Below are 276,762 nucleotides of genomic sequence, written 5' to 3'. Positions count from 1 at the left end.
AGGGATCCTGGTGGTAGAGTGGTGCTTGCAGGAGATGTTAATAGTGGCTAACGCTGCTGAAGAAAAGGCAGAAGTGTTCAATAAACATTTCTGTTCCGTATTTGGCAAGAAGGAGGAAGATGCATTCGCATCACATGAGGATGAAGTACTTTCCAGTCCATTAGTAACCAAGGAAGGCACAAGACAAAGTCTACCACAGATAAACAGCCGTAAAAGTGGCCAAGGAGACCTCCGGGCAGCGCTTTTCATTTTGTGTCAATCCAGCAGCCCTGGGGACGGGCCAGGACGTGGCCCTACCAGTGGAGGTGGCACTAGCAGAGGGTCCAGGCATGGGGCGGGGGTGACTGTCAGCCCTGGGATGATGCTGGAATCAGGCGAATTCCTGAAGGGGGGTAGGGGGCTGCCACAGGGGTGTCCCCTCTCTCTGCGGCACTGGTGGATGCCGAGCACTGTTTTTGAGGCGCTTCCTCACCCCTTCCAGCGGTCGCTGAGGGTTTGAGCCCCATGGGAGGGGAAGGGACCCGAGCCTTGCCCCTCTGCCCCGCACGGGGTGTGTCGGCAGCGTCAGCACAGCCTGGCAGCGGGGCTGGCGAGGGGTCCCGGAGTGACCCCACTGCTGCCGGGACCCACGGGAGCAGGGGGGCGCTGAGGTTTCTTCTCTTCCACACCTCCGGCTGGAAGACATCCCCCTTAATCTGGGGAGGGGGGTCCCTGCCCGGCGTCCCCCGCGGGCTGCGGCCGCGGGCAGAGCTGTGCCCCGCAGCGGGCCCGTGGGGCGGGCTGTGGGGGTGGGTGCGCGGCAGGAGCCGCGGGAGGCTGCTGCCATCCCGTGGGCACAGGGGGTAGGACACGTCCCGCGGCCTGAGCCCGGGGCTGGCCCCCCTTTCTGCCCCCCGCCTCCCGTGGCTCTGCCCCTCCGCTCTGCCCCGGGCCCGGGGTCCCGCCGCCGGCGCTGCCCGGCCGGGCTGGGCACGGTGCTCCCGGGGCCGCGGCTCCTTCCCGTGGCTGCCGTCCAGGGAGCCTGTCCCGGAGTGTTTTGGGGATGCTGCTATTTTCAGCAGGTCGCATCACCTCCTGGAATGATCCCGGGGTGCAGGTCACCGGCTCCTTCTGCCCTTCGGCTGCTGGCCCACGGCCTCTCCAGCAAGCCCGGGAGTGGCCGCTCGGGGCAGCCTCAAGGCCAGCAATGCCTGCCATGGGAACGGCTGCCCCACACCAGCCTTGCTACTTCCCGGCCATCAGCTCCTCATCCGCAACCGGCACGTGTCATCGGCTGCCACATTCTCGCTTGCAAGCCTTGCAAGCCACGACGGGCTCCCTAAAGCCCCAGATCCCAGAGCCACGTGATGGGACGAGGCTACCAGGCGGGAGCAGGCATCCAGCCCCGCTGTTGGCAGCGACAGCTGAAAAGTAGGTTTCCTATGTTTAGCTCTGGCCTTTTTGGGTCCTGCTGTTCTCAGGGCTGGGGCGGTGCTGATTTCTGCCTGCAGCTCCGCACACCCGCTTTCCTCAAGGGCACCGGCTGCTCCGCGCCCCAGGCGAGGCAGCTGGCACCCGGGCACGGCACTGCCAGCCCCACGCCACGGCTGGCACCGGCTGAGAAGCCAGAGGGGGTGAGAACTCGTTCAGGGCTGGTGCAGCCTTGGAGAGCAGGGGGCAGCTGAGGCCGGTGCACTGCACACAGAGAGGCTCCATGTCGCTCTCTTGGCTCTAAAAAGAATCGCCTTCTCCTGGCTGAAATGTGGGGTGGTCAGAGCAGGGACCCCAGCCCTGCAGCCCCCCAGGCTGGAGGGGGTGATGGGTGGGTAAGAAGGGCACAGGGGGAAATGCCCGGGGCCGTGGGGGGACCCAGGCTCAGCCAGCTCTGCGCCAGTCGTGGGGTGGGTGGCTCTCTCCTCTCCTCACAGGCAGACCCCAGCCATGTGCCGCCTGTCCGGGAGCTGCAGGGTCTGTCCCGCAGCCCATCTTCCCAATGCACACTCTGGGACAACCCTCCATGGGTGAGTCTGGGAGAGGAGACAACACCCCGTCCTGCTCTCAGGCTGTCTCCAGAGCCACCCCCTCTCCTTGCAGACCCCTGCTGCAGCGGGGTCGGCACCAGGCAGGGCTCCGGGCGCAATCTGCCCGCGCCGTGTTCACCATCCCTTCCTGCTTGGTGCCTTGGAGGGGGCCGGTTGATGCAGCCAGGCCATCTGCTGCTGGGGAGCCGGCGGCTCCCGGCCGCGCTGCCGGGCAGACCCCCCTGCGCCTCCATGGGTGCTAAGAATAGCCCGCGCCGTCAGCAGCCCTGATATTTGCTGGCGCCCGCTGGTGCCACCCCCGCTCCGGGCTGCTGGGCACAGGAGGCATCTGCTGCCTGACGTCAGCCGCCAGCCACGCGCGGGGACGCGGTGGCAGCCTAGGGGGACGCGTGGCTGGGGAGCGGGGGGCCCATCCCCCCATCAGCCTGAGCAGGGGCATGAAGGCTCTGGTGGGACAGGGGGCATTGCTGCCTGCATCCCTGCAGCCAGCGTGGGGACCTGGCGAGCTGCTGGCCCTCCGTGTCCTGCTTTTCCTGGTGTCCCACAAACAAATGCCTTGTCCCAAGCTCTGCAGGACCCCCAGGAGATTTGGGGAGGCCTCCGGGGCAGGATGACCATAGTTCTGCCATCGTGCCTGGGCCCTGCTCCACAGCTGCCGGCAGAGCCGGGGCCACGGGCAGAGGGACGGGGACCCCGCGGGGCTCTGTCTCCTGGCAAAGGGTCTCCTCCGTCCAGGGGGGTGCAACATCCCAGAGCTGCTGTCGTGGGGCAGAGTGGTGTGTGGGGCAGCTTCCACTGGTTGAGTCACCATCCCTAGAGGTACTTAAGAAACATCTAGATGTGGCACTTCAGGGCATGCTCTGAAGGGCAGAGATTGTAGGTTGTTTGGTTGGACTCCATGATCTTGAGGCTCCTTTCCAACCATGAAGATTCTGTGATTCTGTGATTCCCTGAATCCCTGCGTGGCCCCTTCCCCTTTGCAGGGGTCCGTGGGGGCTGACGCAGCTCTCCTCAGAGGAGTAGGACTGGGGGTGCCCCCAGCTGCTGCCACCCTGTTTTGGGGGGTCCCATCAAGCCTGTGTTCTCCTGAAACCCACCTGCCCTGGTGGGGATGGGGTCGGGCAGGGACGGGGCAAGTCGAGCCCCGCTGGCTGCAAACGTGGGCGTGATGCCCCCCCCCCGCCTCTTGCCTCCCTTATGCAGGGGGGGACAGACTGTTCCCCCGATCCTGCCCGCCTCCCCCTGGCTCTGCCCTGCTGACTTGCTGGCTCCTGCTCTCCCAGCTGCAGCGAGTGACAGTGTGTCACCCCAGCGTGGCCGTCCTCGTGCCTGCTCTCCTGAAGGCAGCAATCCGGATGGTGAGAAACCAGGACTTTGCAGGGGAAAAAGCCAATAGATAATCCCCGATCCTTCCCCTTGCCAAGCGTTTCTGGAGCTTTTCCCGCAGGCAGCCTTTCCTAGCCCTGGTCACCTCCTCTGCCCCCACCTGCAAATCCAGACACCCCTCCTCTCCTGGCTGGGAGCACGGACCCCGCGGCACAGCCCGGCCGTTCCGGCTGGGCCAGCAGACAGCAGAGATGCTGCTCCTCCGCTGAGCACCCGCAAGTGCCCAGACCGTGCCCTAAAATGTGTGGGTTTTGGTTTTGCTGGGACACAGCGAACCCACCAAGGGCTAACACAGCCCCGCTGAGGGAGCCCTTCCTCCCCGGGCGAGGATGAGTCACGCAGCCCGCGCCAGCCTCGGGTGTTTTCCTTTGTGTAACACTCCAGCAAATCGTGTGAAATGCCCTGACAGGCCCCGGCCGAGGAGCCTCTTGGCAAGTGGGTTTCCACGCGCTGCCCTTCCCCGGCGCGGGGACTGTCACTGTCCCGGGGAGCAACCCTGGGGGGACGCCGGCTCTGGAGGGGCTCCTCCAGCTGGGCCAGAGGGTGACGGGTTATTTCAAGGCAAGACTTTTCAGCTCGTTTGGAGGGGTTTTAAGTCAAATTGTCTTTCCCGTGGGGGTGGGTGCAAGCCTGGGAACGAAGCCTCGCGGTGAGGGGGTGAGGGCAGCACAGAAACCTCATGCACCGGGGCCAGCACCCACTGGCATCGTCACGCTGCACTCAGGATCCGTGGGGTGCACAGCGGAAGGGTGGCAGGAGCTTCAGGGATGCTCTGAGGAGGGGGCTTGAAACAATTATGTCCCCCCCGGGGGCGTGGGGCTGCTGCTGGCCAGTCCGGCAGAGCACGGAGCAAGCGGAGGGCCGGCAGCAGGGCACAGATCCGTGCTGCTCCTCCAGTCTGGAAATCAGGGTTTGGAGTCGGCCGACTGCTGCCCATGGATGGAGAGCGGGGGCAGCCTCGGGGAGCGCTGGGGCAGGTTCTGCCCAGAGGCTGCGTGGGGACAAACCACGCTGGCGGTTTGGGCGGTCTTCAGTGTTTTATCGGAAGTGTAAAATAGGCTGCGCTTTCCTCTGGCGAGAAAGAATTGCTGGCATTGGGGGTATAAAGTCCGTGGCTGCAATTAGACACATCGTACAGCGGTGAAAAATCCTTCCTGGGGTGGCTGTGGGTGACAAGCCACCCAGCAGGGCCACACTGCAGGCGGGTGTCCCTCTCCTCTGCCCAGAGCTTCTCACTCACTCCTCTGCTGTGATTTCCTTGCCTTGTTCCCATGAGCCTGGAGAGGTTATTCCCTCCCTCCCGTCTGCTGGCATTTCCATGCTTCAGGAATGCCGCTGCATTCCCTGTGACCTGCTCCATGTGACACAAACCCCAGTGACACGTGCAGGAGATGGTGGCCCTTGCGCAGCTGGCAGGCGGGACAGAGGACACGGGGCATCGCTGGGCTTTGGTGGGCATGGGGGGACATGGATGATGCGATCCCATGCCGGGATCGTCCCAGGTGAGGAGGGGACACGGGGCAGCTGAGGCGCTGCGGGGGGTGCAGGAGATGGTGGGAACCGTCCCGTGTCCCCGCAGCCACGTGGCAGCAGCGATTCTGGAGGGGCCCGAACGCCACCAGCCCCGAGCTTCTCCCAGGAATGTGCGCACCCACACACATGCGCACCCTCGTGTGCACTTCCCCTCCTCATCCTCTCCTCTCTGCGGGGCTTCTGTTCTCCAGCCGGTTTTGGCAGTCACGGCAAGTACCAGGAATGTCTTATTTTTGGTGGCATTTGAAAGAATGTACAAATATTCAACGAGACATTTATGTCTTTCCCTCGGGACTTGCTAGCTGTTTCCCCATGGCAATAAACTGCAGTTTTGAGCATTTTGAATTATGAGCAATGCTTTTGGCTGTGAATTCATCTTTCCAGCCCTTTCGGAGGGAAAACCCTTGTCTAGATAGAAAGGCCCAAAGAAGTTTGCACACACTGAGGGGCAGCTTCGTAACAACCTATGGGACAGCCCCGATAATGCTGCTCTTTCTCCTCATATTTGCTGGCGGAGGATGAGCCAGGCTCTCAGGGCCCATCCTGACCTCGTCGTTCAATGCAACATGTTGTTGGAAGGTGGGAGATGGACGAAGACTCTTCATGGTATACGCTTGACTTGAAAGCACCCACTCGTTTACAGGGCAGCAGGTCCCAGCACCTGGACATGGATCGCACAGACCCTACGTGGGTGATGCAGGCATGGAGCATGTCTGGACATCCCCTTCCGCCTCTGTGGCTGACGTGAGCTGGCCATTTGGAGATCCACCCCTTGGGGGCACCAGGAGAGACGAGGCCTTGCAAGATGCATGTGAGGGAAGCGAAGTGCCCTGACCTTGGCTCCCCTGGACATGCCAGGTCGTGGCTTCTCTTCACATGGGCATCTTCTCAGAAAAGCCTCCGGGGCTGGAGGAAGGCCATCGCACCCAATGCTCCTGTGTGGCGCGGGGCGTGTGGGTGCTGCCCCGGGGGATGCCCGCACACCCACCCTGCCAGCTCTCCACCGGCGTGGAGCGGCAGCGGTGGCATCAGCCTGACATGCTATTGCCTAGCAGCTGCCGGCATTGCAGATAAATCCCCTCACTGTGTCACCGCAGACCTGGCGCTGATGTCCTCTGACAGGGCCCTCGGGGGTGTTGCTGGAGATACAGGAGATGCATCCCCCCCCAGGCTCATCTCTGCGGGGTGAATGGCTGCATGGTGGGAGCACGGCGGGCTGTGGACGTGTTACATCTGGAGTGGCCCAAGAACACATTGGGGGTCTCCTGCCCCATCCTGGCCAGGTACGAAGCAGGTCCTTGTTCTCTGAGCCTTGTCTGGAGAGTTTTTTGGGGATACTGCCCCACTCAGGCACATTGCCCAGCACATTTCGCCTGCCCAGCCTTCTACACCTGCCTTTACACCCCTGCTGTGGGCATGCAGCAGGCAGGCAGCCTTGAAGACCTCCTTGCCCTTGGTATCTGTTGCAGTGTCGCGAGGAGCAGTGCCCTGATTTGGCCCTCACCCACGGGGTTCGGGCAGAGGGTGAGGGACCACTGGGAAAGTCCGTCTGACCTTTCTCAGCCGGCCCGGAGGGACACACTGGCTCTGCGGGGAGAGGAGCCACATGCGTGCCCCAGGGTCCCTGTGCAGCAGCACTTGCCAAAGGGGACGACTTGGCATGGGGTATGTGGGGGAAGAGAGAAGAGCTGTTTTGTGAGCCTCGGTCACCCTGCCCCCAGTGTGTCCTCTCCAGACTGCCTGATGAGGATTTCTCCCACCCTGGAGCCCAGACTTCAGCAGTAAAAGGCGATCCAGCTTCTCTGCTCCTTTCAGGTGTTGCAGCCTTATTTCCCATGCTCTCCGACGCGCCAGGCGCAGCTCGGTGCTTGCTGGTTCAGCTCGGGCGTCAGAGAATGGTGCCAGCTCCTGGATATCTGCTTCCTCCACGCTTCTAATGTCCCTTGTCTTCACGTCCCTGATCAGGAGGGAGGTGCTGGTGCCCAGCTGAGCGGGGCCGAGTGACTCCGTCTAAGGAAGGTGCACGGTGCCGGGGCGACCGCGGGGTGCACAGAGGTGGTTTGAGGCGCTCCCTGCCCGCTCTGCAGAGCTGGTGCCAGTGGGGGGGGCACCGGCAGAAAAGCTCCCCAGAGCAATAGCTCCAGTGCCCCCCAGCTTTGCCTCTGGGGGGCTGAGGAGTGGGGCAAGATGCAGGAGGCGACAGCTTCTGAAAGGTGAATTGTAGGAGACTGCGCCCAACGCCAGCCCGAGCAGACACTGTCTCCTGCAGCAAGGCTAATCCTCCCCAGGGAGGCACTTGTTTGCACAGCTGGGAAGCGGTGGGACCCACTCCGCCTTGCTGGGATCGCGCGTTAGAGAAGGGCTCTGCGCGTTAGAGAAGGGCTCTGCGTGCCGGGGCAGGCAGGAGGCTAATCCTCCCGCACAGGGACCGGCCCGGCCCATGGCACGGCCCCAGTGTGCAGCCAGCTGGCAACGGCAGCATCCCCTGGTTCTGGTGGAGAAGGTGACCATGGCTTGGTGCCGCCATCTCTGCAGGGACAGCTGAAACAGCCACAGCCACCGCACGGAGCCCAGGAACCTGCTGAGATCCCATGGACTCGCCCCCTCTTCACTGGTGCCAGCCCACGCAAAATCATCTGGCGGCCTTGGGGTGCCGCGGGAGCCCTGGGCAGCACCGGGGGAACGGTCCCCAGGCCTGCCAGGGAGGGGGATGTACCCCGTGCCCTGTCGCTCATCCCAGCCCCAGGCGTTGTGTTACCATTTGTCAGCACAGGTTTCTGTCTCTCTTTTCCTGCAGCCACAAAACAACAGGAAGGAGGGTGAGTTATGGCCTCTTTGGTTTCCCAGGCGCTGATGCAGAACCCCTGTGGAGAGGGGGCAGGGACGGGGATGCTCCAGGGAGGAGTGGCTCGGAGGCTGGGGACGGTAAATTCCCTATGCACAGATCTGTGACCCAGCAGCAGGTTTCAGCTAAATGTGGGGAAAATCAGCCAGTCCTTCCTTCCTGCAGCCCTCCTTCCCTCTCCCGGCCTGTGGAGAGAGGGCTGGGAGGGTGAAGGATGGATGGGCTCGCTCTTCCACCTTCGGGGTCACATCTCTGAGGCTGACGGGGGTCTCCAGGGCGGACACGGCAGGACCAAGGCTTTCCTGGTGCTGGGCTATCTGGGCTGGGTGCAGAATTCTTGTGTTGGGTTCAATCCAGGTCTCGCACACCCAGCTTGGGGCATCCCAGCACCCATGGAAGACCCATCCCACCATCCAACCTCCTTTGCCCCTCGGGTGGCAGGGACCCCACAGTCATGGCTGCGTGTCCCCAGACATCATTCACAGGCAGATCCCAGCTCCGTGCTATGGGTCTCCAGCTTGCCGCCGTGACACAGTGAGGGACGTTGAAAGCCAGGTCCCGTGGCCACCCCTGGCAGCCAAAGGAGCCTCTCCTCCTGTGCCTGGCCAGTGCTCCTGCAGTGCTGGCACCAGCCAGGGACCGGTGTTTGCTCCAGACGGGCTCGTCCCCAAGGAATCCTCCGCCTCCCTTGTCCTGGGGCTGGCGAGTGCCCCCCGTCCCTCACAGCGGCGCTTCCGAAAACAGGTAATTTGAGATAGTAAAAAAACGATCATCCCTGCAAAGCAATTCACTTCCCTGGAAAGCCCCTGCAGTTATGGCATCGTTTCTTCCCTTGTTAATTTATGGGAGATATTATAACTTATCAAAAAGACAGAAGCAGCACAGCCATGGTTATAATTTCTAATTCCGCCTTTAATTAACACTGGTGATGGGTTGTCCAGCTGTGGCACTGCCAGGAGCTGCCACGCAGTAAATCGCCACCTAAGACACTTGTTTGACTGACCATGGAGATTAGGGCTTTATTAATGTGAATGAAGTTGCATTATGGTCAATTCCGTGCAGAAAGTAATTTAATCATGCTCAATGGTTGTCCAATCAGTGCCAAAATTGATGGACAAAGTCTCATTCTTGCCAAGGTTTCCCATGGTCAGAGGATGAAGATGGAGGCTGTCCAAATTGTGGGCATTCCTGAGACCAGCTAAGCCTGTTCGGGGTGCAGGGGATCAAACAGGGACGCGTGGCTCCAGCTGCCCACTCGACCGTTGCCAGCTGATGAGGGTCCATTGGTCGGTCCTGCCCACAGCCTGGCCAGGGGAAAGCAGAGCCATCGCCTCTGGGTCCTTCCCCGCTGGGCTGGGAGGCGTGGGGCAATGTGGCCGGCAGAGCATGGCCGTGGGGCAGCAGCAAGAACAGACATTAAAAGTTATACAGAGAATGAGTTGTACTAATTAATGACTCCAGGGCAGGGACCTCCACATGCTGCCTTTGGGGAGGAGGTGAAGGGGCTGCTGTGTCCCTGATCCGTGCCGGGGGAGAATCCCACCTTGGAGATGCCCACAGTCGTGGCTGGGAGCAGGAGCTCGCTGCCACCCCCTTGGCTGTGACGTTGTGGAAAAGGAAGGAGGGGGCTGGACCAGGACACACACCGGGCTCCCTGCCGGGGAATGCCATGGGGATGCTGCGCCCCTCAGCCCTGCATCCAGTGGCAGAGCAGCTGTGGAACCTGCTGCGCTCCAGCATCACCCACACAGCCAACCTGCGCTCCATCCCCAACCTGGCACGTGTTTGCGGATCCTTCTGGGAGAAAGGTCCTGCTCCTTTGGCTGACAGCTGCCTCCGCATCCCCCTTGGGGCTCCCTGTTGCAGGCAGTGGGAGCAGCTGGGACCTTTAACAGCAGCCGGGATGCCGCCACAGTTAAGGCTGTCTCTGCCCTGTACTCGCTGCTGATGGGGCAGGATCCTGGGTGATGGCGGTCAGCCTGGGCATTAGCAGCTTACGGGCAAGACCAGGGAGAGATGTTCGGAGCGGGGCACCCCAGAGCGGTTCTGTGGCCAAGGAGGGGGCTGAGCAGGAGCGACCTCCCACTTCCACACCTCACGGCTCTGCAGCTGGGCGGCAGATGCATCTTGCCAAGTGGAAAAGGCTTTCGTTAAACGCAGTTCAGCTCTGCCATCAATTACACGAAGGCTTGAGCGTGAGTGAAGATTTCCCAGCACCAGCAGAGCCGTATGCTCGGGAGCCGCTGCGCGTTGGGCAGCAGCTGGAGCAGGGCCGTCTCTCCCACGTTTCTCGTCGGGATGTGCTGGGCCAGGCAACGCGTGTCCCCGCAGTCTGATCTCTCATCTCAGTCTCCCCTTTTCCAGTTTGAAGCCATCACCCCTCGTCCTATCACTACATGCCCTTGTAAAAAGCCCCTTCCCAGCTTTCCTGGAGCCCCTTTAGGGACTGGAAGGGGCTCGAAGGTCTCCCCGCAGCCTTTTTCTCCAGGCTGAACCCCCCCTCCCCCCCAAGTTCCTGCCTGTGCTTCCCTCCTCTGGGGCAGCCAGGATGGGGGCTGGCAGCCAGGTCTCCATCGCTGTCTGCAGCAGCCACTGGATGGCAGCAAGTCCCCAGCGCTGAGCCGCCGGTGGCCCCCGGAGAGGGGAGCGGGGCTGGCTGGTGCCCAGCAGAGGGTTTGGGGGGGCTTGCGGGGAGCAGACACGGGGACGTTCTCCCTGGAGTCCCCCGGGGGAGAGCGGGGGTCTCCTTGTGGGACGGGGAGGCTGGAGCCAGGCTGCCCTCGTGGAGCGCGGTGGGTCTTAACGCGAGGGGTGGCCAGTTGGGGACGAATAAAGTGGTGGAGATGGGGGGCAGCCCCTCTCGCCGGGTCAGGGGGGACGGGGCAGATCCTGCTGCAGGCCCAGCAGCGCTGGACGCTCCCCGGGACGGAGGGCACGGCGCCAGCCTGCACAGCTGCCAGTGGCAGAGATACCGTAGAGTAAATGATGCTCCCGTTTGGCCCATAAAGCAGCCTCTTGTGCCTGCGATGCTAATTATTGCAGACTTAACGAAAGCACGCTGGCTGCAGTCCCTGCGGTGGCCACTTGTATAAACATAGTGGGGAGAACAGCCCTTAAAATGGAATATATTTCAGGAGATTCTGTAGCAAATGGCTTCTGAACATAAAGATGCACCTTGCACAGAAGTGGGCATTTGCACGGGTGTAAGCATGACACCATGGCCTGGTCCCAGGCACTTCTCACCTCTCTGGCGCTTTGGGGCTTTGCAAGAGAAAGGCAGGTCTCTGCCCGCCGGCTGCAGAAGGCCGGGAGAGCACAGAGCTCCTCCGGAACCCTTCCCGGTGGATGCAGGGTGCCGCTGCTTCAGGTGCGGAGGAGGCAAAACCCCCAGGGCTTTGGCCTGCGAGGATGAAGTTTGCAGACATCTTTGCACCCAGTGAAATGTCCCAAAGATATTTCCGGGGATTAGTGCCGTGGAAAGGCACACGAGGAGAGGGGCAAGGGGAGAACAGACTCCCAAGCGCACGCAGGCAGAGAGATTTAAAAGCTGCAGCACGGCTAACTTACCCAGACCCAGCGGGGAAAGAGGGGTTGGGAGACCACGCAGGGGTATCAGAGCTGAGGACCGTGAGGACTTGGAGGATCTAGGGCAGCATGGCGTGGTTGGTCCTGCTGGGAGCCAGGGCCACTTGTTTCCATGTTTCTGAGGTCCCAAAGCCAGGGAGATGGTGGGGGAGGAAATCCCGGAGGAAGGAGCTGTTTGAGCCACGGGAGCCTGGTGCCGGTACAGCTCCGCAAGGAGCCTCTCGTTCCAGCTGGGATTTCCGATCCTGCCTGGGCTCGGGTAAAGGCTTTGGCAGGATTCCTCTGGGGATGCCTCTAAGCCTCAGACACAAATTAATGGGCTGTCGCAGACTGAATGCAAGTCGGAGGGGCTTAGAGCAAGTTGGGGACAATGTCACCGCTAACAGCCCACGTGCGATCCAGACACAGGAGTGGCCGAGGGGAGGCGGGCGGTGGGAGAACCGGCGTGGTCCAACCTGGCTGGGCTGCGCAGGAGTCACAAATGCCCCCGAAATGCTGATGAGTCATTGGGGCACGTCGGTAGCCGTGTGGGGACTAAAATCCCCGGTGCAAAGTAAGCCGGGCAGCGACAGGCTGGGCCGTGAAGGGGCCACTGTGCAACCGGCCAGGAATTGCTCATCAGAGCTGGGGCAGAGCAACGAAATGAGCAGCTTAAATGGTTTACGAATGAGATAAAATAAAGGTTTATTATAAGTTTAATATAATTAAGGTAAATTAGCCATTACATAATGGTGAGACACGCACGTTTAACAACGCCCTTTGGGCCTGTCTTACGTGTGTGGCCCGTGTGAGTAAGAGCTGCCGGCTCTCACCTGCAGCTGGCGGGCGCAGGGGGTGCGGGGGGGCCCCGGCACCGCGACCTGCTGGGCTGGGGGTGCTGCGCAGGGTCTCTTGTCTCGCTCCCTCGTCTGCCGGCTCCTGGGGGAAGAACAGCCTGCAGCGCAAAGCCAGAGAGCGAGGCAGAGGGTGCTTTCTTGTCAAAGCCTCATTATTCAAATTCCAGCTCCCCTCCCCTCTCCAGAAAACAGTTTGTCAAGGAACAGCAAGACTCCAGCAGCAGCGCTCCCCTGGGAGAAATGTTAAAAGTGATATCTTCAGCATGGAGTTTATGTATGTAATACGGGGAAGCCTTGCGATGGGTTGTGCGTTGACTGGAGTCCCCAGGCAGGCTTCAAAGGCGCCTCTCCCCCCCAGCCCAAATCTCTTCACCCAACGTGGGGTTTCATCTGAGGAGACAAACCCCAGGTGGCCGAGAGTCCCTTGGAAGTCGGGGCATCCCTTGGAGGGGTGGTTTCTGTGTTAGCAGCACAGCACCAAAGCCAGTGACCGACCCTTTCCGTGTGGGATTCAGCATAATGGGCTCCCTGGTGTCCGTGCTGCCGTTTGTCAGCCCGGATGGAGCAAGGCGAGGGTGCTCGGCCGCAGCGCTGCCAGCTCCGGGCTGGGCAGGGGGAGGGTCCTGCCTTACCCCAAGAGCTGCTTTCCCGCTGGAGGCAGTGGGTGCTCAGCAGACCAGGGAAGGACAGACCTGTCCCTGTTTGCTCCCCAGGGTAAAAATAGCCCTGGCTGCCGGCTGCAGCCTGGTTTGCTCTTGACATCTTGCAGGGCTTCAATTTAAACAATGAGGGACCTCAAATCAGAGTATGACACCAAAGCGAAGGACAAACCCCAGCTGTGCGGCCACCCGGCAACGCGTCTGCCTGCCGGGGGCTGCCCTTGGGAGGCTGCTCTGCAGCCCGGGCTCCAAGGGCAGCACGGAACAGGACTCTCTCGTGGCTGCACCGTCCTCTCCATGGGATGACGGAGTCTCCAGTCCCAGGTTGACACCAGGGCTGTGGTTATACTGGGGTTCCGTCTGGACCTAGCACTGCTATTGCCAAGAGGAGCGAGCTGAACAAGGCGTCCCCAGCCCCCAGGGACTGCCAGGCGACAGCAGAGATGGTGACCCAGAGAGGGAGTCTGCTCTCGTGCTTCAGAGCTGCTGGATTTTAAGACCTGCCCATTCTCCAGAAGTGGGAAATTGTTTGGCACCCCAGTCCTTACCTTAGCACATCTGTGAGTGTTTGGTGGGGGTTACCCGGGTAGAAGTGTGCCTGGCTGGGAAATGAAGATGGTTTTTCTGCAGCCTGTTCCTGCTGCTGTGTGCTCCCGGTGCCCTGTCCTGGATTCACTGAGGATCCAGAGGCAGGAGTGGTGGAGAAGGGCAGAAGTCAACTCTATAATGGGAAAAGGGTGTTGCTTGGATACACTGCTAAGCAACCTCAGAGCTCTTCAGGGATGGAAATAACCTTCTTTTCCTTCTCCAGCTCTTCCTCTTCATTAGCATCAAGTTTGAGCAGTGCGCTGGGACCAAGAACATCAACCTGCTGCAGTCTGGGACGTTACTGAGGCCACGTGGAGCCGTGCCTGGGCTAAGCTGGAGGGCAGAGCACAAGGAGGGGGACATGGCGTGACAGCACGTGTCTCGCTGGGGAGAGAGCTGCCCTTGGCCAACGTTTGTTCAGTGTGGAGTTTTTCGCCCATTAATTTGCCCATTATGCCAGTGGATGACCAAAGCACACCCAGCATCAGTGTCCCACCCAGGGGGACCTCAGGTGACGCCCAGTGGACCTAACACTGGATCTCATGTCGAGCTGCACCCAGCCTGATCCCTCTCAGCCTTGGTGATGTTCGTGCATGCTTCGGGCATCCTCCGCCCCTGCTGGGGACTCCTCCCTGGCTCCTCCTGGTGCCACGTCCCTCCGTGCCGAGGGAGAGTTGCCAGGGCCAGGCACAATCATGGGGACAGACCCCAAACCCCCTCTGCCTCAGAGAGGTCCCTCCCTATTAGCAGAGTCGCCCACCTCAGGTCTCCCTCCTGCATAGCTGTGGGCCCCCGCTGTGCCCCTGCTCTGGGTGCAGATGTCCCTGCACGGACGGGCGTAGGAAGAGGGGAGACAGTGACACGGGGGACACACACCAGCTCATCCACTCTTGTCATGCCCAGCAGCCGCCGCGCTGCCTGTCTGGCGGCTCGGCACAGCCGGGGACGTGGTGCCAGCTTCCAGCCCCGTGCCTACACCCCGTCCTCCCCGGCTCAGCTCCAGCCATTGCTTACAGGATAACTTTCAGGCTTTTAATTAAATCTCCATGAAACACCCATTTGAGATGCTTAATTTAAAGTGAGAGCTAATTAATTTTATGGGCCTTTGCCGCGTCTGTTTTATTTCTGAATTGATGCCTGGGATGTGACGGTGGGGAGCGCAGTGGGCAAGGCAGCCACCGACTCTTGGAAACTGTCTAGACAGTCACGGCTCGTAAATGCGGCTGGTAGCCGTGTGCGAGGCTGGTAGCCGTGTGCGAGGCTGGCAGCTCGCTTAACTTGCTCGCCAGGCTGGCTCGCACTGCTCCGGCGAGACGGCCGGGGGGGCAGGGAAGGATGCTGGCTGGGGCTCTGCCCTGGCTGGGCTCTGCCCTGGCGCTGCAGCGGCTGAACCCGAGCACCACGTGCCGGGAACGGGGGCTGCTCCACAGCGGTGCCCCTGTTTGCCACGGACCAGCTCAGCATGGCATTGCCTCACCATGAGTTTGCCCCCCCTTGCAAGGACGTTTTTCTCGCACTTCCGAGCAGAATTAGGGCCAAAGCTTTGCTTCCCAGTGCTGGCCTCCACGAGACGCCCAGCTCCCCTGCAGACACCCCCACGGCCATGCAGGTTTGGTGGAGCTTTTTCACCAGCATCTGCTCAGCCTGGGGGTGCTCGGACCAGTCTGCCCTGCCCTTCTTCTCCCCGGGGATGGATGAGGATTGCTAATGCTGGTCCCAGCTGGAAGAGCACCAGCGTGGGATCCAGCATCCACCCGCTCCCACGGCCTGCTGAGCCCCATGGCCGGGGGCCAGCAGTAGCCCATGGCACAGCTGCTTGCCGCTTGCTGCAGGGATGCTGGGGGCCAGAGCACGGGGCGAGGAGAGCAGAGCTCCTGCCTGGAGCAGCCCTGGCTGAGAGTGTCAGCTGGACTGGGGAAGGGGGAGATTTCCCCGCTGGAGCTGGCACTGTCCCTGGGGCACGGGGTGTCTGTCTCTCCCGTGCACCGGATCCGCCGGGAGAGGGTCACGGGTGGCTCTGGTGAAGGTCTGCAGGTGCTCGGGTGCAGCTGAGCCTCTCGGCACGGCCACGCTGTCCCTGCACGGCATCCACCCGAGGAGACCGAGACGGGCTTGTTTTCAAGGGCCTGGCAGACCTGCCGTCTCCTGCTTTACTGCTGACTGTAAAGGGCCTGGTATTAAACTGTGATTGAAAACATGAATCATCTCTCTAATTAAACAGAGTTGCTCTGTGCCAGGAAATCTGTCTCTTTGTCAGGATCTTTGTTTTTAAAGCGGCATAAATCTCAGGCAAGGCTAAAGATTGGCTTCTGGACCCTTTATCACAGAGCGGCAGTGATTTATTCTGTGCACCCTGGCACCAGAGAGGGAATAAAATTAATAATAAATATTTATTTATAAGCCACAGTAAGCCTGAAAGTGTCTAAGCACCCACAAGAGCAGCATTATCATTCTGTAAACTGAGCTTGCTTTCGTTCTGATAAAATCTTGCCGGGACCACCCTTATCCGGCAGGCGGTGGGGGACCAGGGCACTTTGGGGGCTGGCTGGCAGCAAATCGCCCCTTTCGGCGGGGGTCCTGCGCTCCCCCACTGTGCCGGCTGGGTGGGCAGGACAAGGAGCAAACACAGAGGCCATAGAGGACCGGTTTGTCCTTCAGGCTTTGTGCAGCAAAACATCACGAGATGCAAAGCACCGCTCGGCCGCGCACTGGTTCCTGCTGGGGGCAGGTCAATGCTTGTGTCCCGCCTGAAGCACTGGGCACAACCTGAACCAAGGTGGGTTCGGGGGTCTCAGGGTGACATGGGCTTCAGGAGTGGGATGCAGGCACCCGAGTCCCCGTCCTGAGTGGGTCCGGGTTTGCTGTGGCCATGAGCCGTCTCTTCTCTTCCCTCTATCCCTGTGTAACAAGGGAGGGCTGGGACTCTGCTCTCCTCATCAGGGGGTTGTGGTGGAAACACACTGTTTGCAAAGAGCCTGGGCACTTGTGCGTGACGGTAAATCCATGCAAATGCCGCTCGCAAGTGTCTTTCCAGAGTATTGAGAGAGATGGAGGGCCACGTCAGGATGCTAGTGTCACCATGGCTGTGGCACCGCTGCTGTTCCTTGTCACATCAGCAACGAGACTTTTCCACCCGGGCCAAGCTGCCCAGGGCGTGCTCCTCCTGCCTGGCCGGGGGCTGCCGAGCTCCTGCCCCAGCAGCCAGGCGGTGCCTTGCTCAGGCTCGGGCTGCCCTGCCCAGCTCCAGGAGCATCCTCATCCCTGGCATTTGTGCCGTTTACTCGTAATGCCTCGCTGGTATTTACAGAGGGATCCCAGGGAGTCACCGCACATCCACCAACCCCTGGGTCAACATTGACAGAGCCTGCAAGGAAGGAGTGAGACAGCACTGGCAAATAGTGCAATGTGTGCGCCCAGGGGGATACTCTGAGCTGCCATTTGCAGCGTCTGAGCAACGCAAGGAAGAAATGTGGAGCAGATCAGAGCAGTAGATCCTGCAGTTGGAGCCAGATGTTAATGCTCCTACAATAAGGAGGAAGAAAAGCCAGCCCTGAACCTCCTGCCCCTCAGCCTCCCCCCAGAGCAGGTTTATCTGTGTTCGTGTCTCCAAGAGAGCTCAGCAGAGCAGCCACAGCAATGCACTCAGCAGTCACAAAATGGATGCAGTATCACCAGCAGAAAAGACCACTAAGGATGGTCTGTGCTCCCCGGGGACGCCAGGTGAAGCTGTTACAGCCCGGGCTGATAAGGTCATGTCCCCCAGCTCAGCTTTTCCACCTGCAGACGTGCCCCAGGGCCCCCACCTGGGTTTTCTGAGGGTACCAAAGCGGGGACTTCACTGCCTTACAACCCGGCCGCATCAGCCCGTTGCTGGACAAAGGACGTCTGTGGAGGCCACCAGGATGCTGGTGGTCCATCTCCATGCGCTGCTGTGACTGTGCCTGTCGCTGCTTGAAGGCTGTGGAGCGACCAAACTGCTCTCAGCTCCCTACAAGGCTCAGGGCTCAGTGAAGAAGCTCCAGCGAGGGCTGGTTAAGATGCTGTGTCCCCAGCTACCAACTTCTCCTGCAGCAAACCAGGCTGTGACCTCTTCCCCACAGCCCAGTATGCCCCACAGCCCCAGTGAGCCGGGCTGGACATTACCTTTTGCTGCTCCCAGCCACAGGCACTGGGAGGGAAGGACGGTGGGGGGTTGTCGTCTCCAGAATGCCATAAAATAGGCTGCCCAAACTTTCCACTATGGCCTGCCTGGTACCCCCGAGCCACTTCAGTGCTGCCAGCGTTCGCAGGGAGAGCGAGGAGCCACCACCGAGCCCTTCCCTGGGGCCTGGGGTACATCTCCGTCCCTATCCCAGGAGGAGACAGGGAGCAACCCGCTCTTGCTGCTGCCCGGGGGATGACTGGGGGCTTTTGAGGCTAATACTGGGGTATTAGTCACCAGCCAGAACCGGGAGCAGGGAGGGATTCGCACCCACAGCCACACTGTGCTGCGACCCGCCGTGGCGGGTGCCCGGGGAGGAGCGTGTCCAGCAGGGAGCACGGCTCCTGGGGGCTCTGCAAACCAGCCCGGCCATTCCCAGCATGCCGGGCTTGTGACGAGTGTCCTTTACCCGGTGGCAGCAAACACTGGCGGGATAATTAGAGCTAAAACATGAACTGCAGCAGGAGACCGGTGCGCGTGGGAGCTGTGATGTGTTTCCCACAATACCAGGAAAGTCTCACGCACAAACGCTGCTATAAAACCTACCGGCTCCCTGGGTGATTTGAAGCGAGTGACAGGAAGGGAACAACTTTACTGCCTTAAAGAAAATCACCAACCCTCCACGCTTCTGAGGCAGACTGCATGGGCGTCTGCAGTGGGGGAGCGCGGACAGAACGCCCGCGCAGGAGAAGGCAGGAGAGGCAGGGGCAGGCAGGAGAAGGCAGGAGAAGGTAGGGGCAGGCAGGAGCCGTCCCCACTGGTGCCGGGATGGGGGATCGTGCCTGGGCTCCCTGCAAAGTTCTTCAGACACCTCGCTCCCTTCCAGCCAAACTTCCCGCTGCCTCCCATCCGCAGCCAATGCCGCCGAGCTGACAAATTGCAACCCTGAGGGGTATTTTCTTCTACTTTAAACAAGGGGTTTTCAAAGAAGATGGCTTTCAAAACCCACTTGAAAAGTGAAGAATAACAGACTGGGATATCACTGACAGTACAAAAGGGCTGGGGGAGGGAGAGAATGTTGCTGGGAAGGTTTTTTAGGTGAGCAAATGCTCTGGATTGCTCTGCCTGCGTTTGCAAGGCAGCTCCTGCTTATCTGGGGGGATGCTCTGGGCCAGCTGTAACAGCCCTGCACGTCTCGATTTCTGCCCACAGTCCCCAGACAAACCGGGGGAGCTACTAGAGAGACTTTTAGCAAACATTTTAGATGGTTTTAACAAATGTTTGCTGTCTGGGGTACCCAGCGTAGTCAGTACATCAGACCGTGTCCTGGCCAGAGCAAACAGATTCAAGCAACGTGACCCACGTTTTTTGTCGGCTGCTGCTATAAATCAGCCAGAGAGAGCTTTAAGGGTTATATTCACACAGGAGTCACTTGTGTCTCTCTGACCTGGGCAGTGATGGAAAGGGAGGTCTGGAGCTGGGTGTGTGACACCCCAGTTGCCAAAGCTGGCTGCGAGGTGGCCAGGGACGAGCGCGGTGCTGGCCCGGGGGATGCAGGCACAGGACCAGCTGGGTCCCAGGGAGCTGGCAGTGCAGTCCCGCCATGCCTTTTGGGGGTCTCCGCAGCCCTGCGCCCGCTTTGCCCCCCACTTCCCCGCCACCCCGTCCCATCTCTGCTCCGATTCTGTCAGTGCCGGTGCCGTTTGAAGCCGGCTTTTCCAGGGCGGGCTGTCAGACGGGACGTGGTTTGACGCCGAAGCTCCTGACACACTATTAGTAGCAGAGATGAGAGGGGTTTGCGGGAGCTGCCGAGGATGCTGCGAGGAGCAGCTTTCCAGGTGCGGTGGGGGCGGCAGCGCTCGGGAGCAGGGGGGGCTCCGTGCGAGCCTCCCAGCCCACCCATCCCCCGTGAGCACCCCGGGGCAGGAGCCGAGCGTGGGGTGTAGGGGGGCAGGGCTGGGGGGCGTGGGGGGGCCCCGGGATCCAGCAACCCCCCGTCCCCTCAGAGCGGCGCTGCCGGGTGGGTGCCGTGCCCCCCCCGGCGGGGCGGTGGCAGACGGGGGGCAGCTCTGCCATAAGATCAGCCCCCACTCAGAGGCAAAGCCTCTGCACCCTGCAGCGCTGAGAATTTTTGCTGCCCTATTTACGTGCTGCCGTCGTGCGCCACGGCCTCCCCCCGACCTGGAAGGGTCGCTCACCATCCTCGCCGTGCTCCCTCCCGCGAAACAGCGGGGATTTGGGCAAAGTGGGTGGGTGGGAGCGGTGGGTGTCTGTGCCGGCATCGCTCCTGGGCCAGCCAGAGCAGCTGGTGGCTCCTCTCGCGGGGGGGGAGAAAAGAAATACTGCAAGTTTCAAATTAATTGCAAGTTCAATGACTGTGTACATGAATATTTAATTAGATACATCTTTAATGAATATGCATGATATGCAAATGCAAGATAGAGCAAGCAGTGAGACGCAAACGAGGAAGGCAGAGAGCGGGCGGCGGAGCTGGAACCGGCCGCTCCTCGGGGACGCGCTCGTCCCCACGGCCTGGCGCACGGGGACCATGGGGAAGAGGAGCCGTGGGACGGCAGGAGGTGACCTGGGGCTGGCAGCATGGGGTCGTGTGTGCGCATGGGGTGAGACCCGCGGGGACACGTCTCTGCCATGTGTGAGATGGGATTGCTCCTGGTGTCAAGGAGGACCAAGGAAACATTTAGGATTTTCCTCTTGTCCCAGAATACATTTCCCAGTACCCCCTCGAGGACGTGATCTGACCTGCAGCTTGAGGAACTTTGTCAAACCAACCAAAAAGCCCCAAGGCACCAACCGAATTTGAGCAACTCACGCTGACCAAGGGGCTCCTCACCGCTTTGGTCAAACACCCCCTGCCAGCTCCAGCCCCCGAGACCAGGCAGCTCCTGCTCTTCAGGGCTGCCCAGGCATCCCACGGGAGTTTGGAGGTCGGCCGTGGCAGGGGGTGAAGGAGGAGGGTGCAGGGGGAGCAGGCGGAGGGCACAGGAGCTCTCGGTCCAAACAGCCCCCGGGCTGACCTTAACGCGTCGCACCTGGGCTTCTGCCTCTCTCCAGTGAGGGCACCAGGAGGGCCCTTGCAGGACCGTATCTGCCAGGCTCCAGGGCCGGGGGCGTCCATCCCATCTCACCCAAGACACCCCGCATGGGTCTGCCATTCGATCACAGAACCTGCTGGTGCTGTGCTGAAAACAGAAATAGCAAAGCAGAGCTAAAGCACGAGCGGCGACGGTGCAAATACCCACGCTGCGGGGTGGATGCAGAAATCCTCGTGCGGCCACCGAGCGTCTGCAGCACCGCGGGGTTGGTTCGAAAGCTGCAGAGCTGTGGAAGGTGCCGGAGGGGGGGCTCTGGGGGTCCCCCCTCCCCTGCCCCAAGCGGGGCGGCGTCAGGGACCGTGCGGGGCCAGGGCCGCCTCATCTCTAATTACTGCTGGGATTGTTATCGTGATTAGCGTTAGTGGGGCCTGGCTGCCAGAGGCAGTTACTGGGGTGTTATATATCTGTCAGCACAGCTCTTTTTATGACTTATAATTACAGCATGAAATAGCTTTTTTTTTCTTTTTAATTTATTTTATTTTGGCATTAGGAATAGCTATAATGATGTGGGGATAAGACTGCTACTCTACTTAATTTTCTGATAAGAGCACTGTCAGCAGCAGTCGGTGGCTCTCGGTGCACGAGGGCCATGGGGGTCCAAGGCAGCCGTCTGTCAGCTGCGCCCCCGCCGCCCACCGAGACCCCCTGCAAGGGGCTTGGGGGGGGCAGCACCCCGGTGGGGCAGCCCCACACGGGCCAGGCTCCACCTCTGCACCATGGTGACACTGCTTTTCCTAAGCTTCGTCGAGAGCAGCTCAAGATGAACAGAATATCACAGAATGGTTTGGGTTGGAAGGCACCTTAAAGATCATCTACTTCCAACCCGTCTGCCACGGGCGCGGACACCTCCCACTAGACCAGGTTGCTCAATATCCTGCCTCAAGTTTTCTGGAAGGGTTATTTTGGTGCAAAGCAGTGTTTCACATCAAAATATATGAAGTATGTACTCTGGATTCCTCCCAAGGAAGAAACAAATGTCTCACCTCGGACTCTGCCCTGGCAGAAGATCAGCAGCCTGGGCTCTGCTGTAAATGTGGTGGTGAAGAGCCAGTCCCACCCCCAGGTCCTCTGCAGATGGGGACTCATGCCGGGAGCAGCCCTCCTGCTGCAGGAGGTGATGAGGTTCTCCATCTGCCTTGTCCATCTCCCCAGCGTCTTGCAAGCCTTGACCTGGCTGTCCATCAGCCTTCCCTCCAACCGATGGAGCCCTGGCCTCCCCCTCTGGATCTTCCCCACCTCCCTCTGGAGCTGCGTGCCCAGACCTGTGCTCAGCACTCCAGGGACACAGGCCAAGTGACATCCTCCGTCTTGCTCCCAGCACCCTCTCAGGTGGTATCAGGGCCTGAGACAGGTCTTTCTCTGGCTGCTTCTGAACACTGAGTTCAGAGAGGTGAGAGATGGCTCCAAGGTCCTTCCTGACCTGTAACCACCAGCTCGGAGTTCAGCGTCGTACAGACCCGACTTAGATTGGTTGTGTCTGGGTACATTTAGGGATGCCGTAGAGGGCATCTGGCCTAATACGACCCACACAGTTACTTCAGCTTGATTCACCTCTGAAGGATCTGCTATAGAAACCCACGAGTGTCCCCAGCACCTTTGGCAGCAAAGACCAACACAAAGAGGTCACTGGCCTCCTCTGCTCTGCCCTCAGCATCCCCAAGCACCTATTACCCCGTAGCCATCTCTTGCTTTTGGTGGGTTTCCTCGCTTTGATGCTGTGTCTGTCTTTTTTTTTTTTTTTTTTGACAACTTGTCTCATTTTTACATAGTTTCCTTTCCTAAAATTGAGTGTATGTACCCTGGATTTCTGTGGCCTGCACTGTCCCTCTGCAGCACTAAACCCAATGGTACTGTGGTCCCCGTCACAGAGCACTTCACCCACTGACACAGCTGGAGCCAGGTCCCGTGCAGCACTCCACACTGAGTCCAGAACAGCAGCTTTTCTTGGGGATTTTAGACAATTTGGTTCAGGGATCATCATTTGTGTCCAAGAGTGTTATCTCTGCATCTGTCTCTACCTGTCTATCCTGACAAGGCAGCACTCAGATCTATACAGGGTAGCTGAAGTCTCCTGCTGTCATCTTCCACTTGAAATTTGCAGTTTCTCTAATCCTAGTTAACTTTTCCACATCAGCCCTATCATTACTGCAGTCTGGGATTTTCCCCCGCAGGCAGCCTGATTTGCCTTGCTTATTTATTGTGATGGCATGTCTCGCTCCGGGCTTTCCGGAGGCACATCGAGCTTCGGCTGCATCCACCCCTAAATCACATCAGTCTGGACCAAGTGCTCTTCTTGCTGCCTTCCCATGGCCCCCAGTTTAAATGCCCCCCCTCCCCAGAACTTCTCTGGTGTCCGCTGAGCTTTGCTGTCTCTCCCACCAGAAGACTCCCCAGGATCTAAGTTGCTGAGTCCCTTCCCTCTGCTCTGCCTTCTCTCAGCAGGGGCCGTTTCAAGGAATGCCACCAGCTTTGCCACCCGCTTCTCATTGTTGGAAACTTCCCAGGACCCCTCAAAGTCTGCAGCTCTGCCCTGAGCCCAGCACGAGAGGAAAGACAGAGGAGAAGAGCTGACCCTTTTGGCCCTGCCCGAATCGTTCCTCGCCTGCTCCACACCCCGTCCGCCCAACCACGGTCCAGTCAGGGCACCCCCCGCCACAGCGCCCCAGGGCCTGGGCCACCCCGTGGTGAAGCTCGCTCCGTCCATAGAAATGTCCCACGTTTAGCCCCCTCTTCTCATTGCCTGTTCCATCCAGAACCGTCACCGCGCTGCCCCAGCTGTGTGACATTTGCTCGTCCAGCACTGGTGTGCCAAAGCAGAGGGTGGGCACACGGAGGACTTGCACCAAAGCGTCCAAGCTCCTGGGAATCACGCGTCCCACTCTCAGCTTCTTGCAAGGGAGGACTGGCAGGAAAAATGAAAGCCAGCAGCAAGCCCGAGGAGTTGGCCCTTCCCAGAATCACTGTCTTGAACCGTCTCTGCGGTGGGGGCAGCTTTTGCACTTCTGCACCCCGTCGCATCCTCCCTCTCACGCAGCCCGGGACTCGCAGCCTCTGCCCTCCGCGGAAGGGACGGAGCAGGGTGCAGGACTGCTCCCAGGCAGGGCTGAGGTACTTGTGCATTGCATATGAATAATCTCTATCCGGGTTGTCATTTTAACCTGGGACCTTTCCAGCAAAGGCTGCAGCTTATTTTGCCACAGCAGGGCCAAAGCCAAGGTGGGACGGGAGCAGGAGGGCAGCGTCCTCTTGTGCAAAGCAGGAGGCGAGCGTGGCCCCAGCGACGCCCTGTGGGAGATGCCGGGAGAACTTCTGCCATGGAGACATACCGAGAAGGTCCAGGCTGTTTCTCTCACGGAAAGGGCAGAGAGACGGGGAGGTGGCAGTGATGACAAAGGAGAGTTTCCAGACAGGGAGAGCCAGAGACCGGGGCTGTGCGCAGGGAAATGGGAAGTCAGGGAAAGAAAAGCCAAGGAGGGGAGTGCTGGGGAGGGGGCACGCTCCCGCCGACGGGGGTGTGTGGCAGAAGGGGGACAGCACACGGGGGCTCTGCAGGACTGCACATGGCGGTGCCAGGAGATGGGTCCCCCCCCCGCCTGTACCTGCCAGGAGGTGGAAGCCCAGAGCCAGCAATTTTATCTCCTCCTTCCCCTTTTGCTGCCTGTAGGACGCCGGCCGTGGTCCCTGCAGCAGCCGGGTGATGTTTTATTGAGGCCTCTCAACAGCGACGGGCTGAGCCGGCAAACCCTGCGGCCGCGGCTCCCGCCGTCGTGGGCGCATCGAGCTGGGGCTGCTGCTGGAGAGCCCTGCTAAAAAATGCAAGCTCCGGAGTGAAGCGGGGCAGAAAGGCGAGCTGGCTCGATGCAATTACTGCTGACAGCTCCTCCGAGCGAGAGCATGAGAGAGTCGACAAAGCCTTTGAAGTCCTGGACAATCTGTGATGGAAAAATCCCAGGCTCTGAAGCATCCAGGTATGTTTAGCTTTAGGTATTATAGTGCTGGGCTCACGGGCTCAGAAACTCACATCCACTCTGAACAGCCAGTCAAAGGTCTCCTTTCTCCAAAGGGAAGGAAGAGTTACCTCCCGTTAATCTGTCCGGAGGTAGTCAAACGAGATTCAGAAAAGGTCTTGGTTCCCCTGGCAGGGCTTGGGGCAGGGAGCTGCTCTCTCGTTCCTCCCCGAAAGTGGTTCAGAGACGCAGCATTTAATAACCAGTGAGGATTAAAGTACCTTTGGGGCAACACTCCCATCATAAGTTAAAAGCAGCTGATTCAGGACGGTTAAAGCCCAGATTTTCCTCCTGATGCTGCTCACTGGGCAAGGTGGGCATGGAGGACGGCGTTTGCAGTACCAGCAATGTTGGCATTGACCAGGTGGCTGTGCCTCAGCGAGCAAAATGTGCCGATGAGGGGACAGCTGGGAACACGGCAGCTGACGCCTTGTTCCCGGCCCCATCTTCTGCCCCAGACTGGCCCATACGTCCAGGCCATGAACCCAGTTAAACACTCCGGATCCCTACTGGAGCCATCTCTGCGCCTTTCAGTTTCCCTCTCCCTGAAAAGACTTTGTCCTTTTTACTGCTTATCCAGCCAAAGCCTGGAGATCTTGTGGAAGAGCCCTGTTTATGTGAAATCTCTGGTTTAAAGGGACTCCCATGGGTTCTTCCCTTCTGTTGGGCATCGGAGAGAATCTGGGCAGTGGGTCCAGTTTGGAGCTCTTGTTACTCTCCCCAGTCCTTGCCCTTGTGGAGGTTTCGCCCTGCCTGACAGACACAGCCCAGTGTGCCCACAGCTGGTGGTCCCCCCCGATGGAAAGGGCATGGCCCTGGGTCCCTCTGGTATTTGCTCTCTGCAGAGCTCAGTCACAGGAGAATCACTGAGAGCTATAAAATTGAGCCAGCTGCCGTATGTTTAAAGCCTGAAGTGGGCAGCCGGCTGTTCCTGGAGAACTGAGCACCCTCCTGCAGCGAGAGATAGCATTGACCATCACCTAATCCCTCCTTGGACGGGGATTTATCACCTGCGAGCGCTGAGCATGTCTCTGCCGGGTGATGAAGCCCACGTGAGGAGCAGAGAGGAGCCCACTGGGAAGCGGGAGCCCGTATCTCCGAGCTGTTACGGAGCTGGTTTGTGCTCACAGCCAGCCCCGAGCATGCCGGGGCAGCCTCGCCGTCCCAGCCCCATACCGGCTTTTTGCTCCTGTCTTCGTCCTGTGGCCAAGCACGTGGTGAGGACACGGGGACCAGATGTGCTGATCTGTTCCCGGGACCGAAGGGAATCTTCTGTATCCTGGCACAAGCCTGTGTTTCACACCCACCGCTGGAGTAAAAGGGAGGGAGGTGTTAAGGGCTGGTGCTTTGCCCCAGCACCTTCCAGAGCAAAGCCGTGCTGGGAGCCCAGAGGCTGAGCGTGGCCCGTTGGCTGCGTGGGTTTGAGAAGCCTCAAAGGCGGTGTGGGGCAGGGAGCCAGCCTGCCCCACTGCTGCAGGCATGGCACAGCGCTGCCCCGGCACGCACCCACCAGAGACACCCAGCGCCCGGCAGCGACTTACCCCAACCCAGGCAGCTCCCGTCCCTCGTGCTCCTTCTCCCCAGCATTACCGGGGTGGCTGGGGCCGCAGGAGGCAATCCCTGCCCACGGACCATGCCTGCACCCCCAGAGTGTTGCTGTCACCTCTGCAGGCATTGCAGGCTGCCCCTCTGATAGCACACAGCAGGCCAGTGTTAGCATCCCCAGCGCGTTAGCATCCTGCGTGCTGCCAGAGCATCAGTGCAACGGGAGGGGCCTTGTGGAAGCCAGAACCACACAGAGACAAGCCCGAGCCCTTTCCAGCACACTCTCCCAAGCCACGTGGCCATGGGTGACACACGGCACCTGTGACGTGGGGATGCTCCAGCACACACAGGCACCTGCACCCCTGGTACCCGCGGCTCCCCAGCAGAAATGGTCACGCACACAGATGCGAGCACTTGGTCAGAGGTTCCCCCTGCGTTCGCATGTCAAGACCCACCCGCAGTCCCATGGGCTTAGACACAGCAACACACGGGGCCAGAAAATGCAGACCCTGGGGAGGCAGAGCCTCTCTGAGGGCCAAAAGGGTGAAAGCCAAAACTGCCCTGCCACCTGCTCTGCTGCCAGCGGGGCTGCAGCAGGGGCTGACCAAGCATCCCTCAGGGCAGATGACCAAGCCCTTTGCTCATTAAGAGCTGATTGCACAAGAAGCCCAGCCTGGCTCCAGTTTATAAATTTGCAAAGCACCAATTATATACTACAGCTGAGCTGCAAGAAATGACCTTGTCAATATACAGCCAAAACAGATGAAAACTATCGGCAAGAGCTGAACAGTATTAACAAAGACAGGCCCTTTTATAGGGACCGGAGTGTGTGAATTATTAATTTTAAGTCTGTCCTACTTTCTTTGCATAAGATGGGGAGTTTTACTCAGCCAGTGATGGGAACCAGCGCAGGGCACGAAGGAGGAGGAGGCTGGAGGGGGGAGCACCCGCCTCTCTGGGTCCAACAGCGTTACACAAGGGCAGTACAAGGAAGGCCGCCTCATACATTTATTTATGAGCCATCAGCTACCAGTTATTTGGCCTCTCGAAAGTGTTTATTGCATCTGAAGCCATTCTCAGGGGGGCGGGGAGGGGGCTTGTCTGCCGGCACCCCAATGGCTGTGTGGCTTTCCCCTCTCCAGTCCCTGTTTGAAAGGGATTAATTTAAAACATCAAAAGCACTTGCTTTAAGTCCGCGTTTGATGTTCCCGTAGGCTGGCTTCAGTGGAGCTTACAAAGAGGAAGCCCATGAGCAGCTTTAGCCCGTCGCAGCCCGCGTCCTCCTGCCGTGCGAAGCGCCTTCTCTCCACGGATGGGCTCCAGCCGCGGCTGCTCCGGGCTGGCACAGCCACACGCGGCTGCCGTGACCCTCTCGGCTCCTCGGCTGCTGGCCCTGCTACGGCGACTGGCGGGCCCGGCGTGCCTACCGCTTCTGCGGGCTCCCTGCAGACCCCGCCGCGGCTGCGAGATCCCTCACCCCCGTCCCCTGCAGGGGCTCTGCCGACGCTCTCTAATGGATCGTTGTCAAACGGGCTTTTGGGATAGGTTCGATTCCTCTGCTGCTTGTGCCAAAGCGCGGTAGGCAGTGCCACTGTCGAATGCATTTCTTGGATTCTTTTAAATATGTTGTTCCCCTGCGCTACACGGATCTTAACAGTAATCCTCCTTTCTGAAAAATGTGTTTAATATTTCTGGACCCGCCGTTCCCCGAGTATTTGGCCTCTGGGATCCCTTTTCCTCCTGATGCCATGTCACGCACATCATTTCTAGAGAACAAGAGGCTTTGGGAAGGAAATAAATGACATCCTTACGGTTCCTCAAATAACAGGAGTTGCTCCATAAATGGTGGGATTATATCTACTCCTTCGAGGTTTAAAACCAAACTCGAGCTGCTGTCACCAACTCACAGGCATAAAGCCAGGAGGAAGGGCAGGCTTTTGCAGCTTCTCCCATTTTTGCAGGATCTGGGTTAATAAATAAATCAGCGTAGCTTTTCTTCTAGCCCAGATCCCTCCTGCGCTCTGTGTGCTGCTGGCTCACAACAGCGAGAGGCAGGAGGCAAACGGCGCTGCACCCGTGGGCAACCAGATCTGCTGCTGCAGAGAGCGGCAGAGCCCCCGGGGCACAGCAGTGGCCAGGGACGTGCTCGAGATGGTGTGACATTGATTAATGGCACGGTGGCGCTGGGACATGCAGTACGGCACGTCTGGGGCAGTACTTCCCTACATGTCCCTGCCTCGGGGACCAGGGTGCCCATGGGGTGCTCCGGCATCTTACAAATGCGGGTCCCAGTGCTGTGCTTCCAGCCCAGCGCCACCGGTATGCCACCAACCCCGGCAGGCCATGCTCTGCCCACGCAGCTGGGGGCCTGAAGGCTTCTTTGCAAGTCACCAGGGTAAATGTAAATTTAAATGTAGAGTTAGCGATACCAGAGCCCTGACGGAGCGGAGACCATTTGCCATGGGGTGACAAGCTGGGTTCACAAATGTCCTCCTGCTCACTTTACCTCTTGCGAGGGTTTGACTTAGTGTTCACAACTGATTCAAAAGTTACCGCTCTGTAAATTTATAGGCCAAATAGATGAGATCTTTCCTGGCTGATGGAGCTCGCCTGTGAGTTGGAGACCATTGCACGGTGGGGACGTTGCAAGGGGACGCTGCAGGTCTCCACCCTTGACTTGGTGCTACCCAAACACTCCATCAGTGAGATGGAGGAGAAAAAGAGGTATTTTCTGCAAAGGTTTCAGGCTGCCAGAGTTGTAAATATGGATAGAAACAAATCAGGTTTCCAGCATGGTGGAGAGGCGGAGGGCGGCATGGCTGCAGGCTCCACGCTCTGCCGGGGAGTCCCACGGCTCCTGCCCTCGCTGCGGACCAGGACGTCCCTCCTGGGCAGGGGACGGGGGCTGGAAGAGGCTTAAAAGCCGCTGTCAGAGGGTGAGCCACGTCTGAAGGGCTCGGGTCAGTCTGCGAAAGCACCAATGCGTGCGGGAAGATGGATGAGACAGGGCACGGCTGCAGCTTGCCGCTGTGCTGGCTGCATCATCGCTTCCATTTTGCATCCATCGGCATTTTTGTCATCGCTCGCACCCGTGCTATAAGACTCGTCTCCTTAATTATCCTCCCTCACCGCGACACCCTGGGCAGAGGCCCCGCGGGGTCCCCTCGGCCGGAGGAGCACGTGCCCACGCTCGAGGGCTGCCAGGCGCCCCAGCAACCAGGAGCTGCAGGTGGGACAGAGCCGCTGCCGCCCCCAGAAAGGCTGCGCGGGAGGGAGGAGCGGGCAGCACACACCGCCCCGGCACCGGGAGAAAGGTCCTGCCGCCTCTGTGAAGGGGCCGGCGCATGAAAAGAGCATCCCTCGCCCCCAGCGATGCCACGTTCTCCCACAAAGGTCTTTAAGACCTTTCACTTGGAGCTGCAGAGCCGGGCAGCTCCCCCCGCTGTCGGGGTGGAGCCGGGGGTGTCCTTGGCAGGACGGAGCCGTGCTGACGCCAGTCGAGCTGCCCAGGGCAAAGGCAGACGGGCAGCAGAAGCGCCCGCAGCACCTTGGAGGCTAAGACGTGGGGCGGCAGCCACGTGTGGGGCAGGCAGCGGGGGGTGCTGGCAGCACAGACGGTCTCGTCTCCCGCTGCTCTCCCACAGCAAGTCCCTGCCATCTGAGCCACGGGCGCTGGGAGAATGGGACGGTTTGGGCAAACTGCTGGGGTGGGAAGGAGGGGCATGCTACACTCCACCGCCCGTGCTGCCAGGCTCCGCTGCCCGCGAGCTTCTGGCACGGTCTGTCCCGCTTCAGCGAGCAGCGAGCAACTTCAGCTGCCGGGGCCAGGCACGAGCAGAGGGGCAGGATGAAGGGGCAGCCTCACACTGTCATCTTGAGGGTTAAATCAGGCCACCGCTCTTCAGCAAACCCCTGCTCTTGCTGAGCACGACCCTGATGGATAAAGTGTTGTCCTAACACCCTGCACAGCCCATCGTTTGCTCACGGGGAGAGGAGCAGGCATCTCTTGGGAGGGGCCGTTAAGCATCTGTCGATACCCAAATTGTCTCTCCCCGCAGAAGTACACGAGCACAACTGTTTGCAGCTCTCACGCCAGCGCGATCGACTGCCTGGATGCCGAGGGGATGTGATGGAAAGAGGGTTACAAACGCCCAGGACAAAGGCAGCCACGAACTGCCCGGATAATTGAGTGTCTTCTGCTGCCTCTTGCTCAGGACGGAGCCAGACGCAGCCCGTCGCTGGCGCCCGTGCTCGAGGCCGGCCCCGGCCCTGGGGCAGCTCCAAACGCCCCCGGAGCTCCGGGAGAGGATGGGGAGAGTCAGCAGCACGTCCCGGGCACGGTCCTCATCCCCTCCTGAGCCAGCACCGAATGAAATGAGCCAGCTGAAAAATAACCCCTCTTTCTTTTCTTTTTTTTTTGCAGGGGGAGTTATTTCTCAGTCGGATTTGCTCCCCGCTCTGGTTCGCAATGCTCGCCCCTGCGGCAGGGACAAACGATGGAGGACAGGGGAAGAACAAACTCCTCAAACTGTCCCTGATGCCATGGGAGCTCAGTGCCAAGCCGTGCCGGGTGGGCCAGGGGCACGGGCTGGTGGCCAGCATGACCACCCCCAGCATTGCCCGGCCAGGCCGGCGTCCCACATGCCATCAGACGGCGTGGGGACATGCCGAGGCCGGGGAGGGACGGGAGTGCTCCGGCTGCCAGCAAAGGCAGCGCCATCCCCCGGCTGAGGGGCACAGCCCGGCGAGCGTCGGCTCCCCAGGCATTGCTGACCCGTTCGTTTAACAGCCAGCAGGGAACGGGGGGGAATGTAAGTGTCTGTGACTTGTTAATGGCAGCATCTCTCCCCTGACTGCCCTTGGCTCGTGCCAGTCGCCGGTCACTGGCTTGCCACCTCAGAGTGACCCTGATGGTGTATTTTCTTCATTTAAATTCTGTTATATTTTATGGGCTGAAATGATCCATGTGAGGTTTAATTTTCCATCAGCTTTTGCAGCTCCAAAGACTCGGTCGAGGCTGGTGGGGGGCTGGGGAGAGCAGTTTTGGGGGTTCCCCGGAACCAACTCTGCCCCGAATTGGTCCAGCAGGTTAAGCCCAGGGCTGCACAACCATCGACCTCAAAAAGCCAAATGACAAAAGGCCATTTTGTTAGTTCATAAAGCGTTCTGTTCAACTGGACATAAAGCGGTTGGGTCTGTCACCCAGACCGCGGGGTGTGCCCCTCCCCACCCCGAGGAGGTTCCCGACCCTCGGGGGGACAGAGCCGGGACGCGGTGCTGGGACAGTCCTGCCCCGAGAGGGCGGCCAGACTGGTCACCCTGGAACCCCCCTGCCCGCCTGCGAAGCTGTCTGAGTTCTGGCAGGTTTCCAATGTTTTTATTTTTGGGGGGGAATTCAAGGAGGGGGTTAGGTGTGAAAGATGGGTCTGCCTTGGACAAGGGAAGTGTTACTGGAACGGTGATGTAAAAGGAGTCAGCAGAAACATAATCATAAACAAGACACTAGAATCAAACGCAAATCTTTAGGGGTTTTGTGTTTTGGGGGTTTTTTTCAGCCCTGAGGATTGGCACCACGTTGCAAAGCAGCTGCTGTGCCCACGGGGAACGGCGCCAGCTCCGCCGTAGCTGGGCGGAGGGGAAGCACCGCCAAGAAAGCAGCGGCGCCAGGGGAGAAAAGCTTCGGTTTTAAGACTCTGCTCCCACTTCGCTGATACCCAGCGTTCCTGCTAAGTCAGGGATGTGCAAAGAAACACAATTTTGTGATGGGGGCAGGATTCCCAGTGGGATCTCCGTGTGTGGGAGAGACGTTCCCCGAGGTTCCCTCCCAGCGAGGGGCGGCTCCGGGTCCGGCTGATCCCGGGTGTCTGGGGCTGGAGGAGCGCTGGGGTCTGCGGGCTGACGCAGCAGCGTTTATCTGATGGCCGCCCTGCATCTCGCCATCTTGGAACGCCAGGCACCAGTTTACAGGGAAACAAAGACACTACGGGTAAACAACACAGAGACGAAGCCAGGATTCCTGATTTTAAGCTTTGATGTGTGTTTATTTCCAAAGAATCTTGATTCAAATACAAAACCTGGGCAGAGGAGCAAATCTGTTTAATTGCAGTGGGTCTGCTCTTTTCTGGTGTCGCTGGCACTGGGAGAGATTTTATCTTTTCATGCAGGCTTTCTTTTAGTCCCATAACTCTCAGCATTTCTTAAGCCCAGTAAATTTGCAGGCTTCGGGGCAGCGTGGTTGGAGGTGGAGGAGGCACAGCACACAAAACGCCCCTCAGCCGTCCTGTGCCCCACGTCCTTCTACAGAGAATGCAGCACCATTTATTTTTTTCTTTTCAAACCAACTCTGCGAGCCAGACAGGTGCTTTCCATTGCAAACTGGGCAAAACTGGGCCATTTTGAGAAACTGCGTTGACTTAGCAGACAGGTAACTTCAGATAAGGAATGTTTCCCTGCCCACCCCTCCCCGCTGCTCGTTAGAAGCGCGAGGGTCAGGTTCTGCCTCTCCGTGCTTGTCCCTTCCACCGCTTGTCACCATCACAGCACCGGGCTGCGGGGCGCGACTGTGTCCCCCCGTGCTGGGCAATGCCCACCCGCCGATGTGGGACCCGCTCTCCCCCGAGGAGACTTGCACCGTGTTTCCCGTGGGTTCTGCGAACTCCCCACGGCAGAGGCTGAGCCTGTGCGGAGGGTCCGAGCCCTTCTTTCAGAAACAAGCTGGGAACAAACGGCTGTGCCAGCCGCGGGACAGTGTCCTCGCTGAAGCGCTCCCCAGCTGCTCTGCGTGGGGGCTGTGCCGGCTCCGTCCCTGCTTTCTGCTAACAGCGACCGGGATTTCCTCCCTCCCCTCTGCTGCTCTGTTTCCCTGTATCCCACTAGTCCCTGCCAGGTTCCGGGTGTTTGTCAGCTTCCAGAGGTAATGACTCGGTTTTTGCTTTCTACGATCTTCCATGGGACGGCGTGTGTTTGCTCAGGTGCTGCACATTCGGTGCCGCACATCTGCTCTGCGTCAGCGCCCAGCTGCTCCCACCGACCTTCCTCGTGGGTCACATCCATCCTTCGGTGCTGTGCTTTCAGCAGCCTGTCCTTGGGGCTGCAGAAGCCGTGAGCTATGGAAAACACCATCCAGGGCATTAGATCTCCTTTCTCTTCAGGAGGGGTCTGCCTCTGACAAACCAGAAGCTATTTTTGCTCTCAGAAGCTCTTGGAAGACACTGCTGAGAGCGCTACCGCTCTTGAGGTGCCAGCTGGAGATGTGACACTGCTGCCCGTAGCAGATAACAGCATTTTTGCTTTCTTCTCCTCTTCGCTTTTCCCTTTCATCTAGGCCACTGCAATTCCGCAGTTTGCCTGCTGGGATCAAAGGCGGCCCAGGTGGTGAACGCATCTGCCTCCAGTTCCTCCGCGCGGGAACCAGCTCCGCACAACCGCCACGGACTGCGTATCCTCGCTGCTTCAGCTTCAGAGCCATCGCCTCCGCTCCTCCTTTCTGGCAGCCTGCAGGAAAAGGCGCCATAAAGGCTGAGCAATCCCAAATCCCAGCCACAGCCAGACGGCAGCAGCCCGCCTTGCACACCCAGGAGTGCAGGACCGCGCAGCCAGCCAGCCGAGCTCCTCGGAGCTCCTCTGCGCCCGCAAACGCTGACCCGCCAGCGCCCTGCTCCCACCATCTCGCACCATCTCACACCGTCTCGCGTCTCACCACCAGCACGAGCGCTTGCACCAAACTCACATAAACCAACGGCACAGCGGGAAGCGAACCCGGGAGTTTGGTGCCGGGTACGCTCAGAAACTGAGCTGCTGTCGCGGTCACAGGGTGTCTCTGGCCACGGGAGCGCGGTGCTCCGTGGGGACGCGGGCAGAGACCACCTCTTGCCCGGGGCTGGCCAGTTCCCGGCCCTCCCTGTTCTCTGGGTTGGAAACGCAGCTGTACCGATCCCTGATGGGGTTAGCCGCCTTTGTTTTTGTGCCAATATTGTTTTTAAACAAGTAACCGCTTTCTCCTCTGCCTCCTCCCCTGCTGTGTTTATGGACAGCAGCTTCAGCAAGCTCCGGCTTGGTCCCACCTCTCCTTACGAGACCCGCGGTGCCCTGCACAATACGCATTCCCGCACGCACCCCGTTTCTCCTGCACCGGCCCCCCCGACCCTCTGCTCCCTCCTTCATCTCCTGACACTGACAGCGCTTCCAAAATTCGGACCGTCCTCTCTCTCCTTAGCACAGCACCGCATCCCGGGGAAGGGCTGGGAAGAGACACGGGATGAGAAGGTCTCCACGACTGACTGTCCCAGGCCAGTGCTCTCCCGTCCAGCCTGAGACCTTCAGCCAGCTCCAGGTGTCCTTGTCCTTTGCTGTCCCAGCTCCAACGGGTCATTCCCCGAGCGGTGCCAAACTCCTGTACTCAGCTCCGTGTGGATTAAACCTGCAACTTTTTCTGTTCACAAAATCAGCTTCTCCATGATGGTTTTGGCCTCTCCTGTAGAAACACAAAGTTTTTCACACTCAGGGACTCAGGCTAAAACCCTCTTTCCACCCACAATGATGCTCCTCTTCGGTAACTCCTGCGGGGATGCAGAAATCTTCAGGGACCTGTTTGGATCAGACCATGCAGATGGTCTTGGCATCCTCCCTAACGGAGCTGGTCAGCCCTTTCGAGACCATCGGGGATCTCTGTGGTGTTGTGCTGATGGAGAGGTGGCTGGAGCAGGCGCAGGACCCCCTGAGCAGACCCCCCCATGTCAGCCCCCCGTGGCAGACAAACCCCGGAGTCCACCGGAGCATCCCGCTCGGTTACGTCTCACTTGGCTGTGCCATTTCTAACAGTGGGGATTTGACGGTTTGGTTACCTCGGTCCCAGAAGACCTCACTTTTCCCCCAGTGTTTGGAGCTCCCGGTAAGCAGCGTTGCAAACGTTCATTTTCCAGATCAGCATGCCCCGAGCAGAGACCCCGTCGCTCCCCTCTGTTTCCCCCTGGGATGACAGCAGCCAGCAAAGCAACGGGCCGCGGGGGGAAGGCGGGCTGTCCCGCGGGGAGCTGACTCTGCAGAGAGGTGCCAGGAGCCGGTGCCAGGCTCCCCCGGTGCCTCCAGCGGAGATGACCCCCCCGCAGAGGCTCCCTCGCGGGCGGTGGGAGATGTTCCTCCTTCCCCCGCAGCCTTGCTCGCAGAGAGCATCCCCGCCGGCTGGACACCCAGAACAACGTGCCGGCCCGGCTCCATGTTTAGTCGTGGCAACGGGAGCTCCCCTGGGGCACACGGGGCTGAGGTCTTTCAGCTCTGGTCGGCTTTACCTCCCCCTTCCTCCTCCTCGCAAATATTCTTATATTTTTTCCCTCCCCTGGGGCTGCCCCCAGTCTTTCCACACTCTTACCAGGGCTTCCAAGGGCTCGACACATTTGCAACCCACTAATGAGGACTTTTCCCCCAGTGCAATTAAAAATTAGATCTTTTTCCCATTAGCAGCAGAGAGAGGCGATGCCGCCTTGCTCTGGCCTGACTTTTCAGGGCAGCTGGAGGCAGCTGAAGGCCTCACCCCCTGCACCGACAGCGGGGAGCGGGGGTGTCGGGACCCCCCCCCCTTGTCTTCATGCACCCACCGCTGCCCTGAGCCCTCCCCTCTCCGTCCCGCCGTCTCCACCTCACTCAGTCTCAGCTGAGTGTTATATTTACACCTCCTGGCCGCGCTTCTTACAATTCCCCTCCCCAGATGTACAAATCCAGCCCATTCAGCAACGGGCACGAATTCGTATATTACATCAATTAAAAATCCGCTTCATTTTATTTTTTAGCTTGTAGAGAAAAAACAACAACAGCGCCAGAAAGGTATTTAATTATACCTCATGATTGCAAATTTTATATCCCTAAATTGGAGTGTACTGTATTTAATTCAATTAGATGTTATAAAACTCCCTTTATCCCCTTCAGATGTTAATAAACTCAAGAACTTACAACTCACTTTATTTGTAGCTCTTGCAACACCAAACTGCTGTTATTTATACATTTCTAAGCTGTTTCTAAACATAACAGATTTTTATTACTTTCTGGCCATATGCCCAGAATGGGTAAAGTTTGGGGGGAAAAAAAATTAAACCCGGGAGCTTCTCTTTCTGGTTTTCTCTCCACTGCCCCTTTCCCCGAGTGGCTACATAAGCTGTGAAAAGAACCCCGGGGGGGTCAATCGCCGGAGGGGTCGGGTGAGACACCACCGGCGGCTCCTCGGGGCGGCCCGCGCAGCGTGGCGCAGGCTCAGCGCCCTGCAGACGTTCAGCGCCAGACGCTCCCCTCGCCCCAGACCTCGCACGGTTCACGCCTGTGGAGGCTCTTCCCAAAAGCGGGTTTTCTCAGACCTGTTTGGGAGCTGGGCGGGGGGCGGGTGCCTGGGTCGTGGCGAGGAACAGAGCGAGTGATGCCCGTGGAGGCTCATAGGACCACAGAAGGGTTTGGGTTGGAAGGAACCTTAAAGACCATCCCGTGCCCCCCCGCCCTGGGCAGGGACACCTCCCACCAGCCCAGGTTGCTCCAAGCCCCGTCCAACCTGGCCTTGCCCCTGGTTTCTGTCTCGTGTGATAGAGGTGTTGGCAGAGGAAGCACCAAAACTGCCGTGGCGAGAGACAAGGGGCCAGAGGAGCTTTTTTGCTGCTGGTGGTAGATGGCACAGATGCATGAAAACTGGACTGAAATTGGCATAAACTCGAAGGTTTTCCCATTTTTTTAAAAAGAGAGGAGCTTTGGGGTGAGTGGCCATCAGGACCACGCGTCTCTGCAAGCAGACGAGCTCAGGGTGGGTATTTACAGCCGAGCCTGGGTGTCACAGACCCGGCAGTGGGGCACAGCTCCATGGCGTGGGACCCTGGCACTGCGGCAAGGGGAGAGGTTTTAGCCAGCACCGGCTGACGCTCCCGGGGAAGCACACGCACCGCCAGCACCCAGCACCGGCTGACTGGGGAGGCGCCATCCATCTTCCAGAAAGCACCACCTCAGGGTGCAGGACTTTTCCTCCCTCAGCCTCCAGCTCCTTGGCCTGGATTTAAGATGCCAGGGAGGAGAGCTGGAAAGCAGCCTGTTATCCACGGGCCATTTAGCACTGAGCCTCCAGGAGGCTCAGCCGCCGCTGGAGTTAGCGCTGAAGGTGTCACTGGCTCCAGCACATGTCACAGGGACGTGGGGATGGCACTGAACAGCTGTCTGCTGGAAACGACTCTTCTTGTTAGCAGCTCCGCAGTGGAGAGCCAGGAGCATCATCGCCTGCAGCCCCGCACTCCAGCCCCCGCTGCCATGCGTCCCTTCCACAGGGTCCTGTCTGCCCTGGGTCCCCTCTCTGCTGACAAGGGGTGAAGGGGAAGATGGTCCTCACAGCTCTGCTCCTTGATCTGGGCACAGATGAGTTGGGGAAGGTGGGGGAAACGTGTGGCTCCGCAACCAGTTTCTGTTCAATTACTCCTGGACAAACACAAGAGCAGGTCTGGGGGTTGTGCCGGGTGTCCCGGCTGCCGGCACGGTTCATGGGAGCACTGGGACACAGTACGGGCAGCCGTGGCATCCAGCAGAGGCTCCAAGACCCTGTTCCAGGGACCAAGTGTAGAATAGAATCAGAATTGCCCAGGTTGGAAGGGACCTTTCAGATCATCGAGTCCAACCACCAACCCAACACTGCCAAACCCAGCACTGCTCCATGGCCCCCAGCACCACGTCTGCCCGGCTTTTAAATCCCTCCAGGGATGGCGACTCCACCACTGCCCTGGCCAGCCTGGTCCAATGCTTGACAACCCTTTCAGTGTAAAAATTGTTCCTAATGTCCATCCTAAACCTCCCCTGGCGCAACTTGAGGCTGTTTTGTCTTGTCCCTCTGAGCCCCGACGCTGTGAAGGCCGCAGGGAGAGCGGTGGCTGTGGCGCGGGCAGAGCTGACTCACGCTGAGGAGCGCTGGCGTGATGTGCAGCAATGTCATCCTGGTGTCCATGAAGGCGTCTTAGTGTTCTTAATCTCGGCTGTTTTCTGGTTATTAACGCGCACGTCTGAACTGCAGAGGGGCTTGCGCTCAGCTGCCTTAATTAACAAGAGAGGAATTTTCTCAGCTAGTTAAATCCTGGCTGTAATGAGCAGCTTCATGCTGGTGTTAACGGTGTCTCGCTCGCCCCGTGAAGTGACGACAGCTCCCTGAGAGGCAGGGCTGGCGCGTCCCAAAGGATCCTACAGGTTTCCCCCGGCTTTCCCTGTGCTTTCCGCTCTCCTTCCCCTCGGTCCCCACTGCCACCACTCTGGGTCCCTCCTCTCCCTGGGCTTTGGGTGCTGGGGGGGCTGCCCGCACCCTCTGCCCTGCCCGCCCTTGGGACTGCACGCCGGGGGGGGCGGTGGGGAGGGGAGAGAAGTCACGGGCAAGGCAGCACGAACAGGGCACTCGGGGGCACCGAAAAACAGAAATTAACTGCCATGACTGAAGTTAAAAAAAATAAAGGAAAAAAAGTTTCCCATTTTCTCCATGAAAATCTCAGTTCCAGCCGAACAATGGGTCTCGTTTGTCCTGAGCACTATTTCACCTTAGAATGACAGAATCATAGAATGGCCTGGGTTGGAAGGGACCTTTATGTTCATCAAGTCCAACCATCAACCCAACGCTGCCAAACCCACCACTAGCCCATGTCCCCCAGCACCACGTCTGCCCGGCTTCTAAATCCCTCCAGGGATGGCGACTCCACCACTGCCCTGGGCAGCTTCTTCCAATGCTTCACAGCCATTTTGGTGAAGAAATTTTTCCTAATATCCAATCTAAACCACCCCTGCACAACTTGAGGCCTTTTCCTCTTGTCCAAAAGCACCTTCAGGTCCTTGAAGCCGAGGGGGCGGGGGCTGTGCTCACAACAGCCAGTTCAGCCTTTCCTCGCAAACCACTCTGACGTACCCGCGGGTTTTTGCTCCGCTGTGAACCTTACCTGGCTCCACACCTCCTGGGCCAGGCCACCCTCCCTCCCACCCTTGTCCCCTCTGACGCCGCATCCCTCGCGTCCCCAGCTGGCGCCCGAGCCCGGGCTCAGCCCTCTCTCCCCGGTGTTCCGAGAGGAGCCCTGCAAACCCACCGCCTTCAGCTCGCCGGGGCTCTCACAAATGCCTGGAAACCACGTGTTTGGGAAGTGTCAAAACAAGCCGTTTGCCAATTAAAAAGCTTTTGCTGCCAGGCTGAAGCGTTTTGTCAGCCTCACCACAGCTGATGCTGCTCAGCAACTTGGGCGGCTCATTACAGACCTTCCAAAACAGTAACTTGCTCCAAACAGAGATTCCCCTCGGCTCTCCACGCTGTGCCAAAGTGCTGGCCCGCTGGGAGACCCTGTCAGTGCCCGTAAATCCCACTGAGCCTCTTGTTGACGTGTGACCCTCCCGCAGCCCCAGGGGACACGGTGACACTCGTGCCGGTCGCTGGTGACCAGCGAGCATCTCCTGTAAGGGTCTGCATGGGTGAACAGGCGACGGTGACTTGCGGAAGCTGGCATCAGGCTCAGGAAGACGCGGGTGGATGTCCTGAAGCACATGGGGACCGTCGTGGGCAGGAGATTCCCGCTGTGGGCAGGATGGGGGGCAGAGGGGTGTGAGGTGTCCTGGGGTGCAAGACTGTGCACGCTGACAGCCTCGGGGTGCAAGGAGGGACCCCTGCGTGCTCCTCCCCTTGGACAGGGGGACCTGCTCTACATTCCTGCTCTACACATCACGGAGCCACAGCAAGAGGTCCTGGTGATGTGCCTCCCTCTAATCTTTTCCTCGGGTGACCCTGGGTGGCATGAAATCTTGTACAAAAAGGATCAGTTGAGTCACTTGCTGTCCCCAGCGCTGCAGGTCCTTGCCACGTGGCCCCAGGTGACCATGCCTCCATGCTAACGCTGCTCTGGCCCTACCTTCTCCAGCCCCCAGGGCCCTTGGTCTGGCTGGGTTGGAGATGTGAGGATTCCACAGTTCAGCCATACTTTCCGTAGCCCAGGTTCAAGTGTGGGACCTATTTCTCCCTCTCCCCACCTGGAAATCTCAGGTGGGATTTTGCTCCTCTGTCGCAGCCCTTAGCACACACAGAGATGGTGCATTTTAGTGCTTGAGAGCTCCCAGCTTGGTCTGCGTTGACCAAAGTCCATCTGCCCACGCCGGGGCTCGGGGCAGCGCGGGGCGAGAGGGACCCTCACACGAGCCAGCGCAGCCAGGCAAAGCCTCCAGACAGGCAGCAGTGGCCCGGCCCTACCCACGCGTTAGCTGAAGCGTGATTGCAATTTAGCAAACAAGATTGCCAAAGCGAGTGTTTTGTTCACACTGTCTGGAGACGTTGGCTCGGTGGCCACATCCCACAAGGATTTTTTTCCCAGAGCTGGGATGAGATCCCAGATGACCTTAGGGTGATCTCTGGAGTGACTCAGAGGAGGCTTGGCCATGTCCAGACAACCATGCCCAGTTAAGCTGTTGCTTTCACAGGATACAGTCCCTGAGGTCTAGTCGGGATTCTTGCTTTTACTTACGGGAAATCAGGGGAATCTGGGCTGGGAACCAACTGGTAGAGCCTTTGGAAGGCTCCCTGCCGTTTTCCCTCTGACTCATGACACTGAGCTACGTCCAGGCCTCTGGTGAACACTCAGAGGCAGGAGCTGGGGGTGCAGGAGGGTGCCGACTTGCAGGGCTGGTCCCTTCTGTCGCTCCCGAGGAACGGGGAGCCCTTTGTCCCCCGGAGGTATGCGGAAGGCAGGGACTTCAGGAGAGCAGGTGCCTAGCAGAGGGGTTTGGTACCTGCTTCTGCCTCTCCCCAAACCCACAACCCGCGCCTGTCGTGCGCGGGTGAGCAGCATCAGCATCATCCTCGGTCGGTGCTTTAGGGTCCCACTGAAGCACGTACCCTGGCACTGCCACGGCCATGAGCCGGGGTTGGGGCTGGGCATGTGACGAGGCTCTGCTGCGCGTCAAAGCGGCGTCCCCACAGGCAGGGACAGCCTGCAAAGTCCCGCTCCCCACGTCCGCGTCTCACAGTCAGCATCCATCAGAGCGGAGCAAGTGGCTGGAACAGAAAGTGTTTTGTAACCGACTGACAGAGGAGGAGACGATGAGCTGGACACACATTATTACTTCAGACACATTTTTGACGATGCTTTGACTCCAAACTGCTTCAACTGTAGGATGAAAAATATCAAGCTATTAGTTCAGAGCTGCTTGGAGACTTTGGGGCTGGAGGGAGATGTGAACATTACAGAATTATTTTGTATGCATGTTCTTTTTTTTTTTCCTCTTTTCCCAATTCCCCTGAGGCTTTTCTACTTATAAAGCTGTGCACTTGTGTGGCAGCTCCATTGACCGGCTCTGTCATGTCAATAACCCATGTCATGCTGCATCCCGAGAGCTCGTTGACACGGGAGAGCACAGCAGCTCATCTCAGTCCCAGGCCCGCCTGGCATCCACTTTCAGGGATGTCTTCTAAATAAAAACTGACTTGAGTACAGGGGATGGGAGCAGCAGGGACTGCTCAAGAGTGGAAAGAAGGTCCATCGCCAGAGCAAGGTGGAGATCCAGGGTAGGAATAGCAGCGTTTGCTGTAGACTGAAATACAGAAGTCGGCAAACAGGAACCAAGAGGAACAGCAGGGCTGATCTGAGCCGGGACTCGGACAGACACATCTGGTGCTGGCGCAGGCTGGGAGAAGTAAAAATAGGACTGTGGAAGTGAGGGGCACCGTGCGGCAGAGACAGCTCAGCACAGCTGCTGGAAAGCAGAAGTTGTTCTTCCCTGACCTGCTGGAGCCCCGTCTGCATTGTCCGAAGGACAGCCCAGGTAACACCTGCCTGGGCTCTGCCAGGCCTTCAACAGGTTCCCTTAGCCGCAAGCGCTCGTGGGGCCCAAATCATCCCAAAGTGACCGAGGAAAGTCCAGAGAAGCACCAAACCTAAGACTCACCTTTCCATCGCTACAGAGACCTTCAAACGTCCATCCCTGACGCTCTCAGTGGTGCCTGCAGCAGAGCCCGATGTCCTGCTGGCCACGCTGAGACCAGGGTGGAAAATGGGCACCTCCACCTTCTCCCTTGTGTCCCTGTTCTCGGCGCTGGGCACAGATCCTCTCCTGTCTGAAGTCCACATCTGTTACCCATGCACATTCCTGATGGGAGGTTCCAAAGTGCCGCTCCACTATCCAAGGATGAAAGGGCCTACCCTAATTGATTGCACTCTCCCCAGCAATTAGCTGCTGAACCCACTAATGCTTTAACGAATTCTCCTCATTAAAGAGCAAACCCCTCAGTGCTGGGGGCCAGCGGAGCGAGAAGGCAACTGGAGCAGCCCCAGCCCCTGCCCATCCGCAGGCCTGGCCACGGACACAGACTCTCCAGCTGCTGCTTGGGAGGGCTTTGTCACCCGAGTCCTCTCCCCACCGGATCTGCCATGGATTTGCCCCACGGATGGGGTCTGCAGCCCCCCCCAAAACAGCTTGGAGACAGAGGCTGGTTTTGTCTGTACTGAAGCAGCACATCGGTGGCCACCACGTGCCACTGGTCCCAGCTCACGGTCTCCTCCTCACCCAGGCATACTCCCAGCTGAGACAATCCAGGGTGCTTTCCTGTTTGTGACACCCTGGGCTAGCAAACCAGTGATGTCAGCTGCCAAAATTAATGTCACCTTGGAAATGCACAGCCTTAGTCCTCTTCTTGCAGCTCCCCACCTGCTGTCACCCATCCTCAGGAGAACCCAGTGCGACCAGTGAGCCACAGCTACCTACTTCTGTCTACCTCAGGGCAGGTTTAAATTGGACATAAGGGAAAATTTCTTCATGGAAAGGGTTGTCAAGCATTGGAAGAGGCTGCCCAGGGAAGTGGTGGCATCGCCATCCCTGGAGGTATTTAAAAGACGGGTAGACCTGGTGTTGAGGGACGTGGTTTAGTGGTGGTTTGGCAGTGTTTAATTAATGGTTGGGCTTGATGATTTTAAAGGTCTTTTCCAACCTAAAGGATTCTACAATTCTATCCTGTGATTCTATCCCTCCTATGGTATTTCCCTTTGCGTGCCCGGCTACCCGTGATTCCCCTGCACGTTTCAGCTCGGTTGGCCAAAGCATCACTTTCAGGGCTTACGCAACTCCGAAGCCGGAGGAATCCCGTGGAGGTGTCAGACCAGCCTGCACATCATTTCCCAACCCGACACGTGAGCCCTGAACTGTCTCCCCATGCTGTAATGGATCTGCTCGTCGCAGCACCGTTGTCACTTCAGCTGAGACATTCCTAGAGGGCGGAATATGTCAGACGTTTCAGAGAAGCACCGACATCCAAAGGGTGTCAGAGGATGGGTCCACGTGAGATCCAGCTGCACGGCAAAGCAGTCGTGTTTGTGAGAACGAGCTCCAGGCAGAGGCCGGGGATCCGCGGGAGCAGAAAGGATGCTTTCGGTCTGGGTGGCAATGAACAGCTGAGACAGGCGTATGAGTGTGCCGTGGAGAGTTAACCTCGCAAGCAGGAGGCATCTGTGGCATCTTCTCGCCAGCCTTTGAAAGAGGGAAGTTTCTCTGAGCTGGTTTTGATTCTGGTTCAGTAAGAGGATTAGCTTTGAGCAAGCTCGTCTGGGCCGGTGATTCATTTGATGAATTCAGGCAGCAATTCTGTTTGCAGATTGTCAGCGAAGAGGCTTTGATTTTGAGAAATTTCTTCATTATTCTCAATTATTCAGAGAGCGCCTTGCTACATCAGCACTTTTGCTGATGGGCACTTGCTGTGATGGTGGCCCTTGTGCTACCGGCATTGCGGGGTCCCAGGCCATCGCGTGACACAGTCTCTGCGCCGCGATTCTGCCTCAGACTTCAGCAGCAGCTAGAGGCAAACCAGCGGGATTTCACGTGGCTGCAGAGCTTTCCTTGGGGGTTTTCTCACACGAAGAAGGTGCGACCAAGTGGGCAACGTGTGTGACAAATGGCTGAGGAGCTGAGCGGCTGCGATTGCCCCACATGACAAGCTATGATGGCTTTCTGAAGCGGGAAAACCAGCTTTTACAAATATTTTCACACCTTCTGCAGGAGATAAGCTAGCAAGCTGGGAAAGCAGGGTAGATCTACCTGGGAGGGTTTTTTCCCCCCATCCCCGCTGCTTCGTCCAATAAAAGCTGCTAGCTACAGACGTGGCGTGCGTGGATTGAGGGATTTCTAAGAAAACAGAAGAAAATATGCAATGTAATCATCGCCATTCCCAAGCTGCATATCAGTACCGTGACTTTGAATCACAACTGTCTCTGCCATTCTAGATATCTCCAGGGGCAGCCCCGGGGGCTGGCACCGTAGCACCCTCCTCTGCCTGCCTCCATCTCTGCGGTGCGTGAGGTCCCGGCATCATTTTTACCTTGCTTTGCAGAGGTTTCGACAAGAAATACCCTGCAGAAATACCCAGTTCTGACAGTGCTGGGAGAGCGGCTCATGGGCACTAACCTCAACATGGCCGGGCCAAGGCCTCTACCCCACACAGGGCTCGAGCCTGCCCCACACGTCTCCCCTGGTGCGCAAACCCTTCTTTTGAAGACCAATTGTTATTTATATTTTTTTTTGACACAGAGGCAAGAACATTTGGAAATGCTTTTCCATGAAAGTAAAACCCAACATTTTTTCTTTTAATTTCTCTGTGCAAAATGAAAGCCGGCTCACCGCTCTATCTTTATCTCCCCCATAACAACCCGCGATGAGGGAGGTTATGGCGCTCCGGACCTCCCGTCACTGCAGCCAGGGAGCTGTGCTGGCAGAGGGTCCCCCGCGGCCCGTGCTGGGCCTCCCCCACCTCGAGCAAAGGAGCAGGGCTGTGCCCGAACAGCCAGCGGTGGGGCGGGAAGGCGGTGGGTCTCCTCCTTGCTACGAGCAAGAAGTTCAAGTCTGCCGAAGAGGCCGGGGGTGGACTGGGACGTGTTGGTTCCTCAATAGCATCGTGCCGTTGGGGCAGAGTGGCCCGGCCGCGGCAGAGCCCCACACACCGGGCATTCCCGGACGCCTTTGGCCTCTCTGCTGATTGCCTTTTGCCTTTGGCCCAAGGTTGGAGCTTCGGTGTGCTGGGCAAAATTCCCATTGCGGGAACGAAGAGGAGCCCCTGTTTGGGAAGGAGATGCTCCACAGACAGCTTTGGCCCAATGAATCATCCTGGAGGGAGATGACAGGACCCGAAGCATGGCTGGGTGGCAGGGAAGGGCAGTGCTTGAAGCTCCCTGAAATACGCTACAAAAGAAGGCATGAGCTTGACCTAGATACATGAAACAACACGGTCCCTGGCAAAGCTCTGCAGCAAGAGCCAGAATTTCACATTCATTAAAAACCCAACTCACTCGCTGTCTACAGATACAAACAGCCTGGAATTAGGCATGCACGGGGATGAAAGGGCTTCAGCAGGAGCTGAATCCAGATTCCGACGTGCCACAGCTGCGTGCTGGGGCTGCCTGACCCCCGGCGGAGCCACGCGGGGGGCACGCAGCCATGCCAGGGGCCTCCTGCCTTCACCCCTCCTCCAGGTCTCTGCGCGGCACAGACGGGTCCATGGCTTGCTCTCCAAAATCCAGAGGCATTGCCTTCAGGAATCCCTCTTCCCCAACGCGCAGCAGCCCTTGCAGACCGTGGTGGTCAAACAGGGTTGTGTCTCACCAGGCTGCACCGGCGGCGGTGTCACAGCACTGGCAAGGGTGTGAGAAACCCCACGGTCAGCCAGGAGTAGCGGTAACACGGGGACCCTCTTCTGGCATGGCTGGTCGTGCCCTCGCTGCTGGGATGGATGCATTTGTGCCCTGCCACATGGCGAGGGGACACCTTACTCCACAGTCGGTTGCCCGCTGGTCCCTGCAGGGTGGTCCACACAGTGTGGGAGGATGGAAGGCACTGGTGGTTGCTGGAGGACCCCTTGCCCGGGGTTACCAGTTAGCATCACTGCGTGCACGCTGTTCCCAGCACAGTGTGAGGCTGTGCCTGCGGCAGTCACCGCTCCGCGGCCCATCTTAGGTTTTCCCTCCAGTGCGTCACGACAGCGTGAGCTGAAACAAGTCTGCTCGGGTATTTTCCTCGTGCCCTGGAGCAGGTAATGTGGACCAAGGAGCACGGAGGTCTCTGATGCTCACGCCACGCGCGGAACATGCCAGGACTGGCAGAGCCCGCCTGGCAGACGCTCGTTAGCAGTACCAGCGCCTGCTTTGGTACTCCGGGTTCTCATTAAAGCTTGGGCACTGCCTCACATCCCCACCCAGGAGTGTGGGAAACCTAATTGCTCTCTGGGCACTAACGAGCGAGCACGCGGGTGCTAAACATGGGCAACCTGAGCCAGGGAAGGGGAGTGGGAGCCCGGGCCAATGTTAGCTTGGGAAGTGCAAGGAATCTGTGAAAGACTCCCCGTTCCCACCCACAGCTCAAGGGCATGTTGCAACAGCGCTGGCCCAGGTTTCCTTCCACGACCGTCAATGACGGCTCGGTAGCCTGATCCCGACCACAGAGAGTCACGTCTCAGGGCAAGGAGGGGTGCCTGGCCCCTCTCTCCCGACAGGCCCTGCAGCTCAGGGGGCTCTGCTCTGCCGCAGGGGGTCTGTGGAGCCTTCTCCCGCAACACCCACCCTCTCTGCCATTGCAAGATGCTCTGCAGGAAGCTTCCTGACAGCGCTGCAGCCCAGATTTCCAGCGCTGAGGTTTGCTGCCCGCTGTTCCCCAGGTGGTCTCAACGCCGGTGCGCAGACAGCGGGCTCTGGGGGCTGGGGGCTGCCTGTCCCCTGCCCCACTCAGCATCCGGGCGGGAAGGTGGCAGCACCCAGCCTGGCAGTCCCTGCCCTAGAGCCAGGAAGAGCCAGGGGCAGGGGCAGCAAAAGCCCGCGAATATTTACAAGGAGGGAAAAACCCCAGCCTGGCTGGCAGGAGGGGCTGCTCCAGGCCAGAGCTGGGTGAACCGTATGGCCTGAATCCCCCTTGTCTCCGATAACGGGATCCCTCCCGAAACCACCTGCACAGGGGGGTAATTTAAACAAAGCTGCTTGCCAGGGCCACTGCCAGCACTGTTACGTCCCAGACTTCATCCCTAAACCCGCCTGTCGGTAGCGAGGCCCCGGGTAGCTCAGCGGCAGCAGGTCCTCTGCTCTCCTGGAGCGATGCCTGCCGAGCCCGGCAGAGCTGGGGCAAGGGGAGGCCCCCCAGAGCCCACCCGACTGCCCCGGCTGTCGCTGGGTTTGCTGCCGCAGCGTGTCACCCAGGCAGTGTCAGCAGCCCCGGGTAGCCAGCAATGCCGTGACCACTGTGCTCTCTTCCCCGTGGTCATCAGCATCTCTGGTGGTAGCCTGGGTGACCCACCAGCCCAAGGGGGACCCGCTGTCGCCCGGCAGCCAGGGCATCCCAGGAAGGGGATCTGCTAACAGGGGAGAACAGGACGCAGATGCAGCAAACAGCTCATGTGCCTCAGGGACCACCACCCAACTGTCCCCTATGCTCTCTTCACCTCTGTGAGGTCCGATTGCTGGTGTGGGAGGGAAAGGGCTCAAGAAACACTGTCCCAGGTTGCCCAGAGAAGCTGTGGCTGCCCCATCCCTGGAGGGGTTCAAGGCCAGGTCGGACGGGGCTTGGAGCAACCTGGGCTGGTGGGAGGTGTCCCTGCCCAGGGCAGGGGGTGGCACCGGGTGGGCTTTAAGGTCCCTTCCAGCCCAAACCATTCAATGAGTCTATGATAAGAAATCAAGTTTTATTTGGGTCTGGTGTCCCTCAGAGCTGTGCACCGTTGGAAAGCACTGGAATGACACAGTCCCAGAAAATGACCCCAACGCTGGTCCCTGCGGGACTGCTGGGGCCATCGCACTGGTGGAGCCGCGCACGTGTGCAGCCAGAGTCTTTCCTGAGCGATGCCCGGCCAAACCCGCAACCAACGCAGCGGCGGCCGGCTGAGCTGGGGTGCCTGACCCTCGAGGGCACCGTGACTGTAATCTGAAGTGAAAAGGTTGAGGGCTGGGTGTGTTTGGCTTTTCCTGTTCTGGTGGCTCGGTTTTTCACCCTGTCCTCTCCTGGCCTTACAGGGACCTCATTAAGAACATATTTCAGGACAGCGGCTGTGGGAGCGGCAGGGTCGCTCTCCCACCGCAGAGCAGAGGGCAGAGCGCTGGCCCCGCGCGTGCGGAAGGAAGCACATCCCCATCCTGCGCTGCCCTGGCAGAGCTGCTCAGGGGAAAAGCTTCGCCTGAGGTAGAAATGTTGTTTCTCCTCTCCTGTAGAGGGGACAAGCCCCTGAACCCTGCGCCTGGGAACTGCTTCCCAAAGGTGTCAGAGGAACCCAGTTTCCATCACTCCGTGTGCCATCTCTTCTGTGCTCCCTCTGCCCCCCCGGTCCTGCAGCAAGAGCTCAGCATCCACGGTCACCCTGGGCAGGAACAGACCCGTGTGCAGGGCTAATTCAGAGCCCGCAGAAGGCAGCGAGGGTCTTTCCTCTGGCACCAAGGGGCTCAGGGCTGCACCGGTCCGGCCCCCCTCCCTTGACCTGATCCCGTCCCTGCTCCTCCTGTGCCCTTTCCCTCCGGCTGGCAGCCCCGTGAGCTCCCAGGACACGTGAGCTCTTGGTCCCACACACCAAGGACAGTCTGTTTAGCACCAGACACCGCACGGCTGCCAGGTCCGGAGTCCTTTTACCACCTCCATCGGTGTCCTCGGCATGTGCCTAAGCACGGTGTGTGGGGGGGGATAAAAGGTGGGATGTGCCCCAGAGACTGTGTGCCGGGACCTGTCTTGAGCTCTTCCTCCTCCATCAGGTTTGCGGCGTGGCCTGTGGTCCCAGGCAGGGGAGAAGGAGCGGCAGCTGCCGGGTGTCTGCTGCGACACGAATCAGAGCAGGGACGGCAGGTAACCTGCCAGAGAGACAAAGGGGTTTTGTAGCCCCGTTAGCCAATTTCAAGCAGAAGTGTTGAAAGCCTCTTCTAACCACAGCTTTCAACGATTATGATCTCCGTATATTTAGATTCCCAGCACCTGGAGCTGACAAGCTCTGTCTCGGATCTGTCACTCATGTCGTGCTAATGCAGTCCGGGACGGCAGCACTGCTCCCGGGGGGCTCCCGCAGTGCCTGCACCAGCGGAGCGCGGGGGAGCAGGGGCTCGCAGGACACTGGGGGCGGCGCTGAGCGGTGACAGTTTTCCTCCTCCCCAAAAACCTTCCGGAAAAGGATTTTCTCTCCCAAAGCAGGGTGAAAAGTCTTGCAACCTCACCATCACTGATGGCTGGGAGAACTCAGCCTGAACCACTTACATTTTACCTGACAAATTCCACATTCATTGGGAGCCGTTTATAACTTTTTATCACTTTTTCCCCCAAAATGGGTTGAAACCAACCGTTTTCTGCAGACAGTTTTGATCTTTTTTCAAACTGTCACTTCTTCAGCGACAGGGAGAAGCGTCGAGCCCCAGAGGCGGGGGGCGCAGGGGCTGTGCGGGAGGCAGGAGGAGCTGGTCTCGCAGCAGCGGCACCGCCCTGGGCCGTGGCGGGGGGATGGAGAGGGCTGGGGCAGGACGGGAGCAGAGAAGGGGCAGAGGAGAGCGTGGCCCCTTGCTCTCCCGGCCGGACGCTGTGTGGGTAGCTCCTGTCCCAGGCTGTCTGGTTGTAGAGTGCAGGAAAGTGATGGGGAGCCCTAAGCAGAGGCACTTAAAAGGGATATGAAGTAGAACAGGTCAATGCTAAACACCCATCTGGTGGGGCAGGCTCGCTGGCTTGTTATGCCTCTGCACTATTCTTCAGCACGCTCGGCCTCCTCTGCCTCCCCTTCCCTTTATTCCCCCGGATCCACGCTGGCCCGGTGGCTGCAGCACATCGGGAGCCCCCAGCCCCTCTCCACTGCGCACACCCGCACGGAGCAAGCGCCTGGCCCTGGCCGGGGGCTCGGGACCCGGCTCTGCAAACCCAGGGGGACGTACCCCAAATGCCAGCAGGGCCAGGGCGGTGGGACCGTCACCTCTCCTGCCTCTCACAGCAGGGCCCTTTCAGCGCGCTGAGCACAGCATCCCGAGTGAGCACGTACCCCTCACCCGACTGCAGGGAGCAAACACATGGCTTAACCAAACACGCCAGCTGAGAACTAGTGAAAATTTATGTCCAATTCAGCCAATCCCACCGCCAACGTGCTTTTTGCAAACGGCAGTGCTGGTCGCGCCGCATCCTGAAAGCCCTGTTGGCTCCCACACCTGGGATGACCGTAAGCACTAAGAAATGTGCCGTGCTGCGCACACAGCCCCGCCAGAGCCTCCCGACGGCGCGCGGCGGCCAGCCGCCAGCAGCGTGGCAGGTTCACCTGGCAGACCTGGGCAGCGACGTGGTAGAGCACGGTTCCACGGAGCACTCAGCACCTCGCGGACGGGCTCAGGCTTCCGCAGGGTCTGAGCTGGGAATGCAGCAGCCCCACGGGAGGGGGCTGCAGCTGCAGCCAGCCGCGCACAAACCTTTCATGCCTCATGGAAAGATATCCAGGGGGAAAAAGTTGTCCCACTGGCAATGTTCTTGGGCCCGCGTGTGTAAAAGAGAAGTAGACAAGGGCTGGAGTTAATGCTTGTAAGGTGTCATTTGGGAATCGAAGCCAAGAGAGTAGGAGCTGACGTGGGTGCTAAAGGAGAAATATCTCCAGCCATTAACAGGGGCTGGAGAAATGCTGCTGCCTCACACTTTCGTCTCCATGGATGAGGAGTTTTACAAGGAACGTAAACGTTATTATCGTTGATTTACAGCAGGGGAATTGAAGTGTTGGGAAGAGACACGATTTGCTAAAAGTCACCAAGGAGCATCCAGACCTCCTGCCACCAGACAGACGAGGCGTTTGCTGCGTGTGCCCCGCCGTGGTTCACCCTCTCCCCGCGGCACCCGTCGTGTTCGCACGGCTGCCCCTCGCACTTCGAGCAGGATCAGCGTGTCCAGCCCCGATGTGCTTTAACCAATGGCGAGGGCCAGTCTTGTGGCTAAAGCGGGCACATGGGGGATGTGGCATGCCTGAATCCTGCTCCCACTTCTGCTCCAGGCTCCTCGAGCTCCCCTTCTCTGCTGTGGCGTGGGACAGCGGGAATGCCACCACTTCCCAGCATGGGAAGAGCAGCGGGACAGAAAGCAGTGAGATGGCACCAGATGGAGTCACTCAGCTCCCTTTGCATAGGATTTTGCCTGTGATGAAAAATACAGGGAATATATTCTGTGTTCTTGCATCTGCGGCCAGAGGGACCGGAACACTCAGGGTGGGACCCTCTTGTACCGGTTTCTTCATGTCTCATCTACCCCTGAGCCCCTGCATCTGCTGGAGTGTTAAGGGTAAAGAGCACATTGGGTTTGTCTGATGCCAACCGACCTGTCTGCTCCAAGGACACGCTCTTCCCTGGGAAGGAAAGCCTGGAAAGCACTCACTACTGAGGGAGCTGGGGGGAAGCAGTGCGGTTATCCCCGATAACCCTCCGAGGGCACACTTTTCTTTAAGAAGACAGATTCACTATTTGAATCTTTTGCAGAGAAGGGCCCCTTCTTCAGCAGAAAGGTCATGGACTGGGGGATATAACCCCGCTAACACCTTCCACGTTACATGCCACGTCGGCATTTCTGAGAGCTTTAACTGAGCCCTGGGAGGGAGGGAAGATCCAGCACAGCTTTACAAAGTGATGCCCGGTGCCAAGAAGGCCAAGAAGTATTATTATTTAATCTCTCCCATACTGCAAACCTAAAAGAGTTTGCATGAGGGCAAGAAATAAAAATAAATATTCATTTAGTTACAGAAAGGCCAGTTAACCTGAGGCACACGCACAACGTGAAGGGACGGCAGTTGGTGGAGGAAAAGCACGGAAGCAGCGACTGCGTTAGCAGGGGGTGAAATCAGTTCCCAGGCCCCAGGGGTTTTGGGGACTGGCAGTCAGGAGCAATTTCAGGCAGCCATGGACCACCAGTCCAGCAGACCCCAGGCCCAAAAGTGGCCCGAGAGGATAAGCGTGCTCCCCGTCGCCCCGGCGGAGCAGCGGTGGCTCTGGGGGCTGTCAGCTCTCCGCACGTTGCGGGGATTTAGTGAGGTTTTACTCTCAGTATTGCATCTTTTTTTTCTTAAATCCCAGTCCGGGCAGAGAGCGTGAAAAGCGCTTGGCGTTTCTCCGCACGCAGGCACCTGATCGCCCAGGATTAGTGCTGGCTGGGTTGCTCTGGGGACGCGGGCTGCGTGCCAGAGCTGCAGACAAAAAGCTCCTCAAATTAACTTTTCAAACCGAAAATCCTGCAATTTGCAGAGCCCGAACGGTGATGGTACTTCCTTTATGGCTGCGTACCCGTTCGGAGGGGGCGGACTCCCCCGAGTCCACGGTACAAAGCGTTTCTGAGAGTGTTTCACTCCGGGCATTCGTGTCTAATGAATCCACCCGCATGCACACCCCCAGGACACCAACTTTCCCTGATCCGGATCTGTTTTTTCTTCTTCTCTGCAACGACTCTTCCCCTAATTAAGAAACCATAAATACGATTCTAAAAAAATTAGGTTAGGCTCTATGTGTAATGCAGGGAGGAATTTGTACAGACAGATAAGCTTTAAAGCCGAGGAGCGGGAAGCGGATCTTTGCAGGAATTTCAGCCCAGGAAGGCTTCAGTTCTTTCCAAAAGAGCAGCGAGAAAAATAGAGAGACAGGGAAAGAATAAACGACACGTGTCTTTTAAAGCCGCTAATGGAAGATTCCCCGAGGCGACCAATCAAGCTGGCAATCCTCCTGCTTCACTTCTTGACAGGTTCCTCTCCTCGTCGGAGTTGTCAGCCCAGGCATCTCTGTTTCGGCGCTGGGGGGCTGACAGCCGCCAGCAGGAGGGGACAGCGGGACACGGCCAGGACTCCACCGAGACCCGGCGTGGCCCCAGCTGGGAGACCCGGCATTCCTCCTCGCTCTTCCACACTCTCTTCTCCCCAGCTGTTCGCTGAGACGGGTAAACGTTTTCTCTTTTTACTGGTGTTAGCTCTGACTGATGTGATGGTTCGTGGTTAGCGATGGATTCAACCAGAGTGAGATTTGCCGATCGTAGTGCTCTGCAGAAGGCAGCCGCCGCAGGCCGAAGGCAGCCGTGACCCTGTTGTCAGCGTGCGATGTTTAAGCTGGCGGGGTCTTTGCCCTCCTGGCAGGCATGAGTTAGCGTGAAGGCATCAGCCATGTCCCTGCTCGTGCCTTTCCCTTCCAATGGTTTTCAGGCACAGGCGGTATGAGGGATGCAGGGTGAGCGCTGGCAGCTCTTCAATTTGTGAGTGGGCTCATTTTATGCCCCTTTCTCATTCCCTTGCAGGACTACGATGGCCTAAAAATGTGTTTTGATCAAAAGGCAACCGCAAACCTTTCTGCAAAACTTGCAGAACATCGGTCTGGAGCCTTTTGCGTCTTGGGGCATGGGTACGGGGACAGACCCGACGGTCTCACGTTGCACCCGTGAGTCCCGGCAGAGCAGCGGCCGGCGCTGAGCACAGGCGTGCGGGTCCGGCGGCGCTCACACGGGCAAGTTCATTAGCACTCGTGGTCTGTCCCTTAATAGCCTGCGTGAGCGCGTTGCCCTCTAGTGTCTGGTCCCACGGCAGGAGGTTCCCGTCGCTCCCAGCACTCTCTGCCTCGGGACGCCTTGTTTGAGCACTGGAAATAAGGAGTGAAAACTTGTGGTTGCTCATTTTGGGAACTGCCACCCAGGCCCAGGCAGCTGGGGGAGGTGCAAGTGTGTGGGTCCTGTCCTCCGCAGGCTGTTGGTTTGTGTCTAAATCCAGAAATCTGGATGAAAAACTGAGAGCAAGATGCCCCAACCCCGTGAAACGTGGCCAGGAGAGTGTTTTGCCCTCCAAGGCAGCAGCCACTTGGAAATGGGGACGCTCAGTAAAATATGGAAGATGTATCAAAAAAAATAAAAGAAAAAGAAAGGCTGAATGCAGTGTCTTTGCCACACTGAGTCTCCCCGTGCCCATGTGAAGCCATGGACCGCGCGGTGGGGGGCTGGTGGTCCTTCCCTGCAGAAAGGCACAGACCCTCTTTGCCTCGCTGGGCACAGAGGTGGCCCCCGGGTGGAGCTGCCCCAAGGGTAGGGCGAGGGCGAGGGCCAAGGCTGAAGCTAATGTCAAGGCCAAGGCTAAGGCTCTCCTGAGGGAGGGGGTGTCCCTGTGAGCCCCTCCACACCGCGCGGAGCCGTGCCTGGGACGCCCACTGCTGCCGGCGCTGCATGCTGGGCTGCGAGCCCCTGCCGCCGGCGCTGCCCGAGGGAGCGGGGCTGGGCTGCAGCGGGGAGACGCCTGCAGCCTGCCGGCAGCCCGGGGGCTGCGCAGAATTGGCATGGAAAGAGCAGATAACTATTAATGACTGGCGCTCATATTTCACCCTAGAGGAGCCCAAAGCATCTTATGGGTGGGGTGTTCAAGCGCCTTTGGTGTCGGTCTAGCTTCTAGCTTTGCTCACTCTTAAGTTGGTAATAAAACTCCCGCAGGTGGCACTGGGACAGAGCGGGGCCGGCGGTGCTGCCCTGGACACACGGGCTCCTCTCCTGCCGGGGAGGTGCAGGGGGCTTTTGTATCTGCTGGGAGGCAGGAGGACCTGGCCCGGCAGCCAGCATCCTCGTGCCCTGGCAGGAGAGAACCAGGACAAGTGTCTCCCAGGCGGCTGCCTGCTCAGACACCACGGGGGAAGGATACCACCTTCCCACATATTTCGGGGCACAGGGAACTACAGTGAGCTCTTAGCATCAGCTCTTCTTCACTATGTTTTTGAAAAGTACCCAACAAAATAGACACCTTCCACCCTGTGCAGTCAGTGCGCTGGTGACACACGGGTACGATGGGATCGCAGGAGCGAGGAGTGGCAGCATTCCCGGTTATCCAACAGGCAGAGGAGCTGCCTTCGGGGACCTCACCCAGGCGCTGTGGGAAGCGGTCTTCCCTTCTGGTCTCCATTTTTGGGTGGCTAAGCTAATGGCTCTGAGCACACGGGTTCCTGGTGCCTGCAGCTGGTCTTGCGGCATCGCTCCCAGCTCCTGCGTGTGCGGGGTCTCCTCGGGATTTCACAGCTGCCCTCTGGAATTTTAAGGTGTTGAGGATTTTGGCCAAAGCGTTTTAACTGCTCGAGGCCAGTCATCCAAAACGGGCCGCAGCTCCTTGCTGGGCACCTGCACAAGCGAGAGGAGGCTGTGGCAGCCCAGAGCCCACAACCGACGTGGTCGTGTGCGCTGCCTCCGGGAAAAGTGCCTGGTGAGCACCCCCTGCCCGGGGGGGAGGAGGGGGCTGTAGAGCGGGGTGATGAGCCCTGGTGGAGACACAGACACCGAAGTCAGCTTCTGCACTGGGACACGTGGCTTGTTCTTAATTTCCTTCTCTCTTTCACAGAGGTGAACGTGCCCTTCAGGAGGCCACATCCAACGCCCCACTCGGCTGGAGGCAAACAGAGCCACGGCTGTTTATAGTGTGGCGCTGCTCGGGGGCTCTCTGAACCCCACATCTCCCCCACACACCACCAGAGCAAGGTGTTGAGAAGCAGGGTGATGCCCAGGGCTCACTGCAGCGGGACCAGACTGTGCCGGGGATCGGAGGTGCCTGGGGTGGCTGTGGTCAGCCACGGGGATGGTCTCCAGGGAGCGAAACTCCATGTGGGCTGCAGGGTGAGGCCAGTTTCTGGGTCTGGGAGGTGCTGGAGCTCAGTTGAACTCGCCCCACACAGAATCAGGCTATCCACCCCACCGGCTCCCCCCTCCCCCCCTTGCTCCCCCTCAAACAACCTTTGGTCTGGGGTACGTGGGACATCCAACTCCCCCCCCGGGTGCAGAAAAGAAAGATAAGCCGGTGCTTCAAAGCCAGCCCACAATCCCCTTTGATTCTGCCGATGCAGGGTATGAGAAAGTCCCTGCTCTGTCTGGCGCCGGGACAGAGCGGGCAGTGGAGCCCCGCCAGCACAGCCGAGTCCATGCAGGAGGACTCCCAGGAGGCCACCAGCCGATGGCATTGCCCACCCCCACGATCGGGAGGCGGGTCCCCGTATGGCTCTGACGCCCCATGTCCTGCCTTGGGCTGCCTGGGCTTTCCACCTCCATCGGTACCGTCCGCGAGCCATCGCAGGGGGGCACGAAGGACAGCAAGGCTCCTGCCGGGAGCGCTGCCAGGGAAGGGGACGCCGAGCTTTAATTGCCGTATGCCTGCGATGTCCTAAAAGCCCTGTTAGTTCTCAGGGCCTCAGTTTTCCCTGTGAGGGCTGGAGCTCCTGCTGCCGCTATGCCTCTGCGCAGCAAAAGATGCTCCTCGTGGCAAACGCGGTGTCAACACAAAGCCACAAAGGGCAACTGTTCCTCTTGCGACCGTTGCCAAAAGGATCTGGTCCCCGTGTCCTGGGCAGTACCAGCACTGTGCCGTCCTTCTCCCCATACAAACAGGGAGCATCGCCTGCTTGCCCCGATGGCACAACCATTCCAGCGTCTCTCCGGCCTCGGAGCTGGAGCTGCCACCCCTGCGGGGGGTCACAGCCAGGGACAAGAATGCAGCTGAAGGGGGGGTTGCCACAGGGTCAGCTGCGACTTCGCAGGAGAAAAGCTTTTGCTTAGTGCTTTCGCACTGCCATTTACATGCCGGGTCTGGCCACTAAACAGCAAAATGCCCTGGAAAAGGCACCAGCTGGAGACAGGAGAATCGTCCCATCGATGCACAGGGACTCCATCGCGTCACACACCTGGAAAACACAGAACAAAGCCCCGGCACCTGCACTGCTATAGCTGGTGCAGGGCAAAACACGAGCAAAATTACAAAGGCTGATGCAGATTTATGTCCAAATTCACCTTCTCTGCCTCTGCTTTCCCAACAACACACTGCTGACAGCACAGCGGGCTTTAAGAATGCATTGCAGACTTTCCCGGGAAAACACACTTTAAAATCCTAATTGTGAGCCTTGTACTCATCTGACCTACTCAACACCACATGATCCGTGTAGCAAATCATCTGGATAGTGAGTAATTATAGCCTACTGCTAATAAATGAGCAACAAACTCATAATTATCTGCAGAAGTTATTTGATGAATGATTTTGAAAAACCACCATAAATCTAGCTAAATTTGGAAGGGCTCAAAAGCTGTCTGCAGCCAGGGGAGTGAGTCAGTGGGAAAGACGAGCCCTGGCCCTTTCAGCGCTCCGTGGCAGCAGTGCGAAGTTATTGCCGACTTCCACACTGGGGGGGTTTGCACCCCATTAGGCCGCCAGAAGGTTTTGGTTCCCGGCTCCCGCAGAGCAGCGCCCGCTGCTGTGTGCCGGTGCGGACGCTGGCAGCAGATCTGGTACTCCCAGAGGAAACGCTGCTTTCCATTGTAGGGAGAGAAGAAAAGAAAAATAAAATCCAGGCTCTGCTTCTGCTCCTCTTTAGATTCCCAGATTGACTGGGCATCGTTCAGGCTTTGGACATGCCAAGTCTTTGGGTCCGGCTTGTCGAGGGGGGTGGTGTTTGGAGCCCCACATTACAGTGGCGTACAGCGGTGCCGCTCGTGTCGGTGATTGCCTGAGACCTGCAAACACCCGTGCCGACCCTTCTGGTGCGGCCGTCTCCGTGACTTGCACCTTTAGTGCGTGCAGGGCAGAGCGCCCCTGCTCCAAACGCCGGGAAGGCAAGAGCCTGCACGGGTGACCGGAGGTGACCCCCGTGCTCTGCCCCCACCACGGTCCCATCCGCACCGTGGCACAGGAGGCTGGGGATGGATGCCAGGGATGAAGCACACGTGCTCCTCGGCTCAGCTTCAGCCGCCTCCGCCTGGGTGGCGCTCTGCCCTTCTCTCTCCTACCCGAGGCCTGTGCTTAGGCTCAGCCCCAGCACACTCTCGGTCCCTCAGGACCTCTCTGGGTTGTGCTGCTGCTCCCGTCAGGACAGGCACGACCTGGGAGCACGTGGCAACGCTCTGCAAAGGCGACAGACAGCCCCGCTGCAGCCCACCCGGCAGCACCCTGAGCACCCAGGCAGGTCCCAGCCTCCTGCCTCCCTGCGGAACGCCCGGGAAGGTGCTGAGCTCTGCCCGCGGCCAAGCCCGCCGAGCCCCGACCCCCTTCTGCTTGCGGGATCCTGCCTGGGGAAGCAGCCTCCGCGCTGTCAGCAGGCTCTCCTTCTTCCTGGGCTAGTGGAAATATTTTTTTTCAAGGCTGTAAACCTGTGCAGGTGGATGTAAAGTAGAACCAGCCCACCCAAGCTACTGCATCACCTGCATGGCTGGACCCGTGGTAGCTGCCTGCTGTGGGAAGCTGTTATGCGCTGCAGTTAGGGAGCATGCTTCCCAATAAGAAAGTAAATTGAAAATAAAGATTTTTTTTTCTCCTTCCCTCTGTTAAGCCACGTGCTCCCCAAATGGTAAATCTTGGCTGGCTAATGGGTATTTAGAAGTGCTCTTTCATTCACAAAGAGAAAAAAATATCAGAACCAGAAGGGTTCTCTAAAGGTCCTTGTAGACCATGATTTGTGATTGTTTACTCTCGGCAGCGAAGCAGAATCCATTAAAATGGATGTGCCTGTTAAGGAGTACATTTCCCTTCCCCCTGCGAGGCGCAATGACAAGAATAAGCTGCACAAGAGCGAGACCAACCTCTCAAACGGCAGGTCTCGTGCGCAGCAAAGCACCTCCCTGAGCCCTGGGACTGGCGTGAGAGAACGCCGACGGAAACATCCCTGTTCCACCAAATCCGCACCACCATCCTCCTTCCCCCGGCAGCCTGCGGCCAGCAAGGCTCGCGTCCCGGCTGTTGGTTCAGTCTAGCCGGAGCCTCTCAGGAAAACAGGGAGATAAACCACCGCAATAGTAACACTTCAGAGCTCTTAGATGTCAAGTTTTTACCTTTTATCTCCATCCAAGTTAAAAATATTTTTGTTTTGCCATGTGAGCTGAAGGGACCAGCAGCCCTCGGCGGGGGGTGAGGGCGGCCGCTGTGGCCTGGGTGCTCCATCGCACAGAGCAGCGCTGCTGGGTCCCGGTTTAACTGGGAAAGGAGAGACATCTGTCTGCCTTTCAAATCTCTGGTGATGGAGGTTCCACCGCATCCCTCAGTAAATTGCTTGAATAGCTAATCGCCCTCATAATGAGCACTGTGTGTTGTATTTCTCATCTGGATTTCTGGGTGAAACTTCCAGCTCCGCTCTCCTGTTAGACCTGTATTAGATGAAAGAATCTCCCCGTCAGTGTCGGCTCCCCACGCAGGCTTTCATGGGCTGGACTGAAGCTGCCCATAACCTCTGCTCCGGAGAGCGACTGAGGTTTTGGAGTCTCGTGATCGCTTCTCAGCCTCTCTGTGCAGTTTCAGCTCTTGTCCCGGCTGCTCCTGTGCTTTGCCAGCTCCCGCTGGAGGCCGGACAGCAGCAGCAGCAGCAGCAGGACCCACCACCAGCTCCGCAGCAAGGTCCTGGCGCTGCCGCCCGGTCCCTCCCCGTGCCGGGGGTGCCAGCAGCCCTTTCACCTGGCGTGACGCAAGGGCTCAGGTTCAGCACGTCAGCCCCGAGCTCAGCGGTGGTGTTAGTGCGTCCTCGGGCTTCTGCAAAGTGCGCGCTGAAGCGTATTCCTGAAGTGTCTGTGGAACGAGCATTTCTTATGCCCTATGATCCAGAGAAGGATGCACGGAGTCTTACAGTGTGGTAACAATCCAGAAGGGATTTCAGCTGCATTGGCATCCTCCGTGTTCTCTGCTCCTCCCGGTACCCTCCTCCTCCTCCTCCGTAGCCCCCACCTCTGCTCCTAACACCCAACCGCAAAAGCCGGCGGAGACACTGCGGGAAAGGGAGTTCACCGCGTCTGGCCTAAACTCAGTAATGAAGCGTGAATTATCAAAGCTGTCTGGCTACAAGAGAAATGCTGTGGGAGCAGGTGTGGAACAAAAGCAAGGGAAGGGAGACAGAAATGGAAGGGAAACAAGATCCATCTGCAGCGTGAGGAGAGACTGAGCAGAGCCAGGCGGGGTTCTCTGTTCTCCATGGGACCTGGAGACGGGGGGTTTCCCCACCACCAGGCTGATGCTCAGCATTGCTCCAGAGGATGCTTCCCCCTAGGAGACAGACCCCAGGGAGCCTGAAGGGGAGCCTGGCCTCGGCCGGAGCTGGTTTTAATCCCTCCCAGCACCAGCACCATGCTGACTGTGCACCTGGGAACGTTAGTGACTGGGCTTGAAGTGGTGCTTAAAAAGAAAGGCAGACGAAATCCATTTTATAAGCAGTGTGGTTGTTGTTAATTATTTCACTTCTCTTATCAACTTACTCATTATCTTATATCACCTGATTCACCTTTAAATATGGCCTCTCTAGAGTACCCTGGCAGAGCCTTGTCCCCATCATCTGAAAAGTCCCTGATATCGCAAGATGTCTGGAAAAGCAGCCACTGGTGAGTTCCCCAGCTCCTCCAAACCTCCTGCATTCAATTAACTCAAATTTGCCATTTAAAAAAGAGCTTTTAAAAGCCCTCATGGCACACAGGGCCGAGCAGTGGATGAGTGCGCACTGTCACACTGGCGTTGGTGCTTGCTCCAGCCTCCACTGAAGGAGAGGAGTCCATGTACGTGTATGCCCGTGCAGAGCTTCACATGCCCCCTCCTCCAGACTTTAATTCCCCGTTGAGATTGAGCAGTACTTCAATTTAAGCAGTCAGCACATAGCTGCTCCCTTCGCCGCGCACCGCGCCGCGCAGGGGGAGGAGCGCAGGCGGCGCTCCCAGTTGGACCTGCTGGGTCGGGCGCTGGTGAGACCGGGCGTTCCTTCCCAAGGCGGGAGAGCCCTGGCGCTGGCGGGGAGCGGCGGGAGCCCAGCGAGGTGTCGCTCACTCCTGGATGGGGACGTGGGGGCCGGACATGGCAGCAATGGTCACTGGGAGGGTCCCCGCTCTGTTGGCTCGGATCAGGTTTTCTCTTCCCCGTCTGACACGTCCCCGGGTGCCAGGGGAGCACACAGAGGTGCAGAGCGAGGGGTTCGTTGCAGGGCGGTGGCACCACTCCACCGCTACCACATCATTTTGGTACCGCAAGAGTTCGTGGACAAGTGCTCCAGCACCATTTAGTGAGGCTGCACGGATTAACTCCCTGGTTAACGCGTTCCCTCTGGAGCAACACCGGCGGCTCCTGTGCTCTTGCCTTGCTCTTCCTTCACTTCTTTCCAGCCTCATTGTCTTCCCTGCTAGAACTGTGCAGGCACGGTCACCCCACAGCCGCTGTCGGAGGGACCGTCACCTCCCCACACACTCGCCCGCTCTCGGGTGAGCGCGGCCCCAGCTGCATCTGTCATTTCCCTTGTCACCTCACTGCAGTCCCCGCTATTGTGCTTCTATTTCTTTCAGCATCACTGCCTCTCCCATTTGCCTCTCGCTGAATAGCAGCGTATCACATCATTATTTTTGAGATGAGCTTTTCTCGCTCTGATTTGCATTTTGTTATTTTCTGCTGTGCGTCTGCCCAAATCTCAACTGACTGGCTTGCCGCGGTGGGATCAGAGTGCCAGTGCCGCTCTCCCTGGGCTCTTTAAAACCCGTTGGCCTGTTTCCCTGCTGGAGAGGGACCAACCTCCTGTTTCATGTCCACGTCCGGCTTTCCTCTGGGTTTCAGCCACGTGGGACACACGCTGTGTCTCTTCCCGAGACTCGCTGCCTCCCGGGGCGTCCCGCGTTCCTGGCACCTTCCCCCTCCCCGGACACACACCGCGGCACAGGCTCTGCTCTCCCCCACACACACCCCTGTGCGCCCTCTTGGGAAGAGCCCGTGGGAAGCCAGCCCATGGCAATGCCCCGCGGCGATTCCTGAGCCCACGCTGCCTTTTGCAACAGCCTCTCATTTCAACGCCTAATTTAGTAAATGACCTCAACTTGCCTTTTGCTCCCTCCTCTACCTCCCTAACAAAGCGGGTGCTGGGTAGGAACACGGCTTATTTTCTGCTGGCGGGAGGAGGCTCAGGACAGCCCTGTGAGCGCCACACGCAGACACGGGCAGCTCCTCAGCTGAAACAGGGATTTTCTCCTGCCCTGGCAAACCTCGGCCCCAGCCCTCCAATTCCCTGCCTCGCGCTTGCTTGCTCCTGCCCAAAGGTGTTACTTTGAACTCCAAGAGAGGAGCTGCTGCGATTTGTTTCTCCTTAAATTCCCTCAAGCTTAGCATGTATTTCCTCTGCGCGCCTTCCAGCTGGGGAGGTGTGAACGAGGAGGAGAAGGCGCTTGCGGAGAGCTGCAGGCGCACCCAGGTGGACCCTCCAGGAGCACTTACGCCAGTGTTGCAAACTGGGGGGGCGGGGAACAGAAGTTGGGGGAGCGCTTCTTTGCTTTTTGGAAGGATCGGAGGTCTTTGGGGTCCCTAGGGTGCAGATGATGAGGAAATTTTAAGTTCTGAGTGCTCTGGAATGAGTCTGTTTCTTTTATTCTGGTTATAAGCCTGAGCTAGGTCTTACCGAGCGCGCCTCTGCTTTGTTGAATTCCTAAGTTATCCTAACGCCAGGGTGAGGAAGCTAGCAGCGGGATGTGCGTTACCTGTCCATATGTGAGGGTGGAAGAGAGTGAGAGGTGTGAGTTAATTTTTGAAGGGCTGCTCCTGGTGCGTGTGCCCAGTGACGTGGGACGTGTGGGAACACTTCCCGCGGTACGGGAGGGTCAGGGCAGGTCTGGTGGTGCCGGCGCTGGCTGGAGGGAGGAGGGGAGGCTGGGTTGGCTGCTGAGAGCCAGTTTCTCTTTTGCAAGGCATAGAGGTTACCCTGAAGCGTCCTAGAAGACAGCACAGCGTGCTACAGGAGCCCGTGACGGAGCCCGTGCTCGGCCCGGAGCTGGGAGCACAGGTGCAGCGTGACCTTGTTCTCCCTTTGTGCCCACGCTGGGACCTGCCCGTGTCTGACGGGACCTTCTCGTGTGCGGCTTTGGGTGTGCGTCAGGGGAAAGAGAAACCTGGGTAAAAATCCTTAGAAACCTCAGTGCCTTGGGAGACAAGGTTCCCCTCGCGCGCTGTAAGGCAGCTCCACCAGCCTGAAACCACGACCATGGGGAAACCTTTCTGTAGTACCGACCTGCTCCCTGCGCCATCCATGCCCTCCACCGAGTCTGCTGTCGTGTTCTGCACTGTTTGACCTCGGGAATAACCCTTGTACTTCCCCCTTGTTTTATTTCCTACTGAATTGATCGGTTTGGGGATCTAAATAACCTCCTTGGGTGCCAGGCTGGCTGGGTTGGGGCACCTTTCCTGTCCGGGTGCTGGCACAGATTCGGCTCAGGCTACCAGTGCTGGCGTAGCGTGTGGGGTGGAGCAGCGAGGTTCACTGCGGGTGGACGACTCGCCCTCCTCGTGCACTGGAAGAGGTTTACGAAGGACTGGTGTGGAGGGGACCAGGGTTAATCAGCTGGACCGGCTGTGACTTGGGTGGCTCTAGCCCTGTCCCAGCACACTGGAGAACCTCGCTGAAGGCTGAGTGGGGACCCTTTTGGGCATCTTGATCCATTTTGATCATTTTGAGCCATTCACTTGGGCAGCCACAGAGGGGCTCGTGGCTTGAGAACCGCTCATCTCCCATGCGATTAGTTACTAGCCCTTGATTGCCACTGCAGCTGGTAGTCACTGTTGCGTCTCTTAGATGGCAGGTGCTTTAGGACGCTGATGGAGCGAATGAACAACTTGTGCCCCCAGCTATGAGCCCTTATGGGGGTTTGTGTGACAGCGAGAGGGCTGTTCCCACCCCAGCTCCTCCTGCTGCCTCCCTGGAGCTGGTGTCCGACTGGGGGCTGCTGTACCACTGCCTTTAAAAGCACATTCTCAGGGCTCAGCTCGTACATACCGGGAAGCAAAGTTTCCACCTTCCACAAATTCCCCTCATGCATATGTATGGCGAGGTACTCTTTAACTCCGTGATTCTTGGCAGTTTTTTCCCCGGGTCCCTGTACCCTTTGGTCAGGGTTTTCATGCAACAATTCTATGTTTGCTCCCCACAATAAGGCTCTCACCAGGTTTTTCTTGAGCTCCAGTGAAATGCTGTGCTGAATGCAAAACTACGGATGTCTTCGTGTGTGCTTCCCCTGGAGCTGATAACTCGTCCATGTGCTCCGCAAGCATAACGAATGTTCCTCCAGCGTGGCTATCTGAAAGCTGGGACCTGTGGCCCAAAGCGATTAGGGAACCACAGAGGCAGCACGTGACCCCTCTGCATGCCCGACCTGAGGTACTGGGGGTCCTTCTTCTCCCCCTGAAGTGCTTGGCAGGACAGGGCTTACACGTGTAGATCTGCTGATGGGTCACGCTGTGCTCACCAGGCTCCATCCCGACTCGGGGAACGTCAGGGCTGGAGCGGGGCCACTTCCAGCTCTGCAGAGGCTGCAGAGACAAACCCCCGGTCCTCCAGGCTCCGGCCATGCCCTGTCACACTGGTGCTCTCCGCCTGCGGCCACTGGGCATTTTTTCATTTCACGAAAACGCAGGAGGGGTCCCTGCAGAGCCCCACTGACTAAACCCGCCATCCCCCTCCCTCGGCACCATCCATCCTCTGCCAGGAGCGCGGAGGGAGCCCTGCGGAGTCAGGAGAGGGCGAGGAGAGGTGGCTGCGATGCGCAGGCAGGAGGGGCTGAGCAGGGACTGCCCTCTTGGGCGCGTAACTGCAGAGTCTGGGGGCTCCCGTGTGTTTTCCCTCTGCCATTTTCTAGGCTTAAAAACCAGCCTGAACACGGAAAAGCAAATTGTCCCATGAAGCCGTTCTGTGCCCCACATGGATAACCAGCACATCCATCCTGCGGACACGCAGCACCAGTGCCCCCGGCTGTGGCAGCAGAGACACTTCCAGCCCTGGATGTGGCTGGGGTGGATGTCACCCGTTGCCCACCCCCTGCAGAGCCGGGGGGCATGGGGTTGGGTGGTCAGGGAGGGAGCTGTTGGGCACCGGTCTGGGAAGGGAGGGAAGGGAAAAGAGCAGACACCGGTGCTGCCTTCTCTGTCCCCGCCGCCCTGCAAGGCTGCCCGAGTGGGAACTCTGTGAAGCTGAACCTGCTTGGCTGAGGAATGGCTTCGTCTTGGAGCTGCCGTGGGGGGAGCCGTTACTGTACAACAGGACTCTCGGGGTTAGTGAAGGCTTGACAAAACAAGAAATACGGACCAGAGAACTTGTGCTTTAGTTTGGTGGCGAGGGTCCTGGCTGCCGGGGTGACTCGCTGGGGATATGGGGGAGTCTGTCCCTGCAGCTTGAAAATCCAGCTGTAGTCTTTTCCCCAGGGATGTGTTGCTTCAGGTCCCTCCGCAAGCGCAGGGAAGGCAGGGTTTTGGCTCGTCGTGCCCCTGGCGAGGCAGGGGAGACCCGGCTGGGGCACATTGTGCAACGCACCCGCCCAGCCCAGTCTGGGAACGGGGAGGACTGGGGCTTGTCATGGCAAGGGGAGGGTTTGGAGACACCCGCCACCCCCTGCCCAGGAGCTCCAAAACAGGGAGCAGCTCTTGCAGATGTTGTTGCGGGGAGTTTCCTGCTTCCCTCCAGCTCCCAGTTTCGTGTCTCGCCTCCCCAGTGTGAGCTCCCAGGTAATGGGTGTCTTATCTCAGCGCCTCCTCCCACCCCCCCGCTGCCCCCGGCAGCTCAGAGGCAAAGCTGGGGACTGCTCCTGCTCCCCGCCTGTGGGAACGGGCTGGGCTCTCCCCTCCGTGCCTCACCTTCCTCCCAGAGGCCTCCTCTTCCTCGGGAGGAGAGAGAGAGAAGGGCTCCTCATCGGCGAGGGTTGCATTTGCTAATGCTTGTGTTTGCCTTGAGCAAAACCGCTTTACCTGCAACTAAGCAGGACTCTGGCATGAGGGGAATGCAAACAAGCAGCTGAAATATGGAGATGCTCAGAAGAGGGCTTGGAACCTGGCTAGATCATCCTCGCCCATCAAACCCTGGCTCCCTACCCAGCGGAGAATTTCCCTCCTGGGAGAAGGGGGAGGCAGACGGATGGGACTGCTCACAAAAAAGGTGGTGCAAAATCCTGTCCTTTGACCCTCCTCAAAGAGCTGGGCTGGACTGAGATTCGGGATGGTTTGTGTGCAGAGCAGGGATGTGCCATGCCCTTGAGAGAACAGTTTTTCCTCTTTGGAAATCGGCCCTGGAGCCCTGCGGGGGCGCTCAGCCGGGGCTCACGCAGGGGATGCTGGACAGTGAAGCCTTAACGAAGTGCAGGACACCGCGAGGGGATGAGGAGGTGTTGGGCAAGTGGATAAGTGGGCTTTGCCAGAAGAGCTTGTCTGGGGCAGGTGAGGCCTCTGGTTTCCTCACCGTGGGAGAGAGCTGGGGTTCGGCTCAGGCTCTGAAATTCCAGGCCTCAACATGAGGTGGTGCAAAGCATCCACTTCCCATCGCCGCTCCCTGTGCAGCAGCAGGAGGAAGAACCGAATGCCTCTGGGGAAGAACTGGAGATAAAGGAGGTGCTAATGAGAGCTAGAAGAATGAAGTCATCAAAATATAAAAAGAAAACGAGAAGAGATTCTTCTAGGGGAATTCATCCATCCCTGCTCCTCTCTACAGCTGCCTGCCTGCCCTTCAGAAGAAGCAGGAAGAGGGATTCATTCAGAACTGAAAAGGATTTTTTTCTCCCCTATGCTTTCCACTGTAAGAACAAATTGTGGAGGAGAAATCCAGCTTTATAACCGTGTGTTACTTATTCAACAGGCATCCCAGGCACGTGGTACAACCCGAGCGTCTCCATTCCCCGCCCGTGAGATGCGGACGCGGTCACCCGCCTTGGGCAGGGGCAGCAGGACTCCTGCGGAAACCAACAGCCCCGATTCCGAATGCACAGGTCCTCCTGGAAGGGCTGTGGAGCACTTGCCACTCCAAAACGACTCCGTGGGCAGAGGGAGATGATCTCCCCACCCTAATGAATGTGACTCATCTGGAGTGGTTAGCAGATTAGCATAAAGAGCTCTACCCTCCCGCTGCCCTGCTTGCTCAATTAAAGTGCCATTTGAACCTGATCCCTTCTGTGTTTTGAACACATGCACACACACAACGCCACTGCAGTTGTAAATATTTGCCCAAGGTCACCTCTGACACCTCCCGCCTTTACTGTGGAGGCCCAGCTGAGCTCAGCGCTCAGCACGCTGTGAGCGGGGCTGTCGTCTGCTGGCGGTCTCTCCAGAAAACTGTTTGGGGGACTTAAAAGAAATACGCTTCCATCGCTGAGCTGGTGTCTGGCGGGTCCCAGCCTGCTTGGGCGCCAGCATCGTGTCTGTCCCACAGCCGGAGCCACAGCCGTGTGCGCCCATCGCTGCTCCGGCCGGCGGGCGGGAGCACCAGCAGCAGCCAGTGCCCGGGGGGCAGAGGAAGGGGCTGGGGCTGAGCCCCCCAGTGTCACCCCGGCAGCTACGCCAGCCCCCCGTGCCCCGACCCTCTCAGTGAGGCTGTCACCAGAGCTGGGATCTGGCACGACATCGTCACGTTAGGTAGCCGGCTACTGCTGCTGGCCGACATGCTGCGGGGGGAACCCTGCGTGTCTCTGCATGGGGGTGCGAGCCGAGGTGCCACCCTCCTGCCGCCACTGTGCCGAGCCCTGTGCAGCCAGGCCGTCACCCGCCGAGCCCTTGGCGATGGGGCTTTGCTGCGATCTCCAGCCATCTGCTGTCATTGGTGGCCTGGTTTCTCCCGCGGCCTGATGCGCCGTGTCTCGGGGCAGCACATCTGTGCCCTGCCCTCGCTGCGTCACCCTGGCCACCGGCGCGGGCTGTGCCCAGCAGCCCGGACCCGGCAGCACCGAGTGCGGGGAAGCAGCTGTAACGTCCTGCCCGAGGAGGATCGGGCCCTGCCAGGCTCTGGTCTGCCGTTTGTTCTCTCCTCGCTCCGTCTGCACAGATGCGAATGGTGAGGACCGGTCCCAGGACAGCCATGGATTACGTGACTTGGCCCCGACCGCGCAGGCTGCGTTTTTGCTGCCAGAAAAGCAGAGATAGGATTTAACGCAGAATAAGTGGCGCATATTAACTATCCCGCTGTCAGGTCCTCCTTGGGAAAAGGGTTTGTAATTCCTTGGCGCGGTGAGAACAAGGCTGGCCGGGGCCACGGGGTTGACCTCCAGCTGCCTGGTTCTGCTGGAAAGTCACAGTGTGACAGCTACCATGTGCTCCGTGTCTGACTGTAAAGCACAGCACGGGTGTGTGTGTGGGTGTGCGTGTGTGCAGCGACGACGGTATCGCAGCGTGTTGAGGGCAGAAAACGAAAGGGCTGCGGGTCCCTGCGCACCGAAACCCTCCTCCAGCGCGGCAGAAACCTCTCCCATCGCACCTGAGGGAGCACCGGGAGCCTGGGTAGATTTTCCCTCATGCTTATTTTAAAGAGACGGCTCATTTAACACTCCGGGCAGTCTTCAAATATAAATAACCTGTACAGCACGTATCCACGTTGCCGAGGAATAAATTACCCTCCTGGATTCCCCCTCCCTTGCTTCCCTTTGATGTTATTGCCGTGGATACATATATATGTATATGTGCACTTCATAATAACAACGTAACCTCACCCAGCAGCCTTTCTGCTGTGCGAGAACCCCAGGACACCCCCCGCCATGCCGAACCAAGGGGTAAAACCCCCCCATCTAACCCATTTTTCAGCCCCGTCACCAACGGCAGAACCAGCACGGGGAATGGCGTGGGGGCAAGGAGCCGGCCCCCGGCGCAGACAGGAGGACGTGCATCTCGCCCTCGTAACAACCTGTACATTGGCCTCCGCCACCTAAGAACACACCGTGCTGGTGGCCCCCTGCGGCCCCTCCCGAGGGGGGTGGTGGCGCCCCGCAGAGGAGGGGACACCCCGCGGTCCCCCCCAGTGGGAGGCGGGGGCACCCCGCGGGCCCTTCGGTGGAAGGGGGGGTGACACCCTGCGTCCCCCCTGGTTTGGGGGGTGACAGCCCGCGGCCCCCGCGGTGGGAGGGGGGTGTCACCCCTTGGCCTCACCTGCAGGGGGATGGCGGCGGGGGGGGCGGGACCCAGCGCGGCACCGCCCCCCCCGCCCCGCGCGCGCCGCCGCCCGCCGCCGCCGCCGTCTCCCCCGCGCCGCCGCCGCCGCCTCCAAGATGCCCGGGCAGCGGCGGGGAGGCTGCCGCAGCCCGCTGGTACGTACCGGCCCCGGGGGCGGGGGGGTCCCGGCCGGCGCCCGGGCAGCGGGGGCGGGGGGTACGGAGCCCGCTGGCGGGGCCCCGGCGCGGCCCTTCCCGGGGGGCTGCAGCAAGTGGCGGGGGGGCGGCGGGGGGGCGCCGGACCTTGCCGGGAGCCGGTGCCCGGTCGCGGCTCCCCACGGTCCCCCCCTCCCCGCTCAGGTCTCCCGGCTGCGAAGTGCGTTTGCGAACCCGCCCCGGCTCGGCGGGGAGAGCCGGGGGGGGAGCAGCCCCGGCCCCCTCTGCCGCGGTGGTTGAGGGGGGGGGGGTCGGCGGGGCACCCCGCGTCCTTCCCGGCCCGTTCTCCTCGCCGGGGCCCCTCCCGCCGGGAAGCCGCTGTTTGTCGCCCGGCGGAGAGGGGACGGAGTCGCCTTCCCGCGCCATGTCCGCTCCCCGCCGGCCGGTTCGGTCGCCGGCATCCCCCCCCCAGCCCCCCGGCACCGCTCCGCTTCCCCCGGGCCGAGCGGGTCGCGTCCGTTCCGCCGCTGAGCCCGGTTTTTTATTGTAAATCCCCGCGGTTCTGGTGCGGGCCTCCGCCGCCAGGAGCCCGTCGCGGAGCCGCTGCCTGCGGCTGCTCCCGGTTCCCGTCCCGGCGGCGGGGCCGGCGTCGGTCCCGGTGAAGTTTCGTTAAATGGGAGTTAAAAGGTAACGGGTTCTCCCGAGCCGGGCGACCTCGGGCGTCGCGGGCTCCCTGCGGGGCCCGGGGGGGAAAAGGGGCATGTGAAGGTCCCCGCGCACCCCAGCCCTCCGCGGCGCCGCGGGGGGGATCGCTCCGGCGGGCTGTTGCCCGTTCTCAGGGATGTTACTGCTGGTCTTGAAGCGGAGCATGTTTTGCTCGTGCTGAGAATCTGTCGAGCTGTTAGAAAATGCGCCGGAGTGACACGCGAGAGCTGAATTTCCTCGTCCGCACGCCTTGTTTGTGTGTCTTGCCTCCAAAAACATATCAACCACATATTTTATTGCGCTAATGTGCACGGCTAAAGACGGTTGTAACGAAGCTGGGGCGGCAAAGGGCTGTTCTGCAGAGCGGGCTGTGGAGTTTCTGGAGAGGGCAAATGGCTCTTGTTGCTCCATAATTTCCTCAAGTCTTGACACGCCAGGGTGTTAATGGCTCCGGCTCTGCCTGCCCTGCCTGGCTTTCGCCCAGGCCTCCTCGCTCTCGAGCGAGCCCTGAAACCGCGACGGAGCCTTTGTTGTTGGAAGGCGGCTTCAAGGAGACCGGCTTTGCTTGAGGAGCTGCTGCAGCCAGACCGAAGCTGGCAGCCAGACCACTGGGACGTTGCTGGCTTCCGGGTGGCATCAGCTGAGCCGCCAGGTCACCGCCCGGCAGCGTCCGGCACAGCCGGGAATTGTCACCAACCCGTCGCCCTGCGTGCGCGGGGTTGCGTCGGGGCTTGAGCTGCTCCTTCACCCCTGTAATAAGCTGAGCGGTGCCGGCCCTCCCTTGCCTCCCCCGGCTCCGTCAGGGCAGTTTGTGCCGGGGGAGGGCCGTGGCAGAGCTGCCTGTTGCAGGCAGAGCTCTCTGGCTTTGGCGGCTGCCACAGGCTCTGCGCTGGGGTTGTCGCTGCTGCCATTCCCCTGCTGGGAGCACACCCAAAACCCCTAACGAGGGAGAAATAGAACGAGCCAGGAAACGAGAGGCTGGGTATGGCAGTCCCCCTCCCAGGGCAGTGGTATTGGAACGCTCTCGCACCCGAGGGGGTATTCCTTGAGGATGCTACTGAGAAAAGACAGCGAGTGGGGTAGGGATGGGAGGAGGAAGAGCGCACGTCAGGGAGAGGAGCAGTCGCAGGGATCCAGGCAGGTGGTGTTATTGCTCCAGAGCCTGGGTGTGCCGGCTGCCTCGCCAGCGATTAGAGGCAGGTCTGTGCCCTGCGGAGCCGTTTGCGGCGTGGGGTGAAAGTGGTGCGTGCGTACAGCCAGGGTCCCGGGAGCTGCACGGCCTGTTTGGTAAACGTTGCTTTAGAAAAAGAAATGAAGCTGCAGTGGGTGATAAATCCCCTCCCTTGACGAGTGCTCGCGGGCGGGCTGCGCTCCAGTGGCCTCGTTGGCACAGGCACAGCTGGGGGTGATGTGCTAAGCATTTGTGTCTTGTTGCATATACATACATATACATATATATACACACATGTTTGTAAGCAGGGTGGGATCATCCTTGAGACCACGTGAGATTGATAAATGACTTATCCTTAACACCAGGATTGTCTTGTCCCTGGATCATCTCCTCTAGGGGATGGGGAGACACGTTTCCGTCCGGAATCCCCTGGACTCTGGCTCTGGGGGGGTTTCTCTGCGGTCTGTGGTTGGTGCCGCTGGTCTCTCTGCAGTGCAGGGGGTTGGGCCTGTCATCTCTCAGGTCAGCTTCTGGGAGTCACCACGTCTCGGAGGCCGGTCGCTGGAGAGACCGTGGCTCTCGGCTGTCCCGTCGGAGCCGGCGGAACCAGGGCTTTCTCTGCAGGCTGCGCAGCCGGTTCTTTAAATGGAGCTAATGAGCAGCGTGATTATTTTGTACCTCTGGAGGGAGTTACTGCTTCTGACAACGCGCTCACCTGAGATCTCGCTTAGGCTGGTGCTCCCCTCTTTGGGGCGAGCTGGCAGAGTGTTTCGGGAGGGTTTGCGGCTACAGAGGGTGCCCAGGGGAGCAGGAGGGGGACAAACAGCCTCGGGGAGGCTTGGGGTGAGGGTCTGGTCCCATTGCCAGGGCTCGGACCTGTGCTGCTTCCTGGGCTTGTTTTTAATGTTCTTCCCCTGGAAAATGAGCGCGTGTTGCAGCTTAATGAGTGCCTGGCTTTACGGTCATCTTTTGCAAATGAGCAACTCCGTCAGCCTCCCCGATTAACGAGAGGACGCGGCGGGGAAGTGATGACTGGGCTCCCTCAGCTGCCTCTCCCAGTGTGGTGGCTGGCTGGTGCGGAGCCCCGGGTCCCCAGAATGCCAGGGCAGGGAGGTCACCGTGGGGGAGAAAGGCCCGTCTGTGTGCCGCTGAAAGCTGCCTTGTGCCGTGCGAGGGCGGCTCTGGCAGCCCGGGCGGCGCTGGGGAGGGAGCGTCTCGCCCCTCGATCCTGTGCCGTCTTCCTGTTTTCTTACCCGCGGCTGCTGGAAAACCTCGCCGTCGCTCTTACTGCCAGCGGCCCCTCATCGGCTGGGAGCGGAGAGGGGGACGGTGCTGAGCCCTGCGCCCGCGGCGTGTCACCCTTGGGGGTGACATGGGGCAGAGCTGGGCTCCCAGTGTCAGCGAGATGTGCAGTGCTCGGTGGCTTCAGCATCTGCCCTCCCGCCCTCTTCCTTGTCCCGGCCCCGAGCAGGCTGGGGAGTGGGGCCGGCGGCAGAATAGCTCCTTTTGTGCCTCTGGACACGCTGGCCTTTCCCAGGAAATCGCTTATTGTGTTCGCTGGCAGCGCCAGGCTCCATCACTGCCTCCGCTCGCCGCCTCCGCTCTGTCCCCGCGCCTGGGCAGCCCCTGGCCCCGGGTCCAAGCGGGTCCTGTGCCCGGGGAGCCGTGGCTGGGATGGGGACGTCCTCGCCCCTGCTCAGCTGAGGCTCCCAGCTCTGGACTCGGGCAGCCCCCCCGGCGCTGCCGCCAGCACAGCGGGGAGAGGAGTGGGGTGCTGCCCCTTGGGACCACCCCGGTGTGGGGACGGGGCTTGGTGACGAAAAGCTCGGAGTGCCCAGCTGCCCCTCGGCTTGAGGCTCTGTGCCAGGTCACAGCCGCCCCCCAGGGTCTTGGGGTGGGGGTCAGCCGTGCCTGCCCGTGAGTGTGGACCTCTTGCTGTCTTCCCTCCCTGCCCTCTCGCAGCTCGGTGCTGCCGGTCTGTGCAGCTCCCTTGTCCCCACGTCACCGCCGGGGCTCAGCTTCCTCCCCGAACAAACAAACCTGACGTGCCCACAGGCGCAGGAAGGGCAGGGGACATCCCTCTGCCGCCCCTTCCCCTGCTCCCCTCTGGGTCCTCCTTGCTGACAGTCTCAAGCTGTCATCCCTCTTGTGTCCCCCCTGCCCCCAACCAACCCCCAGCGATGTCCCCTTGTTCTGCGCAGGGGTGTTCCTACGGGACGTGGGCTGTCCCGGTGTCCTCCTGTGTCACACCAGTGGCTGCTGCGAGAGCCCAAGACCAGGGAGGGGACGCAGCAGCACCGCAGGTGCCGTGGCTTGGCCCCATCGCCTGTGAGCTCCTGGGCTGCCTTGGCCGCTCCAGGCACGTTCTGGGCTGGGCTGAGCCCGGGGGAGTCTCTTAAATGGAAGTGGAAACGGCTTGTGGGGTCCGGAGGGTGTTTCCCGAAGAGAAGCGTGTTTATCGTGCCGGGCTGTGCTGGCTGGGCTGTGTCCATGCGGAGCAGCGAGCTCGTAGCCTGCTGCGGCAGCCCGTGACGCGCGGCCGCCCGCTCCCCCCGGCAGCTGGGCTTGTTTCCTTTCGGGCATTTCCCGCGGGATTTCCGCGCTTTGGAAGGAAGAGGGCGCGGATGGGATCTGGTTCAGATGCGATCTTCGGCCAGAGCGCCCTGTGGATCAACGGGGACACTTGCTCTCACCCGCATGGGTTAAAAATGATGCCAGATTTTTTGCTCTCAAAATTTAAGAGTAGAGAGACTAAATAGAAAAGCGTTTTGTTGTTTGGAGATTTTGGGGGCTTGGCTTTTGGTTGGGCTTTTTTGTGTTGTTATTTTTTCCCCCAGCTGTTGCAGAGTTGGATGCTGCAAGCGCTTGAGTCTCAAAACTGTATTTTATATATCTCTGTATCTGGACTCTCTACGTGAGAGGGAAAAGGAAAACCCAGTAGCCTGTGAAAGGGAAAAGAAAAACCCAGTAGCCGTGAAAAGCCAACATGGAAATAATGGGAAGCCTGCTATGTCGGTGAGAAGCTGAGGGCAGATCCAAGGGATGCTTTCTGCAGCCGTGCAAGGAAAGGTTTAGCTGGTCTGTGTGTGCCAGCCCCGCACTTGGGGCTCCTCAGGAGTCCCGAGGCTTCGCCGGCTCTCCGTGACGTGGCCTGGGATCCCAAAAGGAAAGGGGCTCCGTGCCTCCGCAGAATGTCATTCCTGTTGTTTATAACTGGAATTCATGTCTGAGGGGGAAATGAATTGCTAGGTCTGTTTGTTTACTCCTCGTTTTGCAGACGCAGGAGCTAGACCACAGTGGGGTAATGGCCTAGAAATTAAATTTCATTTTAATACGCAAAACCAATTTTGAGTTGGTTGACCGAAGGGGAAAAAATTAGCTTCAGACAGCAGGCGGAGGCCTTCGTGAGGCAGGACGGAAGCACAGAGTAATGAATGCGAGCTGGCTGAGGATCTGTACGGGAGTAACGAGGAGATGCATATACACCCCCCCCCGAAATGCAGCCGTGCAGCATCCTTCGGCAGCAACTCAGAGATGACGTGGAATAAATTAGCTTTTGTGTTTTCAAAGAGGCGCGGAGTGAGTTAAATGTGTTCCATGGGCAGTCACCAGAAGAACCTCACTAAATCTGGTTGTGTAACTGGGCTGAATAAAATTAGGCAGGTTAAGGCCATCTGATGATGCTCAAGTACCCGAAGCAGGGCTGGGCTGGGGCGGCAGCGCTGGTGTTTGATGCGCAGGGAGGGAGGGAGGAATCTGGGGGGTTTATTTGAGCTGTAGAGTGACCTGGCTTAACGCTTTGTAAGGAGCAGGCTGGGCTTTTTCCGGGTGCTGGCTCGGGTGCCGCCTGCTGTCGGGTGCTGGTGCTGAGCCCCCCCGCGACGCTGTGGTGGTGGCACTGGTGGCTGCTGTGCTTGCGGTGGTGCCGCCCGAGATGCTGTGTGTCCCTCCGGGGCTTTCCTTGGCCCATCCAGGGTGTCCGGGGCTCCGGCGGGTGCGGGACCTGCTCTCCGCTGTTTCGCTCAGCAGCCCCTTTGGGAGAGGGGGAGCGGGGCAAGCGAGGGTGGCAGGGGGCTGCAGTCCCCGTGCAGGGGGGACGGACAGGCACAGGAGCTTCGTGTCCTTCCCGTAAGTGCTCCAAAGCCCCAGAGCCGGACCTGCTGCCTGTGCAAGGGATCAGATGTGGATCCAGGCTTCAGAAGTCCTGTGCAAGGGGATTTATCCTGGTCGGAGCTGCCCTGGAGCCTGTACCCGCTGGGTGGTGGCTGCCCTGGTGCTGTGGCTTCAGGTGACGTGTCTGCACCTCCTACTTCTTGCATTCAGATGAAATCTCATGCAAGAGAACAATTTTTTTTATTTTTTTTGTACTGTGAGATTGGTCAAATGCTGGCAGAGGCTGCCCAGAGGGGCTGGGGAGCGTCTGTCCATGGAGGTATTCAATGGGCCACCGTCCTGGGAGGTCCTCTCCGTCCCTGGAGGTCCCTGCGGACCTCAGCGTTGCTGTGACCTACCCGGCGTCTCATCCACAAGCCCCAGGGAGCGCGGTGGGCCTGGTGGGAGAGCGCGGTGCCCAGTGGTCCCCGGGGAGGAGGGATGCAGGGTATCCAGCACTCGCCTTGCAACACAGGAGTTTGGGAGAGCCGATGGCCCCACGCTGTCACCTCGCAGGGTTTGGTGGTGACCGCCCTACAGCAGCTTGTTTGCGTGGCTGTTACTAGAGGTGACGCCTGTCCTTGGGGTGATTTGTGGGGACAAGTGGAGCCCAGGCACGAAGGGAAGGGCCTATTGCCAAGCTCTTCAAAGGGAATTTAATATTGGGGACCGCTGTCTGAAGGGGTGGGCATCAAACGGGGAGCGAGGCGCCAGTGGGTGTGCTGCCGGCGAAGGAGGGACAGTCGATTACCCTCCGTTTTAGGGTCAGCCTTGCTGGGAGCCCCCCCGCGAGCCCGGTGTGGGGCTGTTCAGCAGTGATGGTGTCAGAAGAGCAATCATTGAAAAACAGAGGAGAGAGGGGTGAGACGATGCCCCAGGTCCAGAGGTCATCCAAAGTACCGGTTTTATAGCTGAGGAGGGAAGAGGTGGAAGGAAATAATGACCCACTTCAGGGCTGGGATGTTGCTGAGAGAAGGTCCCTGGGGGTGTGGGTAGCCCTATGGGGGACGTGCTGGGTGGATGTCAGAGGTTCCTGCTTTGCTGCCTGGGCCAGAGGAGAGGAAAACTCTTTCAGGCAATTATGGATGAGCTGAGCAAGGGAAGCATCCTGCATTTAGGAATTATTTTAATCTTTTAGCCCAGCGTGCCTAAAAGGCAGGGGTGGTGTCTCGAGGAGTTGTCCTGCGTGGTCAGTCTGGCTCTGCTGCCTACTCAGCTCCCCCGGAATAGCTGGGGAATTCAGATGAGAAGCCAGGCATGGATTTTCAATAGTGTGCGTGATGAATTACTGCAAAAAGAGAGGTGGTGATGCTCCAGAATTGTGCTCCATTAGCATCCAAAGGTGTCCGGACAATGGAGAAGTGCCAAGGCAAACCTGAGCTGGGGGCAAAATGCAGAGGCCTCTGTTATGTGTGCAATCAGGCCGTTCTAGGGGCCTTTTGGCCTTGAAGATGCTGGTCTCAAGGTCACCCAAGGGTTTCTGCCGCCTGGGAGAAGCCTTCTGCTGGCTGCAAGGACGTGGTGCCTCCTCAGGCTCCCAGGAGGGTCCCAGCTCGGCCCCGATGTGCCCGGGTGTCCCTGGGGCACAGGATCTGCCAGCACAGGGGACGTTCCTGGGGGCTGTCCCTGTCCCCAGCCGTGGAGCTGCAGCTTCTGCAGAGCCCAGCACCGCCGCCCTGCCCAGGGTCACCCCGGGGTTCTGCCCGGAGCCCGGCAGAAGAGCTGGGCTGCCTTTTCCCGGTTCCTCTTGTCCGTGTTGGGTGGTGGGATGCACCAGGTACAGAAGAAATCCAGAAATTCTGAATTATTACAGAAATATATTGGCTCAGGCCATGTAAAGGCATTTTGTTTATGTTAAAGCATCCGACGTGTTCCTAAAGCTGGCGCTGAGGAGCTGCTGGATGCTGCGCGTCCCTGCCCGCCCGCCGGCTGTCCCCTGAGCCCTGCCCGCGGCGCTCCTGCTGCCAACGGCTTCTCCCGCGGTGGCTTCGGTTCAGCGCTCGTGTCATCTTCTCGTCGCTGCAAGTGGCTCCCCCAGAGCTGAACGGGGCTTGGAGCACAGAGCAAGCATCCCGGCCGGCTCCGAAACTCCGCGTGCAAGACCCTGAGCTGTGGCAGAGTGCCGGAGAATGAGACAAACTCAATTGCGTTTGCTTAGCAAATTCCCCCTGATTTCTTCTGGCTTGCGCTTTGCATCACGGTATATTTGTGGCATGCTGGGACCTGGCCTCGGCTCTCCATGCCGATGCCTCTGTCTGCCTGCCTTGCGCTTTTCCCTCCCAGAAACGTGCTCTGATTTTTATTATTTTCTTTTTTTGCTTGGAGGTTTTCCCTGGCTCCATCTCTTGCTCGCTGGTGCTGGAAGCGTTTGTGTGCTGGTAGGAAGGAGGAACGGGCTGGGCTTTGTCCCGCAGCAGGGTGGTGGGTGCCGAGCTGCACCACTCGGGGCCTTTTCCATGACGAGCAATCCTGGCCATAATCCTCTTCGTGCTCAGCGCGTTCCTTCCCCTCCATGGATGGTGGGTGTGAGATGTCCCCTGGCATCTCCACTGGCCCCACGACCATGACTGAGGTTCTCCTGAGCCCCTGCTTTTCCGTGCTTCACCTCTCAGCCTTGTTTTCCTCTTGGGAAATCTCCCGATTCCTCATGGATGAGGGCTGGCCTCTCCCAGGGACAGGCTTTCTGCTGGCGCTGCTGCCACCCCAGCGCGGCGCAGGGATGCTGCGGCTTCTGCTTTTGGTACCCCAGGTACCTGCCCCGACTCAGTGTTTGGGCTACGAAACTGAATTTCTGGGGTGAATATTGCACTGGTCTTTGCCTTGGTTATGCTTTGAAAGGAGGGAGCCCAGCTTCTGGTTGTCACCGGAGGGTGCTTTTTTGGGTGCTGGGGGCTGTCGCCTTCCTGGCCCCCTGTCTCCATGTGTGGCATGTTTGTATTTTTCTGGCATGAAATATTTCAGCCTTTTTTCATCCTTTTTATTGGATTCCTGAAGTCCTGTAGCAGCGCTTCATCTCGTGATTATCCATCAAGCATCGCTATGGCCCTGCTTGTCGGGAGGTGGCTCGGCTGCTCTGCGGGGGTCGTTAGTGGCAGGGTGACCTGTGTCACTCGCCACAGGGCTGGTGTCCCTCGAAGCGGAGGGTGGTGATGCCCCCTGCCGTGCTGGGGCTGCCACGGGTGAGGGAGGAGGATCCAGCTCCCGCCCTGGCCCCGGTGTCCTCGCTGTGTGTGTGGGGACAGCGGACGGGAGGGGGGCCTTGGGCTCCTCCCCAGCACCTGGAAAGCTGCTCAACGCTCCAGCCCTTGGCTGAGAAAGGCCATGGTCTGGACATGCTAGGACAAATTAATTTATATTTTTTTTTAATTTTTTTTTTTTTAACACTCTTTCACTTCTGCCAATACTTTTAAGCCTCTGGCCACCAGTGTGGTCCCTATGTGACCTGCAAAGTGCCGTGCTCCCTTTAGCATCCTTGGAATTTGTGTGCATTTGTTATTCTTCACCAGCCGTGAGCTTTGCCATCCCTCTGCGGAGACACAGCGGGCTTCGCGCGGAGAATCGAGGCAGTCGGATGCTCTCAGAGGTGAAGACGCCTCTGCCTGTAAAACCCCATCTCCAGCGAGGCTCTCGCAGGGTCTGTGATTTATTACAAATGCAAAATACGGAGGGTTTCCTTTTTCTTTCATATCGTTAAAAGAACACTTCAGTGTTATGTAGCAGGTATGGTCTGTGCTGTGCCTCTTGTCACCAAAAGCCATCCCCTGCCTCCCTCCGGCAGCCCGCAGGCAGGGAGCAGGGATGGCAGGAGGAAATTACCTTTGGAGTTACCTGCTTTGTCTCATGAGCTGCACCGAAGGAGCACTGGGAGGGATGGCGGGGAGAGCCGTGCCCCCTGCACGCTGCCAAAACGGTGCCGGTTGTCCCGTGGAGCAGGGAGGAGCTCTGGGCGATGCTGCGTGGCCATGCCATGCCGGCTGGGGAGCGTGGGCTGCTGTGCCAGGCACGGGGGGCGATGGGGGCAACCAGTGTGGTCGGAATCCTCTGGGAAATAGGGTGAGAATGTGTAATAATTCCGTCTGCTCTGGGACGCAGACTGCGCTGGGATTCGGAGCTGGGGGTCCGAGGGTTACGCCCTGGTCTTTCACCGAGATCTGGTTTGTTGGGGACTTGGTGACCTGCTTGTTTCTGAGCTGGCTGTGCGCGCTCAGGACCTGCTCTGCTCGCTGGGTGTTTAGTCCCCATCCTGGCACGAGCCGTGGGACGCGGCGGACGGTGTCCTGCAGCAGCGTGGCCTCACTGGTGTCCTGCTGATAGGTGGTGTTGGTCAGAGGACTCCTCGGTGGCAGAGGAGTGAGCCCGGGGTGCTCCCGAGGACGCTGCGATGTGTTGCTGGCGGAGCATCCTGTGACGTGCCACACAGAGCGCGAGGGACCACCACGGGAGGGTCAGGGGTTTGGGAGATGCAGGAGGTGGGAACCTGCCCATGGCTCCCTGCCCCGCGGTGGGGTTTGTGCCGTGCCCGCTGCCGGAGACCCGGTAGCAGCGCGGTTCGGGCAGGGGTGGCCAGTGGGCTCCCTGAATACCACGCTGTGAGCTCGGAGCGTGGCAGTGGAGCAGTGCAGACACAACTGCAGAATAATCTCGGTGCCAGGGGGAATACAGCTGGGGGAAAGCTGAGCCTGGTGAATTGGTGCTTTTTTTTTTTTTTTTTTTTTTTTTTTTTTTTTTTTTTTTTTTTTTTTTTTGAGATGAAGGGTAAAAGTGCGTATGTGCAGAAGTGATTGAGGGCTGGAGAGCCCTCTCCAAAGGGATGCTAATGGATGTGAGTCACCTCAGAGTGCAGGAGCATTTCGTCTTGAAAGACTTCAAATGACCTGTTTAATGCGCTGGCAAAACGTCCAGGGAGCGCTGAGGTCCCTCTGTCACTGCATCGCTGGGAGGAGAACAGGGAAATCTGGCTCACGTTCAGAGCACTCCCAAGGGGCCCATGTAGGAAAACAGTTTAAAAAAGTGCCATGATTTGAAAACAAGCCTTGGTGTGTCGCGCTCTGGAATGAAAAGGTGGTAACTGTTGGAGCAGCGGATCTCCGACGTCCTCTGGCCGGGCTGCGGAGGGAGGCGTGGGGTCTGAGCACCCTCCTCACGGGAGCCCTGCGGCGATGGGGCAGCTTTTCCCTGGCTTTGCCGGCGGCTGCTCCGGTCTGGGGTCGCTGGCTGTGCCGCGCTGGAAGCGATGCAGGGCACGGGCACAAACTCCATGCCCAAACCTTCTGCTCTGGGACCCTGGGCGTGTGGGTGCCCACAGCCCCAGCGTGAGCCCGGCTGGTGCCCGGAGCTGCTGACGCTGGGAAACACGCGTCTCCGAAACACCGTCAGCTTTTGGGAGGGGAAGGCCGGAACGGCGAATCCCCGGCCTGGTCCCTCTGCCCCGGAGGCATGTTCTTCCCTCCCGTTCCACGGTGCGTGTCCCTTGGCCGAGGCCAGGTCACACCAGTCTGGGTGCCTCTTCCTGGCTGTGGCAGGGGGGAGGGTGTGAAAGTCCGAAATATCTGCTACCTGCATTGTTTCTGCATTGGGGATTAACGCTAATTATTCCCCCATTGTCTTCAGTTCCTGCAGGAAGCCTTGTTTATCTTACCCGCCTCACCAGGAATGCAACCCCAAGGAGCCTGTGCAGATATATTTAAACTTGCACAAAGCAGCACAATGGCCTTTGAATTCCCCGACTGCGTGGCATCCGTCGGGAGCGCGGCCGGGGCGCTGGGTGGTTTTGGGGTTTGGAGGCCGGGGCAGCCTGGGGGGGCTCGGTGGCCGTGGGCTGCCTCGCACGGCCTCCCGCGGGGCCGGCCCTCTGCGGGGAGGGTGGAAGAGCCTTCTTCCTGCTGGCAGCGCTCAGCAGTGACGTGGGCTGCAGCTCGCTTTCCGTGGGCTCGCGGGGCTGGCGCAGCGCCGGGCACACGTGCCCGCGGGAGCTGCTGTGGGACACACCGGAGCCCTCAGCGGGCCGAGACGTTGGTGGGAGCCTTGGTCCAGGCAGCAGCTCCTGGCCCTTTGGAGCCGTGCCTGGCTTGTGTGGTCCCGCTCCTTTCCTCCCGTCCCCGCGGGGCTGCCCGGTGCGGGCACGCTCGGGCTCTGCGCCTTCGCTGGGATGGGGCCCTACTGTGCAGGAGGAACCCCTTCCTTGGTTGAAGATCTGTCTTCATTCTGTCCCCCAGTAAATGCCCCTTCGGGAGCAGCCTTGACGTTTGCACAGCTTGAGGGTCCCTGGAGAGCACCGGTGACGGGCTGGCCCCTCGCCGTGCCGTGCCACGTCGTGCTTGTGCAGCAGCACCGGTACCTCCCCAGTTTGGGTCTGTCTCTCCTGGCTCTGTCCCGCAGTGGACGTTGCCGTGAGCCCAACCTCACCTTTGCTGCCTCGCTTTGTTTCCAGCATCTCTCTCTCCCGTGGGTGAGCAGTGCCGGTGTCAGGCGTTGAGACTTGGCGGCCCAGTTGGAAACACCAGAGTGGGGATAACCCTGGTGTGGTACCTGGGATGCAGTCCCTGAAGGATGCTCAGCTCCCAGTATGGTGCTGACGTACGGATACCCCAGTACATACGCTTCTCCTCAGCCACCCTGACGCTCCAAGGCCAGCGGGGGATTTACATGCCACCGCCTGCGCTGCCTCGCTTGTGGCTGAGTGATGGAGCTGAGCTGTAGCGGTCAGTGCAGGTAGAAGGTGGTGGTGGTGGGGGCTCTGCTCGCCCTGCAGCTGATGGCTGGGGGCCGTGCGGTGCCTGACGTGGTGCTGCGTTGCTGGGTCTTTGCCTGCAGCAGCTCTTGGCGGGGCTGGCTGCCCCCCCCGTGCAGCATCCGTCTGGGGGATAACAGCCGTGGCTTGCTCTCCAGCCCAAAAGGCTGTTGTGAAGCACCAGCTGCTGCTGCGCTGCGTTGGCAGCTCTGCCCTCCCCGTGTCCTTGCCGGGCCGGGGGCTCCGGCTGCTGGCAGGACTCTGCGGGGCTGAGCTGCATTGCAGGCGGTGGCCGAGGAAGAGGGGAAGAGGCAGAGCTGCGGGCTGCGCCTGGAGGAAGGCTTGGATCAAAAAGCCGCTGCCATGTGTGGTCTGGCAGGAGCCGGCTGGGCGTAGGTCTTTTTTTTGGGAGCTGCCGGTGCTGACACGAGTGCCGTGTCTCGCTCGCCTGCCTTCCGGCGGCGGCTGGCCGTGCTGGGCAGCGGAGACCAGGGTGGCAGGAGAGCGAACGACTGCAGGAGAGGTGACAGAGCGAGGGAGGTGGCGGGACCCGGGGCCAAGGGGGGTTTGGAGGGCAGGGGAGGGAGGGTTGGCGGGGGGTGGCAGGGCTGCCAGGGCCACGGAAGTGCCGGATGTGCCAGTTTGGTGACGTGCCAAGTCCCCAGCTGCTTTTTCTCAATGGCCGGGCTGGAAGTGGCTCGCTCCCATCTGTGCCGGTCTTGGGAATCTTGGGAAGGTGGGGCTGCTCCCGCTGCAGCCCTCGGAGCTGGGTGTCTGCAGATGTCCCTGGCTCCGGCATGGTGGGCTGGGGGTGCCCGGCGTTGCCGTGACCCTCTGGCCGCGGGCTTTGTCCCCCAGGCTGTGGTGGCAGAGGGGCAGGGGCTGCAGGGTTTGGGCAGCGGCAGGCAGAACCGCCCGGCTGGGGAGGTGGGACGGACGGACAGACAGATGATGGACGTGGCACAGTGCGGGGAGAGGAGGTCTGGGCTGGGCTGCTGCCTGCGGGAGGGTGCGCCTGGCTGCCGCAGCCCCCGCTTTTACTCACTGCGGGGGCACAGAGGGCCCCGGGAGCCGCGGCGTTCCCTGGGGATCAAAAGCAACTGCGCAGAGCTCCGGGGAGCTGCTGAATCGGGGGGACCGGAGAGACGCCCTGTACCTTTTCGTGCCCTGTCAGGCCCCAGGCCACCGAAGGGGATGGCAGGGGAAGGTCTCCACGCCGTGTCTGTGGGAATTGCCCCCTATGGCTCCCGGAGGGCGATGCGCACCATTGCTGCGTGGGGTTTCCTTGAGCCGTGCCGGCTGCTGAGGAACACACACGGCGTGATTCTGGCGTGCGGGGCTGCGGGAGCCGCTGGGGGAGTTGCTTCTTCCATCTCTCCCTGATCTGCCTCGCATGTCGCTAACTCCGAGTGCTGGATCCCCGGCAGCCTTCGGCGGGCACGTGCTGTGCTGGGGTCCTGGGGAGCTGCCACCTCGCCGAGCAGGTGCCTCCTGCGCGATGCTGAGCCGGGCACCCTTTGTCGGGAAGAGGTAAAGTCTTCCCTTTGGCCAGAATGTAACTGGAGGAAAAACAGACGTGCTGTGTTTGGTGCTTGCCTCTCTGACGCTTCGGAGGTGAATGAGGTCTCCCCCGGTGGACACCTCCTGGGCTTTGGCCGGAGCGTCCCTGCCCCGTGCGGGTACCCTGAGACGAGCCCCTGGGAGCTGCCCCTGCTCCCCGCCATGGCAGCTGTGCTGGGCTCCCGCCAAAGGGTCTGTGGGTGAAGCGTTTGTCTCCATCCACAGAGGGCTGCTGTGGATACTGGTGGGTCTGAGGTGCTTTCAGGATCTCCACAAAATCCAAACGATGTGCTGTGAGGCTGGCACCCAGCAGCGGTGGATGAGGAGCACAGCTTGGTGACGGCTTGTGTTCTCCTGCAGTCAAGGCCGACTTAAAACACCACCACAACCTTTGTGCTTCGTCCTGCGCTGCAACCCTGTCAGCCCAGACAAATAGGACATTAGCAGCTGATGGTTTAACTCTTGGCCAAAAAACCCCTCCCCGCATCACACTTCCAGCCCGCAGGAGCGGGGCTCTGCGTTTCACACCAGGCGGATCGGAGGCAGCTGCAGATGGGAAGGTTTCATGGCATTGCCAGAACAAATGGCGTAATCAATTGATTTCTGCACAGCTGTAAAGGTATTATTAGCTGTTTAAACAATGGGAAGTGTTCAGCCCGGCGCTGGCAGGGGGGGAAGGACGGCGGGGTGTGCTGGGGCAGCGTGTTTGGGGGAGCGCTGCCAGGGCCAGGCTGCTGTGCATGGGAAACTACGGAAATCCGGGGGGCGAAAGAGAGCGGAGGCTCCTGGAGCTGATTGATGAACAGGGAGATGTTGTCGGGAAGACAAGAGAGAAAAGGGGGGTGGAAAACGCAGCGCCCCAAAGCGGAGCATCTCAGGGGCCGGGAGCGGTGGCCAGGGGGATGTGCTGGACCCGGGATGCTGCCGGGGGGCGGTGCCTGCCTCTCCCCGGCTGGGGCTCCGGCAGAGGTTACACATGGGGAACGATCCCCTTTTTAGGATGGGGGGGGGCCAGAACCCAACCAGAAGTTGGGGGAGCACGGGGAGCCCAACGGGAGAGCTTCAGGAGAAGGAGGATGCTGTGATGAAACGAAATGGTTTCATGCCGTCAGTCAAGACAACGTCGGCAGTGGTGAACACGAAATTCCCAGGGGAATAAGGTACTGTGCAAACGGAGACATTAAAGAGCAACAAATCAGCAGCGCCTGATGGGCTCCAGCCAGCTCTTGTGAAGGGATTTAACGATGAAGCGGCTGAACTGGCAGCAGAAAGTAATCTCTCATTAACAGCAACTGCTGGATGGGAGCGCAGCCTCTTCTGCTCTGTCCTTAATTTAAAGAGGTACGAGAAGAACTGTGGGAATTACAGAGCAGCCAGCTTTATTTTAGCACCGAGCAAATTGGCTGAGAAAATAATTAAAGCTCATGTGGCAATGCCTGAGATTCAGTGTGATAGATTAAGGACAACAACGCATGGGTTTTATATAGGAAATCCAGTTTAATCCAGGGTGGGGTTTTTTTTCTTCTTTTTTTCAGTATTGCAATAAGGTGATTGGGGAGAGCGGTTGGGAGATGAATTGTCTGGATTTTCAGAAAGCCTTGGACAAATTCGCTAAGTTATTAAGGAAACTGTTGAGGCAGGAGCCGTGGGAGGAAAGGCCAGGTTCTGTTTGGTGTTTGCAGATGTCCCGGGAGGACGGGGCAGGCGGCGAGGCGCGAGCGACGGCCTGGCCAAAGGATGCTCTGCTCCGGCCGGGGCTTGAAGCCTAACGCTTGGCGTTAAATATGCGCAGCAGCTCCACGCGCACCAGCTTATCAAGGTTGCAAGTCAAGCACAGAAAAATTAGGTGACGCTAGGTCTAAATTGGCTGGATGAGGCTGATTGCCTCCCCTCTCTCTCTCTCTCTCCCTGGAGTGTCTTCGTTAGGTAGGAAGCTGCTGCTAATTACACGTTGGGGGCTGTTTTCCCTTGGAGAACCCCCATTTCTCCTGGGCAGACCTGTCGCAAGGGTGAATTTAGGGCTGTTTGTGGGAAGGGGTGATGTTTGTGGAGCACGGTGTGGCCGGGGGAGTGGGGGGAGCCCCTCTCCCCATCACACCGGGAGCGGGTCCTGCCTGGGCTCCGCGGGGACGGGACGTGGCTGCTGGATGGGGCGTTTTATTCTTCCCTGAACAGCAATCCAATTTCCAGCTAATTTTCCCGAGGACAACAAAAAGCACAGAGACAACTGCTGCCCAGATTTTATATCCTGCTGTCGTGGAGCCAATTAAGGAAAGGGTTGCCATATTTTTTTTTTTATTTTTTTTTTTAACGTCCGGGTGGAGCAACATAGCTTTTTTTTAAGCCTCATTCTTGGAAGTGGCTGAGCAATTTGGGCTGAAGCTTTTCTGGTGGGGAAAAAGAAGGAAAAAGAAGGAAAAAAAAAACCCAAAATGGGGGGGGAGGGGGAAAGAAAAGGAGGGGGGGGAAGAAGACAAACAAAGAAGAGTTAGTGTTTGCCTGAGCAGGTCTGGAGAGCGGGGGGGTTGCAATGTGGGCTCTGAAAGGCTGGCAAAGCCCTGCCCAGCTTTGGTGCTGGGGGGACTGGGGGAAATTCGGGTGGGCTTAGCAAACGCTGAAAGCGAGGGCTGGCGGAGGCCGGGAGGGTGTGCTGGAGGGGAAGACGGGACCTGAAGACGTACGCCGTTGGCTTTAAACTCCCCGTAACCGTTTAGGAAGGTGGGTGCTGCTGTGTTGGGCTCGGCAAAGGCTGGTGCTGCCGGGCACAAGGCGCGTTGACCTGTCACCACCACGTGGTAGCGAAGCCACGCACTGGGTGGGACTGGGCTCTCTGGCCTGATAAACCCTGCGCAGTCATACAGTGACTATTCGCCCATGTCTGGAGAGCACGAGAATTGCCTCCGAAGTCAATCAAACCCACAACGCGCGGGGCTCGGGAAGAGCTGGGGCGCTGCTGGGCGGGGGGAGGAGGACCCGCTTCAAGATGTAGCTGTGGCCAGGCCCAAGACACGAACAGGAATTGCAGCCGTTGGTTTTAAATGCAGTTACAATGCGTCGTATTGATTTTTGGTATCCGAACTTCACGGCACAGGGCTTGCGTGGCGTGGATGTGTGAGCAAGAGCTTTCTTGCACCAGGAGCCAAGGGGGAACCACAGCAGAAGGTGCAAGGGGATTTTTGGGCTGCCTAAAGATGGTCAGAGGGATCAAGGGGAATTTCAGGGTGGCCGACCATGGCATTAGGTGATGTACAGCGGGATGTCCCCTCCCAGGTGTAGATGGGGTGATGTGAGCAGCATCTGCTGTTTCTCTCCTCCCTCCTTTCCTCAGTGACAAACCTCTGCATCACTCACGGTGAAGCTTTGAGCTGGAGGTAGCAATGAAGCCTGTTTGGCTTTGATCTTGTAAAAATAATAATTTGTGAGAGATGATAGGGGAACCCTTCGACCAAACAGCCCTTGGTACAATTTGCTAAGGACTACGGGTGTCCCGTGCACCCCTGGGGCTCGCCACGCTCATGCTGCTCCGAGTGAGCACGTGGGTTTCGGAGCCCATCAAAAAGCTGGGCCTGAAGTAAAAGCTCTGGTCGCACTGTGTCCCAGGGGAGCTGGCGGCTGGCTTCGCCACTGGCTCCGCGGCACCCACAGCATCGCTTTGCTCGCCCCGGTGCTTGCTGCCTTCGTCCCTCCTTTCCGGCTCTGCCCTGCTTTCTCTGGCAGTCATTGATTATTATTTTTTTTTGTTATTTTTTTTCCTCTCTTTCCCTTGGGTTTTGAACAGAGCTCAAATTAACGCAGCCCGTTCTGTTCCTCAGCAGTGACCTGCCATTGGGGTCGTTCTATGGCTGAGCGGGGGGCGCGGGGTCTCGCCCCACGTGCCGGTACGTGCGGGTGGTGGCAGCGCAGCGTCTGCCGGGGGGTGGCAGGGGTTTACACCACGCACTGCTGCGGGGTCTGTCCCTTTGGGAGGAGGAGGGATGGGGTGTGGGTGCCATTCCCTGCTGCTGGGCTGGCGCAGGGACTCCAGGTGGCACTCGGCCCGCTCCCACCGCCCGGAGCAGTGACCCTGGCGAGGACGCAGGAGCCGTGGCCATGCACATCTCTCCGTGAGTCGTGCCTCCAGCCGGTCAGCTGGGAGCTCTGGAGCGGCCCGGGGGGATGTGTGGTACCCAGAGGGATGCGTGGCACCCGCGGCAAGGGTGCGGGTCGCAGGGATGCGGGTGGGTGCCCTGCCCACCTCCCTCCTGCTGCACACTCTGCCCTGCAGCAGCGCCGCTGCCCACTGGGCACGTGGCACCCACCTAAAGCCGCTCCTCGCTGCCGTCCTGCTGGGAGCTGGAGGGACACTGCGGGCTGCCCTGTGCTGCGCGATGGGAGAAATCCCACCCAGGCATTTCCAGGGCAAAAATGTTTGTTATGTTACGGCTTTGTTAAACTGCTGCCTCTCGCAGCCCCAGCCCTGCCCAGCCGCCGGGAGTTTCCCCAGGGGCTGGCGGGAGCGTGGCCAGGGCCGGCGTCTGACCCTTGGGCACAAGTGACACGGGGCTGTTTGTAAACTGTGTTAATATGTTGTAACTTCTATATTTAGGGAGCTAATGACTCTAAACAAAGTAGATTATGATCTAATCAGCTATTCCTCGTGCCACGTCAATCCTGGACATCAAAGCGAACATCAAAGTGAGAGGCATGAAAGGCTCCAAAGGCAGCGCCAACTGCTTCGCCCAGGTGCGTCTGAGCGAGCGTCGGCCCCGCTTCTGCTCCAGCCTGGGCTTGGAGGCTCCTCTCGGTTATCTCGGATCTCAAGGTTGTTGTCCCAGCAAGGAAAACAAGATTAACATGAGAACGGTCCTCAGGAACAAAGCAAAAGGCTGTTTAAACTTTCGGCATCTTTTCCCCGGATGGCAGTGGAGCTGGCGGCAGGCGGCAGCTCACGGTAGCGCACGGAGCTCGCGGTTCTGTGCGATGTTCGCCCTGTGGGAGACCGGCCCGGCCACCAGCGGTGCTCGCGCTGTTCTGCAGGGGCTGTTGGGGAGCATTTTCCCGATGTTGGTCAGACTCTGAAAAAAGTCTTGTTCTTGTCGTTTATCCTTTCTCTGCATTTCGTGGCCAGAGAGAGTCCGTGGGTGAGGTGGGAGGTGGGGATGCTCCGCTGCCGGCGTGGGGGTTGTCCGTGCAGCCGGCAGCATCGGGCTCCTACGGCGAGGCAGCCGCTCTACCTGGAGCGTCCCGGCAAAGCGAGGGACCGACCCTGACCCGAAGGGGGTTTGTGAGGTTTTGGAGCAGTGCGGGGGAGCTGCCCATGGCTGCGGTGATGGTGACGGTGACATTACAGCTGTGCAGCGGGAGCTCCCAGTCCCACAGGTGGGGAGCGTGGTGGGGAGCCCAGCGCATCTGCCTCACGCTGCCGGGCAGGTGGCTGGGACCTTTGCTCCCCAACGCTCTCCCATGGCTGAGGCGGGCTCCGGGGCTTGAGAACGGCACCAGGGGGCACAGAGAAGAAGCTGCTGGGAGCCTGTGTGCTCCTCAGCTTTTTTGGACACAGCTGATTTTTCACTGTTTCTCTTGGGGGGGTAAAAAAAGGATGGTGACTTGCAGGTGGTAACACCCAGCCATGCCTCTCCCATCCCCGGGACACCAGTGTCCCAAGGGAATTACCTTCTCAGTGTCCCCCTCCCCGCCATGACCTTGGAAAGGAATCCCCAGGCTGCCCCCTGGGCGCTTCCTTGCTGGGAGCTCCAGCTGCCCACACAGTCCCCGCCAGCGCGAGGCCTCCCGGGGGGCTCAGCTCCTGCCGGTACCTCCCGGGTCCCGGCACCGCGCAGCCGGACCCTGCCCGGGTGGTGAAACTGCGGGATACATTCCCCGCCGGTGTTGGCCCGGAGCGGTGGTGTGCTGCTGCGGAGCAGGGAGCCGCTCTTCAAGCGCTTCTCTCGGTGGGAAGCACAGGCCTGATGAGTGGGTTGCTGGTTTGCCTGTAAGGCAAACCCCGTCCCCCTCCTTGCTAATTAGTCCCCATCACCGCGCGTGGCTGCGGCGAAGCTGGGGTGGGAAGCGGGCGGTTCCTCTTCTTAGCCCTGCCAGGCTGTTATTCCCATCCCTTTGTGCTTCGGAGACCTGCCAGAAGCCGGTGCGAGGTGTGGAGGTGGGATGGCAGCCTGTGCCCGGTGGGGCTTTTGTGAAGATGGGGCTGTCGGTGGCTGCCCTGGTGCCTGCTGCTGCTCCTCTGCCCGGCCGGGGACGTGTCCTGCAGCCCAGGTGGGGAGGCTGCCGGCAACCCCCTGGAGAGGGGGGGCTGCTGGGCGCATGGTGGGACGCGGGCAGAGGCAGCCCAGCCCTCCTGGTGCGACTCGGTGCTCTGCAGAACCGGAGCTTGGGCACGGCACAGCAGTGGCTCTGGTGGCTTCCAGGGAGCCCGTTTCCAGCCTCTTGCAGGGGGGGGGATCTAAAAATACGGGCTCGTTCGTCTCCAGCTGGAGTTGATTTGGGCATCCCTGGTTGCTGCTGGAGTGCAGCGGAGGACAGCCCAGAGATGCAAGTTCGCAGACTGTAATTGTGCTGCTCTTTTCTCCCCACCCCGCTCCTGAAAGGCGACGGCTGGGCGAAACGCAGGGCAGGAGGATGGTACGTTAGAGCTCCTGACACACTTTGCTCAGAGTTTCCAGGACATGATTCACCTTTTCCCCTTCGCCAAAGGGAGACGGGACTGTGTGGCTGCTAGAGGGGTATTGAGAGGTTTGTCTTTGCTGTGCAGCTGGGCAACCAGCATGGCCCCCGCTCCTGTCTTGGGCAGCGCTCGCTAAAAGAAGCACCAAATCATGTGGTTTCTCCTGGTTTTGCCTTCATCCTCGCTGTCCGAGCCCTCTGCCCTGGCTGGGCAGGGAGGTGCTGGCGAGGAGCGTGCTGCTGTCCCTCCTCTGCCCCATGGCGTCTCTGGGCGCTGCTCCCAGCCGGTGACGGGGCTCGGGTGGACGGTTTGGTGAGGCGTTTCAGCCACGCCAATGGGCTGCAGTAACGGCGTCGGGGGGCAGAGTGCCGGGGTGTAGCGGAGGTGGTGTGTGTGCGACTCCCCCAGGCGCCTGCCTCTGGTGGAGGGGGGCTGCCCAGAGCCACCGTCTCACCTCTCCGCTCTCCTCTCTCCCAGGTACCACACCACCTTCCTCGGCTTTTGATGCTGAATCAGGATCGTTTTAACTAAAGATGGAAACACTGGAGTCAGAATTGACCTGCCCAATCTGCCTGGAGTTATTCGAAGACCCTCTCCTGCTGCCGTGCGCCCACAGCCTCTGCTTCAGCTGCGCCCACCGCGTCCTGGTCTCCAGCTGCTCCTCCAGCGAGTCCATCGAGCCCATCACCGCCTTCCAGTGCCCCACGTGCCGCTATGTCATCTCCCTCAACCACCGGGGCCTGGAGGGCCTCAAGAGGAATGTGACCCTGCAAAACATCATCGACCGCTTCCAGAAGGCGTCCCTGAGCAGCCCCAACTCCCCCAGCGAGAGCCGCCGCGAGAGGACCTACCGCAACAGCCCTACCATGTCCGTGGCCGGCGAGCGGATCGCCTGCCAGTTCTGCGAGCAGGATCCCCCGCGGGACGCGGTGAAGACCTGCATCACCTGCGAGGTCTCCTACTGCGACCGCTGCCTGCGGGCCACCCACCCCAACAAGAAGCCCTTCACCAGCCACCGGCTGGTGGAGCCCGTGCCCGACGCGCACTTCCGAGGACTCACGTGTCTGGAGCACGAGAACGAGAAGGTGAACATGTACTGTGTTGCTGACGACCAGCTCATCTGTGCCTTATGTAAACTGGTGGGCCGCCACCGGGACCACCAAGTGGCATCCCTCAGCGATCGCTTTGAAAAGCTGAAGGTAAGCACCCAGAGCGGCTGCGGGGGGCCGGTGTTTGCCCAGGGATGGTTGCCCGAGCAGAAGCTGGTTCCAGATGCCCCAGGGGCACCTCTTATTTAAGCCAAATGGCTCCTGAAAGATCTGTGGGCTGCAGGATGGAGCTTGTGGGCTCCTCCAGCACCAGTACCAGGAGCCTGAGCTGGGTCTCGCTCGCGCAATTGCAGGAAAGTCTCTGCTGTTTTATTTTTCTCCTGCTGGTGTGTGTGTATGTGCCAAGCCCAGGTGTTGGACCTTCTCCCCAAGCCGCCAGTCAGGGAAACGTCACTGGGCACCGAGGTACCCGTGGCTGTTGCCCCAGGAGTGTGGCTTCCCCTGGGGTTTGTCCTGTCCTGTGACAGAGCTGCGGCAGGAAAGAGTGGCTGGGGGGACCTGCGAGCATCATCCCCGAGACTGTTGTGCTCGGCTGTGCCTGTTCAGCCCTGTGGACATCCCTCCCCCCTGCAGTGCTGCCTCCAGCCCTGGGCCACCAACAGCAGAAGGACACGGAGCTGTTGGAGTGGGGCCAGAGGAGGCCCCGGAGCTGCTGGGAGGGCTGGAGCCCCTCTGCTGTGGGGGCAGGCTGAGAGAGCTGGGGGGGTTCAGCCTGGAGAAGAGAAGGCTCCGCGGAGACCTTCTAGCCCCTTCCAGTCCCTCAAGGGGCTCCAGGAAAGCTGGGGAGGGACTCTGGAGCAGGGAGGGGAGCCATGGGACGAAGGGGAAGGGTTTTCCACTGACAGAGGGGAGGTTGAGGTGAGATATTGGGAAGAAATTGTTTGCTGTGAGGGGGGTGAGCCCCTGGCCCAGGTTGCCCAGAGAAGCTGTGGCTGCCCCATCCCTGGAGGGGTTCAAGGCCAGGTTGGACGGGGCTCGGAGCAACCTGGGCTGGTGGGAGGTGTCCCTGCCCAGGGCAGGGGGTGCCACTGGGTGATCTCTGAAGGTCTCTCCCATCCCAAACCCTCTGTGATTCCATGAGGCAGTGATGGAGCTCCCCTCTGCTTCCCGAGTGCCCCAAGCTCCTCTGTCTTTCACCCTCTTGTGGGATCTCAGCGCTTTGGCTCTTTGCAGATGCCAGCCCCTCCAGGGATGGCTTGAGCGGTCCTCTGTGTCTCCCAGAGGCACCGAGCCAAGGGAGAGACCTTCTCCATCTTGTGTAGAAGGTGGCTGGAGGCTTCTGAAGATCCCGCCATGGTCCTGTGCCTGGGGTCTCCCTTCCACCTGTGTCCTGCTGAGCCCAGCGACCCCAGCAGCGGGAGCCCCCGTGGTGGGGAGCCTCTTCTCGTCGACAGCCCGTGTTCTCCCCCAAGCTGAAGCGGCAGAAATGGGCAATCGCTCTCCACCCCCCTGCACTCGGAGCACGTATTGATCCGAACTGAATTACTGTTCTGCTGCTCCTCAGGTAGGAGAGAGCAAACGAAGCAGGGATCCCTCCGGGGTACCTTGAAGCTTAACTTTTATGCAGTGGCTGTGGTTGTACTGAATGTTGTGTGAACCCGTGTGGATGATATTTGACCTATTTAAAGTTAGAAATCCCTCTTTGTCCCCCGTGCATTCCACATGAGTCTGCAAAATGGTTTCAATTCCTTTTTTCAATATTAAAAAAAAATATATCTAGCTGGTCCCATTAGAGGTCACACTGGTGAGGCTGTAACCGTGGCAGCAGTCATGTTCCATTATAGCCCTTCTCATGGGTTTCCAGCTGCTCCTTCCTTGGTCCTTTCTTGCTTAATGTTCGGGGCTTGTTCTGACCCAAAAGTGCTTTTCTTGGCTCTTTGTCTTGTTAATATTTTGAACAAAATCGATTTGTCTGCTCTTCTGTTTTCTGAGGGCAGAAGAAATACTTCTATCACTCTAGCAAGATTCTTTTTTTTTTTTTTTTTTATGTGCAGGCCAGATTATTTCTTTCCTTTTTTTTCTTTTCTTTTTTTTTTTTTTTTTTTTTTTTTTTACCAAGCTGATGCCTGGGAAGAAATCTTCCTACATGTCCGGTTTCCTGGGCTGGTTTCCGACCTGCCCTTCTCCAAAACTCTCCCAAAGCCGGTGTGACTTGCCCAGTGGTGCGAGTCAAACCTCTGCAGCGGCAGGAGGGACGTGCTGTAGGATGTCCTGGACGTGTTTCCGTCTCCCCCCGAGCCTTTTGGGAGGTGCCGCCGGAGGGTGGGGGTGCTGGGGGGTGCCCGGGCTGGTGATGGCTGAGCTCTGCCCGCGGACCCTGGTGTGCCGGTCCCTGCGCATCGCGCCTCACCTAAGCTTCCCCCGGTGTGCGGAGCGGTGCCAGCCCCGTCCTTGGGCCAGGACATTCTTTTTCCATGAGGAAATGTCTCAATTAGCAAATTGGAAACCTTAGAAAGAAATGACCGTGTATGTTTGCACGCAATAAAACCTGGGGATAGAAATCAAAACCCTTTTAATATTTCCCCCCTGCTCCGGCCCGTGTCAGCTGGCCTGGCACGTTCATCTGGAGACAAACCCCCTTGGCAACCTGAATTGCCTCTTCAGCCAGCCAAATTTTGCAGGTTGCCAGAACACCATTTTTTATTTTTTTATTTTATTTTTTTAAATAACAGATTTAAGTGATTTTGGATGAGGAGGGAAGGTCTCCTCTGCTAGAAACGTTCTTTCTGTGCTGTTCATCCTGCCCAGCGACGGTTCAGCGGCAGGAGCTGGAGCTGGACGGGGAGCCGGGGCGAGGGGCCGTGTCTCCCCCCGGTGGGGGCACCCCCCCTGGGGGCACCTCGGCTCAGTGTCTGCAGTCCCTGCCTCTGACTACTTTTTGGGCTTTTTTTGGATGGCATTTTCCCTAATGCCCTACCTCCGCTGCAAGAATTGCACGGGATCGATGCCGAGCTTTACCGGCAGAGTCAATATTTGCATTAGTGTTCGGTGTCGTCTCCCAGCCCCGCTCTGCCGTTCCGACCACCGCGCGCTCTCTGGCAACGCTCCACATCCTCGCGAGGATCCGAAATACTTGAAATCCCTTAAAACCGGGCTGGGCTGGGAGCGCTGGCGGGACGCTGATGGGGGTGGCTGCTCCCTCCCGCAGCCCCCGTGTCCCCCCGCAGGGCTCCGTCCCTCCGCAGTCCCCCCGCCGAGCTGGGCGGCAGCTGGGGGACCCGCTGCACGCCTGGGCCTCGGGCAGCGAGTGCTTGCTCTGAACCTCCGGCTTTGATCCTGCAGCTAGAGCGAGCTGGGAACGCCTCTCAAGTTGGTTTTTTGATGGAAAAATGTGTTTTGAACTGAGTAAGTTCATTTTGTCAAAAGGGCTGTGCTTTCCACAAAAATCTTTGGGGGGGAGTTAATTTTTTCCCCCTCTTTAGAAGAACTGAATGCCTGAAAACTGTCCTGTTGTGCCTGACCCCAGACCATCTCCCGGGGCTCCCCTTCCCCTCCGAGCTTGTTTGACATCAGAAATCTCTGGTGCGAGCCCACAGCGTGGCTTTCCCCCCAAGGCTCTGCCACAGTCTGTCTGTACCGTATTGCAAACCTCAGGGTGCTTTAGGAACCATCTTTAAGCCCTTTAAGGTGTATTACGAGGTGTATTACGGCGTTTTATTTTGTGCATCTTCAGCTCCGCCTGTTTATATTCTAAAGACGCTGGCAAGTGCAAGCAGTTTTCCTGAATCCGGTAAATCCGAGCAGAGAACGTCGCCGGGCTGGGGCTTTGGACCTGCTCGTGGCTGCTCACGCAATGCCTGTTGCTGTGGGATGAAGGAGCGCTCGCTCCGATCACGCTGCTCTTTGTGGGTGCATAATTACGCACCCGGTTCCCTCAAGCCATGGGTCGGCTCCTCCGAAACAGCGTCTCTGGTTCCTGCGCTGCACCTCGGACACCGGCCGCGGTCTGGCAGCTCCAACAGCCGCTGCAGGAACGTCGCAGAGCCCAGGGATGCTGACAGGGCAGCACAAACCGCAGGTATTTTCAGCCCTGCCCATCCAACGCCGCTGGATTTTCTACTGCGAAAGCACCCACCTGGGTCTGAGACGGAGAGAGAGGAGCTCCCACTCCCTGGCCCTCGCCGTGGGATGGCAGCCCAGGTCAGGCAGCGTCTGCATTTCGGAGGGGACAGGCCAGGATGCCAGCTGTGGGAGCGTGTCCCAGAGTTTTCCGAGGCTGGGATGGATGCAGCGGCACCCTGTTTCCCTGGGGAGGCTCCACATCAATGGTTGTCAGCTACAGAGGCCCCGGGGGAAGGGGAAAAAGAGCTCTTTGGGTAAGAAAGTGCTTGGTAATGGAGCGGCTGTTTCCCAGCCCTGTCCTTAAGCCCTCGGAGAACTGTGGATATGGGAGCCGCAATACGGAGCGGTGCCGTGAGGACAGGGTGATGCCAGAGAGACCCGGAGGGAGGGCAGGCGAGAGCTGCGATGCTTTTGAGGGGTTGGATTTCCGCCTGTGTTCTCGGCTTGCTCTGAGGTTTCGGCATTTGCTGGGAGTGAGCCATTTGAGCGAGTCCTGCCGCAGCACGACCCGCGGTGCCGAGACCCGCGCTGAAATATTCATGTGTGATCCCGCGCCGACAGACACTTCCCTTCAGCCAGAAGAAGTGCTTACCTTGTGCTGCTGCCTTTTATTCGTTTACAGCTGCGACGGGTGGAGAAAGACAGGCTCCTTGCCTTCTCCCTCGCCAGGCGTTGACGTTAACGCTTCCCCTGGTGAGAGGCTGCGGGCACGTCTCTGCTTCAAGCCGGGCTGCTCAACCAGAGCCTGGGGAGGGGGCACGTGTCGGGCTCTTTGGGCAGAGTCTTGGCATGTTGCTGGTTGAGGATTCATTTGGCGACATAATCACGTCGGAAATTATCTCCAGCACCCGCTTGGCTTTGAGGTGGCAGCCGTTCAGCTGGGAGAAGAACCGTGTGGTGCCTTCAGAAAGTGGACCTAAGTCAACATTGCACATTTGAAGGCATCTTCGTATCTCTTGTCCTCTCACAGCTCACCTTAAGGCTCGCTGGCTGCCCAAAACCCCTGGCACGAGCTGTTGGATGTCCTGTGTCTTTGGGGTGTGCTCTGCTTGGCGTGGGCTTGCTCAGCCTCGGGCTGCCAGTCCTGCCGTGTGGGCAGCCCTTCTTGTGGTGGTGAGGCATGCGCCGGCACCACGGACCGGCCTCGCTCGCTGACGGCGTTGGCTTTCACTTCCCCAGCCCCGTGGGCATGACCTTGGCTATGAGCAGCCAAAGCTCACGGGGATTTTTGGTGCTTGCTTTCCCTCTCTGCGTGTTGAGGAAGGGTGGAGATGTTGAACGCGATCAGTGGTAAAGAAGTAAAGAAGTCCATCAACTCGGCTTGCTGGCTGAAAATCGACATTAAAGATCAAATTAAAAATGTATGTAGATTAAGAGCAAAGCTAATGGCTTGACCTAGATAAAGCGAGCGCCTAGGACAGCAGCACATTATCTGCCAAGTAAAATCTCAGCCAATTATAAATTCAGATTGCTTGAAACTCGTAATTAGGATCCTCTCTCGGGAGCGGTGCCCTCCCTGCGCCGTGCCGTGCCGGTGGCCGCAGTGTGCCGCGACTCCCGGGAGGGAGGGATGGATGGGGCAGGAAAGGCCGGGACTGAAGGGCTCTGGCTGGTTCCTCCCGTCCACCGCTCGTGGTGGCAGGAGTTTGCAGGGAAAGGATTTTGCCTTAATTATTTGCTGCCATCCTTCGCTTTTCCATCTGCTCTGTTCCCTCTGCAGGGACCGGCTGAGGGCCAGCTCACAGGAGGCTTTTCCTTTGCTGTTGCTGAGGCTCCTGTTGATTGACAGGCTGGAAATACCAAAAAAAAAAAATAAAAAAAATCTGTATTTTGTAACACTTTTCTACCTGCTCTTTGCTAAAGGAAGAGCAATGAGCCAGGTGGAAAGCCTGTTACGCTCCAGAGAGGTGTGCTGCCCCCGGTGGGTTTCTGTGAGTGGGACTCGAGATTAAATGAACAACCCCCCCACGTCCCTGCGCGAGACAAATGGTGTGCAGGGAGTTGGCGCTGATTCCACGGCTCTTAAGAGAGCGGTGGGGTGAAAACGTGAGGGGAAAGAACTTCCTCCACGCTGCAATATAGGACTTCTTCGCCTCGGGATTTGTGAGCGTGTTCTCGCTTGCGCTGAGTCACTGAGATTGCTGCTTAATTTATAATTTACTGTACTGCCATGGGGCTAAACGGGATTTTTATATATATATATGTATTTCCCCCAGACAAAGAAGAGTTAGGCGAGGAGGAGGGTTACAGTGGTGACTGCTGTGACTCCTACACAGCACGGGGGGCTGTTCCCAGCAGGAATGTGGGAAGCTCTGGCTGCAGGGTGGCTCTTGGCTGCGTTACCCCCCCCCAGCACCGGACTCGCTCCTGCTGCTCCTCTCGGAGACCCGCGTCGAGCAGGGGATGCCAACCCGGCCGGGGCTGGCCACGGTGGGAGCTGCCACCCCCCTCTGCGCCGGGGACCCTGGTGGGGGGGCAGGCGGCCCCCACCATGCTGGCAGAGGGGGTCTCATTGTGGTTTTATTGTTGTCTTGGGTCGCGTTTGCAGTGCAGGGGCTGGGTGTGAGAGATCCCTCTGAGCAGGGAACGGAGAGCTGTGCTCCAGGGCAGGGTCCCAGCACAGGGTTCTCCTTCCCGTCGCTTCGCGGTGGCAGCCAAGGGCCTGGCAGAGCAGCGGGTGCTTAGCGGGTGTTGAAGACACGCAGAAGAGCATCCTGTCTTGTCCCTTGTGCAGATAAAGGCTTCGATTCTCTGCCAGGTTCCCATATCAAGCGATTGCCCTGGCCTCCCTGGAGCCGCTCAGCGTGCCCTTCGGGTGCCCCCCACTGCTACGGCTTGGTGACAAAGCTGCAGCCAGTTGGGGACCTTGCTGGGAGATGGGGAAAGGCCCTGGGGGTGCAGCACATCCGCAGGAGCCGAGGGCGCCCGCAGCCCTGCTCTTCCCCGGGGAGGGGAGGGGGCCAGTCCCCAGGCTGGCGTGCTGTGCCCGTGGAGGCGGAGGCTGCTGGGCCGCAGGGGAGCTCCGGGGCTGGAGGTTGTAGCTGTGGAAGTAAGGCTGGCAATAAACAGGCGGAACGTAAAGCTTGGAGCTGTGGCCCTGCCTGTTTTTTGGCGTGCCAGCGGGAAGCACCAGCAACGCAGGGTGGCAGGGACGTCTGTCCCCTGTCGAGCCGCTGCCCTGGCCTCGCAGAGGCCCCAGGAGGAGGCTCACGAGCACATCTGGGGAGCACATCTGGGGCTGGCGTCACCTCCCCACCGCGGCTGCGCTGCTGTTACCCTTTTGCTCGGGTTTCACTGAAAACACCAACTGATGCACGCGGTGGGCGCGAGCACAAGCCCAGCATCGCTTCTGCCCTAGCATTTACCTATGGAGCGTGATTTGGATGGAAATACAGCGTTTTCCTGGCTGCTGTGCCCTGCGATAGGAGAGGGATCAAAACCTGCCCTGGTGCCTCACGTAGCTCCCAATTTAAGGTTCCCATCGGCACGGAGGACCCGAGTGTTGGTAGCTGTTTAACTGCTGGTTGGTTGTAGGTCATGGGGACCAGCAATCAGCACTGAGTGCTGGGATCCTGGATTATTTATTTTTTTTTCCATAAATCTGCTCTTTAGGGAGGGTTTGGATTTATTTTATTTTTTTTTTAAACTAAGTTGTTATGGGTCTTGAGATAGCAGACCTGAGAAACTGCGTTGGTTGGATTAATCTCTCGCTTTTTGCGAAACGGCATTCACATCCAAGCCGATTTCAGTGTTGCTATCTCAAGAGCAGCTGGAGCTGGGAAATGAAAGTGCAAAGCGGTGCAAAAATCGCCGGAGGAGGCTGTGCTCGGGCTGAGGCTGAAGGATTAATCTCCAGCCCTCGGGTGCTGCGAGACGGGGGGCCAGAACTGAAGTCTGTGGAAGAAGCAAGACGTTAAGCAGGTGAAGATATTTTTAAATAACAGGTGTCACCTTCTTTTATTAAATGCCCCCAAATGCCTTGATTTCAGAAAGGGGCTGGTGCTCTGCCTGTTCGTCTGTCACGGCAGCCTCAAGCAGTGGGAAGGAATGATGGTGATTGTTAAGGATATGAATGAATTTTACCCTTGCTGGGCTTGATAAACCCAAATTCACGGCTCTTACCAGCTGCGTGAGCGTAGAGAGGGTGAGTGTGAAAGCTGAGGAGCGCGTGAGGCTGCAGGACGCTGCTGGGGGAGATGCTGGTGGGCTTGGAGGGTTGACTTGTTTGGGCAGACGAAGCCAATAGGGACCACGCCGTAGACCTGCTGCCCGGCGGTGCTCGGTACGGAGCCCTGGGCGACGGGATATGGCAGGAGGTGAGCGGCCGTGCCCAGGCCAGCGGGGTCAGAGGGGCGGAGGGAAGGTCCAGGTGTCCAGGCAGCTTCAGCCCCTTGCTTTGGGAGATGTCTCCCTTGGGAAGGTACTGGCTTTTGACGGGAGAGGGGCTGCCAGGCGCATGCTCCACGTGCTGGCTTTCGGGGTGGTTTTCGAAGGATGTGGCTGATGCGCACGCTGTGTCCCTGCGGTGCTGCAGCCAGCGGGTGCCCCCGTCTGCCGCAGCCTCCCACCTTCTCCCAGCTTGGCGGCTCCTCCAGGCCTGCGGTGAGGCAGCAGCAATGCATCAGATGGGCTTTCAAAAACAACAGGAATAAAATAAAAGTCCCTGAACCTTTTGCCATTAACATCAGCAAGGCGCTCGCGATGAGCCTGTGTAGCCCACGCCTAAGGATGAGGCCAAAGGACGCTCAGACCATGTTATCCCTTGCGGGGGCGCCGCTAATGTCCCCGTGCCACCCCTTGCTCTCCTTACAAATAGTTTTTGCAACAGTGGCTTGCTTTAATATTGATTAGCTGCTGCCTCTGGGCCGCTGGCAAGGTGCTGGTGTGGGCAGTGGTCAGGCGGGGTTTGGGAAGCGTCGCCATGCAGCGCCCAGGGCCATTCCACGGGTCCTGGGGCTGCCGTGCCCCTGGTGCCGCTTCCCCGGCGGACAGTGGCGTGTTTGGCACCGGTGCGGTCTGCGCTTTCTTCCGACGCTGCTGGTTCTCCAGCTCAAGGATGCTCTTTTGAAGATGTAATTTTTTTCATTAGTCTGTAAATAAACAGGGCTGGAAACGCAGCGTTTCCACCCCAAGTGGCCCTGCAGCGCTTTCATTGGTGGCTAACGAGGAACAGAAACACGTCCAAGTTACCGAAGGGGGACAGGGAATTTTTTTGGCAGAAGTTGTTGCACTGGTAGATTAGCAATGAAAAATTTATGAGCGTGTCAAATTGTACGACTGCAGCAGCTCCAGATCGTTAGGTATTAAAATCTTCCTTAACTGTATTGCTTACGATGATTGACTCTTACAGGGTGATTAGTTGGGTGGGAATAATTAGTGCGGAGGTGCTGCTCGTGCCTCCAGCCCATGCTGCCGGCGCTGGGCAGGACGTGCAGGGAAGCGCCGGCGTTGGAGGTGCCTGGTGTCCTGCTCAGAAGGGCTTGCGGAGGAGCCGGGCTGCGTCGCGAGGGAAGGAGCTTTCTCCCTGCAGCGAGACCCTGGGCTGCGTGGCCCTTCGTGAGTGTTTTCTTGCTGGTGTCCTACACCCTGGGGCTTGAGGACTGCCAGGAAAATTAGTGATGAGCAGGAAAACGTCTCTGTCACTTCCTCGGAGGGGGATCTGTCCCTGGGCTGCGGGAAGAGGGAGAGGTGGAAATGAGCAGGGAACTGTTAGACGGCAGCGAGTCCCGCTCAGGAGCTGGGCTTCTTGTGGTGGCCCGGGCTGTGCTGGGACCTCACCGCTGCCTCTGGCCCAGCCGTGGCCACCTTCCGAGAGCGTGGGCAGTGCCGCGGTTACCATAAAATCCGGTTAAAGGGAACCCCTCTAAGACTTGTTTTGAGTTTTATAAGGTAGGCATTCTTTATTGCAGCGCTGGATGCACGGGGATCTCTCCTCCTGTCACGCACCCACCAGAACTCTCTGTGCGATTTTTGTACACGTTTTACGACGTCATGATGACATCAGTACCTCCTACCTGTATCTGACGGGTCAGTAATTCACATATGGTCACACCATGGAGTTACAGCTACCGCGCGTGCTCAGGGGAAGGGTCTTCACCTGGGCCAGGGTCGTCTTGACCCGTGGGGGTGATTTTTACTATTACAATGAAGGTACTTCAGCCTGGGACACTAAGAATTCCCACTTTCCTGCCAAGTTGGCTGAACTTCTCAAAACGCGCAGACTAGTGCCATCCTCGAGAATGACACAACACTCGCCTCCCTTGATTAGGAGTTCTTTTCATTAGCTGATGCTTCATAAATTCAAGGACAGAATCCTCGTTATTCGTGGGAATACACATAGGGCCTTTCAACACTAGTTACTGATAACATTTCAGGGGTATGCTTTGGTAACACCGCTGGAGAAGAGGAGCGGGTTGTCAGGGAGCCTTGTGCCGGGGATGGAGGTGCCGTGGTCCGGGGCGTCCCCTCCGACATGGCTCTGGCAGCCGCGGCTCAGCGTTGGCTTTGGGAGGCGCTGCCCCGCTGGCTGAGCCGGTGGGTTTTACCCCGATGCTGCTTCGCACAACTCCATCAGGTGGTGGTTCCAGACCTGGAACGGTGTGTTCAAACGCCGCGAAAAGTGAGGTCTTGATCGCCTGCAAAGTCCAGCTGTGGCTTTTAGTGGGCTCTGCTGCAGCTGGTCTGGTGTCTCTCAAAGAGGTTTGTGCGTGAGAGGACAGGTGTAGCCGCTGCGTTTTCAGTGCCGTTTCTGGAGAGGGGGAATAATCTCTGAGATCTGATACTTGATACTGCTCTCCAGTGTAAACAGATCTATGCCAGTCCTTGAGCCATGGCCCCATGGTTTTTTAAGCCAATTCATGTTCCCACCAAACCTGATCTTTGTTCTAGCCATCCCTTGTCATGTCATTTAACAGATATTTTTTTTTCCCCTCTGTCAACAGATTTGTTAACAATGCAGGTACTTTTATGTTATAGTTTTCTTTACAGCATCTCTGGATGCCTCAAATTGTGTTCTTTTGCCGTTTCTAAATTTCATTCTGATTTTTCTCTTCATGTACTCCTGCTGTTTCTCTGCAACACAAACTCTTTCAGGAAGAACTTACCCCTTGCTCACAGTCTCCTTCCCAGAAGGGGTGCTTTTGTTTCCTGACACAACTGCAAGCCGTTAGCTTTTCAAGGCTCCTGGTTTGTGATGTTTTTAAGGGTGTGAGCTGAACTTCAGCTCTTTCAGTTCTACATGAATAGGGTTTTTTTTAAAAATAAATAAAAAAAAGAATTAGCGCAACTCCAGATCCCATGGAGAGTCTCCGGCAGTGGCGGATTCCCTGCGTGGGAGGGGAGGGGATGCTCCCCCGGCCGCACGGCGTTGCCCCGTCCCCTGGGGAGCTCGGGGCTCGGGTACCTCTTCTGCTTCTTGCTCCCTTTCCTCGGGTTCCCTGAGGTGGTTTTGCTCCTTGCAGACGCGCCCCTTGCCAAGAGCAGGACGCTATTTCAGACTGTTTGTTCTCGATGCTATTTCAGACTGTTTGTTCTCAGCTATTCTGCACCTTTACTCTGGATTTTCCTCTTGGCTTTGTGGCGTTAGTAACCCCGTCCCTTGGAGGTTGCCCTTGCTGTGTCCCGTGGTCTGCCCCATTCCCAAGGCTTCTCCCGAGCTCTGGGCAGCCTCTTCTGGCAGCCCCGTGTCCCGGAGTCCCCGCTCCCCGCACCACCCGCTCGCCCGGCGTCCCCGTTCCTCGGCATCGGGGCTGTCACGGGGAGGGGGAGAAATTTATTTTGGACTTGTAGGTGTGTTGCCCTTGTGACACTCGTACCCCAGAAGGTTTTCTGCAGCCTGTCCTTGTGTTCCTTCAGCAGGCTCTGCTCACGGCTCTGGCTTTCTCCTCCCCTCGCCGTAGCTCAGGGCTCTGGCCCTGCTCGGAAACGCCGTCCCTTGCAGGTGACCCTCTCCCTTCACGGGCTGGGAAGGGAATGAGTCTCCACGCTCCCCCGTCTGACGGCCACGTTTCTGGAGAACTCGTGGCTGCTGCATTCTCTCTTTTATTAGGATTTTTCCCTCTTTCTGGTCCCGGCGCCGCGCGGTGACTTCAGCCATGTCAGTGCCAAGCCCTGCCTGAAACCTCCCGCCATGGGCAGACCCCGTTGGGAAGGGGAGAGGGCTCTCGGGTGCTCACGCTGGGAAGTGGCACCTTGTCAACATGCTCCTGTGGGGAAGAGGAAGTCCATTTTCTCGTAAAAAAAACAAACAAACCAAAAAAAAAAAAACCAAAAAAAAAAAACCAAAAAAAAAAAACCCCAACAACCCAAAAACAAACAACCAAACAAAAAATACCCAAAGTGCTTAGCCAGCAGTTTTGGAGAGCATAGCCCTGCTTTTCTGCCTTGCGGGGGTGGCTGGATGGCATCACTGCCCCAGGAGCGTCACTGCCTGGGTGGGCTGGAGCTGGGCATCCCCCTCCTGGGGCGCAGAGGGGCCACTAGCCCACCTGGCCAGCGTGGCTATCGCCAGGGAGGAGCGCTGGCCCCCTTCCTCCTGCCCGGCACCGCAGCCCTCTACTCGCCAACAGCACCCCCAGCTCTGCCGAAAGATTCGTGTTCCTGCCCTGAGTAGCTGTTGTTTAATATTCAGGATATATTGCATGATGGGCGTAATGAATATTCAAGAGCGTGGATTAGCATAGCTCGGTTAATTATGCTGCGTGCGCACTGGGGAAGGCACTGGCTGTCGTTAGGGCTGTGCTCAGCGATTCGCGGCGCGTACTCTCGCTTGGAAAGCGTGTCCCAGCAACATTCAGTATCTTTAAGCAATTTGGAGCATCAGTTGCGTGCACTGGGGCGAGCGTCATATGAATTCCTTAGCAGGCTCGAAGTCATGCTCCGAGATGCTGAATATTGCTATTATTATCACATTAGACCCTTAAATAGGCTTACAGGTGTTATTAAGTGATTTTACCATGATGGCTGACATGCTTTTTTAAAATACCTATTTGAATATCCTATCGGTGTAGTTTGATGTATCCTTTTATAGAAATTAACGTACAGTGGCAACGCATCTGCTGATAAAAGTCCTCCTGTATTGGGAGAGCAAATGGATCCTGGGACCTTGAGATGAGGGTTTTGGGGGGGTTACCGGCTCTACCCTTCCAGCTGGTCCCTGGAGGGTCCCAGCTCCTGCTTTGGGCTTTCTCCTTCTCGGTGTGTCAGCTCCAGGGAGACCTTCCATTGCTGGAAGGCGCACGTTATCTGCTGCAGAGCTGGGCACATCCCGCAGACCCGGCAGAATCCAGCTTGTGATGGGTGCTGGGACCATCCGCTTGACCTGAAAGGACTTCTCCAACCTGAATGATGCTATGAATGGCTGGCAGACCAGCCCACCCGGGGGTGATCCTTATCTATAAACAGGTATGTCTGTGCTGAGGAAAGCAGAGGTGTGTCCCCAGAGCCTCCTGGGCTGGCTTCCAGGTGAACAAGTTCTTGCACCCCGCGCTCCTGGCTGGGTGGTCCATAGGAGGCCACGTCCGTAGCAGCTGGAGAGCCAGGCCCTCGCGGGACGTCGGCGCTGTACGCTGCTGGGCGACGCGCAGCGTCAGCGTACAGCTTCTGTGCCACCGATGGGTGACGTACGGCATCCACGTCAGAGACGGAAGCACCGCCGTGGGCTGTGCAGCCGGGCTGGGTGATGGTGCTGGGCTAGCACTGAGACCGAATTCTTGATCGCTAATTAAACTAATGAGACAGTCAGTCCTCCTGACCTGCCTTTCTCTCGTGATGGGGCTCTGGCCGTACGCAGCAGGATTAGGGCTGCCTTCAGGTGCTTGAAGCGTCCGTGTGAGCCAGGTGGCCTGGGGAGCTGATGTGCCAGTTTTGGGGCATAGATCGATGTCCTTGGCTTTGCTGCTTGGAGCAGAAGGAGTCTTAGATGTGGAGCGAGAGGTTTCTGATAGTCAAGGCACGGATTAGGCGTCTCTGCTGCTCCTGCCCGTTGCCTGCCTTTTGTCTGGTTGGTTTGGGAGAGCATTTTGCTTTGATGGGAGCCTGCCCAAACGCTGTTCTCGGGAGGGCTGTCCGGCACCATCGCTGGCATGCTCATCCCGCTGCCTTGTGCAAGCAGGACGCGCTGGCTGGGAGCAGCCTGGGACACTCCAGGCATTTTCACCTGTGGAGGCAAGCGGATCAATGGGCTGCACCCCACCGTCTGGCAGCGCGTTGGTGTCCTTGGCCAGCGGGCCATGGGACAAGGAGGGATGCTCCGGGCTGGCCCCTGGCCGAGCACCCTGTGCTGCGGCTCTGGAGGCACATCTGGTTGCAAGGGGCCAGGGTTTGGGCATTTTAGTTTTCAAGATCAGTGCTATATGCAGCCGAATCCTTGCGAGCCTGCTGAACCCCTTTCTGCTCCTGCGGGCATCTCTGATTTATGGGATAAGCTCAGAAAATAATGTGCAGAAAGGCGTGTGTCGTGCGGGATGTGCCAAAGCAATAAATCCAGATTCCTCCCTTGTTCCTCTAAAGGGCTTTTGGGAACCAAACATCCGGTATCCAAGAGAAAACGTGCATGGGTTGTCTTTCAGCGTGTGCTGTTTGGCTTTATTTTTTTATTTTTATGATGATGATGATTGGAAAATAGAGGTCACGAGGCGAAAAAGCCTGATGGATACGCCCGCTGCAGCTCTGCGTCCTGGCAGTCATCTGACGTTTGTGGTGGAGGGATCCATAAAAATCCAGCCTATAATGGAAAACATAAAAAAAAAAAAAAAAAAGCCCCCTCTTTGGCCTCCCAGGGAAGGAATTGCATCCTGCCCGAGGCTCTCCCAGTACTATGGAGAAGGAGACGGTTCCAAGAGCAGTGGTTCAAGGGTAACGGCGTCTGCAGCATGGCGTCTAACGCAATGGAAGGTCTTTCTAAAGTGCATTTGTAAAGGTTTATCTCAAAATAACTTACCCTGAGTACTTCCATACTGATGAAAATGGTATTCTTCCCGGATAACTGCTGTCGGGAACCATTTTATTAATGCTGGAAGGAGGTTTGTGGGTTTATTGGGTGCAAAAGTTTAAAGCTGGATATTCTCTGATGGTATCTGCAGGCGAAGAACTGGGCAAGGGTCTCGGGGAAGCCGTAAGCCCTGTGGCGGTGTCCGGGGAACGCTAACGTTTTATGAGACTAGTCACTAGGTTAAAGCCAGGAGAGTTTAAGGCCGAATTTCGCTTCAGCCACACCTAGCTTCTGCCAGCAATGCCTTCCTTAGCAGAGACTCCCGATGCCGGGATCCGCGTCGGGAAGCCACGCAGGCTGGAAAACGGGGAGAGGCTGGGAGCGGGTGGTGGAGGGAGGAGCGTGGACACAGGGGGGCCTATTTTAGACGCGCTGTTGGCACCGTGAGCGTACTGACGTGGTGTTGGACGTGCAAGGCGAGGGCAGAGGCAGAAGGTCATTTGTGTGCCTGAGGGCAGAGGTGGGAGGTAGGAGAGGGGTGATGGTTTCGCTGGGCTCCCCCCGGGTGCTGTGGGGCGCTGGCACGGAGCCCCTGGGGGGGGTGTTGTGCTCAGGGACGGTGGAGGAGATGCTGCCGCGGCTGCTGGGAACTGCTGGGCCGTGGCTGAGAGCTGCGCCTGCTCTGGTTCCGGAGAAGAGATTTATCTTTCCCGGCTCGCTCAGCGCTGCTGGCCTGGCCGCTAGACCCATGGGCCTCCTCCCGTGCTTTGCTGATGCTGCTGGCGTCCGTCGCTGAGATCGAGACCTGCTGCACGAGTTGCAAGAAATGATGTCTTTCCTGGGACAGCAGCCTGTCAGCTCTGGAGCCCCCTCGATCATCCCGCCACCATCCATCCCGTTCCACGTGAAGTCTCAGCTGAAGCTCCATCATGGAAAAAACCACAAATGCCGCTTGTCCGATTTGCCGAGCGTGTGGTTGGCGTTGGCAGGGGACTTGCGAAGAGGCGGTGCTGGGTCTGCAGGGTGCGTTGGTGCTGCCCGGGCGAGGGGTCCGTCCCTGCGGTCCCCCTGAAGAGCCGCCGCGCACAGATGTCACCAAGAGCCATTCGAGCAGCTGAGATGGGCTCTCACAAAGCGGCGCCTGGCTCAGCTTTTTCTCGTGCTGCACTCTGATCTGACGAGCATTCACTAAGAAAATCAGTTGGAAGGTCTTTGCTTTTGCGAGAACTGGGCGGCCTGGAGCACGAGGCGGGAGCTGCGAGGAGCTGCTCTCCCCAGGCCGGCCGGGAGAGGCCCCACCACTTCCCGGCACGGCTTCTCGCGCCCTCGGCCGGGTTGCCTGGGCCTTCAATTGCCCCTTAGTGAGCAGAGCGTCCGCTGGGAGCAGGGACGGTGCCGAGGGTCCTGCCCGAGCAGGGACAGGGGGCCTGGGCTCCTGGAGGACCATCTTCTGGGACTGCAGCCTGGAGAAGTTCTCTGCTCCCCTGCAGCCTCCTGTTGCCTTGAAGAGCCTTTTGAGTCATAGGGAGAACTTAATCTTTGCCAAAATTGATTAAATTCCTTTCTTAAGATCGTAGGGGCGGATGCTGTCCCAGTCCCTCGTCCCTAGCCCCACTCTCATGGCCGCGTGGTCCTTCTCCCGCTGGCTGGGCGGGCTGTCCCCTGCCAGCTCTGCCTTGGGCTGCACCCCCCAAACCAGCTCACGGTAATTCAGCCTCCTGCTCCTTGCCTGTGGCAAGTTCTGCAGTGCTCTGCCTCAGTTTCCCATCTTCAAAGCAGTGCTGTGTGAGACTGGCATTTGAAAGACAGAAGATGGCTGAGAGAAGCCGCTACTGAAGGGCAACGCCATCTCCTGAGCTCAGAGCTCATCTGGTGGAGCGAAGAGCTATTGATTGTTCTTCACCTTGTGTTGAATGGAGTTGTCAGTTTTCCCACTAAACGCTGTGTGCCGTTAATGATTTGCTGTCTCGACCTCTGTTTCAAAGCCTTGCTGTTCACCTTCCTCCAGGTGACGCGTGTGAGAGTGGGCACCCAGGAGGCACGCTGGAGGGCAAGATCCTGTCCACCTCTTTGGGTCATTTGTTGTCAGCTCAAAAAAAAAGAGCAATATTAAGCAGGAAGGCAAAGAGGGGCTTCGTTTGCTCGTTGGGCGTGGAGACCTTTGGGGTTGCTTTGTGCCTCCCTGTCGCCGGAGAGCACCAGCTGTACTGGAGGAACTCCACGTGCCCAAAGCACCCCACCCTTGGCGATGCTCCGTCTGTTCTTCCTGGGTTGAGAAAAGTTCGGTTAATTCATCGTTCGTTAAATAGCGGGAGATCCTTGCTGCCTTCTCTTGATGCGTCTTTTCCTCCATCTCCCGTGTCTCAGCCCAGCCTGTGAATGGGGGCTGAATCCTTCCTGTCTGGAAGCAGGGAGCGGAGGCGTGGGAGGGATGGGGCGGGAGGACACCACGCCTCCAGCGGTGGGGACAGTCTCTGCTGGTGGCTCCTGGGCTGCTCCTGCCAGCCCTTAGCGTGGCGTTGGAGAGCAGAAGGGCAGTGCTGGCTGGGCGGGCGCTCGGAGTGCCTCTGCGCCTGCCGTGGGTTTCTGCACGCCTGCAGCCAGGCTTTTCCTCCACTGTCTCCAGAGGAGCTGCTGCTGCTGGGAGGAGAGGGGAGGGCAGCGCCGCGTCCCCTCCCGCGGGGGTGAGGATGCTGCCAGCATCGGCTTGAACTTTGCTCCTGCCGGGATTCGCCCTCCTGCGCGTGGCGCGGACAGTTGCTGCTCCGGCCGCTCTCGGGCAGGATGCACTGCGGCACCGGGGCAGCCATGTCCCACTGACACCCCCGCCAGGAACGGCTGCCGGGGATGCACAGGGGTTGCGTGGCCACCTGGAGAAAACTCATATTAAAGGTCAGAGTTGGGAGGATGGTGACGGAGGGTGGCCCAGCCCTGGGGCAGGGAGACCGAGGGCTCCATCCTCGGCAGAGACGCCCTCGCACCTGTGCCTGGCCAGGGCAGGATTTGCTCAAACCCTCCTACATCATCCCTTGCTTAAAAAACTAGCATTTCCGCTTAATGTAATGCCACTTGATTCTTAAAGCTGTGATTTTTAATTTGACAGTGTTCCTTGTCAGGCCCAGCAGGAAATATGTTTGGGACCAGTTGGGAACCAGAGGGAAAAAAATTACCAGAAGGTTTTTTCACTTCTTTGATCTATCTCTTTTATTTGGGTTTTTTTTTTGTTGTTGGTTTTTTTTTGGTTTTGGTTTTGTTTTTTTTTTAACAGAAAGCACAGCGAGAGAATGCGTCGTCTCTTGCAATCTGTTTGCTGCTCTCTGGGTATTAGAGGATGACACCAGCTGGGCTGGTAAAACAATCTTAAAAAAGAATAATCCCAGACCCACATTAGCAATTAAACACGTCACTCACTGAACTCTGGAGTTTAATCAATTTTCCCCCCTTTTCACTTCCTTTCTTTTTTTTTTTTCGTTTCTCTTTCATTTTGTTTCTGAATTCTGGTCGGAGGCTGTGCTGGCCGGGGGTTGTGCATCAGGCAGATGCCGAGTTATTTTATATTCCACTCGGGCTTAATTAACACAATCCATAAGCGTGTTGGTGCGGTAGGAGGACGGGAGGAGGCCAAAAAGAGCCGTTCCCGCGCTGTTCGGGCAGCAGGCGGGTGAGGCTCTGGCAGCGCTGGTGGGTGTCGTGTCCCGGCTCCGCTGCGGGCGCAGCCGGAGTTGGGGAGCGCCGTGCGGTGCTCGGGGGACGGGCGCTGCTGCGGGTGCCCCTGCGCTGCTCCCTGCCCTGCCCGGGGGGTTCGCTGGGTCCCCGTGGCCCCCGGGGCTGCAGACCCTCCCTCCGGGCGCGAGCATCGCTGGTGCTGTGCCCGTATCTGTCAGCTGCAGCCTCCCTTGAAATGTGTCTGCCGCGGTGACTTCTCCGGCATCTCTCCCTGAACCGTCGGGCAGCCTCTGCCCGAGCCCCACAGCTGCGCTGGGTGCGGCGCTGGCGGAGCCAAAGCCCAAAGCCAGGAGCTCCAGGTGTGGCGTTGTGTGGTTATTTTGGGTTCAGGATCTCCCTCTGGGCTTTTTTGGGGCTTCAGAGAGGAGCGTCCTTAAGCAGAAGGGAAACGGTTATTTCTGCTCATGGAGGTCCTGCGTCAGCTCTCCCTCGGGTCACAGCTTCTGGGGTGACGGCAAACATGGGCTTGTTGACACCGCTCTGATGGAGCACAAGGTGGACGATGTCTTTGGGTCACAACTCTGTGCACGGGGTTTCGATCTGCTGAATTTGTACCACTTACTACGAGGGATTTCAGTTAGAGCATCTCTGTGCATCCCAGGAGGGATGTGCTGGAGGACACGCGTGTTTGGGGATCGGTGGGCTCCTCACATGGGAACCCAAACCTGCCCCCTGAAGGTCAAGGTGGCCCAGTCTTTCCCATAAGCCGTTTAAATTTCCCATTTCGGCATGCTGAAGCCTGCCTGCGCTGCCTTCCTCTCATCTCCCTGCCACTTTACAGCCGTTATTTCCGTGTTTTATCCTTCGCTGCAGGGTTCAAAGGAATCCTGCAGCTTCTTCAGCCTGCTGGTAACGGGCAGCCCCCAGCGAGGTGTTGCACTCAAGCGCATCATTGAAATAAATTGTCTCATAAATTATCAACGAAACCAGGTCCTCTGCTCTAGTGTTGCTCGGTCGTGTCCCAACAAAGGTAGCGATTTTAATACGGCAGCGTGGACAAAGCCCTTTTTATATTGGACCAGAGCCTTCGGAAGGGAAGACGGAAAGATGCTTGTGGGAGCCTCCCCTTTTCCCCCCACCCCCTTTGGAAGGGGCTCGGCAGCATGAAGGTAGGGGTGAGCTTTCTCCAGCCTCACCTGACCCCAGCTCGATGGCATGGGCCAGGTTGGGTTTTTTTCCCCCTGTTTCATCAAAACTGGGGTCTGAGCAGAGCAGGAAGATGTTCTCTCGGAGCGGCTTCACCGCGGGGCGGCTGGGGCTTGGCCAGCAGAGCAGCAGGACAACACAGGGTTTTCACATGAATGTGCAATTATTTTTTGAAACATAGCAAAATATCCCACCCAAAGTGGTGCAGTTATGATCCAGGTCTAGAACCACCTGCAGCTTTCTCTTCTTTTTAATTTTTTACCAAGGGGCTTTGCCAAGAAGCTTGTTAGAGCAGCATGTGCTCCTGCTGGGAGGAGCTGAGCATCTCTCGGGTGGAGGACACATCCCGTGGGGAATTGTTGGTTGGACACAGAATGCTTTATGAATGGGCTTTTATGAATGAATTCGTGTCCTTAGCCTAAGTTCATTTGCATTTGCTACGGACCCTTTAAAAACAGCTTAGGGCTGCTTTCCCTTTCCGAGTTTGCCTCGATAACGAGGTGATGCAGAGTCTTCCCTTCATGTATCATTAAGGGATGAAGGCGTTTGTGTGCTGTGACCCCTCTCAAAATAGTGATTCTGGAACAGATAGACCATGTGGGATATTTGGAGGGAGGGGGATGTTATTCCTGGTACAAAACTTGTCCTTTTTTTTTTCCTTCTGTCTGAAATGGAACAGGGGAGGGATGAATCGAAACCTTCCATGGGCAGCATGTTCCCACGCAGGAGGTCTGCTCGCCGCCCGTCTCACCCAGCCCTGGCAAGGGACGGTGCCTGGCAGCGCCCAGCCCCTGCCAGCAATTCCCGCAGGCTCCCCAGGAGTTTGCTGGGGGAGGACAGCGAAGCAAAGAGGATTAAAAATTCATTTGCACCAGGATCTGGCCATGGTTTGGTGTTTGAATCCATTCGTGCTGTGCCGGAGCCTGCGGGGATGTGCCCTGGGACTGTCGGCTGCTGGCAGAGAGCGGAGTGGGGAAGGCAGAAGGTAACGCCAGGCACTGCCCCGACCCCTGTGTGCTCCCGTTAAATCCTTGTTATGCCAAAACCCCCACCCTGGAACCTGTGCGTTCTTTATTTTTGTTTAGAATGGGTGATCTTTTTGAAGCGTGATGCCTCGGTGCATGGAAAGCTGGTGATGGAGCTGGGACGAGCGGTAGGTGCTGGCTGTGCCCGGGGGGCTGCTCGGCGCCCTGCCGGGGCTGGGGGGGTCTCAGGGCAGCACTGTGGGTGGGGGCCAGGGAGCTGGTGGGAAATTCCCCGGAGACAGGTGCTCTGTGCCCCGGGCATGGCGTGTTGCGGAGGAGTGGTGATGGGCAGGCAGGGAGAGCCCTTCCACAGCTCTGCCGGGGCTGCGTGCGCGGAGCCAAACCCCGGTACACCGGGAGGGAGAGCCCCCGGGTTTGCCTCTGGCTGGGCAGGCGGGTCACAGCCGCTTCCCCGGCAGGGCTCTGACGCTCCCTATCCCGCTGGGAGAGCCTCCTGGCCCTCGGCTCCGGGAGAGACTCCGCTGGCGTTAGCGCGGCTGGAGGGTGGTTCCTCCCCAGCACCCGCGGCTGGGGCTGCGTGGAGGGGCTGTTACTCCGAAAGCACTGTAATTGCTGCCTGCAGAGCTGGGGGATTATTTTCGGGGTGATGCGCCGACGGCAGACGGGGTTGGACACTGCGGGGTCTTTCCCTGATGTAGGCGTTTGCCGGCGGTGCTGCCGGAGAGGTCCCAGCGCCATTCACTGCCGGGCTGAGGCACAGGGAAAGCAGGGAACAGGAAGGAGAATAGAGAGTAATAAAAGTGGCGGCTTTTGAAATCATTGAAACCCCAGTCATGCCCAGCCAGGGAGTTTATCTTTCAAGTTATCCACGGCTGAGCTTTGTTTAACCTTGGATAATTCTTCTTGGGTAAGTGAAAAGATCCCTTACACCTATAATAATATCTGTTGGTGAGAGCTATTTAGTGCTCAATATCTGCTTTTTAAACTGTTGTAAAACACTGCAATCAGAAAATAGAAATAAAATGCTAATTGGGCTGGTTTCAAAGCCCGTGACAAGGCCTCTTCCAGAAGATGTATGCTCACAGACATGCTTGCCAACACATATATTAGCAGTGTCAGAGGGAACAAAAAGTTCCCGTTAGCAAAGATTAGCTTTTAAAGAAAGATGAGGGGACTGGAGGAAAAAAAATAAAGGAAAGAGAAGAAAACTAGATAAAGGTTTTCTGAGTAACCCTCTTTGTGGAGGGCTCTGCCAGGAAGATCAATGTGGTGGTTTTATTTTTGTGCCGTGACACTGCTAAATTTTGAAAGAGTCTTTTGACCCATTGGTGAATGTGCAGGAAAGAAGCTGCTGGAGCGGGAGGGGGCAGGGAGCGGCCAGGGGCCGCCTTTACCCGGCCAGCGGCTCATGGAAATAACGCAGGATCTGCCTGGAAAACGTCCGGGCTGGGGCCAGCCGGGCTCCTGCGCTGCTGCTGCCGCGGAGGGTGCGGGCAGGGCCCAGGCTGCGGCTTTGCTGGATCTCCCCATGTTCCTGCCCCATGCAGAGCCCCCCCAAGGCATCGCAGACCCACAGAGTGGCAGGGGTGGGAAGGGACCTCTGGAGATGATCTCCTCCAGCCCCCTGCCAGAGCAGGGTCACCCAGAGCAGGTGGCACAGGAACGCGTCCAGGGGGTTGGAATGTCTCCAGAGACGGAGACTCCCCCACCTCTCTGGGCAGCCTGTGCCAGGGCTCTGCCGCCCTCACAGCACAGAAGTTCCTCCTCACGTTGGGATGGAACTTCCCGTGTTCCAGTTCGTGCCTGTTGCCCCTTGTCCTGTCCCTGGGCACCACTGAGAAGAGTCTGGCCCCGTCCTCTTGCCCCCCGCCCTGTAGCTACTGCTGAGCATCGATGAGATCCCTCTGAGCCCGCTCTTCTCCAGCGGAACAGCCCCAGGGCTCTCCGCCTTCTCTTATCAGAGATGTTCCAGTCCCCTCATCATCTTCGTAGCTTCTGCTGGACTCTGCCCCTCCTCCCGGAGCTGCGGGATCTGTCGGGCTCGCCTGCCCCTCTCGGTGCCCGCCGTGAGCCGGCCCAAGCCCCGCGGAGCCGGGATGCTCGGCGGCAGCTCCCCACATCGCTCCCAGTGCTGGTGATGCCCAGCTGCTTCCCACCAATGCCAGGTGAAACTCCAGCCTTCCCAGTCCCCAGTGGGACTGGAACGGGGGCAAAGGGTGACACTGGTGCAAGTGCTTATCCCAGTTATGGGGGGTGTGTGGAAAGCCCACCCCTGGGGAGAAGAGGGGATGCGAGAGCCTCAGCTGTCGTGTCAAATAAGGCATCACTGGGGCTGCCTCGTGTGTTATTCTGAGACTGAGACGTCGCAGAGAAGCCCAAAAGCTGACTCAAATCCACTCCAAAGGCTTGCAAAAAGAGCTGTCAGGAAAATAAAGAGTACCCACGAGGTATTTATTTGTTTTCTAAAACTCTTGGGATTTTCCAGCCGGTCTCGTGATGCGCTTGGGCTCTGACTCACTCGCTGAACGCCGGGGCTCGGCAGCCTGGGACTTTCTGCTGCCATCGGGAGCTGCCGGGGCAGGGGCTGCCCGCGGGGGTGCCCCACGCCCCCCGAAACCTCCCAGCTCGCTGCCAGGCCCGGGCCCGGGCAACCCTCGGTGCTCGTCCCTGGCCCCTGCCGTGTTCTCGCAGGGCGAGAAGCTGCCCGGGGCTCGGGGCGCTGCTGGGGCCCGGCTGGCAACCCTTGTGTGGGGGGAGAGGGTGCGGGGGTGGGAGGGGGGCAATGCCGGCGCTGCGCCGTCACACCCCACCCCGGGGGGGCCTGGGGTCCCCTTTGCCAGCTGTGCCAGGGAGCAGATCTGTCTCCTTTCTGCTGCGAAGTATCTCGGAGAAATAATCTTTGGGGTTTGAATTGCAAGGGGAAAGGGTCAGCTCTACCCCCCCTGCGCTGCGGGGACGGCGCTGGCGGCCGGGGGAGGGCACAGCGCCCGGCCCCTTGTGGCTGGGTGTTGGGAGGGTGAGCAAACACTTCTCTGATGGCAGCTCTCTGCGGTTTGCTAGGGCACTCAGAAGGCCCATTTTAAAGAAAATTACTTTGGCAAGGCGAGCCCGGACTGCCGGGGAACCTCCGGGAGCGAGTGCTGGAGGGTCTCGGGGATCCAGGCAGGCACTTTGCAGCGAGGGGTAATGCCGCGAGGGATCAGGGGTACGGTGAGGGGAATAGCGGAGCTGTTGGCTCTGCAAAGCCCTTTCTGGAGGCCTTTTCCAGCCATTAAAATGCACAAGCTGCTCCCTGGGGACTCTCCCCCAGCGCCGGGGGCAGCTGGAAGCCACGGCCGGTGGGAGATGCCGCAGCCCGGACGTGTGGGGGGAGAGCGGGCACTTACCTCCCCACCGGGTTTCTAGTCGGGTGTTTATCGGTTACTGCCAGAACTCCCAAAGGGCATTTGGAGCGATGGGGAATGAGGGAAAGGAGGAGGGCAGGGCTTGCGGCTGGGCACCAGAAACTAATAGCAAAAAAATAATGAACCCTTTTTTTTTTTCTGCTTGTGGAGGCCAGACAGACTTCCCTCTCTCTCCTCTCTCTCTCCCTCCTCTCCCTCTCCCACCCTCATGGTGACAAACACGGAGGAAACCCTCCTGCAGGCTGGTGCTGCCGCCAGCCAGGAGCTGGGCCAGGTTTGGGGTGCGACCTCTTGGATGTCCTCGGGGCTCCCCGGGTGCTGGGGGCGTTGCGCCCTGCGCAGCCAGTGAGGGGTGGCCACCACAGGGCAGCTTGGCAGCTCCGCTGGGCCGTTCGATGGGCACGTTGCCTGCAGTGCCCAGAAAGGGGGTTGCAAGGTATCGTGAAACCAAGCTGTGACACCCGAGACAGCACAGTGCGGAAGAACCTGATAGGTGATGGGGGGTGGCAGGACGTCTGCTGGGTCATGCTCCGCTCCCCACCTCTCTGGGCATCTACATTAGTCTTACGTCTGCAGCCATGCGAATCCTGGGGCTGGAGAGGCTCAGCTTGCTTTTTAAATACATGGTTTTGTGACCTTTAAAGACTCAAAAGGCAGGAAGCAGGTAAGATGAACACCGGGTTTCTGTGAGCCTTGTGGTCCGGGGGACCCCTGGCTGATGGGTGTCAAGTGCAAGGGCTGGCGGTAGGAGGGAGGTGAGTGGAGGAGCGCGTCGCTGCATCCCCTTCTATGGCATCCCCTTCTATGGCATCCCCTTCCATGGAATCCTCTTCCAGGGCGTCCCCTCCCAGTGCATCCCCTCCCAGGGCATCCCCTTCCAGGGCTGTGTGCTGCAGCGGGGGCTGCGAAGGGCTGGCGCTGGCTTTGCTGAAGCACAGCGGACGGCTTTGTGTGGGGGATGAGAGCTGCGGGCGGGTTTACAGCACCCGCTTATTCTTTCAGAGCCGCCTCAGCTGCACGTGAGATTCGGCAGGTTTTTCTGTTCTGAACTCGCCGAGATTTCCTGCTTCCTGAAGCCGGTGCTGCACGTAGCAGCCAGACGCTTTCCATGGGGCTTTTACCCCACAGTTTCGGCTCTATTCACTGGGTTGGTGTGTTGTGTCAGCCCAGCTGCAGGCCCAGGCGCGGGGGTTCGGGCGGTGTGTGTTGCGGATGCTCCGTGGTTCGCTCTGCTCGGCGTTCCGCAGCCTCGGCGGTGTCAGCTGAAGCCTCTGCCCGCGGCACGGCAGCGCCGTTACAGCCGTACGTCGAGCAGGGGCATTCGCCTCCCCGACAAAGGCATTGGCCTTTTCGGCGTGCGTCCCGTCTGCAGCAGCGGGTGCTCTGGGCGCGTGGCTAACGCTGCTTCTGGCCTTCATTAGATGGCGGTTTCCGTGACTCTAAATCACCTTGCAGCAGCTCATCGCTTCTGTACATCTGGGTTTTTTCCAGAACAGCTGACCCTATCCTCCAAACTCAACCTTGGCTGTTTTGTAGGGAAATAACTGAAATTTTGGGGCTTTCCCTCCTAGTGTGAGAGAGGAAAGAGAATTTTTCCATTTCTCATTCTCTGAAACGGACTTTTTTTTTTTTCTTGGGGAGGGAAGAAGGACTGACGGGAGCTTTGCTTCACTGGGTGAAGTTTTAGCCAAGTTTAAGGCAGCCGAAACAGGTTTTGGCATGAGCAGTTACCCTTGTGCCTGGCTTGAAGGCTCCAGCGGTCCCTCCCTCCGCGTTTTCCCAATGTTGTAACTTTTTGAAAAGCCTGTCTTTGGTTGGTTTTGGCTGTTCTCCTCCAAGTGGCCTTTGGAGAGGCTTTCGCGGAGTCGGTTCAGCAGCGTGGAGCGGGGTGGGGAGCTCGCGGGGCGGCCCAGGTGGGGTCTTGCTGCTGGGGACATCAGCGGGGGCCAGCTGGAGGCAGGGCTGGGCACACGCCGTGTCACCCGGGCTGCCCGAACACGTTGGCTTCGGGCACTTTGGGGCATCTGCCGTCACCGTGCCGTGTCCGCAGCCCTTGAGCAGCATGGGCTGGGGCGGGCAGCGGGGAGGGCAGCGGGCAGCAGGCAGGGCTGATTTCTGCAGGAAGGAAAACCTGTTCAGACATTTTCCCTCGTGCCCGGTGCTGTAAGATGTCGAAGCTTGTGCAATCCGTGGGGCTGGTGCCCGAGATCTGCCGGATAAGCGGGGAAGCAGGGGCTGTGCAGCACGGCGGGCGCAGGGGAGCGTGCCGGGACGCGCTGGAGGAGGCTGCCAGCTCGGCCCCACCGCGCTCCGTGAGCTCACCCCGGATTTCTGGAGCCGCCGCGGTGCTTGCTGGCCTGACGGGACTCACGGGTGCCCAAGCTTTGTACCCGCCACGTCCCTCCGCAGCAGCCCGCTGTAGCATCCCACAGGTTGCAGGGGACAGCGGGGTCCCCAGGCAGCGCTGAGGCTCTGGCTGCGGAGGAAACTCCAAAAGCGCTGTCTGTCCCATTGCGTGGAGATGTTTTTGGTGACTTTTTGGTGGGTTTAGGCATTTTGTTTGCTTTTCCAGCAGCAAAATACCAGTGAAGGGAAGAAGCAGGCAGCAGGAACAGGAGCCTGGTGCTCGCATCTGCAGAAGGAGTTAAAGCCTCCTCGCAGCGTAAGCCTGCTGAAATCAGTGCGTTTACCCTGGGGCTGAGTTTGTACCGGTCTATCTCAACATCTCCAACTCTGATTTTAACAGTCTCACCGTGGCTTAAACATAAGCAACGAATCAGCCAAAATAAGCTCCATCCCCGGCAGCTGGTTGGCACGTTGTATCTGCTTCCAAGAGAAACCCGAGGGTTTGCATCCTTCTCGGTGCTCTGGCAGCACTCGCTGTGCCCTGCCAGCGGAGGGGAGCGGGAACCAGCCCCGCGCCCGCCTCTCCCAGGGCCCCGCAGCCGCGGCTGGGCGAGCCCCGAGCCCCCTGCTACGGTTTGAGGAATCCACAGCAATTTATTGTCCTTTAGACAATTATTCCATCGCCCGATGACCCCTCCCCACCCGGGAAGGGGAATCAGAAAAACACAGGGAGACCCAAGGGTTAATATATAAACAGATTTAATAGAATGACTAAATAATTAACATTAATAACACTAAAGAACCAGTATTGATGCCGACAGCAATATAAAATAGACGAGGACTATCCCCAGCCCGCTCCCCAGCGGAAGCCGTGCACTCCCCGCAGGGACAGCCAACGTGGGACCCTGCGAGCGCTGCGGCTGCGGAGGAAGGGAAGGGCTCAGGGCTCCGGCACCGGGGCAGGGAGTGCTCGGGATGAGAGAGAGAGAGAACTCCTCAGCAAACTTTCTAATTTATATTGAATGTGTCATTCATGGGATGAAATAATCCCGTTGGCAGCTTGGGTCAAGTGCCCGGGTCTTGCTCCTCCTCGTCCCTGTGCCTGGTGAGCTCAAAAACACCGAGACCTTGAAACCCACACCCCAGAGCTGGCTGTAAAGTAAATAGTTTCACCAGTTCAGACACTAGAGCCTTCCAAAAGGGCAGTTTTCCCAGGCGTTAGAAGAGAAATGAGTCCTGTGTTGCTCAAAGCAGGACCCCCCGCACCACCAGCGCAGCTGCACGGCTCCGTCTCCCCACGGCGGGGCTTGGTGCGAAACAGGGAGAGAACTCAGGGCAGGTTCCCTGGGGAATGTGGAGTGGGGCATCCTGAACGTGCCCCCGGAGGCTTTCATGTGCCGCTGCCAGAAAAGTGGAAAGGTTTGTGCCAGAAAGTTGGAAATGTTTGTTCTGCACAGGCAAGTCCTGCACGAAGCAGGAATTTGAGAGGAAGTTGTTTAGATGGCAGCCTCCACAGGCTTTACCTTGGTGCCCCTCTGCCCAGCTCGTCCTGCTTTCTCTGTCCAAATTTTTTCTTCCGCAAAGAGAGGTGGGAGGAGGGACCTTCCGTTGCGATGCCGCCCTCCGGCCCGTCCTTCACTGGCGGCGGAGCTGCGCTCCCTGCCAGCCCCTCCGCTTAGCGAAGCGGCCTAACGGCAGGAGACAACCGCAGACGAGAGGTTACGTCTCCCAAAGGGCATGTTGTGCTTAATCGTTCCCATTTGTCACCGTCCTGCCTTTGCTCAGCGCTGGGATGCGGGTTTCTAAAGCGGCCTCGGGGTCTCTTTTTGCTCCTGTGAACAGGCACAGCGCAAATGCCCTGATGCAAAAAAAGCTTTCATGCGATGGCTTACAACGGCCGTCTTCATTTGTCTTCAGGCCACGGGGAGGGAAAGCAGCCGGGGTTATTTCCTGCAGGGCCGCCGTTCAGCAGAGCGAGGTTAATCCAGAGCAGTCGGGGCTGCGGGGGCTGAACGGGGACGGGGGCTTCAACAGCACCCCGGCCCTGCTGGGGTTGTGCACGCCCGTGCTTGATCGGGGGGGGCCTCAGCGCCGGGATGTGCCCTCCTGCCACCGGTGCTGCCTCCATCAGAGCCTGTTGGAGCCCAGGGCCGGGTGCTGTGGGTGCTGCGGGTGCTGCAGATGCCATGGGTGCTGCAGATGCCATGGATGCTGTGGGTGCTGCGGGTGCTGCGGATGCTGCAGGTGCCATGGGTGCTGCAGGTGCTGCGGATGCTGCAGGTGCCATGGGTCCTGCAGGTGCTGCAGGTGCCATGGGTGCTGCGGGTGCTGCAAGAGCTGCAGGTGCCATGAGTGCTGCGGGTGCTGCAGGTGCCATGGGTGCTGTGGGTGCCGCGGATGCTGCGGGTGCTGCGGGTGCTGCAAGTGCTGCAGGTGCCATGAGTGCTGCGGGTGCTGCAGGTGCCGCGGGTGCTGCAGGTGCCATGGGTGCAGTGGGTGCTGCGGGTGCTGCGGATGCTGCAGGTGCCATGGGTGCTGCGGGTGCCATGGGTGCTGCGGCTGCCGCGGGTGCTGCAGGTGCCATGGGTGCTGTGGGTGCCGCGGGTGCTGTGGATGCTGCAGGTGCCACGGGTGCTGCAGGTGCTGCGGGTGCCATGGGTACTGTGGGTGCCGCGGATGCTGCAGGTGCCATGGGTGCTGCGGGTGCTGCAAGTGCTGCAGGTGCCATGAGTGCTGCGGGTGCTGCAGGTGCTGCGGGTGCCATGGGTGCTGTGGGTGCCGTGGATGCTGCAGGTGCCATGGGTGCTGCGGGTGCTGCAAGTGCTGCAGGTGCCATGAGTGCTGCGGGTGCTGCAGGTGCCGCGGATGCTGCAGGTGCCGCGGGTGCTGCAGGTGCCATGGGTGCTGTGGGTGCCGCGGGTGCTGCGGATGCTGCAGGTGCCACGGGTGCTGCAGGTGCCACGGGTGCTGCGGGTGCCATGGGTGCTGCAGGTGCCATGGGTGCTGCGGGTGCTGCAGGTGCCGCGGGTGCAGGGCTGGGGCAGCGCCTGGCCGGGGCTCCCACCCCGCCGAGTGCCACAGGACACGGAGGGGACAGGATGGCTGCTCGCCCGGTGGCCTGTCCACGAGCAGCCCCGGCTCCCGGGGACACGGACGTGTCCCTGCTGTGCTCACCGAGTGCCATCTCTGTGGCCCTTGGCCGGAGCGCGGGGGGTGCCCTGATCCCCAGGGGGAAGGACCCTCGGGAGGGACGATGGGTCAAGCCCCGGGAGAGGGATGGATCGGGAATGTTTTGCTGCCGTCTCTTACGGCCCCGGTGCCCGAGTGCTGACAAACAGTGGCAAGGTTTGGGGATGCCTTTCAAAGCCTGATACTGATGTTTTGTGACAATTAATCTTGCTATTTATATCAGTATAATTAGCTATGTTATTAATATTATCAAGGCGCCACAGTGCTAATTATATGTCTGCTTAACATGTGCTATCAGTACTGTTTAAAATCCAATGTAATTCTGCTTGACATTATCCCTACCATTAGCGTTATTTGTTGTGTGCTGCGGAAGATAATTTGATGCTTCTAATCGCTGCGATACCCATTAGGCAAACTGTCCCCACTTGCCTAAGCTTTTGAGAACGATGCCACCAAGTGGTGCATCTTTCCTAGGGACGTTTCCCTGTGAAATCTTCCCTCTTTTCGGGGTCCCCTGTCTGTCCGGCTCTCCCCCGGAGGGAAGGGAACCCTTGGAAAATCCTGCCCCCCAAAATAAAGTAAGTAGATCTTTGCTCTGGAGGCTGTGGGAGCTTCTCTGGTCTTTTGTCTCCCCTTCTGCCCCTGCTGTGAGCTTGAATACTTCGAATTTGAGGAGAAATATAGCCGCAGTGTGGGGAACGTGACTTTAAGGAAACTTTTCCGTCTTTTATCCTGCAGCACTGTCCACCAGCAGCGCAGGGCTTTCCTTCTCTCCCGCCCCTGGCTTAGGAGCTGGCGGTTGCGTTTGATGGCCAAGCCGAGAGCATCCTCCCAGCGCCGGCTGTTTCCCCAGGGACAGGCAAGGCAGACCTGCGGGCTCCTGCTCGCTCCCGGTGTCCCTTCCACTGAGGGGCTTGTCACCTCCTGCCGGTTTTGAAGATCCTCTCCCATTGCTAACGATAGGGTTTGGCAAAGCTAAATGCGGAACGAGGTGCCTCTAGATCTATTTCAGGACTGAAATAATGGTCTAAATATCAGGGGAGGTTTCTAGCCTTTCCCCCCTGCGGCTCCTCCAGCGCTGCCGTGCCGTGGGAGCGATGCCCAGCTGCAGTGGGCGCAGACGCGTGAGGTCCCTACAGCGCTCGCTGCAGGACCCCGCAAACTTCCTGATCCTTTTCCTCACCCTGTGCACGTTTCCTGTGGCTTTACCTCTTGGGAAGCCACGTGCCAGGGGGGCCTCTGGGGAAACCCTGGCTTTTCTCTCCCCCAGCATCCTCATCAGGATGATGAGGACCCGAGAGCCAGGTCCCACCAGCATCTCCATCCTCCGCCCGGGGCCAGCCCAGCCATGCTGCCTGCCCGGCCAACTCGTGGAGAAGGTGTTAAACTGAGAGAAACCCTTCGATACAAGGGCAGGTAAAGAGATGCTTTTGATTTTTGACTTTCTCACGTCTGCTGCTCGTGCTTCAGCCTGCTCTCCTCCTGCGGCTGCGAGCTCCCGTTACTTCTGCTGCAGAGACGGGGGAAGGAGGAAAAAAAAGGGCTCTTGGGCGTGCGCAGGAGTTGGAGCAACGGGGAATTAAAAACCAGCTGCTGGAGCGTTTGATCATCTTGTTTGATCCACAGAGCTGGGAGCTGAGTTTTTTAGGGCACGCTGGGAGAGGGAAGGCACCAAACCGTAGGCTCTGTATTTCATTATCATTCATTGGCAGCCGTCTCGGTGCCCCCTCTCCAGCATGAGATGCTGGAAGAGGGAGGAAGGGTGTGAGAAAGGGGGGCAGGAGCAGCTCGGGGCTGGAGGAGTGAATATTTGAACAGCTTTGTCGACGCCTCTCCTGGTCTGTGCTGGGACCCGTCACGAGCGGGTGCCGGGAGGCTGCTGCCCTGGGCAGGTTGTCCTGGTGCTTCTGACTGCCACGCTCGGAGATGCTGAGCCCTGGCCCCATGGGTGGGATGTCCCCCAGCGGCGGGATGGGTGTTACAGCCCCAGGGCAGGGTGTTGCAGCCCCAGGGAAGCGTGTTGCAGCCCCAGGGCGGGCAGCTCCTGCCCCACCGTAGCTGTAGGACAGCCCTTCTCTCACTATGGGATGGGGCTTTGCCATTGGTTTCTCACTGAGCAGTTCCCCTCGGCGTGAACCTGCCGCTCTCCCCATCCTTGGTCATCGCACCGAGTGCCCGTGACCCTTCCCGCGCCGTCCTCCCCCCGAACCCTCCTCCCGCCATCCCCCAGCATTCGCGCCCTTCCAGCAGGGACCCACCCGATGTTCCTCCCGTACCAGCCTCTGCCCAGCTCCCGGCCGGAGGAACTGGCAGGAATCGGCGTGGGGCACGGCGCTGGGTGCCGGTGGGCAGAAGTGCGGCGGCGACGCAGACACTAAAAGCCACCGGGGCAAGGAGGGGGAGAGACCAAATAAATGCACAAGGTGGGACTGACAGGCCATCCCGAGGACAAGCCATTTGCAGGTATAATTTATGCATTTCATTGCCGATTAATATTTTAGATTAGAATCATGTTCTGTGGTGTTTTGGGTTAGTAAAGCTAAACTCTGGGTCATGGTCGTAACACGAGTCAAGCTCCCCTTGAATTGATTTCTCCCCCGTCATTTGTCCTCGACCTCTGATGCTGTATCTTTCTGATCTCTGCAGAATTCAATATGTTTTCTGCAATAATTTGAAATGCAGGAGCTTTAGCTTCACTTTCAAGCTAATTTTGTATTTGTAATTCAAAACATAGCTCCCCGGTGTTTAGGCGTGAATTCTATTTCTAATTCATTTTATGCATTTCGTATTCAGTTTTGGAAGAGCTGAATCTAAATATTGATAGGCAGGCCAGGCAGCGAGGAGAAGTGGGTATAGCAGGTACCTTCCTTGCAATTTTTCATTACTTTTTGCTTGAATTTTGCTAATTTGGTTTGGGAGGTGTGATAGAAATTGAATGAAGCAATTAGCAAATCTTTGATAAAACCGTTATCTGTCTGGTGAAAATCACAAAGCGTCTTTTTTATTGTTGAATGGAAACCAGATGTTCCTCGGAAATGTACGAATCTTCCATGAATTTCTCTCTAGTGCTTTCCTAAACTTTCTGTTAAGTGAGTACTCTTTGAATTTCATCTCTTCATTTCTGCAACAGAAGCTTGATTGTTTATTAAGTGCGAATACGAATTTGCGTAAACGATGTGCCAGATCACAAATATCCTTTTAGCAGCCTCGGGTTGGGTGTTTTAAGCTCTTCAGCTGCTGTCGTTCATTTGGAAAGGCCGTCAGACCTCCCAGAGCTCGAGCCACGTGCCGAGCCTCGGCGTTGCAAGTGGCACGGGGTGGTTCCGGGGCTGCCGGGGCTGCAGCAGACCGTCACTTCGGCTGCCAGACCGTGCTTAAACTGCTGGCGAGAGCGGATGCAGTCCGCTCTGATCTCACACACGTACTTATTACAGCTGTCGCTGAGGAGGGAGTCGCCGGCGCTGTGCTGTTTATCACTCAGTCACAACAATGAAATGGGTGTACTGGTAACCTCCCCCCACATAACCGTACTCTCCGGGTTCGAGAGAGCAAATGCAAGCGAGCTTTTGACTAATGAAGCTTTCTTGGTTGTGAATCGCATGGAGAGCTCCAGAGGTGAGGGGCGAAGGGCGTCTTCAGTCAGAGCAGCTCAGGGAATGGCCAGCAGAGCGTCGGAGCCTTTCGGTAGAACCCCGGTGGGTCCTCGGCAGCGACACGCTCCAGGCTGAGCCCGGGGAGGGACAGCGGGAGGGCAGGGGGGGAGGAGGAAGGAGGAGGGTCTCGGGGAGGGAGCAGCCCGAGAGGTGGAGCTGGGTCTCTGATTTGGAGCTTCAGTTCTCCAAGTTTTTTAAAAAGTTCTTAATTTATCACAATATTACTGCTCTAACAACCCATACCACTGCTTTTTTTGTTTGTTTGTTTGTCGAGGGCACGTTTTTCCTATTGCTCGTAATTCCCATTAGGACTTATAGAATAGAATCATATCATAGAATCATTTAGGTTGGAAAAGACCCTTGGGATCATCGAGTCCAACCATCAACTCCACTCTACAAAGTTCTCCCTTACACCATATCCCTGAACACCACATCTAAACGAGTCTTAAACACATCCAGGGATGGTGACTCCACCACCTCCCTGGGCAGCCTATTCCAAAGGCTTTGGAATAGCCTATTTTCCAAAGGCAGCCTATTCCAAGACTTCCTACATCTTCTGTTAAAACTTCCGCATCTTCCACGATGGCTCTGCTTTTCATTACGGTTCTGTTTCCCGGCTGGTCCGTTACAGGTCTGGGCGCTGTAGGAGCAGCCTCCTGGGGGATGCTCAGCCCAGGCCTTTGGTCCTGCCCATGCCTCCGGCCAACCGAAGCCATTGGGGTCCCCCTTCGCTGGCCACGTTTGTCCCTTTGTAGACTTCCTACAGCTCCTCCTAACATCTTCTCCACATGTTGTTCCTCCTCATAGTCCAAATTCATTTTAGTGTTTCATGTTCATGTTTCAAAAATGAAGACGTTTATGGTCTTTATTTTTTTCCTTAGGAAACCTTAATGTCAAAAATGTTTGTTGATGCTCTTTTAGTTAGCTCGTCCTCTTCTGTCTTTAATAATTAATCCCAAACATTATCCGTGGCACTTAGTCTCCTGCTATTCCGACCCTCCCCGTGTGTCTCAGATCAGCATTTGTCTGGCTTTTGTTCCTGGAAACCCCATCTGCGCAGGAGACTCTCGCGTACCTGTAGGAATATTTTTAAGGGCTCTTCATAGCCCTACCACGCTCTGCAGCAAGAGCAGTTAACGTAATTGCACTGTCCTTAGCCAGCCCGTGAAGACTCACGTTCGCTGGCGCTGGTCTCCACCCACCCTCCCTTCCCTTCCTTTTTGGGGCAACTTTTGTGTGGTTCTTTGTCTTTGCCTACCACGTGTACATGTAAATCCTTCAAAGGACACATCTTCTGTTCCACCAGCCGACTATTCCACGAGGATATACATATTTAAGGGAGTGAAGCTGTGTTGTCTATCTTTTATACTTTGAAAGGAGTTTTGTTCGCTTTTGGCTTCAAAGACAGCGGTACCCGGGTGCTGGGAGCTGCAGCCCCCTCCTGCTCCGTGTCCGACAGCCCTTCCTCAGCCAGGGAACTGAGCCGCGGTTTTCTCACAGGCTCATCCCGTTCGTGCATCGGTGTTCGCTTTCTCCTTTTGTCGTTCCTTTGCATTCGGAAGGGGTCCTCCAGCTGCACTCTGGTTCCTAACCCTTCCTCCGTGTCCGAGGCTGCCAGTCCGCGTCACAGGCTGTGGTTTGTTGCAAGCCCTGTGAAGTCCCTGCTGTCCCAGGGCTGCGTGTGTAACCTCTGCCGGGCCGTCACCCGCTGCCGGCTGGGATTCTCCCCGTCCGGCTCATGAGATGCTGCTGGTGTAGCTCCAGGCGTGGGACCAGGGAAGCCCACCCCACCGGGGTCTCGCAGACCCTCGGAGATGTAGCACGCCCTGCAAAGCGGGATTGGGTCACCTCAGGTGTCTTTAAAACACTGAGTGTCGTGGGAGGGAATCTGCATTGCTGCCCGCGCGCAAATCCTCCCTCTCCCATGCGGGATCTGCTGCAGTGTCTCCGGGAGCTGGAAGGGGCTTGTTCCCTTGCAGCCTCCAGGGAGTTTTCGAGAAAAATCATCACGCTGTTGCTTTTCTGGTTAAATGAAGCCAGTTTTCTAGCAAGCTGTCGGGTTTGTCATCTTACCGGCTGCGTGAGCAGGCAGGGAGGGCGCAGGCGCTTGCTGCGGCCATGGGCTTCAGTGCCCGGAGTCAGGGCGAGCTGGAACAGAGAGACCCATGGTAAATCACTTGATTTTGAAGGTTCCCACCCTTTTCCTAGTGAAGTATTTTTCAGGGGTATTTCCCTAACTGTGACTTTTTAAGAAGGAGGAAGAACTTTGAAATGGCCTTAGATTTTCCCAGTTTTGAATAGTTTTGGATGGGTTTGCTCTTCCCAGCCTGGAGTTGCATGTGCTGGAGATGCTGGCATCCGAGCTGATCCGTCGGATGTCCTTTCTCATTGGAGGAGAGAGAGGTGCTGCTGAAGCACAGTTCGCCCTACTCCTTTTCGATGTCTCACGTCAGGAGACTGGTCCTTTATTTATGATTTCTAAAAATTTGGTAAGCCCAAACGCTTTGTGCAGCTGTAGAGGGTATGTTATGACTGCCCAAGTCCGGTTACTTCATTCCCACCCTTCCCCCCTGCTAGCGCGGGTCAAAATTGTAATAAAAATTTCATTTCAGTCTATGGAAAACATTTGGTTTGGCCAAACCTGCGGCTTCGCTCTGGTCTCAGGCACGCTGTCCCTGCACACTGTTGCAGGGAGGGCTTTCGGCATCGTTGCCGCGGCCGCCTGCGCTTTCTGCCACAATGACCCGAAAGGATGATAAATTTAGCCAACCCCAATGAAAACGAAGAGCTGCAGAAAGCGTCAGAACGGCCTCAGAGTCCCCAGTGCTCAGCCAGGTCTGACGACCCCTCCCTGAGCTGTGAACGGGTGCTTGGCCGGGGCTCGGGGCCGCCCTCCTGAAGAGGTGGGCAGGGGACAGGTGGCCGGCGGGGACCAGCCCCGCAGCCGTGGCCGCGCCGAGGCCGGCGATGGCTCTGGGGGGTGCTCGGGTCCGGAGCCACTAGTGCGGCGTGGGAGGGACAGAAACCCGAAAGGACTGCGGGCCGAAGAACGAGGGCTGAAGGAGCAGGTGGACATCTACGGTGTCTTCTTTCTTTTTTTGTCCCCTCCTCAGTTTTCGTGGTTTTGTAAGTGCGGCAAAAGAGAATAGTTGTTAACGGTGTATTTTTCCAAGAGCTGGGGTTTCTCAGTGAAGCAGGGATGCAGGCGATGCACAGCTCCCGTGGGCACAGCAGAGCTGGTTCCAGAGCTGCTCCCGAGGTGAGCCCTGGGGATGTCTGGGGCTGGCGTGGGTGGCCCGTGGCTGGGGAGGACAGCGGGGGCCACCGCCAGCCCCGGCTCCCCCAGCGGGTCTGAGATGGGGACGGTGGGGAGGTTCGTTCCCTTCCACCCCCTGGGACCTGCAGCTGCCCGTGGCACCTCCAGCAGAGCGTCGGAAACCGGCCTGGCCAGACCTCTGGTACTGGTTTGGAAGAAGGCACGAATTACTCCCTAGAGGAAAATTCCTGGAAAAGGCATTCCTCGGAGCAGTGGAAATCTTTTCCTTTCGCTCTGTCTTTTGAAAGGAATAAATAAAAGTAGTGGAAGAGAAACAAATAGGCCCGGGATTCACCGTAGCTTGGGAATTTTTACATCAAACGTAGGAAATTTAATAAGATGTCTGAAAATCACATTCTTTTAAGCTGGAAAGCACGCAGCCTGAACCGGGGAGTGCTGTCTCAGAGTATTTAAATAGGACAGCTCAAACAAGCAGATAATGGTTAGATGGCTTCAGGAGTAAAAACTGGCTTGTCACAGTCAGGATGAATTTAATAAAATATTTAAACAATTTTCAACACCGCTGCAATGATACAGAAAACCGTGGTAATATCCAATAGTGGAAGAATTGCTCTGAAAAGATTAAAGGATGTAAACACTGAAGGACCTAAATAAGCCGTGTGCATTTCTGCCGTAGTTTTGCAGAAGTGTTCGTTGGGCGAGCTCTGTGGTGCCTCGTTAGCTCCTTGTTGTATCTGGGTGGTTTTAGGCTGGAATATGGTCCAACCTGGAATGTAACCTGCGCTCTTGGACCTTGCTGGGCACTGGGGTCCCTTGGGTCACCTTGTCCTCCAGGCTCCTCTCCGTGGTCGGGGTCCCAGGAGCAGAGGCTGCCGCGGGTGCGGGGACCGGACTGGCTGCACCGGGGCCAAAGGTCTGGCTGTTCCTCGGGTTTCTCTGGTCCTCCAGGCTGGGGGGTCCCCGGAGCACACCCCCGACACAGAGCCATGCGTGCTGCTGGGGGCTTGCTGCTGCCCCGATGTTGTGTCCAGCCCGCGCCCCAGCCGCTCCTCCCTTCATAGCTGATGTGGAAGTGAAAAGCTTTTTGGTATCGCCAATAACTGTCTGCTGATTTCTTGGTTTATTTGTAACTAACTTGTGAATGTTTTGGGGGTCTGTCACACTGCCGAGCTCGGGTGGCCGGGGAGGAGCCCGGTCTGAGCTGAGATCACCCCCCAAGGGCAGCATCCTGCCAGGACCCCCTTATTGTCCGGAGAGAGGAGCAAGTGCTCCAGGGCGGCTCCGCTGCCCTCTGCCAGCTGTGAACCTCGGGGACAAGCCGCGTCTTCTGGGCATCGTTTCTGGTGAGCGCAGGGGGAACTGGGCGACCAGCACAGACGCAGATGGACCTTTGGGTAGGTGAACGCTGCTCTGCATCCTCTGCCCGTCCTACCCACCCAGGCAGACGTAGCGGAGGGCTGGCTGCGGAAGCAGGTTGCCATTGTGTCTTCCTCGGCTGTCTAATCTCCTGCAGGCCCTGTGTCCCTCCGGCCGGCAGGCAGCAGTTATCCCACCACGGGGTCAGCCTTGGGCAGCCGGGTAATGGAGAGATGCTGTGGTGCTTCCACATCCATCGGGCAGCCAAGTGCCTCGGTGTGTGCCCGCTGACAGACGGAGGACTTGGAGTCTTGGAGGTGAGCTGGCAGCCATCCATGCCCCTACGTAGCCTGGAAGCAGATGTCATAACAAGATCTGTCCCAAGATCATAGAATCATAAAATAGTTTGGGTTGGAAGGGACCTTTAAAGGCCATCTAGTCCAACCCCCTGCCCTGGGCAGGGACATCTTCAACTCAATCAGGTTGCTCAGAGCCCCGTCCAACCTGGCCTTGAACCCCTCCAGGGATGGGGCAGCCACAGCTTCTCTGGGCAGCCTGGGCCAGGGGCTCACCACCCTCACAGCAAACAATTTCTGCCTGAGATCCAACCTAAATCTCCCCTCTTTCAGTGGAAAACCCTTCCCCCTCGTCCCATGGCTCCCCTCCCTGCTCCAGAGTCCCTCCCCAGCTTTCCTGGAGCCCCTTTAGGGACTGGCAGGGGCTGGAAGGTCTCCGCGGAGCCTTCTCTTCTCCAGGCTGAACCCCCCCAGCTCTCTCAGCCTGTCCCCACAGCAGAGGGGCTCCAGCCCTCCCAGCAGCTCCGGGGGCTCCTCCGGCCCCGCTCCAACAGTTCCCTGTCTTTCCTGTGCTGAGGCCCCAGCGCTGGGTGCCGTACTCGGATGTGTCAGTCAGTGATGAAGGATGCGGAAGAGACACCACCCAAAAAGCTGCTGTGCTGTGCCCTGCACTGACTTGTCGCTGGGAGGAAGGGAACCAGCCTCTGCTGGAGGTTTATTTCGTGGAAGCTGAGCTCTCCTTTGGGCAGCTCCTGGTTTTCTCCTCCAGCTCCCAGGACGTGGCACAGGCAAGCCCAGGAGCTGCGGGAGCGTGCTGTGCTTCGGCCGGCTTTCCCCTCCCTGCGCTGCGGTCGGGTGGAATTACTGCTGGAGCCCTCGCACCCTGTGATCCGCCGTGGCTTGGGATGACTTAGGAGCAGGTCTAGTCACCCTGTAACGAGAGGGGGGGGATCAGCTGGCTGGTTCTCGTCCTTTTTCTTGTTTTACGCAGGAAAACAGAACAAGGTGGCTTGCCAGGGAACAGCTCGTTCCTTGAGCGCTGCGCTTGTGTGGACGAGCTCCAGCAGCAAAGGTTGTCCGTCACCAGTGAGCCGTTCCTCCTCGGCGGCGAGGAGGACGACTCGTGCCAAGGACTTGCATGTGTTAGGGCTCTTACAGGGTCTTTGCCTGAAGGAATATTTTCGGAAGCAAAGCCCCTGTTTATGTGAAGTAGCGCAGTTACAGAAAAAGCAAACAGGGGAAGTGTAAGTCCTCGAGATGCACGCTAAGCAACCAGACAGCACAACTTGCCAAAACGATGCTTCAGACCGAATCTGCAACTAATCAGCAGCTTTGGAGAAACGACAACATTAAACTATTTCATGTGATTATTTTCCCTCCTTGGAACTGTGTGGGACAGCTTTGATTTATAAGAGGATTAGTGCATTCTCCCCACCCCATTCCTCAGGTTGCCTGTCTGTAGAGCAGAAACATTTTGTCATTTTTGGGGGGAAATTGGGCCGAAGAACGAGTTTCTGGGAAGAGGTGAGTGTGACCTTGGGTTGCTCCCACTGACGGGCAGTGAGTTTTATCCATGGCCATTTTTTACCTCTCATTTCTTTAGTTGAGAAACCAGATGTACCTTAAGAAGACAAAAGCTCTGCGTGCGTTCGTGCGTGTTGGTGGAAGTTGAAGTCTCCACTGTGGTTGAGGATGTGCTTTGGTTGTGTCCCCGTGGTACGCGAGGGTGTGTGCGGGGATGGAGAGATGCTCACGAGCGGTCCCAGAGCCGGCAGCAGTAAAATCATGCAGAGGTCCAGCAGTTCGCCACGTTTGGAGGAATGAGCTCTAGGAGAAGTGTGGTGGGCTTCAGAAAGATGTGTAGGTGCCATTACGTAGGTGGATGTTCATGGGAGGTGCTGTCCCCCTTGGCAGACAAGGACTGTCACCGGCAGAGGGAGGAAAGGGGCCCTGACAAAGCCACAGCGCCTTGGAGGAAAGGTCCAGGAGGTGCTTTGGAGCCTGCAAGCCTTTGTAGCAGGGTATCCTGGGTCATGGCAGTGTTAAGGTCGCTTTTCCAGGAAGTTCCAGCCCCAAAAGCTGTGAAAGGTGGCTGCGATCCTGCCAGCGGACGTGTCCCACCCGCTGGGGGGAGGTCGGTGGGGAGAGGGTACGGTGGGTGCCTCGCCACCGGGGAAGGCAGGGAGGAGGACGGCGGAGCCAGGTGAGAGCAGCTCGCTCACGCCTTGGCAGCCCTGGCCCCGTCCCGAGCACGTCTGCTCTGCACCTCGGTACGGTGCCTGGGGGCAGGTCCTGAGCAGGAGACCCGGCGCCAGGGTTGTGCTGGATGCGTTACCCCCTGCGGCCCCGGGTCACCTCGCATGGGGAGTGCGGGTGCTGTAGCCCTGCCAGGCTGCGGGGCTGGGTTAACAACAGGCAAGGAAAATGCTCCTTTAATTCATGACGGGTCTTTCACCGTGAGCACGCACCCCCTGGCAGCACCAGCTGGGGACGGGGCAAGTGCTGGCCGTCGCCGGCAACCCCCCGAAAATCAAAGGTGCCTTTTGTAGCATCAGCCCCCCAGCCGGCAGCGTGTGGCCTTGCCGGGAGGATGAGATGGGCTTGCGGAAGCAGGGGCTGTTATAACCTTGGAGGAGGTGAGGTGCCGGGTGGCTGCGCAGGGCAGCGGCCGCAGGACGGGGCTTTCCCTGCGCGTTGTCGCGCTGTCGGGGCACCGGGGCTGCTCCAGCGGCACCAACGAACCTCCTCACACAAAGCTGACCCCAGGGGAGCGAAAATACGACATGTCCTTTCATTTTAAGGGCCTCTTCACACCGACTGTGGGGTTTTCCACCGTCTCGGTGGTCATGAGCTGCGTCTGTGCAAATGGAGCGGGTCTGCTCTGGCCCCCCCTCGCTAGCGATGCCGGTCCGGTTCCCACCCTCCCGCCCATCCTGCCAAAAAGCAGAACTCATCTGAAGCCGCGGGAGGAGAGGAATTTCCTGAGGAGGATAAACAAGCCATTCTCATTGCCATGTCTTTGCTGCTGCGGGGAAGGCACTCCCTACCTAGGAGCCCCTAAGGAGGGCTCTGTCGTTAGTGGCCATGGGCCAGCGACGGGGCAGCGGGGGCACCTGGCAGAGCATGGGGAGGAGCCCTGGCCACTCCTCTTGCTTTCCTCCAGTCCCTTGGCATGAGGAGAGATGGCTCCTGCCGTCATGTCTTCATTATCAACTCCGTTGCCCTTCGGCGTCGAATCTCTCACCCTAACGAAGCAATCTGCTCTTCATGCTTCGCAGTCTCCGGGTAACTCAGGCTGCTGTGCCCGCGCCGCTGGACCCTTCCTTTCACCTCCAGGCGAGGCACCTGCAGGGGGGCAGAAGCTGGTGGGGCAGGTACGGGGGGGGACCCCGGGGCACGTGGAGCTCGGCAGGGCCTGCCCTGGGCTCCTGCCTGCCGCAGGGCAGGGACAGGGCGGCAGCGGGTGGGGAGCATCCGCAGATATTGCGGCTGCAGCGCTTTGGGGTCGACGGCCTGAGGTGTCTGCAGCCTGGCACCCACCGCAGGGGGACACCGGCTCTCGGCCAGGCCAGGGGAGCCTCGGAGATGCTCGTCTCCCGTAGGCTGAGGGCTCCCTGCAGCCAGGCACTGGGCGCTGAGTGGAAGAGCTTGGTCAGTCGCGACAGATGTTTTTCCCGTATCCTTTCTATTAGGGAAGCACGACAAGTCGGAAACATGTTGCTTTTTGGATAAGCACATCCGTGGGCAGAAAACTCTCCTCCCTGCCCAGGAGCACCGCGTTGCTCTGCTCAGCCCCTTCCTGCGGGCTGCGCACCCTTCCCACCCCTCCAGCTGCTGGTGCCCGGCGCGGGGCTGGTCGCAGGGGCTGCGGTCTCCGGACCGGCCGAGCTGCTGATGCTGCTCTGAGGCTCCGCCAGGCGTGCGGCCGCGTGCCTGCTGCACGTGTTGGGCACGGAGCGCTTCCCTTCCTACCAGCGGGGCGAGGGAATTTGGGCTCTAATGAAGGCTTGTGCCTTGATGTGGAGCCAGGTCCTGGGGGAGCTGCCGAGAAAATCACCTGAGCAGTAAAAACCGCAGCAATTATGTGAAGGGTAAAAAAATCTTACTGTCTCCTTAGGTGATGGGTTTGGAGGAGTCTGGGTGCCTCCCCTTGGAGGAAATGCGTTTCTCATGTAGAGAGCCCCCTGGCAGCCTTGCCTGAGGAAGCCATGGCTTGAGAGGGGCAGGAGCGTCCCAGGGGGTCCCTGCCAGCGCAGGCTCCAGCCCCATGTGCCCGGGAGATCCCCCGTGGCTGGGCAGCACCGGTGTGAGCAGGCGGAGGGTCGCCCCTTTGCTTGCACACTCAATGGGTTGTATTTAGCTGGTGGCCGGCTGGGACGTACCCTGCTCTGGAGACATCAGGACACGCGATTGCCCGATGGGCGCTTTCCCCAGCGCACATCTGAGCTGCCGTTCCCTGTCCCTCCTTCAGCCGTGGACTCGCATCCTCAGTGGCAAGAAGCTGTAGTTGTCACAAGCCAGCGGCCAAGGCAGGGCTTGTCACATACTGCTGGAGACAACCCCCAGGGGCTGGCACAGCTGCCGGCAAGAGCCCAGCGTCGGGCACTGCCTGGCCAGGAGCTTTGGAGACCTGGTGGGGAAACAAGGCAACTCAAACCCTCATGGGCCAGCGTGTCGTTTCCTCGTCCTTTGCAGGGACGGAGGGATTGGGAGCCCCGGGGATGTGCCAGGGGATGCAGGAGCCACGCACGAGCCCTTCGGCAGAGCTGCCCTGGGAGGGAGCAGTAAATAGCATGTTGCTGGTTAAAGAGAGTTCTGCACAGGTTCTCATTAGGCTGGGTTTGGGACCTGCCAGTAACTAAGGGGTAGAGCTGCTGGGACCCTGTGATGGTGTTGCCGGGGGGTGGATGTGGGGGTCCGTGCAAAGCTGGCCAGTGCGGCGAGGGACTGTGTTACCACCCCGGGGTGTTTTGTTATCTCTCATGAGGCGAGAGAGAAGAGAAGTTTGCTCCCCGTAACCAGACAAGTTCAAGCCGAGCTGGTTACCTTGGTCCAACAGAATGTGCTCCAGAAGAGCCAATAAGACGCAAATCCAGGATGTGCTCATTAAGCAGCGGCACAACAAACAGCTGCAAATTTTGCATTCAGTTAGCCCTGCTGACTGGGCATTTCTCTTCTCCTCTCCTGTGAGGGCAGACTGAGAGAGCTGGGCTTGTTCAGCCTGGAGAAAAGAAGGCTCTGAGGAGACCTTCTAGTGGCTACCAGTATCTTAAGGGGGCCTACAAGAGAGCTGGGGAGGGACTTTTTAGGATGTTGGGTAATGGTAGGACTAGAGGGAATGGATCAAATCTAGAGATGGGTCCATTCAGACTGGACATTAGGAAGAAGTTCTTCACCATGAGGGTGGTGAGACACTGGAACAAGTTGCCCAGGGAGGTTGTGGAAGCCCCATCCCTGGAGGGGTTCAAGGCCAGGCTGGACGGGGCTCTGAGCAGCCTGGTCTATGGGAGATGTCCCTGCCCAGGGCAGGGGGGTTGGAACTCCATCATCTTTAAGGTCCCTTCCAACCCTGACAATTCTACGATTCTATGATTCCATGATTCTTTTATTTTCCTCTCCTAAATTTGAATTCCCAAGGAGACACTAGGTACAGGGTGTGCTAACGCCGGCGGTGGTAAGGCCGTGTGGAGGAGCACACGTGGCTGGTCCTGCACCCACGTCCCCGCACAGCCCCGCTGGGCTCCGGGCCCGTTCCCTCCTCCTTTATCTGACTGCGCCTGGGGACGAGGGGGTCTGGGGACGTGGGGGTCTGGAGGTGGCCGACTGGTGGGAGAGCTGCCAGCACTGCTTTGCCTGGTCGGGGTTCCTGCCCTGGACTCTCTTCAGCACAATTAGAAACAGCATCAGAACCTCGCCGTAACAAATCGCTTGATTTTCTAGGTCAGCTCTGCCGGTTAGGGTGACAGCAGGCACCAAAAGCTGGCAGTTTATTTCAGCCTTTACTCAGTGTGTTTTGCTCCAAAGCGACTTAAAATGCATTAGTGTCACAAGGCGGGAGCTGCTCAGCAGCTCAGTCGTGTCTTTCTGTCACTTGTCCTATTGTCTGGGGAAATTCTTGTCGCACAGGCAGGCAGCTGACTTGCTTCCCATATTTTCCCCCGGATTTTTTTTTTTTTTTTGCTGGGGTCTGGGAATTGATTATGAACATCATCTCAGAGGGACGTGTGGGAAACAGCGGGTGGGCCCCGTGCTCAGTCCTGTGGCCACCCATGGGGGAGATGGGAGCAGGAGCATCCTCCGGCAGAGGAGCGGTGCCGGGGCTCTGGACCCGCGGTGCCCGTGGCCGGGAGCCTGGTCTGCGCGGTGCTCGCCAGTGCCTGGGCTTTCCGTTTGGCAGCGCGGAGACGGTTGTCGTAATGGAGCAGGGAGGATGTGGCACAGCCACCCTGTCACCCTCCCTCCCCAAAACGCGCCTCGGGGGGGCAGACAGGGTTGGGACGGATCCTGCTGGGAGCTGGCCGCTGCTCCCGAGGAGACGCCGTGACGGTGATCCCGGGACAAGTCGCGCCAGTGCCCCTCGTCCCCACGGAGCCAGTGGGTACCTGGGGCAGCAGCTCAGGGCAAAGCAGCATTTTGGCCGGGAGCAGGGGCAGCGGGTGGGTTTCCCATGGCTCCAGCAGCGTTGCAGCTACAGGATGCCATCAAGAACTTTGGTTTTTGGTTTTAAAATCTGACCAGCTGCCGCAGGAGCGATCGTGGAGACTCCGGATACCCTGGGAGAGGTACTGGTGGCATCTGGCTTTCCTGCGCGGCTCCAGATTGGGCAGAGAGCAGCCAGCCGCGACCCTTCCCCGTGCCGGGAGACCTGAGGGCACATCCCCAGCCGCGAGGGCTTGGCCCCACATCCGCAGCCCGGCAGAAATCCCGCGGGTGCCCTTCCCTGCATCGCTCGGATGACGCAGGTGAAGTGTGGTGGGACTCATTCCCCTGCCCCGGTGGTCGGGGCCGGCCGTCGGGCGTGCGGGGAGGCATTTCGCAGCTGGTTCGACTTCGTCGCGTGTGTTTACGCGTGCACATGTGGTTTGTGTTTGTGGTACGTGGAGGGAGCAGGGCCGGGACCTGCGTCTTTTATTGAAAACAATTATAAATGAATGAGGGCAGTGAAAAACACCCTAAATAAATCACTGAAAATAAACACTCTCCAGTTTTGGCTGCCGTTGCATGAAGATGACTGTGGAAAGCCGGTCCTGTAGTACGGCAGAGCCACACGACACCCTCCGTGAGGATGGTGTGGGGCTGAGCCCCCGCACCCATCCCAGCAGCACCGCGGCAAGTGAGCATCCGCACAGAGCAGCAGCAGCAGCAGCCCCCCCTGCCACCGGCAGCCTCCGCACTCCCGTGTCTGAGGCTTTCCAGGGCACTCCAGAGGCTCCCACCCCACGCCCAGGGGGTCCCACTGGAGAAGACCCCAGGCCCGCGTGGCTCCAAGCCCGTGGGGATCGGTCCCCCGTCGACTCGACAAGAGCCAGTCCATGCGATGCTCCCGGTGGCTCGGCGGGGACCCTTCCCTGCCGGGGCCTCAAAGGCCGCTCTGCTCCCGTCTCCCAGCTGGTTAAAGCCATGAGGCTGACGGTGTTTCCCAGTGCGGACCAGCTTCCAGGCCGGTGGGTGGGGACCCGCCATGGAGCGCGGTCCCAGCTGTGCCGGGAGCGCAGGATGTGGTCCTGCCAGCTGCGGGCAGGGCCGTGTTAGACAAAGCACAGCAGACCCGGAGGAAGCCTAATATTTATAATTCCTAAAGTTGTCTTGAACCCCCAACCCTGATGCTATCTTCAAACAGGAATAGAGAAATCCATATTTAGCTCAACTGCCTGTTTGACATTTGGAAAAAAAGGAGAATCGAGCAGTTGTTGCTCGTTGTGCACATAACTAAATAAAGCATGAGCATCAGTGCCTGCACGTCCGTGCCGCCTTATTCAGCTCCCTCGGTTGGGTGCCAGTGTATTTATTTAGGATCTGGTGAGCTGCGGGTGAATGGGGTGCAGGCGCTGAGCTGCCGGGGGAGGTTGGTGCTGAGGGGGCACTTTGCAAACGGCGCGGCCGCAGCGGGCACAGGCTGGGAAGGGCTCGGCTGCTTTCCCACGGGGGCCGTGTCCCTGCACTCGCCCTCTCCGGTCCCGCCGTCCCGAGTTTCCATCCCCCGGGACCTGGCCCCTTCGTCTCACCGAGCGCCAGTGACTTTTGCTCAAGGACGTGGTGGTGGTTCCTTTTTATCTCTCTTCTCATGTCTCTTGCCAATTGTAGAGAAATCAAATATTCTGTGTTTCTGGCCAGAAGGGGAATGTTTGGGGAACTTATGAGCAGGTTATAATGCAATTAAAAAACAACCCCTATAATTGCTGTAATTTATGTATACCTACAAAATAACCAGCTGGTGTAATCAAAGCCTCTAGTATATTTTATTTGTTTCAGCAAATCAAACAGAAGGAAATGGTTCCATCTGCATTCTCACAAGCTGCACAAGGGCTTGCAGCAGCCGGAGGCGCCTCGCTGAGGAGCCCCGCGACAGCAGGAGCAGCGAGGGAGGGTGCTGGCTGCTCGAGCCGGCATCAATTCCAGCGAACCACCGCCGGCTGCTCCAGCATCGCTGCCGTATCCCAGCTTAACGCAGGGATGAGGGCCCCGGGGCAGGTTTTGGGTACGTGGATGGGTGGGGGAAGAGCGATGCTGTCCCCTGGAAAACTCGGGATGCTGCAGATGTGCTTTGGACTCCTGGGCTTCAAAGCGAGTATCCCGAGCTCATCTCCCCCCCTTCCCTCCCTGCCCCCCGTCAACAGCCCTCCAACATTAAAGCAGATCGGCTGCAATTTCAAAGCTGCGACTTCAGCGCAGCCGAGTTGGTGATGAGGAAGGTAATTAGCAAGTTAAATGTTCAATGCTTTAGTCAAATTATATTTAATAATATTGAGCTATAAGGAAAGAAGGTGGCAGGAACTGTTAGCAGCTGGCTTTTTCATTATCGATAGAGTGTCGTCGTGCAAAGCGCTTTCCGCTTAATGAAGGCACCCTGGGTTTTATTTCATTTTTCAAGCCTGTTTCTGTGTTCTGCTTCCCCTGCCGTTGGCTAGCAATTTGCAGCATTGCAAACGAGCTCGGAGTATTTTAGGAGTCAGTGGTTTTCCAGGAATGAATGCTTTGCCTGTGCTTCATGACTATCATTCAAGTTCTCTTGGCTAACTAGCCCCCAAATTATGCGTGCGTGCAGCGAAAGGCCGTGTTTATGGGTCTGCTGGAGTCTTGATGAAAGCCTCGGACTGCAGTTCCTAGCCGAGGATGAATAAAACGCCACAGGGATCCTCTCCCAGCCCTGAAGTTTAAAATATTAATAGGATATCATTTTCCCGACAAGCGTTGCAACAGGTAGTGAGCACTTTGTTATAAAACATTTCCTCTTAGTGGAGCCACGTATTTTAATGGAAATGCAGTGTCACTTAAATTATTGATACCCAAAAAAATGCGAGTCCACTGTGTGGCCACAGATATCGAGATCTTTTCAGACGGGCTCTTCTGGCTCCCGTTCCGCTCCCTGCAGCCTGTGGGCGCCGGAGGGGGGAGAGCGGGGATGGAAAATAGCAGCGGGTCGTCCGGAGCGGGCAGGATTCCTGGCTGCCCGCCGGAGCAGAATGGCTCTTTGTACCCCCATAAGAAGGTGGGGGGTGGTGGGAGGTGTTGGCGGCGGTGGGCAGCCCAGCGGGAGCCCGGGAGGGCTTTGTCCCCACGCAGGGCAAGCTGTCCCCAGGGCTCGGTCTGGAGCTGCCGCCGTGCTCTGCCTCCTGTGCCTGCGATGCGGCAGCAGAGACGGTTTGCGAAGGAGAGAAATCCCTCTCTGGTGGTGCAACAGGCTCTTGTTTGGATTCCTTGCCATGTGCAAACCAAAACCGATGACGAAAATAGCCTTGCTGGCGTCTTCCCTGGTGGAAACGTGGGGAGCAGCACATTTCTTCTCTCCCACCTTGTCTGAGGGTTCGGCAGCAGGGAGTGGTTTGAGGACAGTTTTGAGAAACTTTGATACTGCTGATGTTTCTCCGGCTGCCCGTAAAATTTTCCAGGGGACGCAGGAAAAACTCCGGCTTCTCAAACCGTCTCCAAAGGGGCAGCGAAGGGCAGGCACCCACGCTGTCACCGCCGGCTGGTGACCTCCTCAGGGACACTGTGGTGCCAAGCTCGGTGGCTTCCCCATCTTGGGCTGAGCACTCACAGAATCACCGGTGTGGGCAGGAGCTGCCAGGAAAGCCGAGAGCCTTTGCCCAAAGTTACTCAAGTTGTGGCTCCCTCAGGCGGCGTGTTGGGCGGCAGATGGCCTCGCTGGGGGAGCGGGGACAGTCCTCCGCCTTTGCTGATCTTTCTGTTTTTTCTCTTTCTCCTCCCCCATTTCTGGACTTGCAGCAAACCCTGGAGACGAATCTCACCAACCTGGTTAAACGCAACAGTGAACTGGAGAACCAGATGGCCAAGCTGATACAGATCTGCCAGCAAGTGGAGGTTGGTGAGAGCAATGGGGGGACGGGCGGGCGATGGGGAAGGCGCTTGGGAAGCTCCCGGCTCGAGTGACGGGATGTGTGGCATTGCTCCCAAGTCCTCTCCCCGGGGGCTGCCCTGGGAGCAGAGATGAGCGTGGTGGGGAGCAGAGATGAGCGTGGTGGGAAGCAGGGATGAGCGAGATGGGAAGCATCGCTGGCGCCGAGGGGCTGGCGTGAGGCTGAATTGTTTCGCAGAGTTTAGCCCCCAATGACGGTGACGCAGGGACAGTTCCCGGGGGTCTGTAGGGTCCGGGGGAGAAGAGGACATGACTGGGAGGAGACCCAGACTGCTGGGCTGGCTCGGGGAGGCAGGACCCAGCTGCTCTGGGCACAGGGGACAAGGGGGTGCTTGTGGTTCAAGCGTGGGTGACACCGAGCCTGTGACCACTGCTCGGCCTGCAGGGAGCGGGGAGCGGAGTCATAGAATCACAGAAGGATTTGGGTCGGAAGACCCATTAAAGCCCACCCAGTGCCCCCCCTGCCCTGGGCAGGGACACCTCCCACCAGCCCAGGTTGCTCCAAGCCCCGTCCAACCTGGCCTTGAACCCCTCCAGGGATGGGGCAGCCACAGCTTCTCTGGGCAACCTGGGCCAGGGGCTCACCGCCCTCACAGCAGAGTTTCTTCCTCAGATCTCATCTCAGTCTCCTCCCTTTCAGTGGAAACCCCTTCCCCCTCGTCCCATGGCTCCCCTCCCTGCTCCAGAGTCCCTCCCCATCTCCCCCTCCCCTGGCTGCCGCCTGCGCTCCGGTGCGGTTTTGCCGGCAGCTCCCGTTCCCTTTGGTGCCCGGGTGGGATCTGCTGGGGCCGATCCCCCCAAGCCCTGGCTGCAGCCGGGGGCATTAGGGAGCGTTTGCTGGGCACACTGGGCGTGCTGCGGCCTGCGCCCGGCCTTCAAGGGCTGGGGATCTCCAGCTGCGCTCCCAGCAGCAATGAACCCTTTTGGCTGTGGTGCTCCGTGCTTCAAATTCCCTGTGAAACCCTCTTGCACCTCCTCTCTCTTGTCTGGGGGTGCCTAAAGCAAACTAGCTAATATTTGCCAAGCGCTTGGATCTCAAAGTGCCGAGCGCTCCGGGAAAGCCCGTCCGGACGTGGCTAGCTGTGCCAGAGCAGGACCGGCCGTCCTCGCCGCCGGCACGAGGGAGTCGTGGTCACGTCACCGCAGCTTGTGTCAAAACTGCGTCTGCCCAGGCCGGCGCGGGAGCTCTCACAGGGTCCTTCTCAGCTGCAGGGTGCTTGTGCTGTGTTCATTATCTTTTAAGCCTTTCCTCTTGGGAAGGAGAGGGTGAGATCCCACCGTGCTGGGGTGGGTCGAGCAAAAGTCCTCCCCACAGCCCGACAGAGGGGATGGGGGGGAGCCACGGGTGTCTGCCAGGGCTGGCGAGGAACTGGTGTAACATCCCCGCGGCTGCGTGAGCACTTAGTGGGTGGGCTGTGCTCCCACCCGGGGGTGTTTGGGCTGTAGAGATCCCCATCCCAGGAGCTGGAGGTGAGGGGGGCCAGAGGCACGGGCAGCGATGCTGGGAACACCTGGGTGAGCAGTGGGTTTGCGGCAAGTCTTCGTGCTGGAGAAGGATGTGCCTGTGTCTTCCGCAGGGCTTGGGTGAACCAGGGCTGGTCATGAGGACTCTTCCCAAGGGAATAAAGGGGGGGTCAGGTGTGACTGGAGGAGGCCCGTTGGGGGTCAGGTCCTTTGCACGATAGGGCACCCAGAGCAATGCTGATGAGGCTGAGCCTGCTGATGAAGTCAAGGCTCATTTGAGTCTCTCTCTCCTCCTAAGCACTTTGGCATATCCTTACTTCTCCTATTAGCACAAAAGTGTTTTTCTGACCTTTGCTGTACAAGGAGGATTTCTAGGCATTGCCTCCAGCCTCTGTATTCCCATTTTGCCGTGTAATTTGCTGCTACCCAGGGCAGAAGGTCTGGGAGAGCCTCTCTCATCCTGTGCGGTTCCCGAGGTGGAGCCATGCTCTGCTCTTCTTCCAGTGCTCTGAGGAGAGAGGACAGGGTCGTTTTGGCTGTCTCTGGGCTATAATCCCACTTCTGTATCCCAGGGCCGTGGCTGCAGTTTTCACACGCGTGTCTCCCGTGTAGTCTTTGAGCCATCCCACCTCCGACCCCCCGGGCAGGCAGCTGCCGTTCCTCGGGACGGCACAGTGCCCTGCGCTGCTCCCCGCCGCTCCTCGCCCTGCTCCGTAAAGCTGTTTTCCTCATCTCTCTCATTCATTCTCACTCAGGGCCGGCCTCACCCTGCGGCAGGGTAGGCAGTGACTTGTCCCCAGCCCCTCGGTGCAGAGGGGACGTCGTCTCCATCCTCGCAGCTTCCCCTTGCAGGGCAAGGCTGGTCCCGGCCTTTCTCCCGGTCTGCAGAGGCTGGATTCTTCCCCGCTTTCCTTCCTCCTCCCAAACACCCGCATGCTGCCTCCCTGCATCCTTCCTGCTGTCGGAGATGGCGATTGCGATCTCCCCGCCCGAGCCCCTCTGTCTGCAGAACGGCAGCGCTGGGGCTTAAGCCAGCAGCAAGTGGGAAGGGCTTTGTAGAGGGGATTACAGCAAGCGCGGGAGGAAGAGATCACCTTTAATCCTGCTGCAGAAAGGCACTCTGCTGACCTTGCTGCTTTGACCACTTGATCTATAAAACTCTTTGTGTTCCCGGTGCGCAATCAGGCGTCTTTTGTTTGCGTGGCGAGGGCAGTGTTTGTGCGAGCGGTGCCAGCAGCCTGACGCTGCCTCTTGGCCGCGGCTCCGGAGTCAGGAGTTCAGCGGCGACGCACTCCCTGGAAAACATGCAAGAGGAAGAAGGCAGTTAATGCCTTACTGTTGTTTCAGAGTGCACATACCAATTAATAGCAAATTAATTTGCGGCTTTGTTTAACGAAGTGATACATGGTGAGAAACTGTCACAATTAGTTTCTTCTTAATGGGCTATTGATTTTTTTGGTTGCTAAATTGAGCAGTGGTTCCTTGAACCAACACCTTCCCAGAGAATAAAACCAGCCGGCTGCTGTGGGGGTCGCTGCCGTGGGTTCGGGGGCTTTGCCAGTGCCTGAGCAAACACGGCGGCTCTCTGCTTCGCCTCGACTCGCTCCAGCCCTTGCAGGGGGACGCGAGCCCTGCGGCTGCCTCGTGCTGCCCCGTGGCCGAGCAGCCGGCAGGGATGCAGGGATGCAGGGATGCTGCCCGAGCCGTTCCCCATAGCGGGCACACGGGGATGTGTTTGCACAGGGACCTGCAGCTTGTTCATCCCCATCCCCAGCTCGGAGAGCGGCCGGGGCTCAGGCCAGGAACCTCCTAACCCCACTGTTTCCCGCAGGCAGCGTCAGCATTTCGTTCTTTGCTCACTAAATAAGGTCCTTGTTGCTGCTCTGATGGTCTGGAGAGAGGAAAAGAGTGCCAGCCCCCTTTCTGAGAGTGCCAGCAGTGCCGCCAGCAGCTCGGGCCACTGTTGGATGCAGCACAGTGTGCGAGGAGGGGGGAGCAGAGACACCCCCTGAGTTTTCATGCCGAAATAAGGAGCAGAAACCCCCACCTGGGTTTTGCAGCGTTGCTGGCCTTCCTGAGCGGGGCTGCGCCGATGCTCCCCTCTCGCTCATCCTGCTTCTCCGGCTGCCGGCGTGTGCTGGTGGGCAGAGGGACTTCTGGCTCTGGGGTAGGAATGGCTTTTGTCAGAGGTGTCTGTCCTGGGCTGCGTCTTCCCAGAGGGCTAAGCAGGTTTGGAGTGACTATGGCAAAATAGAGAGCAAATGGATGTCCTGCAGGCAGAGAAGGAGCCAGAACGTCCTTGCAGAGCCCTGGTGACAGTCACCGGCACTCACTGCTCTTACAGGTCACGCTTTGACTCCAAGACCCCACTGGGGATGGAGCAGGGATGCATATGGATGTCCTACCAAACCTCCTCCTCCTCCTCTGAGTCCTGCTCCAGCATCTTAACGAACTGATCCGGGATGAATCGAAAGCTATTTGGTATTTCTTTCTGATTCTGGAAGTTTCAGACCTCTAAACTGTCATTTTCTTCATAGTTTAGGAGTTTTCAGCTTTGTCAGTCATTCTGCTTAAAATAACAGTTGAAATGCATTTCTCAGCCTTACTAAATATGCAGTCCTGCCCTTCAGAGACACCTTTTCAGAGAGTACCTCAAAGTGTGAAGTAGAAAATATCTCTGCCCCTCTGCACTTCTCCGTGAGCCCGAATGCAGGGGGCTTTGCTTTGGGGCTATTTGTGGACATTGCATATAGGTGGACACACGCGATCCCAGCGTTCCCTGCCCATCCAGTCCTGTCCAGCGTGAGTCCCGCGTTATGCCCGGCAAACTGTGCCACCAGCGCCCTGAGGTGCGAAGGGAGGCGCTCCGGAGAAGGGGGCCGAGGTGTCCCCAAGCCACCCAGCCTCCGCTGGCCCTGCGAGGGGTGACTCCCAGTGCAGTGGGTACGTGGGAGGCTGCTGCTGAGAGAGGGCGAGGGGAACCAATCCTGCAACCATGACCGAAATGTGGACCAAAGAGAGCAGGTAGCGACCCTACAAAGAAGCTGAGTCTGTAGAACAGCAGGGTGGGCAGCAGAGGTGGCACCCACCCCGATGTCCCCAGCAGGGAGGGCAGTAGGAGATGCTGCCCGTGTGGATGCGCTGGCAGGGTGGGCTGGTGGCCCTCTGCCACGCGGGGCTGGCCATGGTGGAAGGCAGTGCGTGTCCCCTGGGGCACGGCTGCCTCGCTGCGTACTCAGGAGCCTGTTGGTGGTTTTGGGGTGAGAGCGGTGGGGGTGGGATTGGGTGCTCTGCTCCGTCTCAGAGCTGGGTTCCTGCCGCCTGGGAGCGGAGGAGGAGGTTTGTCTGAGCGTGAATCACGCCTCAGGCTGAGAGGATGTTCCTCGTCCCTCCGCGAGCTGCAGCACAAGCTCTTTCCAGGTCTGAGTTTTACCATTTGCTTTTTATTGTAGGGCTGCATTGTCCCTAGCACATTTCCCCCCAAAAGGGGAAGCGTCAAGTATTTTCCCTCCACCCCCTTCTTATGGCTAAAAGCTCCCCCCATGCCCAGCTCTCCTACGCTTGTAGCTGAGTCTTCACCCCCAAATTCACCTCCTCTTTGGGGAGGAAGAATGCTAAGCACCAGTATAGGTTAGGGGTGGACCTGCTGGGAAGTAGTTCTGAGGAGAAGGATCTGGGGGTCCTGGTAGACAGTAAATTATCCATGAGCCAACAATGTGCCCTTGTTGCCAAAAAGGCCAATGGAATCCTGGGCTGCACAGGGAAGAGTGTGGCCAGTAGGTCGAAGGAGGTCATTCTCCCCCTCTACTCTGCACTGGTGAAACCACAACTGGAACACTGCGTCCAGTTTTGGGCTCCCCAGTTCAAGAGGGACAGGGAACTACTGGAGCGAGTCCAGCGTAGGGCAACTAAGATGATGGAGGGACTGGAGAATCTCCCTTATGAGGAAAGGCTGAGAGAGCTGGGACTCTTTAGCCTGGAGAAGAGAAGGCTGAGGGGAGACCTTATGAATGTTGACAAGTATCTAAAGGGTGGGTTGAAGGAGGATGGTGCCAGACTCTTTTCAATGGTTCCCAGTGACAGGACGAGGGGCAACGGGCAAAAGCTGGAACATAGGAAGTTCCGATCAAATACACGGAAAAACGTCTTTACGGTGAGGGTGACAGAGCCCTGCCCAGGGAGGTTGTGGCGTCCCCTTCTCTGGAGACTTTCAAGACTCGCCTGGACGCAGCCCTGAGTGATGCGCTCTGGGCAGTCCTGCTTTAGCGGGGGAGTGGGACTAGATGATCTCTAGATGTCCCTTCCAACTCTGAAGATTCTGTGATTCTGTGAAATGCAGCATTTACCTGGGAACTAGTTCATCCAAATAACTGTGTCTGAGCCAGGGCTTTTGCCAGCAGAGCCGTTTTGGTCTGAAATCCCACCGCCGTGCTCTGCTGGCGCTTTGGGGTGCTGGCGCTTTGGGGTCACCTCTGCTGCCGCCGGCACAGATCGCTGCCGGCTCCAAACCCTGCGGCTGCTTCCCCCCTCTGCTGCCTTGAGCAGACTTGGACGATTATCGACTGTTTTTCCCCAGCAGCGTTATCTTCGCAGGCCATCGGCTGTCTCCCACTTCAGCGTTGCGTAATCTGCCGGCTGGCTTTAAAAAAAGATCTTGTCTCAAATGTGTTTAACTCTGGGCTGCCTTCAGACGTCCCCGCTGTTTCACAGAGCTTTGAGAGTGCCAAATGAAGGAAACTGCTTACGTCCTCCAGTCCACTGTTTGACTGAAGAGACGGGGCACAGTTCCCCGCCTGCAGAGTGTGTCCCCCTTTCCTGTCCGTCCCCCAGGGACGCTGGTCTTGCCTGGAGACAGAGGACGGGAACCTCTGCCCGTGCTTTCACTGCGCTCTTTGCATGCCTTTCCTTCCAGCTTTGAAACAACAAAACCAACTGTGTATTTGAAGCCTGAAAAGTGGGTCCAGCAGGGATTAATTAGCCTAAATTAAGCAGGACACGCGCAGCATTTTTTGGAGAAAGAAGGACCGTTTCCTTCTGCCTCCTGGGGCTGACACCGTGTCACCTCCTCCCGTCCAGATGTGCTCTGGAAGAGGCCTGGTCGTCTCCAAGGCGTTTGCAATAGCCCATGAGACCTGAGGGTGACTTTTGGGATGCTCTGGCCAGTCTGATTGTGTCGTCTTCAGTCCCGCCCTGGGACTGACTCGGGTGCCCGGGTCCACGCGAGGTCTCATCTCCTGGCCCAGGTCCCTCCCCTCGGCGCAGCGGTGCTGGGGGGCAGGGGGGAGGAACTGGTGGTGTGGTGGGCTGTGTGTCTTTGCCACTGAACCGTAAATACCGGGAATGAGGTCGGGGAGGGAGGAATATCAGCAGCAGGCTGGAAAGGGCCGTGATGATGAAAGTGCTGTTTGATGCTCGCTCCCTTACTCCGCCGGGGCCGGTCCAGCCGAAGCTGCGTGTCTCGCCTTGGGACCCGCGGCGGGGAGGGGATGGTGTAGGGAGGAGACTGTGGGTCTGAGCATCACCAGGCTCCCCTCGTCGTGAGCCCAGAGCAAAATCCATTAGGGGATGCTGCCCCAGTTTAGGAATTGAACTGCAAGCGCAGTAAGAAACTTGTCTTGAGCTGGAGAAAGCTTAAAGATTTATTACGGTCTGGGCTCGCAACCTGCCAAACCCTTGCACTATGAAGAAATGTGGCAGCAGCATCTGGTACTTTGTTGTTTTTTCGAGGGGGAAGATGGCTATTTGTAAAAGGCTTTGCTCAAAGAGAGGGTCCCGAGGGGTGCTCGGTGACAGCAGGCGCTGGAAGCTGTGCGGGGGCTGAGAACACGGGTCACGGGGGTGTCCGTGGAGCCTGGGGCTGCCTGCCAGCTGGCATGGCGTGCCCGGCTTCCCTGCTCTGGGGGCTGAGAGCCGCCTCCCAGGAGGTGCTGGAGCCCCTGGAGCCCTGGAGCAGCCTCCAGCACCGGGAGGGGGAGATTTTTCCTCCCCGGGGCCCTGGTGCTGCAGAGCTCGGGGCGGGCTGTGACCAGTACAGAGGCGAGGCGGCTACCACAGCCCAAGTTGCCCATGGTTGTTGCTGCCTTGGCCTGGCTCAGCCCTTCCATGGAGACCCCACACGGCGCTTCCCGACGGCCCTTCGCAGCCGCTGTGGACACTGCCTGCGCTCCCTCCCGCTGCCCGCGCCGCGCACTTCCGCTCGCTCTTGCAGATGCTTTGAAGTCACAGCCACCCTGGCTCTCCCAGGCAGGGCGCCCTCATTCATTTTTAAACCTCTTTTTGCTTTAATTAGCACACGGGCACTGCCCCGGTGTAGGTGCCAGGGGGAGCCGTGAGTTTTGCTGGAAGCTGGGGCTGGGGCTGGGCGACCTCCTGCTGCCCCCCAGCCCAGGGCAGGATGGGGGTCCCCTGGGAGCAGCCGCAGCTGTGGCTGTGCAGAGCACCCCAAAACACACAGCCTGCCCCGGGAAGGGGGGTGGCGAGATCCCTGAGCGTCCCTGCGCGGTGTCGGCACTGGCACCTGCTGTGGTTTGAGGAACCCACAACAATTTATTGTCCGTTAGACAATTATTCTCTCACCCGATGACCCCTCCCCACCTGGGAAGGGGAATCGGGGAAAAAACATAAAGAAACCTGAGGGCTGAAATATAAAGAGATTTAATAGAATCAATAGGGTACCTGTGAAGGAGTGTGTGCCCCACAAGCCACCCCGGACGTGCAGCAGGGAGGAATTCACACCTCTCTATGGCCTTTTTCCTTCCTGCAGCTGCAATGGCAGTGGCCGCAGGCGAGCCAGCTGGTGTTTCTGCCCGGCTCAGCCCCGGCAGCCGGCAGAGCCAGGCCCGGCATGGAGGATGTGTACTGCATCTCCCCCGGTGTGACCAGGAGAGCCGCGGGGCTGGCGGGCGCGGGGGCCAGCGTGTCCCTCCTAACGGGGTGTCCTGCTGTTCCTGCCAGGTGAACACGGCCATGCACGAGGCCAAGCTGATGGAGGAGTGCGACGAGCTCATGGAGATCATCCGCCAGCGCAAGCAGGTCATTGCCGTCAAGATCAAGGAGACGAAGGTAAGGGGGGCTGGCTCCTGCCCCTGGGGTGGCCGCGGCAGGGCCTGCCCTCCCTCTGCGGGCACAGCCCAGCCGCTCGGCAGCCCGCGATGCTGGGATGGCCCAGCCACACGCAGAGGGGCTGCTAGCCACGCACGTTGCCTTGCCCGTGAAGGAATTGCTCTGGGCAGCCACCGGTGCCCACAGCTTCATCTCCGTCACCCCAAACGGCGTGCCAGTCCCGCTGTCCCTCGCTGCTGCTGTCCCCAGGGCTCTTCTGCTGAGGACAAGGCGTGGGCTTGACATGGCCGGAGGAGGGACGGCGTGTTGATCAGCGTGACAAATTGGTGCAGTTGCTTGGATCAGTCCAGACAGCTTCCTCAGGGCTTTCCTAACTCTGCGGTGCTAATATAATAACGTAGAATTAATACTGTAGGGCCGCCCGAGCCCTGCACTGCAGATAAAGGAGAGGCTCTGCGTTCTGCATTGCAGCGGAGCCATAGGTGAGCTGGTTTCTCGCCCTTTTCTTTGGGGGTGTGTTTGGACCCCTCCTCCAGCAGTTCCAGGTGTTCTGGCCTTTCCCGGTGTTTCCGTGGCATGGGGAGAGGCTGGAGGCATCGGCTGTCGCTCTGCGCGGTGCCCACGGGAGTTTGCAGCGTGTGCGCGCGAGCCCTTTGCCGTTCTTTCAGAGCCCGAGCGCGCCTCAGGGCCCAGCTCCGTGCCCGTCACCGTGCCGATAGCTAAGCCGGGCAGCGGCATCGCCCCACATACAGATTATTTTTGCAGGCAAAGGTTTGGGAGCGGGTTGCGCTGCGTGCGTGCGTGCGTGCGTGCATACGCAAGAGAGCCCAGCAGCACGACTTTCGGACACCCTCGGCGAGAGCAAAGCTTCAAAACTCCTGCTTTTATCCCAGCCACTTCAGGGAACATATTTTATGTAACGGTGCCTTCTGCTGGTCCATCTGTCTGTCTGCCTCTCACTTCCCACCCTCTCCCCTAACGTCTTTTGACCATGTTGTCCAGTTTCAGCCGTACTTGGCAGGGAGCTGGGAGGCTCAGAGATGTTATTTGCCTACAAATTGGCAGCTGGGTAGAGGAGAGAGGCCCCGATTAGTGCCCAAAACCGTCAGCAGCAGCAGCGCTCAGCTGCTTGGGAACCGCCAGGGTAGGAGCGGCAGGCTTGTGCCCACGGAGCTGCAAACCCAGCACCACACCAGCGGGAGATGGGAGTGGGGATGGCGGTACTGGCGGTACCGGGCAGGGGACTGGGTTTGGTTCCCAAAGTCACCTGGACACTGGAATAAGCCTCTTTGCCGGTGAAATGGGGCTGGAGACGGAAATGTGTGGGTTTGCAGCACTGCAGTGCCCCCCCGTAGCCCCCGATGCTGACTGGGCAGGTTTCCTCCGCTACTTTCGACACCTCTGAGCAATGATTTCCAGTGGGAATGGGAAGCAGCCATTCCGGGGAGCCCTGGCTGCAAACACTGGAGAGTTTAAAAAGCCCCAAACACAAAAGAAAGGAGGAAGCGCCGGAGACTGCGGCTGGTTTGAAGCGCTCCGACTGCAGGGCGAGAAATACTGCTTTCCTGCTGAATTGCCATTTGGTTTTCCATTTGTTCTGGGCTGCTTTTCCTGACAAATGGCCCGGCGGATGCGTGGAGCAGCCTGATTGCACAGCGTTGGAAAGAGTGACAGCCCTGGGCCTGAGAAGGACAATCCGTGGAGGCAAAAATGCCGAGGCGGCAGTTTGTCTCCAGCCAGAGTGTGGTCCTGGGAGGAACGGGCTGCTCCGTCGCAGGAGCACTTTGGTAGCTGAGATGGAGATGTGATACCCGTGCCCATGGGACTGGGCAGCACCCTGTGGCGACTGTGGCACCGAGGCGATGCCGATATGTGGGAAGGACCCAGGAGGCAGCGAAAATCATGAGGGCGGATGGGAGCGGAGGAGCGGGGAGAGGAGAGGCAGCTGGGCTGCCCTGAAGAGCTCTCTGCAGGGCGCGGATCCGGACGGCGGCTGCCAGCGCCACGTCACCTGCCCAGGACACTGCAGGAGCCGGTGTCACAGCCCGGCCGGCTGGCCCCAGGCCAGGGCATCTGCACCTCCTTCTCCCGTGGCCACGGCGGAGGCTCTGCTGGGGACCAGCGCCGCAGGCTGCGTCCTCGCAGGGACATGGCCGAGGAGAGCCGGGGCCGGGCACGCCAGCAGCCCGGCGTGGTGTCCAACTGGGATGCTGTGGCTGCCCCATCCCTGGAGGGGTTCAAGGCCAGGTTGGACGGGGCTTGGAGCAACCTGGGCTGGTGGGAGGTGTCCCTGCCCAGGGCAGGGGGTGCCACTGGGTGGCCTTTAAGGTCCCTTCCCACCCAAACCATTTGGTGTTTCTGTGCTGCTCCGTGGCGGCACTGGAGCGGCTGCAGTTGGGTGGGTGCCGTGCTGGTCCCACGGGGCTCCGTCAGCGGGCAGCCAGCCATGTCGCAGGGTGCAATGGAAACCCTTAGGTGTTGGGGGCAATGGAAAGTCATCTTGGCTTGAGGGGCTTGGAGCTCACCTGTTGGCTTTTCACCCTTGGTCTTGTCTATTTTGAGCTCCCGCAGAGGTGCGGGGGCTGCGGCAGGGCGCCCACAGCCGTGCGCGGGGAGCAGGGCCCTGCTGTCAGCCGGGGGATTAGCACGCTGCTTGATTGTAAGTGCAGTGACAGTGCTGACACCTCGGAAGAGCAGCTCGAGCAGCCTCCCGTCACCTCCGGGAGCTCCTGCTCTTGCTCCCGATGGATTTTCAAACCGCGGATGGTGGGGGGGACTGACGACGTGCTGCGGGGCAGCGAGAGAGGAGCTGCCACGTGCGGGGCTCCGGGAGCCGCTGTCACCGCAGCTTCACCAGGCTCGCGAAGTGCCCCACTCCCTCGTTAAAAAGAGGAGGCAAGGCAATAATCTGAAGGCTGCAGACGAGCTGTACGACTTCGGAGGTGGGCTGGGAGCGGAGAGGACGCGGCTAAATCTCTAAATGCCCTTGCATTCTCCCAGGGTGAGTCCGGCACGATGCTTGGTTGCAAACGTCTGCAAAATAAGGTAGAGGAGATGGTGTTCCTCTGGTTGGTGCCGCAGGCGCACGCCTGGAGAACCCCTCGTTCCGTTGTAAGGTCCGTTTGTGCGATGCCGTTCAGGAGAGCCCCGTGTGGGATGTGGCTGCAGAGCACAGGGCAGGGAGCCGAGGTGGGATTTATCATTTCGGAATCTGCTGTTTCAGGCATTCCCAGCCCACCTCCATCTGCTGAAATTTGCTTTCCCCTCCCCTGGGTGTCTGTGGAGCCCTCCGCTGCAGATGCATGCAGGAACAGGGCAGTGGGAATTTATATTTCATTAGCAAGTGCCTTGTTGCCCCTCTCAAGATGCTTTTTCAGATACAGAGTTACTTCCAGCTTGGCTGTCAGTGCAATTCCCTGTGTGCTGCTTCACCTCCTTTCTTCTGTGTCTCTGCTGGTGCCGATGGAGGACCCCGGTCTGCTCCTCCTGAAGCAAAATATTGTCTCTGGCACCAGCAAGGCGTCAGGCAGAGCAACGGTACAGCGGGCTTTAAACACAGGGTATTGACCTCAGCCATCTCCAGCGCCAGGCTTTCCTGAGCTCCCCTGGGCTCCCAGCTGGGCAGGAAAAATACCCCAAAAATCTCTCATCTCCTCTGTCACCTCCCTTTTCCCTCTGACCTGCTCTACTCCTGGCTGACAGCCCGGTTCCCCCATGTCCAGCATGAAGCTGCCTGGTCTGTGAGGGGTCCCCGTCGCTTCTGGGTTCCCAGCCCTCTCTGTCCCGCATGGTGCCATCCCTGCTCCGTCCCTGCTCCATCCCTGCTCCCTGGGTGCTGCCGGCATCAGCCCCAGGTACAGGTTTACCTGGGTGATGCGGGGGGTGGCTGCACATGCGTGTGTGTGTGTGTGTGTGTTCATGTAGAGACAGAAGGGAAAGAAGGGGGTCACATCTCGTGATGATTTTGTTGTCAGAGCCGTAGGCCTTTAATTCAGTAGACCTACAAAAACATGACCGTTGCAATCCATGAGCAGCTTCAGGGATGACCAGCTTGTGCCTGCCTTTCCATGAGCTTCGCCCTGGCTGCATGGAGGAGGTGGAAGTTTCAAAGGGGCTTTTCCTAGTGCTCCAGCACAGCGTTCCCCTGAGACACAGAGATTTTGCCTAAGAACTAGCGTTTCTTCTGGTGTCTTTGCCCCCTCACTGCTGCTGAGCACCGGTACTTTGCAGAAGAGAGAAGAGATGCCACCAAACCTGTTCTATTCCTTTATGGCGTGTTCAGTGCTGCCTTGAGCCATCGGTAAATGCGGGGGAAAGGACCCAAGTGTCAGAGGGGCTTTTCCCTGGAGTCACCTCGTGTCCCCTTTGGACGGTGGCTGGGCCAGGTCTGTTTCCACCGGCCACGGCAGAGCCCTGCGCCCTGGCGCCCCGCAGGGGCTGTGGGGGACCCGCGGACCCTGGTGTGGATGAACCAGAGCCCCTTCAAGCCACGTGCCCTATTTTTGGGTGCAAGCTGGTGCCTGAGCTGGCGTTTCAGCTCCCGCTTCTCTGTGCTGTGGGTTACTCTCCTGTCCCGTCTCACTGCAGCCCCTCACCTCTCATTGCCGAACGATTCGTGGCTGCAAATGTGATGTTTTCCAGCAGCTCTGCGGGGGCTGAGCCCGATGAGGTTTCCTTGCCCCGTGCTGGGTTGCTCTGCAGGAGCGCTCCTCCCCCGGGAGATCCCCTGGGAGCCGGCACCGGGGATGGCGTTGGTTTGCACGGGAGGAGCGGGGAGAGGATGCCTCGCTCTCCTGTGCCGATCGCACGTGGGACCCCTTGAGCAGCGCGGGGGCTTTTCCCTGGGGCTTTCCCACCTGCAAGCAAAATTTAACACGGAAAGTGCATTGCTGCTCTCCCTCCCCAGAGCTTACCGGGCATTTATGTGCCATTTCACCGCTCCTTCCTTGCCCTGAGCAGCCCCTGGCTTAGGATGGGGATTCCTCTGTACTTTTTCAGGCTACGTGCTTGTTCCTGAGCACCTTTGCTTCCCTCTGCTCCTCTCGCAGGTGATGAAGCTGCGGAAGCTGGCCCAGCAGGTCGCCAACTGCCGGCAGTGCCTCGAGCGCTCGACGGTGCTCATCAACCAGGCGGAGCACATCCTGAAGGAGAACGACCACGCGCGGTTCCTGCAGACAGCCAGGAACGTGGCCGAGAGGTGGGCTGGCGTGCTCGGCCCGGGACGCCGATGGGATGTCGCTGGAGCGGTGCCCTGGTCGCGGCTCCCTGCCCAGGGACTCCCCGTCCTCCCCCTTGCAGCGAGCTGCCCTCCCATGAACCCCGGGCTCAGGGGTGGCCCCGGTCCAGTCCCTCACCAGACAGGAGTTGCGTGGCAAGTCCTAACGAAGCTGAACATCTACTGTGGGGGCAAACGTCCTTCCCTGCGGGGGGAGTGGTGGAAATGCCAATGCAAAGGGAGCTCTGGGGCAGTCGGGGCTGGGACTCCCTGGGATGGAGCCCCCCCCACCTCCCTGGGGGACTTGTCCCCCGGCCGGGCCACCCTCCTGGGGCAGCAGCAGTGGTTAGTCGTGCAAGCCGGTTTCCCGGCGGCGTGTAATGTCACCGCTGCTTGCACCCTTTTCATCCCCCACTCGCCACTGCTGGGTGTCGGGAGCGACACGCGCCCTGGTGCGTATTGATGCTCTCTTCTGTTCTTTCAGGGTCGCCATGGCAACCGCATCCTCTCAAGTTCTGATACCAGATATCAATTTTAATGACGCCTTTGAAAACTTCGCTTTAGATTTTTCCAGAGAAAAGAAGCTGCTGGAGGGGCTGGACTACCTGACCGGTGAGTGTCGGGTTGTGCTCCCCCTCTGCACCCCGTGTCTTCCCCGCAGCCCCTTCCCCTGCGCCCGAGGAGGGTTTTAAAGCCACCCAGGTTCCTGCTCATTCTCGCCGGTAAAAAGTGCCCTGTTGGCAGTGGCTGAGCAGAGGCCCCGCTGTCACCAGGACAGTGACACGTCCCTCTCCTCCTGCTTGCACTCTGCCTCTCCTGGGGGGCAGGTGGGAAAGTGAGAAAGCAGGTCAAAAATGATGGTCTTCAGGACCCAGGGAGGAGGCTGACGCCCAAAAGGATCCGAGAGAGCAAATTGCAGGGAGGGAATGGTAAATTAACCAATTCTTGTACTTCTTATGCACTGCGTGCTTTAGCATTTCCTTTCTGCTGCCCTTTTTGTGGGTTTCTTGGTGCTAAATTATGAACTCCTGAGGGCAGAGACCTCGCAGGGCCCCTGGGGCTGTCGTGGTGGCCGGAGCTCAGGCTCGGTGCGGCTCTTGGCCGGGGCCATGGCGGGGTCCAGGAGCTGCCCCATGGCGATGGGTGGCTGCTGGAAAACCAGGGGAGGGAGGAAAGCTCCAGAGATGTGGGGACATCGTTACTCACCCAAATCCGATCTTCTTCATCGCGAAGCAGATCAGCTTGCAATGAAAGATTAACAACAAACGTTGTGTCCACAACAGTTATGGGACAAAATAACTTATTCCATAACCCGTGCTGAGAAATTTTGAAGTGGCCTCTTGGCTTGTTTGAGGGTGGGGGTGTCAGACCTGACGGGGCAGCAGTGGAAACCCCTCGTTCTGGCAGGCCTGAAAACGCACTGGCCCCTGAATATTTTGTTGTCACAGTAAAAAATTCAGTTAAGCAGGAAAAGCATTGACAGATAAAATGAGACAGTTGTTTGTGTCCAGAGACTCTGCTCCCCACACAAGCCCGTCCCTGTCCTTAAGGGAGCAAACAAGCCCTAGGTATATTAAGAAAAGAAAGCACAAACTTATGGAAATGTGTTACCTGTGATCTCCCGCAGCGCCGAACCCGCCGTCTGTGCGGGAGGAGCTTTGCACGGCCTCCCACGACACCATCACTGTCCACTGGATCTCGGAGGACGAGTTCAGCGTCAGCTCCTACGAGCTGCAGTACACCATCTTCACCGGCCAAGCCAACTTCATCAGTAAGTCGCTGCGTGCCAGATGGGCTTGGGGGATCGTGCTCCGGTTCGGGAAGAAAAAGGCACTGCTCTCTGGGCTGATAATTCATTTGTATACCCGCCATAACAATATTGAGGCATGTCTCCAGGTAATTTTTCCTGGAAATAACTGCCGTACCCAATTATTTTTCCACTCCACCACAAATTTGCTTGGCAGGAATGGGATTAGAGGAGCGAGGAGGGCTCTGATGGGTCTGTGGTGGTACCAAATCCCTTGGGTACAGCAAGGAACCTGCAGCGCAGGTCGCAGCATCCAGCTCCTCTGGGAGAGCCTGGGCTCTGGGGACTGTGTGGTGCTCAGTGCATTTTCCACGCCGTGATATCTTCTAGTGCAACGGGGCAGCTTGAAAACAGTTTTAGAGGGCTGAACCTGCCTCCAGGGTTGTCACAAGGTCAGGACAGCAACCTCTTCGATGCAAAGCTCCCTCATGGATATTTCATATTTCATAGAATCACAGAAGGGTTTGGGTGGGAAGGGACCTTAAAGGCCACCCAGTGGCACCCCCTGCCCTGGGCAGGGACACCTCCCACCAGCCCAGGTTGCTCCAAGCCCCGGCCAACCTGGCCTTGAACCCCTCCAGGGATGGGGCAGCCACAGCTTCTCTGGGCAGCCTGGGCCAGGGGCTCACCACCCTCATAGCAAACAATTTCTTCCTAATAAGAATAATAATTTGATGAAGACTATGGTAGTTATGGGGTTTTTAATATTACAAATATTTTAATGGTGTATTTAACAGCTGGCTCCAGCGTTTGGGGAAGTGGTGGGACCCAGAGACACCCATGCAATGGGTGGCTGGTTGTTTGCGAGGCGCCCTCGGAGCCGTGGTGTGTGTTCGACCGGAGCAAACAGGAGAAAGCGAGCTTGTGATTATGGTGACTTTGAAGGGATGCACTCTGCCCCCGGTCCTGCGGCTGCCTGCGAGGGAGAACAGCAGCAGTGAAGGCAACGAAGGGAGCAGAAGCGACGAGGGGAGAAAGGGGTGGTGGGAGAGACCTGCTGCAAGCTGGGGGGAGGTGGAGCAGCGCTGGCAAAGCATCATTTGTCCCAGTGACCTCCTGCTGCTCTTCCAAAGATCAGAGCTTGAAACCCAGAGTTGTCCTCCAAGGGTGTCCCGTCCATGTGCGGGGGCTCTGGTGTTCCGCTGCCCCGCGGCAGCTGCGTGAGTCGAGGGGTTTGTGCCTGGGAGATTCCGAAAGCCCCTCGCAGCCTCGGCCGAGGCCAAACGTGGCCGGAGGGTGCAAAACAGCTCGGTGCACGGCAGAGCTGAGGTGCCGCGGGCAGCTCCATGCCTGCAGCTGTGCCAAGAGTCGGGGGGCTGCACCCACCCCGCCTGACAGCGGGGCTGGAGTTTTGCTCTGATATTAGCCAGGCAGAGTTCATCAGACATCCTGAATGTATCATCAGCCGAAGGCTTGAAGATACAATGAGCCAGAAATTGCCTGGGGATTAAAACTAAGGGAATGCGCTAAATGTCTATTGAATTTCATAGAATAGAATCATAGAATTGTCTGGGTTGGAAGGGACCTTTCAGATCATCGAGTCCAACCATCAACCCAACACCGCCAAGTCCCCCACTACCCCATGTCCCTCAGCACCACGTCTGCCCGGCCTTTCAATCCCTTCAGGGATGGCGATTTCCTCCCCACCACCCATGAGTTGATGGGAAGAGACTCAGACCCAGCTCTTTAGCACCGTGGCTTATCATTAGGGAGAGCTGGCAAACTGCAGGTTGAAAAAGCCGTGGCTGGAAACCGTGACCCGCCCTGTGCCCCTGGGGACAGACATGTCACATCTGCAGGAGCCATGTAGTCTTCCTCGTTGTCAGGAAGGTTTATCTTTTTTCGAAAAAGAAAGAGCTGGTTTGGTTGTCCTGGCAGCAAAGGGGGTTGTCCAAGTTTCCACAGAGGTGCAGAGAGAAGAGCCGTTCAGCCACAAAGCCAAGGACTGTTTGCCAGTCTCAGCAGCAGGGATTTATTCCTTCGGGTGCCCGGCGTGTCCTCGAGGCATCAGAAATATGTACCTGTTATGATTTCTGGTAACACTGCCTTTTTCCTAAAATTGGAGGGGGTTTGCGTTCTGGAGGGAAGTTAATTTATGGGCTGGGTTGTAGGAAAGAGTCCAGGGAAACTGCTTGTTTCATACAAGAAAAAAATATGGATGTTTTAGTGGGAGAACAAAACTATAGCTCCCAGTTTGTCCGTCCTGAAGCAGCGCTTTGGAAGAGCACAGCATCCCCACAGCATGGCTCCTGCAAAGAAAGTTTTATTCCTGGTTTCCCTTAGTAGTGCTTGCGGCTGTAGGGAGTGCTGACAAAACGCGCCCAGGGAGTTTCTGGGCCGCTGTGGGTTTATCTCCCTGGTCAGCAGGACACGGGTGCTGGGAGCGCGGTGTCACGGCACGGGAAGGCTGTTAAGTGCACTTTAAAATACGCAGGAAGCTGCCAGGGAAAGTTACCGCTTGCGCCTCTCAAAGCTGATAAAAGCCGCAGCCCCGGCCTTTGCCCTCCTGGAAAATAGGGGGTTTCTTTCCTGGCGCTCCGAGGTTGGCTGCGGGTACTCGGAGCTACAGCAGCTCCATTTCCCTGCTCAGTCCTCTCCTCCCCCAGCCTCAACGTGTCCTCTCCAGCGTTTTGCTCGTCTCCGAGAGCCTGGGCAAGCTCAGCGACCTCTTTGGCACCGTTCTTAGATGGCCATCAGCCTCCGTCTGCCCTGCGCTTGCCAGCTGAGGGGAGTGGGCCGTGCTGGTGTCCCCGAGGTGTTCCGGTGGGCAGGGACGCCTGAAGGGCTTCGCACCGGCCCTGCGTAAGCCGGGCTGGCTTCAACCTTGGGTGGGTTTCTCGGGGCATTGACCGCCTCCAAGGGTGGAGCGTGCCCAGCTCTCGGGGCGCTGCTCCCGTGCTTCCCCACCCTCAGCTGGAAGGAGTTTTTCCTTCTCTAACCAGGATTTCCCCCGCTGCCCTCAGGGAAGGGTCTGGCTCACACCTCTCCCCCAACGCCAGTCTGGGCACGTGGCTTGGACTCCAGTCCACGGCGGGGCTGGGAGCGAGTCCCCTGCCCACCTTCAGGGGCCTTCGGGGACTTTTGGGGGCTGTGTGGGTCCGGTGGGGCGGGGGAAGCCGCAGGGGTGAGGAACAGCAAGGGCAGCTCTGGAAGGACGCCCGGAGAGGCACGTCAGGAGCATCCTCCTTGGCCATCCTCAGTAGCTCTTCACAGAAGGAGTAAAGAAATCATCGGTTAACATCTCAGAGGAGAAAATGAATAATAGATTGTCACTTGAAACAACACGGTCAGGTCTGGGTGCTGGGAGCGTTTGAGTCCTGGCTGAACTCGTGCATGAGGAGACACTGGAAATCGCGGGCTGGGGCTCACGGGGCCCGCGGAGGCTTCCCGGGAAAGGAAATACCTTTGCAAAGAGCACACAGTTGGCCTGTGCAAACCATCTCTTCACGCTCCCTTTAAAGCCAAGAGCTCGGCAGGAGTCGGACATTTTTATGGATGTTGAAAGCTGCAATAAAAAGGATTTTTTTAAGCTTTGGCAAGGATAGAAGCTCTCAGTCTTCAAGGCCAACCCCTTCTTGTTTTGGGAAAGAAACCTGCTTGGGAGGCCAAATCACTCTCAGACCGTCAGCCATCTCTCAGCCACCTTGTCCTTGGGGCTGAAGGATCCAAAGCTGGTCCTTGTCTGCAGGAGACAGCACTTACCGGAGCTGGGCTGGAAGCCGTGTGCTCCCATGAAAGCAGCTCTGCCTCTGGGACGCAGTCGGTATCACATCTGTTTTATTTTCTACTTCAAATAGCATTGCTCTGCTCCCCTAGGCCACTTCCACGTGTATTTTAAACCAAAACCAGGCTGACAATGGCTGCAACCTGCCCTTGTCCTCGGGCTGAGCGAGCCACCGGAGGTAAATAAACACCCCGATGTCAGCCCTGAAAGAGGAGGTTGGAGCGTGTTCGGGCTCCTGCCTCCAGCCCTGCACGTGTGTGCTGGCGATGAGGCTCAGGCCCTGCTGCCGCCACCCCCGCCACGCAGCCCGCTCCTTGCCTGTCCCCTTGCCACCCGCTGGATCCCAGTAGCCTCCGGCTGCTGCTTCTGAGCCTCCTCCATTCCCTTCTTTCGGCTTAGAACAGCAGCCCCGTGTGGCGACAGCTGTCCCGAGCCCTTTTCCGGGAGCCCAGAGCTGCTGTGCCGGGCCCTGGGCTGTCCCCGGCCCCTGGTGCCTGCACTGGAGGTGGCTCCCGAAACCCGCATCATCCTTTCCCTGGTGCTGGCTGCCCCCGGGACCTGTGCCATCTGCGGGCCATTCCCCTCTCAGCCATGCTGTGCCATCTGCGGGCCATTCCCACCCCAGCCATGCCGGTGGCCGTCGTGGCATCTGTGGCGCCCCTTGGTGCTGCCCTCCTGCCCCGGGCGCTGTGTCGTCCCACCGCAGATACAACACCACGGGCCAGGCCCTGCCACTCTGGCAGCCCCAGGGCCTTGTGCCCCCGAGGTCTTTGAGCTCTTAATTCCTTTCCATTTACAGAAAGAGTTTAGGCCCCTGAATGTTCTCCAAGCGTCCGGATCCCTCTCCCTTTGCTGGGGGCTGTAATTTTCTCTGAAGCGCTTTGCAGACCAGTCTGCACAGGGAGCAGGAGCGTCAGCACGCCTTGGACATGGATTATTGCCTTCCCCCGGGGCACTGTGTGCTGGGCAGGGGCAGGATTAGGGCGCAGACGTGTCTGTCCTTCCACCGGTGTTGTGTATTGCAGCGCCCGGAGCAGCAGGGAGGGTGTCCCATAGGAGCAGAGAAACGAGGGAGGGTGACAGCGGCATCGCCGGCAGCTGCCTGTGCCGTCTGCGCCGTCTGCCCTGGCTGGGAGATGCCGCCGGTGGAATTCCCCTTTCTCTGCACCCTTTCCCCATCGCTTCCCACAGCGGCATCTTGAGATGCCAGCACCCCAGCCCTGGCTTGTGCCTTGCCGAGCATTGCCTTCGCGTGAGAGTAAAGAAAGCTCTTTGAGTTGCTGGGGTTCATCGTCTGTGGAAATTCTCCTGCAGGTGCTCTTAACTCACAGGCAGGCGGTAAATCAGCCTGCGGGACGCGTGGTCGGTGAGCTCTGTGTGAGCAGCACGTGCTCTTTGTGTTCTGTCCCTTCCTCTGAATAAATCTGTCCCCCCTCTCCTGTCCCGCAGGTCTCTACAACTCCATGGACAGCTGGATGATCGTCCCCAACATCAAGCAGAACCACTACACCGTCCACGGGCTCCAGAGCGGCACCCGCTACATCTTCCTCGTCAAGGCCATAAACCAGGCGGGCAGCCGGAACAGCGAGCCCGCCCGGCTCAAGACCAACAGTAGGTGCCCGCTGCTCGCCGCGCGCTGATGGAGGGGGGAGAGCAGCTTCGTGGGCGCTCGGGTCTGGGGGGGTACGGCTGAGCCGCTCCCCGCGAGCCCACAGCTGCTGGCAGCGTGATGGAGACCCCCGGGTGGTTTAAATTATTTAACGTGCCCGTCTTACTCGGTGTCTCAGCTCCTTCCCCGCCTCCAGGGATGGTCTCCTGCCGCCACGCACCGTGCCTGGGGCTCCCGTCAGCTCTCTGCTCCCCTCGGTGCCCGTCCCTGCGGGTCCCTGGGATGGCTGGGATTTTAGGAGATGGCGAAGATCCATCTTTCTGGTCGATTTACATCACTGGGCTTTTTGAGACCAGTGCGTGGAGTCCCGGGGCAATTGTGTGCTTGTGCCTGGCTTTGCCCACAGAGGGCTGCGGGCCTGGGGGGACCATAAGGAGCAAAGGTGTCTGCGTGGTGGTGATGGGCTCTGCAGCCACGCGCAGAGCAGAGAGGAGCTCGCGCTTCCCATTGCCCCAGGGATGGCCAAGGGGGGTTAAATGTGTTTCGGGAAATCAAAGTGAGAGTCCATCAAAAACCAGAGGGCAGCAGAGCCGACCTGGTCCTGGCAAGGAGGGAGGTTCTGGGTTTGCAGTGGGAGTGGGGAAGCCTTTTCCCCTCGAAGGGCAGCAAACACGGCGGGGCCGTTGGACACACTGCCGGGGGGACGTCAACGGGGAGACAGAGTGAAATGTTAAGGGAGAAAATCAGTCGTCTCTCAGGGTTCTGCCCGCAGCTGCCAGCTCCATGGCCGTGTCTCTGCGTCTCTCCGAGGCCGTCCCTGCCCGTGCCCACGAGCCCAGCCCTCCCTTCTCCTTCCTCTCCCGACGCCGCAGTCGCTCCTGCCTTGACGAGGCTTTCAAGGTGATTTATCGCCTCCACCTCCCCGTTTTCTTTGTGCGGCTCTAAACCAAATGAGATTACATACGGGCGGTGTAGCAGTGGGGCTGGCGGGGAGCTGCCGAGAAACAAACTCCAATCCAATTCTGCCTTGTTTATTAAAAACACGTCCCTCCTGCGGTTGCTGTTTTTAAGTGCTTCCCCGTGCTCCGGAGACGCGGGAGCCCAGGGCGCTGGCGTGGCACGGGGGGAGCGAGGGCGCTCGCCTGCGGCCGCAGCTCCCACAGGACCGGGATTACTCTCATATTCTCAATGGAGCGTCCGCCATCAGCGCCGCCGGCACGCCGCTGGGGGCTCCTCCCTGGGGATGAACCCGTTGAGTAGTGGAAATTAGAGCCCAAGTGGGTTTTGACCTCCCCCTGTTGCAGGGCTGTGCCTGCAGCAGCTCCCTGCACACCTCAGGTCTCACACTGCACAAACCACGGCGTGTGACGGCAGTTCTGCCTGGGCCGGGACCTCCTTTCCCAGGAGCCAGTGACCGAGGAGCCCATCCCGGTGTCCCTGCTCGGGCGGTGGGAGGGAGAGGGACATGGCGTCCCATGGGCACGCGTTCCTCTTGGCCACTTTCTCAGCACACATCTGCAGCCCATGGAAAGCGCTTAGGGAAATTTCTGAATGTTCGATTTAGCAATATATGTGTATATAATGTATATTTCTATATGTTCTTTCCATGGCCAGCCTCGCTGTCCGAGGGCTCCTTTGGGGTGTTCATGCTCCTGGGTGGGGGGTGCCGGCTGAGGTGCTGCCGCATCGTGCTGCTCCCCCAGCGCGTCCTCGCGGCCCCTCCTCCCGCCTGTTTGTCCCTACGTGGCGACAGGGCTTTCTCCTTCTCCGGTGGGCGATCAGAACATGGCACACGCCTCTCCGCTGCTGTAACCTTGGTGGAAATGTCAGCAGCTCGAGAAGGAGATGGGTCAATTAACATATTTCACAGCCCTCTTTCTTCAAAGAAGTGATGTTTGGAGAGATTCCTTCATCGCCAGCAGGTCAGTGTCAGGACACGTATCAATTTCTGCAGCGTCAGTGCTGTCAGTGCTGGCACTAAATCTGTGCTCCCGAACTGCCCCAGGGGAAGGGCTTGGGAGAATAGTTTTGGTTTAGCAACAGAGAGAAACCTCCCTTTGCTGAGTCTGGGCCTTAGTGGGTCTTATTTATTTGCGAGTGTCCAAAAGTGGATAAAAGTGCCAGAATACAGGGACAGCCCCAGCTCTGGTAGTAAATAAAGTGCAGCGAAGGTGGTTTTTATGGTCCTTGCCTTGACCGTCGCAGACCGGGCTTATTCTCACTCATGGTTCTGTCTCTTCCTGATTTGTGCATCTCTCGTGAGACCTCCTGGGTTGTACGGGGTGTCTCACACCCGCCGCCGGATCTATCGGGGGGTGCTGCAGCACAGCGTTGCCGCCTGAGCGATGGTCTCCGAGGGCCCTGGTAATGTCAGGACCGGGTGTGTGCAGATGCTTTCTAAGGAGCGGGATGGTCCCTCAGCAGGCAGCCCAGCAGGACGTCTGTTGGAAGATTCATAGATTTAGATGGATTTATTGCTTTCCTGCGACTCGACAACTCAGCGGTTCTGCAGCTTTGCTTCCTTGAGGTGATGTCTGATGGGAGGACAGTAGTCACTGCTGGGAAGCGTGCTCTGGGAGGCGTCCCGTGCCCCACAGCCTTCTCCAGCTCGTCTCCTTCTGACCGCGGGGCAGCTGCCGGGGGGCTTGTGGACCAGGCTGATGGTGCAGCTACAGGACCACAGGGCCAGCAGGTTTTGTACCTGGGAACTTCTGCATATGAGGCGCAGGTGGCATCTGAGATGGCTGGTCAGGGTAGGGACGTTGCTGCTGCGGGCAGAGAGGAAGAAGAGAAAAGCAAGAAGGGCTGGCGGTGTGTCACTGCGGCCGGGTTTGCTCTTCTGCTGTGTGTGGTGGACATCTGCAACCAAGGACAGAGAGCATTTCTTGAGAGCAGGAGTGCGTTTCCATCCCTGCCTTTCCCTCAGCAGCGTGCTTCCAGCCAAATGCGGTCACCGTCTGTCTGCCCTGTCCCCTTGTCCTCGCAGGGCGCACAGGGAGCCGCCGCACGGTGCCGCCCGGTGGAGGGGTTTGCTGTTTGCTGCTCCTCGTCCCGTCAGCTGGACTTGGAGGTTGTCTCTTGCGCCCGGGGGATCTCGGTCCAGTTGTTTCTGTAGCTCTCATGTAGACCAACAGGCAGCCCCGTCTTGGCTGTCCCTCTGGGTGGCTTTTGTGACAGGCCGGAGCTGGCACGGCTAGCAGGACCTGCTGAGCTTCACCAGAACTGATTCCTTCCATGATGCAACAAGAAAAGAAAATCTGACAGTGTATCTGCCCCATTAACAGCCCTCGTCTTGCAGACAAATTACTGCCGAGGTAGACAGAAAAGTACCCATTCCTGTCTGCTCCCAGGGTGCGGGAGCCTCGTGTGCTCCTGCCTCTGCGCCGCCCTCCCCCAGGCACCGGCAGCCAGGGGCGGATGGGGGCGTCCAGAGCCGGAGCGTCTGCTCGTCTCGGGGGTGGCAGGAGCCCGCTGAGGTCTGGGGAGCTGGGCAGACACCGGGAGTCCCGCAGACGAGGGGTGCGGGTCCCAGCAGCCAGCACCTCCCCCCTGCCCATCGCCGTTCCCGGCACACGCTCACCTGCCTAATTAACCTTCAGCATTTTCCCAGCGGCACCGTCACTGCCCCCTCCTCCCTCTTTGCTCCCGCATAGCCAAGGCCAGCCAGGATTTCCTCTGCTCCAACACTGCACGCTCGGGACGTCGCAGGGAAGGGAAGCGCAATTAAGCTGATAAACACCCTGGCGGGTGCAGCTTGCCATGTCCAGCCCTGCAGCTGGCCCGGTTCCCACGTCTCGCAAGCCCCGTGCAGGGATGAACCAGCAAAAGGCTGTAGGGAATATTCCAGCAAGCTGCATTTGCGAGATAGAAGTTATCTGAGTGACCGGCCCAGGATGGTTCTGTTAATGAAAACCGATGGGAGGAACCGCCGTAACTCGCCCACTGCCAGGCCGGGCTGGGGGGGCTGGAGAGGTGCAGAAACCCGGCAGCAAAGGGGAAGGTGCGGGAGGCTTTGGGCAGGGAGTGCGTGACGGCTGCTCTGCCCATGCTGTCTCGTGCCGCCGAACCCCCCAGGGACATTGCAGAGCAGCAATGGGGGGAGCCTGGCTGGCACTCCAGCATCTCCGTCCCGCCCAGCAGCACACAGCAATTCTTTCCTCTTGCTTTGCCTTCCCTTGCCCGTGCAAGCCGCAGTGCTCTCCTCTCCCTTCTCCTCTGGTCTGTGCTGCCCGCACGCTGCGGGGGCTGCTGTGTGCTGCCAGCATCCCCCTGCCGTGGGGCAGCCCCCTCGCCCGGCTGGGCTCCCCCGCTGCCCCCCAAGTCAGGGCACCTCTGCTTCTCCAGCCATGCCGTCCTCAGGCCAGGAATCCTCCGGCATCCTCCCGTCACCCGCCTCGTGCAGCGCAGCATCGTCGGGGGTGTGTGGTGCAGGCAGCTGCGAAGGCAGCCGGGATGACGGGCTGGGGATCGGGACCATTGGGAGGCCGTGAAATCCTCGTTGTTTCCCAGCGCCAGGGTGGTATTTTGGGAAGGGGTCAGATGAGAGCGTCCTCTGAAATGCCCTCTGTCCCCAGCGAGATTTTGCAGCCCAGCCTGCGGGCTTTTAACGCCCGTCTTGCCCATCGCAGCACACCGTCCGCAGATGGTACCCGTGCCCCTGGGCCAGGATGTGCCAGCACAAACCAGCGACAAGGGCTGGACTCCAGTTGCTCACACTGACCTTAAAAAGGGGTCGTCTTCGTGAAAAGGGCTGTGACTGTCTCTCTGCTGACGGAGCCGAGTATTTTTATATCTCACTTCCTCAGAGCTTGTCTCCTCGCATTACGACCAGAAAAAGATAGCTACAGAAATATTAAAATAGCTGGAGGAAAGGGGCGGGGGTCACTCCCAATTTGCAGCTTTGCTTTCAGGCCTCTCAACTCAATTATCGAGCAAATTGGGCTCCGAGGAACACCAACACGTGCTACCACCGGGTCTCAGAGAGCGGCGCGGGTGAGCTGCGGCGGGGGGTTAAGCTCTCCGGCCGTGCCGGAGCTGATGCTGCGGCAGTTCCAGGCCCCGGTTGGAAACCACAGCACGGCAGAGCCCGGCGGCGCTTCTCCTCGCCCAGCCCCGGCGTCCGTAGGAGAGCACAGCTCTGTGCAGCGCAGGGGCTGCCGGCAGCTCCTTCCCCCCGGCCAGGTACCAAAGCCTGGTTTTTAACTTGCAAGCGCTTATTTAAGGTGTTTTGCTGCAGCTGCCCCTTCAGTTTGCTTTGTGCTAAGGTGGACAAAACCCTATAGAAATCCTTTCTGGTACCTCTGTGCTGTTTACTGTATCTTGCGGGAAAACTCACAGCAACAAAAACCCACCAGAACTCAATTTGCTTCTTTACAACACCTTGGGGTCTTGGCTGGGCATCACCTGGGCATTGCTGGCAGAGCTTCCCCCGAGCAGCCCCAGCAGAAGGTGCACCCAGCCCCCTGACCCTCCAGGCGGAATAAGTCCGTGTTTGCAAGTATTTTCCTGACCCCGTCCCCACCCGTGTCCCTGCTCGCACAGGGAGCCGGTGAGGGTTAGTTGGGTGGCGAGGCTGCGTGGCACCAAAAATTGGAGCCTTCCAGGGAAATCCTTAGCGCTCAGCTTAGCTGGCAGCTGGTGCCCGAAAGAGAGGGGTTATTGGGGGGGGGGGGCAGATGCTCCCTGCCCTTGCAGATCTTCAGGAGGGCTCTATCAAAGCCAGCAGGACAGCCAGCCTGTGTCAGTTAGGAAGCAGCTTGGCTTTCTGCGTGCTGGTAACGTTACAAAGGAATTGCAGTTGGGTTTCAAGCCAGCATTAAGGATCTGCAAAATCCATCAAACCCGGTTCTGTTAATTGCGGAGGAAGCCCCGGGGCGTGCGCTCGCTGGCTGGCCCCGTGCTCACACCTCCCTCCAGCCTCCCCGAAACACCGGCTGGACCCGACGACTTGCGTTTGCTTCCACCGCCGTGTGCCCGGCCCAGACTGTCTTCTCCAAGCGCTGAGACCTTGTTTGGCAGTGGAGAAGCGCTGGAAAACCTCGGGCGTGCTTCCCACAACATGTAATAGCAGCCTGTGGGCGACGGGGAGCAGTCTGCTCGGCTGCTGATGGGGGTGCGGGGACGTGCTCGGTGCTGCAGCGCTGCTTCTGTGATTCAGAGCTGTTAAACCAGCACTTAAGGGGCTGTTCTCCCTTCCCTGCGCTCATATAACTCTCATCACAGCTAATAGAGTATGGATCCGTTCAGGAATTCAGGCTACATGCCCTGCCTGGGTTTGGTTTGTGTGCATCTCCACGGCGTCTTCAGTGTCATTTCCATCACCTGGAGACATTCCCCTGTTTCTGCCACATTTTGCATCATAAACAGAGGGCGAGAGGGAGCTGCTCTCATGGGGAATGAGGCATCCGAAGGGGGTAATGCACAATGAGGAGACCCCGGGGGTTCCCCAGCCGGGATGACCCAGCCCCTGACGCGCCCTGCTGCCCAGCCCGGCCGCGCTGGGCTCCGCATCCTCCCGGGGGGCAGAGCCCACTCTCCTCTGGCATTTATCTCTGCATTTTTGAGTTTTGCCTCCTTTCCCTCTGTTTGGTCCAGGAAGGTGGGTGATTCCCGGGCTGGGGAATGAGCCCAGTGTGCGGGTGCTGCTCTGGCCCCTGCTCCCCGCTGACGGGGTGGTGGGTGCCCCCCAGGCACTGGCAGCGGTGACTGCTTTCTCCTTCCAGCGGGGCTGGGGAAGCCGCTGCACAGACAGGGCACGGGAGCAGCCCAGGGGCTGATGGCGTACGGATCAGCCCGTGACAGTAGATGTACAAGGCACAGGGATGTGCCTCAGTGTCCTGCTGGGCATCTGTAATCCAGTGTCCCTGGCTGGTGAGGGAGTCTTTGGCTCACGGCGGATGTCCAGAGGGCCTGGGGCAGACGTTTCCTACACAATGATGGTAACAAACATAAATCCTAACCCGCGTGTCCTGTTCTAACAGGTCAGCCTTTTAAGCTCGACCCCAAGATGGCTCACAAGAAGTTGAAGATCTCCAACGACGGGCTGCAGATGGAGAAGGACGAGAGCTCCTTGAAGAAGAGCCACACGCCCGAGAGGTTCAGTGGGACAGGCTGCTATGGCGCGGCGGGCAACGTCTTCATCGACAGCGGCTGCCACTACTGGGAGGTGGTGGTGGGATCCTCGACCTGGTAGGCAGCACCTTTGTCTTCCCTCTCTCTCCTAGAAGCCCTCCAATTTCCCCAAAGATGTTGTGGGACACACCAGGGTCAAGGGCCAGGGTTTTGGCAGAGCTGCTCATGGGCGGGGAGGTGGTCGAGACCTTAAATCTGGGTGTCTGGGGCTTTCAAGAGGTTTAGGAGTTTCTCTTCTCTGCGAGAAGCTTTTGGGTCCGATCCAGTCAGGCTGCAAGGTGAAGCTTCCCCTCACCTGCTGATGCCTGCCAGGGCTCAAACCTCACCCCGGCGGCGGGGCAGAGGTGCCAGGGAGCTTTAAACCTGCTGGTTTTCCCGTGCACGGTGTCCCCCCCCGTGCCCTCTCGTGCGAGGTCCCGCTGAGCTGGGCCAGACGTGGCTGTGAAGCCTGAGCTGGAAGGCTACGCCGAGGGGGACCGTGGCTAAGTGAGGAGATGGGGATGTCTCCAGGGGAGGTTTGCAAAGGCCTGGCGAGCTACTGAAATACCCTTGTGAGGGTCGGCAGCTCGGGGGGAGCCTGTCCCCCGCCTGCTTCACTCTGTGTCACCCTGTATTCATACCCCAACATTCCAGGCTGGCAGGAGAAACCATCCCAAGCGTGGGTCACCCTGCTTGTAGGGACATACATGTCTGCCCTGTGGTGGCAGAGGGACAGCGGGGCAAAGCAGAGGGTGATGCTTCAGTCTCCGCTTGCCCTCCCTCACCCTGTGCTGCTGCCGGCTGGCTCTGCCTCGGGAGCTGCTGCCTTCGTTGCCACGAGCTGTTTCTCTTCAGGGAGGGCGAGTCCATGTCTCCCTCCCACCGGCAGGAACGCAGAGCTTTGTCCCCACCTTGGGCCACCCTGGCATCTGCTGAAGGCCACCAGGCTTGGTGGAGCGCCAGGAGCAGTCACAGCCCAGGACGCAGCGGCTCCTCTGCCGGGATTGCTCTCAGCAGAGGCTTCGTGGCTGTTCCCTGGTCCAGGCTCCACGGGTGGAGGCTGCCAGAGCAGGAGGTGAGAGCCAGGCCTCCCTGTGCTCCGTGGGAGACGGAGGCAGCATTCCATGGGGCTCGAATGGAGGGTTCCTGCTGGAAGTGCCCAGCTGTGTCACCTCTGCCTCTTGCCCTGTGGGGCAGCGGGAGGTTGTGTGGGGAGGGAGTGATGCTTTTCCCCAGCTGAGCCTCTGCAAGTGGCTCACGTAAAGCTGCTGCCGTGCTGCTTCCGCACTCAGGGGGACTTTCAAAGCACGGGGTGCCCGCAGCCGTGGGGCTGGGCTTTGTCCGTGCCAAGGCTGGAGGTCACTGAGCGGAGCTTCTCTTCTCCTGCAGGTACGCCATCGGCGTGGCTTACAAGTCGGCCCCCAAGAACGAGTGGATCGGGAAGAACTCCTCCTCTTGGGTCTTCTCCCGCTGCAACAACAACTTTGTGGTGAGGCACAACAACAAGGAGATGCTGGTAGAGGTCCACCCGCAGATGAAGCGCCTCGGCGTCCTCCTGGATTATGACAACAACGCGCTCTCCTTCTACGACCCGGCCAACTCCCTCCACCTCCACACCTTCGAAGTCTCCTTCATCCTACCGGTGTGTCCCACCTTCACCATCTGGAACAAATCCTTGATGATCCTCTCGGGTCTGCCCGCCCCGGACTTCATAGATTACCCAGAGCAGCAGGAGTGTAACTGCAGGCCCCAGGAGTCCCCGTACGTATCAGGGATGAAAGCCTGTCACTAGGCTGCCCTCGCCCTGCCGTGCCCCGTGGGGGCACCAGCCATGCTGGCAGGCAGGTGTCGGAGTCGGCCACCGGGAGCCTACGGAGCCGAGCCCGAAGCCACCCCGCAGCCGTAACGCTCCAACCAGCAAGCACCTTCCCACACACAGCTCAGTTATTTTTTTTAAGGGGAGAGAGGAGGAACCTCTAACCACGGCTGAGAATAAACTCCTGCTGGCGAGCTCCGCTTGTGTGCGAGTGCGGCTTGTGCAACTCCTTGCTGGTGTGCTCCCATCTCTCCCGAAGCAGGTTGTCCCTGGATGGTTCTGTCTTCCCCTGGGGGCTGGAAAGGCTGGGGCGGGTTTTCAGGTGACCTTCTGAGGCGCTGCTGTGGTCAGGGGACGTGTCGTGCATCCCCATGAGGCGCAGGTGGCAGCAGGAGGGGTTGGCTTTCTGGAGCCCGTTGGTAGCTTGTCTGGAGAGCCAGGTGGGACCCGAGCATCGCTGCCTGGGGAGGGCGTTCGCTTTGGCTGAAGTTCAGCAGCTTCTCTGATGCAGCAGATAATCGCATGGACCCCTTGCACTTGGCGAGCACTGGCGGTGGTTGTGTGGTGGGTGGTGGTTGGGTGGATGGTCTGTGAGAGCGCAGGTGGTGCTGAGAAGGCTGGTGTCACTGCCTGTCCCAGCTGTGTGCCGCTGCTGGCCGTGTTCCCTCTGCTCGGCGGGGGTTGCAGTCCCACCATGGAGGGCAGCCAGCCACAGACCCTGACCCACCGCGTCTCCTGACCCCACCGTGTCTCCTGCTTCAGGAGCTCACCAGGAGTCTGGGAGCCCCCCATCCTTCAGGACCAAGCCAAGGAGCGTCTCGCCCCTGGCCCAGAGGTTGGCAGATGCTCCTGCCCAAGGCAGGGTCCAGCCGGCTGTGCCCCACCACGTGCGGCTCTGTGTAGGCCTCCGTTAGTTCCATGCCTGGTGTCCCTGCAGAAAAAGCATGTCTTCCCATGCTGAGCAGATGATCAAGTCCTGCCCAAAGACTCATCTCTGTGCTTTATGACCCCGAATCTCAATTTGTGACCCCAAATCTTGGCTCTTGGTTTCTTCTCCCCCACGGTGGTGTGAGCGTGGAGCCGTCTTGTTTGCTCTGTGGCAAAGGACTGAATTCACCCCAGGGGCTCCAGCCCCTGATTACTGGGAGCTCTTTGGCTGCCACCAGTGCTCCCAGTAAACACGAGCACCAAGTCCCCTGGCCAAGCTTCAGTTTCCACATTTGCTTAAGAGCCAGGAGGAGCCAGGCCAGGCACATCGGTCCCTGTGTCACAAGGAGCAAAGACCCAGTGCGGGCACCTGCAGACAGGGTCGGTGGCACAGTTCGGGGCAGGTGGGCACGTGGACGTCCACGTCGCACCCGTGGCTGGTGGCACGGCGTGGAGGGGATGCCGGGGGCAGCGAGGGGGTCAGGCAGCACGGTGGCCAGGGCAGGCTGGTGCTTGAGCTTTGGTCCATGGTGTTTGAAACCCCCTGTTTCTCCCCTGGCTGTGGTGCTGTCAGATGCCTCGGTGGCATTGCACAGGGACCATCGGGCTGAGACCTCCTCGCTCTGCAGCCTTTTCCTTCCTTTTTTTGGACCTTGCTGATAGGGAACTACCTCAAAGCCCAGCAGCCTCAGAGGGGCAGGTGATTCAGAGGGGGTGACAGCACGGCGAGGCTTGTCCCACAAGGGCTGTGGGAGAGGCTGGTTGGGCTCGGCTGGAGGCAGTTGGCCCTGTCCAAAAGTGGGTGCTCCCCACCAGAGACCCAGCCTGGAGGACACTCGTCATTGTGCCTGGCAGTGGCAGCTGCCAGCGATAGCTTTGTCCAGGGAGAGCGTGTATAAAAGGACCCTGTTGCTCAGCACAGCATCCCTCCGCTTTGCCTGGGTGGCATTTTCGGTGGCTGGCTGCCTGACGCTGCGGGAAGGGAGGCGGGTGTCACCCGCGGGGAAGGGATCTGCCACCTGCGCTGCCAGGCCGAGAGGGATTTGCCTCGGACCCCGGCTGCTTTCCCGGGAGCGTGGCAGGGGCTTGCGGCACATCCCTCCCGAGGGACAGAGTGGGTTTATTTGCTGCTTCTGGCCCCAGCGAGTGGGAGCGCCGGGTGGGGATGCAGCAGGGTCGCGTCCGCCATTCCCCACAGCTAAGCACACAAACACAGCTCATTTTAAGAGGCTAAGCTGCCCTTTTTTTAGTTGGATGTTTTTTCAAAGCCGCATGGGGCTATCGTGAAAGTGTTTTCCCCGTGTGCCGGTCCCAGCCGGGGCTGCTCGTAATGCGTCGGCCTCAAACGAATGCCCAAGCACTGGAGATGGATTGTAGGGTTCGCAATCCAGGTGCCGAGCTTTCTGCCGGCGCCGCCACCGCTTTGCCTGACTCATTTTCAGAGGACTCGGCACACCCGTTAACTCAGAGCACACGAGCCATTAACGTGACATTTGCACCTGATGAAATTGCACTAATCGCGGTGGGATCCCCCTCCCGCCGCACGCGGCCCGGGCCCGGCCGGGCAGGGGAGGAAGCGGGGAGCCCCCCGCGGGCCGTGCTGGGGGGGGAGCCCCATTTTCGTCTCCTGGCGTCGGCAAAGCCCCCCGAGGTTGGGAGGAGCGGCCCCCCCCCAGCCCACCGCCCCTGCCATTGACGCTTCCTGCAGCCCTCGCCCCCGGCCCGCGAGCGAGCGAGCGATCCCATTGGTTGTACCCGCCTGGCGTATGATGACACAGCGGCAGCTCCAGCCAATCCGCGCCCTGCAGGCCCTGCGGCCCCGGGGGATGAATGGGCGCGTTTCCCACGGGGCCGCACGCGGGGGCGGGGGCTGCTGCCGGCTCCCTTGCATAGACCGGGGCGCGGTGGGTCCCGGCCGCCCGCGGGCCCTCGCACGCTCCTCTTCCACCCGTGACATGTTTGTTCCCGCTCGGTTTGGGGGAGGGTTGTTCTTCCTGTTATGTTTTTTCCCTTTTTTGTTGGTTTTTTTTTTTTTGCAACTTCTTTGTTAATGTGTATATATATATATAAAAATATAATATAATATAATATATATACGTTACTGGATGTGTGTGTGTGTGGCAGAGACTGTGCAGTGTGTGACGTCCTTGGCCATCACAGTTGGCATTTTCCAAACCTCTGATGAAACGCAGACCCTGAACCTCAGGGTTACCGAGTCACGGGTGCAGCAGTAAATGAACAACACAACAGAAAAGGCCTTTACTTGAGGTAACGCAGGGTGGGGACAAGCAGCCAGCCCAGCTGGGTCCTGGCAAAGCCCCTGGGAGCACAGCAGGCCCGTGGGGCAGCTCAGCAGGAGGCAGTGGGAGGGGGTTCCTCTCCCCAGGGGTGACGTTATGTGTCACGGTCGCTCAGGGGGACCTGCCAAACGTGTGGCTGTGCATCTGCAGGAGTGGGGGGTATGTGGTACCATCCAGCGGCAGCAGTTCTCGCCCCGGACGGTGACTCAGGCTTCAGAGCCCCTGGGGGTGGCAGGTCACGCGGGATGCTGCAGCCCTGTGCAAAAAGGTCCACACACGTAAATATTCTGCGCCCTGCTGTCAGCCCTCAGAGGGTGTCATGCGACAGCTGACATCCCCAGGTCGTCAGGACACCGAGTGCTCCGGCATTCCCTTTTATGAGCCTTTGATGGCCACAAGGACTGCTGGAATCTCGGAGTGCCAGCCCAGTACTGCTGGAGCCTGGTTTCTGCTGCTCCTGAGCCCTGGTCCTGCTTGCACACACGCCCGGTGCCCCAGGAGCTGTGGGAGGGCAGGGATGGAGGCCAACCCCATCCTTCATGGTGCTGGACTGAGCTCACGGGGGGGCTGAGCACTGGCCGTAGCATCTCTCTCCTCTGCAGCAGAGCCCCTGCCACAGCGCCGTGTGTCTGCAGCCAGCTCGTCTCCCTCCTCGCGTACCAGTTTCCCTCTCTGCTGGCCGTGCCTCCAGCGCTCCCCGTGTCCCCCTGCCCCAGCACAGCCCCTCAAACTGCCCGCCCAAGCCTCGGAGCTGGGCTCTGGCTGGGAACCCCCCCCATCCCCACCCCCATCTCCACTGCTCGTGAGGCCGTGGCCGCGCGTGGGGCTGTGTTTGGGTAAAACAAGCTGGGGCTGCGGGGTCTGACACTGCAGCTGCCCCAAAGAGGTGCTTCAGGAGGTAGGAGTCCATCAAGGAAAAGCGTGAGGGGGTCCTTTGTTCAGCCCCAGCACTGAGCTCCCAGCAGTGCTGAGCGCCCCCCCGGCTCGAGTCCCTGGGAGAAGGTCCTCGGGGTCCCCCCTGGACCCCACCAAACAGCCCTGGCCCCCGTCCGGGCTGGGACCCCTGTGCTGCCCCATCCTCTCCTGGTTGAGACGAAGCTGGACCTTGTGCAGGGGCTGAGACGGGGCCACCGGCAGGAATCTCCCCCCAGTGCCCGGAGAAGAGGCACCGACAGAGGGTGGGGAGCCCAGGACCTGCCTCGGGGAAGCAAAGACGCGCAAAGACACACAAGCCCACGGAAGACAGACCCCGTCTTTGTTGAGCATAGGTGCCTAAAATATTTATTAAGTGGAAAACATATGGTGCAAAAGAACACTGTAGAATTAAATATTTCTTACTTTATTCCTTTGCTCTAGGCTTTTTCCCATTAAATTTTAACCACCAACACATGGAAACTGTCCTCAAGATTGAGTAGCTGCTTTCAGTATGGGAAAAATCTGTGGCATTTGCGTTACCTCAGACCTCTGCTCTCGCCGCGTGGTGTTGCTGACAAACACAACTTTAATGAGCCACTGGCCGGGGCCTGACGGTAATGCTCCGGCGTCTTCCACGCAGCACCATCAGCTTGGAGACCCCGCTAATTCCCAGCCCCACACCAAGCTCTCGCCGCAGCCCCAGGGGTCCCAGCCTGCGTTTCCAGCCCTGGCCTTCCCTGACCCAGAGCCTGGCAGGGTGAGACAGCCCCACATTGTCTGCAGCGGGCCAGGAGGTTGTCCCATCCCCAAACCCTTCACCACCCTCTTGTCGCTCTGCTCCGGCCAGCCTGCTTTGCTGTGACAGAGGGCGGGGGGGGTCTCGGTAGGGACATGCAGGTGGCTCCTGAGCTCCAGCCACTTGTCAAAACGGGGACACACTCTGAAAATAACACTTGGCCCTCGATGGACACCTTGACACCTGGACTTGAATTCACGTACCTCCATCCAGTGCCTCCTTGGAGACCTGCGTGGGGCTCTGAGGGCCTCGCAGCAGCCCAGGCACAAACACCCCCCAGACGGCAGTGCTGGCTCCGCCAGTCTTGCCTCAGGGTAAAGGAGTTGCAGTTCGGAAGCAGAGAGTTGGACCGCAACCAAACCCTCGCTTTTGGAGCAAATACCCCAAAGCCTGCCCATGTGGTGCTAAGTCAACGAGGCTGCTAATTGCACGTCCCTTCTCTTTGGATGGTGACGCCCGGTCAGGGCAGAAGCTGAGGGCGAGAGTTCCTCTCTGCATGGCAGCACGTGTCTGAAATACCAAGAGAAGAGCTCAGCTGGCATCAAGGACAGACAGCATAGCACGAGGATGGCGCCGCTCCTGCCTGGGGACCACCCGGAGAACCTGCTCTCCAGCCCAGCTAACGGTCACCTCCCTCTGCTCGCCTTGCAGCCCTGGAAGCTCTTGTCTGTGAATTCCTGGGTAATAAGCAAACCCTGCAGCGAGCCGCCATCTCCTAACGTGGCGACCAGAGCAGCTCTGCAGCAATGGCTCAGCCCTCGCAGTCAGCTCGGGCCCTGCACGGGGAGGGCTGGGCCACCACTGGCCGTGGGCTGGAGGGGGAGGTCAGGCTTGCTGAAGGCTGCCCTGGTTTTCTGGCTCCCTTTCAGAGGGGTCCCAAGGGTGCTGGGACTCCCCCCGGGTGGTGTTAGCGGCTCCAGCCCCGTCGGTGTCACCGTCAGTGTGCCCACCCAGCCCGGGGACCCCCCAGCACTGGGGACACAGGGGCTGGGTGCCCCCAGCACGCGGGGATGGGAAGCCTGTGGGAGCCGCTCGTTCGTCTGAGGCAGGTCTGGAGGGCAGAGAGCAAGTGGTCCCGATGGACCCCCAGCCTGGATCACCTGGCCAAAACCCTGCCCTCGCAACAGCAAAGGGAGAGGAGATGCTCTCGGGCTTGAGGGTGAGACCGTGAAGAAGCGAGAGAGGGACCCAATGTGTGTGGAGTGCTCAAACCCGCCTCAGCCCACCCTTTGCAGGCTCTGACGGTCTGGTCGGGTCCCGGGCTCACAGACCCCCGGTCCCCCAGCAAAGGATGAGGATGCTGCGCTGCTGCCGAGATGCTGGGACGTGGGGACACTTGGGGATGCGGCTCCGGGCAGCCTTCCCGAACACAGCCTACGTGGGAAACAAGCCCGGGGCTGCTGCACTCCCATCCCCGGCAGTGGGGCTGCTGACATCAGCAGGGCTGGAAATAAGCCTCGGCTTTGGAAAAAATATCCCTGTCTTCATATTCAACGTTTCCTCAGTCTTTCAAGTTCAAGCAAATGCTTCTCGGTGCTCGCGGAGGTGTCAGCGAGGGAAATCACGTGTTTCGGTGCATCTTCAATCTCCCTTCTCGCACGGGTAATTCAAATGAACGGTGGGCACGGGCCAGCAAAGCCGCATTCAGCAAACCCTTCCAGCAATCCTCCCCCAAAAACGCTGATAAAAGGCAAGTCCCGTACGTCGGTAAAAACTGTGAGTGGATTTTCCCTTAATCTAAAAATTTCCCAAACTTTCTTCCAAGGCTACCAAACCAGAGGAGGCCATTTTCCCACTTGGCCCTAACGCAGCTCCTAACACACATGGAGATCGCCAGCGGTGACACCGGCACGGGCGACCGGCCCCTGCGGCGGGGGAGATGCCGAGCCGTGGAGCCCAGCCCGGGGAGCAGCGAGGACGCGAGAAGAGCAAGGTGTGATTATTCCTGCACAAGGGGACACAGCTCCTGCCCACAAATCAAGGACAAATCACGCACACACTCGCCAGGAATACTGCTCTGCTCTCGGCTGCCTCCTAAATCAGTGCCGGCGACTCTGCTCCCTGAGCGTGAGTCACGCTCGCTTTCGTTTATTCCCTCCCAATTTTCCAGCGCTCTGGCTGTACCGACTGGCGCGGAGAGGAGAGAGAGGGCAGAAAATGCTTTGAAAACACTGGTGGCACAGCGCGGTTGAAATTCGGGCCTGCCCCGGAGACCTGGGTGTCCCCTCCTGTGCGTAAGCCGGCGCTGCCCGGGCTGCGTGCTGGCTGGCTCGCTCCGCGCCGGCAGAGGATGGTCTTCCTCGGGAAGCGGCTGCTCGCTGACCCGCAGCCGCTGCTAAACCTCCGCGCCCTCCGCGCGCCCGCGCGGTGCAGAAAGCAGACTTCGTCTTTTCCACACCGGCGTCTCTGTGGCACTGGGCACCGCCGCAGCGGAGCGGTTCACAAAAACACTCCTTTATTCCCCGAGCCCCGTGAGAGGCAGCAGGGTTATCTCCGCTCCACAAAGGGCTGGCACCCAGGCGCCGCCGCGCAGGGGGCTGCGTTCCTCCGAGCTGTTCACGCTTTCAGAGGATGGTGCTTAAAGCTCACCCCGGTGATTGCTGAGCTCCACTGAGCGTGAGGACCTTTTTCTTTTTTTTTTAAATCGAAAAAGAAAATCCTCCAAAGCAGAAACGTTCCCCGAACGACTGCAGCTCGGCCAGCAGACAGCAGACAGCAGAGCCTCAGCCTGGGGACGCCCGGCACTGCTCTCGGCTCTGCCTGTTTTCCCACCCAGTGAAAACCCCAAAACTGCAAAAAAATACATCTGTCCAGCCCCGCCTGCACGTCAGCGGGCTCCGCTGGCCACCAGGAGGTGGTTCTGCAGGGGCTCGCACCCAGCTCTCGCGACAGCTGAGCAGCACGGACCGTCCACCCATCGCAACCAGTGCACGCCACTACCTCCCAGAGCGGCAGTGGGGACAGGGTAGGACAAGCCACCCGGGCCTTGGCTCGGGGCCACCCGTCAGGGCTCGCTCCTTTCGAGAGCTCTAGAGGCCTCGTCACGCCGACTTTGGCCGGGATCTCCGCAGAAAGCAGCTCCCCGGATGGACGATCCAACCAGCGCGTGCACATACCGTCTTCCGCACGCACCGGGGTGCCTGCAGCCCCCCCAGGGTAGGGGGGACGGGACCGTGTCCCCCTTGGCCCTCCTGATGCCTCCTGGTGCCAGCTGTTTCTAGCGCACACGTTCCTGTCCTGCGTGCTCCGGAGGGTCTGGGGGAGGTGACCTGGGTGGTGTCTAAGCGCCGTCACGGCCACCATGTACGCGAGTGCTGCAGAAACCTCCCGAGGGGCTGGGGGTGCTTGTGGCCAGCCAGTTCCCATTCCTTCTGACCAGCCGGCGGGTTTCCTTCATGGGACAGGGAGCATCGCCAGCCAGAGGGAGCTCAGCGGGTCAGCAGACGTGGCAGCCGCGAGCAAGACACCCCTTCGATGGACGGAGGGAGTCAGGGGCACCAGCCAGCCCTTGCTGTGGGTCCTTGGCGCAGATGAGCACAAGCCACAAGCGACGGCTGATGAACCACGCGCTAATGAGCCACTGAAGCTCATCTGGCATTAAATGAGCACCGAAGTGCAGCCTCACAGAGCGTCAGAAGAGCCTGTGGAACCCACTTTCACCTGTGGCAACCACACGCGGCTCCTGGGCTGTCGTGGGCAACCTCAGTCCCTCCCTGCTCTGGGGGGAGGATTGACGTGTCCCCCCTGGAGCGAGGGTCTCTGAGGGGTCGTGGAGAGCCGTACACGTGGGCCCACCCTCCTCTGCCCCGGGGAGGAGGAGGAAGGTGTGGGGCGCAGCCTGTGCTCAGCGCGGGGCTGACCCCCACGGCTCTGCCCCCACCTGCTGCCAGCGGAGCAGCAGCCATTGCCCGCCGCCCGGCCAACCTTCTCCAGGACGGGTTCTGCGGCAGCGCCCTGCGGTTCGTTCGTGTGCACTGAGCGTGTCCTGCCGGGCTCTGGCAGCGCAGAGACGTTTTTGAGCTGGAAGCCCTGTTTGCATTGCTTTGGGCTGACCCTGCGTGGCGATTTCCACCCCCAAATAACTCCTCTTCTGCACGCATCCTGCAGCAGTGGGGGCCACGAACGCTGAAGCAGCATCAGGAAAAACACAAATCATTTCATACTTGTTTCAAAACCTGCCTCCCGATAATTTCAGGGTCTGAGCAAAGACCTCCTGGTTTGCCTCCTTTGTCAGGCACAGTAACAGCTTTAAAATGTTGAAAAGGGGGAATTCTTCAAGCCGTGAACAATTTGTGACCTCCAGCGCGTGAGGCAACGCAGGGGCCAGGAGACCCAGAGGGAACGTGCAGCGGGGGAAAGCCGGGGTCCTGCTGTGCACGGCGGTGGTCTGGGACACGCGGCCCACGCTGCTGGTCGGGACCACGGCTCCGGGGTCAGGCTGGGACTGGGTGTCGCCGGGAATAGACAGGGCACCTGCGCTCCCGCGGCACGAGCCCCGGCGCCGCGAAGGGGGAGCGTTAATCCGGATGTCTGAAGAGCTGGCAGGGCCGGGAGCTGCTGGAAGCGCGAGCCTTCGGAAGCGAGGGTCTCGGGGGCGCTGTGAATCGCGCCCTCCCCGTCCTTCCACCGGGGGGGAAACTCCACACCACCGCTCCGGAGATGGCTTTATTGTCCATGGAATGACTGCGTTAATCAGGGAAATGAGACGTGCCGGAGAGGCGGGCGGGAGGCGCACGTTGTCCCCTGAGGCTTTTCATCGCTGAGCTTCTTTAGCCCGACCCTGGGCCTGCGTCCCAGCACAAGCCACAAGAGCAGCAGCGGGTCCCGGCGGGGTGAAGAGCTCCGGGGCAGGGGGCGGCAGAGCTGGGGGCTCCCTCTTGCAGAGGTTGTGTTGGGTGGCTCCGGACACAGCCCACGGGGTGCCAGAGAGGGGTACGGGGAAAGGCTGGGGGGGAAACGGGGCAAAGGGGGAGTCAAAGGTAAGGGGTGAGCCCATACTGAGATGGCTGCCCTGGACAGAAACGTGGCGGTGTCTCCGCTGGCTGTGCCCAGAGCCTCTGGAGAGCCATCGGCGCGGTGGGACCCTCCTTTCTCCTGCTGTCCCCTCCAGCCAGGGCACACGGGGGAGCGCAGCCAGCCCAACGGGTGCTCCTCCGGCCCCCCGCGCGCTGGGATGGTCCCGGGCTCTGCCCGCGTCTCCTGGAAGCCAAAGGAAGCTCTGCTCTGCGAAAGGATGCACTTGCTGGTCATCTTTATTTTTACGGAGCAGCTGGTGCTCGCCAGAGAGCAGGAAGGAGCTCTTTCTTCTTGCTTTATTTGCTGCCTTTCTCCATTAACCTCTGGTTTCTAGGAAACAATAGCTCTTGTTGATGGGCACCTGTGAAAGTCAATTTAAAACCATTACTGACACGGCAGATGGCTTCATAGAAAGAAAAAGCCTTCGCCGAGAAGATGAAATGAGCTTTGCCACTGCTTTCCAGGAACGCGCTTTTAAGCACATGAGGCTTCAATGTCACAAGCGCCACAAATCAAACCAGAAATTGCTTCCTCGAGTCAGCCGGGAGGGGAGAAATCAGCCTGCAAAGGGTTGGCTGATGAAGGCAGCGACGGCGGTGCCCGGGCGGGGGTCTCCCGGCCCAGGTGTGCGCGGGACGCGCAGAGGGGGCCACCACAGCAAGAACGGGGGCTGTGGGACGGTGCCCGGGGCAGGGACGGGACTCGGGGGCTCCGGGCTCCCCTCCGGAGACCCCAAGCTCTGAGACGGGGGGATGAAGGAGAAGGACAGTTTCTCAGGTGTAGTGTGGGTTTGGGGGGGTGGCGGCACACTGTGGGGCAGGCTGAAGGGAAGGTTGGTGTTGGCTTTTTATTTTTTTTATTTCCTCTGACGTACATGAAACAGGGAAATAAAAAAAAACCCTCCCTTGCCAAAGCTCAAAATCCCGCTGACTTCACGGGAGCCCTGGGGCTTCACCCCTGCTCTGGGAAGCTGCAAAGCAAAAAGACAGGACAAATCACTATTTTTATACAGCAAGTGACATCAAGAGACTGCCTCATCTGTTCCTGTCGACTGACAGCAATGGCTTGCGCTGAGACGCGGTAATCCGAGCCAGGGATACAAAGCTGCAGTCCCTCCATCCATGAATGAAAAGTCCTTTAACTGGTGAATTCACTCCAGGTTGAAAAAAAAACCCCAACAGTTTAATAAATGGACAGAACAGAAAATTACAGCCCTGAGCCGCTTATAGACCGCATGGGGTAAATGATTTATGGTGTCTGTGCTACATTCTCTGAACTGGCCGCAAATTAGTCCTCCTTAATAGAACTCTAATTGAGATTTTAAATACTCATCTGAAGCATCAGCCCCTAAAATTGACTGTTCTTGATCATTAGACACGCCAAAGCATCTCTTAACGTGTTGCAGAGATATTCTCTTGGTCTGGCTGTGGAATGACGGAAAATACCTGCGATGAGACCAGAACGCCTGTACTGAAGTATTGCTGGACTTAAAGGGTGTGTTGAAATGGGGACTTACAGAGACTGTCACACAAAGTCTATTGGCGTTTGGGCCAAGTGGGGCCGGGGAAGCAGGGGGTGGTGGAGAGTGAGGGTGCCCAGCAGGGAGTGGGGCACGAAGCCCTGCCCCGAGCACCCCGTGGTGGCCGGTCCCCTCTGCCAGCACCGCGCGGGCGAGGGCAGCAGAGATCACAGAACCACAGAATGGTTTGGGTGGGAAGGGACCTTAAAGGCCACCCAGTGGCACCCCCTGCCCTGGGCAGGGACACCTCCCACCAGCCCAGGTTGCTCCAAGCCCCGTCCAACCTGGCCTTGAACCCCTCCAGGGATGGGGCAGCCACAGCTTCTCTGGGCAGCCTGGGCCAGGGGCTCACCGCCCTCCCAGCTGCGGGGCGTGGGGGTGAGGAACCCCCAGCACTTCGTGTCTCCGACTGAAAATGGCAGGGACCTGCCAAGAGGAGGGGACACGGAGGAGCGTTTGGGCGACGGCGTTCCTGTTTCTACAGACCGGCGTATCTCAGCCACCCCCAGTGGCACCAGTGCCTGGGCGTGAGGCTGGCACAGGACTGGTGGTGATGCCTCCGTGCAGACAACACCGCGGGAGCCGGGCACGGCACTCACAAGGCACAGCTGAGCCGCTGACCAGTGCAGCGGCTGATCCAACACACGGGGCCACTACGTGCTTATTTTTCCTCTTGGGGCCCCAGGGGAGCGCAAACAAAATGCCGAGCGTCCCCCAGAAGCCCCAGGCCAGCAGAGATCGGCTGTGCGGGCTCGGCGGTATCCGCATGCAGGACGGGCGGGCGGCAGAAGCTGGATCACGGGAGCGCTGGAGCGATGACCGAGGTGACAGCTCGCTGCGGGAACACGTGCTGACCCACTGGAGACAGGCAGCCAGGAGCCGTCTTCCAGCCGCTGGGTGGTATTCGCAAAGCTGACCCGGCCCCTCTCCCGGGAATACCACGGCTCGGCTCAGCACATCTCCCTGCTCCGGAGCCGGGCCGCGGCCAGGGCTGGAGCAGCAGGAAGATGTTAAATGGAAAGGAGTCCAGTTCTCCATGGCAACGAGCAAGAACTGGGTCAGCCGCAGGATGCGAGGAGGCGAAGCGCTCCCAGGAGTTTTAAAAGCAAACACCCGGGCGGAAAGGCAGATAGAGCCACCGGGACGGGGCGGGCAACAAGGGGAGCCCGAGCCCTGTCCCCCCGCCCCAAGCGCGATCGCGGCTCCCACCAAGTGTCCCCCCAATCGCAGAGGGGTCCCCCAGCCCTGCCCTGGCTCTGGGGACGGCAGAGCCCCGGGCACAGGGACAGGAGCCACGGGAAAGCTGGAGGCACTTCGGTGCCAGCTCCTGTGGGTGCTCCGCGTGGAACAGCACGCCCGGGGCTGCGCCGAGCACAGACATCCCTCCGCTGCCACCGTCTTCTGCCTGGCTGCTCCGCAACCCAGGAACGCGCCCTTCCCTCTGTTTCCCAGCCTCGCTGAGCCAAGAGCCTTCTCTTCGCACGGCCCCTGCTTTCCTGCCTCTCCGGCCTCGAATTTGGCCCTGTTTTATTTACAGAGCTAAGCAGGCTGGCACACACTGCCGGGGAGGCTCCTCGCAGAGGGGTCCGTGTGAGCCCCCGTTAGGGTGGGTGGCGGGGCCGTGCTGCCCCCGCTCCTGCCTCTGCTCAGGCGGGTGCCGCGGTGCCGAGCCCGGACCCCGGCCGTGCAGCCCCTGCCTGCTCGGGACCCTGGCGGAGGAGGTGTCATCGTTGCCCCGCGTCTGACATCCAGGTCCCCTTGCTGTGACATCCTCCACTGATTGCCAGCAGAGAGCTGTCGGGGCAAAGCGACTGGTGGGGCCACCTGGAGGGACACAGCCCTGGGATGCTGGGACTGGGAGGGCACAGCACCCAGCGCCCCGTGTTGCCCGTGGCCACCCCGTGGGCCGGGAGCACCAGCCGCCCTTGTGCAGCCCACGGCAACGTCCTGTGCAGCTTCGGTTCCTTTTTAATGGGCACACAGACAAATTAAACATCAGCTGCAAGGTTTGAGAACGGCGACAAAAACTACCTGCAGATTTCCTACAAGTCCCATCAGAGGTGGGAACTCAGCCGCCGGGTTTACCAGCGAGGTAAGCATCACCACTTTCGGCCAATTCAACGTTTCAGATGAGACTTGGGCGCTGATATTTTACGTACCAAAAATGTGGCAGTCGTTTGTCAGATCTTTGTCCTTCACTTGTCATTGAAAGCCCTCCGTTCTGTTCCCAGCTGTCGCAGTTCGTGACCTTGATGTGAATAACTTCTCTCGAGTAGTGTCTTCATTTGTAAAATGGGCTTCTTAATCCTGCTCTACCTGATAATGAATTAAACACACTCTTAACATTTACCCAGCACCTTGAGCAGGGAGGGGAAGTGCTGTTGACGGCAAAATTACAGTTATTTCAGCTTGGCAGCGCACGGCGACTGCACAAATGCGCAGCAGCATCCTCTGAGAGGACTGGGACACCCCCGTGCCTCCATCCTCAGGCCCGAGCCCCCTCCCCTCCGCCCCGCGCACCCCGGGAACACGCCTGCCCCCGCAGCAACAAACCCCCGGGGAAAGGCTGTCCCTGCAGGTCTGTTCCTCTCCAGGCTTCGCCGTGTTTTGTGTCCCTGATCAGGGGATCAGAGATCCGCCCCGGCTCTGCCCCGCTGTGCTCCGCATGGCTGAGCCCCAGCATCGCTGCTCACAGCCACCGGCGCTTCCCGACTTAGTCACCCCCACAAAGGTCCAGGAAAGCAGGCATGGAAATCATGGAATGCTTTGGGTGGGAAGGGACCTTAAAGGCCACCCAGTGGCACCCCCTGCCCTGGGCAGGGACACCTCCCACCAGCCCAGGTTGCTCCAAGCCCCGTCCAACCTGGCCTTGAACCCCTCCAGGGATGGGGCAGCCACAGCTTCTCTGGGCAACCTGGGCCAGCTGGCCGGGGAGGTGGGCAAGGCCGGGGTGCTGCGGTGCATCCCTGCGCCTGCCCAGGAGAGGAGCAATTTGGGGTTGGTTAATGGGACGGGAGCCTTTTCCCCAAGTATCGCTGGTGACAGGGCACATCGGATGCCTCTTGCGTGATGGTGGGGAACACCTACGTCCTCAAGGGCTCCTTAGCCAGGTGGGACTCTCCCCCTGGGCTGGGGTTCCATGAAGACCTGCAAATCCCCCCGCCACACGCAGTCCCATGGGGGCTGGGCTCTGCTTGCCCACATCCTCTGCACGGCCCCCCCAGCCCGAAGGAGCCCCCGGCCCATTCAGCGCAGGCTGCAGCATCATCTTTAGCCTGGGTTTCACCTTAATCCCCTTAAAATGGGAGCCCCTGCTGGCTACACCGTCCTCCCTTTCTCTTCACGACCACTCGCTGCCAGTTAAAGGGGAGCTGCTGCTTCAAGAAAGGCTTTAAGGAACAAAGGATGCCTGTTTTTTTCCCGATGGCAATGCCGAGATGCCACTGGGGCAGGGGCAGCTCCTCAAGCGGAACAGTGGTGGCCCCGGGGCTGCACCGCTCGGAGCGGACCCGGTTGAAGGACTTTCCCGCTGGAGCTTTGCCCCTTGTGGCCCCTGGCTCGGGGCTGTCACGGCGGGACAGAGCCGCGGTGGCACCGTTTGGGAGGACCATGCGCTGGCTCGGGAGCTTTGTGACTTCCAGATCCCAGCTCAGCTCAGGCGGGGGTCGGTCTGGGAAGGCACAGGCTGTCCTGGGGCTGTGCCGGCTCTCGGCAGGCAGGTTTGCACTGGTAAAGTCACGGAGAGTAAAGGGCGTTCAGGAGCTAAAAACGGGGTCACAGGAAGAAAGCAGCCGGTAGAAGGGAGGGCTTGACCAGCCCTCGCTGGGACCCAAGCACAGCGTGAGGGACTCGGGAGTTCGAGGGTCAGCGCTGCACAAAAGAGACCAGATAACTCTTTGAAAGGAAGAAGAAATAAAGGGAGCCTTCACCGAAATAGAAAGCTTTCAGAGCCAGACCTCCCGCCTGTTTTGCTGCGCCTGCAAACCAGCCTTTCAGCGGGATGCTTCTCGCATCGCGTTTTCACCGGGGTAAATCCGCGCCGGTCCCGGTGGCGGGGGCTGCCCTGTGCTCCAGCCCTGCCCTCGCTGTGCTCGCTGCCGCGCCAGCTGGGACCCCTCCAAAAGCGGCTCCTGGGGCTCTTTGAGCTCAGCCCTCCGAGGAACATTACCGTGACAGGCCTCTGCCCCTCCGGACGGGCGCTTGCCCGGCCCAGCCGCGGCCAGGGACCAGCTTCTTGGACCTCCTTTCCTGAACCCCTTCTTCACCTGGGCTTCTCCATCCGCAGCTCCAGACCAACGACGGCGGGGAGCGTTGCACTCGGACCCCAGAGCTGCCCAGTCAGGCCCTGGACTTGAGCGATCGGAAGCAAAGGTAGTGAAGGAATTTGTAATTAAATTGCCATTAGATGGGTAACAGATTGTCTGGCAGCTGACAGTGAGTGAAAACGCTCTATTCTGTCATGTTTTATCAGCATGAAAACCATTTGCAAGTGCTCTAATTACATTCCTAATTGCCAATGTGATTAGGGACCTGCAGCTGTTCATTAAACGTGTGTCACCCTCAGCCAGCGATCCGTAGGAGAGAATATTTAATTAATTGAACAGTGCACTGGATGAGAAGAGGAGATGGACAGACCTGGAAGCTGAGTGAGGAGCGGAGGAGCCTGGCACCGCAAGGAGCCATTGGTGGCAGTCATCTTCTTCCAGCTCTGGGCACTGTGTCACACAACCTCTTTCAGAAACTTAATAAGCACCGTCATAAAAAGATCAGGTTTCTGTCTGTATTAGTCCCACAGGAGCTCTCCTGCCCTCATGGGCAAGCACGAACTTCTAATTTCCAGCCAAATTTTCATCTTCTGGCAGGTTGTGCTCTTTGTCGGTGGGACAGTGCTCTCCGTCTCGCTCCTGTTTCCAAGGCAGCCTTTGCTCCCTCCTGGCTCTTCCCCCGGTGCATGGACAGTGACCAGAGCTCACCCGGCTCGCACTTGGAGAGGGATGGAGGCGTCGAAGTGCCCCGCTCAGCTCCTTTTCCATAACACTGCATCCCTCTTGGCAAGTCTTCCACCCTCTCTTCTTTCCCCAACAAGCTGACAGCTCAGATGGGGTCCCAGCTCTGCTGAGATGGGCAGAGGGGCTGGTGGCCCTTCAAAGCCACTTGTTTTTCCAGAAGTTTGCCAGGAAGTTGCTTTCCAAGGAGGCAGGGGCAGAGGTAAAAGGAGGAACCACATCTCTCATTCCAGAAGCTGGAAAAAGAAGGTCTTGGAACAGACCACCCAATGGCCTTGGTTCACGACGCACCACAGGGTGCCAGGCTGACCACAAACCCCTGGAAGTCCACCTGGAGCAGTCGGTTCCGCGGGATCGGCTGGGCACTGCCTGCTCTTGCAAACGTGGGAGGTTTCTCCATGGCCTCAGGAGAAAACAGCCCTTTTGAATGCAACGGCAGAGGTGCGAAACCCTCCAAAGTGGTCTGTGGGGAGAGAGTCCTTCCTGCAGACCACCCCCAGGCAAGGAGCAGCAGGCTTCTGGAGAAGATTCGGCTGCCCATCGTTCTGCCGGTGGCTGAAATGTGTGTGACAAAAACACCCAGAGAGGAGCTGGTCGTGCCTGGTGCCCGCTGGCAGCAGGAGCTGCCCTGGGGAGGAGGCGGTGGGGGATGAGCAGGTCCGTGTGCTGTCGCCGGGGTTCGGCTGCTGCGTGAGCGGAGCCCCCAGCCTGTCGCGGAGACGCTTTTCCCTGCATCGCCCGCCTGCCGTTACCTCCCAGACCACAGCAGCAGCGGGGAGCCCGTCCGACCGTTACCCACACCCACAGGCACGGCGGGGGTCTCCACTCACCGCCAGCTCCCACCCCGTGCTGTGGCCGCTCCTCCGGCTCCCTGCACCCGCCCGTGCCAACAGCTGAGCCGCACCGACAGCCCGCTGCCGGGTACCTGCCCCCACCGAGCTTCTGCTGCGCGGCCGTGCCCCGGGGAAGCAGCAGGCAGTACCACGCGTCTGACATGAAGGTTCCACTCCCAATTTACCTTCTGCTTTTGGCCACCTGTGGGTGCCTTCCTGCCTCGGCATCGCAGGTGTGGGGGGTTTAGCAGCTCCGTCCCCACCCCCCGGCTCTGGATCTGTGCTGGTTTCCCAGGGGGTGGGCGGCGAGTGAGGGCTCCTGAGCCCAAGAGCGCCAGGGAACCTCAGGGGAAAAGGCCTTTCTCATTTTATCCAGCCCTTCCTCTACAAGGCATCCCTGCTCCCCCCGGCAGGCGGTGCTTGCAGGCACAGGTGGGACAGCAGGGCTCGGAGGGGGCACAGGCTTTAAGAGCATCTCTGTTTAGCACCCGCTGCTTCCAGCTCCCTCTGCTTGCCTGAGCAGCGAGACAGAGGGAGGGGAAAACATAAAACTGCATACAGATCAGCTCATTTCTTCAAATTTAACATAGTCTGGGGCCTTAAAATATTCTTGGTCACAACAGGGAGAGTCTTAGGAGGCTTCACCTTAATCTCCGATTAATTTCCACTTAAGAAAATGGCACTGTGGATGTTTAATAAGAATTAATTCTGGGTTTTGTACAGTTACTTTCAATTAAGTAGTCCCAGTGTTTCCTTGCTCTTCAAACAGACGCTAAAGCACCTCGAATCCTGCTTCCCACTCATTAACTCCAGCCTGCGCTTGCCCCAGTCCCTGCGTTCCGCAGCCGAGCTGTGCCTGTGCGGTGCGTGGGGAGGGCTCGCGGCTCCTCTCTGGGCTCTGTGGGGCCAGTCGCCCATTTGGGCTGATGCCAGGCTCCGGCTCAGCCCCGAGATAATTTTAGCCAGAAGATCGGCGCCGGCTATGAAGGGCGCAGGGCTGCCTGCAGTCATCCGTGAAGATGATACGGTCTGTCTGTGAAATTGTTCCCATGCTGTTCTCTGCTGGCTTACAGGGACACGGTCCGGGCTGTGGCGACATCTCCTTGTCGGGGAAAGAGGAAAAATGTCCTCTCTGCCCGCACTGCCGTGTGCCCCCGCCGCTGCAGCTCGCTTTAAACACTCCTTCCCCTCGCAGCTTCTGCGTAAGCCGTGCAGACCTTTGTCACGCTCCAAAGGAAGGGTGAAGCATAAAAATAAATTGTGTGTTATTTACACTCCTCTGAATTGTGTGTGAGCAGGAGCGCTGCAATTTTAAAGGCTTTTGAAATCGGTTAAAGATTCAGATTTCTCTGTTGGTGACATTTGCAAGTTGATGTTGCTAAACACTCGAGTACAGCTCATTTGCAGACATTAACAAACACATCAGAGAAGTCTGAAGCGTTAACAGAGCGCTGCTAATCTGCTATTATTTATAATACTTGGTGTCTGGGTATCACCAAGCCAAAGCCGTTAGCCCGCAGCTGGAGAATGCATCTTCCGTAACGAGAGCACCAGCCCCGCCGCCAGCCCCCACTGCCGTGTGCGAGCCGCGGGGAGCAGCAGCCGTCCCTTGTGTCCCCTGGCACCCACGGCAAAGGGTGTAAATCCTCCTGGTGGGCAGGGTGTTTTCATTCTTCCTCGGCAGCAAGGTGCTGTAAGAGCATCCAGGTGGCTTTCAGGGATGCAGGAATTAAAAGCAGCCCGTGCCAGACCTTGCAGAAAGTGAGACCTGATCCCAAACCCGACCGTGGCGTACAGAGAGCAGCTGCCTGCTGCGGGCTTTGGTGAGAGCAGGACGGGAGCCCTGCGAATCCTGACGCACCTGGGTCAGGGACACCCCAACCACAAACCCAGGCTGGGCAGAGAAGGGATGGAGAGCAGCCCTGAGGGAGAGCATCCCCTTGGGGATGTTGGTGGGTGAGAAGCTCAACATTCACCGGCAATGTGCTCTCACAGCCCAGAACCCCCCGTGGCCTGGGCTCATCCCCAGCAGCGTGGGCAGCAGGGCGAGGGGGGGATTCTGCCCCTCTGCTCCGCTCTGGGAGACCCCCCTGCAGCGCTGCCTCCAGCGCTGGGGCACCAACAGCAGAAGGACACGGAGCTGTTGGAGCGGGGCCAGAGGAGGCCCCGGAGCTGCTGGGAGGGCTGGAGCCCCTCTGCTGTGGGGACAGGCTGAGAGAGCTGGGGGGGTTCAGCCTGGAGAAGAGAAGGCTCCGCGGAGACCTTCCAGCCCCTGCCAGTCCCTAAAGGGGCTCCAGGAAAGCTGGGGAGGGACTCTGGAGCAGGGAGGGGAGCCATGGGACGAGGGGGAAGGGTTTTCCACTGGAAGAGGGGAGATTGAGATGAGATCTGAGGAAGAAATTGTTTGCTGTGAGAGGGGTGAGCCCCTGGCCCAGGCTGCCCAGAGAAGCTGTGGCTGCCCCATCCCTGGAGGGGTTCAAGGCCAGGTTGGACGGGGCTTGGAGCAACCTGGGCTGGTGGGAGGTGTCCCTGCCCAGGGCAGGGGGTGCCACTGGGTGGCCTTTAAGGTCCCTTCCCACCCAAACCCTTCTGTGATTCTATGAATCGGGGGATTGGTGCTGCCACTAAACCTGAGCAGGGGCATGAGGAGGCTCTTCTGCCTGGGAAAAGCAGGTTCCCGCTGGCGGCGGCTCCGGCCACACTGTTTCTCCAGGGTGGAAATGTGCTGCTTGTGGGGCAGGTGGGGAGTTCGGAACAGGGACCTGGCAGCGTGGGGAGGGCAGCAGGCAGGCACCCCGAATCCCCAGGGCTGGTGGCACAGTCTCCTGCTGAGATGAGGGAGAATTTTGCATGTGCATTAGGGTCCTTTGCAGGCAGAGCCCACGTGCCGTTGTCCCCAGCACACACCCCGGTGGCACAGAGGGTTCCTTAAACCATTCGAGACCCCCGCGGATGCACGTTGGACACTTCCTTGGCACCCGCGGGCAGATTGCTCCGTTCACCATGGGGAAAAAGGGCTCTTCAGGGCTGATTCCCGGGGTGGCAGAGGCAGGGCATCACCACCCAGCCCACTCCTCTTGCTCGGCAGCGGCACTAATTTACGCCAGCCAAACCCCAGCTTTCATTAACGTGGATCGCCGGCCCCAGCCGCGGGGTGTGCCGAGGCACTGCGTCAGCCGACGGATTCCTCCCCACCGGAGGGATGTGCCAAGCAGCCCCAAAGCCTCTGTGTCCATTCAGCCCCGTCCCCTCCAGGGTCGGGACCCAATTAGAGGTAAGTGCCGTGGGCGTCTGACCAGCAACCGGCCCAAAACGACGGGTTCCCTTCACATTCGAGAGGCTGAAGAGATGTGGAGCCGCAATTACTTCCTCTAATTAATGGCCTAGGTTTTACCCAGTAATTCGAAAATGAGAGACTCCATAACCATCCCTAACGCATGAGAGAGTCATTCCCCCACAAAGAGCTTTAAATGAAGATCTTTGACCTACTAGTTACACGGGAGGCAATGAATTACTTGCTGTGTGTAAGACAGACACACCATTTACTGAACTCGGAGAATTAAGCCTTTCTAGTCTATTGGAGACGAGCCCAAGCAGACGCGATGCAGAGCCGGGCGTCACTGGCGGCGCTCAGCGTGGCACGCAGCCTGGGTAATTTACAGCTCTTTGTTGCTAGAGCGTAATACATTATTAATCAGTCATATTTTAGGAGCTCCAAATTTATATTGGCTTTAATTAGACTGGTCTCTCTTTAATCTCCAAATGTGCACAGGTCTAATGGCAAATGGGAGCGTAACGCTGAGGGGCGTGTTCTGGAACACCATCGTCTTCTCCTTTCTCAGATCCACCTGAAGGTTTGCACGTTGCCATTAAGATTCGTGCCCATGGGGACACTGCCGCGCACCGTCCCTCCTACTCCCCAAGTCATCAGCGAGATCGCTTTGGAACTATTTTGAAAAGTTAAAACCGAGGCTAGTAGAGAAAAGACCTTGAAGGGCCTGTGTTGGAGGCAGCCCCGGCGTGTTTGGTATGCAGCACAGGTGCAGGAGAGAGAATGTTCCTGCGCAAGAAGATGAGTGCTGAAGGGGAACGCGGCATTCGGAATGTGCGATCAGCCTCATCTGCTCTGCGTGGGGGAGGAGGGCTGCTGGCTGGTCCTTCTCCCGTTGGGTCACCTGGGGCTGGCATGGCCAGGACCTGCAGAGCCTTTGGAGAGCAGGAGACCCTGGTGCAGCTGAGCCGAGAGCACGGTCCTGGGTCTGGGCACCCACAGACACGGCTCCTTCCATGGCAGCCACCTTATCACATGGCTTCTTACTGTTGGGCTGCTCTCGTGGCCTCCAGGGACCTTGTCTCCTCTCTTAACCTTCTCAGAGCCATTGGGGACCTTGTCTCCTTTCTTAATCTTCTCAGAGCCATTGGGACCTTGTCCCTTCTCTTGACCTTCTCAGAGCCATTGGGAACCTTGTCTCCTCTCTTAATCTTGTCAGAGCCCTTGGGGACCTCATCTCTTCTCTTGACCTTCTCAGAGCCATTGGGGACCTTGTCTCCTTTCTTAATCTTCTCAGAGCCATCGGGGACCTCATCTCTTCTCTTGACCTTCTCAGAGCCATTGGGGACCTTGTCTCCTTTCTTAATCTTCTCAGAGCCATTGGGGACCTCATCTCTTCTCTTGACCTTCTCAGAGCCATTGGGGACCTTGTCTCCTTTCTTAATCTTCTCAGAGCCATCGGGGACCTCATCTCTTCTCTTGACCTTCTCAGAGCCATTGAGGACCTTGTCTCCTTTCTCAATCTTCTCAGAGCCATTGGGATCTCATCTCTTCTCTTGGCCATCTCAGAGCCCTTGGGGACCTCATCTCTTCTCTTGACCTTCTCAGAGCCACTGGGACCTCGTCTCTCAACCTCCTCAGAGCCCTCGGCTCTGCCTCCAGCACCGCTCAGCCGTGCCCCGGGTGAGCCCAGCAGGAGGGGGCTTTGCTGGGGAGCGGGAGAGAAGAGTTCTCGGAGGCAGAGAGTTCGAAGCATGTTTAACACACCCACAGCTCCCGCTGGCTGAGAATTTAAATGAAATTATGCACAAGGAAACAGAGGACAGTAAAATGGTTTAGCACGGCATTAGGATGGTAAATAGAGCAGGACTGTACAAATGGAGGCAGCCAGGGGAACGTCCATATTACGTTATTATCTCCTTCCCCATTTAAAAACCCAACATGAGGTTTTTAACAGCATGCCGTGCTGGCTTCCTAGGAAGAAATGTGCTTCAAATAGACACGAACCATCACAGTGTTGTTCTTCACGCAAAATCCCGAGCTTCAGACGAGGCTTGCAGAGAGCCAAAGTCCTGAAAATGAAGCAGAAACTGCTGTCTGGCCAAAAATTAATCCCCGGCTCCAGCCCCCGAAGCGCAGCCTTCGTCCTGATGTTCTGCCCCACAGGGCTCGGCCCGACGGCACACAGCGGGGCCAGCGCGGGAAAGCCCAGCCGAGCCCCGGGCACCGAAGCTGCTCAGGGGGTAACACGGGAACAGGGCCCGAGCCTGCCCATGGATGGTTTGCCATCCTGCCTCACACGGGAGGTCAGACCAGGCGATGATAGAAATCTGTTAAGATTAATGACGTGAAGAATTAGCCAGGAAGGAAATAACGCTGCAGCTAAAATTCCTCAGCCCTGTGCTGTAAAACACCCCCCTGACGGTGGCACTTGCCCGAGCCACGCATTCACACTCATGGCGCACAAAGAGTTTCTTTTCTTCCGTAACAGATAAATACGAGCACAGGCACTTTCTGTCCTTGCCAGCTTTAGGGCACTTGGAGATCTTGTGCCAGTCTCCTTCCCCGCTCCCCCAGCCGCCGAAAAGTGGAGAAAGCTCTATCCTGATCCCAGAAACATCTTAAAAAAAAAAAAAAAGTAAAGGCCTTATTACAAAACCAGATGAAAAGCTGAAATAAAATTAATGTACCTAAGGCAAAGAGAAAAAAAATCAAATCAGAACTCTCTCCCTTTTTTCTCTCTCTCTCTCTGTGTGTGTATATATATACACATATTTAGAGAACTTCAAACAGTTTTGCTTCCATTTCAGCTGATCTTTTAACTCATTTTCGAGCACTTTTTAAAATGAAAAGACATTGGAACTCCTCCTCCCGAAAATGCCAAGACCCAGTTTTTGTATCAACCTTTTCAAACGGTTTATCCACTCAGCAGCTTTTCGGCCAGAGGATTCACTGAAGCCGCACACGCGACTTCAGGCGTCTGTATTTTTAAATTAAGAAGAGGGGAAAAGCTTAATCCCAGGCTTCCCGGGTGTGCGGGGAAGAGCCCCGCCGGGGTGATGGCTCCGATGGGGCAGGTCCCCTCCTCTTGCGCCCTTCCCATGGCCCCAGCCCCCAGAGCCAGCCCTGGAGCCCTCAGCGTGCCCGAGCGTGGCTCCGACCCACCTGCCCCGTCGTCCCGGTTTAATCCCTTCGGGCAGAGAGAGATCGCCCCCAGCCCCAGCCGCGCAGACCCCCTGCTCCCTACAGCCCCCTCGGCCCCCAGGAACGTGCTCGCTCCGGATGGCTGAGAAACCTTCCCGGATCCGCTGTTTTCTGCCGAGCCCCGGCTGTGTGACGGCTCGGTGCTGCCCTTTGAATAAGCCGTTTATCAGGGAACCCAAACCGCCCCATTGCGCCTGCCCCGAACGGCTCCCTGCGCCCCGCCAGGACCACCAGCCCCAGCTGCTTTACACCACCTGGCGCACCACCGATGGAAAGAGAGATCCGTCGGGATCTCTGTGGAGCGCCCGAATTCCTGTTTATTCCCTGCTGATCGCCCACTGGAGCTGCTGACAACCCCCTCCGGAGCCCCCCCGGCACCTCCCGCCGGCAGCAACACGTCCGAGGGTGCCCGGCCCCAGCGCGGGTCCCGCTGCCGCTCGCCCCCAGTGAGCCTCCAGCAAACGCGCTGGAATAGAAGGCTATGACTCGGATGCTTGTTTCATCCTTACCCAAAAGGGAATAAAAAAGAAAAATAGTGCTTTTTTATTTCCTCATAGGAGAGGCAGCGCTGGGGCTTGGAGCTGTCTCGGGAACGTCCGTCCCCTGTGCTGCAACCCCCCCCGTACACACGGGGAATAAACACGGCACAGACAGAGAACGGAAATCAGGGAGCTGTTATCGCGTGATTCCATTGCCCTGGCAAGCAGGACTTGGATGCATGTTAACCGCTCTGGCCTCTTCTGCTGACATTGCACTGGGGCGTCATATTTAAACCAAAAAAGTGCAGATCCGGAAGTTCTGTTTCTGCCCAGCAATAATTAGGAGACATTTTTTCCATATGAGCCATCGCTGTAACTTTCCTCATTAAAACATGCGGATATTCACAGAGTTCTGGGAACATTCAGTTAATGTCTTCATCTTTTATGGCAAGGGTTTGTGCTTAAGAAAAATCTTCTTTCTTGTGTTCCCGGACCTGCGGCAGCCCAGGCGCAGACACAGCCCTGGGTTTGCAACCCCCACCAGCCCCCGGGCTCCCCCATTCCCCCCCCAGGCTCAAACCTGCTCTGAAACGGGACAGTGCTCCCACCCTGCCAGCCAGAGCAGAGGCTTGGCTCTGGTCTGGGTGCTCGGACTGGGGTGCGTCTGTCCCAAACTCTGTCTGTCCTGAGCTCCATCCATCCGCCGGGTCCCAGCTGGGAGCTCTGGCCGGGGGAGACAGGGATGGAGCAGGAGGGGATGCACTGGGGGGGCAGCGGTGCCCCACGGCTACCCAAGAAAAGTCTCCACTGCCACCCACACGTGGCCACTGGTCGGTCGGCACTACATAAGGTCCCGCTCCCATCCTCATTTTGGCCGGGAGGCAGAGCCCTTCCTCTCCTCAAGGAATTTAAATGCCCTCTGCGCCCCCGACAGCCTGTGCGAGCCGGGGTGGATTGTCCCCTGCTCACCTTGCTGCCCATCGTGGCCGATCCCCCCCGCCCCGGGCCCACAACCCCCCCGAGGCCCCGTTCCGAAGGCTGCCCATCGCGGGGGTGTTCGGCGGAGCATGGCAGTGACCGCGGCAGAGCGGGAGCGTCCAGCCCCAGAGTGGAGAGATGGCTCCTGCGCTGAGCGACGGCTCCATCACCGACCTATTCGTAGAAATAATGGAATAATAACACGCCACGGGACAAGCAGTTACCGTGACACTGAAGGGTCTGAAGCAGCTAACAATTATCCGATATAAATACTCCAGAGGCCTTAACAGGTGAGGTCTGAGAGGATTCAAGCAGGGGAGAGCCCTTCTGCCGTGTTTCACGGCAGAATCCTGCAGAAAGCAAACGCCGTTCCCCCAGCCAAGGAGGCAGCCTCGGAAAAATGCTGCATGTGGCGGGGGCGGCCCTGTCCCAGAGGGGACGTCTCTGGGTGAAAAGTGGCTCTGAGCAACAAGACAACGAAGATAAATGTCCCCAAACGTTCTGCCCTCAAGAGAGTCTGAAAGGAGCGATTGTTTCCTTCAGAGGGGAGACAGATGGGAAGGGGATGGAGAAGAGCCTGCGAACCCGTGCATCGGCCGGCAAAGAAAGGTTAGGGCTTTATATTCTCTGACACAAGGAAAGAGACGCTTGCTGCGAGAAATCCCCAAGTACCACCAAACCGTCCCCTCCCGCCCAGCGGAGAACCGCGCGGTGGCAGCGCTGGCAGGAGGGACGCTCGCGTGCAGTGCCCACCCCGCGGCCCCTGCAGAGACCTGCTGTTAGACACGAATTTAGACACCGTGCTTGAGGCTGGGCTGGGTCACAGGAGGCCAAAATGAGAGGGTTTTTGTCCTACTTTTGCATTATGCTGGTGGCCACCCCGTGCAGGGTGGCTCTGCCCAGGAACCTCGAGCCCTGCGGGGCGCAGTGGGGGGAGCAGGAGGGTTCTCCTGGGGAAGCAGCGGATCCGCTCCCACTGGGGCTGCCCTTTCCTTGCTGCTTTAGGCAGAAGGTCAAGGAGAAGCGGAGAGCAGAGGGGGACCAGTCTCAGCAGGAGGGTTTTCTAGCTGGGTTGAGCCCAGCTCTGCTCAGCCGTGCTGCCGGCAGCACTCCCAGCTACACCAGTTCAGTCCTGGCCCTGTGATCTTGCCCCACTCGCAGACCCAGGCTGGTCCCTGGCGCGGGTGGGTCCTGATGCATTAAAGGATCTTGGGACCAGGCTTTAAACAGGCACCAGGATCTCACTTCCAAGCTGAGCATCACTTGAGAATTGGGCTGGCTGTGGGCGAGGGGCTGGAGCAGAGATTTCCCCGTGTCCCTTCCCTCCGTGGCTGTCGTGTGCCTGGGGGAGATGGATCAACCCCAAGACTCCTCCCTGGAGCGCGTCCTGCTCCTGGGATGGGTCACTTGGCTGCAGCATTCATTTATCCCAAAGGATAACTCTTCAAAGTTGCTTGGGCAGTTTGTTTAACAGCAGCACCGAGGCGTTGCTCCCTAATGAAACACACAGCTCGTGTCCAGCCCCTCGGGCTAAATGAACCGCATTTGTCCTTATTTAGTTGGGTTGGGGTTTTTTTCCCCCAGCACCAGTTTGTAATTAAATAAATCAGGAGATAACGAAAGAGATTTTTGATGAGTGGGGGAAAAACCCCGACCCTGCCGCCATCCCCGGACAGCCAGGCTGGCACCAGAGCCCGAACGCCTCCCAGCTGCGTGGGGAGACACAGGGAGCAAGGCCCTGTTACGTCCTGTAGGAAGATCCCGCACCGCAGAAGGTCAAGCTCGTGACAAAGGTGTCACGATGGGGCAGCAGTGAGACATGACACCTTCATCGGGATCTGCTCTCCTGCGGGGTCAGCGGGGACTTGGACACCAGGCTGAGGGCATGGAGTCCAGGGAGAGAGGAGCACTTGTGGGGCCACGCTGCCATTGGAACACAGCACTAACGTAAATAAGACACAGTAAATACAGAAAGGAAGGAAAAGTTGCTAATTACCCACAAATAACAAGCTGTAACCATGTAACTCGCTTAATTAGAAAATAAATTAGTCACAACATGGAAGGTATAGAAGCTCTTGCTCTCGTGTCTGTGCCTGGCAGCCCCAGCAGAAAATACATCTCTGTGCTCTGCGACATCCCTCGGGTCCCAGCTGTCCCCTGCTCCCCTCCGCTGAAGCCTTGGCCTTTCCTCTCGCGTCTCCCCATCTCCCACCTCCGGGGACGCCCCGCTGCAGCACTGCTCGTGGCCTCCCCTGGCCCTGCCATCAACTCCCCCCGGTCTGTGACACCCCCAGCCTCCCAGGTACCCCCGTCTCACGCCGGTGTCACCTTCTGGGGGATTCTCTTTGCCTCCTGTGACCGAGAGGCAGCGCGTCCCGTTCTCCTGCAGACCCTGCAAACCCGGACCAGGGCGCCGCTCCACACGCTGGTTTTCGGTGGGGTCTCTGGCGAGAGCTGCCGGTGCCCAGCCCGCCGGCACGCACGGCCGTTCACACCCGCTGCGTGCTGCCATGATTAGGAGAGATTACACACTCTCCTGAGTCTCTGCACCAGCCTCTTTCCATAGGACCTGTGTACAGCATTCCCGTGGGAACGGCCGGCTCCCGGCGTGGATCCAGGCTTGGTTCTGGCAGAGGGCTGGGAGCCATCTCCGCAGCATCCCCCGCCCCGGGGAGCACCAGCTGCCACCAACACATTCAGCAGGAGGGTGTTTCTGCTCTTCCCGTTTGCCAAAACCCACTGGGAAACAGAGTGAGGCTCAACAGAGCGGGAGGGACGTGTCACCTCCCCTGCGCTGCCTCTGCCGGGTTGGGGTTAATGAGATAATTACGCACATGTTGCCAGTCTGTCAGGCACTAACAGCACAGCCACTGCCAACTGGGAAGGCTTTGGTTCCTATCGGCCATATTGCCGGGAGCGTTCCCCCGACGCTCACGCAGACAACCTGCAGGCCAGCGAACAGCGACGCCCTGACACAGGCCAGAATTACTGAGATTTTAATTTTTGTGGGGTTACTTTTTGCAACGCGTCAGCTTAGTCGTGTGGTTCAGTTAGGGCCTCATCTGCCGTTCACGGTGCTGCGCAGACAGGGTCCCCGCTCCGCGGAAACCTCTGCGAGTGCAGAGCTGGCTCTCCGGTCTGCTCCGGGGCGCGCGGGTGCCGCGTTTACCAGCAGGTAAAGCATTACCACCGCCTTCTAGGTCAATCGCAACCTCTTATCACACATTTCCTAGCACAAACACGGTATCATTTTCAAACCATCAGATTTTGAAGAATTACATTTCGACCGATGACACTCCACACCCGTGACATGGAGCAAGGCAGCACCTTATAAAATCACCCCGAATAATACATTATGCCACGATGGAATGTCTCACAGGGTTCGCCTAACAGGGCAGGGCGTGACAATGACGTTGTTAAGCCAGCGCTTGTGTCGGGATTGCCAAGTGGAAAAGCTGCATAGGAAGCCTGAGAGCCGGTGCCGGTGCCCAGCACGCTCTGCAGCGCTGGGGAACTCAAATACTGGAGAACCCAGTGCTGTTCTCGCGCCTCCCGGTCCTCATCCCTCCTCCAGTGAGATCCAGGGATTACTGGTCATTTGGCACAGGTAACTCTCTCCTGCTACATCCTTCGCAGCCAGCGGTGACGAGTGGAATTAGAAATGCTGAAAATACCCACCCTACGAAACGCTTTGCCGCAGAAAGGGCCCCATTCCCAGCAGCAGGCTCAGACCCAGCGAATACACCCAAAGCCATCCCGGCCCTGGGGGACTTCCCTGTTACTGTCCGTTATTAAGAAGTTTAGACGTTCACTTCTCCGGTGCGTGACCGGTGGCAGTGAACACCAGGGCTCGCACCGTGCCCTGACGGAGGGGTCTGTGAAGGATGGGGCCCGCACAGCAAGGCGAGTACCCTCACCACGGGGGACCGTGCCTTCTTCCCATCACCGCCGGCCGCATGGACGCCCACCCGTAGGGCAGGGAACGGAGCCTTCTCCGGCCTGTGGGCCTTCAGCGGGACCAAAGGTCCAGCCCAGGGCGCGAAACCTCCAGCTCCTGCTGGAATCGGGTAAACCCCACAGAGATTAAAGGTCTTTGGCAAAGGCACCAACCCAGCCCCATCACCTTCCCCAACTAGATGTGCGCACAGCCGAATTCCCACAAGCCTCTTAACACAGACCCAGAGGAGAACCCAGCCTGTTTCCCGGGTCCTGTGGTAGCAGCTCATTCCTCTCGCCCGCAAACTTCATGGATCTGACACCAAAACCGGTGGGAGGAGGAACGGTGCAGGCTGAAGGGAGCGGCAGCGCTGGTGCTCAGCAGACGGTCGGTGCTGCGCCACGCAACAGCCTCACGGCGGGAGGGGGGAAGCTTGGCAAGGACTGAACATCAAAATATTTGATGCAAAGACTTTATGTGAGAATCGTGATGTTTTGCATTCAAATATGCAGAATTTCAAAGCGTCCAAGTACAGCCGGAGACAGTCGAGTGCCTTCTCCAAAAGCTCCCCGCCCCCGCGCCGTGACCCTGTCACAGAGGGCCACGGGAGCCATCAGGACCGTGTCGGCATAGCCCGTCCCAAGGCAGGGCACGCCGAGCACTGCAGCGCTGACCCAGCGTCACACGTCACCATCCCCGTAACGCCACCCCAAAGCCCTCCCTAAGGACCGTAACAGTCCTGCCACAAGCCACGGCATCTTAGTGCAGCGCCTTCAACTCAGCTAATTACGTTTTGCCTCCGTAAGTTAACCCTGGGAGGGCTGATCCGCACTAGCTCTCCACTCCCTACCAGCGCAGGTTGGTACACGCCAGGCTGATGCCGCGCCAGCCGAGCCACTCGCAGGGGCTGGCCGTGTCCGGCTGGTCTCTGCTTTGCACGTCCCGACCCACTGGCCACCAGACTGGCCACAGCTGGCTCGCAGGGGGACTTTCTGCTCGCCTCCCAGCACTCACCAAAGACTTCAGGAAATCTGATGAACCCGGTTGGCATGGCTTAAAACATTACCGGGAAGGAACAGATGGTGTGACTGGCTGAGCACGGCTGGATAACAGCATATATCGCTGTCTTTTACATTTATACAGTAATACAAAAAGTCAGTGTACAGAATCCGCTGGCCACACCAAGGCAGGACTGTCCTTGGGGCCTGCAGGCAGCCAGGGTCCAGAACCGCTCGAGAGCCATGCTGAAGAACTTCGTGGCCTATTTCAGGAGGGACACTGACCCTGTCGTCAGGCTGTCACGCTGGTTCCATGGAGTGCTGCACACATCCCGGGGTACCGCCGTCTTCCTTGTTACTACTGCTTAGGTTTCTTCCCTTGCCTCCATCATAGACACGGCCCCTCGCTGGAATTGCTGGTCTCCGGAGACCGTGGTGCGCAGCAGAAAAGCAGCGTTGTGCCAAGGCCGTGAGCGTACGTGCACGGGGGGCTGAGGCACAGACAAGAGCTCCACAGGAGTCCGGGAGCCAGGATTTAACCACAACCCCAGGTCTGAGTACCCAAAGCAGAAGGCTTTGCACCTTCGTGGCCAGTTACCAGATTGTCCACGTGCCTTTGGCTCACGGAAACGCGGCACACGCAGAGCTCCAGCCGCGGGAGCGGTGGTAGGTGCTGGGAAGGTGGGTGGGAGAGGGGGCTGCTCCGGGAGCAGGACTTGTTCTCGGCACAGCGGAGGCTGCGAAAGCCCTTGGATGGGGCAAAGCAGAGCTGGGCTCACCCTGCCCCACCAGCTGCCGGCCCCCTGCAGCCCCCGTGCCACCGGTAGCGGTGTCCCGGAGCGTGCTGGAGTCAAGGCGGGTTTCTCACGGCTCCGGCGCTCGCCATGGTGGTGTGTGTGCCCTGGGGGTTTTGCTGAGGAGCAGCTCAGGGATGAATGACATTTATTCTTTTCTGAACAAGAATAGTGACTTTGATTATGGACTCACTTACCCCACTCGCCTGGGCAGAGGCGCGATCCCCCCCCTCATGTCAGGCCCTCGTTCCCCCGTGGCGGGCAGGACAGTCTGTGCCGGGAAAGCAGACACTACCTGACCCGAAGGCACAACCAGCTGCAGGGCAGAATACTCATGCTTCAACTGCATCCCCTTGCAAAACACGGAGCAAATGTAGGTATTGAACCCGACTTCACACCGCAAAGTCTGAGTTGAACCTGAACAAGTCTGGCACCTCCAGGGTGGAAAACAAAGCGACTGCGGAATGCCGTTGGGCAGCACGTGTTAGACCCGCTCCCAGAACACGTCCACTTGACACCAACCCCAAGTTGTGTGCGGGGAGCCTTAAGTGAGCCAGCCCCCTGAAATAAATTCCGTGGGGCCCTAGAGGCCACCCTGCTTCCAAACAAACACCAGGGACCAAAACGCAGGTGTCTCGCGGCGTGGCAGAAGCCTCAGGATATGCATTTCCAGGGGCTTTATGGGAGAGCCAAGGGCTCTGGGAAAGGCAGTGGATGCCAAGCGGGACACTCCAGGTCACATCAAACATCAGATCCGCACGTTGTGGTGCCCAGCTCTGACCCTGGGTGTCTGCAGAGGGCGATGGGGTCTGGAAAGACCATCCGAGACGCCCGCTTGCAGGCATTGTTGCATGGTCAAGGCAAACTCCAATACCTTGAGAAATGACTGAGAGCCAGCCACCCGCATGGCACCTTCTGCGAGGGTTTGCGTGTCCTCTGCCTGCCCTGTCATGATTTAAGCTGCATCTTTTGCCAGTCTTTCAAAAAAAAAAAAAAATTACCATCGGTGTAGACAAGCAAACCCCAGTGCCCCGCTGCTCAGCACGGCTCCCCCTCACCCACGACAGCTTCCGAAACACCGCGTCCGAGACGTCCGTCAGGCGGTGAGAGGGCGCACAAAGAGCAAAATGAAACAGAGAGACCCTCCCCTGGGGACCAGCTCACCATCTGGATGATTTTATTTTTTTTCCCCCTCTTAATTTTGAGGAAGGGGGATAAGCGTGGTGATGCACAATCATTTGAAATTAAATGCAAGGAAAATTGTACCCGTTGCCATGCAGACACAGACAATAGCAAACCCAACAACAATAAAAGTCAGCAGCTGTCAAGAAGCGCTGCTCATCGCGATGTCGATGCGGGTTCAAGGCAAAACATGGAAAAGAGCAGAAATAAAGGTCTAAAAAGCAAAGGGAGCCAGCAGCACCCTGAGCAAGGCTGACCCGAGTCCTGCCACTGCAAACCCTTGTGACCCAGGGCGTTACCACACACGTTCTCTGAAGCTGTAGAGGTTTTGCCTTCCCGCTGCCCCGTCTCTCCTGTCGAGGCCGTTTCTGACGCGCTTTGGCGGCTGGAATCTGCCCCATCTCCCTGTTCCCGGCTTGCACCATCCATGCAAATGTCTAGCCTGGATCCCGCTTCCTCCCCGGGGATTTTCCAGCTTCCTGAGCAGCCAGAGCTCGGCTGGGGGAGTGAGTTTTTTGAGGATGTGGCTGTGTGGCCAGGGATAGACACTTCGGGGCTCTTTCCACTCGCCCCAGGCCAGCACAAGCCACCGGCGATGGACAAATCCATGCTGGGCACCCGCCTTCCGCCAGCTGCTCAGAGAGACGGGACAGACCAAGTCCCCGGCCCTGCTCCCGTCCTGCCCGAGCCCGGCGCCTCCTCTGGGAAAAACTGTGCAGAAATAACCTCATTTTAAAATGATTTGTGTTGGGTTTAAATGAGTTTTTCCTTTTCCCCCCATGCCTTCCAAGTGTTTAAATCAAGATGACTTAAGACGACCAGCTCATCCCCACCGGTCCGCGAGAGACCGACCGGCTGCAGCTAATGCGGAGGGGACACGGTTATTATTGATTTTCCAATGAAAAGCCTGACAGTACGGCCAGTGCCTGCAACAGCCACTGACAAATAACCTCTCATAAATTTCTTGACATATCTGTTTTCAACGTTTTCTCCCCGTCGGTACAGAAAGGTCTCGTGGACGCCGCAGCGAGCCCCAGCCCCCCCGCTCCCCGCTCCCCCAGCGCACGCAACAGAGCACTGCGAGGTATTTATTTTTCACACTAGCGTTAAACCGAGACAATAAATAAAACCTACTCTGGATTCCTACAAAATGAAAATGGTACTGTTTTCTTATTGAACTAAAAACCTTTTCTTTTTTTTTTTTCTTTTATTTCATTTGGAGGGGTTTTGTTTCATTTTAATCTGAAAAAACCAACCCACACTGCATTTCAGAACATTAATTTGAGAGGAAAAATAGTATTGTTCTCTTTAAAAATCTCCAGATGAAACATTGCAGCTTTCCCCTAAATGGTTACACTTTTCAATTTACCTTGGGTATTTGAATAACTTTACTCAAGCTCCATTTTTCAAGGAATAAGTCATTTTCTAGCAGCATGCCACCCAGCTCTTCTTACAAGCGAGAGAATCCAGTCTTTGCCAGGCCCCGCTCCAACCGTTCCTGCCCTTACAAAATTACAGTCAGAATCAATTGCAATGGCAACCCGTCCACCCTCTGCCTCCGCTTTACTTCCTCTCTGACCGGGTACAATCCTATTCATGCAGTATTTTGCAATAATCTTCTCTCTGAAAACGATTTCCCTCCCGACACCGAGATACCTGATTTCCAGATCCATTTTCCTCCCACCAGCTTTTCTCCTTTCATTTCTTTCTTTCTTTTTTTTTTTTTTTCTTGTTACCATGCAATTTTTACTGCTGGGGGTGAGGGGGAAGAGAGAAATCTCTTTAACCTCCTTGCCTTTTTCCAAATATGATCCGATTTATAGGCATTGCTGACCCCAGCCCGTTCCTCCACGCTCCCCGTGCGGGGCTGCAGCCCCATGGAGAGGGGGCAGCTGCACGAATCCAAAGTGGGTTTATTTGAGACGAGGGGATGGATCCCATCCCACGGTGGGGTCCGACAGCCCCGGGTGGACCAGACCCAGCTCAGCCCTTACGCGGGGACACAGCAGGGTGTTACAGCTGCCCCGTCCCGTCCTGCCGGGACTGACCCACCAACGACAGAGACATTCCAGCAGCTGCTTTAGGAGGGTTCATGCACGTCGCTGCCCGGGCTGCCTCCCCCCGAGCCAGGGCGCTCCCTCCTGTTTCCCCCCACCTGCCTTCTCTCGTCCCCGCAGGCTCCCATGGGTGGGAGCCGCTGCCCACCAGCCCCGCTCTCACCCAGCGGCAAACGGCCATATCGACAGGGCGAGGAGCATCCCCAGGGCCCACGCTAGCCCCCAGCGCGCCGCAGACAGGGCACTGGAGAGCCCAGCGATGCCCCCGGCCTCGGGGCTGCAGCCTCCCGAGGGCTTTCCCAGCTCCAAACACCCCCAGCCGGGCAGCGGGGGCGGCTCCTCTGCCGCGTTCAAGGCACGACATTAGACTGGCGTGAAAATCCAGGCTGGTGGGGCACCCTGGCTCAGCCTCACCTCTCGGGGCAGAGCCCACCCGGTGTCTCCCAGGCTGCACACCGCCAGCGGGGCTCAGGGCGTCCTGCTCCGGCCCCGGGCAGGACGGGGAAAATCCTGAGCCAGCCGCGATTCTCCCAAGCAGAATAACCCCGGAGTCCGCCCCGGGGGGCAGCGGCTGCTCTGCAGGGCTGGCAGGGAGACGCTGGGGCTTCACCCCGCCGCTGCTGGGGGAGATAACACGGCTTACACCAACAGAACTCCCCCGGGGCCAGACAACCAGCGGGACACTCCTCCCCTTCACCAGCGGGACTGAAATTCCTGATACTTCAGGCCTTTTCAGTGCTGTTTTGCCCTGGTCCTCCCTGTAAGTCCCGTTGCTACAGATTTCTTATTCTTCTGCACACACACACCCCCGCCCGGCTCTGGTTTAAGAGGCTCTTTAGGGAGCACGATCGTGCTTCTAGGGGACTGTCCCGGTTCCGGCGGGGGTAGGGTTAATTTTCCGCAGGGACGGGGCATCCCACCCCGTGGAGCCATTCCCGCCCCGAGCCGCCGAGGGCGGGAAGTCGCCGCTTGGAGCGGGCGGGGGCGTCCCGGGTCCGGTCGGTGAGCTTCCATAAGCGCGCTCGTATATTCCTCCATCCGTGTTATTGTCGTCGTTTTCCTGTTCCTTTTGCTGTTCTGGTAGATTGCCTTTGCCTCAACCCGCGAGTTTTGCCTTTTTCCGCCGATTCTTCCCCGCGTCGGGAGGCGCGGGCGGGCGGCGCGGGGCCCCTCGGTGCCGCCGGAGGCCGGAGCGCGGCGGGGACGGAGCGGGACCCGCGGCCAGGGCTCCGCAGCCACAGCGCTGCTCCCGCACCTGCGGCTTCGCGACTCCAGCCCTGAACTCCCAGGCAGCTCCGTGGCTCCCGGGGACACGCTCGCTGCCGGCCCGTGGCTCTGCCAGCCCCCGGCACCGCTCCCCGTGCCCGGGACGGGCTTCTCGCCGGGAGCGCCCGGTCGCTCCAGTGTCATCTCACCCTGCGCTTCCACACAGCCCTCACCACCTCCGGCACTTCTTGCTCTGAAGGAATTCGGGATCCTCTTTGGGCTTTGGTTGTTGTTTTGTGGGTTTGGTTTTTTTTTTTTCCCCCTCTTTCCATCGACGAAGGATGCTCGCATGTCTCCACGCAGTCGCGACCTCTGAAATAACTATTATTTACCTTCCTGGTTTTATATTGTTTTCACAGTTACTAACTGCAGTTTCCAGCCTCTCACCAAGCCTTTGGTGAAAAGGGGCCCCGGGGGGGGGCCGAGGGTCACCGTCTGCTGGGGGAGCCTCAGGTGGGGCTGGAGGCAGCAGCTCCCTTTGTCCATCCAACACCACCATCAGCCAAAGGCACTCCCCAGGGACCGGGGACACCCAGACCAGGGAGTCGTGGCTGACATGGAAAAACAAAGTGGTAGTGTTGTGCAGGTTTGGGAGAGCTTCCCCGGCTATAGCAGGGAGGTTATGCCCACCAGTCGTGGAGGACACCATCCAGTGGTGGATGCCACCTGGGCAAGGCGCTGCGGGAGTCCCTGGGGACACCCCTGTGACCACGACCTTCCCCCCCGTGAGACCCTCAGAGCCGCTGCCGAGGCAGAGCCACTGCATGAAGAAGCCCCCGGGGGCAGCGGGGAAAGCCATGGCAGGAGCCACCAGAGCTGGGGACTGGGGGTGGCCTGACCCCCAGGCAGAGAGGTTGCTGCTCTCTGTGCCACCAGCAGAGGAACATTGTCCCAGGTCCCGCTGTCCCCGGGTCCGCCTGCCCCTGGTTCAGCCTGGCAGCACCCCCGGCCTTTCCCCAGCGGCAGCTGTGCGGAGCCGCCTCCGCCCGTGCTGCACCGCTGCCCCCGCCCCAGGAAGAGCTGGATGTAGAGGCAGACCGAGCAGCCCCCATCCCAGCAGCGCAGCCCAGCACGGGCCAGTACACACCAGTGCAGCACAGGCTTCCCTGCCGCCGGCTGGCCTCAAGCACGAAGAGGGGACCCCAGTAGATGAAGGTCCAGGTGCATCGCAACCCCTTCGGCCACCCACGACCCAAGCGCCGGGGTTTGTCACTGGGAGCTCGTGCCTGGTCCCACACCAAACCCTTTTTTTTTTAGGTCAGTGATGTTAATGACACCGCTCTTGTTTTCGAGTCTTTTTGCCAAGCAGAGGCACTTTCCCTCTTCTCTCTGTTGTTTTTGAGGCAGTAATGAGCAGCAGAACCCCTTGCTGAGGGTTGGGGTTTTTTTCCCCCACTATCATGTATAATGAATGTGGTTTTGATTAAATTTTTACACGTTGCTTAATGCATCAAACAGGAATATGATATTCCACCGGCAACACAACACAAACCCCTCCTCAGCAAAGCATTCATTTCCCAAACCGTTTCTGAAGCAAGTGCCACTTCCACACGAAGAAGAGACGGCTGTGACAGCTTCCTGGGGGATGCTGAGACAACATCTGCTGTAAGGTTTTCAATCAACATGACTTAATTTTTACAACTCCAGTGCAAACATATTTATGGTAAATAACCCATCTCAGATGGAGTGAAACCAGGTAACCTTTTCAATCTGTGCAAACATACATTTGTTTCTGGCAGAAACTTGGAATCTTATTCATTCTTAGCACTGTATAACTAAGTAAAACAAATGATCTGTTTAAACCAGCCTTATTCAAACTCAAGTCTCATTAAAGTACATGTCGGCCTTGGCCAGGGGACTGGGTTTAGGAACGTGGATGTTTTTCCGACAGGCCATGCATGTTCAGTAATGCCCCCGGGATCCTTACCACTGCCTGCTTTTGGGATGAGGAGAGGGATCTGCCTCTGCCAACGCCATGTCCTGCTGGGCTGGGCCTCCTGCGCAAATCCAACGGCGTCCTGGGCACGGCGGAGCTCCAGAGGCCAGAAGAGGTCCCATACTGCTGCTCAGGCTCCAGGCTTGCCTGCTCTTCATCAGCCCTATTGGGCTCCTGCTCAGCCGTTGGGTTCCTCTTTGCCATCACCTCCCCGAGGAAGGGAGGACACCGTGGAAGGGGACAAGCCCCAGCAGGCTCCTGATGTCTGCAGATATCACAATGGTTCAGGTTAGAAGGGACCTTAAAGATCACCCAGTTCCAACCCCCTGCCCTGGGCAGGGACGTCTCCCACTAGACCAGGTAAGTGGCAGAGGGGGAATCGCCCCAGAAGCCAACCAAGCAAGAAACCAGCCTGAGTAGCCACATCACCCCAGGCCAGTGCTTATAACTCCTTCCCAATTCCCACCAAACGAGCTGTGGGAGCTCACGGGCACCGCTGCTCTGATGAGCTCCTCAGTGCCTGGGCATGGCAATGACAAGGGAGTGAGGAAAGGAGCAGGTGAAGAGCATCAGGAAGAAACACAATCCTTTTTTAGAGGCTATCAGCTGTTTCTTGAGGTGCCCAGACCCCTTTCTCAGGGTTTTCTCCTCCTCTGGCCAGCACAGAAGTCCTTTGGCTTCGGGGCAGGGGGGCTTTCATTGAGGGGCAACAGCCTGGGAGTGCAGGAGCCAAACGTGCAGGTTTTCCAGGGTCCCTGGTGGGCTCCTGCTGTTACCAAAGCATACCCCTGAAATGTTATCAGTAACTACTGTTGAAAGGCCCTATGTGTATTCCCACAAATAACGAGGATTCTGTCCTTGAATTTATGAAGCATCAGCTAATGAAAAGAACTCCTAATCAAGGGAGGCGAGTGTTGTATCATCTCGAGGAGGCACGTCCTGGAACACACGAGTATGTGGACCTTGAGGATGGCACTAATCTGCGCGTTTTGAGAAGTTCAGCCAACTTGGCAGGAAAGTGGGAATTCTTAGTGTCCCAGGCTGAAGTACCTTCATTGTAATAGTAAAAATCACCCCCACGGGTCAAGACGACCCTGGCCCAGGTGAAGACCCTTCCCCTGAGCACGCGCGGTAGCTGTAACTCCATGGTGTGACCGTATGTGAATTACTGACCCGTCAGATACAGGTAGGAGGTACTGATGTCATCATGACGTCGTAAAACGTGTACAAAAATCGCACGGAGAGTTCTGGTGGGTGCGTGACAGGAGGAGAGATCCCCCATGCACCCGGCGCTGTAAATAAACTAGGGCACCATAAAAAAACCCAAAAACTTTAATAAATAAAAAGGGGCACCATAAATAAACTAATGTCGGCTTTCTGAACTACCAACGTGGCTTAGAGAGTGAGAGTTTCGTTAGGTCTTTTGGTAACACTGCCAGAGTGTCACGAGGCGGGGAGCCCCCGGCGACGTCCCTCTCCCCGCGCCACACGGACCGACCAGCTCCCGCCCGGATCCGCCTGGGCTTGACCTGGAGGCGTCATCCCATTTCCCCGGCAGGAGTTATCCCTTTCCCAGCTCTCCCAACCTGCAAGATATCTGCGAGCCGTAACAGTGTTTTATGAATTAAAGTCGGGGAACTGAAAGAAACAATGCCACGGAGAGTACAGCAAGCGCTTTCATTGGGAACAGGGGAGGGATTTCCATCAATGAATCACTTGACCGTCTTTTATTTCATTTAGGTTTTTATTACACAACTTTGTAGTAGCAGTTGTGATTAATCTGGATAACTCCCCCTGGCAATAAACACTAGGGCAGTAAATTACACGTCATTAGCTCGCGGGGTCCCAGCGGCGCGGCGTGGGGAAGGCTGTGCTGCCGGCGGGGAGGGGGAGCCGGGCACGGCGCGGTCCGGGGGGCTGCAGCCCGTCCCCCACGGCAGGAGCGTGTGGAGCCGAGGGGAGGGAGGGATTTGGAGCAGGGGGATGTTCAGCAGCGTCATATCTCCCGACAACCACCCTCTGCCCGGTTATCGGTGCAGGCGGATAGCTGGGTTGGAAGCTGTTACGCGGGATTTCCAGGAGCCCTGCGGCACTCCTGCCCCAGCTAAAGACCAGTTTGAAACTGGGGACGAATCAGAGCATGATGGGCCAGGTTATCTTGGTCCATCGTGCAGTGAGAAAGGGGACACGCAGCATCCGAAAGCAAGAAGTGGTGCTCCTGCGCCACTGGGTCTCCGGCTGCCCGAACACGCAGCAGAGCCCCCTCGGACGAGGTGCCCAGCTCTGTAAATGCCTCCAGTTTTGCCCTTTTTGCCCCCCGAAAGTGAGCAAAATTTACCTGCAAGGGCGGTACCTCAGCGGTGTGGGTTTGGGGATGGCTTTGCTTAGGGGCTGGACAGCCTGTGTCCAGCTGCGCTGACCCTGGTGCATTTACCACCGTCTCACACGCAGGAGAGCGGCATTTCGCTGGTGCCGGAGCAGCCGCGAGCAGTGCTTGGGCTCCATTAACTAACCTGGAACCAACCCATCGAACCTGCGTGTGAGGACAGGCCCTGTGGAGAGGGCAGCTTGGGAAAAGAGTGGGAAGGCAAAAGGAGCCCAGAGAGTGACTCTGGTGCCTGCGCCCGAAGGCTCCGTCCCACCCAACCTGCCCTGGCTGGCTGGAGCCGTGCCCTGGCACCCCACCTTTGCCAAGTTTCACCCCATTGTTCCCGCTGGTACCATTTCACACAGTATCAAACTTCTCGCAGTGTCTCACAGCAGCCCCTGAGGTCCTGGGAAGGAGCTCCTGCCACCTTTTGCCCATCACTGCCTGAGCTGTGCCCGGGAAATACTGATCCCAAAGCTCCTGGGCTGGGCCGGGTGGGCTGGGTCTCTCTGGGAGAGACGGGGGGCTGCGCCCGTCCCACCCCGCTGCCCCCGGAGCGAGGGGGACGTGTTCCTCACTGCTCCACCCGCGCGTCCCACGACCCACCATCCGCCTGCCTGTGAAGCTGGGTGCGTTTGTGCTCAGCCTTGGGCTGAACCGTCGACACATGGAGAGCTTTGCATGTGTCTGGTTCGGCAGATGCTGCCTCTCCTCTCTGCCAGTGTTGGATTTCTGCCAAAAAACGAAAGAGGAAGAAAACTGGAGGAAACGGCTGATGCGAAGGCAGCAGGATGGAGAAGCGTCTCTTGCCCACGGCTCTCGCTGCGCAGCTCCGGTTCGTGGAGCTCTTTGTGCTCCCGTGGGCAGCGGTGCCATCGGGCATCCCTGGGGCTGTCCCGTGTCACACGGAGGGACAGGGTGTCCCGGCAGGAGGCGGGCGCAGGACTCACAGAGCCCCGCGGTGCCGGCCTGCGGGCAGCGTGGGGGGAGGTACCAGCACGGGTCAAATCGCCCCCGAGCTTCAGAGGGGCGGGAGAGCCTCTGCACACACACTCACACACACACTCACACACTCACACTCACACACACACTCACACACACACTCACACACACACTCACACACACACACAGAGCCCCAGGCGCTTCCTCCTCCTTCGGGCTGGTCCCTCGGTTTCCCACAGCAGAGTCTCGGGCACCAGGCTTTATGAACTCATGAACTGAGGTGGGAGGCACAGCCCGGGCTGGGTGCCTCCAAGGAGAGGGACCCCGAACAAAGGAACCCCTGGGCAATGTCACCTCTCCACCCGCCGTCCACGCGTCCTTTACTCCAACGGTGACTTTTGGTCTAACACCTCGTTGGATTCTCTTCCTGCGGCTCTTCCCTGGCTGACCTGCAGTTTCAGCCGAGGGCTGGAGCCGCCGCATCTCCTGGCTCACGCCCCTCGTGCGCCCGCGCTCGCCGGCAGGACACGGGGAACCGAAGAGCCCCAGACTTGGGGAAAACCCTACCAAAACGTCAGCGTGATATCAAAACACTTTCCCGTACCGAAAGACTAAACCCAGCACTGCACCAGCTGCTAGGAACATTACTGAGAAAAATAACTATCGCAGCCTAAAGGCGTCAGCAAATCCAGCTACTCCTGCTAAGCAAAGCCAGGCAAACAGCCCAAGTCACACCGTATTATAATCCTAAGTAATTTATTCTAATTAAAACTTACTTATTTACACTAAACAACTAATATCCCTCAACACCGAAGGCCTGGAATGCCAGTTTGTGGTTTGGCTCTGCGCGAGGGGTGATCTCCCGGGGGTGCGGGGAGCGGGAGCCGCAGCGGAGCCGCAGGATGCGGGATGGTGGACACGGTGCATGCGAGGTGCTGAGCTGGCGCGGGGTGCGGGAGAGAGGGAGGGAGGCTCCGGCACCCTCTGCCCGCCCTCGTCTGCCCCCCAAAGCCCTGCTCCCTGCCAGCTGCTCGCTCTCGCCAGCCGTTCCTCTCCGGAAAGCCCGGGGGCTGTCGGCACCGCAGGGGAAGCAATCTGATCCAAGTCACATTTTGAACCGGTTTTTATTTCCCCGGAGAGGCTGCAGCAGCAGTTCTGGAGGGAGAACAGTTAATGCTCGATTTAGCTCCACATGACCTAATTTGCCACCGCTTATTTCAACAAGGGAGAAGCGAGCGGAGAGAAACCCCCGCACACGGACCTCGAGAGCTGCTGAACCCGCGGGGGCACCCAGGGAAGGGATCTTCCCGCCGCGGCGCTGGTGTAGGTGGCTCGGCGATGAGCTGGAGACACGAACCCCGCTCCCTCGGCGGTGGATTCCCGGTCCGAGCCCCACTGAAGCTGAAGCTGGGCTCTGGTGCTCCAGCTCCTCCGGCAAGACCACAGTGACGAGCGTCTGCCCTCCGGCCGTCTCCTGGATCCCTTTCCACAGGGAGCTCGGGGTTACCTGCCCTCCACCCCGCGCGTTACTGTGCGTGTTGGGTGCTGACCTGACCCGGCAGGGAATTGCGTACGTTTTCCAAGCCAGGATCACAGCGCCTTTAAATCTAATTCTGCTGAGCTATTGCGCGGCCGTGCCGCCGCCTGCCCGTGCTCCTGCTCTCCCAACAGCCGTCTCCCCCCCTCCAGCACACCGCCCCTCACGGGGTGCAGCTCCTTCCCCCGCCCTCAGACCCCTGTCCCTGCATGCCTTGTCCCCTGCCGCCCTGCCCGTGTCACCTACACGTGTCCACCCTTTTGAAGGGACAAAAGACCTGAAGGGTGAAAGCAACGGTACCATCAGACACACGCAGTCTGTCGGGGAATTTGACTCAATGCTACGCCCGTATTTTGGTACTAATATTTGCACCATGTGAAATTAGTCAGACAGTCACTAGATGTGTTTAGAACTAGCTTGTTGGTGGCTCTCCGGCAGAAAGGATCCCCCAGCAGCAGTCCTCGGGCGAGCGCACCTTCCCAGCTGCTCCAATGGCCTAAAAAGTTGTCACTGGTGGTTTGCAAATGGCAAAGCTCGGTGGGACACGGCTCAGGTGGGACACGGCTCAGGGTGGACAACTGCTCTTCTGGGGTGAGCCAAGGGATTGGTCACAATCCAGTGAAAGGGATTTATTCAGGCAAATGTTGCTGGGCTGGCACAGTCGGGTTTGGAAAGTGGGCGGCTGAGGGGAGGTGCTGGGAGCCCCCGGAGTCACCCATCAAGGCATGGCCAGAGGCATCACGTTTGGGCGCTGAGGGACGGAGCACAGTCCTGGCAGCTCAGGGTTTTACAGAACTGCATTTGGGGTTTTCCAGTGCTTCTGACCATTTTCCGTCTCAGGAAACTAAACTTAGACGTGCTTTACCTTGGGAGAAGATGCCATTTGAGGCACTGGTGCTGCCTGACCCTCGATCAGATCATTGACAGAGACGATGGACCAGCCGTGGCATGGAGCTCACAAAGACAAGCTGTCTCCCTGAGCTTAACAAGTTCCTGGGAGAGATTTGAAAGTCCTGTTGACCATGGTGCCAGTGGTTCCCCCAGGCTCTGGGATCTGCTCTCCCGTGGGTCTCGCTGCTTGTTGTTGCCCTCTCCACTTCACAGCCACACGGTCCCTGAGCTCGCCCGTGCCCCTTGTAGCAGCACGTCAGCGCTTCGCAGCACCTCTAGGGGTTTGGGAAGGGATCAGAAAGGGTTTTCTTTGGTGGACTCCAGTGCGGAGGAGACAGGCTCGGCTAAGCTGAACCCGCGCTCAGTTTGCACAGAAAGCAGCCGGTGCCGGGACCTGTGGAGCGGGGTCACCGAAGGAGCCGGCAGCGGGCAAGCGTGGGGACGGCAGGAGGGTCTCGGGGCAGGGGACCCCGGGGTCCCCATCCGGGGTGCATTTGTGCTCCCTCGTTCCCACAGCCTCTGCAGCCGGGACACTGGCCTCGCACACATTTCAGGAGTCAAATGTTTATTGGGGAGGGATTTTCTGCCTCAGGACCGTGCTTGCTCCCGTGACGTTGCCGCCCATCATGTTTTGTTGTTTGGGCTTGGGCATCTTCCTGCGCCATCTGCCCTCCTGTTGGGACCACAGGAAGAGAAATGACGAGTTGTCCCTTATTGCCACCTCCCTGTCGCTGGAGCCAAGGCTCTCCCTGGCAAAGGGCATGGAATGCGGCCCTGACGCGAGCCGCAGGCTTTGCAGTGCCTCTGGTTCCCCCGCGGCCTTGCCGTTAGCTGTCAGTCATAGCCATCAACACGGCTCCCCCCGCTCCCTTTCCTGGTGCTGCTTCTGCTGCTCTCGCTCACCTGCGTTGCCCTTTCCACTCCGTAACGCTCTTCACGGCTCTGCCGCAAATCCCTTCCCCGCCTCCTTTCCTCTCCCAAGCTAAACTTTCCTCCTAACAACTTGTGTCTTTTTGTTTAAAGTCGGGGAAGTGCATTTCTGCAGCGGGAGATCACGCTGTCCCGTTTCCCTTCCAAAGGGCCTGTTTCCAACGTGCTATTACTCTGACATGTAATATGCAATATTTTTATTTAAGAAAACAAGGATAAATGTTTACTGGTAAACATTTCAGGGAAGCGTGCCAATGAGCATATCCTCCTATTCCTTACAGAAATGTAAAACATCAGCACGCTGCCAACCACAAGGATTGTAATGTTTTCGCTTTCATACATAAAAATGTCTTACTAATTAATCATCCTCTTCGCAGTAGCCAAAACCGAGGCAACTCTGCCATATGCTAATGCACGCCGGGACGTCGTGAGCTGTGAAATATTTAATACTAATCAGACACGGAGAATGTTGTTGCCTCTCTGCATAAGCAACCGCGCACCGTTGCCTCAAAATGAAAGGTCACGGGCGACCCTCCGCGGCTTGTCCCCTGCTGCCCCTCCATCTGCTCAGACGCCGCATCGCTCGCGGGGGGTGCTCCCGCCCCGCTCTGGCGCGGGATGCCCCGGCACCGCTTCACAGAAACCAGGAACAAGCGCGGGTGCCAACAGCAGGAGAGCTCAGGTGAGCTGGGGTGAGCGGCAGAAATACATGCCTGACCCCCGCCTGGCGATTGCTGCTGCCGCCCCCGAGTTCTCCCAGCGTACCGAGGGGATGGGTCCCATCTTCTAGGAGGATTAGAGGCAGGTGAGACTTTCCAGCAGGTTTTGACATCACAAACGCAAGCTTGGCTCCAGAATAAATCACAGATTCCTGCTGGTCTCGCCAAATGGCTTATGTCGGAGCCCCTCCCAAAGAAATCCCCCGGAGTGAGTTCAAAAAATGCGCTAAAATATATTTAGAACATTAAGAAGTGGTTAAAAAAAGAGTTGAAAAATTTGGTTCTACGAGAAACCATTTCTTCCTTCAGAGTCTCAATCACCTGCTGAGAATCGCTTTTTCTGAAGCCTGTCCTGATCCTTTGTTTCCTTCAAAATAGAGAAAATCGCGCCCGTACCCCTGTGTGGGACACATCCGCTGCTCCCTCTGCGGCGTGACGGGAGGAGCTCTGGCGGTGCCTCGGTAAGAGCAGGCGATGCAGGGCAGCCCCCCGCCGCCTCCCGCCCGGTGGCCTCGGTGGCGCTGGGCAGAGCCCGGAGGGACAGCGCGGCCCCTGTGAAGTGGGTCCCCCCACCCCACCCCACCCCACCCCAGCACCAGCGCTCCCTGCCTCACCCAGAGCTCAGCTCAGTGACTTAGAATCATAGAATCGCAGCATCTTCATGGTTGGAAAGGACCTTTGAGATCATCGAGTCCAACCATACACACACACAAAAAAAAACCAAAAAAAAAAAACCAAAAAAAACCCAACCTGCAATCTCTGCCACTAGAGCATGCCCTGAAGTGCCACATCTACACGTTCCTTAAACACCTCTAGGGATGGTGACTCAACCCCCTCCCTGGGCAGGCTGCTCCAGTGCCCGACCACTCGTTCAGTAAAGTCATTCTTCCTAATATCTAACCTAAACCTCCCCTGCCGCAGCTTCAGACCATTTCCTCTGGTCCTGTCGTTATTCCCCTGGGAGAAGAGCCCAACACCCCCCTCTCTGCACCCTCCTTCCAGGTAGTTGTGGAGGGCAATGAGGTCTCCCCTCAGCCTCCTCTTCTCCAAGCTGAACATGCCCAGCTCCCTCAGCCTCTCCTCACATGCCCTGGTCTCCAGACCCCTCACCAGCCTGGTCGCTCTCCTCTGGACACGCTCCAGCACCTCAATGTCCCTCTTGTACAGAGGGGCCGCAGCAGCCTGGGGCTGGACTAGCCAAACCTGGTGTTCCAGGGACCCCAAACGAGCCGAACTGGGAGGCAGCTCTGCACCCTCCCAGGTCTCCACAGCCGACCTCAAACCAGAACAGCCTCCTGACAAGGCTGCCATCGCCTCTGCTCTACAAGAAACCTCACCTCCACACCTTGGCTGCCCGAGGCTGTGAAAATATCGGCCTTAAAAAGAGTCCCTTTGGAAAAAAGAAACCAAGAGATTACGCAAAAAAAAAAATAATCCACAAGATTCATCAGAAGACAGGGTGGGCTGCACGCCGGGGGAGCAGAAGCGTGAGGGGTGGATGGGGACAGACCCCACTCGGGGCCCCAGCCCTCGGAGCCGTTGCAGACTCCATGGCGGAGTACTGTTCGCCCACCCACGGGTATCCCAAGCGGACAGGACAAAAGTGTGTCCCGGTTGGGATGGCAAACGAAGAAGGAGATGAGATGTGCTGCCGGAGAGCCAGAACCAGCCGGAGGCATGCCGAGCGATGCTCGCCCCACACCGGGCAGCGCGGGGGCTCCCTGCGCAGCAGGAACAGCCCTAGCAGCAAATTACCCACCCACAGAGAGCACCGAAGTCAGCAGTGGCGTCCCCGACCTCCAGGGAGAAGGAAGCCAGAGGGGAGAGGCTTAACTCTAGCGGGGCGCTGCCTGCCCGACACGGTGCAGCCAGAGCCCTCCACTGTCATCTCCAGAATGAAACCCGCCGGTGACACAAACCCTGCACAAAACCTCGGGAGAGCTCGGCCCCAAATGGCCAGTGACACGCAGTAAGCTGGAGGTGACCTCCCTGCCCGGAGCTGGGGGAAGTTCTCCCAGACGAACCCGTTGAATTTAAATGTCCCCCTTGGACATGGAGACTGAAACGCCTCAGACACCAGCGAGGGCTGGTGGAGGCCGGGGAGACGAGGGGCCGCTGGGGGAGGGAGCGCGTCAGCACAAATCCAGCTTGGCAGCTTCTTGCTCCGAGGCTGCAGCTTCTGAATCTTAAGAGGTGAAGACATCTTGCAGCCACAGGATTTAAAGGGATGTGCGTATCAGTGCGCTTAGGAAACAGCTGGGGGGTGAGGTGCTCGTCACCTCTAACACGACTGCTCTTTCTGTGCCAGTGTCTCCAGGGGCATCCAAAAGTCAAACAAGCTCCAAGTCTGGTGTCGGGAGAGGGTTCCCCTGTGATATCTGAAGCAGCAAGTGCGAGAACCTGGGGGTCAGCACACAGACCCAGTCCATCACTGCTGCCCACAGCAGCCTGTGCCCCCGCAAAACCCCAGACCCCCCCAGAACCTCTCCCACCACCCCCGAAGAGCTGCCCGTCTCCACCGCGGGTGCTCCGAGCTCTGCTGTGCGACAGGGACCTGGCACAGCCGGGGGCAGCGCCCAGGCGAAGGACACTCACGTCCCGGAGCTTTTTGTGCCTCTGACTGACCGAGGTGCCCGGAGGGAGGTGAGGAAGGTGCTGCCTCCTCGCCCGCGGCGCGCTCGGCTCCGCAGCGCTGTGTGTCTCCCATGGACGCTCCCGCTGGTGGCTCCCCCTGCAACGTGCCTACGGATCACATCCCACTCCAGCAACCCGCTGTAAATCGTGCGGGAGGCTGTAATTGTGAGTGTGACATTTAATAGACAGTGCGGATCATACGTACCCCCTGAGGTTCAGATCCTGGTGGGTGCTATTTGTGAGTAAATGCCTTAAAGTGCTTTCTTTTTAATTGCATTCATAAAGAACAGAGGTATATCAGTCACCGGCCTTCCACTACAGCTATAAAGAGCATCACAAACAAATCATTAAAACACATAAAAATGGCAGGTAATTAATTTCAATATTAGCATAAATACTAGCGTATGACTTTATTACCAGCTCAACCTTCAGGAGGGGAAATCAATAGTACTCATTCAATAACATCTTCCACATCAGTTATTACCAGTGAGCAGGAGGCGGTTTTTAGAGCTCCGGGCTGAACCGAGAGACCATTAGGGCTGGCAAAAGGGCTGTTAGAGAGCAGTGCGAGGATCTGCGTGGGTCACTGCTCCGGAGTTACACTGATCCGGTGTCCCTGGGGGGGGGGTTGGCACGGGCTGAGCAGCCCCCAGCCACGTCTGCACCCTTCAAACCCTGGCAGTGTGGCAGAGAGGAGCCGGGGGGGACTCCGGTCCCCTGGGAGACACCAGGATTCAGCCCTGCCTCTGGCAAACTCCATCTGGCTCCAGCGGTGCCGGACTGGGCTTTAAAGGATGAGCCCTCACCCGCGGTGCCTGTCCCCGAGACGCGGCAGGGGGACATCCCGTACCACCAGGGCTCAGCCCCTTTGCTGTTCACATGCCAGGACGCCCAGAGCTGGGCACGCAATTTACCACCTGGGCTAAAACCAGCCGCAGCCAGAGCAGCTCCTTCACCAGCCACCGTGAGACGCTGCTCCAGGAAACCACCTCCCGCTCTCTGGACCGCAGGGATTCGGACTCCCCTGGGCAACCTGCTGAAAACCACAAGTAGAGAGTTCATTTTCATAACCTTGAATCTCCTTCTACCGATGTGACCCACGGGCAGGGTGGTGTTTGCTTGGAAGAGGAGCCCGTGGGCACAGAGGTATCCCATGGCCGTGAGTCCCCGTGTCCTGCTCTGCCCCGGTGGCCAGCCCCGTGCCAGTGGCTAGCCCCATGCTGGTGGCCAGCCCCGCTGGGGAAGCACCAGCCGCCTGCCCGGGGCCCGCACAGCCTGCGAAGGGGAGACAGCCTGCACGTCTGAGTGCTGCTCGCTGCCGGGGAGCAATCCCTTCCCTAAAGGCAAAATTGCCCCTATTCGGTTAATTGAGTGGGCACCACACACACACAAAAAAAATGGAAAGAAAAAAGCCCCCACGACACAGAGCCCGGTCAGAGAATGGGGAGAGCAAGAAATCCATTGTGCGTGTCAATTAACTCTGCAGACAAGGTGTTTGGGCACGCACCGAGGGAGAGAGGAGGCTCCACACCAGCGTGAAGAAATGGATAATTACTTCCCCTGCACCGGGGAGACACACAGACTAACGAGGGGAAGGACAAAGGGCCCTTTATTTGCTTTTTGGCTTCGCGTTGTGGATGGCGAGCGCTCTCTCTGTGCCTCTGCCGCCCGCTGAGCTGCGCCGGGCTCCACGCGAGCATCCCCGCCTGCCCTGGCTGGAGCCAGGGGTGGGACACGCTGCAGCCTGCAGGTCCCCGGCCCCGGGCAGGCGAGGTGGCTTCAAACACAGGGGCTGGTCCGGGGCACCAGCCCTCCCTGGTGGGGAGCAGCACCCACACCCCGTCCCGTAGGGCAGCACCGGGCACGTCCAGGCAACGGCCCACCGCACCCTTCCCAGCAGACGGCACCTCATCGCAGCCCGAAACAAACCAGCAGAAGGGCTCTTCTGCGCCACAGGCTGTCCTGCAAGGGTCGACAGAACCTCTGGGCTGGCTGGTATGAAGTCCCGCAGTCACACCAAGTCCCGCAGTCACACCAGCCAAACCCCACCGCAGCTCCCGTCCCCTCGGGTGGATGGGGCAGAGTCTCCGGGCTGGGATGCTCGCCAGCTCCCAGCCTACCACACCGGGTACCATCTAACCACGGACACGTGGGGCAGGACTCTAACCGCCCTCCTGCCCTGACCCGCAGGCTGCCTGCACGGAGGCGACCTCAGCACCCCTGCTGCTCGCCGAGATGCTCAGACCATCTCTGAGGGTCCTGGTGCTCCAGCCCCACGGCTGGCACAGCACACAAGCGTCCACAGCAAGTTTGCAGCTGGATGACAAGGTGCACCAGGTACACCATGGAAAACAGGAGAAACCATGGTGAGGAGCTCCACGGCTTAACTGCGGGCTGTGTGAAGAGCGCAGTGTCTCTGGGCTGTTCTAACTTGTGTCGGTGCCAGGTGACGTCCTCTTCCAAACCTCTTCCAAAGAGGTGCAGCCGCCCAGGCCGTGCCCTTCCCTGCTCTCTCCTGCTCTGCACCATCAGTCGTCCCACCCACCTTCCACAGGCAGCTGCTTCCCTGTCCCCGGGGGGCTGGACGGGTCCCCCGGGTCCCAGGGGGGTGCAGACTGTGGGCTGGTGCTGCAGCACGATGGTGGTTTCTGGTTTGTTCCTTGTCCTCTTCGTAACACATCGTTTGCCCCGTGGCTGCTCTGGGGCGCGGAGCTGAAGTGTCGTGGCTGCGGAGGTCTCGCTCCTGGGTGGTAAAAGCCACTCGGCTGCGGTGGCTGCCCCGTGCGTGGGGACGCAGCAGCTTTCACAGCAAAGCCAACCCTCGTTGCTCGTGACGGCTCTGGCTTCTGACAAGCACCCACATGCCCGGGGTGGCTTGTCCCCAGACATGGCGCTGCCTCTGCTCCCCTCCAGCCGCCGCAGCAGCCGCCCCGGCGAAGCAGAGACTCATCTCCCACCGGCGGCCCTCTGCTTCTCCTCCAGAAGCCCGGCAGACATCTGCGTTTCACCACCCTCCTCCCCGGCACCAGCCTGGCAGCTCTCCCTGCCCCTCTCTGGTTTGGGCTGCCAGGGCACAGCTCGTTAGCGAGCTCGTTAGTCAGCCCCGCTCCGTGCTCCGTGCCCCAGCCCCTGGCAGTGCCCGCGCTGCCGGCAGAAGAGCCAACCCAGCCGCTCCTTGGGTGTCCCCACACAGCCAGGGCTTCCGCCGGGTCCGCGGGGGAATGGATTAAGGAATTATGATCCTGCTCGTGTGCGCAGCAGCCGCAGGACACGGGCTCTCGCTGCCTCCTGCCACTGCTCCAGATGTGCGCGCGCACGGCCCTCGTGTTTGTGTTCTCTCCTTAATGAATGTTGCATTCACTCAGTCCTCAGCTAATACAAATAAATGACGGAAGATGAGCATCAATTTGTGAGTTAGAGTAAAAGGCAAAGAGAATGAAATGAAAGCAGTTCATAGGCAGGAAAACAGAAAATCGTACTTGTGAAGCCCTGAGCTTGCATAAATCATCGTGTGACTGAACGAACTGCCAGGAAGGCTGACAGAAGCTCAATCCAGAAGCAGTTATCCCGTGCTCAGGTATCAATTACAATTGCTAATTCATAAACCAAAACCAGCTAATGCTAACTGGGGACCAAGAATTAAACTGTCAAGAGTTAAACCATCAAATGCATTTTCTGGTTGTTTTCACCAGGAAAGTTGAGTCTGAAATGACCAAAAACACTGGGCCATAAAAAATGTACAGCTGCCGCGAGATGAAAGAAGAAATCTCAAACATCAGCTTCCACCTCAGGTGGCTCTGCTTGTGAAGGGAAATGGAAGGTGTTTCCACCAAACCTTCGCCACCCGTGACTGCAGCACGCTGCCGGGCTGGCGTGGACGCCAGCTCCACGGGGGAAGAGCCGCTGCCCTACACCGTCCCCGGTGGGAGAGGTGGAATGACGGGGTGAGGAAAACACGAGACACTGTCAGGGTCTCCCGCCTGTGAGATCCTGTGCCCTGGATGGCCCTGATTTGGGCTGGTGGGCTCGCCTTTCCCCAGCCAGGCTCCAGAGCGGGTCTCCCAAGGGCCAGGGGCCGGTGCCGCAGACGGAGCCTGCCCTCGAGGGAAGCCGAGCACCAGCCCCGGCTCTGCCGGGATCGCTGCCCAAAGCCCAGCGCTGCCTCCCAGCCCTCCTCACTAATGGTCCCACTGGGCAAGAGCAGACCTTCAGCTGGAGTCCGGGCTGGTCTCGTCTCCGCTTCTGGGGAGAAAGATGACTAACGAGGTCAGGGAAGGCCATCCAATTGCTATTTTTAAGTGTTTTCTGGCTTCTGACTTCAGCAAGCTGAGCTGTGCCGGTGTCTCGCTGCAGAGCCACCGGCTCCCTGCGCTGCCCGCCTCCCGGCTGGATTTCTAAGTGGGAGGAGATGCCAAAAGGAGTGCAAGACCCACTGATTTATTGATTTCCCGACAAAAGGAATCACAGCTCCATCCGTTCCCTGCCATTGCTTTCTTTCCCCGCTATCCTCTGCTGCTCCGTTCCCACAGGAGCTGCTGCCAACAGCCCTGGGCTCAGCATGAGCATCTTTGCCTGTTCTCGCCCCGCTGTAGGGAGGGGGGCTCCGAGGGTCTGCCACCCCTCCCGGGCGGCTGCACCGCAGCGTCTGAGCGACACGACTCATTCCTTCCCTGCAGGGTCTGTCACTGCAGAAACCCAGGGCTGACGCTGGCCATCCCAGTCGCTGCAGCCCCAGCACACCCCGGACCCCGCGGGAGGCTCTCCGAGCTCTCCTGGGAGGGTTGGTCCACAGCTGGCGGCGGAAGCGTTGCGCTTGCTGCCTGTCTGCTGTCAGTAGGAAAAACGCACCGTGGCAGCACCAGGGTCGGGAAGCTGCCCGTGGGCTGTAGGCGCATCCGTCTGGTCCAGTTGGCCAGCTGGAGGGCAGGGCTGGGAGCCAGGGTGGGAGTTCAGCAGTGACAGGCAGAAATAATCTGCAATGTCCTCCCCATTTCCCTCCCATGATCCTGTGCCGACTTTTGTCACCCTGGGGAGTCCAAAGCTGCTGTGATCATTCTTTATGGCACCGTAGGCACCAAGATTTGGGCCACCTGGGCAGACATGGGATGGCTCCCCATCCCAAACCTGCAGCACAAGGATCCCTGACAGACCATGCGGGGATGAAAGACAGGGGTGAGCTGCCCGGAGCCTGGGGCAGAGCTCAGACCCAGGTCTCTGATTGCCCTTCGCAGCTCCTCCACTTCTTATGGGGACATAACAAACACCAGGGTGGTCCTTCTGTAGCCCAGAAGGTTAGAAACACATGTCTATTTTCTGCCTCCCGCGTGGCCAGTGGCCGGTGCTCCGGGGCTGTAGCAGCCACAGTGGACTCACCTGCCCCACGTCGCTCTGGGATGTGCAGTGCTGGATGCAGCAGGTCCAGGCTCATCTCCCCGCGGTGGAGGCATGTTCTCTCCTCCACACACACCAGCTGCATCGTCTTTCTGTGATCACTGGCGGTGCCAGACAGAAACCGGAGCTTTAGACCACTGTGCTGCCAGCTGGTGCTGAGGGCTGGAGCCAGCCCAGACTCCAGACGAGGAGATTTTTGGAATCTGTGCTGGGGACACTGGGAATTTGCTGAGAGGACGTGTACTGCCAAGCTCAGATCTCCACATGGGCGAGAGCTGCGTTTCCTCCTCTTCACCCCACCAAGAATGAAGATGGAGAAGCCTGCAGACATCTTATTTAGCATTTTATGGATGCAAGCACCTTGCGAACACCACTGGAGATGGCCTTGGCTGCCCTGTGGGAGCGGAGACAAACGAGACGCACCATCATGGAGGGTGCAAGTCCCCGCAGAGAGGGAGCGAAGAGGAGCAGGCCAGCGAGGAGGCCAGCGCCCCAGAGCGCAGGGCGTGCTGGTGTCGGTGCCACGCAGAGCCGGCGGCGGGAGAGGTGCCCGGCAGCCGGGAGGCCACGTGGGGTGCCGAGCTGCCTCTGCCTGTGGAATGGTTCGCAGACCATGCTGGGTTGAGCATGTCCCTCGCGGAGCCCTGTCCTGCCATCAGCCGCCAATCGTGACGAATGCCCCACGCGAGATCGTTAACCTGGATGAACCCATTTGATTGCGGCGCGGCAGAAACAGGAATGGCAAACTGCCCTGCAGCCCTGCTAATCAAATACCCGAGCACACCGTGAAATGCTGCGTGACCCCGCGGCTCAGCTCTTCGGAAAAGGTTCTCGACAGTTTGCTACAGCCACCGCCGCCGAGCTGCTTGCACGGAGCCGGGCACCCTGTTCCAGGGAACAGCCCTTTCCCGTGATTTCCCAAACCCTAGCAAACATTTCCTGGGTAACCTAACCCACGTTACGTTTAAAGCCTTCTCTTTATGACCATGAGGGTGAGACACACTACGGGAGGGCTGCCACCACAACGCTCACCGTCCTCGTCATTGCCACGGTGCTGCACAAACACAGCCTGAAAAAACAACTCCTTCCCCAACGAGCTGCTGGTTTCAGGCAAAAAAAGAACATGAAGGGAAGGTGCCAGGATGCGGCAGGGTGTCCATGGCCCAGAGGGTGGGCAGGGGCTGGGGGGGCCAGCACCCTGCTGGGGCCAGGGGTCTGCACCTGCAGCGGGAGGGAGGGCGCCGGGCAGTGAGAGGCTTGAGGTGGCTTTGCCTGGATGCTTTCTGTACAATGAGCTCCTGCAAAAAGAGCTTTTTAAACTCAAAAGTGAAGTTTTACCTGAAGAGAAACTGGAACAAGTTGCTTTTGGAAGTAGGGGAACCTCAGCAGCAGCTGCGGAAGAAGAACGAGGGGTGACGACAGACAGAGCTGCCCCTGCCCTGCCCGCTCCCGGCGCCTCCTTTCCTCTGGTTTTTGCTTCCCAGCCCAGCTCTGCCACCCTCGGGAGTTTCAGCAGCTCTTCAAAGCCCCTCCATGGCCCGTCCTCGTCTCTCTCGCCCTCTCTCTGCAGGGTCCCCAGCCCCCTGCCCGTCCCCCCGCTCCCCCACAGCCACGGCAGCCGCAGAAGCTGTGGATTAGCCCCAGCACAAGTGTCCCTGTGCCCTCCGCTGGGCTGGGGACGGGCTCTCCCCCTCCCCACGCTCCCCCACATTTGGTGGCTGAGCTCCTTGCACGCACGGCCCCGGCTGCCCAGCGTCACCCACCCCTCGCCCCACAGCTGCGGGTCCAGCAGCCCCAGCCCCCTTCCTCCCCAGAGCCAGGGGTCTCCGTGTGGGTTTTGCTGCCAGCGCACAGCCCGCGTGACAGGCACCATGAAACAGGCATCTCCTCCTGCCACGATTGTCATCTGCTGCCGGGGCTTCTCCATTCCATGAGTCTCCTCCTCCCTTCCCCAGGAGACCCTAATCAGGTCCCATCCTGCTTAAGCAGCGGTGAGGACCTGTGCGGTGGAGGGAAGGGCTGGGTGGCTGCGACAGGACCCGGAGCTGGTGAGAGGGGACACCTCGGGGGCCGGAGGGACGAGGGCTGCCAGCCCTCCTGCCGGTCTGGCTGATGCCGTAATTGGCCCTGCAGAGCCACCGACAGAGCGGCAATTGGAAGCCCCGTTCCCTGCAGAAGGCAGCTCTCCACGGCTGCCCACTCACAAGTCCTGAGGCTGCTGGGCCGCCCAGGCACACCGTAATTATCCCAGCGCGCGGAGTGAAACGGGGGGGCAGCCAGCGGTGGAGAAGGCCATTATATCTGCAGAGCGCGCCTGGGCTTGCAGGGGAGGAGATGCTCCAGCACTGGCCCAGGGCTGCCAGCGTGCAGGTATCTGTGAGACGGGGCAGGGACAACCTCTCAAACCCTGCGAGGGAGGTGACCTCCCTCCCCAGCTGTCCCCGGGCTGGATGGTGGCCGCAGAGGTCTCAGTCCTTCTGATGCAGCCTGTCTGTGGCACCCTCCTCTGCTGGAGCTGAAAGCTGCACGTGCCCTGGCCGTCAGACACCGACAGCCTGTACTTTCGTTGCTCATTTCAAAGGAAAGCATGGAAAAAAGGCTTCTCTCCCCGGCCTGAGGTCCCCACCTGTGCTGGGGAGTTACATCAGGGCTGCTGTGCCCGCCAAGAGCCCACTGGAGAAGGGCTTTCCCCACCACGGCTCCGAACTCCCGATCCCACCTGTGACCACTGAAAGATGGAGGCTCCCGCATCCCACCCAGGAGTCATTCCAGTTGGTTCATCGGGGCAGGTTTGGGTCGTGCTCTTTCAGCTCCAAGAAAGCCACGGGGAATGCAGACGTGCTGCTGGGCAGCGTGCGGGTCCGGTCCCGGGCACCTCTGCACGGGCAACCTGCCCTCCCCAGCCGAGCACGGCAGGAACACACCGCGATGCCAATTCACCCAAATCCACTAAGGCTCCTTTTTCCTGCACTTGTGAGAATCCCCTCGAGTCATTCCCTAAACCCAAATTCCCCAACAAATATTGACCAAGAGGCAACTGCCAGCAGCTGGAGAGAAATGGTCCCTGCTACTGGAGGCAGACACGGCTCTTCTGTCTTCCCGTCCCTTAGGTATGTTGGGAGCCCTGCACGCTCCAACGAAGGGCATATTGTCCTGGAACAGCCACTCTCCCCCATGTACTCGTACTTCAGGAACTGACGTGAGCGGCAGCCAGACACGCGTGACTGACCTGGCCGGAGGAGCGTGGAGGGGCTCCGGGGACGGATGGTGCAGACGGACAGAGAGACCCTGCGGTCGCCCAGTGACTACGGCACTGGGGCTGGAGGGAGAACGGCAGTCCTCTTCCACAGGGGATTTTCAGTCTCTCTGTTTCGCTCTGGAAGGGGGGAAAGCTCTCTGAAGGAGGCTGTACTGGAGGCTTTGTGTTTCCCGGTGCTTTTCGGGTGCCCCAGTGGGTGCAGAGCAGGGGGTCAGGGGCTGGTACTCCCTGCCCACCTCCGTGCTGGGGCATCACCCCCTCCCTCCTGTTCCCAGAGGCTCTGCTCCAGCAGCCGCGCGAGCGGGAATAAATCCACCAGAGCCTTGCGCCTGGCCCAGCAAAGCGCCAGCACCGCTCCCTTCCGCTGCTGGAGGGATCCCTCTTGTTCCATGCAGATGCCTCTGCCCAAGGCTGATAAAAAGCATCACCTGATGCCCGTTAAGTCGTTGATAAAGAGCTTCCCAGGGGTGGGGATGGACCAGATTTACTGGCTGGCCCTGAGTGGCATCTCAAGCAGGGCTCCCGTTCTCTGGGAGTCCTCAGGAGGCTCTCGGGGAGGTTCCCTCCCTTTGGTAAAATGGGAATGTCTGTGGTGGGGGGGTTCCTCCAGTCGTGCCCCAGCCTGCTGTATTGCCCCTCCGCAAGATTACCATGGGTCTTACACTGAGCTCGGTGTCCCCAAAAGCCACCGGCACACCAGGCTGCTGGCACAGGGCATCCCGGGGACAGCCAGCCCCAGCCGGGGCTTCCCAGCCACAACCGCGGGGTCCCCGGCTGCTGCCCCTTGGCACTGGGGGGGTCCCTGGGCTAGGGCTCTCGTGGGGCCAGCATCCCACAGGGCCAGCGTCCTGGGAAGGCGCTGGGCTCCCGGGAGGAGAGGGAGCCCGAGCCTGAGCCAGAGGGAGGAGGGAGAGCCAGGGAGGAGGATTTTGGCAGGCGGGAGGCGAGTGCTGCAGCTGGAGGAGAACAGGCGGGAGTGAGCCCGGAGCCAGCCAGGCTTGGCCAGCAGCAGCGCTGGGGTCGTGGCAGACCATGAGGAATATTTTCCTTTCCTCTTTTGGGCCAAATCCCTCCCCAGGCGGTGATGCTCAGCATTCCTAGAGTGATTGCACAGTGACACCCAGAGGACAGGCCCCGAAAGTTGTCACCATCACACCCAGCCACCGTGCCGGGACAGAGGGGACGGGGACACAGGCCAGAGGAGCTCTGCAGGGCCACCGAGGACCGGGATCAGAGGCAAACGCTCCCTTTCTGGAGTCTGCTTTGATGCTGGACACATCTCGCATGAGGGGAATAAATAATTCATTTTTGTTCTAGAAATGCGTATTTCAATATCGAAAAGTAACACTATTTATTTCCAGCGGAGGAAGTCACCCCCCGGGCCCTATAAATATTTATATAAAGCCAGGCAAAAAATATGTTGGTAATTTAGTATGTCTTTAAAATATATGCTGCATATAAACTATCCCACATTTAATTAAATATATTGCTGCATTGTATATGGCTGCTGCTCAGCTGTTTACAGTCACATCAATACATTAAAAGTTTAGATTAGAAGAGGACTAAAGCCACTGAATATAAAAGTAAAGTCACGCTTTGGCAGAGGGACTTTGCTCCGGACCCGTCACCAGCTCTGTGAGGTGGCGTTTGAGTCCGGCTGGGGCTGATGGACACAGATCCCGCCTGCTCGGGGACGAGCCGCGGGTCCTCCGCAGCTGCCTGGGCTCCTCCTGCTCCGCGTGGCCTCTCCGCGGCGCTGGGTGGGATGTTGTCCCACCGGGAGGAGACGCTGCTGCCAGTGACACGCAGCCAAGGCAGCGGGGCAGGGTCCCCGCGCGGCGTCTGCCCCCCGGGCTCGGCTGCCAGGTGCTCACCACCGATGCCCAGCGCGGAGCGGCGCTGCCGCGGCCACGGGACAATCACGGCTTCATGTTGACTGTTTGCCTTTTGCCTCGTTTTTGAAGTTTTTCTCTGACCTCCGTGTCTCAGCCCGCGTTCCCGAGCCCCCTCTGCCCCGGTTCCCCGGCGAGCCCCGACGCGTTGCGGCTGATTGGGGCTGCGTCCGGCCGCCACCTGGGCTGACGACGGCACTCAGTGGCATCGCGCTGTTCCGGAGCCCTCACCAACTTTTATTCGCTGCACTGTGTGAATTACTGGCGAACCCCAAGGGCTGTCACACGTTTCCTCTGCGAACTGCCCCGGCCCCCCGCTTGCTGTGGCACGGCTCGGGGAAACCACAGCTGCTGCGGAAACTCTGACGCTCCCAAAATCCCAACCCTCTCGGTGCAGCCGATGTCCCCTCCACGGTGCCAGGGTCCTTGCGCTGTGCAGGGGACCTGCCACCCCCACCCCCTGCCTGGACAGACCCTTCCCATGGGGACCCTCGCCGGCACCGAGCCAGGCGTGGGGTGCCCCGGTGCAAAACCTCTCCCTGTCTGTGTTTTCCGTCTGATGGTGCTGCTGCTTCGGAAGACGCAGCCCATCGACAGCTCACACGTGCTCTCGCCACGTGGCGCCGGGCCCAGAGCTCCTGGGTGAAAGAGCTGATGCTCAAGCACCATCTGTGACCTGATCAACACTCGCCTCCACGGCAGAACAGCTCGTCTGACTGGGCTCTGCTGCTCGGGAGGGCGGTAGATGGACATTCTGAAACCAGGGGGACAGTGAGGAGCCTGGGAGGCAGCAGGACGATGAGCTCTCGCCTCCGCCGTGGCTCTGCAGCGCGTCTCGGGCAAGGCTCAGCCCAGGACGCGGCCACTGGAGGAGGCTGCAGAGCCCGGTGCTGCTGCGCTCCCAGCGTGGCACCAGTTTGGGGAGCAGGGGACAAGAGTGCAGCCCCCACGCAGACCCCCGGCTCCGGCTCCCGGGCTCCTCGCAGGCTCCGGGAGAGGAGCTGGGCAGCGGAGCGGGGAGGCAGCGCTTTCCCGAGCACACAGCGGTGCGTCCGTACGGGGAGAAGTTCTAATCAACATTTATTTAACCTGCCGAGAGTCACTTAGTGAATGACACGGACAGTAATGGCAACACTCGTCACGCCTTTAATATGTGTGGGGAGCGCGGCCGCGGCTGGCAGAACTCGGAGAGCAAATTAAGAAGTGGGAGACATTTATTATGGTAATGGGAAGCGGCAGTGACGGATCACCCTGAGTGACGCCCCTCTCGCCACCACGTGCTGATGGGAGAGAATGAGCTGGGGTGCAAGGAGCCCTGCCAAACCCTGGGTAAGTTGGGGGGGATTTTAACACACACACCCCCAATTCTGCCGTGCATTGGGTGAAGGCATGGTTCGGCTCCCATGTGTCAGGGCACTGGGATGATCCCGCAGGTGAGGACACATCCTGGTGACGCTGGGCTCCCTGCGAGGCGGCTGGGTCAGCTGCTGCCCCTGAGAGACGTGAGGGTTCCTCCACGGGGGACACGGCCCCATGGAACATGGTGGCACTTGGCCCCGGTGCTTTGCAGCCACGAATAGTTTTGCAGAGTGGGAAAATCCTGGAGCCTTTGGAGCAGGAGCTTTCGGGCACGCTGTCTCCAAAGCCTGCGCCAGGGAAGTGCCAACAGCGCTGGGGCACAGGAGCAGAGCGGTTGGGATTTGGGCCGGGACACGGAGGTAAAGGCCAGGAGCAGGCTGCAGGCAGGTTCTGGCTGCCCAGTTAAAAGCTGGATACCGGGAACGGGATGAGGGTTAGTGTCAGGCTGTTGGGCCATGGTTCGTGTTCAGGTTACTTCGGGGGCCAGGAAAATGGAATTGAAGTTAAAGCGTGGGTTGGCTTTTGAGTCAGAGTTGAGACTAAGGGTACGTTATTGTAATATTTGTTAGGTGTACGGTGACGGGGGCCGTGGCTGAGACAGGGCACGTGGGACTGTGATGCTCGGGCGTTCTCCGGTCTCGCCCGGGTCAGCCAGGAGAACAGCCCGACTTCCACCGCAGTGCCCGTCCAGCGGAGGCATCGGGGAGCACCAGAGCCAGGCGCCAGGAGACGTCCCCGAGGGTGTCCTCAGCCAGGCCCTGTGCCGGGGCTGGCTCCGAGATGGACCGTCCCGTCCCACAGCGCTGACGAATGCGGCGGGCGGCGTGGGCTGCTCCCGCGACACGGCACACACAGGTGTCCGTATAACCCTCCGTGACCTCCTTACGTGGACTCGCAGGAACCCGGTAGCTTTATTTCTGGGGAAAAGACACCCTGTCACTGCAGCGGGTGGCTGTGGGCAAGGGAACGGGCCAAGCCTTTGAGCAGTGGGATATCAAGGTTTGTGCAAAGCGTCCCCCAGACAGATAAACGTCAGTCTCCGGGGACCTCCCCTCACCGACATGGCGACACCTCCGTGAGGACACCAGGCAGTGACTGCCCATCCTGTTCGGGAGCTTTTTGGCCAAGACGTGGCCCATTTCAGCCCCCATTCAGGAGCCTGTTTAGCAGCACCTCACTGCAGCTGCCCGTGTACCAGGGGCCGTCTGCGGCCGGTGGACACAGAGGAGCTGAGCCAGAGTCCAGCCACTTTCACCCGCCGTCCTGAAGGCGATGGGCAGACGTGGAGTCACCAGAAATGGCGAGATGGATAATACGTGTTCCCAGCTGTGTCCTCGGGAGCTTTAACTGCCTAAATGCTAAAGCCTCCCCAGAGCGCTGGTTACCATCTAACCAGGGGATCTAATTCTCTCTCCAAGGACCCTGTGCCAGCCCCTGTTTCGGTTGTGGGGCAGCGGGTGCCACACCGGGGCTCAGCAGGCACGTCGCTCCCACGCAGGCCACCGCTGTGCTGGCCCTGTCATGGGTTCGGACCTGCTCCGGTTCTCCCGGCGTCGCTGCCAAGCCACCACCCACCTCGGGGCTGCCTCGGCCCCTGGCTTTTCAGCTGGTGGAAATTTTACAACATCTATTGGCTCAGAAAAAAAAAAAAATAAAAAAAATCTCATTTCGCTTGCGAGAGTAAATTACCTTAAGGATGAAATAGAGAAGGAACAAAAATGTCGCTGTGGAGAGTGCCGCGCGCTGCCAGCCTGCGCGGAGCCCTCCGTTTCAGCAAAAGAAAAGGATAAGTGATGCCGAGGATGCAGCAAGACACAGCCACAAAGGCGCTGCCCGGGTGACCCTTACATTAGGGCTCGTTCGAAAACCACAGGCACTCACACGGTATCAAAGTGTCGTTTCCGTACAGACACAAGTACCTACAGCCCATCTATTAGAAGAACCGTGTTCCTTTGCCCTGTAGATTGAATTTTGCCTGTGGGTTTTGTCAGATAATTATTATTTTGCACTAGTTTATTTAAGCACTTACTCATCACTGCCAGCACATCAAATAATGAGTTCTGTGTCCCCAGAGATTAAATAGCAACATGCTGCAAAATACAAGGGAGGAAATATAGTTGAGCTTTGCAAAGTTTTTAATTAACGTTTTGATACGGAGCGAGATCAGCTGAAGAGTGGGACATTTCCCAGGCACAGCCGAACGTCGCACAGGACGATTTTCATCCTTAAGGGCAACGTCCAAGCCGGGCGAGAGAGGTTCCTTGTGTCCCTCTTGGAGCCACACGACCATCCCGTCGGGATGCCACGGGGGCTGTGCTATAACAGGGACAAACTAGCCCGAGGCAGGGGGCTGAGCTGTTAAAAGCCCCGAGGAAGAGGAAGATCGCTTCCTCTGCCCCAAAAGGGTGGCCACAACACAGAAAGGTGTCTGAAGCACTGCCCTCGCACCCCGGGCACAGCCGTCCCTTCGCGCAGAGGCTGGTGGCCCCGGCGCAGCAGCGGTGGGGAGCCCCCCCCCGGCCCTGAGCCCCCCGGGTCCCCCACGGGCAGCCTGGCACCAGCTTGTCCCCCAGCACTGGGGCACTTTACACCCGAGTACGGCAGAGACGCCTCCTCCGTGGGAGGAGACCCCCAGGAGACCCCCCCTCGCACCCCTGCCTCGCTGTTGTCCCCGTCAGGCGGGGCTGGGGGGTGGCCCAGGAGCGGGGGCTGGTCCCCGCGTGGAAGGACGCCCGGAGGGGGTGCAGCAAGCCGCGCTCAGAACAACCTATGGAGCCCACATCGCTTCTCTTCGGCACAGCCCTTCACCCCGACGAAGGCCACGGTGCCAGGAGCGTGCCCGGGCGCTGACGGGGGGCCTCTGCGGGATCCCACACGCGGGCTGCCGGGAGCTGGAGGCAGTAGGGGATTATTACCAGCCTCGAGCTCAAAAAAACCCAATTAGGTGCACAACGGTGACTCAACAAGGTGTAATAACATGATAAAAAGGGGGGAGGCTTTAATTGCTGATCTGCTTTCAAAAATATGCAACTCTTTAATGCAGCCCCTGCTCCACTTGGCAGCAGATCACGTACCTGGACCTGGGACGTCACCAGGGGTTGGAGGAGTTGCAGGCCAGCAAGCTTTGTATTTGTTCCTGGAAAATGTTTTTGAGTTGTGATTAAAAATAGACTAACGGAGCACAGATGGGATGACATGGATTCCATGAAGGAAAATGCGTCAGTCTCTCCAAAACATCCCGATGCTGCTCCCGCTTCCAACGGGAGGGACGGCTCATTTGGGCAGCCAGAGCTCTGGGCAACTGCAGACAGGCGAGAGGGCAGGAGAGGAACACCATTATGGGAAAAACCAGCACAGGCAGAGAACTAAGGGAGCTTAATCTGCAGTTTCTCATGAACACTACCACCACGGATCTCATCGCTGCGTATGTTAATGTTTTCCGCAGCGATCTGGAAAGGAGAAAGGGCTGGAAAGCAGAGCCCAGTTCGCAGATGACACAGAGGAAAGTTAATTGAATCCAGAAAAGCCCATAAGCACCTCAGAGAAACCTAAGCCAGGGAACTGGGTGAGGAGTTTGTAGCTGAAAATCCGCTTCAACAAATGCTGCAGCACACCAGCCTCGGCGAGAGCAAAGCCCAGCTCTGCAGCGTGCGGCTGCCCCTGCCAGGGAGAGCTGAGCGCATTTAAAGAGGAGTGGGGTTACTCTAACGATTAGGACCATGTGTGAGCTAAGAACAAGGGATGCTGCAGCCAGTTTTGGTAGCGAAAGGCCTCAGCGGGAAGACCTGGCTGTAGGAGATGCTCTTGGAGTATCTGGTGCCCGTTAACTGTTAGTGGGAGGACTGGGACAGGGAGGAGCTGTGGTCCGTTTCCCTGGGCGGGGATATTTCATGCTGCTCAGCTGAAGTTCTGGAGACCTTGCGTGTGACTCACTAAATCCAGGGGATTCCATGGAGGCAGGGTCTGACCCCCGGCGCTGTTCCCTCTCCTGCCCTCAGTGTCCTGGGCTGCGGGGCCGTGTCCGACCCGACCCACGGCCCCTACACCCCCGCGAGCCCGTGCCGGAGCTGCTCCATGAAATTGCGTGGGCTGGTTGGAAAGTCCTGGGAGGAGGCGCAGGGTGGGCAGGGAGGACATAGAATGCTGGATTTTGGAGCAGGAGCGGGAAAGGGGCTTTCCAGAGGGACCACAGGAGATGGTGGTGAGCCGCAGCCCCACGGGCAGGCGCCCCAAGGCCACGGTGAGTGGCACGGGCAGGCAGCGTGGGCTGGGGGTGTTTGCCCGCAGCTCGGGCACAGGGAGCAGCCCACAAAAGGCCTGGGGGGGCAAATCGACGTGGGGCACTGGGGGGGCAAACGAGAGGGGGGTCCTGCCCTGTGCCCCGTGGGGTCCAGCGCTGCCTCCTCGCTGGGGAAGGGGCTTCACCTGCGGATCCCAGCAAAACCGCTCCAACCGACACCTTATTTTTTCCCACCAGCTGCTGCGCCAAGAGCTGCTCCGAGCATCTACGGCGCAAACCTTGGCAGAGAGCACCCTCCAGTGGGCACTGGGGCGCCGGTGGGAGCCCCACGCCCGCCGCGGGCTGCGGACCGGGCACAGGAGGGACCCGGGCAGCCGGCAGGGTGCGGGGCGAGGGGTGCCGTGCGCGGCTGGAGCGGGGCAGCCTCGGCCCTGAGCCTGCACCCACCGCGTCCCGCTCCCGCCGGGTGCTGCCCGGCCGCGGGCTCCGGCCCAGCGTTGCCCTCGGGATCGAGGTCTCGGTGTAGTAAGAAGCAGTTCTCCAAAAAAATGCAAGTTTGGCTGCTGGACGCTGAGCCCCGCAGGGATCCGTCCCAGGCGGTGTCACTGCCCCGGGCTTACAGACTTCCAAAAGCGCAGCTGGGGAGGACAATTTTGTAAAGTGATGACGATCCTTACTCATATCTCCAGATGTTAAGGCAGAAGACACGAGGCGGAGACATTTGCTGCGTTGCCCTTGCAGCGTGTGCCGGGGGGGGGTGCGAGGCCAGGGCAGGACTGGGCACCGCCGGCTGGCCACCGCGCAGGGGCTGCAGCATAGCCCAGGGCTGGTGGCCACCCCGCAGCTCGCAGGAGCCCCCAGCAAGCGGGAGAGCGGAGGAAATCTCAAACGCGCCAGGTGCCAAAGGTGTCCCCTCTCTTCCAGCTCGGCGTTCATCATCCGTGGGCGAGGGCGGCCGGGAGAGGCTGCTCCTCCATCATGCTCCTCGACGGCCTCCCCCTCCCTCCTGCGAAGGGGTCCAAGGCAGCAGCTGCCCGAGCCGCTGCGCTTTGGCAACTATTTCATCCTTTGAAAGCTGCTGCCTGGTGCTCACTGCAGTGGGAGGCCCCGGGACAAGCAGGGGAGGAGGAGGAAGGTCGGGTCCCCCTGCTAACCCCCTCCAGGATCCTGATGTCCCCGTCCCCTGCCCCCTCACCACCATCTGGAGCCCCGCCACCCAGAAAAGCCCTCCCGAGGCATCACGTCCAGGGAATGCCGCGTCCCCATCCTCCGGGGAGATGCTCCGCTGCGGGGCGGAGCGGAGCTGGGGCAGGAAGAGCATCCCGTGCAGCATCTGTTTGCAATCAGTGTTTGCAGAACTGGCTAAGCTCCTTCCCGGCCAGTAGCCAAGTGAGCTGTTTCCCACAGGATCCCCAGCCCACGGCTCCGTGCGCCAGGCTTTCGCACGGCCGTTCCAGCGAGCTGCGCCCCTGGAGCAGCGCCGGGCTCCCGGCTCTGCCCACGCCGAGGGCTCCGACCAAGACCCTGAGCCTGAGGGGACATCACCAGGCACAGGCATGGGGCCACGCTGCTCCCGCACCGCTTCCCGGTGGGATTTCTCCCCTGGGGCTTGTCCAGCAGCTCCAGAGCTATTGCTGGGCTGTGGCTGCTCGTTTCCAGCCCTCCTGCCCTGGCCAGCCCCACTCCTAATGTAACGCTCATCATAATGATGTGGTGACTTCATTATTCAGCTTACTTCACATTTAAAGCATCATTTTGGTTTTCTCACGCTAAAGATTTGACAGAAGACAAGAAAAACCCACTCATTTAGTAAAAAGCCAGTTTAAGTTGCTAAGCAACCAGATTTTGTGATTTTATTACGGCTCTTGCGCTGTGTGATGGTTTTGTGAAGCCCCTGGCTCCCCGAGTCAGGTGATTACCCGAGGATCTCTGCTTCCACTCGATGGTGAGGTGTTCACATCTCTCCAGGTGCAGAGAAAGGCTTGGAAATGAGGCCAGCGGCACACAGAAAGCAAAAGGAAAAGCCCTTGTCACTTGTCGGGCTTAAAATCCTCCTGCTCCGCAAGCCAGCCTCAAGACCTGGGAATGAGTCGAAGAAAACACTGCAGATCTAACGCTGGTGCCGTAACAAACTGCATCACGAGGCAGAGCAAGAGGAAACTCCCTCGAACCCAGAAGAAAATCGGATAAATTCATGTTTAGGTGGGGCTCTCTGCCTTCACCCCCCGCCACCAGCAGGGTCGCGTCCGGGTCTGCGCCGCAGCTGGCGGGAAGGACAGTTAAACCTGCTCTGACTTTTGCTCTACCAGGAAATCTTGCAATAAGCAGATCTCTGTTGGAAAAGCCACAAAAATAGGCACATTGTCCGCGTGTGTTCTTTCTCCTTTGGCAGTGGGAGAGGTCAGTGCCGGGAGGGGCGGGTGGGCTGGGGATGGGAAGGGAGCGGAGCCGAGCAGAGCGGGCTCCCTGCGCTCGGCACAGCCTGCTCTTCCCCCTGGACCCACACCACCGATCCTGACGGGCTCCAGGTGCTCCCCTTACCCGGATGCCGATTCATGATTGGGGATGGACCAGCCCAAGAGAATCGGGGTGGCTTCACCCCCTTCACCTCCTGGTGGGATGTGACCCTGTGCCTCAGTTTCCCCACGTGCACCACGCAGGGACCTGCACGATGCTGGTGGGGCAGGTGCCCCAGCGCTACAGCGTGGCTTCATGGGCAGCACGCAAAGGCTGGCCGCGCCGGGGAGGGGATGTGGGGAGGCAGGCGTCTGGCTGGGGTGAATCGGTCCGACGCTGTGACTACGGTGACGTGTGGAATTCGCCCTCTCCAGCTTCGCCCCCGGCGTGGGAAGAGCTCCCGTTCGAGGTGTCAGCCCACGTCCGTGCAGGGGGACCCCTGCGCGGGGCACAGCCAGCCCTCCCCTCTCCACCGCCCTCCCACCGCCTCCGGCAGCTGCTCCGCTCATCCCAAGCCATCTCCACGCTCCACCCTCTGCTCCCCGCTGTCCTGCTCGGACTGGGACAGCCCCCAGCTCCCAGCTCCCCGCCGTGGGGCCAAGCGGGCGGCTGTGGGCCGTCCGAGCTACCCCCCAGCTGGTCTGAAACCAGTCAGACTCTCCAAAGGAGCATCCCGCAGGCCTTCTGCTGCCTCACGGCACACCCACAGCCCCTGCCCCACTGCCATCACCCACGTGTGTGCCCCAGAGAGGAAAGCCAGGCCAGGCTCTTGTTTTCCAGGGTTTGGGCCCCATCCCCGGCATTGCAAGGATGTCACCCCCGTGCCCTTGGCCAGACGTGCGTGCAGTGGTGGCTCCTGTGGCGGGGTCATCCCTGGTGACACCTCGCCAGCTGTAGGAACCCACCTGGCTGCGGGGGGATCCAGGCAGCGGAGCATGAACATGCAGCTGCAACGTCAAGTGCTGGGGCACCATGTGCTGGGAGAGACCCGAGCCCCGCAGTGTCCTCAGCTCCTCCTGCTGCCCAAACCCCACCTGGGGAGGTGCTGACCACCATGGTCCCACCTGCCCAGGGACCAGACAGCACAGGAGAGGTCCAACAGTGTCCTGGAGAAGAGGTTGTTGAGCTCTCGTCACGGAGAAGAGCTAAGGGACACCTAATGAAGTTGAAAAGGGGAAGGGAAGGGAAGGGAAGGGAAGGGAAGGGAAGGGAAGGGAAGGGAAGGGAAGGGAAGGGAAGGGAAGGGAAGGGAAGGGAAGGGAAGGGAAGGGAAGGGAAGGGAAGGGAAGGGAAGGGAAGGGAAGGGAAGGGAAGGGAAGGGAAGGGAAGGGAAGGGAAGGGAAGGGAAGGGAAGGGAAGTGCTCTTCACTTGGTGGTAACAGCCCTGTGGAGCTGGGTTTGGATGCACAATGAGCATACGTGAGCCCAAGGGAAGCGTGAACAGCTCAGGCATCCAGCAAGGTTCACTACGCAGTGAGAAATGGCATCCAGCTCAGGAAATTCCCGGTAGAAATTCCACTCCTACTTTTTCCCAGGCAACCGGGGCTGCTGGGGATGGAGGGCCAGGCTAGCTGGATCTGGGGGTGCACCCACCACGGCTGCTCTTCTCTCGACTTCTGCTGCCGCACACTGCCCAGGACACTTACCAGCGCAGGGGCAGATGAAGGGAGGAACCAGTAAATGCATTTCCAGGTTAAACCTGGCCTCCCCAGGGGCTCTTCTGAGCCACAGAAGGGTTCCCCCACCCTCCCGCCCTGGCACTGTGCTTCAGGCCTGCGTCCCCTCCAGGGGACACCCATACAGCCACAAGAATATGCTGCCAGTGCACATTTTTCTTACTGAAGAGGAAAAACTATTGGAATGAAGAACAGATCAAATAAGAACATGTTAAATTTAGCCTGGTTAGGAAAGGGCAAAAGGCTCCTGGAGTGCTGGGGGGGCTCCTGCCCTCGCCGCTGCTCCTGCCCAGGACGCCGAGCTCCTGCGCTCAGCCAGGCCCTCGCTGCGAGCAGCCTGGCCGAAGGGCTGGAAAACCCAACTCATCGCCCTGTGCCTGGCACCCTGACGCTCGCTGGGCTTGTCCCTTGGGCTAGACACAGCCAGGGGCACGCAGCAATGGGTCACTCATCAGCGTGGCCCCAGGGTGACATACAGACCTGCTGTGGCTGCAAAGTGATGCTGAAAAGTCCAAGGACCTGAAGGAGGCGGCTTTGGAGGCTGCAGTGAAGTCCCAGGTGCCCACCCTCGCCCAGGGCAGGGGGCAGCCCCACAGCTCTGCTCACAGCTTTGCCTTGCCCAGCTCAAACCCTGCCCAAGCCTTGCCCAAAGTGGAGGTCCCAAGCGCAGGGGTCCTCCTGCAGGGACTCGGGACACCAGCAGCCAGTACATCTCCCCGGCATCCCAGTGCCACCCCAGGGGGATGGCAGGTTGCAGATAGTTTCAAACAGGGGAATTTTTGCGACTGGGCCAGCACAAATATTTGCTTTAGTGTGCGCTGGGGAGAAGGGGGGCAGGCAGAGGAGAGCAGCTGCTGGGGGCCAAGAACATCCACGGGAGAGGAATGCCAGAAAAAAGCAAGATTAATGTGCTCTCCCTGCTGCGTCCTTTGGGCTCCTGCCCTCCTCCTGCAGAGCAGCAACCCCGAAGCCCCACACCAAAATCCCAGAGGAGCCAAGCCAGGGCTCCGTGGGAAGGGCTGCACCCCCGCCAACCCCGGCCTGGGAGCAACCGCCGATGGGGGGGCAGCAGGTGCCAGGGGGTGCCCGTGCCCTCCCGAATGGGCACTGAGAGGGACAAACTGGCAGCTGGGGTGCCTGTGCCTTCCCAAACGGGCACCGGGAGGGAAGAGCTGGCACCGGGGGGGTGCCTGTGCCCTCCTAAGCCGGCACCGGGAGGGAAGAGCTGGCACCGGGGGGGTGCCCGTGCCCTCCCGAATGGGCACCGGGAGGGAAGAGCGGGCATCAGAGGGTGCCCGTGCCCCCAGCCCGATCCGTGCCGGCGCAGGGGGGTCCCGCCGGGGACAGCCCCGAGCGGACCCGTGTCTCCCCGCAGCCCACGGCGCCAGGTCCGGTCTCTCCTTCCCGGCTGCCGGGATGCGGCCCCGGGCCCCGCCGCCGGCCCGAGCATCCCCGAGCGGGGCCGCCCCTCCCTCCTCTTCCTCCTCCTCCTCCTCCTCCCACCGTCCGGCCCCGAGCCCCGGCGCCGCGGCCGCCCCAGAGCCCTCGCAGCCGCGGGGCTGGCCGGGGGGAGCCGCGCCGAGCCGAGCCGGGCCGTACCGAGCCGAGCCGGGCCGGGCCATGCCGTTCTACAAGCGGAGCGTGGTGGCGCGACGCGGGCGAGCGGCGGTGCCTCTGGGCGAGCTGCGGGACGTTTGCAGCCTGGCGGCTCTCACCCTGCTCCGGCAGCTCGCCGACCTCTGCGGCCACTCGCTCGCCCTCCTGGGAGACATCGAGGGTCACCTCCTGGCCTTGGGTCGCCGCACCGGGAGGCTGCACCGTCGAGCCGCCCGCCTGCAGGCGCTGCTGCGGGGCCGGCCGCTGCGCGGGGCGCCCGCCGCCCCAGGTAAGGCCACCCCCGCCCGGCCACCCCCGGGGGGTCCCGGGGTCCCCCAGCTCCGGGGGGATGCGCGGCCCGGGGGTGTCACCCGTCAGGGCTGCGAGGGGGATCCCATCCCCCCTCCCCAGTGCAGGGCGGTCCCCGCCGCTGCTCCCCCGACGTGGTGTTCCCCTCCCCGGGTGCCCCGCGTCCCCTCTCCGGGGCGTCTGACCCGCACCGGCTCCTGCTGTCGAGGTCCCCACTCCTCCGTCGGCGGGGAGGTCTGTCGGAGCCGGGGGACAGGGCGGCTGAGGAGCGGCGACGCCACCGCCAAGCCCGTTCCGTCAGGGCTGCCGGGGAAGCGCGGCCGGGCTGCGGCGGCGGGGTGAGGCTGGGGCAGCCCAGCAGCCGCCTCTCCCTCTGCCCGGCCTTTGTTTTCCCGCACACAGTGGGCATTTTCCAGGCGGCCGGCCAAGCACGCGTTTCACGCTGCGTCCCCGATTACCGGGAGCCGTGTCGTTCCAGCCTCTCCGGGAAAGCGGGGATGCCAGGCTACGAGAGCTGGTCCTCGCCTCCGTGCCACTGTCCTTGCCTTGGATGCTTCGCCCCGCTCCCGGGGCAGGGGACCGGGGTGGCCGTCCCCTCGCTGTGCTGGGGAGCTGCAGATCAGCGCGGAGCAGCTTTCACTCGGGGTTTTGTGACACTCAGGGCAAATGACAAGTTGTAGCCTGGGCGTCCTGTGTGTTCATCCCTCTCCTGGCAGCGAGTGGGGTTTGTTTCTGCCTGGACTGCTTTCACTTCCCATTTCAAGCGTTTCGGTTTGGCACAGGCTTCTCTGCTGGGTCAGAAGTGGGCAGCCTGTTTCAGAGGAGCTTAAAATAACCCCTTTTTGGAATTGTTTATAAAAGTTTGTTTTAAAAGGCTTTGTGGGGCGGGGAGGGGGAGTGCTGCTCGAGCACGTTTTCCCCAGCAGTGCAGTGCATTTCTCAGGCCCTTGGCAAAACGCGTGTCTCTCGTGCTCTCTGCAACCCCCCTGGCAAGCACCGTCCTGCTGCTGCGTCTGCATGGAGCCATGGGAATGAGTGCCAGCCCCTCGCAGCCCGCTCCCGGGTGCGGGGAGCCAGTGGGGACCTCAGCCCTGGCCCGGGGGATGCACTGCTTCCGCAAACGCTGCTGGAGTAAAGCAGTTACTGGGGTAAGAAGAGGCTCCTGCTGTCCCGTGCATCGGCCGGTAGAGAAATGAGGGGACAAGGAGGTCCCACCGTCACCTCAGCTGACCTGTGCACAGCACCGGTGCAGCGCCAAACCCTGCAGCGTCGTCACCCTACGTGCTGGACCGGTGTCACCCGGAGGGGGAGCTGGCCGTGACGGTGACCAGATGGCCCCTCGCCACCCGCGTCTGGCTGGCAGGTTGGGAACGCTCTGGTGGCCGCGGGAGCCTTGCATGCTGCCGCGGCAGCTGCGGGAGGCGGGGGGACGGCGGGGGGACGCGGGGACGGCTGCAGCGTGGCGAGGGCAGGAGGCAGCCGCTGCTGCCGGCGGGTTGGGTTTGTGGCCCCAGGGTTGTGTTTTCAGCTGCGCGTCAGTGCCGGCGCCTGGAGCTTCTCCTGGAGCAACATCACAGCTCGGTGCAAGCGGTGTCAGCTCCTCATCAGCATATGCATGTGAACAGTGAATGTTGGTGCCTGTGCACGTGTGCGGATGTGCAGGGATGGCTCTCTCAGCTGGCTGGCTCGCTGCGGGTCGGAGGTGTGTGGTGATAAAAATGCTTTGATTTTTTTGGTGGCAATAGCTGGGGCAGTGCCAAGCGAGCGGGGCCGTGCCCACCACGGCTCCCCTTCACCCCTGCTCTGGGGCACAGAGACTTGCGGGGGGGTTTGCATTTCTCTCCGCACCCCAAGGGGAGCACAACCCACCCACCCTCCTGCCGGCTCCTCATCCATCCACCACCGCGGCCCCTGCAGCCAGCAGGGTGTGGAGTCCCCGGCTTTACTGAACTCTCTACTTGGGGGCAGAACAAAATTCCGATTGCTGTTTCTGTTGCTGTTTGTTTTTCTAAGAGCTCCAGCACCAGCCAGTCGCGGGAGAACAGTTCATGTCCCTGGGGGACGGGAGCTCCTTGCGAGCCCCCGGCCCCCATCGCTGTGGGGAGAGCAGAGACAGCCCGAGGCTGCGTGAGAACGCTTTGTACCCGGCTGCGGCACCGTGCTGAGTCCCTTGAGTGAGGAGCAAATGCTTAACAACAGCCTGCATGGGGCTTGGGGCTCTTTTTCTCCTCATTTCCATTTCTTGATCCAATGGCAAAAATCACATTCCTCCTCTTAAACTGGAATAAAACCCCATCTTGTGCCCGGGAGGTGCAGGGGAACATCACCCAGAACCACAGGTGCCCTGGTGTAGCCTTCACGGAGCCAGCAGGGTCCAGGTGATGCGTCGCAGCCGGCCTGGCCACTGGTAGGGGCAGTGATGGCGCAGGCCCTGGGGGCAAGCGGTGCCGTCCCTCGGCAGGGCTGGAGCCAGCGCTGGTCCTGCGCATTGCCGGCCGCGGCACCTGCCCGCTGCCATCACCAGCTCAGGTCGGCATGTGGTGGTTTGCCCTCCCCAGGGACGGTCCTCTCACCACTTCAGCTCCCGGGTGTGGGCATCCTCAGGCGGGTCAGGAGCCTTTGCTGGGCTTTGGTTCCTCCCAGGCAGGTTAAAAGCATCCGAAAGCTGTGGGTCTCCTCGCCGGAAGGGAAGCCCCGTGGCTGGGGAGCTTGGGCCACCACTGTGCAGCAGGACGTGTCCGTCTGTCTGTCTGGAGGCTGTGAGCTGGTGGGAGACGCCTTGTCTTCCTCATCAGGAGGGGGAGATGCTGGTTGCTGCCAGAGGGAGGAATCGCACGGCGAAGGGCCGGGGGAGCGCTCCATCCGGCGAGGCAGCGCGGCTGTTTCCAGCACGAGACGGCAGCCAAGGGCTGTCGGATTCCTCTGCTCTTATTCATCGGCAGTGGCGTGAGAGCAGGGAGGGTGGGCGCCTGTCCCTGGGGAGCCGGGCGCATCCCACCCACCCCCAGCGGCTCCGCTGCTGCCCCACGGCACGGGGAGGCGAGGATGCTGGCGCTGGGCACAGGGGTCCCACCGCGGCCGATGGCAGAGCGGGGACCAGGCTCCCTGTCCCACTGCCCTTGGCACGGCCACATCTCGGAGGGGTGGGACTGGACCCATCCCTCCTGCCAGCGCTTGGCACTGAAGGTGGGGGCCGCTGTGCAGCCCAGGAGAGCCCCCGGTGCTCGGGCTTGCCGGCTCTCGTGCTGATCCCCGACCGGGACCCAGCTCCATGGGCACCGGCTGGGTGACACGAGCCAGCGCTCCCGGCTCAGCGCCCTCCCCACGGGACCCGGCGGCTCTAGAAATAAATCTCAGCAAAGAAGAGGCGGGGGGCCCGGCGCCGGGAGCTATTTAGACCACGGTCCCCGAAGAGCTGCGGGGACGGTTCTCTGGAAGAAAGGCTGGGCTGTGCTGGCAGGAGCAGCTGTTTACGGCTCTTGCCGTTCGCCGTGCCCTGACCTCCCAGCCTTCATCGCAAAACAAGCCGAGAGAGGCAGAGCCAGCCCCGCGCACGCCGCCCAGCTCCCTCCTCGCCAGGGGGTAAGGGCTGGCACAGGCGTTTTCCCCCAGATCCTGTCACTGGTTTTAAAAAAAAAAGAAAGGAAGAAAGAAAAAACCCCTTGCTGACTTGCTTGAGTGTCGTGCCGGGCTGGAGTGGCCGGGCTGTCCCTCGGCCCTGGGCAGAGCCGCTGCTGGGGACAGGGGCTGCAGCCGTGACCTGACCCCCGGGGATGGCTCTGATTTGGGGGCTGGATAGCTGAGCCCCGCTCCCCCCAGCCCCACAGCTGCCCTTGCCAGCTCCTCTCCGTAGGGTCAGGGCCCTCCAATTTGGAGCGAAGATGCCGGGAGCGGTGCAGGGCTTCCGAGCCACGGGAGGGAGACACCCCAGTCCCAGGGGACGAGAAGGGCTGGTTTGGGGTGAGATGTGCGCCGCTGACGGGAAGGGGCACTTGCCACGGGGCAGCTCCGATCTCCCCGGCCATCAGGACAGGCTGTGACAAGTGCAGGGTGACCCATGGCAATGCTGAAGCAGTCTGGGGAGGTCCCTGCCCCGGGAGCCTGGTGCTGCTCAGCCTGGCCACAATCCGCCGCAGCCTCCTCTGTGTGGCAGAGCGGCTCCCAGAACCCTCCCGGACCTCCAAGATATTTTCCCTGCCTGCTTTTTGCTACCCCAGCGGTGATCTCAGCTCCCCCAAAGGCTGCCTCGGCGCGGGCGGGAGGCTGAGCGAGGCCGGGATGGAGAGGTTCGGCTGCCAGAGGAGGGGGAGCGGGAGCCGCACCCTCCCTCTTAACAGGAACCGTCTGCGGGAGTGCCTGGGCGAGAAGGCGGATAGACGCGTAACGCACGTCTCCCACCCGGGCCCGCTTTGGCTGATGGCTGTCTGCAGCGGCGGGCCGGTAGCCGCTCTCTGAGAATGTGAGAGGGCAGTGCGGTGGCTCGGAGGAGCCGCCATCCCTGCCCCGCGGCAGCTGCCCCTCGCCGCCGGCGGTGCTGCAAGGAGAGAGCGGCCCCGGCTGGGATTTGCCACCCTCCGCGGTTGCACACCCTGCCCCGGGGGGTGCGGTCCCTGCTCAGGGGACATGCTCGGGACATCTTGGGAGCTGGCGCTGAGGGTGGCATCGCCGGGTCGTTGCTGTGACCTCTCTCCCTCCCTGCGGGGGTTTTGCTGGGGCTGGGATTCCTGCTTAGACGGACCCAAATCCCGCTTCCGACAGGAGACATTTCCACCCTCGGGCAGCATTTTGAAAGGATTTGGGTGGGAGCCGGTCTGGCTGGTGTCTGTCCTCAGGAGCCGGGCTGTGGCCCTCAGGGGCAGCAGGTCCCTTGGGGACAAGCAGGTCCTCGGGACCCCCGTCACCCAGCAAGAAGTGCACGGGGGCAGGAGGGAAGGTGGCCGCCACTGTCCCCTTGTGGCCTCGCACATCCCTGGTGTCCGTGTTTCCTCCTGCCTGGGCCGTGCCCTGCGGCGTGAGCTTAGAAGAGACTCCTGTAGCACCAGTCTCTCTGCAGCAGAGCGGTTCCTCTGAGGACGCACTTACAGCATCACCCCGGCTGTGAACGCGGCAGCCGTTACGGTGCGCAGGAACACAGTTTGGCTTCAACTGCAAGTCTCCAAAGAATCTTGCATCATCTTGAAGCAGTTTGAAGGACGCGTTCACCTCCGTGTGGAAGCAAGAGTTGGAGCTCACTTCGGCAACCCCTTTTCCAGCTGCAGGGAAGGATCTCCTTGTCACTCGGGGGAGGAGGAGGAGTGAGGGTGCAGCGGGACCGCTCCCCGGGGCCTGCGTGCGGGTTGTCCGGGCAGCGAGGAGCAGCGGGGGGTCATTTCACTGCCGGCATTTCTGACAGCGCCCGAAGGAGCACCCGGACTCGCAGGAAGGCCTCCCGCTCCCTCCTTCAGCCGGTTGCTCTGTAAAGCACCAGCAGCTGCTGGGGCTGGGCTTTGGAGAGGAGGTGACGCCCTGGGCCAGGCTGGAGGGCTCTGTCCTGCCTCGGTGGTGCCAGGCGCTGGACCCAGGGGGATGCCACAAGGACCCGCACTGCTGTGGATCAGCGGCTCGTCCCCCCAGCGCCTGCCGTTCGTGGGACTTTCCTACTTTGCCAGTGCCAGATGCTGTGCAAACCTGATGGGCCAGCTCCACCCAGCACACGGAGCGGCTCCTTGGCACGGCAAAGGTCATCTTGAGGCAGAAACAACTGAAAGGCAGGAGTCGCTCACCCCAGGGCCGGGGTCCCCTCTGCCAACCGGGACTGGGACGTGGCCAGCGGGCATGGCCAGGGCTCCTACCCCTCTTCCCAGGGGTGAAATATATGGGGCCAGTGTGTGGACTGCCCTGTCACAACCTGCTGTGGGGCACAGGGACACGAGCTGGGGTGTTCAGCGCACCCCATAGCCCTGCCCCATGTCCCGAGCCCAAGCCCGGGCTCCCAACGAGCGGGGATTTCAGGAGTGCTGGCAGCACTGTGGCATCGGGGCTATGGCACAGCGGGGCCGGCAAAGCAAGTGGGGCACCCGGCTGGCAACGCTTTGGCACCTGCGCGTGTTGCCCACCTGCCCGTGCCCTCGGCCACCTCCCGGGCGCAGCCACAGCGTGGGGAGGGGATGCCGATGCTAGCTGCCAGCAACAAGTCCTGCCCCCAAACCCACAGCACCCCAGCGACCAGCATCCTCCCGCACAGCCCCTCGTGTCCCAGTGTCCCCACTGCCCAGCGGCTGCCGCTCAGCCCCCCAGCCCGGCTGCCAGCCTCCCTGCGTGCCGCTGTGGGTGCCAGGGCTGCAGGTTGTGTCTCCAGGCGGGGCAATGGCCCCCCCACCCTGACACCCCTGTGCAGCGGGGTGCCCCATGCACCCCCCCTGAGTCATGTCCTGTGGCCTCGCTGCCACCCACGGGGCGCTGTGGCTGTGCCTGGCACTGCCCAGCATGGCCCAAATGCCACCGATGGCTCTCACATGCCAACTTTGTGCATGCTGGCCACCCTCTGCCTCACTCCTGATGGGCATGGGGGGGACGCAGGGGCCTTTCCTGGTTGCTTGGGGACCCATCAGTCCCTTGGGGGCTCATGAACTGTGTGCTCCCCAGGTACCTGGTGCCCAGCACTGTGCCCGCTGGCCATACACGGCACCCTGCGGCCGCTGGCACGGGGCCGGGCAGCACGCTGGCTGCTGCGCACGCACAGGGACTGTTCGCCGGCAGCACAAAGCCTGGATTGAGCAGAGCTGGCGTGGCGCTGGAGGGGCTGAGGATGCTGGCAGGGAGAATCGGCTCCTCTTCTGCTCGGCCGTGCCAGTGGGCTCCGCCACCCTCCTCCTGCGCTCGTGCCTGGCAGCGAATACGGCCGCCCGCTGTGGGCACTGGGATGCTGCTGGCGGGGGAGCGGGCTGGTGCGGCTCTGGGTGAGTACCCGCCGGCACGCCAGGGTGATGGACCCCCTTCCGCTGGAGCCCAGACCCCCGGCGCAGACTCCAGGCTGGCACGGAGCGTGGCTGGCAGCTGGTCCCAGCTCCCGGAGCCTTAGTGGAGCTGCCGGGCGGTGGGGGGAGGCTGAGCGTGGTGGGCAGTGTGGAGATCGGGAGCAGGTCGTTAGCCCCTCCAGTTAATCTAATGACGGCAGATCGAAGCAGCCGGGGGGGAGAAGCTCATTCCCCGAGTTAAGCAGGCGATGGCTGTTAGCTGCGATTTTCCTCCCTTCCCGGCACCTTGAGTCCCCGGCCGTATCCATGCTGAGCAGCACGGCCCCAGCCTGAGCTTGGATCCCGCCTCAGTGTCCCCGTGGCCAGGCAGGAGGACGGGGACAGCAGGTCACAGGGCAAACACCATCCTCACGCATGTGCTTACGGGTCTGTACGTGTCTGAGCGTGCACGCCTGTGCCTGTCGCAGGGGCGAGGGGCTCCTGGGCATGCTGTGGGTGTCGGGGTCTGTGCCGCCCGTGCTCCACGCCGGCTGCTCTTGGTGGAGCCTCAGCCGGTCCGTGGCTCTCGTGGTCTCTGACATCCCAATGGAAAGGGGTTCCTGTAGCTCACAGCCGGCGCCGGCAGTTGTCAGCCCCAGAGCGCCCGGGCACTGTGAGGGGATGCGGTGCCTGGAGAGATGCTGGTGGGTGGTCCCGAGGCGCTTGCTCCGTGCACAGTGGAACTGAGGGGTCTGTGCTGGTGTGGGGTCAGCGCTGAGACAAAGCCCACGCAGGGCAGGGTCCCTGCTCCGTCCTTTGCCATCCCTCGCAGGGTGCTTGCTGCGCCCGTGGCTGCCGGCCCCAGCCTGTCGGCAGAGCGGGGGCTGCCCGGGCCCCTTCCCTGCCCGCAGCGCGGGTGCCGGGGCTCCTTCCCAGTCCCGGCTGGTGTCCCCCTGCCAGGCAGGGCTCGCCCATCGCCATCCAGGAGGCTCTGGCATGGCCGCATCCTGCGGAGCAGAGGGAGCAGAGCTCTCTGTGCAGATCCAGCTTGCGGGCGCATCCCTGCGGGTGCACCGAGAGGCTCCCTGGCTCCGGCCGGCCCCCCCGCGCATTCCCCCTCCCCACGGCTGTGGCCAGCAGCCGGCAGCTCCCGGGTGGTCCCGGCTGTCAGGCTGTGCGTGGGCTGCGGGGCCACCTGCGAGGGGCCGCCTCTGTGGGACCGGCTCCCTTCCTGCCCGCTCGGGAGCCCAGCCAAGGGGGGGCCTGGATGGCTGCCGCCCCCAAGGCCATGGGGTGCAGCCAGCCTCCGGGGTGGCTGTGGGTCTGGCTTTGGGCTTCTTCGGGCTGCTCCCCAGTGAGCCCTGGGGCCAATGGCTTTGGCAACAGGCTGCCGGGAGGCTGAGATGCTCCAGTTCATCCCATTGCACCCCACGCCGGGAGACAGCCCTGCTGACCAGCGGGTACCCGAGAGAGCCGGAGCAGAGGGAGGGTCTCTGAGCGCCTCCAGAGCCGCTGGGATGTTGCTAATGGGAGGGGGGCGACAGCCTGCATTCACCCGGGAGCTGCTCAGCAGGCTCTGCCCCAGGCCCGGGGTCAGGGGCGATGTCTGGCCGTAGGAAAGCATGTGTGGCGCTGGGGAGGAGCTGCGTTTGCTCCTTAGAATCCTCCAGTCCTGCCTGCACCGTCTGCTCTGGAGGTGGCACATCCATCTCGTACCGCGAGCGTGACCCACGCGCGGCGGGGTGGCAGGAGCACGTTGGCTCCTGCTCCGCGCAGCGCCGCTGGCACCCCAGCTTCGCTGCACCCGGGCACTCCATCCCTGCGTGCGACGCGTTTCAGCTGCGCCAGGCTCGTCCCCGGCATCCTCGCCCTCCGCTCTCTCCCTGGCAGCCCGGCGGCATCTCGGGCACGGCAGATCCGCTCGCACACCACATGATGGGCACGCACAGCCTTTCCAAACGTGCCCACATCACCGCCTGAGGGACGCAGCCACACTTCATGGGGTTGTTTGCCGGCACTGGCAGACAGGCAGAAGCTGCCAGATCATTTCCTGAAGCGGCAGCAAAAGGCTAACGGGGAGTTTCTGCTGCAGCAAGCGGAACGGGCAGCAGGAGCGTGAAGCGAGGCTAACGCACACCTGAGCTGGCAGCCAGTGCCATGGGACGAGCACTGTCGGAGGGTTGCTGCCGGCACCGGTGCCTTCCCTGCCACAGCCCATGCTGGCCCCGCGTGGCCGTGCAGCCCTGTAGCTTTGCAAGCCCTTTTTTTCCTGGTTTGTCTGGGACAGGCTGTGGATGTGCATGGGAATGGCTCATTCCATGCTTAAGCCCGTGGAAAGCCTGAGGGTGCCCGGTGCAGGGCGCTGGGCAGGGAGAAGTCAGGGAAAAGGCTAGGGGGGGTTTGGGCTGGCGAAAGCTGCCTGCTGGCCCCAGGCGTAGCGAGAGGTAAGTGCAGGCTGGCAGGGTGCCTGGCCTGCCCCACACGTCGCCCTGCTCCCCCAGGAGTTCTCCAGCCGCGGTGCAGGGCCGTGGCGGGTCGCGTGGTGCCCGTCGGCCTGTGCCACCCGTGCTTTGGCGAGGGGCTCCCAAAGCCTTTCCCCAAGCCCCCCGGGAGCGTGCCTGAGCCCGGTGCTCCTGCTGCAGGCATGGGGCGCGCTGTGGGGCCGTCCCCTCCCCGCAGACAGGCGAGGGGGGCAGCTCGAGCCGCTCCGGGACGGAACAAAGCCCAGCTGCCTGATCCCTCTTAATTACGGGAGAGGGGAGGCTGGCGCTGCCCACGGCAGCCACACGGGCTGGCATGGCCCGACAGCGCGGGTGGCGGGGTGGCATCTCCTCTCCAGGGGTCCCACCGCTCTCCCCCCTGTTGCGGCTCCCGGGAGCTGCCAGAGGGACGCCAGCCGGCAGCCGTGCCGTGTGGGACGGGCTGGCAGGACGCTCTGGCCTCGCTGCGTCTCCATGGCTCCGGCACCCGCAGCGGGGACGTGTAGCTATATCTTTAAGAAGGGCCTGGGCTGGGGTGGGAGAAGCGTTTCCATCCAGCCTTTCTCCCGGCAAACCTGGATCGAGTTAGCGCGAGTGAGCGAGCGAGCGGCGGAGTTGGCGCCGTGGCCGTTCCCCCGCTCCCAGCCAGGGCAGCTGTCAGCTCACCCCGTGAGCGGCCATGGGGGTTCGGGGCAGCCGAAGGAGAGGAAGAGGAGGAGGCAGAGCTGGGTACGTAGAAGTTTTATCCTCCTCCCCACCCGCCGGACTCCCTGCCCTGCTCCGGGGAGGGGGTGGCAGCGCCGCAGGACGAGGGCAGGGAGCGCGGTGGGCGTGCGGCAGGGGACGGGTGGCCGTCTCCAAAGGTGGGTGCTGGCAGTGGCACCCCTGGGGCTTGCCCGCACGGCCGGGGCTGGCAGAGCCGCCTGCTGGGCTCCTTCTGGCTCCCGCCCTCACGGGCTGAGCGATGGGCATGGCGGGATGGGGCCTAAACGCCTGTCATGCAAGGGCTTGCAGCGCCGGGACACGCCGCGGTGACAGCGGGCAGAAGCCCGTGGGGGGATGCAGTGCCCTCCCCTCCCTGGCAGTGCCCGTGCCCAGCCCTAGGGCTGGATCTGCCCCTCCTCTTTCTCCCCACCCGCTCGGGACCCCCATCAGGAGGAAGGTGCCCAGCGTGCCCCTGCACTGCTGCCCGCCTCCTGCCGCCGTGGGCAGGGGTGCTGGGGGACCTGGTGGCCGTGTGGGGGGAGATGCCAGTGGGATGTGGGACCATGGCTTGCACCCTGGGTGTCCCGTGATGGGCTCATAAATGGCGCAAACTGGTGATGGCATCGTGGCACGCGGTGGCAGTCCGGCTCTGCGCTGGTTCTCTGGCACAGCCGTTTTGGGGTGCGTTTGGGTTTCCCGAGCCAGAGGGAGCTCTGGGTGGCTGGGGGTGTGGGTGCAGGTTGTTGGGGTGATCAGGGCCAGAGTCCCCGTGTCCCCTTGCAGCTTGTCCTGTGCTGGTGGCATGGTGGCCATCAGAGGACCCCGTTGCTGTGCCCGGCCTCCCCTGAGCTGCTGGGGGGCGCAGAGCAGTGGTCCTGAGCCTGGAGAAGAGCCTGGCTGTGTTATGGCCATAAGCCAGCTGGGCACTGTGATGCTGAGCTCTGGGCGTGCGGGGTTGGCATGGTGCAGCGTTGGCTCCCCCAGTATGCCCACCCCGTGCACGGCGTAACGAGGGGCTCCAGCAGGCTGCTGGGGACGCAGCTGCTCGGGGGAGCCAGGCTGCCGGTGCCTCCGGCCACAGGCAAACCGGGAGCAGGGAGGGCAGCAGGGCAATACCCCGTCCCAGGGAGGATGGGTTAGTCCCCGGTACAGCTCCCGGGACACGGAGCAAGGAAATATGTTGCTGCACGGGAGGAATCCCAGGAATGCAGAACCCGGAGGGGACACGAGGTGGCACGGCAGTTTCAGCCCAGCTTTTCGGTGGCTGCAGGCGGATTCCCTGCCAGGGCCGGGCCAGGGCGGGCAGGCAGGGGGTCACCTTCAGCGGGGCGAGCGGAGGGGGTGCTGGGCATGGGGCTCCACGTCCCGCGTCTGCCGTCCCGCTCGGCCGGCACCCACCTGGCACCCACTGCGCTGGGATGTGGGACCCCTCAGGGTCCGGCACCCGCTCTGCTGGGATATGGGACCCCTCGGGGTCAGATGCAGCCCTGGGAGCAGGCGGTGCTGCGTGCTCTCCGCAGAGCCTGTGCGGGGCTGCGCAGCCCTGGCCCCGCTCCACCGGCCTTGGCCTGGCCCCGAGCCGTTGTTCTCCAATGAGCTCATCTGCTTTGCTGGTTATTATTTTTTAACGTGGTCTCTTGGCCAGAAAATAATCAGCTCGTCCACTTAGCGAGTGTTTATGGCTTCTTCAAGGAAGCTGCTTTCTCTGCCAGGAGAGGGGCTACTTTGGAAATGGAGAGCTGAGCCGCTCACTGCTCAGGGCCGGATGGAGCCGCCGGCATGGGTTTTTCCCCGGCTCCACGCCACGGGCACGGGGAGCTCGCTTGGGCTGGAAAAAGCGCGCAGTCGGGAAAGCGCAGGCGGGCTGCATGCACCCACGGGGCTCGGAGGAGGACGCCGGGTCTAGGGCTGCGCCACAAGAGATGAGGAGTAGCTGGGAGTGATGAGTTGCTTCCTCGGCTCCCCGGGACAGGGTGCAGACAGACAGCCGTGCTGCCGAATCGCGGGCCCCACAACCCACAGTGGGGCTGGTTGCAGAGGTGCCACTGCAGCCTCGCTCAACACCGCAGGCCTTGCCTTGGCTGGGGGCTTGGAGGAACGGGAGAAAACATTTTCTCAATGGCATTTCTGCAAACCACCCCAGGCCCACCTCGGTCCTTCTTCCCGGAGAGCGCGCGGAGGCCGGGGCGAGGTGGGAGTACGCCGGCGCTGCCCGCAGCCCCTGCCGCAGCCCCATGGCGGGCTGTCCCCACGAGCCGAGGCGCTGCCACAGCCCTGCCACTGCACGGGGACACGGCACGGGGCCGTGGGGGCTGGGGGTGCCACCGCAGGGCCCCCGCACCGCTGCGGCTGTCACACCCACCTGCTCCCACATCAGTCACACAAACCGCTCCTTGCGCCAAGTACTGATCCAATTTGTGGCTGTTTCCATAACAACCTCCCAGCGCTTTCTGGTCCTTTCTGTCACTACGCGGATGCTGAGGTTCTTTGGCGTGTAAGGGACGGAGCTGAGCCATCACCGAGCACCTCCGGCTCCTGGGGGCAAAGGGCAGCTCCCTTGCTGGAGGCTGGGGCACGTTGAGCGAGTTTCCCCCGACCTGGGAGTGGGTTTTACCCCATCAGAGGGCTACGGTGAGGTTTGGGCTGGGGGGAGAAGGAGCCTAAGGGCAATAGTTGATCCAGGTGTGCAGCCCTCTCATGGGAGGGTCCCCGAGTGCAACTCAGCCTTGTGCAGATGTGGCACTGCCCGGGATGCTTGGGGACAGGGATGGGCCCCTGGAGGTGCTGTCAGCCAGAGACCCCCCAGTTTCTCCTACCAGAGACCCCATCACCCGCAGGCCTGGCTCTTGCAGGCTCCCATGGTTCTCACTCAGGCTTTCCCCACGGGCTGCCAGCCCCGAGAGTTCACCCCACACCCTCCCACAGCGCCACCCTCGGGTCCCCCACCCAGCCCCAGCCCCATCACCCCGTGGCGGCTGCCCAGTCCCCCACACCCAGGCCCAGCATCTCACAGGGGTTGCCCAGACCTAGAACCTAAGACACCCCACCCAGCTCCAACACCCCGGGGTGCCGCCCTGTCCTGGTGTGTCCCCCCCTTCATCTGCAGCCCAGTCACCCTGTGGGGGCTGCCCAGCCCCAGAACCCCCCACCTATCCCCATCCCCAGCACCCCATGGGGGCTGCCCGGCCCTGGCACCCCTCCACACAGCCCCAACACCCAACACGGGCTGCCCCACCCCAGGACCCCTTCCCAGCCCCAGGACCCCCCACCCATCCCCATCATCCCGGAGGGATGCTTGGCCCTGGTGCTCCCCTGACCCTTCCCCATCCCCATCACTCCGGGGGGCTGCCCGGCCCCAGGACACCCCAACCCCATCACCCGGGGGGGATGCTCAGCCCTGGCGTTCCCCCCCACCTTCCCCAGTCCCATCACCCCGGGGGGGTGCTCGGCCCTGGTGCCCCACGACCCTTCCCCAGCCCCATCACCCCCGGGGCGCAGCCCGGCCCCGCCGCCCCCCGCCCGCCGGGCCCCGCGGCCCCCGTCCGCCCCCCGCAGCAGCCGCCATTGGGCGCCGCTCGGCGGCCCCGGCGCGGCGGCGGGCGGGCTCCGAGGGGGCGGCCGGGCCGGCGGCCGATGCGGCGGCGGCGGCGGGGGGCCCGCCCGGCGCGGCGCGGTGCGGTGCGATGCGATGCGGCCCGGCGGGGCTCGGCCCGGCCCGGCCCGGCGGCTCCTCCCCGCTCGGCGCGGCGGGGCGGCGCGGCGCGGCGGGCCCGGCGGCGGGGGAGGCATGGAGCCGGCGGGGAGCGGCCCGGGGGCGGCGGCGATCTGACCACCTGGGCCGGGCGAGAGGCGGCGGAGGATGGGCAACGCGCAGCGGAAGGCGCCGCGCAGCCAGCGGCGGGGCAGGATGCGCTCAGCAACAGGTACCGGGCACGGGACGGGGCGGGAGCGGACCGCGGCCCCCGCCGCCCCCGCCGCCCCCACCCCGCGGGCGGGATGGAGCCGGCTGCAGCGGCGGCGGCGGAGGGGGCGGGGGGTGTCGGCCGCTGCCGCGGTGTCCCCCCCTTCCCCCCGGGCTGCACGGCCCCTTTGGGTCGCTTGGAGGACACGGGGAGAGGTCACCTCCAGCTGAGGCTTGGCCGCACTGGCAGGGACGGCGAGGGATGGGGGTCGCGGCGGGGCCCACCGTGGTCCTCCGGCATGCGGAGCAGGTGCCGACCCACACCCCAGGCTGCGGGGAGCCAGCCCCGGGCAGTGGGGAGCCAGCCCCGGGTAGCAGGGAGCCGGCTCCAACCACAGGGAGCCAGCCCCGGGCAGTGGGGAGCCAGCCCCGGGTAGCAGGGAGCCGGCTCCAACCACAGGGAGCCAGCCCCAGGCAGCGGGGAGCCAGCGAGGAGCAGTGAGGAGCTGGCTCCAACCATGGGGAGCCAGCCCTGAGCTGCAGGGAGCCACTTGCAACGATGGGGAGCCATCCCTAGGCAGCAGGGAGCCAGCTCCGAGCTTCGGGGAGCCAGCCCCATGGTGCAGGGAGATAGCTCCGAGCTGCAGGGAGCCAGCCCCATGGCGTGGGGAGCCAGCCCCAGGCAGTGGGGAGCCAGCCTGGGCACAGGGGAGGCCTTGCACTTGCTGGTCCTCGAGCTGGGTCCTGCCCAGGCATGGAACCCGTGTCTCCATAGCCCCCGCACCCCCAGCCCCCTTCTCACACTGATCGCAAAGGCGGTGGGTATCTCAAACCACAAAGTACTAAGGAAGGTAGAAAGCCCTGTAAATCTGGAGGAGGCGCGTGGGGGGAGCAGGGTGAGCAGAGGGCTCCCCCAGAGCCGGGAGCGGGCAGCCGAGCGCAGGTGCCCTCTAAAAAGCTGGATCGAACAAGCAAGACCTGTCCGGTTGCTCCCACCGGGCTGGCCCAGGCAGTTCAGCAACCCTTTCCAGACTCCCGGGACTGCGGCTCCCCTCCCCAGCCCAGCCCAGCTCCTGGAAATGCCAGAAGACCCAGGAGGTTGGGGGCTGCCACGGCTGCTGGCTCGGGGACCTGTCTCAGCTCTGTTCCCCCACGTGCCCCGGAGCCCAGCCTGCCGGGCTCTGCTGGCCCTGGCTCCTGCTGCCCTTTGCCTGGCCACTGGCTGGAGAGCCGGGCCACAGCAGTGCGGGCAGCAGCAGGGAGCTGCCAGCCCTAGGAGAGACCTCAGAAAAATTGCTTAGAAGCTGCAAGAAAATGGGGAGTGATTGTCACAGCCCAAGTGACTGTCACAGCTTAATAATTAGCGGGCAGAGGGGGTGGAAGTACAGCCTATCTCTGTCTAATTTTGCAGCTGCCGTTGTAGCGATGGTTGCAAAGGACTGGAACGGGGCAAAAGCGCTTCGGGTTGCATGGGGGATGAGGAGGGACGCTGATCCGGCGGGTCCTGAGGGACAAAGGATGCTGTGCCGGTCGGTACCCAGCACATGGCCCTCGGCTCCCATCCCGCAGGGCACAGGCCGGGGGCGGGCGCTGGACGGTGGGGCTCAGAGGGGCCACGGGCTGCTGGGCTGCTCCCACTTGCCTCTCCCACTCGAGTGACTGTCCGGTGCAGCTGGGAGTGGGACGGGAGCTAATCGCACTTCTGCATCATCAAAGGGATTCTTGGGAGCTGCAGATCCACTTCCCTGCGCTGCCGGGAAGGGCCCGAGGGGGGGTTGCGAGGCCAGACCCTGCGCGAAGCTGGTTCATCTCTGTCCTCGGGCGCAGGGTGCGTCTCCCTGCCGGCCGGGAGATCTCCAGCACATCTTCCTCCCGGTGCCTGGCCTCCCCTGGGGAGACGGCAGAGCTGTGCCTGGCTGCTGGCAGCAGGGAGGGACGGGATTTAGCACTGGACAGATGGAAACTCGTCTTGGGCACGGAGCTGGGGTGAATACTTGGATGCTCCCAGGCCATTTAGGCTTGGGGCTGCAGGGACCTCGATGGCTTGGGCATTCCTGAGTTGCTACACGCAGGCTTCCTGGCGGAGAGGCGGCGTCGGGTCCAGGCTGGAGCTTATCTGCCGAGGGGAGGGAGCTGAAACGTGATAAGCAGCAGCCCTGCGGTGGGTCTGGGTCGCTGGCGGGGTGGGATGCCCGCAGGCTGGGACAGGAGGGCAGCGACCCCCGGTACCAGGAGGTACCTCGGCTCATCTCGGGCAGGATCATTTTTCTGCCCCGTGCACAGGGCAGCACAGAGGGGTCTTTACGCTGGCATCCCCGATCCTTAAAATCCAGCCTTCCAGCATCATTGATGCTCCTCTAACAGTGGTGGGGGCTCGCATCCCCTTGCACCCCTTCCGCACACATCGGAAGAGCGGAGCAGGCTGCTCCAGAGCCTGGAGTGCTTGCTTGTGAGCGTGGTGGTGTTTGGAAGGGCTGGTCGGAGAAGGCAGCGTGCTCGTACGCTGCTGGAACTGATGTGATGAGTTTGCAGGTCTCTGTGCCCAGTGGTCTGGTGGGGCTGGGAGGCAGCGCTCCAGTTACTGCGTCTGTCCTCGGCTGGCACTACAACCGCGGGACAGGATCCCGGAAAAAGCATGGGCCATTGGGGCGCATCTCCTTGTCCCCCCATCTTTCGGAGCCTTGTGCAAGTGCTGCTTGGGTTGTGGGGGGGGAGAACGAACTCTGCTGGTATCTGCTGTCCTTTACCCACCCCGTCATTTGGGTCGGCTGCGTCGCTGGGTGCCTGGCACGGCAGTGGATGGTACCAGCCCCTGGCAAGGCACGTGCTCCCCGCCCTGCCCCAGTGACCCCAAAGCTGCTTCCCGAAGTAAGCCAGGGCTCGGGGCTGCATTCCTGGCTCTGCTGCAGCTCCCAGGGGCCTCCGTCCCTTGGGAAAAGCAGGCTCGGCTTTGCACATCCTCGGGGCGCTGGGAAAGTGCTCCCCGAGGAGCCTTTGCTCACGGCTTTTGGAAGGAGCCCAAGTGAGAGGGAGCTCTGGGGGCTCCTGCAGCTTCCAGGGCAAAGTCAGGTGAATTCAGAAAGGGCCCCCCCGACTTGTTTTAGCTAAAAAGTGTTGGGAGGCTGGGCGGAAAAGGCAGCTCAACCCAGCCGGGAGGCAGCGGCAGGCTCCGGGCACTGATTTCCAGGTGAGGATGCCGACGGCTGCTCCAGCTGGGACACGCAGGAACAGAAGTGCTCTGCTGGGGCATGAGCCAGCTTGTCCTGGTGTCCCCCTAAGTCACCTGTGGCTTTCAGGTGGTGCCGGTTGCTGCTCCAGCCGTGGCTGGGTGACGTCCGGGCTCCGTGGCTCTGCTCAGCTTGGGGGAGCCCAGCCTGTCCTTGCCATGGCCCCCAGGACCCCGTCCCCTCTCCGGGCACTGCAGCAGGGATGTACGGAGAGTGGGACGAGCCCCTCCACCCCGACCCGCCGCTGTTGCTGGACTCCCAGGCGAGCGGCTGGTGGGGTGGGCGGCCAGAGGATGGGCTGTGCAACACCGCAGCCCCTCCACCATCCCTCCCCGGGGCCGGTGGCAGGGAAGGAAGAGGGGCCGGGACCGGGACAATGGGCTGTGGCGCTGACTCAAACAGCCAGTTCCTGGTCGCTTCCTCTCCCCGCGGGCTGGAGCCGGCAGCGGACGGGGAAGGCGGTGGAAACTCACTTCTCCCGGCCTGGTTTTGAAGCAAGGGCTCCCGGGCGGCAGGAGCGAGCACCCGCAGCCATGGCCAAGGTGGAGTGGCTGCTGGCACCCTGGCACCGGGCAGGTAAGGCGGGCAGGGGTGGGCAGCGCGGGCAGGGGCAGGCAGTGGGGCAGCGTCCCCCGAGAGGAGCAGGCAGCGAGGGCAGAGGAGTTTGCAGGAGCCCTCGCTCTGCAGGGCGAGACCCCGGGTTGGCGCCTCCTGAGGGGCACAGGGACGCGGAGGGTCTTGTCTCCATGCAATGGCCGCGGGGTCAGTGCTGCCTGGCAGTGCGGGTCGCGTCCCGCCTTTCCCAGCCTGGCCTCGACTGTGGTGTGTCCCCTGCCCTTTTAAATCCTTGCTGCCCTTCCCCAGCCTGTTGGGTTTGTCCTTGTTCTCTGGCAAAGCGAGAGAAGCACAGAGCCCCCCCACCCACGCATCCCACTGACCGCTCCTCAGGCTGGGTCTGAGCCCCACTGCACGGGTCCTGCCTGGCCCCATGGTGCTGTGCCCTCCGGGCAGCTCTCGCTGGCTGGTGGCAGCAGGAGTGGGGACCGCAGGAGCGTGTGTCGCCATCGGCCGGGGCTCTCGCTGCTCTCGCTGCCCTCGCCGTTGCTCCTGCTGTGGCTGATTTCACGTCTCGGGCCCCTTTGTCCTGGGGCCTGGCCGCGTTCCCCTCTCAGGCGACTTCCTCGCATTGTCCCGGCTCCGCGGAGTGTAAAACCAGCCGGGCACAGGGGAAGCAGCGCTTTCCTGGAAGCACCCCTGCCCGGCGAGGGGCTGCAGCCTCTCCGGCACAGGCAGGCCACGCGCCGGGGAGAGCTGTGAGCGCTGCCCCGGGCATCCATGTGCCGCCCAACCCTCCTGGCCAGGCTGGGGACGTCACCGGGGCAAAGCCAGCGGGCAGCTGGCCTCGGCCACCCAGTGCCTGGAGTCGCCCTTGGCTGTGGTGTGCGGTGGTGCTGTGCCGGGGTGCCGAGGGCTGGCTGGGGCTGGGGCTGGCAGGTTGCCGTGCCAATTTCCTGGAGTTCTCAAGAAAGGCTCATGCTTGTTTTTTTGGCTGGGAAACACGGGAGAGTGAGGGTTGTGATACCAGGCTGCTAGATAGCCACAGCGGGGCTGGGAGAAGGGCTCCCGGGGGTCTGATCCTGCCACCCGTGGCTGGTGGCTGCCTGCAGGGTCTGGCCAGGCTCCGGGGTGGCACAGGCGGGGTGATGAGAGCACCCGCGGCCCCGCCAGCCCCGGGGCTGCTGCTCCATCCTCAGGAGTGGTGGCTCTCAGCCCCTCGGCGGGGAGCGGCGTGAGTTCATCTTGGTGGGCTGCGGTACCACGCCAAGCCCTGCTGCGAGCGCGGCCGCGGGCACTTCCCATTCCCGCAGCACGGGCGGATGGCGCGGGGGCTCCTCCTGTGCCGGCCTCGCCGGCCAAGTCCTCCCCGCAGCACACGCGCCTCCCCGCCTGCCAAAACTCCCTGACGGGGGCCTGGCTCACGTTGCTGGAGCTAAATGTACCCGGAGCGGCTTTTGCCCTGTCGCCCGGCCTTTGCGCCTGCCGGGCTCAAGGGCAGTCACCAAGGCAGCAGTGCCACAGCTCGTGGGGACTTCAACTGGTGTCAGTTGTCCCTCTGTCACCCTGCTGCCACCGCGGCAGGGCACCCCACCGCAGGAGGCTCCCCCAGCCCCTCTGTATGGGGTCACGGCTGGCACCGTGTGTGGGGAGCACATGCGTCCCCTCCACCCCTGCCCTACACAAGGCATGAGGCAAAGGTGATGGATCGCTTGGGATCCGCCTGGAGAAAGACGGCTTTTATCTGTTTTGCTGGATCTCATCATGGGGCCAGGCAGGCAGAGTACCTGAGCACACTGTTAATTCTGAGCCCTACTGATGGACAGTGACGTTATTGACTGTTTTGCTGCTGGTGGTTTTGACAGAAACCTCTCACATAATCCAACCTTTTCCCCACGAGCTGGGAGACCCTCACAGCCGCCAGACCCACCACCCCTGCCAGCAACTTCTGCGGTGCCGTTTTCTCCTCTCGGTACAAAAGTCGGTTGACTGCATGGATGGCCCAGCCTTGCTGTGGGCTTGGAGGTGTGCCCACAAGACGTGTGACAGAGGGACACTGTCCCGGCGAGGGTCTGGATTTGGACAGGACACGGTACGTCGGCCGTCCCCGCAAGGGCTCATCATGGGAGAGCGCTTGCAGCAAGATGGGCAGGTCTGCCCAGCGAGCGACGCTGCCTCCGGCCATGGGGTTGGTGGGTGTTTAGTGGGATGTCGCTTTGGGATGTCGTTCGGACCTGGGCGTGCATCCAGCCCCGGAGATGCCGCACGCGTGGATGCCGCTCCGCGTCCTGGTGGGGCGGCTGGACCGGCGGGTCCGAGTCCAGCGGGGGGTGAGCTTGGGACAGGAGGCACTTTCTGCGGCCCCTGCCAGCTCCTGCTGTTCGCTCTTTTCTCTTCCTCTCCGCGCGGCGCAGAGCAGCGTGCGCTTTGGCTCCGTACCACAGGGAATGTCATCAAGCCGCACGCGCCGGGAGCGAGCAGTCGCGGTGCCGGCGGTGGGCCGGGGCGCTTGCTCGAAGCCGGCAGCGTATGTTGCCGGCACTGCGGCGCATTGGCTCCGGCCGGCGGGGTTTGGGTTGCGGTTGGGATCAGTCTCAGCCTCCAAGTTCGCAGTCCTCATCCTCCTGTGTGCTAGGACCGGCGGCGGCGGCTGGCTTGCCGCTGTGCCGATACCCGTTGCCATGGCTGCTCTGCTAATGGTGCATCGCCTGCTGCTGCCGTTACATCACTCCTGTGGTACCTCTGCATCGGCAGCGAGGGGCCGAGCGGCACCGTCTGCATTGCCGGCGCCTCCTGCGAGCTTGGAGCGAGCTTGAGAAGGAAAAGTTTGGCGGCGAGTTCGAGCAGGAGGCGTCGTCTCACGGGAGCTTCGGCCTGAATTGAAACAACTCCCAATGGCCCTGTCAAATATCTCCCTGTGGATTCGGGATGCCTGGGCAGTAGGTAAATAGGGATGCTGGCGTGGAGGGGGGGTGACTCGGGGAGATGCTGGCGGAGGGCACGTATCTCTGCTCTGCGGCTGGGGGTGCTGCAGGGACGCTCGTCTCCCAGGGGAGAGTGAAGCTCGGCTGCCCTTGGAGCAAACTCCCCTTGGCTTCAGCCCCGGTCCTTACACACGCCCGGCAGCCGCGGTGTCCCGGCGTGAGCGCTCGCTCGCACTCGGGAAGACTCTGCAGGCTCTTGCAGAGGGAGCAGCACCCGCTGCGGCTGGTGGGGCTGGCTCGCACCCCTGCCTGGGGCAGCCCCGTGGGGACCGTCCCGGCGGGACGCTGCCGTGGCCCTGCCCGCCAGCTCCCGGCCCCAGGGCGAGGGGCAGAGCTCGCTGCTGCCAGCCTGCAGCTCTGAGAGGGGACGGACCCCTGGGAGACATGGGGACAGGCCGGGGCAGCCCTGGCCTCCGGCCGCCTGTCGTTAACACCTCTGCCTGTGCCTGCGCCTGTCTGCGGGCAGAGCGGGGGCTGCTGCCCGCTCCCCTCTGCGAGCCCCAGGGCGGGGAGGGGGGACTGACGCCGGCTGCATGCGGGGGGAGCCTCCCCCCCAGCCGTGCCTCAGTTTCCCCCCAGCAGCGAGGCTGGCCAGGCTCAGGTCAAGAGTGCTGGGGGCGCACGGGAACCCCCAGCTCTGCTCTCCCAGGACGCTCTTTGCCTCCTGCAGGCATTTGCCACGGGCTGGGGGCCCCTCAGAGGCATTTTGTATTTTGAGCCTGTCAGTGATAAGCCTGGCAGGAGGGTCACCGCCAAGGGCAGCAGGCTCTGCTCCGGCGGCTCTGTTCCCGCTGGCCCCTGTGTCCCTCTGCCAGGCGCTCCGGCTCGGCTGGGGCATCCCGAGCCCCGCAGATGTGTGTGGCAGCCACAGCTTGCACGGACATCCCAAACCAGCTCCTGCACCGAGCCCAAAAACCCCCCAAGCAACGGCTCCCGAGGAGCAAAAGCCAAGACCTGAGGGTGATACGCTCGCTCCTGTACCCAGGGCAGTGCCGCACCACGCAGCCCCTCGGGGCAGGGGTTCAGGTGCCCAAGGGGTGCTTGGCTTCTCCGCCCTCTCCCACCCCTTCTCCTGCTCAGCTGCTGCTTCTGCTGGGAAGATGAATCCAGCTCCCACCAGCGCCTCGGCGCCTCGGCTCGCTTGCGTCCCCAAATGAGTGTGTGTCTGCCAAGGCTGGAAAGCCCTGGAGGGCAGGGACCCCCCCAGCCCGCCCCAGCATGGCTGGCCGTGCTGCCCTCTCCCCCTGCCCACAGCCCACCCGGGCAGGGCAGGGTGTTGCCCCCCCTCACCCGCTGCCTGGGCACGCTTCCGCTTCGCCCATGGGCGGCCCCGGGTTTCAGTGCTGCGGTTTGCCCACGTGGCTGGAAAGCGCAGGGTGGGTGCGTGGGGGGGTGCCCAGGGGGAGCCCGGGGGTGCCGAGGCTGCGGAGGTAAGCTCCCGTGCTGCGCGGAGGGCGGGGGGGCCGCCCTGGCAGCGTGCTGGCGACGGGTGGCTCGGGGAGGTGCGAGGGCAGCGGGGGGCTGCGCTTCGGGGGTGTCCCTGAGTGTCGGGGGGACACTGCGTAGCTGCTGCGGGGTCTGCGGGGGTGGTGGGGTGGCTGCCAGGAACACATGGGCAGAAGGCGAGGAGCATCGGCACCCGCCGAGGCCGAAGGCTGGGTCGGTGCGAGCTGGGCAGAGGGGTGCAGCGAGCCGGGGTGCGGGGCCAGCCCCTGGGGTGCGCTCAGAAGTGGAGGGGGCAGCAGTGGATCCCCCACCTCGCCACAGAGAGCGGGCTGGGAGGCTGGGGTCTGCAGAGGTGAGCGTCTGGTCCCTGCCCTCCTGTGCCCCCGGCTCCCTTCCTGCCTCCCCATAGGTCAGGTTTTTGGGGAGATGCCCCGACCCGGCCCTGTGCCCAGCCGCCCTCCCAGCTCCCATCCACGGGGCACGACAGAGGCCAGGGCACGGGGCTCCTTCTGCCAGGACCCCCAGCCCCTCTGGGCACCGACGCGCCAAACTGGGAGGTGAGCGGAGGGAAAGCTGCGTCCCAGTGTGAGGAAAGGGGGCCGCGTTCACCCGCAGCAGGGAGAACTTCATCCCCGCTGCGTGGCACTGCCCTCCGGGATGGGGCTCTGCTGCCGGGCGAAGCCTCAGCGTGGTGTACACACACACACACACACACACACACACACACACACACACACGCCCCAACACCTCTTGGTTGATATGGAAACGAGTCAAATTATTTAAAGGAGGGGGGAAAAAAAAAAAAAAAAAAAAGAAGGAAAAAAAGCCTGGTGTTAAGGCACGTCGTTATGGTAACACAAATTATAAAAGTAACTAGGCTAGGGACGTGGCACCTTGCTTTCGGGTGCTGGGCGTTGTGCAGGCTCTGCGCTCCATCCGCTGGAGCTGGGGGGAAGGGTGGCACCCGGGGACAGGGTGGCACCCGGGGGCAGCAGGGGAGATGCTCGGGATGCGGTGCCGGGTGAGCTGGGGCACGGCTGACTGCAGGAAGAGGGGGACATGGCTTGTGCAGGGGTTCCAGGGAGCCCGGCCCCATTTTTGGGCCATTACCCTTCCCCCAGGCGAGCGGGGCTGGCACGAGGCAGGGTGCCGTGGCCAGGACGGCCGTGTTTTGGCAGCTGGGGCGGTGGCGTGCTCGCTGGGACGGGCACCCCGCGCGCGGCAGAGGGGAAGTGTTTGTCACGCTGGTAATAGGAGTGCCTCGAGCGATGGGGACGGGGGCGGGCACACTGGCCTGCACCCCCAGCGCCACCAGAAAATGGGAGTGAAACCGGGGCTGTGCATCCCCCAGCCCGGCGGGTGGAGCGGTGCCAGCTGCTGAGCGGGAGAGTCCCAGCCCCCGGACGGGGCGAAGGGATGTCAGACCCTGGTCCCGGGGGGTGACACCCAGGCCGGTGGGTGACACCAGGCACAGGACCTTGCGCAGCACCCGATGCCGACAGCAGCCATCCCTCTGCCCACCCCAGGGGTGGCTGGAGAAGGATTAGCCCTAAATCCCCAGGGATGACACCCTGGTCATCCACGAGCCCCCTGTTTAAAGCTCACAAACCCGCTCTCTGCCCTCGCTGCCTGGGCCGGGGCGGGATGTGCTCGGCAGGCAGGGTGCCGGCGGCGGCACTCCCTTGGCTCTGGCACAAAACCGCGCTGGGTCGGAAACCCACATCCGCTGGGGCCAGCGCTGCTCCGGGGCGGAGGTGCTGGGGCTGCAGGGGTTCCCATGACAAACCCAATTTGCCGGGGCTCCGCTCCGCTCCCAACACGGCCAGCTCCCCAGCGAGCCCAAATCCTTCTCCTGGGGACTTTTCCACCCGTGTGGGTGTTCCAGAGGGTCTGGGCAAGAGCCTGGCCCATCGCTGCAGAAGTTTCCTTCCCCGGAGACCGTTGCAGGGCGTCCACCGCCGGGGCAGGGCGCGTTAACCTCGCCGAGCAGGGCGAAACCAGTGTGGTGAAAGACGCTGTGTCCCCTCGCTCCTCCTTTTCGGTTGCAACTTCTGCTCTTCTGCAGCCAGGAGGTTGCTTCACCGGAGCGTGCGGCGTTTCCTGCGCCCAGGAGCAGCCGAGCAGTCACCCGGGGCAACAGGGCTCGCTTCCTTCCCCACTTTCACCCTGCTCCCTGTGTGGCTTATCCTGGCAGCCCGCGGGGGCTGTGCCCAGCCCCCAGAGCAGCAGCGGTGGCGGAGATGGGGTCCGGTCCCCGCTGGCAGCAGCCTGCCGGGGTGGCTTTGCTGGGGTAGGACAGCCACATCCCAGTCCCCGCGTTCCTAGGGAGACCGAGGACAGGATGAGCGCGCTGTGCCGGCGCGGCGTCGGCTGGGAGCCCCTGGCAGCGCTGTCAGGGCAGCCGCCCACCCGCCTTCGTCTCACTCTGCTCCCTCCTGCCCGCAGCCACCTCTAACCTGGACCTCGAGAGCAAGAAAGCCGCCCACACCAAGCTGTCATGGCAGCAGCCGGTGAACGTCTTCCTGGCGGCCGGGCGCCCGCCGGGCATGGAGCAGCTGCACCAGGAGGCCCAGCTCAACCTCCAGAGCTTGCTGCAAGGTAGTGGGACAAGGGGGGCCGGGGGAGGGTGGCAGGGATGGGTGCTGCCCCGGGTACATGACCGCCATGCAAACAGCGAGGTCGTCTCCCACGTGCCCGTGGCCGAGCCGCTCCTCAGACCTCACCGAGCTGTAGCGGTCGGGTCCCCGGGGGGTCACAGCCTCCAGCAGCCCCGCTCTGATCTCTGCTCCCCAGTCGCTGCTGCAAGCGGCAAAGCAGCCGGGGCCAAGAGCAGGAACCTGCAAGGGCCGAGGGCAAGAACCTGCTGGCTAACCAGATCAGTGCGGCTGTTGATTTTGTTTCCTTCCAATTCCTTACCCAAGCCGTCACACGGGCTGGGCTGGGATGCTTTGCAGGCATCGATTAGATCAGCAGCCCGGCCTTCCCCCGGCTTGTAATCTCGTTAAGTCAGCCTGAGCAGACCTGGTTTCCGCCAGGCCATAACGACCAGCATTAATTAGCTCAACAATTACAGGATGGGGAGACACTGAGTTCCCTCCTGGCTGTCCCTGGCTGGGCTCTGCTTCCCCGTGGGACCCACCGCGTCCCCATATAGCCCCTGGGAGCAGCGGGGTGGGCTGCTGGGGTCCCAGCGCTGCCTCGCACCCCCCCAGCCCCGGCATTCCTCCCTGGGCTTGGGGTCTCCCTTCCCCACCTCCAGAGCTGCCTGTGCTGAGCAGGGACAGTAAGCCAGCCTGGGGACAGCCAGCCGGGGACAGCCACACGTGCCTTCCTGCTCCTCCTGCCCCGGGAGCAGAGCCGTCAGCCCCAGCCGGGGGCTGGAGCGGGGTCCCAGGCGCTGTTTCTCTTGCAGAGGAGTATGAGGAGCAGTACGCCGAGAGCAGGGTCACTGGGCAGACCTTCCGCGCCGCCGGTCACCTGCCCCCCGACACCCCCCCCGAGCCATCGCCCCGACCCCCGCCAGCCAAGCGCCTTGAGTTCGTGCTTATGGTGAGTGCCGGGGCGGCGGGGCAGGGTGGCGCGGCCCCGGCATCGCCCGCGGGAGAGGGGCTGGCGCGGCTGGGCAGGCAGCTGGGTCAGGGGGGCCATTTGTGTCCCAGCCTCGTCCCTTTGGTGGGTCACGTGCCTTTCCCCCCGCAGCCCCCGAGCCGGCCAGCAGGCGAAGAGGAGAGCACCGGCACGACCGCGCTGGGCGCTCGGCCGCCCGACACCTCCCTGAGCCTCCCCACCAGCCCGGACAAGGAGCCGGCCTGGACCAGAGCCTTCCCCCTGCCCACCCTGGAGGAGAAGCAGTGGCACCAGTCCTGCTCCGTCCAAACCAACATTGTCCCCATCAACGTCTCGGGTAGGGCAGCACCCCCGCGGGCAGAGGCGCGAGGGGCAGCCCCGGCAGCGGGGCGAGATGCGGGGTGCAGGCGAGGATGCGCCCCAGCGCCCGGCTGCGGTGGGGGCACGGGATGGTGGGAGGGGGCTGGCGCTGCGAGCCTGCGTCCCCGCGGGCCAGGCGGGCGCAGGGGACAGCAGGGACACATTGGCGTCTGTCATTCCCAGCCCATCTGTCCAGCCATCCGCAACTTTGTGTGTCCGATCCGCCGGCCACGCCACCGTCCGCTCTCTTGTCCGCACTGTGCTGCCCAGCCCGCCGGTTTGTTGTCACCTTGGCTCTCGCCACACTCCATGCGGCCAGCCTGTCTCGCCTGTCTGTGCGTGCGTCCGTCCGTCCTCACGGGGCTGCAGGTCCCACCAGCACGGTCCTGCCCAGTCCTTGCAGGCACGAGGGCCACGCTCTGCCCCCAGGTCAGAGCCTGAGGCCGGTGGCTGAGCAAGATGCACCTTCTTGAAGGCCAGAGATGTCTTTGCACCCTTTTCCTCTCTGATGGAGAGACATGGGTGGACCACGCTGGTCCCTCTCCCCACCCTGCTGTTCCTCATGTCCCCAGTGTGGTTCAGCATCGCTGGCCCCATTAACGATGAAGCCCAGTGGTGCGGGGTCCGGTCTCACCAGCACAGACCGGAGCGGGGCCGGTCCCCACAGCTTTCCGTGCATCCCACCTCCATCGGCAGCATCTCCGTCTTCCCGCCGGCCGGCAGTGCCCGCCGTGCCTCCATGTCCCCCGCGGCTCACCCCGCATGGCTCACCACCCTCCTGCCATCCCACGCGCCTGCCTGCAGTCGCCATCCCAGGCCGGGGGGCACCCATGGGACACGCGGGGATGGAGGGGTCAGAGCCCCCGCCCCGGCAGCCCCTCCCGGCACCCCCACGTACAGCCTGTTTGTTTTGGCTACAGGGCAGCACTTTGCTAGGCACGCGAGTGCTCGTCACTCCCTGTTTAACACAGAGACCGCGATGAACCCCAAGTCCACCCTGCGGCGTAGACGGACCATTATCGGATTCCCTAACCTGTCCCTGCGAGACCAAGGTGACGGCAAGAACCGCGCAGCCACTTTCGTGCCCTGGCAGCGCCTGGGCAGGGACGGCACCCACCGGAGCTGCCCTGACAGTGGGCAGAGCCACCCCGGGGGCTGGCAGCCAGACCGGGCACAGACGGGCTCCCTGGGGACACCCTGGCCTTGGGGACATAAAGGCCACCGCACTGGCTGTGCTCCCTCCTGGGGCACCAGGGTGCTGGGCACACTGATGACACCGGGCTGGCCCCGGAGCTGGTGTGGCATCGGGGACAGCCCCGTCACCCTAAGCTGGGGTCCTGCACGCTTACGGGGCGAGATGGACGCTGAAATTTCTCCTAGTGACGGGGGTCACCCAGCCTCGGCTCCGGCAGCTCCTGCCCCGTGCCCACCCTCCCTGGCCATGGGCCACCTGGTGCCGGGTGCTGGGGCCGTGAGGCACGCACCCTGCCTGGGGCTTTGCTGGGGCTGGGGACCAGCTGAGGGCACTGAGGTGGCCGAGGGTGCCTGCAGCACTCCTGGCACAGCCACGGACCCGTGTTGGACCCCATGGGGACAGCAGCCGTCCCGGATCGGGGGCCTTGTCGTGCCGTCCCCTGTGGAAGGTGTAGGGAAACCAGAGCCGGGCTCTTCCCGGAGGCAGGCAGGGACAGGAGGAGGAGAAGCCATGGCACCAGCTGCACCGGGGGAATTGTCACTGGGTAGGAGGAAGGTTTTTCCCCATGACAGTGGTCAAACCTCCAAGAGGTTGTCACAGTTCCTCCCTTGGAGATGGTCAGACCTCAACCCGCTGCAGCCTTGAGCATCCTGGTCTGCTGGGTGTGCTCCAAGCGAGGTCCCCAGGTCCTTCCCCATCCTGGCTGTTCTGAGATGAGGTGGCACTGTGAGCTGTCGCGTCCCTCCCCGACCCAGGCGGTGATGCCTCCCTCTGCTCTTCCTGGTCCCCATCTGTGTCCCCACCACGGGGCAGCGTTGAGGCAGCACTTTGGTTGCTGTGGGGCCGATGTCCCCGTGGGTAGAGACTCCTGCCGTGGCTGCCAAGTTCTCCATGGCACGTCCCAGCCAACACATCCCAGGCTGGAGGGTTAAGACAGGCCAGGGACTGTCCGCGGTTGGGTTATGGCCATGCCAATAGAGGGGGTAGGAGGGCACCTGGTCAGAGGGTGTCGACCTGTCCGCTCGGGCACATTTCATGCCTGGGCAGAGATGCAGCCCCAGAGATCGGCCACAGGGTGGGACCAGTCCTGGGCCCATGGCAAGCGGGGCAGGACCATGCCGCTGACCCACTGGCAGAGCGCGAAGCGGGACAATGCTCACCCAGGCTGTGTCTCTCCTCGCAGGCGGCGCCAATGGCCCCACGTTGAACACACACGCGCCCATCGCCGAGTCCCTCTCCTGCAGCTTCGTCCCCGAGACCGCGAGTGGGGCGAAGGCACCCCAGGAGATCAGCCCCCGCCAGCCCCTCTCTGCCCCGTTGAGGAAAACCTTCAGCGACCTCGGGGCCCGCTGCTGCCCTCCACCCGCTGCCATGGACGGCACAGCCACCCCCTGCACTGGCGCCTGCAACGGGCCGCCCGGCACCCCCTTCTCCCCGCCATGGAGCGCCCTGGGCTATGCCAGCCCCCTCAGCCCCGCCGCCGGCCAGGGCAAGGGGCCCACCTGCACTTCGCCAGGCGGCTCCATCCCGTCGCCCAGCCCGGGCTCGCCCGCTGCCGCCTCCTTCTTCATCGCCATGGAGGAGCACATGGGCAGCAACGGGCCCGGCTCCTTCTCCAGCGTGGTGCCCGAGTCCCCCCCCACCTCTGGGGGTGGCCAGAGGTGCGAGGGCCGAGAAGCCACGGTGAACCTCTTGCCAGGAAGCCAAGAGGAGCCGGAGCCGGCGGTGGAGCCATCGCGGCTGGAGGTGGAGCGGGCAGGGTGCCGGTTCCGCGAGCGGTCGCTGTCGGTACCCACTGACTCGGGCTCCCTCTGCTCCGTGGACATCGCGTACGCCGAGACCCGGCGGGGCAGCGCCAACTACACCCTGGGCTACCCCAGCGCCAGCTCCGAGGGCAGCACCAGCACCGACAACGTCTCCCTGGGGCTGGAGCAGGAGGGCCAGCGGCGGCGGCGCTCCAAGAGCATCTCCCTCAAGAAGGCGAAGAAGAAGCCCTCGCCGCCCACACGCAGCGTCTCTCTCATTAAGGAGGGGCAGGATGATGCTGCGGGGCCTGGCTCGGTGCTGCCCAAGGACCACCGGCCCAAGAGCCTGTGCATCCCAACGGAGCCGCAGGGCCACCGGCTGGTGCACTCCGACCCCCAGGGGCGCATGGGGAGGGAGCCCGACGGCACAGCTGCCCCCCACCAGTGGCATCTGGCGGACTGGAAGGCTGGTGATCCCTACCGGTCCCTCTCCAGCTCAAGCACGGCCACAGGGACCACGGCCATCGAGTGCGCCAAGGCACGGGGCAGCTCCGAGTCCCTCGCCTCCCCCTCCATCTCCAGGGCCACGACACCCTCCCAGCTCTCTGCCGAAGCGGACCTCAAGACCTCCTCCCCAGGCCGGCCCACGGGGCTGATGTCCCCATCCAGCGGGTACTCCAGCCAGTCAGAGACCCCGACCCCCACCGTCCCCACCTCCGCCATCCTCGGGCACTCCCCGCACCAGGTGCGGGTGAGGCCGCTGGTCCCTGAGAGGAAGTCCTCGCTGCCCCCCACGTCCCCCATGGAGAGGAGCCCCAAGTCCAGGCTGTCCTTTGACCTGCCACTCACGCCGCCCGCCCACCTCGACCTCTCGGGGCTGAAAATCTCCCTGAAGGGGAAGACGAAGGTCAGCCGGCACCACTCCGACTCCACCTTCGGCACCAAGCTGGCCCAGAAGACCAGCCCCATCACGCCCATCATGCCGGTGGTCACGCAGTCCGACCTGCGCTCGGTCCGCCTCCGCTCCATCAGCCGCTCGGAGCCGGAGGACAACGCCGACGGCCCGGAGCATGCCGAGGAGCCACCACGCGGTCCCTGCCTGGGGCCGGAGAGGAAGGTGAAGCCGCCGGTGGCAGAGAAGCCACCGCTGGCCAAGCGGCCCCCCAGCATCCTGCCCAAGCCCCCGGCTCTGCGGGAGGAGGGTCCCTTGTCCCCCACCTCCCCACCGGGCACCACCACCAAGGAGAAGGGGCTGCCACAGGACGGCTTCATAGTGCTGCGGAAAGGGGAGCTGAGGAGGGGTCTGGGGGAGCCCCCCTCGTCCCTGGCGCCAGCGGGACCCCGGCGGCTCTCGCAGGGCAGCCTGGAGGACGAGCCACGGCCGGAGCGGAGCGGTGCCGGTGAGGGGGAGCGGAGGAAAGCCAAGGTGCCGCCACCGGTGCCCAAAAAACCCAGCGTTCTCTACCTGCCGCTCGCCCCGGCCCCGGCGCAGCTGGGAGCCGGCCTGGGGGAGCAGGCGCCCACCCCGAGCCCCATCATCACGCTGGACGCCGACCCCGCCTGCTGCAACCCCGACGCTGAGGACCCGCCGTCCCCGGAGGGCCTGGGCACGGGACAAGCCGGCGACCCTGCCTCGGAGCAAGGTGAGGGGCTCCCCGCTCCTGTGGTGGGTGTCACCCCAGGGACAGGGGGTCTCCCCATGCCCGCACAGGGCGGTTCACAGCTGCCTTCTCCTCCCCACATGCAGGCAGCTTGGGGGAGGCCAGCACGGAGGAGAAGAGCTTCGCCAGTGACAAGACGGCCGACTCCATCGCAGAGGAGGACGACGATGTGTTCGTGACGTCCCGCACCACAGAGGATCTCTTCACTGTGATCCACAGGTAGGGCTGGTGGGTGGCACTGGACAGGCATCGTGCCACGGTCCCAGGGCAGTGTCCCCCCCACCACGACACCTTCAGTTTTCCACACCAGGGCCGATGCTCACACTTGGGGACAACCCAGCTCTTGCTGCCTCAAGCGCTTCGGAGTTTGGCACCCTGAGCCCGTGGCCAGGCTGGGTCACCAGCTTGCAGGGGGGTTGGTCCACTGCTCCATCGGCCTCGGGGCATGTTGGACCTAGCTGCCAGGAGAGGGTTTGCCAGCAGCTAGGTGCATCGCCTGCCATGCACGGGTTGTCTTCTTGCCCTGGCGGAGCAGGCACAGCCACAGCCGGGCAGGCGGCGTGCCCATCGCTGTAGGACCTCGCCCCATCCAGAGGGGCGGCAGCTCCCGCCCGGGGCTGCTCCCACTGCGTGTCTCTCTGGTGCCTAGGTCGAAGAGGAAGGTCTTGGGGCGGAAGGAGCCTGGTGACACTTTTGGCAGCCGGCACAACTCCCACTCGCCTGTAAAGACTTCGGGCTCCCCGACCGGCGAGTCCCCGGCAGCAGCGGGCAGCAGCGGGAAGTCTTCCAGCAGAAACGAAGACTTTAAAGCCCTGCTCCAGAAGAAGAGCAGCAAAACCAGCCCCGGTACCCGGCCATCTGCCGCTGAACTGCTCAAGACCACGAACCCGCTGGCTCGGAGGGTCATCACAGAGTTTGCCCCCGAGCTAGACGGTGCAAACAGCCCCAAAAGCCAGCCCTAACCTTGCATGGTCCCTTCTGGCCATGAAGGGCTGGAGACGGCTGCAGAGGAGGGTTGCTGCGGAAGGGGTGTCCTGGCTGCCCGGGTGAGTCCTCGTGTCCCACCGGGGGTTTTCTTCTGCTTTTGTTTCTTCCTCGGAGAGCCGTCAGCTGGGAGGCAGCGCTTGGAGCCCAAGCCCCCGTGTCTCTGGCGGAGCTGGGCCCTTTCCACGAGGGAAGAGGCAGCACCGGGGCTGGGACCGTCCCCAGCTGAGCCAGCTCCCGGGACTGAAGGCACCTGCTCGGGAAGCAGAGCGGGACTGCAGCCCCCGGCGTCGCTCAGCACCCGCAGCGGAGCTGGCTTGAAACTGTTTGGTCACTTCGGCATGTGGTACTTTAAACGGCTTTTCTAATGCACAGTGGTGATGATGTTTTATTCTCTTTCCTTTGACATTGTACCTTGAGTTTCCCAGGCAAAGATCCCAGGTTTGAGTTCGGCTGGATACACGGAGACGTACTTTGGGAAGACGTAAGGGGGCCGGCTGGAATTGAGGTTGCTTTTGAAGAGCCACAAGCGGTTCCCCCTCGTCGTTCCGAGCATCCTCCCCGCCACACGGGGAACAGGCACCCCGGCGTCCGCAGCCAGCGCGACGACCTCAAGCCAAAACCCAGCCCCTTGAAAGCCCCCAAAATGCTGCATTTCGGAGCTCCTCAGCTCTCGGTCCAAAAGCAAACCCCGGGGTCACCTCTGCCACCTGCCCCAGGGAGCCTCACCGCACCGGCCACACGGGGGTCTGCCAGCCGCCCCGCTCCCCACCAGCCTCCCGGTGCCAGCGGGTCCTGCACCGGGCCGTCGACTCGGGGTGACTCGGAGTGATGTGGGGTGACGTGGGGTGCGAGTGTCCCTGCCGCTGCGGGACAGGTGGGCTGCAGCAGGACAGCGCTGCCCGGGGAAGCCCTTCCCCAGCTCTGCCTCTGGCATCGCACCGAGGGACCCTGCGGCAGCATCTCCTGCAGACATCAGCCACTGGAGGTCCTGGGCTGCCAGCGAGCTGTTGGCCAAACCCATCCCGATGTCACCCGAGCCACCTCCCAGGTGACTCCTGGGGTCCCTCCGGGGTTACCCACAGCTCCACCCGTGCCCCATGGCTGCAGTGGAGCTGTGTGAGGCCGAGCAGGATGCGTGCCAGAGCCACTGGCAGTGCAGGGACTGCACCCCACCGCTGCCCAGAGAGTGCTGTTGGCAGTGCCACCGTCCCCCTGGCACACACGGGTCCCCTAGCCAGCCAGACTGTGCACCCCGGAGTGTCCCGCAGCCTGGAACCGCGCCACACGGCAGAGCCCAGGTGGTGTGTGCCTGCGAGGCTGCCCGTGCCGGTGCTGCGAGGAGGTGGCACGTGCCACAGCAGCGCAGGGGGATGCGGTGCTGGCACGGCTGCGTTGCCCAGCTCTGCCAAAGGGATGGGTTGCACGTCACCGGCTGCAGTGCTGGCCCTTGCCCGGGGTGCAACGGAAGGCGCAGGGTGGGATTTGTCCCCCTCGTCCCCAGCTGCTGCTTCCTGGCTTGGCTCCAGCATGGGAGCCCCAGCTGCCAGTGACAGCGGCCACCTGAGGGGCAGCGGGGCTGGGACAGGGAGGAGGGCAGGACCGAGAGGAAATGCCAGCCCCAGCTCTGAGCAGGAGCGCGGCTGCACGCCCATAGCGAGAGAGAAAGGGCCGGGCTGTGGCTGTCAAAGAAACAGGGTGTTTAGGAAAGTTTCCGCTTTATTTCTTGATCTATTTCTGCAAGCTGCGGCGTGCCCAGCCCTCCTGTGCGTGGGGGAGAGCGATGTGGCTGGATGCGGGCAGCAGTGGGGAGAGGGAGGCACCACGGCAGCGCTACAGGTGCCCTTCCAGGGGCCAGGGCTGCTCAGGGGGGTCTCTGCCCCCTCCCCAAGCACACAGCCTGGGCGCCCGGGAGCACAGCCCTCCGCGGACACCTCCCCATCCACACACTCGTGCTGGATTTCACCCTGAAAGAGGCTGTGCCCTCCTTGCGGTTTGTTCCCCCTCCCCTCCCTCCCGTTTACTTGCACATTGCTCCCTTCCCTCTCCCGGGGTTGCAGATTTAAGCCTGTAATTAAGATCCAGGCTGAGAAACTCAGGAAAAAAAAAAAAAAAAAAAAAGCTCTAACAGATTTCCATGCTCCTTCTCCATCCCGCAGCACCCAGCCCTCCCCCTGCTCCCGCGCCCGGCGGCAGGGTGCTGGTGTGGCGGGGATGGGACCCCGGGGACAGGAGAGGGAAGCTCTGGGGACGGGTACATTTTGCACATGACTGCTCAGGAAACCGGTGGTGGCGGAGACGGTGGGAGCGTTAGCGGCTGGGGGGACGGCAGCCGGCAGAGTGGGCTGGGGACGAGCATGGGGTGGAGACACCCCTGCAAAAACCCGGCACCGCTGGCAGCGAAAGCGGCGTCCGCTACCAGATAAGAAATGTGTGGGAGGCCCGGGGTGAATCCCAGCTGCGGAGCTGAGGTCAGGCCATGGCACAGATCCTCATTTCCCTGTCCGGAGGAACGGGCTCTTGCCAGCGGAGCCGGCCAGCTCCAGGCCGAGAGCTCGTCCCTGGCCACTTGCTTCCTCCTCCCTCCGGCTGTGGATGCAGAACCGTTTCTGCGGCTGCTTCACTGCGGGAAGAGCAGCTTGCGGTGCCTGGGGAGAGCCCGGCCGGCGGCATCCCCTGGTCCCGCCGTGGTGCGGGCTTCTGAATGTTGTACTTTTTAATCTCGCCAGCTTGGTAAACTGCTCCCTGCTGACGGCTGCCTGTGCGTGCTGGTTCTTGTGGCTGCTGAGGGGGGCCGGAGCCCTGGGGAAGGGTGCTGGGGGGGAGATGGGGGAGGGATAGACACCTCCTGATGCCCCTTGGGTGGCTCAAGGGGACGCTGTCAAGCGTGGGGCCCACGCAGCCCCATTGCCAGAGCCTCTGATGGCGTCTGCCAGGCACTCGTGTGTCCCCAATGGCTCTGGGTGAGCGCAGGGACGCTGCAGGGAGTCGGGGATGGCCTGGGATAGGGGCTGGGGATAGCGCGGGGGGCTGGGGACAGACTTGGGGTCCTGGGGGCAGGTGGGATGGGTGCCAGGGGCAGCCTTGTGTGTTGGGGATAGCCCTGGGTAAGTGCTGGGGCCAGCCCCGGTGCTGGGTGGACACTGGGGACAGCCCAGGGTGGGCGTTGGGGACAGTCAGTGCCGGGTGGCTGGGCACCCATCTGGGGGCGAGCAGGGTGGGCGGCAGGCACAGCCCAGGGCGGGTGCTGGGGACGGCTGTGGGTGCCAGGACAGCCCAGGGTGCTGGGTGGGCGCTGGGGAGAGCCCTGGCAGCTGGGGGGATGCTGGGGACAGCGCGGGGCGGTCGCACGGCCCGGCCTACGGGAGTCCCGCACACAGCCGGGCCCGGCGGGGTCCTGGGGCTGGGCCGGGGCTGGGGCGGCCGCGGGGCGCCGGGCGGAGGGGCGGCGGCGGGGACAGCTCCAGCCCGGCGCGCCGCGGGCAGCCCGGGGGCCTCGGCGCGCTGACGGCGGCAAGATGGCTCCCAAAGCGAAAGGCGGCGGCAAGGCGGGCAAGGGTGAGCGGGGCCGGGGGGGAACGGCCGGGCTCCCGCGGGCGGCGAGGGTCGGGCCGGTCTAAGGGCGCTGCGTTCACAGGCAGCGGCAGCGGCGGCAGCAGCAGCGAGGGCAAAGCCCAGGGCCCGAAGGGAGGCGGCAACGCCGTGAAGGTGAGTCTGGGGGGCGGCCGGGCAGGGACCCCCTGGTGCCGGGCAGGGACCCCCGGAGCCGGGCAGATTCCCCCCCGGGGCAGCCGGGGGGTTCTCCTCGCTCCTCCCCCGACCCACCACAGCCGTGGCCCCGCTCCACCGTCCCTCCAGGTCCGGCACATCCTGTGCGAGAAGCACGGCAAAGCCATGGAGGCCATGGAGAAGCTGAAGTCCGGCCTGCGCTTCAGCGAGGTCGCCTCGCAGTACAGCGAGGACAAGGCCCGGCAAGGGGTAGGTGCTGTGTCCTCAGGGGAGGGGAGCGTGGCTGGGCAGGGGACAGTGGCCTTCGGGGGAACCTGGTGTTGTGCTGGCCATCACAGCGTGCTGGTGGAGACTGCTGCTGGGGATTCCTTCCCGGGTGCCTTCAAAAACCTTGTTTCAATAGCTTTGGGCACAGCACCCACAGCGTTCCCAGTGGGGTGGGCAAACACTGGTCTGGGGCAGCCTTAACTGCTGGGCAGAGGCACAGGCAGGTGCCAGGGGCTCAGCTGTAAGTACTTATTTGCAGCAGAGCCTCAGCTCTGCTTAGGATGCTGAGTGGGTGCCGGGGACAGTCAGTGGGGGGTCCTGGGGCGATCCTCTCCACCCTCCCTGCCAATGAAGCCACTGTTGCAGGGAGATTCTCAAAGTTTAATCCTGATGGTTCCTTCTTCCAGGGAGACCTGGGCTGGATGACCAGAGGCTCCATGGTGGGACCTTTCCAGGAAGCGGCGTTTGCCTTGCCCGTGAGCAGCATGGACAAGCCAGTGTATACAGACCCTCCTGTCAAAACAAAGTTCGGCTACCACATTATCATGGTGGAAGGCAGAAAATAAAAGATGAATGACCATTACCTTGTTGACTGCTTGAATCCCGAGAGCTTCCCAGACACCTTGACCTTGGAGCCAAGTCGGTCATAACCAGCGGCATGCTTGGAGGCAGCCGGCTGCCCCTGCCGTCGTGGCAGGATGCACAGATTGCAGCTGGCAGAGAACAGGGCCCTGCCTAGAGAGGTAAAGCGTTCCCTGGAAAAGGTGAAATAAGAGCTTTTTGCAGTTGTTGAAATCTGCTGTGTCTGGCAGGCCAGGCCCTTGCTTAGAATTTATCTGCAAACGTAAATGATGCAGAAAGGGAAAGAGGGTTCCCCAGGGCCTTGCTCTTTATCCCCGTCCTTGCCAGTGAGGATGCAGACAGCTCCCACGTTGCAGTTTCTGCTCCAGAGCTCAGACTGGGAATGGGAGGACGGTCCCTTTGGTGGAGGGTGGGTGATGCCACAGCTAGAGCTCATGGTCACTGCCCTGGGCAGGCGGCTCGTTCTCGCAGTTTCCCAGTAGAGGTGAGGGTCAGGCCGGGGCTGGAGGCACCCTGGTGGGCAGTGCTGGGGAAGGGGAGCTGGGGGAAGGAGTCCTGAATACGAAGTTACCCATCCCTAAAGGTACTTCTCATCCACTTGGAGCTGCAGTAAGAAGTTGTGTAACTTAAGCTTGAGTAAGAGAAAAGCCACTAAATGCTTGCTTGTTGCTTCCTGCGTTCCCCTGCTGCTACGTGCGGTACATGTCTCGAGCCTAGCAGGCTGTGCC

At 60.0% G+C, this 276,762-nt stretch overlaps 3 protein-coding genes across 11 annotated transcripts; all 3 read left to right on the top strand.

Moving 5' to 3' along the window:
• Window positions 1-52,564: 52,564 nt before the first annotated feature.
• On the top strand, window positions 52,565-170,326 carry MID2 (midline 2). 2 transcript variants are annotated; one of them, XM_074601041.1, is made up of 10 exons: window positions 52,565-53,142; window positions 90,691-91,412; window positions 140,140-140,235; window positions 148,709-148,816; window positions 153,865-154,013; window positions 154,516-154,643; window positions 155,659-155,802; window positions 161,012-161,173; window positions 168,152-168,359; window positions 169,671-170,326. In XM_074601041.1, exons 2-10 carry the CDS (start codon window positions 90,747-90,749, stop codon window positions 170,071-170,073), a joined length of 2,064 nt encoding a protein of 687 aa, XP_074457142.1. In that variant the 5' UTR covers window positions 52,565-53,142; window positions 90,691-90,746; the 3' UTR covers window positions 170,074-170,326. The 2 variants fall into 2 exon arrangements, with proteins under 2 accessions (XP_074457142.1, XP_074457141.1); XM_074601040.1 differs by lacking the exon at window positions 52,565-53,142 and adding an exon at window positions 69,113-69,234.
• Window positions 170,327-239,352: 69,026 nt separating this feature from the next.
• On the top strand, window positions 239,353-274,208 carry NHSL2 (NHS like 2). Of its 8 annotated transcripts, none has more exons than XM_074599913.1 (8): window positions 239,353-239,691; window positions 264,390-264,542; window positions 265,357-265,493; window positions 265,644-265,848; window positions 266,792-266,923; window positions 268,250-270,454; window positions 270,559-270,691; window positions 271,122-274,208. In XM_074599913.1, exons 1-8 carry the CDS (start codon window positions 239,427-239,429, stop codon window positions 271,432-271,434), a joined length of 3,543 nt encoding a protein of 1,180 aa, XP_074456014.1. In that variant the 5' UTR covers window positions 239,353-239,426; the 3' UTR covers window positions 271,435-274,208. The 8 variants fall into 8 exon arrangements, with proteins under 8 accessions (XP_074456014.1, XP_074456017.1, XP_074456019.1 ...); XM_074599916.1 differs by lacking the exon at window positions 239,353-239,691 and adding an exon at window positions 246,598-246,649; XM_074599918.1 differs by lacking the exon at window positions 239,353-239,691 and adding an exon at window positions 249,695-249,855.
• A 706-nt stretch (window positions 274,209-274,914) lies between these two features.
• Window positions 274,915-276,035, top strand: PIN4 (peptidylprolyl cis/trans isomerase, NIMA-interacting 4). Its single transcript, XM_074601245.1, has 4 exons — window positions 274,915-275,014; window positions 275,094-275,164; window positions 275,315-275,434; window positions 275,860-276,035. The coding sequence occupies exons 1-4, from the start codon at window positions 274,975-274,977 to the stop codon at window positions 276,016-276,018; spliced, it is 390 nt and encodes a 129-aa protein (XP_074457346.1). The 5' UTR covers window positions 274,915-274,974; the 3' UTR covers window positions 276,019-276,035.
• Window positions 276,036-276,762: the final 727 nt, after the last annotated feature.

Source organism: Larus michahellis, chromosome 9 (genome assembly GCF_964199755.1).
Source record: "Larus michahellis chromosome 9, bLarMic1.1, whole genome shotgun sequence".
NCBI lineage: Eukaryota > Metazoa > Chordata > Aves > Charadriiformes > Laridae > Larus > Larus michahellis.
Note: the sequence above shows the minus strand (reverse complement) of the source record. Positions and strands in the feature narration are given on the sequence as shown.

Coding starts and splice junctions, on each gene's coding strand:
- MID2 (XM_074601041.1), top strand. CDS start 90,747: ATGGAAACACTGGAGTCAGAATTGACCTGCCCAATCTGCCTGGAGTTA. Junction 140,236..148,708: donor AGATCTGCCAGCAAGTGGAG/GTTGGTGAGAGC, acceptor TGTTCCTGCCAG/GTGAACACGGCCATGCACGA. Junction 148,817..153,864: donor TCAAGATCAAGGAGACGAAG/GTAAGGGGGGCT, acceptor CTCCTCTCGCAG/GTGATGAAGCTGCGGAAGCT.
- NHSL2 (XM_074599911.1), top strand. CDS start 256,926: ATGCCGACGGCTGCTCCAGCTGGGACACGCAGGAACAGAAGTGCTCTG. Junction 264,543..265,356: donor CCTCCAGAGCTTGCTGCAAG/GTAGTGGGACAA, acceptor TTTCTCTTGCAG/AGGAGTATGAGGAGCAGTAC. Junction 265,494..265,643: donor GCCTTGAGTTCGTGCTTATG/GTGAGTGCCGGG, acceptor TTCCCCCCGCAG/CCCCCGAGCCGGCCAGCAGG.
- PIN4 (XM_074601245.1), top strand. CDS start 274,975: ATGGCTCCCAAAGCGAAAGGCGGCGGCAAGGCGGGCAAGG. Junction 275,015..275,093: donor CGGCGGCAAGGCGGGCAAGG/GTGAGCGGGGCC, acceptor CTGCGTTCACAG/GCAGCGGCAGCGGCGGCAGC. Junction 275,165..275,314: donor GAGGCGGCAACGCCGTGAAG/GTGAGTCTGGGG, acceptor CCGTCCCTCCAG/GTCCGGCACATCCTGTGCGA.